This window comes from Ammospiza nelsoni, chromosome 4, assembly GCF_027579445.1.
Source record: "Ammospiza nelsoni isolate bAmmNel1 chromosome 4, bAmmNel1.pri, whole genome shotgun sequence".
NCBI lineage: Eukaryota > Metazoa > Chordata > Aves > Passeriformes > Passerellidae > Ammospiza > Ammospiza nelsoni.
In genome coordinates, this window is record NC_080636.1 from 61,958,182 (window position 1) to 62,190,983 (window position 232,802).

The following is a 232,802-nucleotide window of genomic DNA, read 5'->3' on the forward strand; positions in this document are numbered from 1 at the left end:
CATCAGCATCAAGGACAAATATGTTGGTCTTAGCCCATTCTAGACAGATTTTGATTAGCTGTTTACACTCCAAGCATCATATAAATACTGCAAGCATGCCACAGATTTCTATCCATAATACTCTCAGCCAAATTCCACACATTGGTAAGCAGCTTTGGTGGAAAGACCAATAAAAATCTTTGTCTTTTAAAGAAATTTAAAATATTAATCTGAGGCTGTAATAATCAAAAGACATTAAAAATGACAGATAGGCAGTATGATGAAGTCCCAGTGTCCTGTTTATTAACAGATATGCATTAATTTGGGATTTGTTTTGCTAACTTTATCCTTATGTTAAGTATAAATTCATTTTTCCCTAATTCATTAATTACACAATTACTTTTGTGTTTATCATTTGAGTTTACTTTCCAGATCCAAAAAGATCTAAGGTACATATTAATTTATAACATTCTTCTACCATAGTGTCAAGAAAATGGTATCTATTTAAATTGGTTTTAGTAATGACAGGTATCTGAATACTATTTTGAAATTTTAAATAAGTATAATAGTAAGGTTGTGATATTAGATGTGATATTAAAGTTTTCAAAAACATTTGTCTGCTTGCTTCCCACTGAGTTTAAAATATTAAAAAATAAAGTCAAGTCACTTTAGCTAGCATGTTTGACTGCTGAGAACAAAGTAGTCAGTCAGGATCTGAAATAAAATGTGATTATTACTTCTGAACAGTGATTATAACATCCAAAATCAGAATTATAACTGCAAAACTCACAAGTGTGCCACTGAGGTTGCAAAGTAGGCAAATGATCTGCATTTATGCTTTATAGCCTATTTTTACTGCTCATGAAGAATAGTATTCCATTGGGCTAAACATCATGGCACTCAGCTCAGATTCAACAAGTAATTACACAGAGTTTTAGTTTTCAGATGATGATATCAAACACATATTACATGTTTTCTAAGGGAAGTTCTTAGTAGCTAACATGTTTGGGCTTTCCCCATTTATTTATTATTGACTAAATAGCTTAATTCTGTTCAATGCAAAAATAGAAGAAAATAAAAAAAGGAGACCCTATAAAAGTCTTCTGTGTGGCTCTTGAGTTCAAAGCAAATTTTCCAGCTGAGTTATGAAGTCCTGGAATGAATTTCCAATGAAAATGCTAACAGGTCTTTAGCTACAGTTGTGCTAGCGGGTGTTGCTAAAACAAATAGAAAACCCTGTGAGTGCCAGAAAGCAGCCCATCACTACAGGCACTTTTCTAGAAGCTTTTTATTACATCTGGGTGATGATAATCTTCCCACCAGTGGGCATGCTGAGTTTTGGCACATATCAAGCTTGTCAGAATCATTTTACACATTCCAAGCAGCAGGCAGAGTAGACAATAAGAAAAGAGAAAAGAAACTTTCTCAACATGGTGTGTGTCTTTGTTCTCAGGAGCTGCTCCTGCCTTTTGATGGGGCAAACAAAGAACCATTTAACCACACCACTATGCCTATTAGAGCCATTGGCTCCAGTTCCAGAGGGGATGCCAGGGGTTCTGGTCCACCCTCAGCTCTGACAGAAGAGGGCAGAAGCAGGTCTTTGTGTGAAGGTGGAAAACAGCTTTAAGACAATTTTCTTTCCAACTAAATTCCCAGTAGGGTCTTGGTGCTTTCCAGACCCTAAACCAGTCAGCGACAGCAGTGTCCTCAGAAAGCTCTTAGCAAAAACCAGGTTCATCCTATCATTAGGATATAAATGCGTATAAATTCAGTCTTGCAGAGAAAGCACGGGACACAGCTACTCTGAGCCACCCACACAGATCATCCTTTTCAGCAAAATTAGCAGTTGCCACTCTCAGTGTCAAAATAAGGAAAACTGTTACCCAGTTTTCCCAGTTTTACCCAGAGCAGCCAAAACATGACATTTTAAAACACTTAAACACTGTGTCACAGCTGAAAGAGACAAGAAGATAACGCAAGGCAGCCATGGGAACTGTTACCTGATCCAGCAAAAGCCCAAAAAGGCTGCTCACAGTTAAATGTATGAGCCTCCAAAGAGGTATTGCAAGGGCTGGATCAAACTAGAGGCAAAATCAAGAAAGAGACTGGACTTTACTGAGCATGTTTCCCAGCAGAGTTGATGCACAGCTCTGTGCTACCTCACCTTTTTGGGTGCTGGTAAGGACACAACATCAGACTGCAAGCAATAATGAGATTGTTCACCCACGGAACAGGAGGAGAGAAAGCCAAGGTGAAACTTGACCTGCAGAATTTCCATCACCTGTTCTTAAATTAAGTTTACCATATTCACTCTGGAAATGACTGAGAAATGAACAATACAGGCCCTCAAAGCACCACTGTCAATCTCATTCAATTTTTCAAAATGTAACTAATCAACAGGTATTTGGAACAAAATAACAGAGATACCAAAAAAGGCTGTGTGTCGTGGGTGCCATATCCATGAAGAGTATCTTGCATCTAGAATTATGCAGAGTTCTCCTTCATTTTGCAAAATGATCCCCAACACAGTGACCTCCTCATATTTCAATATACATTATTCATAATGGCTAATTGATGCAAAAGCCAATATGAAGTGAGAATCTGACTTCAAAATTTGGACATATGATTTCAAAAAATTACATATATATGTGAAATATGTGAATTCATTCACTGTGTTTCCTGAATTAATATCCCCTGGGGTATGTAACAGCTTTCTGTTCTAGGGTTTAACTAAAAAAGTTGCAACAATTTGCAGAATTGGATATTTACTCATTCCCTTGTCGTACAAAACTCAGTATGGACTATTTCGTTCAAATGTGGCATCACATTACAGGGGTTTTTGCTGTTCTTTATTCACACACATTCCTTCCCACACTTTTCATTTACAGTGTCAGCCCAGATACTGAACCTTTTAAATGCCAATATATCTTCAGGCCTTTGGATTCAATTTTTTCAGATGGCAGTACATGGAGCAACCTTAAATTCCACCATCCTGAGCCTGCCATGATCGTTTTTGAATGATTATCATGAAATGTAGAACTTAAGGATTTGCATTAAGATAATATTTCCTCCTTTCAAAGCAGAAATTTTTTTTCTCAACTCCATACATCCAAGCCCACTTTTGTTGGCACTTTTCTTCTAGGTTTTCCTCTCACCTTTAAGAAATAATGGAGGGAAGAAAAGAGAGGGGAAAAAAAGCAGCAAGATTAAGTCTTCTAAAACTTCTCCCAGCTGTAAACATTGCTTTTGTTTTATATATGAAGACTTAGCTTGGAGCAAGTTTCTAATGCTAAATTATAAATCCTTGAAACACAGGGTTTAGAACAGAATGCTAATATAACTAACTATAGATATGCTTGCAGGCACTGCTATAATGAAAGAAATAATTACATCAATAAAATTATATTAGTTTGACATTAACAATTTGCCCAAGCAAACAATTCCAAATGACTAACAAGCACTATAAATATGACTGCTGTCATAAATCAAAGCTATCCATGACCAGAGTTCATGCAGCTCCTTGGAAAAAGATAAAAAGAAATATCATTAGCAATATTAGGAATTTCATTAAGTACACAATTATAAACTTCATCGAGCTCAGAAAATTTAATCAACTATCATGCTTGTAAGAGTAAAAGCAAAAAGAAACCCAAAAAAACCAAAAAAAAAACCAATAAAAATATTTCTAATGATAACATTATGTTATAAATATATTATATACATAATAAATATATTCTATATAATAACAATCATAATATTTCTAACTTTTCTTCGATTGTAATTATTTTTTGAACACAGGAAATTATAGCAGCATTATTAGCTTTGTGGAAGCATCCCATCTACACATTACAACATCTGGTTTCTCACATCAACTAATACAATTTTTTATGCTAGCAATTTTCTGTTTGTTAAAGATATTTTTCTCTCCATATTTTTTAAGGAATAACAAAACATACTTAATAAACCTTGAGTAAATTTATTATATGAAAATTTTTGTAAAATCAGAATACAGATTCAAAATATGAAAGTTCACAGTTTCTTCTGTCCACACCCATTAAAGACCACCTTCTACATTGATGTAGGATTTTCTTTTATTAGTCTGGTTTAAACCAGAAGCAAAACTCTTAGAACTAAATCCACACTACCTCATCTGTAAATTTGATAGAGCATGTTCCAGGATTAGAAATATAGAAAATTCTTTATATATTCAGAAACTCATTTGCTGAATATAAACTTGTGAACAAGTCTCAGCATGGGTTAAATGGCCACCTTTCCCCAAAAAAGACAAAGCTACTAATAAGCTAGTGAGCTAAGAGAGCATTTCTTTTTCAGCTTGACCTAAGAAAGCAAACACCATCACATTGAAAAAAAAGTAGTAAATATAATAAATGTCAAATCAAAAGCTAGATACATTTCCATAAATACTTGTAGCTGCCAGTAATGCCTGCCAAGGTAGGACAATATTTTGTTGAATGAAGAGGACAGTTTCTGTTGGAAATATGACAACATTCTGTGAACACTACCAAACAATTTAGCATATTTCTCTAGGAGTATTCCCACATGTGCTGTATTGATGAGATGATGAGCTGCTATAACGTAAAGCCTGAAAACATAATTGAATTCAAAAGTATTTCTGAAGGACTCAATATTTTTCAGGCAGTTATTAGAATGGAAGCACAATGAGTTTTTCATGATCTGGCCCTTTTGTTATGGATTGTTCTCAATTCCAGTGCACTTAATTTGTGTAATGCACAGTGATGATCTATGATACACAGCATCATCTCAAGCAGAACTAGTGAACTCTTTCTTTTTTCATTTTGAGTAGTGCATCCAGAGGGAAACATAAGCAAAATAAAGAGCTTTAGCATGCAAAGTATGTTGCTACAGTAAACTGATGTGTTAAATTATATTGACAAATCTCCTCACCCTGATAAATATCTTCCTGACCTGCACCACTATTACGTAACAGAGCATTACCATGCACAGCCATTAACACAGCTGTTTAACCTGAATATTACCTTCTTCTCTTACAAGCACATCAAATTTTCTGCCAGTACAAGCACAGCAGAGCTTGAACCAGAAAGACCAATGTATTGAGGCAGTAGACAACTATATCCTCTTGAAAAGCTCAAAGGACAAGTTCAAGAAAGAGAAAAATTTCAAAACAGGTCTTATGTCAGGTAATCCTTTACAGCACTGTCATACTAATGGCTACAGAAAAGCAGGGGAGCAGTGACAATAGGTGCATCCATCTTGCTACAATGCTGGAAGAGCTCCACCTGTATCCCCCTGCACTTTGTCTCCCGCTGTCCCCTGACAAGTGCATCCCATGACAGTGTATCTGATAGTGGGGACATTACCAATCTGTCATCCCTTCTTCCTGAAAGGCACCTTGACTGCAAATAATGACTAAAGGAGAGCAACAAACTACCTCTGGCCTCCAGCCACATACAGGTTTCTTTGTTATGATGCTAAATTCACGGACTACTACTGAATGGCTCTAAGGAAAAGATAAAGCATCTTAAAACTCATTTTACCAGCTATGTAGGTGTGGGTATATATATATATGTAAATGCATTTGCACTTACACAATAGTTTTGTAAATATTTGCAAACTTAAACTCTCGTGGTAATTCATAGTAGCAGGACAACTCATGTTGATAATGACCTTCATAATTAATATGGCCAAAAATTACTGTGGCAAAAAGGAGGTTCCCCACTTTCTTTTAAATTTCATGGTATTTAAATTAATGGAACCAATTAGTAATTCAAATTATGGAAGTACTACAATTAAAAGCTATTCATACCTGTTTTCTGCCAAAGACTGTAAGTAGATTCTCAGGATTGTGCCATTTCACTTTGTCTGCCTCTAAAATGAAGGGGAGTCATGAAAGCTTTCTGTTCTCATGTGACATCCCAGTCCAAAAATACTGAGACAAACAGCACCAGATCTACCTTGGGCTGAAAACACTTAAAAGAGTCACAATCAGCTGAAAAATCTGGGTCTTAATCCTTTTTTCTTTTATAAGAAAGGAGGCAATACATCTGCCTATGCTCTTTTTTTTAAAAAAGACCATTATTAAGTTTTCCTGTAATTTTGAGACATCTTTGCAGCAATTATTGCTATGTGAGTGATATGATAAATTTTTACAAGATTTGGAAAATTTACTCCTCCTATCTTTGTGGGTTAGTTGTTTGGTTTTTTTTTAAACAATATGTCTTTTGTTGTGCTTTTGCAATCCCATAAAATTTTACAGACAAGTTATTTATTACAGCAAAGTTTAGCTTGGGGATTTCTATTGGTATGAGCTTTACAAAGGGAGATGAGATGAGGGAGAATGTTCATTGTCATGATAGTGTATTTTGCCCATAATGATAATAATAATCTGTCCCATCTGTCTAAATCTAATCTAATAGAGTTTATGAGTGGTTGAAGGCATATTTTAATTAAGTCTTGTAGTTGCACTGGTATATATTTTAGTCCCTTCAGGGATCATTTACATTTCCAATTTTCAATATAGGGTATGTAACCACAACATGATGTGGGAAGCAACCTGGGCTTGAAGCAGTTAATTTTGCATCAGGATGTGGATCTATAAGCCAATTAAAACAAACATTTCTGGAAGAACAGGGGTTCATTGTTCATGCCTCAGAAGATGTTTTAATCTGCCAAAGTCAAATAGCCAAGGAAAAATGTGAACAAGTAGTGCATCTTTATGCTGTTACCATTTTAACAGGGAAATTACTTCATAGAGCTGTATTTTGTAAAATATGGGGTTTTAAGCAGATAATTTTCTTTTCTAAATCCATTGAAGCTCCTTACCTAAAACATACTGTCATCATGTTTCTCATACTTCTTGCAAACTTCAGCTGTAATCCTAACCGGATAGGCTGCATTCTAACAATACAGATCAAATCCACCAGATTAAACTACATGAAAGCAAGGTAGTTACTTTAAAAATAAGAGTTTTAGCTTTAGAAGGAAATTCCTAATCTTTAGACAGCCTAGGCCAATGCATAGATAAAAAAAGCTCATTGAGGACACCCTCAAAACTGAGATGACATTTCTCACATCCAACCTGCTCACTCAAGCTTACAATGAATCTTTACATTTGCACTTGCATCAATGGTAGCAATTTAAAAACTACTGACTCTTTGGGTCACAAGTTACCTCCATAAGGACATATGTAGAGGTTGTCCAACTTCCACATTTTAAAAAGGACAGTGATTACAGATGTAAAGAACTCAGGTTTAGGTCTTATACTTGTACACAGCGAAATCTCTATTGAAGTAACCTAAGCTTTATTCACATGTAGGCACCCCCTACATGCCATGCAAAACCATAAATCTACTCTTCAGCCTTTCGTTTTTGTCAATCCTAATGTTTAGTTGGGTGTGTGCATGTATATGCATGCAAAAGTACAATAAATGTGTGCATATATTATTTAATTTTAATCATATTGGAGGTCCCACAGTCTATGGAGATAGGAGTAGCTTGCAAGTTCTATATTAAAAATAATATTCTACTGAAATCAGGAACACAGAGTGTGACTATCTAATCTAACCTTACCTGTGCAATTATAAATTGGATGTCACTACACTGGTTCTGCAGTCAGTAGAGACACTTGTGCCACTGCAAAGAATGCCTCATGCCAGCTGAAATAAACACATGTATGGGATAGATTTGCCTCTTAGATACTTCTACATCTCTGCTGACTTTCTATAAAGTCTTTGAAATCAAACAGGGGAGTCAAGTCTGATGGAACAGTCAAGGACTAGGTTTGATTGCCTTTGGAAGGAATGATGTATGTATGGAAATGGTAATACATCTCTTCTTTTGAAATCCATAGGAACTTTTTTATGGACCTCTGAAAGAGTCAGATATCTCCGTTCCACTCTTACTGAATTTCCTAATGTCCTTTCATATGCCTTTTTACATATGCATGACATAGTTAACATGCAAAGAACATGCAAAACATGGAAAATCTGTGATATACATTCAGCCAAATAAAGTACTAAAGCACAGATTTACTGACAGCTAAATGCTTTATTTCAAGCTTTTTTCATTTGCTTGTCTTGCTGTCCTCACTTTAATGCATAGGATATGCTGTCATAAAACAAAACGTCTGATTAGTGTACAAGTGCAGAAATTGTTCTAAAATAAAAGGTTTTGCTTCTAGTCCCTCATTCTAGCAGAGAAATAGATGGATCTCTTTCCTTCAGGCTTTCTTCTTTTGTTTTGGGTTTTTTAAGGCACTGAAAATAACCTCAGAGTTGGAGACTGTAAATGCTGGTACTTCAGCATTAGATATCCTGGGTCAGCAAGGTTAAAACAGTTTAAAAATTCACAGACAAAAAAGAGGGACAAAGTAACAAGTTCTCGAATTGTATCAGGTGCTGGTTTTACTACTAGAATATTTTGAGGATGCCAAATCATGGACATAGGAGAACCAGTGGACACTTTTATCAAGATCTTTCAAAAGCTTTTAATGAGATCATTAGAAAATATAATGAGATCTGAATATTTTTATGAGACTATTAGGAAAACCAGTACACAGGGGTAAGTAAGTGTCAGCATTGATGGACTGGATATAACTCCCTAACACTGACAAAAATGCTAAGAATTATTAACAGTCTTTATTAATTTTTGAGGGCCCTCAAAACATTCATACAAGGATTCTTATTAATGCTCATGTTTAGAACTCTGCAGTCACAAGACCAGACAAAATAAACCAGTGGATCATCGCAGCAGTTCTGACAACACAAAACACCAGAAAGTCAAAGACTATATTAAATAGTATTATAGCATCTGGTAATTTAATATGCAGCAGACTGATGATTTCCTCATAGAACTGTGTATGCAAAGATTTACTACAACAAGAGGAAAAAAAACCCAGGGTTCAATAATTAATGATTAAGACAGCATATTTATTATTCTACTGTACAACCACCCCACTACAAATCCAGGGGGAGCCACCTATTTTCCAAAGCAATGCTTTTCATTTGGCTAGGGATGTATTCTAAACAACTAGTCACTAGAGGTTACTTTAAAAAAAAAGGAGCTGAAGAATGGGATTTCCTACCAAGATAGTTTAAAACATAAATAGTTCAATGTATTAAATTACTGGACAAAGTGACAAGGCTTTTTTTGTTTTTTAATAACTCTACTGTTTTCTTAGGAGATGATGCAGAACCAGCTATAGTTATGAGACCAATTTAATTACAGAAAACAACAAATGATGATTTGATTATAATACCGCTGTGGTTGATTTTGTTCCATTTATAAATTACAGTATCATTTCAGCAGAGTAATCCTCCAGGATTGTTGCAGGCAGTGCTTTTTCCACCAAAAAATATAGTGGGAAAATGCAATAATTAAGTATTCCAAAATCAAAAAAAAAAAACCCAAACAAAACCCCTCAGCTGTACTCCGCAAGCATCTCTCCAGAACCCTGATGACACTGTCTCTCTCTTCTGTATTGTTATATTCTGGATTAGAATCCAAGTGATTTTTTAATAAAGGTTTCCTTATCACCTCACCAAAAGCAACAGTTGCATGTCCCAATACAACGCACAGAAAAAGCACCAATTTGCAAAGCAGGCCTTCCCCTGCCTTTGCAGTAACAGATCTATGATAGTCTCAACCCTGAAAATTACACACAATTGTCTGAAGCTAATGCTGGAAGTGGTTAGTGCTCTAGAGACAGATGTCCAGAAAAATTTCCAAGCACAACTTGCCAATAGCACATGGTCTAAAACACTAGATGAAATTTATGACCATGCTCTGCAGAAGGAGAAATTTTGGACTGTTTTATTTCCAATTTTTCAGCACTACTGACACAAAACCAGAAGAATTTCAGAGAAAGGCAGCAAGGCTGACCTGAGGTGTGCAACAACCATCACTAAACATTCTAGGACTCTTCTCCATAAAGAGGGAAAAGGAAGGAAGGAAAGGAATAAGGGGAAAAACAATCAACTGGGGCCACTGCTACAGTAGAGTTATATAGAATCATAAGAGGCATGCAGAGGCTGGGTAAGGAAGCTTATTGCTTCTTCCAACAAAGGGCCTGAGGAGCAGCAACTGGAGCTAAGGAATTTGAAAGCTATTAAAGGAGGGAATTGTTCATATAACATCATTGTGTGGCAGAACCCCCTTCTGCCAGATTGCTGTAGCTGAGAGAAGTTCACACAGGTTCCAAAGCAAGGAGCACAAGGTAGGAGAAAAAACACATCAAAATATGTGTTGAATCTCCTTGAGATGTAAATTATTAGAGAAATTGGGAGATTCATACAAATATTGCTCTTCACTTGTCCCAGTTTTGCATGCTTCCTTAGATTATCTACTGTTAAGTACTGCTGGTGAAGGGATTCTGAGCTACAAAACCTTTGGCTTAACCCAGCACAACTATTCTTAGAGGGCATATGAAAGTGCAGATATTAGCAAAAGTTCATTGTAATTTCAGTTTCATGAACAGCACAACACATGGACTCTCAGGTGGTTTGTCTGATTTGCCAGTCATTGTTTTCCTCACTCTAAGCAACCACCTCATGCACTCTTATTTAAAGTCTGGATACAGAGCAATATCATCAGTTGTATTGCTATAATCCTTACTGAAACTAATTTGAAGAGAAAATCAATGGTCCATAGCAGCATGATTACGTAATTTCCATAAAAAGGCAAAAAAAAAAAAAATCACAGACCTTCACTGCAGCAGTACAAAATCTAAAATGCCATCAGTTCAAGAAGTTCATCTGTTGTAGAAACAAAAGTTTTGAAAATATACTTTCTGATAGCTGCAGATAACTTTGTAATGTCGTTATGCAGGATTTCAAGCTTGAACTGAAGCCTTTCACTCAAGTGCTGCAGAAAAATGTATTTCAGATAAGTTTTCTGTCCTCTTCTGATCCAGCCTGAAGTAGAACTATAGCACACTACTGAGACATAAACCACATAGTTATGGCTCCAATGAGATGAACAATAATGCACTAGAATGAGATTTAATATACCTCTATTTAATCAAATTTCATGCATTTGGAAGGAAAATGATTGCTCTCCAGAAGTATTCTTATGAGCTGGTACTAAAAGCTAGCCCAATGGTAAGCATCACTAGAAAAATTGAGTTCAGGCTTGTGAAGCAGATTCAATTGTATTATTTACAAATATCATGTAAAATCATTAATAATGGAAAAAGAGTGCACGCAATACAGTTTTGTTATTTTGTTTGGGGTGTTTCTGGTAGCTTTCCTTAAACACAGCTTGAAAAATCTAAACACCTATAGATATGTTTTCTTTCAGAAGTGATTCATGAACACAAATTTATTCATTAAGGACGCTATACAAACACATACATTTCTTCAAACAGGATAAAAAAATCCTGTGTACATTATGAAATCAAGGGGAAATTCTAACTATGGTACTTCCATTAAGGCGAAATCTCAACCTCCTGTAAACTCAGTAAATTATTCTTCCCTTAAAGGAGGGAAAACTCACACCAGCTCCCACCCCCCCAAATAAAAGGAAAGCACTCTTTGTTCTCAAAATACAAACATATGCAAAGTGATTAAATTACTGTTGCTGGTCAGCTCCCTAAATGTTATGAATGCTGCTGTAAATTTTAGGAGTCATCTGATTAGTAGAAAGAGCATTAATGGTTTCTATGGGGCATAATTAGGATAAATATATTCTTCCCTCAGGTCAACAAAAATAATACCAAACTTCCAAGAAGAACTGCCCCTTGTTCCTTCTTTTAAAAATAGATACTCCTACTTTATTGCTTACTTTATAAAACAGTATCACCTTCTTGTGACAATGCCACCTTTAAAATCTTCAAAAATGAAAATCCTCCTATTCCAATAGTACTTAATAGGTTCCTCTGCCTCAGATTATTGACTTTTAAAATAACAAGGGGAAAGATTAAGAAATTATTGACCAAATTTCAAGAAGGAACTTTAATTCTGTTTTATTCTTTACATTCTTTTACATCTGTATTGCAATTACTACAGCTGTCACTTCAGTAATTGTCTATAGCATCTGAAACAAACGATGAAACAGAAAATGAAAAATGATTGATTTTGGTTTACACTACAACACACCATCACATTTCCTCCAAGTCAGTGATGCTGACCAATCAGTGCAGAAGAATCAAGCAGAACATCTTGATGAACTTCACTAGACTGGTAAATAACATGAATACACTAAGGCAAATCATTCAGTAACTTAGACATAGGAACTACTTTATTTAAATTTCCATAAAAAGTTATGAAAGCTATTTCTAATGAAAGATAAAATGTTTACAAATTGTGATTAAAAATTGTTGAAATATGTGCGCGTTCTGTGACCATTTATTTTTACATGGCAAGGAGAGCATCAAACAGATTAAAAACTAAAATCAGAAGCAAATCAGGGTTTTTTGCTATCTTCAAAGAAGTTTAAAACACAAACATCCAGTTAGAATAAAATATAGCTTTGCTGAAGTCAGCAGCACTACAGGATTAAGTTCAAAAGCCACTCATTACATTCTGTCCAGCACTCTTCAAAGGAAATGAAAACTTGTATTTTCCTGAATATGTTCTTTTCCATCAGCAGAAAACCATTGAGTATCTGAAAAATAATATTTATCCATTGTGTACTAGGAAAATGCTGGAACACACAAAATGCCTGTCCTGCCTGGAACCCAGCATGATCAAAGACATTAAATGGATCACCACATTCAGCACTGAAACAGTCATTTACCCTACAATTCATCACCTAGATGCTTCTTGCTGCACCACATAAACAAATTTCTTTTCCTTAAATAAACAGAAACTTTCTGCCTCTTAGCAGATTACACAAGTTTTCCCTCTTAAATTATCTGAGCAGTCCTCAGTTAAGGAGCTTCTACACTGACTGTCATGACTGCCAGTCTGTCTTAAATACCACCTGTGCAAAGAACCTGAGTCTGTGGATACACAGGACGATGCAAAGCCCTGCAGAGAGCAAGTACAAGCTGGGAAAGGAAAAGGGTACCAAGGTAAGTGTGAATTTCAACACCAAGCACTTGTGAAGATATACAAAAAAATATACATGCAAAGCCACACTAAAAAGCCTAAAATGTCCATTGGAATCACAAATCATCTGCTTATTATTTAACCCACAAACAAAGGAGTAGTTATAGTGTGCCTGAACTGCAAAGAGTATGCCAATGAGGTTACAAATATATCATAATTTCTCCTTTTCTGGCAGCTGAACAATAGCCCTTTCCATAGGCCCTTTTTCTCTTCAGATCTACTTTATAGCAGGTACTCTGCTGCCTTGCAGCTTCTGAGAAATATTGAATATGTTTATGATAACACCTGGAAAAATTTTGGGTCATGCCAGCCTTTTCTAATTCAAATACTATGTTACTTTGCGTAATTGCAAACCACTTCATGCTACGTTACCAAGCGACTGTTTCTATCTTTAATGTGGAATTGGTGTTTTTTTCTTACACTGAGTAGTTAATGAAGGACAGAAGCTTCATGATTAATTTTATCATAAAAGTAGGAGATAACTACACAAGGATGACTAGATAGGAAATCGTCCCTTTATAATTGTCAATTTATCAGTATCAGTCTGGAATTTCACTGTGAATTTATTTTCCATTTTATTCTCAGATCTACATCCAAGCCCAGGCATGTAAAACTTATCTTCTCAGTGATCTTTACCTAGTGTATTTGTAGAGCAACTTGCACAACAGAGCCTTGGTCAGGGCTCCCAGACACTGCTGAGATAAAAATTAAAGTGACTGTTTTTCCTAGACACTGCCAGGAAATGACTGCGTGCAGAGTTCTGTTTAAAAATGAAGTCTATTAGAAAAGGATCAAAATCCCATTTTTTAGTGACTGTTTCAGGAGCATGGTTAATCTAAATAGAAAGAAAAACATAGACCATCATATGATCAAGATCTCCTTAGGTCCATAGAACATGAACACATTTTCTAGTGAAAAAGTTTTGAATATCATTCATCCATGTTTTGGCACCTGACAAGTATTCTACTCTTATGATTTGTCTTGACCTTACTTTACAACCTAAAACAAGCTGACAAACCCGACAAGCTATAGAACCCAAGAACAAACCACCTTTTCCAAAGCCTGCATATAAGTTTTAATACATTTAAACATTTTAATTGACTATTTTAGTCTGTAACTTTATTATTTTTAAGTTACTGCCACTATTTGAATAATTTAAAAATACAGAATTTGACATGCTACTTGACATAATCTATTTTCTATTCCTATATTATACCTGTTTAAAAACATTAAGCATTTTCTGTACTACACAGGTTTTTTATCATAAAATATATTCTAAATTATGTTGTCACTCACATGACACAGGTCCAAGAATTGCATAGCTTATCAAGCATAACTTCTGAGCTGAATTATGTCAAAAGTATCTTCCATTTATTTATGAAAATGCCACACTTTAATCACAGGTCAATGAAGAATAAAAACTTCTCATTAGAAATTAAATACCTATGAAAAATATGTCTGCATCACGATTGGTATGTAATGGTAAAAATCAGAAAAGTGGGTGATCCTTGTAATTATACAATTTCCTGCCCTATGGTAGCTGACTCTCCATGAAATGTCAACCAATGCTACGAGGCAAAAAAAAAGCAGAGAACATAAGGAATGGGCAATTTCAAATGAAAATCTGTGTTCCTCGTTTCACACTCTGAGCATTCTAATACATTAGAAGATGTCTGGAGAATTATTACTTTTGCAAATAATAGACTTAAAATACAAACTAGCTCAGAAGCATGAATTTTTCTTTGCAATGAGACCAGAATTTGTTTTCCACATATTCTTCACTTGTTCAACTACATTACTGGTAGCTACTTTTACAACATTTTATACAAATACTTTTAAAACCAAAATCTGCTTTGAATGAATTACGAGGCATAAAAAAAGTGTATTAGAGGACATACAGTCAAGTGCAATTTCATAGGGGAGTTTTGAAAAGTGGTGTTTCAGATATATTCTCATCTTCCTTTCCCCAAACTCTGATGCAGCAGCAAGAAATGTGAAAATGAATGTATAATGGAGATAATATATTCACATCTAAGAGGCAGGTGGTTTATTCTTCTAATACTTCTGACAGTGATGTATTGGATAAAAACAAGATTCAAAATAACAAAGACTTATTACTAACTAATCTATATTTTAATAAAACATGAAGTAAAGTAGACTATTGCATAAGAACATATACAAAACGTTCGTGAACTGGCATGATCTAATTTTTCTTTATGATAAGAAAACTACAATAATATTTTCAGGACTATAAAAAAGCATTACAGGAAAAACTGTTGAATATTATTAGTAAAATGAATATCAAACCACTCCAAAGTCTTTACCAAAAAAAAAAAAAGTATCTCAACACATTGCCTTACCAGGAAAACTAAGCAAATATTTAAAAATAATTTTAAATATTTCAGCCTGAAGCCTTTTATTTTTAGGATGTAGTTGGGGCTACAATCATCCCTTCAACAAGGTAGGTAATTTGTTCAAAAAACACTACTGAACAATAATGATATGAACAGCTTCAGCTAAGTAAATATGAGGAATTTGGGCTGACCCTCTGTTCTCAGGGGCTGCCTTAGTCCCTACATCTGTACATTTGACCTGCATCTTTTCCAGTGTGTAATTTGGGAAGTTCTTGCTGGACTCAGTGCTATAAATCCTTTCTTTAAAGATGTATATAGCAAAATTGTCTTCTACTCCAGTATTCTCTCCCTCTGGTTTTTGTCAAGTATTCCCTTCTGAGAGGGCTCAATGTAGGGTCCAACACACCAGCAAAGAGGGTTCCTTCCTCTCCCACATCTGTGAGATTAGGAGATGCTCAGGGAAAAGATGAAGGCTGGGCAATTTTTATCTACCCATGAATATGGGTAGGTATGGTAAGCAGCGAATGAATGCAAGTTTACTTTCCCCATGCAGGCAAGGACTCTACAACAATTATTTGCATGATTGTTGTGTCAAGGCTAATTTTTTTTTTAATATTTTCTACTGATGAGAATCTGAAGGCTGTAAGTGAGCTGTTCTGTTTTACAAAGGATAATTCTGTAATTTGTGACTACACCAGTAATCATCTTTATTTCAAGGTTAAAGCTTTTTATGCTCATCTAAGGGACCCTTCTGTAGCTTAGGAGATAATAGTCTAGGTTAGGAAGATCTGAGGCATACAACAAGAACAAGATGCTGAAGAACCATTTTTCGCTAGAGCCTTGACTTGTCAAATCTCTAAACACGCTGCAAAGCACATCTTTCATAGTTCTCTGCTTAGGCTGTGAAGGTAAATAGATACATATATTGTCTCTGGTTATTCCAATTATGTGGTAATTATAAATGCACAGGAGAGGCGTGCTTAAATTCTAGATGAATGCAGACAAAAATACAGGGGAAAGATACAAATAAAAACACATTTTTGTGGTATAAACTTCTAAACATCAGTAGGAAAGGGGTTTTATACCCTCTTTTCTAGAAACATGGTAGCAAGATCATATTTCCTCACAGTAAGCTTTTGCAAGCAGTGGAAGAAAGATTCCAGAAGCTGAAAGAGGATATCCACTTAACCACAATACTCTTTCTATAACCCAGTCAAGCTCATTGACTACTTAAGCACTGGAACAGTCAGGGGTGCCATTACAGTCCCTCTGTATCCAGAGTATGAAAGGAGAGAAAAATAAAAACCAGACTCATAAATCTAAGAGGCTCCTGAATTCCTGGTGGAAAACACTTAAAATAAAATACTTCATTGTTTTAATTTTAGGGTCTGGAGCATGTAAAAGCATCTCATAGAGTTAGTTCTTTTCCAGTGTGTGGAAATGTAGCTGGATACAATTAAACATATGCATCAATGAAAATAGTTTTATGGACCTAGACTGACTGAAACTGTTACTATTTTGCATGTTTAATGTAAATTATTTTTATGTTCACCAAGAACAAAGAGGGTAAAAGAAGAAAGAATATAGAGTAACATATAAAAGAAAAGTAATAAGTTGTTTCTATAGTAAAAAACAAACATTCTTACTATCATCTACTTAAAAATGCAAAAGATACAGGTTTACCAGTAACCAGAGCATTATATTTCTGAATACAATCCTAGCCCATTCACAGTCCAACTTCCAATCCCTTTCTTTTCACTCTTCTCTGGAATACCTAAACTGTTGTTGATACATGCATATATTTGCATTTATCTAGTCTCAAGTAGGAATTAAATCCAGTATTTCCCACTGAAACCACTTGAAAACTACACCACTCTGTTTCTTTGAATACCAGATACAGAGTACAAACACCTACTGTTTTGATTCTTAATATTTACTCCTTTATACTTGGTTGGAACATTAAAAATTTTGAACATTATAACCAAGACATCCAAGCAAAAATGGCAATAGGACAAAAAAAGGGAAAACAAGTTCTCTCTCCTGTAGCAAGCTCTTTCACAGACCTCTTATGGCTTTTGCTTAAAGTTTAAATTAAATAGAAAGTAATTCTTAATGCCAGATGCTTCCTTTAACTTTCAGAAGTTGTTTACATTGGGTAAAGATTCAAGTTATAGAAAACAAGACACATAGATAAAAGTTTATTAGTTTTATTTCTTACCTCCTTAATTTTTCAACTCAGCTGGGTATGAGCTTAAAAGTCTGTGGACTCCTGTGAATGTCCTGAAGGAGTGACATAGATTTTAGCCTCCAAGCGTTTGCATTTAAAGAGAACACCAAAAGTAGCATTAATAGCACTGAAATAATTTTTCTTATATTTCACCTAGACACCATACAATATTCTGATATCAAATGTTTTGTGAAACGCCTTCAAAATGACCTAAAAAATCATCTGACTAGTCATGTTGTATTAAAAACCTTACACTTATTTTTTTAAAGATAGGTGATAATGGGGATTTTGTTGGTGGACTGAGAACTGGGCACATTTTCTGATTGGTGTCCAGGAAAGTCATGCCATATTTAAAGCATTCATGACAACTGCAATATGTTACAACTCTGATTCTTCACTTTTATTTTGATGATGCCTTTACAGGAAATTCTATTTAGAAAAGTGAATGCAACAGCAACATCAGTTTCTACTTTTATCACCTTTCAGCTACTTTCATTCAGTTCAAAAATATCTGAGTCCCTGAGCTCTGACAGCATGATAGGCATTTTCTGCTTGCTCATCATTATCAAATAAAAACAGATCCTGCCATGTACCCTTTTTTCACAGCAGGCTACATTGCATTCTCAGCCTCACTGCTCAACTCACTGTATTCATATTACATGGGGAATAGACCCAAAAAACTGCCTCTAAACAAGTAACAAAAATTAAATCTCTTTTAAAATACATTTGTAACTAAAAGTGTTAGCTGTCATTAAATATATACAATAAGAAAATCTGGTATAACAGCACCGTATGCAGTCATCAGGCAGAGGGGGAAATAAAACATGGGATATGATAAATTCTAGGTAACCATTACTACTTATGGGCCTTTAACAAAACTGTTGATTAATAGTGATTAAACAGACTTTGTTCAAAGAACTAAAGTAACTCACAGAAAGCTACCTCTTTGTGGTAAGGTAATACATGAAATAAAGTTTGCATATTTATTGTGTTGGTTTATAAAGCTTAGTAAAAAAATCACTACCCTTACACAGCTCAACATTTCACTGACTGTGTTCCCAGATGCATCATTTTAAGACTACAAGTTTTTGATGTGCTTGATCTTTAATTCTCAGTATAAGAAGCAACAAAGATTTGAAGGAAAGGAACAGCAAGTGTAGGTTGCCTGGGTGCTTTTCAGACGTGTGCTTTTCAATATGCATCTCACGGTTCCTAATGAGGTTTCTGTCTTCCTTAAAAGATGAAGCAATTGTTCACTTTACCCTGAGTGACCTCTGCTGGCAAAATAGCTCCCAGGCACACAGGTTAAAAGCGCTAAAAGCACCTTCATGGTTACATCATGAATGTACACACACATAGAGAACTCATTCATTCTTGGTGAGGACACTGAAAATTAAAATATTTGCATACTCAGGAAGTTATTGTCCAAGAAGCATTGAATAGTTTTGTTGAGTCACTCAGTTTATCTTTCTCTTAGAGTCTTTTAAATGACTGTACAGCCAGAACTTCATTTAGAGGCAGCATTTTCAAGTAGCAGCTACTGAACAAGTAGTGGCATAGAATAATAAACCTGGAGTTTAATCCTACATGTAGGTCTGGGGTTTTACCATGGTACAGAATAGTTTCTTTCAATCTTATTTTCTGGAAGATACTTTTGAATCTGGAATGCAGCCTTGTATATTTTGAAAAGGATTTTTAGAATTTGTGAACAGAATTAATCAAGTCTTACTTGACCATTATTTTCAGTAAATAAAGTCAATCATAGATTTACCTCTGGTTTCATACATCCTTAATGGAGTATAACTAAAATTTATTTATTTTGATGCATATCAGAATGGTACCATGAGAAGTTTCTGTTTAACACAACTCTCTAATTTAAACAAAACTAGTTAAAAACATGAGATCACTACAATCCAGAAAAAAAAAAGACAACTACAATATATTGATTTACTGCATGATGTTTTCCTTATAAAAATAACCACATAATAATAGATAAGAAATGGCAAGAAAACACATCACAGTGTTAAATAAGAACATGTATCCAGCTCTGGCATATATCAGTAAGTATTTCTGAGACAGCACGAAAATGACCTTTATAGAAGCAACAGATGTATCATGGTTTTGGTAGTGTAAGTGGTATCTAAACACTTTTGTGAAGACCTCAGAGAAGCACTGTAAGGAGTTTTGACCAAGAAAATTATTACAATTCATGGCTGCTGATCACTGCAATATTCTACCTTATTTAACAATGGCCATGGAAAAAAAAAAGGGAAATGTATTAGGTCTCTGCCTCAGCAAATAGTGAAATCTATTTATATGCAAATAAGCCATCCATTATTAGTTTGAGGAAAGACATAGGCATAAAGGAAAAAAATAAATTTTCACTAGAAACCCTTAATGAAATCTATTTCAAAGCATAACATTTTGCAAGAGCCCTCATTCATGTAATATTTGTTCAAGCCTAGGAGGGAATTGGTGTGTTCTTACCTTAGATGAGAACTGATACCACGCTACTTCCATGCCAATTTATTATATAAAATGCATTTATTTCCTTGTGTAGAAACAAATTGATAATTGTAAATGTACTGCTTCCTTATAAATAAGTGTATTCTATTCCTACAAAGTAGTTTTTTGTTCATTTGACTATTTAAAATTTTCAGTTATTTCCTTATATTTTTAAATAATGAACACCAGAAGATGGGAAAACATCAAGATTGTAAATTTTCAGAGAATAAGGCCTCCTTTTAGAAAACTTGATTTCATGGCTGAAAAATCCCAACTTTAATCTGGTGCCTGATTTTTATGTTAAAAAACAACAGGACCAAGAAAAAAAGTTAATAAAACAACAAAAAAGCAAACCCTTTCCTGCTATAAAGAAGGTGCCAATAATCTAAAATATGTTTCTCTGAAAGAAAAAATGTTGGATAACTCAAGTTAAGCATTCAGCAAATACAACGAAGAAAAGCAGGAAATAGTGTAATGCTCTTACACTTAGAGCCTTGAATAGCTGAAGGCAAGACCCGATGTCAAAACTCTAAATACCATCTCTTCTTACTCCTCTGAGTACATATGTTTTTTTTTCTTACCAGAATCTGAGCTTGTATGAACTATACCTAAGTGAAGATAGGCATGGAAATTTTGACACTGCACTGTGATATCTTTGGAAAGACAAAACACCTTTTTCATTATTCCACGTTTTCAGCCAACCAGCCCAAAACCCATTCATTTTCTTAATACACTATTTCAAATGAATCCTGTTTCTGTGGAATTCTGTTGAGCAACTTGTGAAACTCATTCAGCAGAATCAGAGCACTCTCCCCTCTGCTGCTTTCAGCCCCATCAGCTGAAGCCAGTGCAAACCACATCCACCAGCACTGAGGACCCAGCACCCAGTGGAGGGGCTGGAACCACACAGCTCGTGTGGGATGCTCATTAAGGGCCATCTGCTGGAATATTCCTTAGTGATAATGATTGATAATGAGCAAGAGCTAACCATTAGCACAAATTGTATGGCTAATGAGCATCAGCCAAGCGAAGGGGTGCTCTGAAATTTGAAACTGGCCTGATTTATTCACCTTCCAAAGATGCCCACCACAGCAACTTTGCACTCCTAGGCTTATATACAGATATTTGCTTGCAACAGTGCACTCAAATATGGAGAATGTTACACAAAAAGTGAAATTATTGAAAATTACTACTCACACTGGAATTAGAAGATCTGAATGTCAATGTTATTTCTCATGAAACTATAAAAAACTGGGGTTTTTTTAAGAAAGCTACACAAAGACAGTTCAATTTCATCATGTTATTTAAGCATATATTTTTCTCTATTTCAATCCTTCATATCCTTAGCAAAATTTAATATTTGGCACATATTGTCACTGAGATTCTTCTAGATCTTCCTGAATTAATAATTCCAGACATGACCTTATACCAAAGCAGAGATTAGTTCTAGCAAAGGACAGACAACTCACTAGGTATTCTATTTAAAGAAGCGCTGTAAGAAACACGGTTTCACTTTTAAGTCTAAAAATTCATAGCAGCACATTCAAAATGGGGCATTTGCCAATAGTGCTTTCACTCAAATTTTTAATATCTCAACCTCTGGTTCCCGTACCAGCGGTACAAAAAGCATATAAAGAACAGAAGAACAAGAATATTTCCTTAATGGGTATAATAAATCAAAATTACACCAGTAAGAAGCAATTACAGCGTATTTAACTTCAAAGCACTCTTACCACTCAAGTCAATCTCTAAAATTATGTGTTAATTTTCATCCAAGTCATACTAAAAAAAAAAGCCTAAAATTTTCCACCCAATGAGCCTCTTCTATGACCTTTTCATTGATCAAATTGTCTCATATTCCCTTAAAACCTTTTGGCTACAGTGACACTATTAAAAAGGCCATAGCTATTTAACTTGCTGCTGTTGAAATCTGCCAACAAATGCATTCTTAACATTACTAAAAGAATGAATTTTTCAAAGACTGTGGTCTCTTTATGCCTCAAACTAATGTCATACCTGCCAATTCCTGAGAACCTACAGACTGCTCAATACCAATTACTTTTTCAACACTAATTTTAAGCTTTGAATATAAGGTGAAGAGGAGAGTAAAAACAAAGCCTTTCTGACTACTCCAGTACTTCTTGAAAGGAAAGATGACTCTTACTTAAAATTAACAGTGATACATGTTGGGACTACTGCTTTATATCTTCGCATCTAATAAAAACTGACATTTTAAAACAATGCATATCAATATGCAAATATCAATAAAAATTAGATGATGCTCAGAAACATCTCCTTAACCTAATTCTAGAAGATTTCAAGTAGAAGAAGAAATATAAAATCCAACAAATTCATAATGAGCAAGCAATCCCAAGACTCGTGAAAACAGTTCAGTTTAGCCAACATCAGAATTATACAGTATCAACCAGACATCAATGGCAATCTCAACATCAAGACAGCTGGGTGAGGAGAAACATCACTAACAAAGCTATCACTGTTCCACAAATAGATGGAGGTACCATTTACACCTTCTGTTATCACCTTAACTAAGTTACCACTATACAAGAACTCTGCCTCTGCAAATGAGGCTCTAAGAAGCATCTAAACAACACATTTTTGTGTTAGATTTTTTTGTTGACTAGATTTTTTTTTTTTTAAAAATCATTGCCTCACCAGAACTGCCCATCATGACAATGTCCTCCAGAAAAAAAAAAAAAAGAGCAGACATGCAATAGACAAAGTAATCATATCTGGGTCCTTTATATTAGGAAATTAACATTAGAAAATGCACAGCCCCTCATCTTCTATTTGTCTCTTGCCCAAAAGAAATCTATGCAGGTTTTAACACCCAAAGCACAGACCTTAAACCTGCAGATAGAGTACAAGGTACAGTAACTGAACCACTGAGACAGCATTAACAAGGCTAACATGCCTCTGACAGTTTCTACTATGAACTTGCTTCAAAAATGAAAGACCTACATAATTATTTAACTTCACAATCAGAGTTAAATTACTTCTCCATAAATTTTAGGGAAAAATTGAAAAAAAATGGAACCCTTCTCTTCTTCCCACCACAGGGATATTAATGTATTATCTAGACTAACACACCCACTAAAATGTCACTATGGGAACCTCTTTATGAAAATATTAGACCATCAAAACCATCCTTAAAGACATTCTCTCATAAACCAAAGAGTAAATTTTCTCCAAGGTACATCCAATTTTTCCTGAAAAGTTATGCATTATAACCCATCTTTTTACCCCACAAGGCAGCAAGAATACCACCAGCATGTGCACCAGACTCCCAGACAATGATGGCATCGGGATCTACCAGAAGCATTCATGAGTACAAGACAAAATGTTCACAGTTAAGTCCAGATACACAGGTTCCTACTTAACTCCCAATAACCCTTTAAGAATTAACTACTACTAATCAACACATAATATCCTGACACAATCCCAAAATATACTGACTTGACAAAGAGATTTAAAACAGTCGGATCACCGAACCTTCGCTAAGCCTATGGGACACATTTCCAACTGAGTAAGTATCATACTTCTCTCAGGGTGATATATGCCTATACCATTATAACTTTCACAGATATTGTGATGAACATCTAGAGTGTCAACTTCAAAATTGTCATGTACAGAAAATCCAAAAACACAGCTTATTCCATTGAACCAGTCACCATCCAATGTCAGTCTCAAACAAACTGGAACACACAGCTAGGTGGTCTTATATCACCGTATTTTCTTAGAGAAGAATGCATTTGATACCCACCTAAATAGCCCTTTATTCAAAAATTTTACTGCACTAAGAAATACCTTTGCTAAAGTATCAATTGCAATTAATTAATTTTATTTACTACAAAACAGAAATCATGTAATACTTGTTGTAACATATTACCCAACCAAGACACTTAAACAATAAATCATTAATCATTTTGATCTATACTGGCAGAAAAATCATATCAGAATGATGCCTCCTAGCATTCAAATGTTACCCAGATTAACTAAACTCATCATTAAATGCAAATTCCCCAAAGTCTGAAAAGCACCAAATAAAATTAATTGTGATTGAGTTAGAAATGTAGATCTGCTATTATGCTTCCAAAATCTCATGATAAATACTTGTAAAACAGACATTTGACTCTTTCATTTCCTGAAAAGTAGTTGACTTAATGCTGTGCTAACCCATAGCTAAGCAGACAAAAATCAAATTCCACAAAACAAATTCAAATAATCCATAAAACTTAAAAAACATCCAATAATGCATGGGGGATACCTTTGCATATCAATTACCTTCCAAAAAGGAAGCTAGAAAGAAAAATTGTATACTAAACACCAAAGATTCATAGAGGAACTTTCGTTAGGACACAACTTTCACCCTCCTCCATTAACTTATAATCTGTCTTCTTTTTCTCTAGTAAATAACACCAACACCCCTTTTTTCTGTCTCTTCTTCTTGCCAAAATTATCTTCATGACAGGAGACAGCTATCTTTCCTTTGGGATGATCTGATGCGCAGTCAATTACATCCAAAGCAATGGCCCCCACACTGTATTCTGCATTTAAATTTGGTGCTTCTCTCAGACCTGAGAATGACCGCTGGACACAGGTCCTTTCTCTTAAATTTGAATGTCAGAACCACAGAACAATCAACAATTTAAAATACAGCATATTCCATTTCTTATCCAAGACTTGAATCCTCTGGGCAGGTGGGAAAAAACAGGACTAAAAAGGAGGATAAGGAAGAAGTAAAAGAGGACAGTTGAGAGAGACTGGAGAGGTTTGCTGGAAGCACTGCTACAGCCATCTGTCCTTTCCTGCAGATGAGAAACCACTGGAAGAGTCTGAACACCATAACAAGTGGAAAAGGACCACAACTACTTGTACAATTTGTGCTTGGAGATGGGGGAAACAGAAACTTCACTCCAGCAGGTGTTGCTTCTGTCTAGGCAGTTACTCCTAAACAATATGACCAGACCTAAACTAAGCTTTGTCTGCATTATTCGCAGTAGAGGTGAAGACTTGATACACCATTTTCTGAATGTAGTTCTCTCATTTGAATGTTAATTTTGCACATGTGAATGAGACTACTAGACCCAGTGAAAAAAAGGCATGCAAGTTATTTTTGTGAAATAAGTGAAAAAACAGTTGGTATGGCAAAGGGACAATCACCATCACCTATCATTTTAAAACTTCTTGAAAACATTTTCCATTCTATTATTGGACCAGGTTGATTAAGTTTGCAAAGTCTTCTGTTATATAAACTTCTTGATCACAATAGTCTGAGTAACTTCCTGACATATTCTGCTTTTGTCAGATGTGGCATTTGAAGACTCTCAGACAATTTGAGAAAACATGAAATTAATTTTCTAAAACTGACCCCAGATTAGAAGCACTATTGTCAAAGACAAAAGTACTTTCCAGGTCTTCTTACTTGTTTGTTTCTACAAGGGTCGTTTTATTTTCAAGCTCTGTAATATTTTTCAAAGTGGAAAAAAAAAATAGAACTAGAGCTATGTCTTTACCTTGGGGCAAAATATCTAGTCACACTTCTATGAATTTAATGGGACTGCTATATAAAAGTAGAAGAAAATTAAAAATTGTGAAAGACAACTCTAGTTGTCTTTAGATGGAAGAAAATTAACAGTTTAAATTTCACTTTGGTGTATAATGAGTGGATAATTGACACTCTGGGGACCTTTACTATCTATAAAACACACTCCTTAATAGAAAATTAAATATCACACCTTTTTAAGTGGTCCCAAAATATAAGCAATCCTCATAAAAATTAAACAGCTAGAGGGGAAAAAGAAGATTCACAGTGTGTCCAGGAAAGTAAGAATTATATTTTATGTATACAAACTGTATTGCAGAAAACCCGTATACCTCTGAAATTACAAAAAGTCCTTGAATATGTTTACTTGAGTTACCTGCAGCATAAGATAACCAGTGCAAAAATGAATGAAAATAATTACAGATTTTCTATGTGATTGTCACATAGAACTGGTATTGCAGAATAGATTCTTTTTAAATTAGAATCACTTTACATAGAATTCAAGATCACCTGCAGCCACTACATCACACACAGCACTGACAAAGGTACTGAGAGCAAGAGCTGCATGATTTTCATCATGTGCCTTGAATTCGTAGGCATAGTTGAAGATGGAGATAGAATCCTGACTATTTCCTTTCCTGAAAAGCAGTCTATCAGAGCTGGAGTTTGACATGTGTACAAGTAAACTTATTTCATAAAATACTGCTCAAACATTTCAGGAAAACCTGTTTATTTTATCTGTTCACAGTATGCAAATACTCAGTCCTTCAGACCAAACATTATTCTCACAGAACTTCCTTTTTATATCATAGCAATCCTGCCAGTTCTCCTGAAAAATCACAGAATCATAAAATGCCTAGAGATTGGAATGGACCTTACAGGTCACCTAGTCCCAGCCCCCTCTGCCATGGGCAGGGACAGCTCCCACTAGGACCAGGACCAGGTTGCTCAGAGCTACATCCATCCTGAACACTTCCAGTGCTGGGGTATCCACAGCCGCCCTGGGCAACTTGTTCCAGTGCCTCACCACCCTCACAATAAATAATTTCTTCCTGACATCTAACCTAAATTTTCCCCTTTCAATTTGTACCCATTACTCCTTGTGCTGTCACTGCAGTTCCTGATGAAGGGACCCCTCTCCAGCTTCCCTGCAGATCTCCTTCAGCTATGGGAAGGGAGCAGTGGGGTAACGCTGGTCCTGAGCAACCATGTGGGAATCATTTGCTCTCCTTGTTTCCAGTCAGCTGTTCTCATCTCAGCCCATGATTTTCACCTCCAGTTCTTTCCAGCCTGCCACAGCAGGAGGGGAAGGACTAAGCAGGGGGCAGCATGCTTTGGAGAGTCTCAGTGGAAGCACTAAACTGGGGAGCGCCATTCCTAAATCACAAGATGGATGCAGCAATCCCCCTTTTCCTACATGACATAGCATATTAATTTCATTGACCTTCCTTGCCATTGCTTTGGTCAAAAGTAATCAGTATTTCAAAAACTACTTGTTATTTCAGTACTTATTCTCTTTTAAAAGGGGTTTTCTTATGCAACAATTGACTGTTTTCAAATTAAGAGTCTACAAATACAGACAATGACTTTATATCCATTTAGGACCAACCCAGATATTTTGTTCTGGGGTCTTTTCATTCCTCATCTTCATATAAATGAAAGGTCAGCTGAGTTGCTTTCACCTTTTAGACAACACTGTTCAACAATATGTTTTAAGAAGGATATCTCTTGCATATTTCTGGCTGAAAACATTTACCTGTTCTATTATCTTTAAGGAACATGGCTGACCCATTATAGCTATTTAAACACAGATGTCTAGCAGCACATAAGAGATAAACCTACAGCTAAAGAGAAGGCACATTATTGCAAGAATAGTTGATGCAAACTAGTCCAAACCCACTCACAAGAATTAAAACAATAATTCTTCAGACAGGTAGAATTGTTTTGTCCATATGAAAAAAATGTTGCTATGTTTATATAGGTAGTTAAACATTTATCATTCATAATAGCTAAATATTTATAATTCATAATATGAAATTTGAGACTATTTAAGACATTGTGATAGAGCTTCTATTACAGCACAATTGTTTGCATGCATGGTGATTTAAGAACTGCACTTCAGAAAGGTAGTAAATGTTACAGCACTAAAGTATGAAACCATAATATTCCCTCTACTACCCACAAAGGCTAAATTCATTCCAGGAAATACTATGAGAAAAAATTCCTGGGAGAAATAAATGTCTTCAACAGGGAGGATCTTCAATAATTTATCTTTAAACATATCAATTTATCATTTTAGCACTAATTTGATGTCTGTCTTTTCAAGGCATATTATGTCATTCATACTTAAGCAGAGGCCTTTTTAGGCATTTTCTTTATTTCTTCTTATTAAATACATTTTTATTTGTCACAAAAGAGTTGAATGTTCTTTCTGCAACAGTCACTATTTTATTCCTTCTAATTTTTTTCACTTTCATAGAATAAGGATATTTTGGGGGGTTTTAGTCCATGAAACGCAGCAGATTTATGAAATAACAGTAATGCCTTATACTCTTATGATGTTTTGTGTACATCTAATTTCCAAAAATGGGATGACAATCACTTCCAGCAACACTTGAAAACAACAAACAACCTCAAACTAAAATAAATTTTTAGCTTTTAGAGTCAGGTAAGCAAATTTTATGTCATCATTCTCAAACTAGAGGACTATACAAGCACAAGCATTATGTATATCCCAAATTTGTGTAAAAATTAAGATAATTCAGCATCCAACAGCTGGCAAACTAAATTCCAGCCCATTATCCCTCTCCTAGCAAATCTTTGCTGAAAACAATAGGCCTCAGGAATTTTTGATAAGGCTGACACACCAGGAACACGATCCCAATTATTACATCTAACAAAGTACTAAGGAATAGTTAGAGCAGTCTTTAAAGTAAAAAAATAATATGATAGGCTATATTCAGCACTGAAAAAAAAAATCATATAGAAGGCCACTAAATTATTCAGAAAGAGTCACTGTGAGATTAAGAAGCCAAAAGACATTTGTATCACTTTTGATCAACTACTACACTGCATGTTTTTAAAAATTCCTTGGTGCTCCAGCTTTACAGAAAATTAGCAGGTGAAAGGAAAGCAAAGCTCCCACAAAAGTAAGAGTTTTGAACTGGTTTTATTTTCTGCTTCTTTATGAATTTTTTGGGTAGATCAAGCACTTGCATGCTCTCAGTGGCTCTTATACAGGTGACTTTCTTCAGCCTAGTATTTGGCACAGGTAGATTTCTTCTTTTATTAACAAAGCAAAAGAAAACACCAGGAGGCAAAAAAACAGGTTCTTAGAGCTTTCCAAGACAAACTTTTATCAGTAAAAGATAACTTTTCTGAATCTCTAAATAGTTTGAGTATCTTCTTTGGACATGAAACAGAATGTTTATTTGGTGCTTGCCATTACATGACTCTCACACAGAATAAATGTAATATTTTCTTATTTGTTATTCTCTGTTATTAAATCAGAGTGGTTTTCCCCCTCACTACCACCAATCTCAGTCTCAGGTTTGTATACTATAGAATTTTTATATACACACATCTGAAAAAATTCCAAGGTAGCATCAGATTTTCATATTTCCTTCACAGCTGTTTACATTAAAGAATCCTTAGTGGTATAAAACATACATCCACTTACAGCAAGGTTCTTTCAGTAGCAAAATTAGAAATAGATCTTAGCTGTTAAAAAAATTAACAGTATGTTCTTGCTCATTATTTTAAAAGTGAAGACTAGAATTTAAATTTGAGGTGTTTAGGACACTGTCATTTTCATTCCATAATTCTGTCCTTGATAACAGTTTAATTCTATTCAAAGCAAAGGTGTTTCTTATTAAAGGAAGATTCCTTATAAAAACAACTTAACTTCCAACACTGCTTTTAAAATGAAAGCAGGATCAGTGTTCATGTTTTCTTGACACTTTTACTGCTCTCTGACTATACTGAGAAATCACTCCTTCCCAGCTTTCTGTTTTACCTGCCAGCACTTCAGATCAGTAAAGTCTCACTATTCAGTAAGTCCCCAGAGCTTGGAGTCCCTTTGTGGATTTTAAAGGGTGTAGGTACGTGCTCTATAGCTGCCCATATTGAACAACCTGAGAATTCCATTGCAAGCCCCTAGATGTGTCTTGCAGACAAAGGGGAAGCACGGGTGAAGTTCTGCCGCATTCACGTTAGACGTGGGAATTCTCCCTAGCTAAGTTCTGTCATTCTGGACTCTGGAATTCAACAGATGTTGATAGCAGCTTGGATTCAGGGGACAGGCTGGAGAAGAGTTGAGGGACTGAAAAATTAATATTATGCCAAATCCTAAAGGGCTTAATATAAGCAAGAGAGAGTTGAGCTATGACATGATCACATGCTGTGAACTCTGCTGGCTTCCTTAGATGGGTTAGTAGAGGTTGCTATACCATATCACACAAAGATATAAACATGGGAAGGGGCAGGGACAGGACCAAAGAAACCCACAAAAGGTGAAAAAGCACTAAAGTGAGACACATTTAGACTACAGATGTAAGTGTGACAGTAAATATAAAGAAACCCTGAAATAAATTATTGAAATCAAGATAAATCACTTGAAATTTCTCATCAGTAGAGTTTTCCCTAAGAACAGGATCTACATTAACCCAAATAGAGGAATGGGAAACAGAAAAATAATTCCAGGAAATGCTGTTGTCTGCAACACTGTCACATGAAATCAATTGTGATGACAATAAAAAATTATGATAATGATTTTCTGAAGTTGGTAAAATCTTTCATCTATTGACTTACAGTATTTCATATGAATAAAGTAAGACTTTTACAGTGATAATAAATCTTTTGCAATACAAACATTTCCTGTTGGAAATTTATTTCAATCACAAAACACCCATCTAATTCTGTTAAACAAGGAAAATTTCCTGCTAGATTCTAAATGCTCTTTATCAATTATAAGTAATATATACGTATAAAATTTGTTTTTCTGTAGAGTGAAATGACAAACAGTTCTGATATGGATTATGTAAAAAAAATAAGCCTTAAAATATGGGGAAATACATTTAAGGTTTTCTTTCAAGCTTATTTTTTTAAATTAAAGTTTGTCAGACTTCTAATGCCACATGAGAAACATCTTTCTGATCTTAAATGATGTTAACATTTCTCTTTCTTCAGTAATTCCCAATATCCTTTCAATACAATGTGGAAACTCATGTCCACAACTCCTATTTTTCTTCCTAACATATTAAATAAGCCCAGTGTTATTTTTATACAAAGAAAATAAAAATCACTTATATGTGTTCTTTGTTTCTTAGCTTTGATCCCACATTTAAATTCATCTCAAATAGTGCCATCTTGCTTTTCTCAGACCACAGAGATCATGGAGATTTGCTGCAGCAGCAATTAGGTTACAGGAAGAAAGGCTGCCCATTTAATGAACTCCTTATTTGATCTGCCAATGCAAATGGATTTTGATGTTATTTCTAACATTTGCTTGTAAATACATTCACCATTAGTCTAAGCAAGGACAGAGAACAGAATGGGAAAGCTGAATACCCACAGACAGTATCTTATCTACATGTAGCATTACAGAATTTTCAAGGCAAAGACTTCTATGCTAAATATATTGATAAGCATAGGACACATAAATATGATATTTTCTTTGGCACAGCATAACTGACACAAAGTCAAATAAGTAACAGAGAAATAAAATAAGAAAAGGTGAAAGAAATGCGTTTTAGCTGTTCATAAAATTGATGAGGAGCTAAATTCAGGTAGTGAGAAAGTTTATTCTCTGTGATAGAATGGTCAAAGAACAGTCCAGAAACCACTGACAGACTGTGGACTCACAAGGGCAGAACTAAACTGGATTTTGAAAGAGGGGTAATACCAGGAAAGGCCTAACTTGCAAGCCACATCAGTATTAACCCACAGAATCTGTACATTTGGGAAAGAAAGTTAAAAGTTGAGAAAACTTACAGGGTGAAACTACAATTTTTTAATTAATGTACATTTATAGATTCCAAAACAGGTGTAGTAGAGATATTAAAGTGTCATATGTGAAAACAGTTCCAGAATGAGTGAATAACAGGGAATGTCAATAGAACCAGCAAGCTATCGGTTTTTTGGACTGTGATTTCCTGGTCAGGAGCTAACTATGGAAAACAACAAATGACCTGCAACATCAATTTGTTTGTTTATTGTTTGTTAATTTTCAGCATTGCATGGGAAACTCAGAGGCTTTGTATTATATGATAGAACAATGGATAATGCATAGAAACGCTGAAATATAAATTTTATGTTCATATGAAATTATCAAATAGTACTACATATATTGAAGCTTCGACACATATTATTCCAGTCTTCCTAAACAGTTACCCAAAGACAATAAAAAAAAGGTTCTAAATTCTTCTTTTGTTCCAAACCTACCCCTCACCACGTTTTACACACATAAAAAAATAAACTTCTTTCTGCAAATGAAAACAATTTTCTACAGTTAGATCCCTGTTTTATTTCACTCTAACATAAGTGGAAATAACCTTTTGAAAGGAATCAGCAACCCCACTATAAAGACATGTTAGGCTGAGTATCTGAAAAGCAGACTTAGTACTTATCAACAAAATTCTTGCAGAATATAGTGTTATATACAATTACATATAGCATATACATAACACATACTATGTTACATAATATATAATAACATATACTCTGTTAAATAATATATATCATACCATTTCCATGACTGAAATGTGTATCCTACTGTCTTAAACACTTAACCAGTCACACTTTATATTCATGAGAAATTACACACAAATTGTACACTGCCTTGCACATAAATTTAGTGCACATTTTCTCCTGCTTAATTAGCCCGATTTGGTAAAAAAAATCCATGCAAACATACTTCCAGAAAAAGTATGTCAACAACTTAGTTCTGCTAAAGGTACTTTATCTCCTGGTGATTGGAAGCTGCTCACTGATGTAGCTTCTTTTTCCAAATTAAATGGGGAATTATCTTTCTTAACTGCTTGCAGCTTTTTCTTCATTTCTACACACTTCTGAAAAAAACTTTAATTACTTAGCTGACAGCATATCTGTCATTAATCTTGTTAAAAAAACAATAAGCGCTCCTTAGGGGATGGAAATTGTTCTCTTTATTCTGTCATTTCATATAATCAGCTATGAGTACACCATTAAAGAAGCACAAATAACCTTTCTGATTCTTTTTTTTCTTATTGTTGTAAATAGCATCACTAACCAACAAAAAGGAAAATACATCGAAGTCTTCCATGCATAACATTTGCAATTTCAGAGAATATATTTTCCTAATTCATTTTTCCTTTTGTTCTCTTGATAAAGAAAAAGGTTTCTGCAAATTATGCTATTGTAGATTTATAGTCATGCTTTTCAACAGCTCTGAGGCAGCTCTGAGGTTTTGCCTGATGTTAGATTAAAAGATTTTTTTCAAAGAAGAAATAGATGAACATTAAAAAGTTACATCAATGTGTAATAAACTTTTCTCTAAGGAAAAACAAAATCCTGCTTCCACTGAAATAAAAAATGTGTAGAATTGTTTAAAGAAAATAATAATCACTTTGTTTCTACTTAATTATATAGAATTAGTAAAAATAATTGACCACAAAATAAAGAAGGCTTTGCATTTAAATGCTAAATTCATGCAAGAATCAAAAAATAATGCTCCTGCACTATTGTAAAGCAGCATTGAGTTGTCATAGGATTGGGATGAGGAGAGCTATTGAATATTGTAAACATTTGAATAATTACTTAGGATAAATAGTGATGTTTTATTGTGATGTAAAAGTTTGCTGTTTTCTCTAAATGCCATTACAAGAAATTCCAGTTACAAATATAGAATCTGGATGCATAGCAAAGGCTGATAAAATTAACCTTTAGATCCATGTAATACTAATTAGGGAAAAAACCTTAGAAGTTTCTCATACAGGCTAGGAATTTCAAAACAAGCGTTCTGATCTCATAATGATCTTTGTCTTATTTATAGTAGCTGGAATTTACCACTCCCTGGCTACTCCTGTGAATTGAAACCAGATCCAAAGGAACCACAGAATTTTTAAGTGATAGTCTTGACCGTTAATATGACCAAGGTTTCTAGAAAAACTAAAACAGAAAAATTATTTACAGGCATGACTGAATGCAAAAGGAGACCAAGAAAACCTTCTGTAGTGTGCAAGGAAGTAATCAATGCTGAGCTGCAATGATAGAGGCATTAGAAGCAACAGCCTGATCTGGAACTGAAGTTGCTGTGTGGCTTTTCCAGCCCTTCCATAGCCAGGACAGCCAGAAAAGCTGAAGCCACAGCCACACATTTTTTCTACAAGGTTCTATACAAATCACCATATATGTGATAAGACAAAGCTTCCCCACAGAATCAGTGAGCACCTGAAAAATGAGATCAGTTCAGTTCAGTGGGAACTTTTGAAGCCAAATTAAACATTGTTTTCCATATGAGGGGGAAAAAAGTCAATCCTGAAACTAGAATATTCCAAGACATTCCCAAGGGCAGTTGCCTCCATGTCTATCTAAATATGTAGGGCAAGAGATACATGCAAGGAAAGCAGACTGTGAGACTCAGACAAGCATTGCATACCTCATAGATCACTTATTTGGAAGTTAATTGATGTTCAGTATGATATAACCAGAGAATTTAGTTCTAAATTTTCTTATATTTATAGACAAAGAGGGAAAAGGAAAATAGGAAAGGAAGAATATAAGGGAGGCTTAACTGGCCCAATACACCACTCAAACTAGTGGCAAATGCCATAAAATTACACATGTATTCAATGGGTTTTAAAGGTTCAGTGCTCTCCCTAGATACCATTTTATAGCCTGGGAGATGTTAGGTTTGTGTACCAAACAACATTAACCTTTTAAAAAGAAAAAGCTGAACCCCAGGTAATATTATCTGTTACTGCTTCATACACTTTTATCCATTGTAGGAAAAGGACAATCTATTAGATAAGTTTGCCAGAAATTATTTGCAAGGCGAAAGACAAACTTCAGAGCAGCATTAAAATCTACAGAGAATCAAATATGAGGAAATCCTGTGATCATTCAACCACTTCAACTCTACATTCCAAAAACCTAGGTAACATTTGGCTAAACCTGAAGAGAATTCAATGAACACATGAATTTTCAGGAAACTGTTTCACTGTGAGGAGTGAAGAGTTGTCTCACACTCAAGGACAGACCTCAAAATTTAAAAAGCATATGAGACAGTTTATTAATTCTGTGCTTTTCCAAGAATGAAATTCATAACTATTTCCATCAACCACTGCAATAAATATCACATGGAAAGGAAAAAAAAGAAGTAAACATTACCTTAAGATATATATACACAAAAAACTTGAGTTTAAAGTGCAAGTTTCTCTAGGATCTGCCAAAGACAGGGCTTATTTCTGCCAAGAATAAAGGCTCTGAGATTCAAAAACTTTGTTTCTAATCTTTTCCAACTGGATTTTAGCAAAATGAGTCATTTTTCAAACTAAAAATATGCACATACACACACAGAGTTTTGAGTTTTTACTTTTTCTAAACAAAATTATAATAGCAAAAGTACTCACAGTGTGGATATTTTGTCTTTTCTTTCAAAACATTGTTTACTGAGTTTTGTAAAAGCATTGTGAAAGGGTTTGGGTTTTTTTTAATTTTAATGCACTTTACTTTTAGAAACAAAGATTAAAGTGCTTTACAGTTGGTTTGAGTACCTTTTCAAACACTTCCCTGAGCTCTGCTCTGTACTTTCAGATAGGAAAGACTGATGATTCATTGTGATATTCCTTCTACTCTACACAGGAACAGATGTCTTCCAAATGCTGGGAAAATTCCTGCAGACATCTCAAGCCCTGTGCCTTCAACCAAGCAGTTAATAAAATATTGCATCCTATGCTATTTAGAATGTGAGATAGCTCTTGAGTCAAAGCACTAAAATGAAATTCAGGTTAAAAGATCCTATTACTCTGAAGTATGTTACGTAAGAGAAGGAAATAGAAACCCACTGCATCTAAGTATCCTTAGATGGCCTACAACAGTATTTATATTTATTTTCCCTTCTCTTAGTAAAGACACAAAGCAAATGTGTTCACCTGGTCATCTCTAGGAGTGGAGATCTAGAGATTTGCATCTTCTCAAAGCTTCCCATTTTTCCTGGGAAAGGTCAGTCAGCTTATCACAATTGAGTCTGCTACTTCTGAAGCAAGTAAAACTTGCACTGGAAAGGATTTTTGCAGAGGAAGACCTATTCATTCATTTTACTTTAAATACAACTATTACTCAAAACTCAATTTTACTGAGAACTCTGCCTGAGTTCTCAGTAATCACAGTGATGACAACATTTCTCCTCACTTGCAAAGAGCAAAGCACAGCACCACTCGGTTTTGCAATTTTCATTCTGTCATACGTTCGCTTCAATTTGTATTCAATAAAATCCTGCACTTGAAGTACGAGTACTTCTATGAAAAGAAGCAATGAGGTGGAAAACTGTCTTTTGAACTTTTTCTTTCACTGATAAGAAAGTCATGGTATATTTCAAACAACCAGGAACTGTTACAATCTCTGAAAGCATGTACTCTGAAATGAATTTAATTTAATCCTTACAAAATAACTTGAGTGGAAAACACAGTTCAGAAAGAGATAGTACTGTGGGTTTCATTTACAAAGAAATAAAATTATTTACTGTACAGCTATAAGCTCTCCTCATACTCTATTGTGATGTTATGATTTTATGTAGTGCCATTTTCTGTCCTTTTAGCGAATACAGTTTTTGACTTATCAAAAATTTAGTTTAACTTGAGATACATATAAACCCTTGATAAATATTCTGCACATTGTGAAATAAACCCAAGTTTTGAGTTTGCCTGGCTTCTTTGGAGAGGGAAATGTTCATCTTATCATGAACTAAAAAGAGAAAGATTCCAGGATAATGGACAATAGCAACTAATACAGAGTTGTTGAATAACACATTATGCAATGAAAGATCAGCAACTACCTCCTCCCAGAAGTTTATTTCACTAGTAATTTAGTTCCCATTAAAGATTACCTCAGACTCCATTACTCCATTCAAACTAACTCAAAAATTTGCCCCCTAGGAATTCATGATAGATAATACAGCTGGGAAGAGACGTGGATTTGTGGGTTTTTTCCATCTTTGTTTTCTCTTTATCCTAGTCAATGGGATTGCACAGCCCAAGAGGGCACAAATATGAGGCTAGTTCAAACCAATCTGAAAAGATGATCCTTTGTTACCCTCATGTGCAAACCTTTCAAGAAAAAGTCTGATAATGTCAAGTAAATCCACCCTTACATTATTTCAGTGATCAAAATTTACCATAGATTCAGACTTTCCCCGGCACCTGAGTCAGAAAAAACACAAAGCAAACATTAACAGAGTTCCAAGCCACCAGTACACCCACATATCAATGGAAATGGATTTCAACACAGGGGTGTTTGATAACCCATCTAACAAAGGTTTGGAAACCTCCAGATCCCAGAAGCCTGGAGAAAAATGAAATGTTGACATTGAGGGCTTCTGTAAAAACATCATATGCATGGCAGAGATCCCTATAGGGCAATCCTCTGCTCACAAATAACATGATGGAGAAATACAGGAATTTGTCTGCCACAAACGCAGATGTAAGAGAATTATTTTCTCATATAAATTCAGTAATAAGGCCTCCTTAAGGGATTAAAAAAGTAAAGAATTTGGTTTTGAGTAACTGAACGCAGTATAGCTTTGAAAGTACATTCATATATTGAATAACAGATGATTAAAACCAAGGACATGGAAATACAATTATAAAAAGGATTATGCAGGGTCACAGGCTTCCAGCTTGAATCATAATTTGGAACAAATTTTGCCATGAATAGCTCCAATTGCACTACTTACAGGAATTATTGCAGATGACAGGGCGTCACTAGAAGCATCAGGACAAAACATTTCCAATCTTAACATTTACAACACCCATATTTACCTAAATTTCCATTTGAAATACAGCTACTCATCTACTGCAGATGGTCTTTTCCTGAGTTTAAAAAGAGAAAGAATTAAAGAATTATCACCATTCATGCCTTGATTTTCCCATGAACTTTAGAACATAGAATTAAGCCTTTTCATAAGCTTGAATGTATGCTAAAGGAGATGCAAACAAATTTCAGGCACTTTCAAGATTGGAGCTAATGAGTCCAGTGAAAATCACCATCAATGTCACATAGTTCAGTCCCTAAGCAAAACAGCACATGGAATCAATGATTCTTTCAAAGTTACACAGAAAAATATTTAAAGCAGTACAGAGATAACACAAGTACATTAATAACTAGAGGAAAATCTTACAAGGAATACTAATTCTTTACTTGGCAAAAGAAAGCTGTTTCCACTATACATTAAAATAAAGCTAAATTAAATTTTAACTCAGCAGAAACAGAAAATTCTATTAAAAATTATTTGCAACAATATACCAGAATTTCTCACAAGAGATGGAAAACAACATTTTCATCATATGGAAACAGAGATATCCAAGTAGAGGAGGATGGTTGAAAGTAATTTGAAGAAGGGCCCCTACTAATTTGAGGAAACTATAGGGTAGACTCAGAATGGAAAAATCTTGCAAGTAATCTGCTGTGGTGTATATCAGAAAGAAGAAGAAATAAATGTATGCATAAAAGGCAGGACATGGGAGTATTTTTCAGCTGAAAATACCCAGAAAATATCTTCATTCAATTGTGGGACATGTTTGAGGGTGATCATGCCATCATCCACTTTGCTAGTTTTCAAGGAATGCTAAGCCAAGAGTACAAAGGAGAAGGAAGTAGAAGACCTCCCTAGCCTGATTTTTAACCTGAATAATCAAAACCCAAGTCATCTGCAGCCAAAACAGAAGTACACCAGGACACTCAGGAAAGATTCCACTTCATCAAGTTCCATCATAACTCAAACAGAACACATAACTAAGAAAATAAATAGATACCTCTAGTTATTAATACCAGGATGAACTGACAATGGTTAACTTCTGAGCCTGAGGACAGCAGCTGTTGGAATCCAAAATGCAAGGAACTCTCAGAGCTTTGCGCCTGTAAGCCAAAGCTTAGAATTAAACACAGGATTTGATCTGAGACCTTGGAAAAGGCTTCCAAACTTAGGTGCTAGAAGCAAGAATGTGGACTTATAGTTTAAAGCAGAGACACGTTAAGTTAAGGAAAGTTTAGAGTTTTAGAGTTTAAAATAGAGAAAAAATAAAAGTAGTTACAGAGGTAAACAAAGAGTTTAGAGTACAGTACTATAGGTTTGTACGTCATAACATGATTGGCTAAGAAAGCTGTAGCATAGGTCCATAAGATGAAATATTTAAGGATTGGGTCAAAAACAAATATCCTTGTTGGCATTGTTTTATTGGTCAATGACTCCTTAAAATGTTTTGTGAATCTTCTGAACCATGCTGTAATGATGTGAGCTGAACTCACCCTTCCTACCTACGTAGAAGATTAGCAAACAAACCTCATCATCAAAACCAACTCAAAAGTCCCATCTCAAATTCCTCCCAAAATTCCCCACGAGAGAATTATCACAATCAGCAATACAATGCTTTAAACAACAGATTAACTTCTCCTGAAATCCCCTAAAGACAAAACTTGGTGAAAACACATCTGTGCTTGAATTGAAACACTACTTTTCTGTTTTTAAGAAGTATATCCAACCACATCACTTATGACTGGTAGTTTTTCCATATTCAGCCTTGTCACAAACCTCAGCATCAATGAATGTGTCTGCTCCTAGAAGTTCAACTTCCCCAAAGAGAGAAACTCCACCACAACCCAGAAAATAATCTCTGGTTTACATAAGTAGAGTGAAAGTTTCATATTCAGGTGTTTTTTTAAAATAACTAAGAAAGAGAAAGAATGCAGCTGTCCAGCTAGGGAAGCTGTCATATGCACTTCACTACCTCTAGCTAAATTGGTTTATCTCATTGCCAAACACTCTATAAAGTAACAATAGAAGTATGAAAATAATCAAAAATATATTTATAATCTCATTTCAAAGTGCTTCCAGTCTCTTCCAACAATAAAGATACCAGATATTACCTTTTAAAAATCAAATTCTAGATGTCAGTTAAATATAATTTTATAAACTTGCATTCACTTAGAAAGATAACAAAAGCAATCAAAGCAGTTCACCATTTATGTAGGGTTCTCAGGGAATAAAAATAATGGTGTTTAGAAAAGAAATGTTTTACTGGGTTTTTTCTCCTGATTTTTTTACGTCTCTTTGGGTTTTTTTTCCTGAGTTTTGGGAAAAAAGCAAGACCAGAAGATCACATTTTGCTATTACCTTGTCTGATTGCCAGCTTCATTTTATATAAAATGCACCAAAATAATTCTAGAAGCTTTTCTCTGAAGTAATAAAAAACATAGCAAGAACTCACAATCCAGAATATTCGGGATTTATGTTGTCCTTTACCAGTGTAAACCTTCAAACAATATCCCATTCAGAAATTAATTTGCCTTCCTGTGAATAAGCTGATTGCAATGTTGTTTTGAGATCTGATCTCATATCTGTTCAAGAATTATGAGACCAGAAAAAATTTTTAGATTTTTTTTGTACCAATTTTATTGGGTGTTATTTCCTTGAGTGAATAATTTTACATTCCTTTTCATCAAAAGGAAATAGCCTTTTATGAAAAAATTGTATCTGAAACAATTTCAAATCTGCTGACCATCAATGCTGAAGACGTTACACAGAGACAATTATCATAAGGAATATCTTAATGTAGTAACTTTTCTTACAATTTTAAGGTTGCTAAGGTAATCAATTAAGCTTTCTAAAAACTTTGACAGTTCAGAATAGACCAACCTTCAGCAATGCTTATTACAATATCTACACTAATCTTCTTTTCAATACAAATTAGGAGGAATTAGGATAAAAATTTAATCTTTGCAGCACCAACAAATGCAAAGTGCCTTCTAACAATGGAAATCCTTGTTAAGTTGCAAAGGGGGAAAATTACTAACATTCTTCATTATAAAATAATGGTAATAAATAATTATAATTTAATAACAGATAGAGCTTAATAATTATCCTAACAATTTTCCTTGTATATTCTGATTCCTTGATCTGTCCTCCCAGTGCTTATACTTTTAGGTTGCATGGTCTGTAAATTCAGGTGACACATTCAAAAACTCTGGCTCATTCAAAAATATTCATTCCTATCCAGGTGTTGGTCAAATATCTTCATTTGCAGAACAGACTTTTTTTGTTCTGACAACTAGAGTTGCCATTGCCCATTAACACAAACTCATTAAGGGCTGAATATTTTCAGAAATCACTGAACTTAGAAAGGTTTTGGAAGTTAGAACAGCAGCTCTGTATTTTTAAAAAAAATAGGTAAGTAATGTTTGTAAAGTGTGTGCTCCAAATTTAAAAATTGTTCTCAGTTCCGTTCTACAGCAATTCAAAATGGCTGCTGGTTTAAAATGGATGCTGGTTTAAATGCCCAATATTAACGAAAAAAATAGAAACTAAGGCAATTCTTTTAATGAGACCACTCTAATACAGGTGCCAGAAAATGCAGCATTTGGAAATATTTGGATAAGTAGTTGTGAGATGTAAACTTGAGAAAACCCTTCAGCAATAATCACTGCATCACGATAAGATTTCTGTGGTCTTTTAGCACGAACAAATACTGCTTTGCATTACTACAAAACCCTGTGAGGACACTGATTGGCAAGCTGTTAATGATGCACATTTAGAATTTTCTCCTTTCATAAAGAATGTGTTGAAATAGGAAAGCAAATTAAAAATAAGCACATGCATATGTCCATTACTAATACATGAACCTGCATACCTATATTTCACAATTGCCTTGTAATATGTTGGAGAAAAACTAATTTTTTAAGCCACTGGAGCTGGATAATGTCTTTTCATATCTGTTTTGCCCCATTACTTTTAATTTGAGTACAAAAAATAAATCACAGTCTTATGTTAAAATTGTATTACAAATAAAACACAGTGCAATTAAAGGGCTAACCTTCTATGTACTAACTAATAGTTGTAAAATGTAGGAAAAGCATTAGATGGGGTCTCTAGCTGTAGCTCAGGGAAGGAGGTAACAGTAGGATCATTACCTGCAACTCCAATAGTACAGCTTAATTCTGAAATAACACCTGCTGAAAATACAGAAAATCTTACTTTTTCTCCCCTCGCTTTTTTTAGATGCTTTCCTTGGAACCACATAGATAACAACAAATATTGTAACAAAGGTCTGCTGGTTTTTCTACTACATAAACAACAAACAGAGCTACTTCTCCTGGCTGGCACAGCTCTAGGCTGGGTCAGGAGGCACACGTGGAGAGCCAGGCCATAGATACTCAGCCACTTTTGTGTCTACCTTCCCCTCTCAGGGCAGCAGTAGGGGCCACAAGTGGGAAAACATGAGCACTGTTTCCTGGAATAAAAGGTTTTACATCTAAAGATCTGGCATAGCTTGCATTCACAGCGTACCATAGAAAATAGAGCTATTTTCATAGATGGATGATAATTCCGCTTTTAAAAGATTAAGTAACAGGGCTGTGCTTTAGAAATAGAGCAAGCACTCTGCAATTCAAGATGCATATTAAGAAATGAGATTTCTCTTTTCAATAGAGCCATGAGGAGAAAGGTAATGCACCTTTCATTTTTTCATTTTCACCTCTAACTTTTCAGGTGAGAAAATGGCTCAAGAATTTGAATAACACTGGTAACTTCCAATGTCTCCCCCTTTAATTGTTGTATATTTGTAACACACTCATAAAACATCAATAAGCAACAGTTGATCAACACTGGTTTTATTGTTTAGGTCTCCAGATATCACCTTATATGAATTAACCACAAATTATGGTTTCATGATGTGCATGAAACATTTGGTAGGAAGTATCAGACAGCATAGGCTCTTCAGCATTCATTTTGTTTGATTCAAATGGGACATCTACTGCAAGTCAGATTTTTTCAAGCTGCAGTGTTACTTAAAGTTTTTTAATGCAGCCAAGGTGTCTGGAAAACTTTGAAGTTGATGGAAGAGTAGCCAACCATCAAACTGCAAAAAACTTACTGATATCAGAATAAACCCAAGGGACAACCTATAGAAGTATAAATATTTATGCTATTTAAATTATAACCACAATCACAATTCTTTTTATTTTGCCACAACTTTCAGGAAAAGAGTAACACTGGCCAGATATTTCACTATGAAAGACTTTGTGCCAACTACAGCTACTGCTGAACAGCAGTTTAAATCGAGTTCTGAGCAGCTGAAAACTACAGGAGGCAACTCTTGAACAGCTTCCTCCCCATCCTGCCAGAAGGGAAATTAAAGAATTCTTGGGGAAAAAAATAGTGAAAGAAAAATATCTGGGGAAAATGGGTATAGGGGAACACCAGAGCTGCAAATTTTAGAAGATTATTCCAAAAATAATCACAGTCCTTCAGATTCAGCAAAAAAACAACAGCACTTTTTGTCTATTTTAGCAATTTGTATTCCTAATTTGTATCATGAGCATCTAATATATATTTGTATATGAGTATCTAATATATATTTCTGCACTATCTCTGTGGGAATATCAGTAGAACTATTTTAATTTTTTCCTTAGATCAGTATAAACCAGGAAAATCCTTTCCATTTTCTACATTTTAAAAATGGAAATAAATCATGAAGTTGAAGTACAGCATTCAAATATTGATCCTTGCCATGTACAAGAAACTAACACTGCTGCTGAATATGAGTTGGGCCATAAATACTGCAGCAACACTAATTGCAGGTAAATGTCAGTATTTTAATGCCAGGCACAGCAACTTAGAACAATTTCCTCTTGTTTAACCCTCATTATTAATGCATTAGCAAACATTTTTATATTCTTAAGAATGACTGCCCTGTTACTTTAGGAATATTTGAGAAGGTATTAAAATTAGATTTACTGGTAAGTGGTAACACTGAAGATTCCTACTGGAAAAACAGGTTCTACACATTCACACTATGCTTGTATTCCATGATCTGTCCCATTCTGAGGCTGTTTTTTAAAGTCTCTTTGGAAATTTTGAAAGCCATCCCATGGATAATTTTAAGTTGGTTGAATAAAATTAGTTGAGGCTCCCAAGCCTGCTCTGTAATAGCTGTTATTTGGCTTCAGTTCAGTGAAATGTAGGATCTTCATTTCCTTTCCTGGACTCCTTAATTATCCCCCTTCTTTGCTCCTTTTAATTTAAAAAATAAATTGTTTCCACTGACACATTGAAAGCCTTAAGGAAAAACATTTACAACTTCAGTATAGCACAAAAGCTGTTAGAGAAAAAATAATCTAATCTTTAGGCTTTATGGTGTCTTTTTAATACACCTAATGTTATGATCATTATTATCCAACCATATAAAGAAGCTAAACAGGAAAACCTCCCGAGTGCTGCTATCCTTCAGTTCCTATATTACAGGCAAAAGTGCAGTTTTTAAATTTCCTTTCATATGAATTAATTTTGATAAGAATTACTTTTGAAAGGCATACTGAAGTATTGAAAGTGCTAACAAATTCAATGGAAAAATGCATCTCACATAATTTTATATTATATTATACGATTTTTGTTCCTTATCTGCGTCTTTGCTGTTGACTACATTTGCAAATTATATTTTCACAAGCTATTACTACATTTATAACTGGAAAACAACCTTTATTTTCCAGATGGAATCCTCACAAATATCATAGTTGCTGACTGAAATTTTTAAAGAGGGAATAACTAGTATCCCCTCATCAGTGAGACGTATCATAAGCAATGGTGCAGCCTTCTTTCTTAGTGGTACTCTGAAAAACTCTCACCCATCTTCTAGAAACTCAAAGTACATCATATCTATTCCCATTATTGCATTACACACTCAAGCCTTGAAATTAGTCTTTCACTTGAGCTAGCCCAACATCCTTAATGCCGTGAATTATTTTTCACTGGGGATCACAGAGGGAATTCACTGCCAACAAATGTGCCAAGTTACCATCACTAAAGACAGCAGATTTCAAAAGCATTTTGGCAGGGGCCACAGCAGCACCTGTACATACCAGGAGTATCTGTCAGTTCAAAGTTTGCAATTTACTTTGCTTAGTAACATCTCCCTGCAGAAAATTATCAACAAAACCCAAAAATATCTACTTGACATTGACATGACTGGGATCGACATCTCGATCCCAGCACTGCTGCAGATCAATATCAGTCTTAAAGCTGTTCACACATACTGAAAATGTATCCTATGACATTTTGGAGAATTCCAACCCAGCAAAAGCAGCTAGAGTTTTGCTTGCTGGTTGCTGCTTCTGCTGTCTTTGCCTCTGCAGCCAGCTTTGCCTCTGCCTCAGCTGCCCTGGCTTAGTGGAAGCAGCAGCTTCCTTTCAATATATTGCTTTTGATATATCGCTCTCTTCCATTTCTTTGTCTGTCAAATATTGCCAGAGTAGACATTTTCCCAAAAAACAGCCGTAGCATTTGACATTTAGGGATGCTAAACTTGAGACCAGCCAAAAAGAAGAACAACAAGGCATACTTATCAAGTATAAGGTTACTGCAGAATATGTAAAATGAGGAGAAAAATAAAAAGACTCACATATAAACAAGGAAAAGGAAGAGAAAAAACAATATAAGCACATAATAGCAACACTGAGGCCATTGATAGTGCCTTATGTAAAAGGGGCAAAAAGAGCAAGACCAAAATATTGGTGTGCTGAGAGTGTGTTAACTTTTTTCTGGTATTAAAAAACATTGGAGTTGGTGATTTATTTTTTTTTAACAGACTTACATAGGATTAAGATTACCTTCACCAGATGTACAATTTAATACTTCCAGCAGTTAAATTCAGATTTTCTATCCCTGTTACTTTTGCAGAATGCTTCAAACAAAAAATGTTACAGAGACACACACATAATGCATGCTGAATATCTACATCCTATTGCACAGCACACTCAATTTGATACCTAGAAAGAGAACACCTGTAGTAGTGCCAAATCAGTGCCATGCTAATAGCTCAAACTATTTCATAAAGAAGCAGAAAACCAGGAAACAGTGACATATTTAAAGCAAAATGAATACAGAACATTTGCACAATACAACCTTCAAATAAAAATTATCCCTATAACATATGACTAATTTGTTTCAAATATTTACCTGATTGTACGTAAAATGTCTCTCTAAGTGGCATTTCCCCTGTCAACATGTTTGATTTTATCTGTCTTTTTCACTTAAATAAATCTTGTATGTTTTAGATTATATCCTTTAACTTAATTTTAAAATGATGCTGTATTTTAATAGACACATGGAGGGCCGCTGCTCTATTAAGAATGGGATAATATGGCAAAGCTTACTGAAAAATTAATTATTTCATTGCAAAAATTATCCTTAGGATGTTTTTCCACTCACTTTATCAAAACCCTCATGATTTTGAATTTTTTCCCCTTACAGAATTTTCCTCACTTATACCCACAAACCCTTGTGCATTTCCTAACACCTCTCTGCCTAACTGGAGCCCTCCTATTTTTATGTCCTAAACATTTCTTCACTCTTCTCTACAATGATATCTTTCTTAGGTGATACTTAGAGTCATATTCTAAATTCAGATTGACAGCATCTGCGTGAATGACTAAAATCAGGGACTGGCAGTGGATTTGGCAAGGTGGATAGAAAATATAAAGTACTTTATATCAAGAGTATACCCTTATAGCAATGAAGGTTAACTGTATATTCAGCACCAGGAAAAGGACTGTGCAACTGTGAAGGCAGCTCTGCTTGGAGACAGGTGGGAATAGGAAGAATTTCCAACCTAAATTTTTCAATAATAGTATTTGTGGAAGGCCTTCACTCCTTCTTTACATTTTTCCTACATACCTTGGAAAAACCTTGAAACTCTTCTCACAACTAATATGATGCAAAAGGAAGAAGGTGGCAGCTGAGATCTTTGGAGCACTGTGGGAGAAACTCTGCTCCATTACATTTCTGACAGCACCCAGGGTCAAGAATAAACCTTTCTCAGCACTACTGTCATACAAAGGGGACAGTCAGCCACATCTTTAGGTCCTTCAAGCAGATTCTAGTGCAAACAAAATCCAAGAATCTAGCAAAACACACCTTCTAAAGCTCAAGACAACAGCTCTAAGAGCCTATATACCAGTTTATGATCTGAAAATTGTGGTGATTTCTATAACACCATAGAGACAAAACAATCCTTTTGCAGCCTAAAATGTGCTCAATGCATGTACTAGGTAAATAACACTGCCTTGCCATTTTCATAGTATTGGAAAAATTTAACATTTTAAAGCATATTATTTACATTACAGCTATTTTAGAAGTTCTAATGCACTTTGAAGAGCTCAAGTAAGTACAGAATTACCTTCATAAATATTAGACAATAGACTACAATAGTAATTCTGTTATGGAACTCCAGCTTTATTTGTCTTGTTGGAATGTTTCATTCTACAATACATTGCTGGCACTTTGCTCTAACAGCCAGAGACTATTAGAATTCCTGATTACATTACTACACTCAAAAGCCTCATTATTTCAAAATGTTTTATCATCAACTGATCGCTTTTAGATTACTTTGGGGACAATCTCATAAGCCTGCTCTTACAAGATTAGCATCACACTCCTTGACTATATTTTGTTTACTTAACTCTACCAACTCCTAAAATCTACAAATTTGGTAGAGGTAGAGATAAACTTCCTCATCTGAAGGAAACAGGTAAAGTACTTAGTCTGGTAAAGTATCTTCCCAAATATAAAGGTTTATTTTCCTTTTCATTCTTAATGTGCCACTTAACTTCATTAGTACATTGTTTAAGCAATGCACAAACAAAGACCATACACTACAGCCATATCACTCCATGCTGTGTTCTAATTAGACTTTACCAAGCAAATAGAAAAGGACTGAGTCAATATTTGGATGAAGGATTTCCAATGAAGAGGAGCATCTGCAGTGACAGTTCTGTCATGTTTTATGTGCAAATCTGCCTTCTGAGCCACTGTCAACAATCTGACCTAGTGTTAACAGTGCAGAATATTTCTGTACTCTTTAGTTATTGGAAATTCTGTAGCCTTCTTATTCAACAGATGGGAGACTGCATTGGGCTGAATTGAAAATCTCTTCCTCTTCCACTGCAGTTTGCTGCAGCAGCAGACTTGCATGTTTGGATCCCAATCCATTAAAATTCTGCTGTGGCCTGGGACTCGGCAGAGAAAGCAGTGTTTGTCCTCCATCCAACAGCAGAGCTGGTGAGCTGAGCCTGGGAACCAGGCCCTCCTTCAACTGTGCTAATAACTCCCTGTCTCCTTCTCATCCTTATCTTCTCACACCCTAAGGAGCCCAACAGCTGCCTGACACACACCCCCAGGCTTCTACAGCCCCACTCCTCTTTAGGTAATTTCAGAGTCCCTCGCTGCCTTTCCTAGAGTCCACCTCCAGCCCTGTCCTTGACCCACTCACCCTACACCATCTGCTCCTGGATCAGCCTAGGGCTCAAGGCAGGAAGGGCATGGCTTCCTGTAATATCCTCAACTCAGAGGACTTCCAAAGCCATGTATCTGGGTTGACTTTTACTGAGCAGACTCCCACAGTTATGACTAAAAAGCCACTGCTCCTGTTAAAAGCAGCAAGTCATGGAACCTGTCCACGTGTCCACACTGAAAACCTATAACATTCTTTCAAGGTGTAACAAAAACTGTTCACTTATCTCTCTATTTCCAATCCCCTGCTGGGAAAAAATGCCAAAGTAACGTTTTCCTATGAAAAACTAAACCACTAAACAGCAGAAAATATTTTCTGCTAATTTTTACAGCCTCAGAAAAAAAAGCTCCATAACTTTTCTTACACAACTGCCCAAGCACAGGTAAAATAATAGACTAACCTTGATGCTTACTTAAGAATGCAGCAATATTTCAGAGACCTTTTTAATAGGAAAAGAAATTGCTGAAATGCCACAAAAAAGGACCTTCTTTTCACAACAGCACAATTATATCACTTCTTCTAACCCAGAACTGAACAAATTATTCATTGTTGCCTGGAGAACACTTGCAGTTCAAGGTTTCTTTTAAAAAGCATGCAAGATATTCCAGCACTCTGATCATACACTGTGCTCTGAGCCAAAGTGAAGAAACTAGAGATCGTCAGCAGATTCACCTCAAAATGTTGTGTTCTTGAAATATTTCCAAACTGCAGTGCAACAGGAAGTGTTGAGGGTTTTCAGTAGGTGTGATGCTACTGGAAACAGGAGCAGATCATCACTATACATCAAAAGGAAATCTTAAGAATACTTAAATACACCAAACTTAAACTGAAATATTTATGGAATTTGTGCTCTTGGAGAACAGGTCCAAAACCTGAGATTCATTTTCATTGTGGTATTTTTATACCTAAATATAGAAGTAAGTAATAATTCAAAAACAAATAAAACTTTTTGAAAGTAAACATAATTCTTACATATATGTTCCATTTGCATATGATTTTGACGAATTTTCCTTCTCTTCCATTTTCCCTAATTTATATTCTTCCATTTGATATTTTAATACTTCATGGTCAAATTATTTCAATATATTATAAAGACAAATTGTTCCATAAGCAACAGAACTAATAATACTCTGTTTCCTATAGCTTCATGTTTCATGGTTGACTTATTTGATGTCTAATAGGCATTCCAACGGAAGTTATTTCTGTGCCTAGGAAATCATAAAACCTCTCTGCTTTGTTGATTTCTTCCTATAGAAAAAGTGAATTTGCACTGCATCCCATGCTACAGTGAGGAACTAGAAGATTTTTTCTATCTGATTGTCAATATTCACCGTAGTAATGTATTGTGAGAGTAACACTTTTTTAAGTTGAACAAAACATATGAAGGAAGTAGAGGGAGCGCGTCAACATGGAACACAAACTAAACCAAAGGCCATAAGTCACGCTAAAGGAAGAAAACACTTTATCAGAAGGCGTTATTATTTCTAGAAATCTTAGTACAGAATTCTAAAGTGCACGTTACAGAGGTAAAACTTTTCTGTTAACACCCCCAGTCTCTTTTTTTTTTTAATTGACAGCAGTGATTTTACCAGAATTTCATTTCATGTCAAAAATATCACAATCTGAATGATGAAATTACACATTCTCTCTGGCTTCTTTTTGTATGATTCACTCCCTTAATACATTTTCCACTAAAACCTGCTGTGTAAAGAGTAATTTTTTTTTAAATATTTGAATATTGCTTAGTTTTACATTGGCTACTCTCTCTTAGCACAGACCCTACAGAAATATCAAATCAGCAGTCATAAAAAGTGGGTTTGTATTATAGGGAACATAACAGTTGTTTTATACAGATAAATCCTAAAGATGTAAGGGATATTCCATACCACAGGATGTCAAGGTCAACCTAATAAGAGGGAGGAAGAAGAAAGAAGGGGGCCCATTCAGAGAAATAGAATTTGTCTTCCCAAGTAACTGTCACACACGGATGGAGCTCTGCTCTCGTGGGGATGGGTGAGCACCTGCCTGCCCATGAAAAGTGGGGAATTAATTCCTGGCTTTTTGTTTGCTTGTGCATGCTGTTTTGCTTTATCTATCAAACTATCTATATTTCAACCCATGACTTTATCCACTTTTACCTCTTCCAATTTGTTCCCCATCCCACTGCAGGGGAGCGAGGGAGCAGCTGTGTGGTACTCTAGAAAATGTTTGGGGTTAAAACCACCCCAACTGATTGGAGGTTTTATTTCTTTCCAGAGTAGCAGGAAAAGGAAACTAATGTGATTTAAAATAAAACTATACTTCAGTACAAAAGGAATTTTCCTCAGCAAAAGGCCAATTCTAATTAGTTCACTGAAAATACTAGTAAAAACTTTTGGATACACACAATGTAATAATCAGAGAAGTTAACTGTTTTAAAAACTTTTCAATTCTTCTGGAGTGAGCAGTCTAGCAATCCAACCAGCAACAAGAAAAAATAATTAGTTTTCACAGAATACTGACTTTGATATCAAAGTTGCTGCTTGTAGTCATTAAAAAAAAGTGGACAAAACTACCTCAGTGTGATATATTCAATTAATTTTTAAGATAAATTCTGCTACCCAAATTAATTTATTCTAAGACTACCTCAAACATATTTTGCTTAAGATTCAATTTTTTTTTTCTCTGTAACAAAGGGAGACTTTGGTGTGGTGCAGTACTTTTTTGCCTGTTCCACTCTGTATCTGCCACATACTCTGTGCTGAACAAGACATGTACAGAACAAAAGATAAAATATTTCTCATAATAGATTAATAATGCAGTGACTTCCAAATCATTCATGTAAAATAATTTTCAAAGCTATAATGGAAAATTCACTAGAGTTACTTGATATCACTTTTCACTATGAAATCTGCTAAGTGCACACTCCCATTTTTCTAAACAATTACTGTAACAATCATAAAAAGCAGGATCTTCCTAGAGAAGCAGACAAACATAAAATGCTCATTATTCTGGAATAACTTAAATTTGGCCCAACTAGCATCAATAAGCTGTCAAAGAAGGCCTGTCATTAAAGTATAAGAGCAGTTTCAAGTTCCTATTTTGTGATACCAGGAAAGGTGTTAACAAGAGTAATACTCTAGACTAATATTTGGTTCTTACCATCTGTTTCCAGGCTCTGAGTCTTATCAACCAAATCCACATTTAAGTTTGTCAAAACAGTTTTCAAATATTAACAGGCAAGATGGGAGGCAAAGCATGGAGGACCATTTTCAAGGGTGGCTCTACAGAGCTGCTGACTTCCATTTAAGAGAAGGTCTCAGGCAAGTGATAAATAATGACTAAATAATGGAGAAAAGCCAGAAGCTTCTTATGGGCAGCTCTCTGGTCTCATTTTATTTTAGGAGTGTGGTGAAGCAGACTCCAAGCACTAAGAAATGAGGCAACTTGGTAAATTGCTCCCTTGAGGCAGAGTTCAAAGTAGTTAATTACAGGCAAAAAGAAATTCCTAGGAACAGAACAGGATTGTGCATATTGAACCATGGTGAAGGACAGGGCCATGACAGAAAATATATTTTGCAGTGACCTAGAAGACAATAAGGTCTGACAGATGAGACAAAGAGTCATAGACCTGATGAGTAAGTGCACGTCTTTTCCTCTTTTGTCTAATAAAGCAGCTAACCCAGGACCCAGAATGAGTTAGCATAGTGAGATCTGCACATAAACACTCAAAATAGACAGAGTTTATGCCTGGAAGTACACTGTTGAAATAAAGAAAGCAGGAAAACAAGCTTGATCATTCTGACATGCTTCTACCTGGTGTCAGAATAACCTTGTAACACTGGCAGGCAGCAACAGCTTCCTATTCTACATGCAGTGTCTATTATAAAAACACCAGATTTAAAGTGCTGCTGCTGGAGAGATTTTAAGGGGTGACACATTCATTCTTCAGACTAATCACCCAACATGAAGGAGCAACTCATGTGCTTCCTGGAACACACCTGTGTGCAGGGGAATACCACACACACACATCCCCCCATTTGTAAAGAGGAATCTTCAAAGAGTGTCTGGGCAAGTCACAGTGGCCCAGTGCCCTCTCACCTGGCACAGCCAGCACAGGCATGCTGTGAAAGATTGCCATTAGCATCATGCTGACTTTTCTAAGTCTGCCTTTTTAAAAGCTCTAAAACTTCCATACAATTCAGAAATAAATACACTTTGTCTTTCGATTTCATAGCAATTAGCTAAACAGTTAACTTCATTATTCTTTGTATTTATTTCACAAGATGAACTTGCCCCGCTTTGAGTTTGCACTGACCCTTACTCTACACAAAGGCATAACTATGTTTTGACAATAACAATTTTGAGCAACTAAAAAGGGGAAGAAACAAACACAATTAACAAGTTTAAGGAGGTTCTGCAGCTGTAGAGTCCAGATTACAGCTTCAAGGAGGAAAAGCTGTCTATCCTTCTCCACTCTGCATGTCACAGTAGCTATAACACAGTTATCAACCTGATGTATTCTCACTTTCACAAAGGAAATTATGTATTTTCACTAAATCTACAGGAGCAAGTTAGAAATTTACGCTGTGTGTACAATAATTCTCTGTCTATATATCTCCTTTCTGAGAGCAGATGTTCTCTGAAATTATATAATCTTTCTCTGACTAGATGACAGTTGTCTCACAGTACAGATATTTCAGCATCTGAGCACTTAATGACAGAGATCAATCAGAGAAATAATAAAAGAATGGAAACCTAAAGGGCACACCAATTGCACTACTCCTCAAAAAAACCTGGGAGGCAAAGGAAATTCCCATCAATATTTCCACATGAAATGTGCAATGTTCACATCAGTAAACGGATCACTTGCCAAACTATCTCTGCACACCTGCGAGCTGCCTTCCTTTTTTAAGTAAGTCAGGATGTAGTGCTTTCACATCTATGGATACATTGATCACCAAAGGCTGAGATCTGGCTGGAGTGCCAGGCTCCAAGGGCTGTGATCAGCAGCCTGGAGGCTGACTCTGGAGCACAGTCACCAGCAGGGCTCCTCAGGATAAACACAGGGCCAGCAGCATTTAACATCCTTCATTAACGGCACAGAGGATGGGGCAGAGCGCACCTTCAGCAAGTCTGCAGATAACACAGTCAGGGGAGCAGGTGAGGAATTTGGAAGCCATGCTGCCACCCAGAAGAACCTCGACTGGCTGAGGAAAAATTCTGACAGGAATCCATTGAAGTTCAACAACAAGAAATGCCAAGTCCTGCTCATAGGGGCAGTGCAGACCCGGGGCTGAGTGGCACTTGTCATCTGAGGAGAGGCTGGGAGCCAGGGGTGTTCAGCCTAGGGAACAAAGGACCCTAGGGGAACTTCTCAATGTGTATAAATATCTATTGTGGGGGAATAAATAAATAGTACCAGACCCTTTTCAGTGATGTGAAGAGACAGAAAGGAGGCAATAGACCTATGTTAAAATTCAGGAAATTCCATTTAAATAGAAGAAATGGGGGAGGAAAGGGGGAGACATGTTTGGTTTTTTTGGTGTTTTTTCTCAGTGGTTTTGCTTTCCAATTTTGGTTGTTTTTTTTCCTTAGTGTTAGGGTGGTCAAACAGAGGCCACCCTAAGAGGTTGAGAAGTCCCCATTCTTGGACAAATTTAACACACAACTGTAGATGGCCCTGCACAACCAGATACAGACCCAAAAGCTTGAACAGAAGAGGGTTGCACTAGTTGACCTCCAGAGGTGCCTTCCTTCCTCAGTGCTTCTGGAAAAGAGCAGCTACATAAAGCATCCTTCCGTGAGAACAACAGCACTGATCACACTTCAAACTGAACAATTACTTGACCGTTATCCATGTTGGATAATCATCACTGCTATACAGAAATCATCATAAAGAAAGATGTTCTTTACTCCACATTGCTCTCTGATCGTACTTGCTTCTAGCTTTACATTAGTGCTAGCAATCATGGAGAGTCTAATAAATGGGATATAAAACAGATAGAAACAAAAACATGACATCGACTGAATTTTCAGTTGATGCAGTCAACTACATAATATGCAATCTCTAGTAAAAAGGAAAAGACTTTTCAGCTTATACCCTCTCAGTATCACCCCAGACAAATTCACAAACTACTCTCTCAAAAGCAGGACAGAGTGCCATAACCAATTCAAAAATACTACTATAGAAAAGTTTAGAGTTAATGGAACAGAAGACATAAGGAGAAATTTCAGCTAAAAAGAAGACTGCAGCAAAAAGAAATATTCTCCATTTCTGATAAAAATCATATATGGTAAGGGAAACATCTAAAGAAGCCAAAGAGTACTCAGAAGCAAAATATACAATAAAAATAAACCAAAAATGTCCATGTTTTCAACACCCAGATTTATATTGCTTAGCCTGCTCAAAGCAGAACATAATGGGTTTGCCAGCTCTTACAAAGTCTATAGATACACGTGTTTTAAGTTGCGAATACAACTTGTCCCTAGAGGTGGAAATGGCCATTTCCTAGATCAGCGCCAAGATTAGAACTTTAGAGAAAAGGTGATTTACTGCCTGTTCTGACACACTTTTACCTGTTCTCTTAGCAGGTCTCATTAAGAGTGCCTGTGAATGGCTCTCCTGATTCCCACGTACCGACTGCTCCCACACTATTGCCCCACCACAAAGTACAGCCTCTTGTCCTGCCAAGAACTGCAATTGTGCACCAGGCAGGGGAGGAGAGCAAACAGTTTCCCAGCTGGATGCCATATAAGATAACCAAGGCCTTCATCCCAGAGCACAGATGCTTAGCAAAGCAACAGGCATAGAACCCTTGGTTTGGGAAATACTATTTCCCTGCAAATAAGCATCAATTACAGCAGGCTGGCAAAAAGAAGGAAATTATTATTTAAATATTAAATATTCTTTAAACGGATAAATGAAGTATTTTCACTATTTCCTCCAGAATTCCATAGTAACCTCTGTGTATGAGAACTTAACATTTCTTAGTTCAGAATGCACCGGCCAACAACATAACTCAGGAAAAAAGCCCATTAATTGTTGTGTTCCATCATGATATTTCACCATTATTGCCTTAGACAAAATTGTGGGACAGTTTCTAATTTGGGCACTTTTGCTACCATTTACATTTATATGTTCAATACAGAGATTTTTAAAAAAATATTAATCAATACCACATTAAAAAAAAATAATCCTAGAAGTAAATTACACATATTCCAAGTATTGCAAAACCAAGTTCACTTCTCATGGAGTGTAATTTTTATGTCTTGTATTTGGGCACAGCAACTGACAGAGCAGATTAAATTTGAAAATTACCCAGGCAGTGTGCATTTTTAAGAATATAATCAGTTTTGCTTCTGGAAATTTCTGTACTTCCAGTTCATAACAAATCTAATCAAATCTTCTTTGTGAGTTTATCCTTAAATATTACCATCACATTGGAGTAGGATACATAAGAGATAAAAGGACAGCTTTGGACATTTCAAAACAAAGTTTTTCCTGTGGTTTTTATTTCCCAGGAGGTTTGTTTGCTTGCTTGCTTGTTGGTTGGGGGTGTTTTTTGAGTGTGTTTGCTCATTCTCAGAGACATTTGTTTTGGAAGCCTCTTTCCTAAATTTCATAAAGTTGTACATAAGATGAAATACAAAGAAAGAGTGGACTACGAAGTCTTGTATTCCTTTCAACCTTCACAACTTCTCCCCTCATTTGCTATATAAATAATCCTTTATGTATCCAACTTATTTCCAAGCAGATGAGATCTGAAGTCACAATCTCATCTGTGTTACATGAGAATGCCTGTTATACAAATAAAGCAAAGAAATTGCCATTACGTTACTGGCACATTGGAAAGTCAATGGCTTTAAATCCTTTGTCATTTGCATCATTTGTGTTTCACTGAGTGAAACATCACAGATATGGGAAGAAATCGTCATAAAAGCTGAAACCACAGAACGTGTCCATCAGGATGATATTATACTGGATGTACAACAGCCTAATCAAAGGCTGATAGACCAGACTTTAGTTTAGTTTTTCAATTTTCCAAGGAACAAGAAAATGAAAAGCATAAATGTTCTGTTGGATAGCAGTCACTTAATAATCTATATCCTAAGTTTCCTTTTCTTAACCAGTCACTTGAAAATTGTCTTTAAACCAATTAGAAATATTATGCTGGGCCAGACTGAATGAAAAAGTTTTTAAAATAGTAGTAGTGGAATTAAAGCTTTATTCACCACCTTATTTGCAAAGCTATAAGTATCTACAAATCTTCATTTTTCTGACTTCCATTCAGAGTTAGAATCTCTATCATACATGTAGTATTTCATTTGCTTTAAAGGGAAAAAAAGGAAACAAAAAATAGTACATAGCTTCTAACTTGTAGTTTTGGATAAACATGATGCATTTCTCCCCTACTAAAAGCAAGAATTTTCATATTTGAGCAAATCTGGTTTGCACCTGTGATCTATTTTTCCTGCTTAGGAATTTTTTTCATAGCAGATAAGAGATTTTTCAAGGCTAAGACAATAACAAAAAAAAAATACCAAAAGAAAAGCTTGGAAACTCTCATCTTGAAGTTCCATTTTTTCCCATCATTATTGAAAATTGTATATTGCTTGGAGGAAGTATAATAAGGGAGAATATGAGAGCAGAAATCGCCTGGACAATCTGCTTTCTTAACAAACTTAGCTAACATTGAGACAAAACCAATCACTTGATTGAAAGATATTAACAATTTCAACTGCAACCAACTTGCCATAATTTTTTCTTTATCAACTCTACCCAGCTTACAAGAGAGATGAACTGAAAATTCTCTCTGATGAGAACTGTAACAAAAGGACTTGGTTAAATTGGGTATTCTCCCTAACCATCCAACAATCTTATCTCATTGAGACATTCAAGCACATCTACAAAGCATCATGCAGAAACACCCGCTATAAACATCATGGAACAGTTTGCTAATTTTTTTAAGTCTTTGAAATTCTATTTATGTGCTAATTACAGAGGTCCAACAAAAGGTGCATAACAGAAATAGCAAACAGGACAGTCTTTTTTACTTCAATAAAAGTACTTCTGCCCTCTCAAACTAATGGCACATAATGTTTTGTATTAGAAGATGTGCTAAGCTTCAGCAGAACTGATTTTTATCTCTTCAAGCAAGTATCAATGCTTTTGTCCCAGAAAAACCTCTCATGTTAAAGACACTTATCTGTAACTGTGCCATCTGGATGTTCTGCTAATATAAAAGCTCCTGACTTCGAATCAAAAGAGCTAGAAGCACTTAGATCTTCTCTTCCTGTGTGATGCTGCCAATGGAATTGTAGTTACTTTGAGTTTATACTACCTAATGCCCTCTCTCCAAAGGCTGTGGAGGAAAACGATGGGCTGAAAAAATCCTGGGGAGCAAAAGAAAGGCAGCTGGTGCAAACTGGGGATCCATTCTTCAGCAGAATTTCAGACATTCATTCAGACTTCCTTCCCAGAGAAAAAAAATTTCTTTAATTTTTAAAAGTATCTCCCAATGTCATGACAACAGAGAGAACAATTAGAGACCACATTTTCTACTAATTTCACCATCATGGTTTCCACCAAAATCATGCTCAGATCCAAATGCAGTACTCAGACAGGCTTTCCCATATTCCAAATGAGGCAACCAAACAATTCCTTCTTTCCTGAGTTCATATATGGCAAGTTTGGAAGAGTCAGTACCAGGGCAATGCTTCTAGGAAGGTGTTTTATTCTGCTTGATGTGCTCTGTTTTGTCTTTAAAAAGTTTTTACAAAACATCTGGAAACAAAGAGCCAAAGTTATACAAATTTCACTGTCCACCTCCTTGCCTGTTTACTCAGTGTTCTGTGCTCAGGACACTGTTGGTTGCCAGAGAAGAATCTGATGATGTATTTTCCTGCAAACCATAAAACAGAAATTATTCTGGTTAGGAGCTGATCTCAAGTTGCCTCTCTTAACACTGTTCTACAGTGTTCAAAATACAGTTTTTAGGGATCATTCCAGTACAAGAAGGAACAGGTGATTTTGTGCTTTGCATAAAAACTTTCTCCCTACCTACATAAATCCCAGGTGATCTGCTGGCTGAGTGGTCTTTGGGATTAGAGACATTTTAAGACAGGGTCTGTAAGCTTCAGCCCAAACAAGTTCTGGTATTTGTGCTGGTTGCTGCCCTTTTGTAGCTTTGGGGAGACACTGCTGAGCTTCTGTTGGGCCTCTCTGCATCACAGACTTCTGCTTTCCATAACTACACAGCCAGCCTCAGGTGTGTCACCCTCATCCCTTGCAAACCATGCAGAGGAGCTGCAGAGTTTATCTCTGTTCTATTAATTGATGCACATTAAACCTGGAAATCACAGCACCAGCTTTGGAGGCTGGGACACACAGGCTCCAAATCCCCTCTCCAATGAACAGACTTGTTCATTTTCCATAAAAAAATCAAAGCAGTGTCTGGGGAAAAGAGTTAATAGTGTAAGTTTCTGAAATGGCATCGTGAATGTGACATCACAACCTATATAAAGCAGCAATATTGACACCATGAATAAATAAATGGGGGATAAATAAGTGCAAGTGAAACCCAACCTCATATAAAGCAGTTAATTTGCTTCGCTATAGTGGAACTGGGACAAGATGACATAAACTAAGACAATTTTAATGCTCCTACATAGAAAAAAACATGCACCTTCAGAGACACACATTTACAATTACTGTATATGGTCAAACATGGCTTTGTAAAATGAGGTTAAAGGTTGCTGACCTGTATTTTAAGTCCTACCAGTTCAACTCAGAAACACACTGTCCTCAGAGTCTGCCATTTTTGCAGCCCTCAAAGTCCTTAAATAAAGGTTGTACTCTAACACAGCACTTCCCATCTCCCCAGAGCTTGAAAAGCAAGATGACTAACAGGTTTTGACAATGGAAACGGAACACTCCCCACTGAGGACTCTGTGCACAGACCATGCAGATGAAGTGATGAGCTCCTAAGTGACTACATTACAATAAAAAATGAAGCATCCTCAGTCCCTGTGCCCTGCCTTTTGGTTCACTGGCTTTGAGCCATCTGTAAACACACCACATGCCAAGAAGACCAAGGCAAGAAAGCATCAAAGCACATAAGTTAAATGGCTCTTTTATCTCAGTCCCATATGTTTCTACATTTTATTCTCATTTTTTGCTTCATACACAGCAGAGCTGAAAGTAGACAAATCCAATAGATGCTATCATCTTTACTCATCCCAACACCAAGCACCTCATATTTCATTATTTGTATAACAAAAAAGATTTCTTGTTCATGCCAAAGGTGGCCAATAGTTCCTAGTTACCTTCCATATTTTGATTTTGCAGCCCGTTTCCACTGGGCAATAGTAACAATAGGTTGATGGGAATATTTATGAAGTGCAGTAACTATTAAGGGACAGAAATTCTTCAGTGAAAGATTCTTTAGAAATATAATTATATTCCCATGTAGTTTCCAAATCAATTTCAAATATCTTAATGCATAAGGACTGTCATGTAATTGTAATTCAATTTGAATCAGAATATAATGCGATTTTACTAATGTCTATATAAGACATAAAAAGATGAGGTACCTTACACAGGAGTGTACCATTCATTAATATTATTGAAGAACTGTCTTACTAAAAAGTTACTTCAGAATTTTACCATCTTTTGAGGGATGAAACTAAATTGTCTTTTGCATTATTTATTGCATAATTTTTGAATGTCTCTATCACACTCATTGTAAATGTATAGCTTCATACATCTAAAAGAAATGGGAAATAAATGGGTACAGTATTTAGGACATATAAGTAAAAAGTACAAATATTGTCAATTCTTTCAACCATTCAGAGACCATCAAAGAACAGCTACTTAATTTCAAAATCTATAAAAGTAATATTTTTATATTTGAGAGGTGAAAGAAAGCCTTATATCTCAGCAGCCCAATTCCTCAGTTATAGAACCACAACATCATTTAATGGAACTCTGAATGTCATTATACAGATTAAAGTACACATGGGTAGGCGGCTGATCTATGCACTTTTTAAAAATGTGAGTTTTCAGTACAGTTTGGGCTCTTTAATTTAATAAATAGCATATGATAGTGTTTGAAAACTCTTTATGGAAGTCATGAATCACCAAAATGAACATCTACCCTTATTCTTCTAACAGTATTCTGTTAAAAATCCTCAAATATCATATCACAGAGATCCATTTACACTGCCATTAATGTACTCCACTGCTTTATAGGGTTTAAGAACGTTTCTGAAAGGAAAGAAAGATTCTCTTGAGCTTGACAAAATGTTATTTGCTATTATTTTTTTTCTCTAAGCTATTAGATATTGCACATCTCTATTTTTAGGAATCAGCACCAGTATCTGTGCACAGGGCTGTGACCAGGGAGAAGTGTTGCAATTACCACAGAGTCTTGGTAAACTTTACTGCTCAAAATGCATTGAATTGAAGCAAAGAAATAAAAAATGTAATAAATCATAAAAGGTAAACTATGAAAAGTAGTTGTGAAAAATACACTCAAAAAGAAGCTACTTCAGAATATATTGAGTCATAACATACACAGTGAAAATGCAAAGGCCAAAAGCAAACTTATTAGAGGACTTGATCTTTTTCATGCAAGAAAAAAACAAAAAAAATTATTTCCCTTTTCATGGTCCTAAAAAAGCAATTCTATGGTGTTGTTATAGCTCAGCATGTACTTTTATTCAAATGTCATGACTTCATTGAAAAGCTGACATTTCAGATTCAAACATATAGCCTTATTTTTAAGATCACTATCTCAAAAAAAGTACTTTTTATACCTACTTTATCCTTTTCTTAGTTATCTAAGTGCAAAGATTCTTTATTTTTCTTGTCTTGATAGTACATTATGTTAACTCTTATGTTATTCCTCTTTTGCAGCAAACCAAACTATAAAACTAAAACAATCACTCACTTGCACTGTGAGCTTTTAAACTAAAGAATAGTTAATAGTATTATAATATATCCTTCTCCTCCTGTTCCTTAGGTGAGATATATTACAAAGTGATTTAGTAATCAGTCAAAAATCAGGATTTAGATGCAGGTACAGGTAAAAGGAGATCTAACTGGTTTATAGGTGTATAACAAAGTAAAAATGTACCAATATGAGCAGGTTTTAGATACTGAAAATCTTTGGTCGCTAATTTCAGTTTCCAAGAAAAAAAACCATACATTTCCATAAAAGTTTAAAAGGCCATAATGAATCTTAGGTCAAAGCAATTATTATTAATAATAGTTGCATTCATTATTTCTCAATATGAATAATTACTGCACATTAATAATTATTAATATGATAACTTCACCATGATATTATTCCAAAAACCTTTCATAAATATAAAGCAATTATTCAGAGAATCATAGCAAATAATGTGTTTTAAAAATATTCGTGAAAGTTTCTTATGCAACACCAAGTAAACATCTCAGACACTGATATAAAAATTATTCAAATCAATGCAATTACTTCCATTGACTTCAACAGATTTTAAAATACAATTTTTAGCCATACAGGAGCAGAACTAGTCAAAATTATGAATTTTGGCTAAAAAGAGTGTTAAAGTATAGAGACATCAGCAATTGGTTAACAGGTTACTCAACAGTATAAAAAAGATTCTGGAAGAAGTGATAATACAGTATTTTAAGGTCTGATTATTTGATGAATTACTATTCATCTTAAGCTCAGAAAAAACAGAATGAAGCTCTCTGCAGGTAAGGATTACCTTGAAGTAATAACTCTGTGGAGGGCTGATGTTGGCCAGCTGCCAGACACCCACCCAGCTGCTTTCACATCCCCCCTTCCTCAACAGGACAGAGGGAGAAATAAGACAGAGGAAAAAAAGAAAAAAAAAAAAGAAAAAAAAAAGAAAAAAAAAAGAAGAAACTCGTAGGTTGAGATAAGTCAGGGAGAGATCATTTGCAAATTACTGTCAAAGCAAAGTAGACTTGCTATGTGGAAAATTTAATGTACTGCCAATCAAAATAGACTTTGATAGTGAGAAACAAACACCAAATTACAATTATTTCCCTCTCCTCCCGTTTTTTCCCCTGGCTCAACTTCCCTCCTTCACTCCCATGTATGTGCTCCACAGTGTCCCCATCCCAAGCAGAGAAGGGTGATGGGACTGAGGGGCTGCAGTGAATCCTTGGCAGATTGCCTCTGAAATTGGGTTATAGAAACATCCACTTGAGAGTAAATCTGCACCTGCAACATTTCAAAGCTATTTATAAGGTGAAATAAATATACTTTGATTAGAAAGAAATATAAAATCTTCAGCAAGGCTGATGGTTTTGTTAAAAAGAAAAATCCTTACTGCCTTCTAAAGTCAGTAGAAGTTTCACCACTCCTCTAATACAAAAGACCATTGATAATTACAATTACCAATAAAATTGGTTGCCAGTATCACCATCTTTGCTTTTTTGTTCTGTTCAGCTCATACTTGGCAACCATTAAATCACATCAGTTGTCCAGCACATGGTCACTGCTAACTGAAAACACAGCCATTCCATTTTAATGCTACCAAAATCCTTACTTGAACCACCGAATATATCTGATTTCAGCAACGGACATGTAAACTCTTATTGAGAAAAAAAATAAATCCAATCAAGCAGAGGAAAAAGCCCCAACCAGACTATATTTGAAATAAAATCCTCTGCAAATCCTGAAAAAAAAAAAAAAAAGCAAAGACAGCTATAGTATGCTGCATTTTCCTTTTTAAAATCTTTGCTATCCCCCATCCTTTTTCTTATCCTCTACAATTCTTTGGGAGAGGGGAACGGCTGGTTTATTTTCTTTGCAAGTTCAAATAATTTTCTTCACTAAGACCATGATTCAGTTTCATAAAATATTTTACAGTTTACCATTTTTTTGCCTATATCAAGACATTTTCACATTCATTTTAAAAGAGCTAATCAAGACAGTATTTGTCAAATATATGACAACTGACATATATGAACAGGGAGTTTCATACAGGAATTATTGATCATTTTCTCTAGTGCCTAAGGGGCAAAGAAATAAAAGGCAATTTTTTTCTGCAAACAAATCTTCTATTTTGATTGGATATGAGAGGAAGACCATGTAGAGCCAGGGGCCATTCAGGGATTGTTGCTATCATAAATGTATTTGCACATTCTGCACTGGAGCATCCACTTACAGGACTTTACTTCCCTAAGTGCTCACTCCAAAAAAGTATATATCTTTTACAAAGCTATATCAGCCTCCCCAAAATCCGTGTTTTATGAAAGCGAACCAGAATTAATGAGCTGATTAAAACTTAAAATGTCCAGTCTTTCACACAATCTTTCCCATAGTCCTCCATGCTTGCAAAAATTAATGATAACTACAACACAGATGAGAAAGTCAAAGAGTTATGCTGGGACAGAAGAGAAAGGAATTGAAGACTGATACAAGTCAGAAAAGTAAGGTAAATATAGTTCATCCATGTTATTTTATGTACATATTTTGGTAAGGAAAACCTCTGGCCTGATCAATTTAACAGCTGGAGGTTCTGTAAAGACCCATTGGTTGCAAGATACCACCATGAAACCTCTGTTCCAGTTCAGTCCCAAACTCAGCTAAATTAACAAAGCAATTAACACAGCACCTGCAGGACCTGACACCATTCTGGAGATCTGGCTGAGAGTGCAGGATAGGATTTTTAAGAAAACAGACTCCCAGCATTGAAATCCAGAGGACCAGGAAAGTTTTGAGACCAGCTGGAATATATGACCAAACTACTGCTGAGCAGAAATTATGCACTGAAATATAAAATACATAATACAAGAAACTGGACTTCCTGTGCTTAGGAAGTAAGCAGTACTGAATTATTTTTTTAATTGTCTATATTGTGTTGTGTGGAAGTCTAAGTCCATGTTCCCTCCAGACATGTCTCCTGGTCAAGGTCTGAGACGCAGAAGTTTCAGTTTAGTTTAAAATTTCCATTATTTGCTAGGGAAGGAACATCTAATTTAAAAATGTATTGTCTGTATATTTTATACACAGATTGTTTAAATATTCAACTAAATCACCTTCCTCTACAGTCAGGATTTTTATTCGTTTAACCAGCAACAGGAGTTCCCAAACTTGAAAGGGCTGAGAATATGAGAGCACTATATAGACACTGTGCCTTGAGCCCAAGAAGAATTGAAGTGTCTCCCAGGGGCCTAACAATATACTGAGACTTCAAAAGAAACCACAAACTCTACCTCTAAAATAGTTTCAAAAAATGCAGCCACCATTCTTTGTGCTTTTTTCTATTATATTCTGCAAGCTCACTGGGAACCAAAAAGTGTAAAAATAATTAAGTTTTAGAAAGTCCCCAGCAGCTGACCCTATATTGAACTCCCTTGAAACTGCATAGCTCCTCAAGCACTGTAATAAACTCATTTAGGATTCTTGATCCTAAATGCAAAGACAAAAAAAAAAGTAAAAATATTTTTATATTATTCATATTTTGTTAAGAATGTTTTCTAAGTCTAAAATATTGCTTTGTCTTATATCTATGGAAACCAAGCAACATTGACACAGGCATCTACTTTTCTCCTGCTCATCGAGTAGAATTTCAGAAAAGTCCATTCAAATCAATAAATTTTCACAGCAGGCTGCAAATCAAATCATTACTTCCTGCTCAGAATGCCTCAGAGTAGCTCCACACTGACAATCATAATGAATAGGGAATAAAGGCACAAAATTGCTGTTCAGCAATTCTCAGTTCCTAGGCATGGTGACAAGGAACTGAAACACAGGGGCACCCTCCAGAGGAGGAGGAATTGTGTGCAATTGTGCCTCAGATCAGGAATGTAGAGCTACTAATGTAGTTTATTAGATGCTATTTTAATCTCTCACACCATGAAACACAAGAAGATGGTGAAAGAATCCAATAGGAACTGCCACAGCATCATGCTGATTTTCATTAAATTTGTTGTAAGGGGACTCAGCATGGAATTATTAAACTGCTTTCAAAAGCAAATGACTAAAATGGCTCATCTATTTATAGCTATTCTTCTCAATCACTTTTTTTTTATGGTGACACCTGCTAGCTCCTGTCATAATTAAGGTTCTGTCAGGCTTTCCTCAAAACCACATTTTTTTTAGCTTTATACATTGGTGATAAAATAAACTATTTTCCTTTAAAATTAGCAATAAAGCTACTTAGGAATGGTTTTTAAAACAAAAGATAAAGACAGTAAGCCTTCTCCTCTGATATCTAGAGATCTAAAATTATTATCATGAACTCACAAGTTCCAAAATTATCTTTGATTTTTAATGACATAGAAACAAAATTGGTTTTTCAGTAGCAACTTCATAGAACAGGAGTTTATATATAAACCAAATACATCCTTAATACATACATATGCACATGTAAATAAGTATCTTTATATATATAAATCATAGAATGATGTGCTTCTTGAAAGTATTTATAAATAAAAATATTTATTTTTCAGTGAACTTAATGGTAAAAAGGAAATCCAGGTATGTTTATTATTACAAATGTCTCTGTGTGCATGTACTTAAGTGATAGTGAAGGTGCCAGTATTGGGGCTCTTACTGGAAAAGGAAGTGCTGCTGTAGCAATTTAATATATGCAAAAAAGTCTGACAAGTCAAAGCCTCACAACACCAAACACACTCCTATTGCTCTACAGTCAGATCATCTGCAGTGTGAAAATAGTTTTGAAAACACCAAAGGTTTTACAATCACCCAAAGTTTAAAGCCATATCACAAATTTCATCCTCTTGTGAGGACCTACAGCTGTCTTTTCCTTCAAAGCATTATTGACATAATTTAGAATGAGTTACTTTTATAGCACCTTTAATCTACAAAGTCAGATAAATCATCAACATTTTAGTCCCTTTTCTTTGACCTGCACATTCAAAATATGGCCTTGGCTCATTTAAAAATACCTGTTTCAGATACTTCAAAATTGGTCTGTGCTTATAAAAAAAATTTACTTATCTGGTGGCCCTACAGATTCATCTGAGCTTCTTCAGATCTTGAGATACATCACATTATAAAGGAAAAAAACCCTTGCAAAGGGAAGAAAAAAGATTTGGGAGCAACCCTGCTTTTATGAGAAGAGTGTTGAAGGTCCAAATCCCCAAGATCATTAAAAAACTGGCAGAGGATGGCAGAGGCTGGACATATCTAAAGAGGAGACAACTAAAATAATTTTTAAAGCATGAAAGCATCCAAAGAATGACTCTAGAAAAAACAATTTATTTCTTAATTTCATGGTGGAAACATAGCTGAATATCCAGTATTGTTCGTCTAATATGCTGAAATGTGTTTCAGTAATTAAAAAAACATTATGAATTTGCGTGGTGCATCTTTGATCAGATTTGAATTGTGACTAGCAGGAGCAGCCACGGTGACTTTCTAGTCCTAACAGTACTCAGGGACCTGAGCCCAGCCTAAGTAAATCTGTGTCATTTCACTGGGACATGCAATATCTAGACAACACCTTTGGTCACTGATAATCATCCCTCATTGAGCCTCTTTGCTTAATTCAACTTCTTAAAGCCGTTTGAGCATTAATGTAACTTTATTCCTTCCAGACATTGTCATCTTTTGATATTTAGATACCAAAATTGGATGGCATTTCTGAGGCTTCAAGTTACAAATTACCAAAATTAGTTTTAAAATAGTAATAACAGATATAAAACCATTGAAGCCTCTGCAAGCCCTTGCTGCAAAGCAGTTCATAAAGACACATCACCCAAATTCAAATAATAAAAAATACATTTTACAGCAAGTTATAGGCAACCTATTGTTTATAAGATTTTTGAAAATAATTCAAGATTAGGCCCACTTGTTGAATTCATTGCAGCATGTAGTAACAAGGGAGGATTAATAAGTAACAAATTTCCTTCAAGATGTTTCCTTCAAGATGCATCTTGAAAACAACAAAAAATTTAGATGAGGCTTGTGAAGATACTAATTAGATTTGCATCTACAGAAGACAACAAATACATCAATTTACTCTCACCACAGACCTTGTTCATCTAAAAATAAATAAATAATCGGAATAAATTGATTAAATTCAAAAGCTGCGTGCAGCCACCTGGAACATATATTATAACTGATTTTTTTAGATAAATTCTTTTGATTTAACAGGATCACCCCACCCAGGGGCAGCACTTTGCACTTGGCTTTAGGGAACCTCAGCACATTGACACAGACTCATTTCTGGAGCTTCAGCCCAGCCCTGAACTAAACACTCACCCAGGTGGTTCCATGTTCACACAGGGGCTGGGGAGGAATGCAGCAGGCTTGGAAGTGATACCAACAAGAGGCAGAAAGCATTCCACAGGGATTTGGAGCTTTCATATTAATGAATATTTGACCAAGGATATGCTTTTTAAGAGTTTTCCTGTTTTTTATCTTCAAACCTATTTAAACTCTAAAAGCAAAACTCTTGAAGTGATGCTCTTGTGGTTGAAGGAGACAATAAAAGATTTTTAGAAAGAGGTAACATCACATCTCTTCCTAGAGCACATGCTACAATCAAGGCAAAAGATCGTCAAGAGAAAAAAGGAAATAAAAGTAAGGAAAAGTTTTGTTAGGTCACACTGAAAACAAACTGAAAAATTCTACTTATTCAAAGTGAAGTAACTAAAGTAAATATTCGTTGATACCATAAATTTGTTCTATAGAATAGAATGTATATAGAATTCTAGCTCTATGTTGATATGCTGTTGAGTGGCAATAAATGTCAATATATAAATGCCAGACAGATCCAAGTGCTAGAATTTTGCTTCTTTGATCAAAATAATTTACCTGGATTCACCTGCATTTGCACTTATCCTTGGGCCAATTATAGCAAAGAGGTAACAACTTCTCTCAGACTCTCTTGCCTGCAACGTCCTTATCCTACACTGCTTTTACCTTGGCAACATTTTTTGTTAATTATCTGTATGGGATCATACATAAATATTCATATAGATCATGCCTTACCTTGATAACTAGCAATTAAAGAGTTGGAGCTTTCCATTTATCACATTCTCTGGTATTCTTTCTTTGTGCTAACAAAATGCGCAAGTATTCCATGTGCTAATTCCAGAATAGGTGTTAACTGCAGAAATATATGACAATGTCTCAGTGACATCCCAAATATGAGACCATGCAGGTAGGAACTGGATGGACTTTCTGTGGATGATGGCAGCACAAACAAGAACCCAAAAAGCCACAAAATCTATCATTATTATTATTATCATCAGCTAACATTATCAAAGGATAAACATAAGTGAAAACACAGTAAAGATCATGTCTTGGTCAAATTACCTTATTTTATTGCAACTTTTGCCCTATATTTTGTTTTAAACGTACACACTAGCTACAAATCCAGAAATATCTTCTCAGTTGGATTTCAAAAACAATAATGAGCTTGTGTTGAGGGGAAATCTTTAAAGAACTGTGAGATGCCTACCTGAGCAGGAATGCAAATTCTTACTGCCACATACAGAGTTCAAAACTTTTCTCCATATTAAAAATATCTTTAACATTTTATGAATTGGTGCTATCATGAGCTTTGCATTTAAATGTGTGTAAATGGCAATTAATAGCAGGCAACTGCTGAGCTGAAATTGATTACTATGTCTTATTTCATGATAGTCTCAAATTTATCTGTACAACATAAGTTCTGTAAAGAATAAATTGACTTCCTAAACAGCAAGATGTGAGGAACCTAAACAGCTGGATGCAAGAGTCACATGCCAGAATCTCAATGTTATAATGTTGAAGCAGATTTTTTTTCAGAAAGATTAGCATGTGTTTAAGTACAGAAATTGATCATTATTTTTTCACTTCCTCTTCATGTACTGATATTCAGATCAAAAGCTTCTTTATAAAGACAGACAGTGAAATCAGATCTCAGGGCAAGTATTGTCCAAAAATAAAAATATCATGCCTGAACATCTTAAAACCACTGAAAAGGGTGATATAATTGATTATTAATTTTTTATCACAGTCCATTTGTAAAGAATAATCCAAATTTTCACAGCTACCATAGCCAGCAATGAACATTTATCCCTTATAGCCCTCAATGGTCCATGCTCCCAGGACTTGGCTTCGCAGCTTGATATGGAAAAAAGATGCTTTAAAGCTAACAGTTGCCACATCAGGATCACTGATATGAGCATAAAGCATGGCGTGGGGTTTTTTAGTGTCCTTACATTATTACAATAATGAAGATTGCTTTTTTAAATTTTCTCTTGTACCTGATTACAACCACCTAAATAAATTCTAATTTTATCCAAAAATCCATCCAATTTTTGGTACATGCAAGAATAATTGGCCAGTAGAAAGTTGCTGTATCACACTATTTCTTAAGAATTTTTTGTCAGATAATACAGGTGTGGAGTTTCTGACTTCAGTGCAGTGATTCCATCAGTTGCTATCTTTCAATTAATCAGCATGACACAAAACATTTTATGCCACTAAAGTTACCCTTTGAACAGCAGGTATATATGAGAATTATAAAGCTGGCATTCATGGCTGGCCATCGAGACAGTAGGTTAATTTTCTGAGGGCTGCAACATAAAGACAGCAAGGGTCTTTGGGGACACTCTTGATGGAATGTGTCAGCCACAATGAAGTGTATTTATTACTAAAATAATACAGAAGGTCAAAAAAAAAAAGTTTCAATAAGAATTGCCTGTTTAAGCAAAAAAAATTAAAAGCCACATTCCAAATCTGACAAGTTAACTTCTATACCTCATAAGTAAGCTTTGTAAGACAAAATTTCTCTTAAACTGAAAAGGACCTTGGACATGAATTAATTTCATAGAAATACTCAAATCCAGAGCTTGTCTTTTTTAATCCTTAATGCATATAAAAACTGCATTTTTGCAGAGGACCATCACTGAAGAAGATCCTACTGTAAGAAGGAAGACGAAATAAGAAGCAACCTTCTATACTTTCTATCCTAAGGTAAGATATAAAAAAAATTAAGCCACCAATAGCCCTGAGAACATTCTTTGTTCATGGAACACTGGCTGCCTGGGAGAACAGACAATCTTTGTATTGCAGGGTTAATACATCCAATTTCCCAGACAAAAACTGAGCACAGATTTTTCAAAAACCAACTTTGCAAAGTAATGGCAATATCGAAATACCATCATAGCAGCTACATAAAAAGCACTCCTTTCCAGAAATACAATTTACTACAAAATGACAAAAATAAATGTAAAGCATTTAGAGGCATACAGATCTCCACCACCATATGGTATCACAGCATTAGATGAGCATAAAATAATAGCTACCTATTGTAAAGTTAATGGAGTAATTTATCTCATCAAATGGATTTTAAAATCCCACATGAAATCATGCAAAATTTTCCTATAGCTAAACACCTTAGTAAGCAGAAAATCTCCATTGCACTTGGCTTTAGTATTGTTTCAGTTTTTACACACCATGTGTTTTCAACGCACTGCAGTCTCAAGAAATTACCAGTGTCATAAATGCTAGACAATGGAAATTTTTATTAACCCTACCTAGCAAACATTATTAACTTCTAATACCCAGTTTAAAGGTTTCAATGGGACTGTTTCTCTTGAAGCAGGCAGGGATATAGTTCTAATACAAAATAAGAGAGGTAGAGTAGATGATGGAGTGTGGGATCTCAGCACCTCAGGATGGAGGTGCAGAGAGGCCGAGACCACCCTTGGGGGGCTCGGGAATCCTGGAATGTTGCCAGAAGTGTCTGGTGGCAGGATTTTGATCCTACACAGGAGATGAGACCTGTATGAGGATAGGAGGAATTCACTGGGTGTATGGTGAAGGGATAAGTTAGTTAAAGTGTGAAACACAGGGTTTAGGATTTTGGTACAGGGGGGTCTAGAGAAGTAAGATGGAGGAATTGGGGCGTGTCCTGTCCTTCTTCTTCTTCTTCTTGGCCTCCATCTTCTGTGGTGGTGGTGGCACTTTGGGATTGGTCATTACTAGAAGTGCACAGGTTAATAAGAGTAGAAGGTATTGGAGTAAAATGATAAATATTGTACACGTAACTTAGGGTATAAAGATAAGTGACCGCCCGGGGGCTTGGGGAGTGTGCCCATGGCTGACTTGCTGTGCAGACCTCTGTCGGGCTGAAAGAAAATCTTTTAGATAAACAATTAATAAACACCGAGACCGAGACAAGATCAGAAGTCTCTCCTCGTTCTTTGAAGCGTCGGCTCTCCAAGGCCATCCCTGGGCCTTTCCAGGCCACCTAAACAGCAAAAAAACACAGAAAACTAACAAGCGGCGTCCCTGAAATAGCTCTGGACATAAATCAGCCCAGCAAAGAGAAAAGAAGAACGCCAGGAAATTTACAAGTGGCGTTCGCTGCGTGGGCACCCCCCACCAACCCTTTCGGGGGGGGATCAGCCCTGAAGAGCTGAAGAGCTGAAGAGCCGAGAGAGCAGTTCCTGAGGAGAGAAGCTTGAGAAAAAAAAAAAAAAAAAAGGAAAAGAAGAAAGAAGAAAAGAAAAGAAAAAAAAAAAACAGCCAGAAGAGTCTGCAAAAAAAAAACCAGCAGTCACTGAGAATTCCATCTCTCAGCTTCTGCCGAAGGCAGTTCGTAGAGCAGCCCGGATCGGAACCAGAAGGCGCCTCTGGATTCCTTCTCCTGTGACCTGCTGGACAGAGACGGGAGCCTTCGGACAGCTCTGACGACAGATTCGGTGAGAAGGTCAAAAAATAAGAACATAATTGCACACTCTCCCAAAAAACAACGGGAAATTTTGTCCGCCTTACAAGGCGTGGCTCAAACATATACAGAAAGGATCTCAAAAGAAAGAATTAAAACAGCTGTTGTTGTGGGCAAGGCTTAATTACCCACTGGCCGAAACATGCCTGCTATTCGAAGTGGGGTTTTGGCAGGAAATTAATAGGCACTTATATTTTTTAGCAACAAAGAAGGACGAGACAGCGTTAAAGCTGCTCTCGTCGGCAAGATTGATGCCAGAAAGGCATCATCTCGGCGCAGTCGAAAAGACTGGGAGAGCAACGAAAAGTTGCCGGCACCCTCAGAAGGAGGGTGGGGAGCAAAGCTCCAGGAGAAAAAAAAAAAAAAAAGAAAAAATTTTAATTAGTTCTGGCCTCAAGAAGCCAGGGGAAAGGGCTCTCGAGAAAAGAGAGCAGGAAATAATATTAAAGCCCCGGTCCCAAAACCCAGAAACCCCAAGAAGCTCCTAAAGCGTCCTAAAACTCCGGAGAATATAAGGGAGTCAGGATCGGAGGAGGGGGTGCAGGGGGAAGAGAAAGGATCGGGGGGGGAGGCGCTTCCTCGCAGGGGGCACGGCGCGGCAGCGACGGAGCTGGCGGGGAGCGCGGGTGAAGAGACAGAAAAGGGAGACATGAGTGCAGACGCGGCTTTTATCAGCGCGGCGCCGGGGGGTGGCGGCCGCTCCGGCCGGCCGGCAGAGTAGCGGAGACGCGCGCGGCGGGCAAAACTCGCAAAAACCCGGGAGCGAGGTCGGGTCGAATTGCGGGGCGGGCCCGGGTGCCGGCGGGGGGCGGGCTGTACACACCGGCGGGAGGAGCCAGGGACACAACGTCAGAGGGAGAGGAGACAGAGTCGGGACAGACCGAGGGGAGGAGATTCGGAGGTGGAACGAGGGGGAGAGAGTGACGTCTCGGGTGAGGAGGGGCCGTGCTCGGGATCCTATGTCCCAGCGGCTCCACACCCTCCTCAGACTTGATGCCTCTGGTATAACCCTCGGAGTCCCAGTCCCTTCCCTTCAAGGGAGACGTTCTGGTGTTCAAGCTCCATTTTCAGCTGAATTAAAAGCCAAGCAGACACGGTCTCAAATGAGATCACGAACACGGCAGTCGACAGGACAGGGGCGGTAGAGCTCATGCTGTCACCCGAGCTGGGGAGGCCGGTGACAGCGCCACCTAGTGGGGGGCAAGGGTTTCGCTTGTATCTCCACAGATCGAGACGTGGGTGTCGGCACGACACGTGAAACCATTTCGAGTGCGAGAACATGAAAATGCGGATCCCAGAACAAAGATCCAAGAAAAAAAAAAAAGAGACGAGTACTCAAACAGGGGTCGAGACTCAGATTGCCAAGACGACTCGGAAGAGAAATAAGAAGAAACTAAGGACTTTGGGGGGATTCTCTGTTAAGGTCCTGAATGAAAAGCAAAGCAATGATGTCACACAGAAGTGAAGCCATGAGTTTCATGATGCTTATGTGCATCATTCTTTCATTCATTGCAATAAGCAATGGGGATAATTTACCTATTAATCAGCCAAAGCAAAATGTATGGTAGAATTCTTTGACATCTCTCCCATTTGGAGAGGAATTTTAAGAGTAGGGTTCTATGTTTTAATAATTCTCCTATTCCTCATACTTGTCATCCCATGCATATTTGCATGTTTAAAACACGCTATGAATCGGATAGTAAAAGAGATCTTCCTGGTGCAAACAGAAGGGGGAGATGTGGGATCTCAGCACCTCAGGATGGAGGTGCAGAGAGGCCGAGACCACCCTTGGGGGGCTCGGGAATCCTGGAATGTTGCCAGAAGTGTCTGGTGGCAGGATTTTGATCCTACACAGGAGATGAGACCTGTATGAGGATAGGAGGAATTCACTGGGTGTATGGTGAAGGGATAAGTTAGTTAAAGTGTGAAACACAGGGTTTAGGATTTTGGTACAGGGGGGTCTAGAGAAGTAAGATGGAGGAATTGGGGCGTGTCCTGTCCTTCTTCTTCTTCTTCTTGGCCTCCATCTTCTGTGGTGGTGGTGGCACTTTGGGATTGGTCATTACTAGAAGTGCACAGGTTAATAAGAGTAGAAGGTATTGGAGTAAAATGATAAATATTGTACACGTAACTTAGGGTATAAAGATAAGTGACCGCCCGGGGGCTTGGGGAGTGTGCCCATGGCTGACTTGCTGTGCAGACCTCTGTCGGGCTGAAAGAAAATCTTTTAGATAAACAATTAATAAACACCGAGACCGAGACAAGATCAGAAGTCTCTCCTCGTTCTTTGAAGCGTCGGCTCTCCAAGGCCATCCCTGGGCCTTTCCAGGCCACCTAAACAGCAACAGCCTGAAAACCCAACAATGGAGTTGAACCGCGCACTCCTGCGACGGCAAAGCGCGCTGCAGTGAGCCCAGAACACCAGCCTGCTGGAGTACGTGCTCTCAAGTGAAAAGTGATGGCTAAGAAGAGCAGAAGAAAGAAGAAAATAAGTAACCTAAACACAATTCAGCCTGAACTAGAGATATTTCTTTCCTGGAATATCATTTTTTCAGAAACAGAGGGAAGGAAAACTGAGGAAAACACCTGAAAGGAGTGGCCTGTCTTTTGCATTTCAGTCCCTGCTCCATGTTTAGGTTGTAAACACTCCACTTTTAGCACATCCTGTGATGTAGCTAAGTTTTAGTGCTGTATTTACCCAGTTCCAGCCTCTGGATCATACTTCAGTTAGGGCAGTTCTTTTCCATTCTAGCTCTACCTGCAGCTGCTTCAACTGGAGACATTTGTATTAAAATTTTCTGTGTGAACTGACACCTCCAAGCAAATTTTCCTCATCTGTCCACCCTAAACTCCTGCCCATCTCCAGCTTTGTTTTCTTTAACTAGCAGGTATTTCATTCAACACCTCTAGTTTCTCTGCACTTGTGACCTCCAGAGGAAATCAGGTGACTGCTTTTCCTTAGCAGGCTCTCTCTTCTCTGACTTCCCTAATTTACTACAACAAATCTACAAATCTCTCTGGACCAGAGAGAAAAAGCACTCCTCCTTTGCACATTCCAGAAACAAGTCCAAGAGCAGTATGTCATGCCATATATAGGGTATGATACCTCAACTATTCTTTATGTTATATCCATTTCAGCTACCAACAGACTAGTTGCCTAAAAACAACTTTTTCAGCCACTGTGCTGCCTTTTCTTTTAATAATCACCCTTGGAATTTCAATCCTTACTACTAAGTTGGTAGAAAGGATGCACACATTAAATGTTTATAAAAATGAGCAAACATTTACACTGTGTATTGATTTGAAACATGCATTATAATTGCTGCTTTTCAAACTGGTACTTAAATAATTATAAATTTATTCAGTTAAATTAGATCAGTTAATAGGTTATGGATGTTTTCTCATCTTCGGCCTAAGCATTGTGCTGTGTGTTTTTCAATAAATAAATTGTTCTGTAAAAACAGGAAATAGAATGCAAATTCAACATGCACTAAGAAAATGCTTAAACATAAGCAAAAAAATGGGAGATTTGTTACTGTGAACTGTAAGAAACTTATTACTTTTCACAGTATAACAGGCCACTTGAAGAAATGCAAACATCCATAACCTATTTGGAGACAGAGATGTCATAGAAAAGACTGAGCTGGGTCCCTGCATTATGGATCTACAGTCTAAATTCACAATTTTGGACAGCAACCTGGAATTCCACAGAGTAACTCACCAAGTCTTGGCTCTCCCATCAACTGGGGTGCATGGTGTGCACTAGTTTAAGTACAGCTCAAAGTGGTTCTATTAGTGATTCAGTATGAGGGCTATAATTCTGACAATATATTTAAAATGTTCTAGCTTTTGAATAGAAGCCACTTAACTGCTTGGGCAAGATATGTTTACAGAGAGAGCAGAGCTAGAAGCAATCCAGTTACTAAATCACTCAAAATGCCTATATATTTTCTGTTCTCTCTGGATGCAGTCCTTCAGCTTTTTACTCACATTCACAACTTGATAACGTAATAAAGTTCAAGTTACTAAATGCCCGTTTCTAATACAGCTAGGATATTACTAATTTGAAAAAAAAATTAGTAACAATGCTAAAAAGACTTAGTCTTTTCAGAATCATACTTAATTCCATTTGGCACATTTCACACTCAGAATGGTTCAAGTCTTCCCATACAAGGACAAAAATACCAAACCAATGTTTGGTATTCTATTTCTCCATTAGTAACAAAGTCAAAATCCCAAATGGCAAAAAAAAAAATTGAACAATCCTTTAGATTCCACTTAATTGCAGAGAATGTCATCAGCACATTCCTACACTTGTCTTTCCCATTCGTGATTAAATATAAAACTGCTACTTAAACCACATAGCTTTTTGGGGTCTTTTTCATCCCTCATTTTCTTCCTGTTTTTCAGTAACTCAAGTCCAATTTTTTTTCCAGGCTTCTTTTTGTGTCTTTTCCTCCAGTCTCAATTCATCACCATCACCCTGTCTTTGTTTTCTCCGCTGTCCCTCTAAGACTGAGACTCATATCAAGCCTGTTTATACATCCAGAATATTTCCTTGCCGGAGAAACTTCTCTCCTGCTGCTTTAAAACTCTAAGTCAGCCTTTGCTTCCCTTCTGATAATTTCTTTTGACTTGTTTTAGTCCCTCATTTATCTGCCACAGGATTTAGAGTACCTGATTAAATCAAGAAACATGCTAAAATCCAAATTCTGCAGATCTACGTTTTACATTTTCATGGACTTTAACTATGCTAGTAATTCAGAGAATACTCTCTAGAGCACTTCAGTTTCTACTGTTACCCAATTAAATAGAGTTTTGCTAGCTTCATAAAGTGATATCCAGAAAGTGATTTTTCCACTGCCTTAAAGTGTTGACAGTACTTTCAAATACTAATTATATTTGTTGTTAAATCATTCACTCTCCCAACTAACCTTGTTGATGTTTCTAACTAAAGCAATTCTAAGATAAAGATACCAGAAATCTTACAAAAAAATTTCTCAAAAAGAGAAAACAAAGCTTCAAGACACTTCTGAGCAGAGGCAATCCCAACTTCAATTATCTGGATTTAGAGTTGTCTTTCTCTGGAAAAGATCTTAGTGTTAAAGAAAAGCTCTTTTAGGACTGATGCACACATTTGATTGGGACCAATCTAACCATATCCCTCACAGTTAGATCATTTGGATGTTCATTTCACAGTTCTCTGAAGGCAGATGTCCAGCACTGAGAGATATGACTGCTGATTACAATGAGATAAAGTTTTCAGTGTTGATGAAAATATAAAGTTGTGTGTTAATAAAGTATGAATATCATGCAAAGTATTTATTTTTAGGGGACAATACACCTAGTGGATTTTATCATTCAGTTTATAGGACCTTCTAAAAATAAAGAGATATGAAAACAATTTTTAACTGGGTAGAACAGCTTGTAAATTATTTTAGTGTTTACTAATGTTACTATCTAAAACATACGTAAAACTTCACTATTAATTCTCTTACATTTTTTCCATTTCCTCTAAGTTCTAGACTATCAGGATAGAGGATAGATTTAAGTTTGAATTTTTTTCTGGTTGTTTTCAAAGAAAAGGAATCATGGAGAATACTATAAAAGATGAGTGAGAAGCATGTTCCCTACCTCCCAGAAATATGAAGCATCAGCTACTTCTAAAATACAAAAATATGTAAATTTATGTAAATCAGCTACTAATAGAGCCTCATACTGTGTTATGCATACTTGACAGACATTTAGACACATAAATAATAAAGTTTATTCCTGTCATTGGAACAAATATAACTTCATGGAGGTACATCTTCAAACACTTCCTGAAGAATTTATTTTACTTCTTTTCTAATTCAAGCAAATCATGTTAACCAATCTCAGTGCCTTTCAGATGCATGGAAATGGAAAGAGCAGGTAAAGGGCAGAACCAGCAGTACACTGTCCTGGTGTGTTGGTGGCCATAAAAGACTATATTTAATTAAGTACTCTCTATAAGTCCTGCAGACTATGAACAGCTTAACGGCAGCCTACCAGCAGTATGCAAGATTACAGCTTCAGAGGGGATTAAACCTGCCAACTTCTTTTTATAGTTCCTACTTTATAGAGACTTTCTTCTCTTCCATGGTAGATTTCGTAACTGGATTAATTTTTAGTTTGCTGAAAGCGTTGTGAAGAGAGCTGTCCCTTCTAAACAGTTCCAAAAAGGACACAGAGAGAATAAGCACACATGTTGCCATGGACACAGGTGTATGTTATGCATTAGTCCCAAATCCATTCTCTTCCTAAAAGTTATCTCCAGTTCTAAGCTAGACTGGAATTATCTAACTCATTCTTATCAAATAGATGCAAGTATGCCCCTGACACAACCAGGAGTTGTGATTGCTCCACAAGGCAAAATCATTCACAAAAAAAACCAAAAAAAAAACCCCACATTTTTCATTGATGAAAGTTAGAAATAGAGTATTGACAAGCATTCACATACATATTGTGAAGTCCTGACCCCAGGAGGGCTTCCTTGTGCTTTGCTTTACAACTAATCCTATTCATTTCAACATCCCATGTGTTCAATTGGTTCAGCATCCTGTTGCGGCCACAAAACTCACATCAAGTGCCCCTTTTACTGGAGAAATGAGGTGATTTTACAGGTACAAAAGTCCTTCCTAATGTGACCATGCCGGAAAAATATTACTTTAATCACCTGAAGAAGCAGTCAAGCTCCCAAAAGCATTTGTTCCCCTCTCCCATATCTCCTCACACATGTACCAACTTTACCACTGTTCTAACAAAAATAATTTTCCACTTCCAACATGGTCTCGTGTAAGCCCAGAGGAGCATAACTACCACAATGCAGATGCTATTTACTGAGCAAGGCCCCGAAACACAAATCCTAAAACTTGAACACTCAATCCCTGCAATTTACGCTATTTAGCTGAAAATGAGAAATAACACAAAGAGGTGTCATCCTCAAAGGCTATCAACATATAGAATGTTAAATATTTTCATAATTATATAGGAATGTGTAATGTAGGAGAGCACCTGATTTTAGGATTTTTTTTAATAAAACACAAGTATCATGGCTGAAGTAGATATGCTGATTTAAAAAGGAGATTTCAGGAATATTTTGATATAACACGAAGCAATTTGCTTATATTATTTAAAGCATGTTTGGTGGCATTTGCTCCATTGACATTTCAAAAGCACAACAATTATATTTTTATAATTTCTTCTTGTATATGTACACTAATAATGACAGAGTGAAATAGCATTCTGAAATATAATTGCACATTCTTTGTGTATCTATCCCTCCACAAAAACGTAAAAAAGAATAATGTATCAATGAGAAGTGCTAACACATACTCATATTTTGGCCTGTTAAACTAGCCTTTTGTGCTCCATATTTAACCAAATAAGATCTAGACATTAAAATAAAAACAATGGTGAATGAGCATGATTCTCTTAGGGTAGAAGTAGTACCAATTTTAATTTATACATCTTTTAAAAAATAGGGTATTCATCTTTGAGTATAGACAGAAGATAATTTGCTCTCAGCAACATAAACATGGCAATAGAATGTTAAAATGCTTAAAATTAATCGTGTTTTTAAATGCTTCCCTTCAGTAGAAGATTATTTATAAAGTAACAGGTTGCAATATGTTATAAAACTCTATGACACCTGATGCAAGCAGGGAAGAATATATTTTGAAAGTATCATAATTTTGAAGTAGAATGGAGATTGTGACAAAGAAAAAAGAGTATGTAGCAAAAACATAAAAGCAAGAAATCTTCTAAAAGTCTAAGAATGTGTAATTTCAAAAAGAGGAAGTAATATGTCTGATTCATCACCATACTTTTGTCATTTCTTCTCTAGCATTACACAGCTTCATAATTATAAGTTGTCCTTTAAACTTCACAGAAAAGTCTAGATTTCACACCACCACATAGTTTCACTGAGTAAAATATGTTTTACTTTAAGTGACAAGAAGTGTCAAAACTGATTGGTTCTGCCTCTAAACTCATCAATTTTACAAAACAGGAAAAATAAATTTGTGAAATGTGTAGGCATGTATTACTGAGTCAGTACTTAGCTCTCCTCTCATTGGTTAACTCTTTTTCACTAAGTACAAACAATTCTTAAAACCATGCTGCTCATTTGGAAAAAAACCTTCCAAATTCTCTCACACTTTTTTGTCTTTTTATATTCTTTCCAAAGACATATTTCTAAAGCACTTTGATAATCAGCAGAATCAGGAGTATGAAAATCTTGCTTCTCAAAAAAAGACAAACATTAAAGAGATGAAGATCCAAATACTGCTGTCCTGATATCACCAAATATACTTTTTTCTAAGCTTTCATTTTCAATACTATAGGGATTCATAATTAGGATACCACCACAAGGGAATGATTAGCCTGAGTGAACAATCACTGTTAAAGGTATTGGCAAAAAAAAAAGGGTTTATATACATTTGTTTTAGAGAATCATTCAACCACTTGCCACTTGGTGTGAGAAACAAACTGGCCAGTTGAAAATATAATTCATAGTCATGTACTCACTTAAGCAAAAACACATTCTGTGACCATTCTCTACAGCAGATCACACCTTTGCCACAGGCAATAACCACATTCACAACACCCAAAAGGCTTTAAATGTGTTACCAAGTAAAACCTTTTTTTATTTCAATATTTACAGATATAAACACAAAACCATGACCGAACTTTTACTTATTACAGTTTTTCAGTTTGTAGTTTGAGTCCCCTGTTTGAAAATTACTGCAAAGCCAAGGTTCAGTGGAAAGTTCTGAGGCTGTGTATAGTCCAAAACACTCAAATCATATGGCATGTAGCACAGAGAGAAAAAGTATGCAATTCTAATTGGAAATTTTTGTCCATGCAAAATTTGTACCAAAGACTACACAGAGCTCATAGGAATCTCTTTTACTTTGGAGAAAACTAGATCCAAATCTGTGACACATGGTAGTCCTTCAGAAGGACACTGCTTGTTTTGTTAGAATATAAATTGAAGAACATTAATTAACAATAGATCTCTGTATCTGAACAGCATATAAAAGGATGATTTTTCTAAATATCTCATGCAACATGATTTTACAAAGTCCTTCCATTCCAAGTTGTATGTTGTGAGGTAATATATAGGGAAAAAATGGCACAGGCAGGTGGAATAAATTAATCCAAAATTATTTCACATTTAACAACCAGCATGTGTCTTGCACACTGTCAAAGTACTGGCACATTAAGACATTCATGAAATGTTGCTGTTGTCATCTCTACTTCTTCATTTTACTGAGACCATGATTTCCTTCTCAGAGGTGCTTCTCCTCGTGCTTCCTCTCATGAGCAAAGTACAATCAATTTTCGTGAAGTGCAATTTTAGAGAAATGTTGGTTGTTTAAATTATTTCTGGTATGAATCTTATACCAACTCAACATTTTCCTAAAGTAGTACTGTATGTTTAATAGTAGGAAAGATTTATATTAGAATACAACACTGCAATGGGGTTTTTTTGTGACCTGTGACTGGCGATTGATTGCCTAATTCATAGTATATTCTTTTCAGCTTACACAGCTACAGGGATTTTACATCTGCAGAACTTCATGCAAATACAACAAATTACATTAACCTTAATGACCATGGATTTCACTTTTTGGGAAAAAAACTGCTCTATGTGATCAAAACACAGCCTATTTTTTTAAATTCCAAGAGCTTTAGAACAAGCAAAACAACATTAAAGATATCATGGCTAAAGAAGATAGGAAAACAACTGTCAAATTGATGTGAGATAGTGAAGTAAAAAATGCTGTCCTTAAAATCCTGTATCTGGATTAAAGAGTTTAAAAAGGCGCATCAGAGCAAAACTAAATCAGCATTGTATTATAAATTGCAAGAGTACATGGGAAAATTTTTTATATCTAGGAAAAGATAAACTGCAACCAAATGTTGTGAATTTGACTAGCAGCAGCAGCAGCAGTTCTTAAGTTTTTTACTCAATCTAGTAAAATCTGTTTATGCTACAATAGGTTTTTTACAAAGAATACAGAAAAAGTGCTGTTTACAAGTTAACCACAATAGTAAGCAATTATTATCTTTGTTCTGAGTAACTCTGCTATAAAAAGATAGTAGAATTAATTTTGATGATTAAAATCAGTCATTCCCATGTTTACCCTTTCATTAAACTTCTATCACTCCAATACAAGCTGCCCTATTGAATCATTTCTGATGAAAGAGAATGCTCATCAGATTATTCTGGAGCCAAGAGGGAGTGGCAATATATCAGACAAATTTAAAGTTACTTAAGCACACAATTACACTTGCTATCAGCTATAGACTTAGTGAGAATTCAGAAAACACTTTTATTCTATGCTGTAGAACAAGTAAAACGTGCAGAACTGCAAATTTTGCTTGTGAGTCACACATAACTATGAACAGAATTACAACCAGTGGTGGAAATACAAATCAGAGTGACATTAGTGCTTTAACTCGAATTATTTTTTTCCCTGACAAAAAGGGTCATTGAATATTTTAGAAGTATAAAAATACTGAACTACTCCAAGCATGAATTAAAATATATTTATTTCGTAGAGCAGAAAAATCTATTTTATAGTTATACCATCTTGAATATAAAAATATGGACTGCTGCATATGGATATTAGAATCAAATTTAATAACATCCCTTATACTGGAAAGCCTTTTCATCCCTATGTGGCTGTAAAAAGAGGAGCTCTAACAGATTAGCATACAGCTACATCCTAAGCAAGACAACATAGTGACCATTTTTGGCTTGCTTTACCCACAATATCCTGAGCTTCAGTCTATTTGTCAGTAACCATGTACAGGGAGCACAAACCATGTGCAAGTCCCTCTGAGAATCTGCATGGAAGGAAGGCTCTTGGGCAGGAAACAGCAAAGAATTAAATTGAAGAGCACCATTCTTTCCCTTAACTCAGTTTTCTGGTTCAACATTCTTTATGTACATAATTTTAAACAACACCAAGAAAATTACTGATTTTCATTAGCTGAACCTTTATTTTTGTTTAAAGGGAAAGAAGGCAACAAAGAAAAAGCTTTTAGATCAAGATTAACACAGGGAGGTTACTTAGCAATTACCACCATGGACAAAGCAGACTCATCTTAGAGAAAGTTAACTTCACTTTTGAGAAAGAAGAAAATGTTAAATCACTTTTCCCTCCCTGCATTTCCCAGGCTGAACTTCACTCTATCATTCCAGACTCCTCTACCCATGCCAATGTGGCACAATGGGATGGGATTTGCAGTCAGTACACATTGGTTCTTTTGTCCTCCACTCCTTCCTTCTCACAGTTCTACTCCACTCCAGCTGCCCCACAGGCTGCAGTCCTTCAGAGAACTCCCTCCAGCATGGGCTCTCCACACCTTACAGTTCCTGTCAAGGAAAAGCTGCTTCAGCATGGACTCTGCATGGGCTGCATTCCTTCTGGAATCCAGGCACGGATTGTCCACATGCTGCAAAGGAAAAACATGCCCTGATGCCTGGAGCACCTCTTCCTTCTCTGCTGCTTCTCATTCTTTTTATATCCTCCTCCTTCGTCGATCTGATTTTTTGTTTTTTGAATTTTCCTAAATAGATTTTCACAGAGGTACCAGCCTGGCTGATGGGCCCAGCTCTGTGTGTGGTGGGTCCATTGCAGGCTGACAAGGAGGTTGTGTCAAGCAGGGGACAGTCCCTGGCCCCTTCATGCAGAGGACACACCTGCATCCTCCCCACCCTGCTGCCAAAACCTTGACACAAATATGACACCCAATTAACAGAAATATAGGGGCATAAAATCTCCCTCAGGAGTTCAGCCCCTGGATAAAAATCAGCTGACAACCTGAGTAAAACAGAAGTATACCCTTAAAATAATAGATGGGGTAGATAGGGGGATTAAAAATCAGAATGCAACAGAGGATAGCAGTTACATGAAATTCTGAGTTCAGGTATGAGCTGGGAGACTTCAGTAATTTCTGAGATTTCTTGGTGAAACTCATTATTTCAATCAAAGCTTTTCCATTGTCACATAGTTGAGAAAGTTGCTGCCAGAGAACTTACTGCTGTGCTGACTACTAGTCTTGGACTTAGCAATGCTTAAAAAGCCATGCTGTGGTATAAGAAAAAAAATACAACAACCTTACCAAAAAAAAAGAAAATCAGGCATACCAAAAGAATAGCAACAAAAAATCTGCAAAAAAAACCCAAAACCACACAACAATGACAGCTTTTATCAACTTTCTCACAAACCTTTTTTCAGCTGTGGGTAGAAATTAGGAATGTAAATTTTCAGCCAAGCAATAGGTTAAAAAATTAAATTATATAAAATCTGCAGTAACACACATCCAAATTTATTTATAGTCACAATATGTTTTTTCAAAAGTTAAGCTGAAAGATACTGAAACAGAAACAAAGTCACCTTACAATGTTAATGGATCATATCAAATATAGCTGACAATTTTCAGGATAATTCACTTTATCAATACAAACAAATTCAGTGTTTATAGGTCAAGTAGTCCATAGAGTATTACAGCCGGAAACTGTGGAGTCAACTAGATAGTATTTCCTGAAATGCTTGTTACAGGGAATATGAAACAGTTTTGTAAGAACTAGATGAAAAATAAAGTGATCAAGGTAAAGATGGAATGATGACATCCAAAGCTATAAAAGCACATGCTGAGATTCAGGGGCAAAAAAAAAAAAAAATCTGAGCAGCCATGGAGATTTTAATAGGTTATTTTTACTTTTAAGACATGAAGTGTTTATTCTGGCAACTAAAGCACCTATTTTTTACAGCTGTAGGTTTAACAGGAGGCAATCATTTAAAAAAGAACATTGCTCAAGATGTAAATTATTACAAATGTCACACTATATTTTGAAAATTACTTTTCCCTAATGTGTAAATACTACCTACTGTAAAAATCATGCTCCACTCTATGGTGATGTAAATTCCCTTTTTTGTACATCTGTAGCATTTTGTTGTGCTATAACTTTTTAAAGTTTTCTATCCAAACTGATAGTTCCCAAAATGAGAGAACAGAATCAGAATTTGAATTTTTGCTTTAAGACCGTCCAGATGTCATTTTTAGTATTAATGGATTTTGCAATAGTCTGAGCCTTTAATATTTTTCTGCACTAGGAAACGTAAATCACCTCAAGACAATGTCTTTGCCACATAAAGCTGAAGAATTGCTGAAAAGAGTAAAAATGCAAATGTAGACAAAAGGAAACCAGCTTAAGCTTACTTCAACAAGTCTGTTGGAGCTCTGCTGGCAGCAAAAGTGTTTTTGAAGGGCTAAAGTACAATTGAATTAATTGTCCTTAAGTATTCGGAAATATACTAAAACAAAATCCTGATCCACAAACCCCCTGTGTGAACTGCTACAGATTCCCACCACATGCATTCGTGCTGGCCAAAAGGAGATTCACTGTGCACAGGATGGAGGGAACCTGCACAACACCTGGGAGCATAAAACTTACAGGTGGATGGAGCAGCCTTTATCACCATCTATCTTTTTGTTTTTCATTTACTGCCTGATACAACAAAGCACAGAGCCTGAAAGGGACAGCAGTTTTATATTTAAAAGTCCCAACACTTTCTAGCTCCTGGATACTTCACTCCACACAGCACACACAAAGTTTTTTGCAAATCCTTATCCCCTTACATTTATTTTACACACTGAATAGGGAAACCTCAAGATCAAAGTGTCTTTATTCAATGCCTTTTGGAAAACTGAAAACAGGGGATTGTCCCAGAGCTTTCTGTCATTCCATCTATATTTCTCTTTGAATGAGGCAGATTATCCCTGACTTTTTTCTAGGTACTATGCTAATATCTATAAACCAAATGCTTACAAATGCACTTTGGAAGTCTATGCTGCTGAATATTCAAGTGATTTGTTCTGTCTGTGGTTAAGACACACATTATTACCAAATAAAGACAAAGTAATCTAAATTCCATTAAGTAATTAAATTCTTCCTACTGAGTCAATAAGGATTGGATGAATATTTGGATTGCCTGTATGAATTCCAAATACTCAACATCTCAGCAGTTTCTCAGGACCTTAAAAAACACAACTTAAACTGTCAAACTTTACACTCTGGAGAATTTCCCATGTTTTTGCCATATTAATGTAAGTGAAACCATTGCAACACTAGAATACTTTTAGAGCTAAAATGTGTAATTTCTCTCAGCTATCTGCCCTGCCCAAAACCAGCAAAAGTTATGTCTATGTTTGTTGGAAGGTTACTCCAGCAGCTGGTAAATACTGAAAAATGCTTAAATTGGTCAAAACCTCCCTGCCTCTCAAACCAGACTAAAAGTTTAGAAGTGACAAAAATTTGCCATGTTGTCATTACACAACGCAACTTTTCCTCAGCCTATGATATTCCATTTTTTTAGATTCGTTGACACAAATTACAAGATAGCTGCAGATATCAAAAGCTACTTCTATTAAGATTACTCCATACAAAAAAACCAATCTTTTCTTGTGAAATAACATCCAATAATATTACACAAGTATTACCTTGTACCAATACTGTCTGCATTAAATTAATTTAATCTCCAGAAAGCTCAACTAACTTGCATATTCTAATTAATATCATGCTGAAAATAGTTAATGATGCTAAATTACAGCAATCTTTTTAAAAGGGTCAAATTTGTCGATCTGCATTTAAGCTATAAACATCAGGCATGAAAATGAATTGGTTTTGAAGTAACACTAATTCTGAAAGGTCCCACTTAAGAAAATTATTTCCTTCCACAATTTTTCTAATGTTTAATCAAGTCACACAGCAGAGGATCAGAACTGAATTGCAGTGTTGTACCTCTCTTCCTATTCATCTGAGCAGAACTCCCCATTTTGCTCCCTGGAGTTTCAGAGAAATTCCTGTCTCCCCACCAGGATCTATGTAGGCACATAACAGAGTACTGTTTTAAAACTGTTAACATCAGCTTGCTTACTCACATCTTAGAGATATTTTTATTCATGTGTAACTTGATGCCATCATATATCTGTGCCCACAATATAACAATCTCACACTGCACAGATCAGCACCAGTAATTGCCAAGTACCAATTCTCATAATGAGCTAACATGCTCTAGAATTTATGAGTGCTAGTTCACCTGCCTCCACTTCCAACAAATAGCTATCTTAACAAGTCACTCCACTACCTGTTGAAATTCTAAAACATTTGGAAAAAAGATGAAGCAGCCATAATGAACAATCTGCAAAGCAGCACTATTTAAAATCAGTGTGTGTCAAATACAGATAGATATACACAATATTTCTTCCATTTCTTAAACACTGAAAGGTAACTCTGCATTGGTACAGCAATTATGAAGCCACTGAAATGTATTTATCACTCCTCTATTCCCTAACTATGAATTGCCATTCTAAATATAAAAGAGTTCATGTGTCAACACAGTAGTAAAACAGTGCCATTCTTTCTAGCAATATTAACACATTGTAACAGTCAGCTGGTTTAATCATGATAAAATTTCAAGATACTATATCCCTTTGCACATATTCAAAATTTAACAGCAGAATGAAAATTATTCATGTAATTTCTAACTATTATTATCAGGAAAGTTGGCTGTTAGAGGGGTGAAAAATGTATATTTGAATGATGGAAGAGACAATCAGAGATGCACAAAGGATGGGCATAAGAATGAAAGATCTGATGGTAGTTATCAAAAAAAGAACAGAGGACAGAAGCACTGAAAATTAACATGACTAGGAGTCATTGAAAGATGGCACATTTTATGCTCGTAAAGGAGGTTATAAAACCTCTACAACAAGCAGCAGAGGAATACTAGAAAGGAAATTAATCACCTGCATTTCAGAACACAGTAAAGAGGATGTGCCATATATAGCATGGAGTTCACACAGATCAAGGAGGATAAAAAGGAAATAAAGCAAAAGCACTTCACTCAATGAACACTATCTATTCTGTATACCCTAAGGCAAGATTCTCTGGAAAACAGTGTCATCATGTAATTAAAGATTGTATCAGCAGCTACACGTACTCCACAGCCGTACGGAGGTTACCTGCATCATCTTAAATCAGAGCCTCTCCCATCGCTTTAATGACTTCTGCAAACAGCGTAAATACATGCAAATATTCCAGATGGATGCTCAATGTCATCTTTACTGCTGGGTAATCAGAGATCATAAACACAAAGAACATGCTAACATAGGGTGCTATTTCTCCAAATCTGAAAGGATGAATAAATTTTAGCATTTGCCTTAAGTTACAGCAACAAGCTTCTGCCACATTTTCATTGAGCGTAACATACACATGAAATAAGCTTCGTAGAAAACAGCTACTGCAGCAAGACATGGCACTTCTCACAAGCAGCTATTAATGCTCCCTTGCATGCATCAAGAGGAATCAATCATCTCTTCTGCAAGTAGAAAGCATATCTTTGTTTGGTGTCCTATTCATCTGTTATACATTAAACTTCAAATAACGTTTTTTCATTCGAGTCTAATACTTATGACCACCTCACTAATGTTATTTTTCACTAAATACATAGCATCTATTTTATTTTAAAGTCTACTCAACAAAAATGGTTTCTAGTTTCTAACCAAACAAGATCATCACATGATTTTTATTTTTTTAATATAAACAAAACAGTCAATTCTTATTCTTGCATGAAATTTAACAGTAGGACAATGTCACATCTTCCTAAAGGGAATGGTCTCTGTCACAACAGGCACCAAAAATACTTTTGTCTTTAAATTCTATTTTAAGTGCCTCAAAAGAAGTCAGAAACTCACAGCAACACAGAATGAACATTTTTCCTACAGGAACAATTTTCCATGAAAATTGTGTAATAAAAATATTGTTTACAGAAGAATATTTTTTTAACACAGGAAAACACTGTACAAAACTAGTATCTAAACTACAAAGAGAGAAACAATATACTTATTAAATACAGCAAACATCTGCCCACCAGAAAACAACTTATTACAAAAAGCTAAAAAAACAAAATCGCTGTGATAATAATTAAAGTCCCTTTATAGCAGATATAATTAGGTGGATTATAAGGTTTGTCCAGTAGAAGAGAGCATGACACCATGGGTATTTCTTTTAATGAGGAAACACTTTCTTAAAGTGGGAAAGGGGCCTTTCTTCACCAGTAAAGGTAGTTCCTGTTTCATTTGGGAGAGCATCCCAGGTGACAAGCTAGTGGCATGATCAGGCTTTCCAGCTCTAATCAGTTTGCCTCACATTTAAGAGTGCTTAAGTGAAACACGGTGACGTAAGTAATCTTGTCCAAAAGACACTGAAGTAGAATGTCAATCATAATGCTGCTAACACTGAAAATCCATGTTTAACTGCTCCAAAATTTTGAAAGAAGGCAACCCATAGTAAATAACTGACAGAGAGTGTGGATTTTTTTCAAAGATGTCTTAAACCATGGTGTTAGAACAGGATTTAAGCTCATGCAGTGTAAACAGCATGAAGCAATAAGCAAACAAGGCTTTTACTTTGCTCTCCTGGCAACAGGATCGTGAATGTATTTTATCTTCAGCCTTAGCTCGTAGAATTCTTTCCAAAAAAACGAAAAAATCATAATTTAGTCTGTACAGAAAATATTCCAGTTCTTGAAAAAGAAAATGAGATGCTGAAATCACACCTGGAGTTCAAATGAAAATACTGATTAACAGTTCAGCATCACTGTATGTTATACTCCATAATAATTGTTAAGAAATGGTCATGAATAATTCAAGTCTCTGTTTTAGCCCTTTCATGTTCTCAAAGCTGGTATCAGACAGAATAAATAATAACACAAATAACTCCACAAAATATAAGCTGGCTTGTCTAAAGAAAAGGCCTAATGGTGCTAGACTTATCACAAATACCTTGCCCTGTTCCTATGAAGAACACACATGTGTGTCCTGTACTGGTCGACTTTGTCTGTCCTCCAGGTATGCCCAGAGGGCAATGTAGGCTGTAATGACCCATCTGTTCACTACTGGCAAGTGGCAAACTTCTAATGAAGACAGATGTGGGTCACCCTGTACAAGAAGGCTGCAGGGTGCTAATGAATCCACCTAATGGTCACTACCTGCCTCTGCTGACTGATTGATGAGCAAAAGGGTTAAGCTTCAAAAGCACAGACAAGTATTTCAGGTGATCATTAGTCTTACTAGGATATCTCTGTCACACTGCCTAATACACACACATACTTACTTTAATGTTGTCTTCTCCCATTCAAAAAAAAACCACCTTATTATTTTACTTTAGACAACGTGAAGCAACCTGAAAAGCTCAGCAAAAGATCTCATAAAAGATTCACTGCTGTTATTACCCAGAGAAATAAAAATTTCCAATATTCACAGGAATTTATAAACATGACCTTTAACACTAACAGTAAAACCAAAAATCTTAAAGGAAATTGCTACTAGTTGCAAAACCCTACACCTATTCATCCTTTCTAAACACTACAATCCAACAGTAGTATATGAAAAAACTTCTTAGAGTCAACTCTGCTCACACAGACCTGAAGTTAATGGATTCTTTTTTTTTAAAATAACAGTTACTACAGAAGCAAGTGAGGATTTGACTCATTCTGTTAATTTCTACATGAAGGTTATGGCACCACAAAAGTCAGATACTTGTGACAAAATATTGCTGGAGATCCAACCATTCATCAATTCAAGCAGTGAGCAAATGTCAGGAAGAGTTACGATGGGGAAACTCCAGAGAGTGAAGTTCTCTAGAGATAAAGGGAAGGGGGGTGGGGGAAGAAAAAACCCCACAACCAAAACAAACAAAAAATGCACACCAGACCAAAATCAGCCTGTAGTGAAAAATGTTATGACTTTGAGCTAGTGTGGGGTGAAACCTGCAGAGCACATTGCCATCTGCCAGGATTCACCATGATTTTGTTAATAACTCACTGCAACAAAGCAAAGTCACAGCACTAACCAGAAGTTCAGAGAAGGAATAAAGTGATTCCTGAAGATAAAACCAGAAATATTTTTATGTAAGAACTTTTGGGAAGAAGCGGCTGTCTTGCTTTCAGAATCAATTAATTTCTATTCAAAACACCACACAAAAGTCTACTCATTTAATTTTGTATGTAACTCTTCTAACAGTAGATAGGAAGTACAAATTTACCGAGGGCTGCAAATCAACCAGAAAGATGGAATGACTGGGAAAGATTTCTTACCAGCTATACCAGGTAATTGTATATTAAAATACAATCCTATAGTAACAGTAAACCAAATAATACATTGCATCAATAGCTGCTCTTATCAAAAGGCAGAAGACATCCTTACTAGAAAATAACATTTTATTTCTTGCCTTTCTCATCTGCTGAACGCTCTTTAATAGACCCAGTAGCCCCATTAGACACCCACACTATTAACTGTAAATTGAACACCAACATTCCAGCACTTTTATTTTACATGGCTCAACACATTCTTAAGAAGAGGGGAGACTCTGGCATTTTAGAAAAAAAAATATTTCAGAAGTAAAGAGTATTGTTACATCCTTATCCTAAGCTAAAAATAAAAGTCAAGTTATGGCTTGATAAGAGTCATGTAATGTTTATCTAGGTCACAACCTAGTAGAAATTTTAAAGTTTCAATAAACAAAAGCTAGCACTGAACAACCTTTAACTCCCAGAATAAAAGCAAAAAACAGCCATTTCAAATTTTTTATCAGAATTGGACATAGTTGTAAATCTGATCTATGTGTTGAGCTTGTTTTTACATCCATATAAAACTAATGAGTTGGTGACTCTCAAAAACTTACCTTGCATATAAGCAATGATTTCTAGTAAATATAAGGAAATTTATGCCTACTCTGTGAGGGTATAAATTACAGTTTTGCCTAATATATGCCAAGAGTGACTCCAGTGTAAGTTACCTTTTCAAACAGATTTAAATTCACAAATGATTTACTGTTGTTCCCAGAACATAAATGATTAAGCAGCCTCAGAATTTTGCCTGAGGCAACAAACTCTTCAAGATCCAGTAACTCCAATATACATGAACCTGAGAATTCTGCTTTGCAAGAAGCTACTAATGGTACACACAAGATAAAACTAACTCTATATGATAAATTCATTTATGATGAGTTATTTCACTGGCTTATCCTATGAAAGAAAACTAAAAATAGTCAGATAAAAGGGAAAAAAAACCCCATCAAAACAAAAGAAACCTCTGGGAGCAAGGGGCATCAAACATAGGTGCAGTAGCACAAAAACAGCAATTATGTATTCATGGTCTTATTCACAATTTCACAGGCTGATAAAAGCTACCACAGTGTAGAAAAATACCCTTTAACATTTAAAAAGAAACCCAAGTGTTAATATCACCATAATAGCATGTGTGCAGAATATTCTGAAGAGAACTGCTATGCTCGTTGCTTAGTTCACGTGCCATATGAAGACCTGTCATTTATTAATAAGAAAAACTTGCAATTCCAGTAAAATCTGGCTGTTAGGTACGTATTAACCTGTGGTCTATTTTTCTCCATTATATCCACTTTGTCAATTGTAATTATACATTTAAAGGAAAGTATACAATAGCTTTAAAAAGGTACAGTCGACACAGAGAAGACATTCCTACATGCTTGGAACACAGGAATGAAACAGCAACTAAACTGACAAATTATTATATACCACCCACCTTTTCTCAAAGATTAAAAGAATCTATTCTAAAACCTTTCAGAAATTTGAGTAAAAAAAAAATCCAGCCAAAATCTGCACTGAGAAAGGAAGTTGATTAAATTTACAAGTCTTCAATGAGAACTCTTTCAAAAGGTGCATGAATCTGTGCTAGGCCAAAGCTTTTCTCTTCCAATCCTGATTATAGATGAATTTAGAAATCACATTATTATTTTCTGCCTCTTTTCAGAAAACTTTTATAAAGGTGAAGATGACTAATAGTAAGATTACTACTAAGAAGTTCCCCTTTATTCTTCACAGTAATGAATGCAGCTTATCCATTTTTTCTGTCTGGGAACCTTCTCTAAGTGTCTCATTGCTCTCATAATTCTCCTCTAAACTGGCCCTGATTGGCCTCCACATTTTATACTTGAAATATGCTAGAGGTGACACCACTACAGGTAAAGTTTGCTCTTTATAGCACAGCTCCCAAGAATTATTCCACATTCATGGCAGGCCAAACTTCTCTGTACACATCCTAATAAAGGATCTGGCCACTTTCCCTTTTTCACAACACCACAATTTTTACTCACAGACAGTTGTTTGTGCTTAAACAACTCTTTTGTAAAAACAAGCCTTGCTTTTACACACACTGTGGTTCCTTGGCATTTTTCAAGGTATTTGAAGCAAAGCTACCCATAAGGTCATCTGTATTAAGGAAGAAATGAGAAACCGGCAGCATTTCTCAGAGCTGCACACATTTGTCTTTTTACTGCTTCAGTTTCACTACCAACTGAAATCTGCATCTCCAATCCTTTCTCTGAAATTATTCAAGAAAATATTATTTTGCGTTTGCTCAGCAAAAGTTGTTTCAAGAAGTGTCTTTAAAAGCCTAATTTCCTTAAGATAAATTATCATACTGATACTATTATAAATGAAAAAGAACCGAGTTCTATGAACTTTTCACCACAAATTGGTATGGCATTTTTTTTTTTAAGTATCCAGGTGAATGTTTCACTTCTTTTTAGTTCAACTCCCCTTTTTTCTTTTCTACTGCTTAGCAGGGGAACAGCCTATACATGTTTTTTAATTTATAAGCCATTTCATTAATTCCAAGGTGATAGTACTTTATATTAAGCACATATTTAACAACACAAAAAATTGGCTATAAATACTTTAGGACCAACAAGCTATTTACAGACTGATTTACAATAACAACTTTCTCATTGCATAATGATTAGTTTCTTGTAATGCAATGTAATTATACCTCAGAAAATGCCAACATTAGTTATCTCTTGAAGTTTGATTTAGATTCTCTATGTATATATGTATAAATATTTATAACCATTTATTTTGCCAAACTACATGGAAATTCATTGGCATGGCCAGGTTGGATACGTCTGCTCTGTCAAGCCTTCACATAGTTTTAGCGTATATATTTTTAAAATTGCAAAATACACTAATGCACATGCATAAGCCATTCTTTAAAAACTCAATTTTTTTACTTCTTAAAAAAGTTTCTTTTTTCTATTGTAGATGTGTTAGACAAAGTGTCTCTTGCCTGCTCTTTTTAAATAGATCTGCTTTTCAGGATGTAGTTGTGAGCACAGAGAGCTAGACAAAGTAAGAAAATGAATGGACAGAAGTCACTGTAAGGTGTTCTTTACTTTGTGTTTGCCTGACTTTATTATCCTTTCACTTTAAATATAAGCAAAATGAAATTTCAAGTCTGTCCATAGTTTGAGAGATTTTTTTCCAGCACTTTCAGCAGGACTGTTGTACCTCCCCAACTGTACCACTATATTTTTTATCTTCTTTATCTAAAAGATACAGTTTCTTATAGAATTTTATCTTTTTTTTTTTTTTGCTTCAGAAACATTCAAGAGTAGGGGAACAGGGAGAGAGCAGCAGTTCACCATGAAACAAGGTTATCCACTATTATCCAAAGACATCCACAAAGTTACAGCTGGCAGAAATCACATTCTAAAACCAGGGAAATCCTGTAAACTGCACTTCCTCCTTTTGGTTTTTAGTCATTAAGATACTTTTAGAAATCTATACACCAAAAAAATAAGGGGAAATTTTATATTGAGCATATGAAAAAAAAATGCAGCACCTAAAATTCATTATACAGACATTACAGCAAAACTAAACACTGCAACCTCTGGAAATCTTAGTTTAAGCCCAGTTTAAAGAAAAAACAGCAAATCCAAATATTTTTAGACATCAAAACCTCAATAAGGTAATTTGGGAAATCCTTGTCTTTTCCAGATGGGACACTATGACAAATAGACAGTTACAGCTGCACATTTAAACATTTGTGAACCCAAATTAGAATGAACTGATGATTAAAACACTGCAATCTGCAGCCTGGCCTTCAGAGGAAAAAATGAACATGATTCCAGGTTCAGGAGTCCATTCATCCTTTCTTGATAATTTTTAGCCTATTAGTCAGTGTCTTTACCAATTTTGACTAAGAACTTGCAGACTTGTTGACACTGAATTAAAGTTTTGAGAAAAGAAAGACTGAAAAGATATTGCTCTGATTAATGGGCTGCACTGTAAGCGCAAGTCTTAGCATAAATCTGTGGATCTGCAGCAAAGTGCTGTGAATGCCTTTAGAATACAAAAAGCCTACATTAGCATGCAGCCCTTCCTGGGCACCAGCAAATCCAATCCCAAAGCTCAGGGTTAAGTTTGGTTCCAAGAATGAGGTTTCCAGTTCCTGCCTTTGCCTTCAATCCCAGAGCACCAGACTGAGTTCATCTAAGTGTTCCCATGACTATTTCCCACACACTCATTTGAACTGTGGGTCTCATTCCAGCTGAGGAAAAAAAGCTGGTTTTTACCTGGGCAGTTGTGCTTTCCAGATCATGAAAAACTGAGATCTCTTTGAGCTAATTACATCACCCTGTTCATCAGCCTCAATTACTGGGATGTACTGTTGGCTTTAATTCTCACTTAACATGTCTTTTGGTCATAGTTTTTTTATAATAAATTTTTATGTCTTAGCACATAACAGAAACCTGGAAAGAATGTGGTAATCATTCATTTTCTGTCATTTGAAAACATGAGGCAACATTTATTCATCAATTATTTATTGAACTTGAAAGCAAGATAGGGAAAAAACCACTTTCTCTTCCTCTACTAACATACAGCAAAAGACACCTGGATTTTTATAAATTCCTGTCTGCAAAGACCAGTTTTCCCCTCCCTCCCATATCTATCTACTTTCCTGCTTTACTTCTTTTCTCTGTGTATTCCTTTACATCATTCCTTGTTTTCCTCTTATGTCACAGGCAGAGTTACATACCCAAGAAAGATTGAACTACTTTACCAGGAGTTAAAGAATGCAGCGTGAAAGAATCAAGAAGGTAAAATCTTACACTTAAATCCCTTACAGCCCTTCGCATGGCACACATCTCTTCCCACATGCCAAGGGAACAGCCTCCTTCCACTAGTGCAGTTCTCTCCGTTCACATCACTGTTCAGCCCTTCAGCCTCCTCTTTTTAGTAAGACAGGGCAGTAAAATACTCATTAATTATCACCTGAGAATATTCCAAATAAGAAACCATGGTTCACAGCATATATTTGAAAGACATCCTTGCCATTTCAAGAGATGACAGACAGCTTTTGCAAGTTTATGCCATATTAATACGAGTACTTTCAGGATTCTCTGTATAGCAATATAATAATCCTAGTTGCACTGATGTCTTGTGAAGGCTGACCTAGAACAGAGGCTTGACAGAGTTAAAGAATAAAGTAGGCATTTATTAAAAGGCCTCAATGGATACAACTTGGCCAGCACAAGAGCCCAGCCAGGGCTACATCCAAGATGAACCCAAAATGGTCACAAAATGGGTGATCGATCACAGGGTCTCACACTTTTATAAGTTCTGGTCCATTTGCATTTTGGAGTTAATTGTCCAATTACAGCTTTAGGTTATGAAGTCCCAACCTTCTTGTTTTTCTCTCTTCAGTCCACTGTTGTTTATGCTCTTGGGCCTGAAATTTGGATCATTTGTCCTTGGTCCCCAGGTAGAGACGGAATAGTTTTGTCTACCTACTCTGGGAAGAGAACTTACCATCCCCTAATATGAAGCTCAGAACTACACACTAAAGTAGCACAGAATCTGAAAAATATAAAAGCTAAAACCTGAGGCACCCACACTAGCCTTCAGTTGCAAAGTTTGTGTGCCAGAAACAGTGATCTTTCCCGAGTTTTACATCTGCATACACAGGTTTTCAAAACTCAAGTCCCATAAAGTTAATTGAATGTTAAGAAAATTTTATCCATGAGAAAAGTCATTATGAGGCTTTTCTCAAAACCCTCAACATTTCTGTCCTTTGCACCAATATTACCTGTTATTGTTTAATGAAACCCTGTTAGTTACTTCTAGTGCTCAGCTTCCAAAAACAATGCTTGGTGTTCTATCACCTCTCACTGTAAGCTGGTAGTATCTGTCCAGTTTACCTTACAACTCTTTACAGTCACACCAGGTGAAAGTAAAAAAAACCTAAATGTACAATGACAAGAAGTTCTAACCCCAAAACACATTTGGCTGACATGGAAATTTCAGTCAAAAGAGATAATACAGGTGGATGTAGTGAAGTATTGGTGTTTAGTTTTTCTAACTGCAACCTCTAAAACCATAAATATATAAAGAAAATTTCATAACTAAGTAGTATTTTTACATAAGAAAAAGTACAGAGAAGCTAAAGCAGTAGCTCAAGTCTTCTCCTTGCATGCATGCCTAAAGGCTCCAAAATTCTGCCAAGCAAGGTAAACCCTCTGAAATATTTCATTTGTAGAGTTAAAAACAAAGCAAAACAACAGCACAGGCCATTTATTTTGAATACATTTTTCATGTACATTTAGCAAACCTTGATGGATTCTGATAGGAGTCACGAGTCATTTGATTACAACTTTGACATATTCCAGAGGAGTGTGAAAATACAGAATCACACACTGGGTAGGGTTGGAAGGGACCACAGTGGGTGGGTGACATTGCATCACCTGGTCTAACCTCCCTGCTCAAGCAGGGTCACCCCAGAGCACATTGCACAGGATTGCATCCAGACTGTTCTTGGACATCCTGGAAACTTCACAGCCGCTCTGGAGAAACTGTTCCAGCCTCACCATTTTTAAATATGAAAAGCTTATGCTCTTAAATTATTTCACAGGATTTATACCAAAGCAGGAAAGAAGAGAGGAAACCAGCTTATGGATTTTCATTCTTAACCAGTTGGAGGTTTTTTCATTTTCAATATAAATTGCAGGGTTTTTTCATCCTCTTATAAGAGCCTTACACCTGAAATCTGGGTATAAATTAGTTTTCAAATAGTAGAAAAAAGCTGAAGTGCCATTGCCTCCTTTTCTTCCTGTAATTCTATTACAGTGGGATGAAGAGGTCATATTTTTTCTTGCCTCATTTTTTCTTGCTGTTGACTTTTTCATAATGCAGTGTAGCTTCCCTTTAGAAAGTTAAAGGAAAGATTTATGGGTCTTCATTTTCAAATGCTTATCTAAATACATTTAGTGGGAGCCTATTCTATTACAAACAGCTGCTCTGCAATAACTAATGAAAGCCAAGATTCCTCACTGAAGGGAGGGGCCCCACAATATTGTTGTACAAATATGCAGTAAACCTAAAGAAGCAACACAAGCCTTGTTCCAAAAATGGCAAAATCATGTAGTTATTATCACAGGATGATTCTAACAACCACTCAATGAAGAAAAATAAAGCTTAAAGAAAAGAAAGCATGCAATTTTTCAGCTGTTACTCTAATTCATGTCAAACAAAGCTTTGAGTTATGATTCTCTAACTCTAAATATGAGATTTAGCTCTGTAATTAGCTAAAACAGGTCTAGCTACATCACATTTTTAAAATTCTTTTGGTAGAAGCAATTCTCTAGAGAGCACTTCTATCACCAATTTTAGGGGGAAAAATCTTCAAAGGAAATCACTTTAAATACTCAAGTAATTTTTATGACCACTTCAAATGACATTCAAATAAATCTGGCCAAGACACTGGAAAGGATTTAAACCATGACAGATGCTTGCACAGCAAATTAAGACCAACCAGCCTACAGATAATGCAAACTGAGTTTATTTTTAAAATTTCTCTTTCCAACTTCTAATGAATTTACAGTTGCAGCCTGAAAACTTATGCCAAATCAGCTGCTTGGTGATTAAATATACAGATATAATTAATCCTTGTTTTTAATTTTATTCAAAAGTTCCATAGACCCAGTCCTCTGAAATGTTTGCTCAGGCAAACATCAAGGTTTAATTAACATTACATTTTTAAAAGCCAAAGTACCATTTATAATAAACACAGGGGCATTGCTTACCTGCAAACACAACCAACACCAGGCAGCATATTGATAATTGCGCTGCTTAAACCAACCAGCAGAGTCAATGAATGAGATTCTACAGTCTTGTTTGCCCCAACTTTTTGCACTAACTTCCTTTTTTACCTTTAGTTTGGGAGTAGGATGAGCAATCTGAGACTTTTTCTGTCGTTGCTGCTTTTAAAAAGAATTTAAGCTGGTTGTTTCTACTTGTAGGACACACAGAGGAGGAAGCAATGGTCATACACACATTTTCTAGTTTCTTAATGACCACTCACACAGCAGTAGAAATATCTATAGTCTGGAAATATCTAAGTCTATATCTTAACAAGCATCTCCACAGAAAGTTACAGACATAAATGAGATGCCTTCCTCTTAACACAAGGCTATGAGCTCAATAAGGAAAAATACTTCCTTACATCCTATCTAACAATGACCCATTTGGCAGTCAAGAGAAGGGCCTAAATTAAGGATTAGTTAAATAAGGATTAATTTTACGATTTGCCTTCCCCAATTCTCTCAGGAACTTAAATTCCACCATCACTTTGACCTTCACAGCCCTTAAGAATTTGTCATTTTCCACCAGTAACAAGCCCAGCAGGAGATCCCTCCCAGCTCTGACTCACTCAGGGATCTGTTTGACTCTGTCCCACAGGGCTGAATGGAGAGCTGAGCTGATTGATATTCAGGAACACTTCTCAGAGCACATTCCAACATGCAAAAAGGCTATCAAGTGTGGCAGAAGACCAACCTAGATGAGTCCAAAGCTCAACTGAGTTGCTGAAAGATCATATTTTTTACAAGCTGTCAAGTATAAAGTAAATTGGCTTTCAGTAAAGGAAACCTGTAAAAATGTGTTCACTGCTCTGAAACCACAGCAAAATTATTAACTGTAAGGATTAGATTTCCAGTGAAATAAGGAGAAAAGTCTGCAGATATGAAAAGAAGGTCTTCGTGAAGTATAAGAGCTCAGGAGCAGCAAATGAGCCTGACCGCTGCCAACCCAAAGGCTAAAAAGCAGAAGACAATCAACACATATCAGTACAACACAAATAAAACCAAAAAAATAACAAATTGATTCTAAAGAATAAATACCTACCTCTTGAATAAAAATATAAAAAAAAAAAAAAACAATAAGCCAGAGTATTTAAGTTACATTATACTGCCCAGACCTGGCCCATCTTGAGGTTTAAACTCACAAATTTTTCCAGTTAAGTGGGTGAAACACATCCCTTGTATTTAAGAGCAGAATAAGTAACAGAGAGAAATAGGAAGGAAACACTTAATTTGTCAAAGAATTTTGCAGTTTCTCAGACATGTTTGGGCTATCTTGGCCATTTCTCAGCCATCTGCAAAGCACAGCTGAAATATATAATAGCTGCCAGCCAAAAGTATTGTATAAATACCATTTGAATGCTTGCAGTGGATCTTATTTATAGAGCTGTTTGTTAGGGCATTTCTTTGCTAGTTATACCATAATTACAACATAAACCAGACTGTAGTTTAATTTTATTTCCTTCTGAAGGTCCTTCAAGCAGGTTTTCCCCAATTTTCTCACTCACATCTCTACCCTTAATCCATCCTCACTCTCCCTATTCTCTGCAAACAAATAGCAACTGTTAAGCTAATAATTCTCTAATACTAACAAATACATTTCACTAGCAGCATCATGATGTGTAATGCTGAAATAACAGAGAACAGTAACTTCACTTACCAGCTAAGAGGGCTTTGAGGATTTACAGCTACAGTGGCTGTCCAGCAGGGAAAGCAACTTGTGATTCCAGACAGCACACTTGACTTTAGAAACAAAACTTTTTAAAAAACATTTTCTTCTTTAATCAAGTTAGAGTTCTCATCTTAATTATTATTCAGAGCTGCTTCTTAAGACATACACAACGCATCAAGGACAGCACAGATATCTCTCCCAGAGATACAGTGGTGATTGTCATGGAAAAGTCAGTACTGATTAACAATTTAGCTTCAAACAAGATGGATCAGAATGCATAAAGATGGCAAGAGCAACAAAATTCAGGGTATCACTGTCCACATCAAGCAGTCAGACCCCAGCACTGCAAATCTGCTCAATGAATGGACCATTCATTAGTCCAATTACACTTTCTACACACATCCACACTGCGGCATTTCCAGCTGTCAACCCCACATCCAGCTGTGGCGCACTCAACAGATGTTATGGAAGTCGCAGCAGCAGAAACAGTTCCTTGTGTGAGGTATATAAAAAAACTGCACAAATTTTATGTTCATGTAGCATCATTTTGTTCTGGGGCACTTGTGTCACACTTTCCCCTCCCCAAGTGGGACCCTAAATTTCTGGTTTTCGCATGAATAAATTCAATATTAGTCATGGGTTGGAAATAGCTGAATAAAATGTACTAAGCTGGATAGAACACATCTACCTTGAATTCATCACCAAGATCTGTGCAAATATTTCCCTTCCCTTCATTAAAAGCTTTCCAGTTCCATGTTCAACTCTACAGACACATTTGGAATTCAGCAGCCTGTAGATAGTGTCTTTAAACACCAGAAAACAGCTAGTTCAGTAAATTCAATATGTATCTAAAATTTTGCTCACTAATTCTAAATACATCAAAACGATTCACAGCAAGTTCTACATGATTTCTAAAGAAATATGATACGTTGACTACAGAGAGAACATTCTCAGTTGCATGCTGGGAATGACTGGCTATCAAAGAATATAATCTATCTGGTATTTTTCAGGAGGGGAACCAAAAACACTTTGTTACCAGTAACAGAATTCACACTCAGGATCAGCATGTACGTTTCTATAATTGAATAATTTTAGCATTGAAGTCAGCTCCACTTCAGAAAAGTAGCTCAGTCCTATTTTTCCTTCATTATGCATAACTGACTAAAGGATCCTGAAAATAACAGCTAGTTCCTTCCTCAGTTTAGATTCTTTTTTATTGATATGTAGCAACTCTATTTCCAGTGTATGCATTCTCATAACACAAAATAAAAAACCCACAGGCTTACATATTGCTTTCTTAACATGTCACCTTTTGCTAGTAAGAAAGAAGGAAGTGAAAAATAAAACCAAAAATAATTTCCTTGCTTACACAATTCCTGCTCCTTCACCATTTAAAGGAATTTAAGATGATCATTATTACAAAGGAAGCATGAGAGCTAAACTGAATTTTCAGAGTAAAAGGGTGACAGCACCATCAAGTGGTTCTGTAAGGCACTATTTATTACTGGTTTAATGCATGGAAGAACTAAAAATATTGTTGTTCAGCTACGTAAAAAGGTTCTTTTTTAAAGTAGCTCTAATTGTGACAGATTAGATCCTGTAGAAATATAATTTATTTTGAAGTCTATAACAAGGATAAGTGTATTGAATTTTTTATATGGTTAATTCTGTGGAATTACTTACATTTGATTACAATACTAATAAAGGAAGAGCACAATATTATTATAAATGGCACAGAACCTTTCTCATGGCAGGAAAAGTCTTGTAACTACTTCTAACCACACTGATGGGGGTCTCCAAGGGTTGGAGGGCCCTGATCTCCAGCACCTCTTCTATGAGCAGGGAAGATGTTGGGCAGAGCAGCCTCACATCAGTTTGACCTAATTGCTCTGGCAGCTAAACAAGTGAAATTAAACCAACCTGACTCCCACCCAGAGGGGCATCAGCTCTGAAAAAAGAGAATTCATTTGTGTCTCTAAAGGAATGAGATGAAATTACTAACAAACTGTAAAAATACACTGCCCTGCTATGAGGATTAAAATGTGCAGTTTGCCATTTTAGTATGAGATTTGTTTATAGACCAACTGCATCTGAACTTTCTGCTTCTCTATTCTGGAGGGGCAGCACTTGAAAAGTAAATGAACTTTACATAGAACAAAAGTAGTATATTTAGAAATATATCTTAAATATATTAAACATTTCTAATATCACAGTATTTGCTTCCATAATAATGAAAAGTATTTCCATAAGGTATAAAGCCTTCTATGTTTTGCAAATCTAAATTTAAAAAGATTAGAAAAAAAAGCAGTCATTCTCTCATTTTATGCATATGCACCCTATTACAGAGCAGTAAGCTTTACATGACTGAAAAAAGAATTGGAAATTATGAGCAATTTCAAACATCACAGCTGACTGCACTGAAGAATAAGAATTTTTCATATTAAAAACTGAAATGCTGAATATCAGAAGCCATGTCTGCTTTTTAAACATTAGTCACACTTTGTATTCTTAAGGAAATTTATTTGAAGCCCTTGCTAATTCAAATGAGCATGTTTCCAAATATAAATACTTTGAAAGAAAACTTTGCCATATAAATATAACATCCAGTCAGGTGACAGACGTTTCTAGCCATGTTCTAACAACCACTGAAGAATGCTCAGCACAGTCTCACTCCACATTTACTCTACTTACTTATAATTGAATGTATTTTAAAAGGCATTTTTAACAGAAAGATATAACCATAATTTATATACTTAAGTTTATGTGTAGAGTTGAGTGACTTAAACTGAAATCTGTGCTTGCTACTCCCTAGGAAGCCATACAAATACATACATACACATGTACAATCCATTATTTAACATTTAAACATTCAAAAGATCCTAGCCACCTCACAATCTCTAGATTGAACAGTCCTCTATGATATTTTATTAGGCATGATGCAGAAACTGAAAGCAGTTCCAGAGTTCAGAAAGAAACAGGGTGCAGCAATTAAATCATACGATTTCTCAATTAGAGTTTTGCACACACTGACAACTTCATTAAAGTCAAATATTATGGGGTAGTACGTCAGTTCTTGAAAGTAAAACAAAAAGTTTATTCTTAAAAGATCTTGCTTGAAATAAGATGGAAGTTTGATCACTTATTTTTAAATGACACACATTAAATTATATTTGCACATACAAAAGAACGTTCTTAACAAGTAAAACGTCATCCAATTTAAATGCATCAAATCAGAACACAAAATTTATGATAGAGTATTTTTTAAAGTAATTACTTTTTTTTTCCTGAAGTCATCCAAGTTCTTTCCCCCCTCCTCAACGATAGATATGATGCAACATGAAAGTGTGAAGAACTAATGATAGCTCCCTACAAAAAACGTTCATGAATTGGTAGTGATTGTGTATGCATCTGGGTTAAGAGACCATGCAGCATCAGCTTCCAGAAGGACAAACATGCCAAAACCCAGGAAAATGGTAAGTTCAGTGATACTTCTAGTGATAAAACAATTAATGCACTCATTTGTGCAAAATTCTAGTCTATCTAAAATGTTCAAGCTAGTCCACTGTAAATCCCTTCTAAAGGCACACACATTACTTAATTGTAACTATGATGCTCTAAGCATTTCTAAACTATATAAATGTAAATGTAATTTTACTAGTCACCTTCATTTTAAATTGCCAAGAAGAAGTCACAAAGAATATCTTACTGTGTTCCATGACAGAATTAAATACTAGCAGTGAAATACTAGGGGTGATACTGCATTGATACAGTACTACTGATGTTACCACCAGTACTAGGATATCTCAGGGAAATAAACTTGACCATGTTAAAGTGTAACTTCTTCTGAAACCACAAAATTCAGTATCCAAATATCTGTAAATTTATTTCTATAAGTGAGTTATGGCCAACAGAAGTGTGACAGAGATAAACTGCATTTCTAGTCGTTGAAGCTACTCTGTTTTAAAGCACACTTGTGCAAACTCAAAAACAATTGAAGTGTTGTTTTAAAATCTTCAGTAAAAACAATATCAATTGACTATTACTTAACTTACTAACCTGTACATTATTCAGGTAAAGTATCCTATCTGTAATGGAATTAACAATCTTTCTAAAATTACTGACAAATACCAAAGAATATATTGATGCACTTTTAATAACTGTAAATCATCCAGCTCTTTTTGCCAAGAAGTGTTGACAATACCCACTTCAAGGTCATTGTCAACTTGGTAAGTCATTAGCAAATAAAATATGGTTTAATTGGAGCAAACTCAGCAAGGAGCTGCATTATTTTAAGTGAACCCTGCAATATAACTTGAAGAAGAATTACTAATCGCCACTCCCGTTGACAATGAAATGGATGAAGAAGCTGCTTTGTAACTTTTTTCTCTGACTTTCCCGTAATTAAATATGGAAATAGATTCTGTGAAGAATGAAAAGTCCCTGAGTGCATTAATTCAGGCACTAATGGACTGCCTTTCCAGTGTTCCAGCACACAGGTAGTTCCCAGCATGTTGCCAGCATTCACCGATGTATCAGTGTCAGACTCCAGCAGCACCTTTTAGTTTCAATACCCAGCCTTGGAAAGTAGATCTAGGCTGATTTAAAACATGTTTTTTTAAAAGGTGTGTATTTTTCACAGTCTCAAATACTACCTGGAACTTGAGGTTTATTGGTGAAACAGCTGGAGTAAGATCCCATTGCCTGAAGATGTGTGCAACTGTATTACCAATATACAGTGATATGTAGCCTTTACAGCCACCTCAACAACCTCTAGCAAAACAATTGTCACTGGTTTGGGTTTTAATACTTCTTTTAATAAAACACCAGGCAAAACAACCTCATTTGCATGTTGTTCATCTTTCCCAGCACAATATATCACAAACTCCCTGACACAATCAAGACATCAAGGGTTATAACGCTCAAACTAAGGCAGTTCCTCTCAGCACAGACCTTTTAATGTTGCTGCTTTGCTCACACATTCTATTTTCTCCACATTATGCCACAGAATTATTCACTCTCTCCAGCTCTCCTTCCAAACCATCTTTTATGGGCAAGCAGCCCTAAATCTGCAGAGCTCCCTGGTCCCAGCCTGATACATCAGTCCTTCCATTTTTTCAAAGCAACTGCCAATCTTATCAAAGCACAGTAATATTCCCCTAACAGCAAGTGAAAACAAACAGCTGTTTTGTTTGGGTTTTTTTTTAAGCTAATCCTGTGATATTTATAGAGTGCATATGTTGTAATGCAAATATTTTACCTATTTAAAAATAGGATTTTAGTTTGGTTTTTTTATGCATGGTTTTTATAAGGCTTTGCAGATATTTCTCTGTACCAGAGTGCCTAGCTCAGTAACAAAATGTAAAATTTTTGCTCTTCCTTAGCATTGCATGTGGGCACCAATCCACTAAAGCACTTCTGTATGTCTGAATCTTAAAATATGTAAGCAGTCCTAGGGCAGTCAAAAGCACCAGCTAACTATGTATTTAACTATTAACATCTAAGTGCTTTGCTGGACTTAGGCCTACATTTGTTTGGCAGTAAAAATGTGCTTTGAGTATTCATGACTTATCAAGAATACGTATTCACAGTAAGAAAAAAAGCAGCAACGTGGGGACACCTAGGTTTGAAGGCACAAAGAAGGAACTCTGGCCTAAAAGCAATGGTTATGTAAAATAAAAGTAAGGATTCAACCCAACATCATGTGCTGTCACTCTTTACTTCTCAGGGAAAAGAGAAGCCCAAAACAGCTGTTGCAAGTGCTATAAAAACACTTAACATAGTTTATGATCCACTTACAAGCTTATTTATTGCTTCTGCTTTTCATGTTGTTTCTTGTAGTCCTGTTATATTTTAACTGTGAAAACTCCCTAAATTATTAAAGTTTACCTGCTGCTTTTATTTAAACAAATTTATAGTAAACAAAAATAGAAAATAGGGCATTTTGCTTACAAGAAAGCACTGTCAAAACCCCCAGAAAACAGAACTGATTGCAGGCTATTTTAAAGCTCTTTCCTTAGGGTCATAACACTTTTCTTCTGTGTGTCTTGATACACTTGATGGCTATTATTGCTCATAAGCAGTTTCACAAAAAGTATATGTGAGCCCATTGATTCTGTAATAATTTTTCTTAAAAAACACGCATCTGCAGCATGTTTTCAGCTGATAAACATAACCTTGCAAACAAGTCCTTGAAAATAATCAAAAACTGTCTAATTCTAAGAGAAACAGGTAGATGACAAGACTCAGGCATGGTTAGCTCTACCCACAGTAGAATCAGAAACATATGAAGAAAAATAAAATATCTTATTAAAAGCAGCAGATACAGGACAAAAGGTTGAATAGAATCCAATGAATCATTTAAATATTTTCCCTTCTATCCTTAGTTATGCCTCTTTAAAGTAAAATTGTTAACTAAACCAGCATTTCTACCTGAAATCTGACTAAAACAGGGCAATGAATCTGAAATACCAAAAAAATTATAAAATACAGAAACAGAAAAAAGTGGAACAGGACGAGAAACACAGTTGAATCAAAACTGTGCTGTAAAATTTCTATAACTTATTCATGAGAAAGAGCAATGACTGCTGAGATAATCTACAGTAAGGATTTCATTTAGAAAAGTAGTGACCCACTTAAACACTTTGGTCTGATTATGAGTCAGTTCCATAAATAGAAACTAATAATTAGAGTCTTGAAAGATTGACCATCTTTTCCCATGAAGGTGTTCATTATTTCCCTAGAGAGACAGAAACAGAACTCCTCTTTGTCCTCAAAAGGCTTATTAAAAAAAAGACAAATATTTTAGATAAATTAAAATCCAAATCCTTCAAAACATTATTTTTTTTTATCCTCTCACACAGAATAACTACCTCAGAAGTAGCCAAACTTGTTAAATACCACCTTCCTAGAAAATAAATTAACTGAAAGCTGTCATGGTGAAAGATCAAGACTGAGATACCTTATAGTCTCTAGCACCAAAGATCCAACACAAGTTTCATGCTTTTGCAGTTTTTTTCAAGCTCCAATGTCCCAGTGTTGGGCAGTGTTTCTTCTATAACAATAATAACTACAAAGCAATTCATACTAAACTAAAAAGTATTCATACAGAACTCTGCACCAAAGAGTTCTGAAATTATTGTGCACTCACATACACCAGAATACAGAAGATAATATTCCAGTTCTTAGATTTTCAACAGCAATTGAATGGTCAACATTGCTGTATTAATTATCATGCCAAGCTGCCTTTCAATAACATCAGTTAAATCTAAATTTCAAAAAAACTTTTCTGAATAAATTATGCAAAAGAAACACAATTTTGGAATTAAAAAATTCAGTTGCATATTCTATGAGTTTACATTTCATGTCTCCCTTCACGTTTCATATCTCCTTTCCTAAGAGTTGAAGCATACAGGTAGCTAAAATACCACCTGAAAGCAACCTGATCTAGAAATGGAATGCTTACTGCAGATTGAAATTCTCACATTCCCATCCATTTTCAGTATTCCATTGTTTTAACCCCCCTTGGCAAGCTGTCCCAGCTGTTTCCCCTCCCAATCCCTTGTGCCCCCCAGCCTCCTCTCCAGAGTGACAAGTGACTCAGAAAAGGCCTTGACACTGTGCAAGCTCTGCTCAGCAATAATGAGAATTTCTGATTATACAATTCCTTTTGCTTGATTAGTATTGAGAGAACACAATGCCTTGCTTGTGGGCAACAGCATCCACAAAAATCACAATTCCTAACAAAAATGTGGAATAGAATTCTGACTTTGGTCTTCACATGGCTCTGCTGCACCCTAATGCATTTCTTGGAAGAATAATTACAGGGGGAAACAGTTAGTAAAAAGAAGGATTTAATTATTATATTGTATTTCTATATATATAAAATTATATATTATTTTATATATGCTCTATAATGCACTGTATCCAATCATTGCTACTCAAGCATCCCCTTAGCATTTATGACAATCTACAGCTGGCATGACTACTTCAGAATCATCTGTAATAAGGAACAGTGAACAGCAGCTCTTGAGGGCCTTCAAAGGGACCCTTAATCTGTAATTTGAGAAGATGAGACAAAAACACTAAAGAACATGGTTTATTACATTGCTGTAAAATCTGTCTTACAACAGAAGTCAAGGATTATAAGAGTTATATACCCAGAGCTTAGAGAATTTCAATCTGTCATGTCTCAGAATGGTTTTAAAGTACAACTCCTATTCTGTGAAAGTTCTCTTAATATGAGAATATCTTTTTTTCTCCAGTGTAGATTTGACAGCAGATTTACAGCATACAGCTCTAAAAGTGATTTAACAATCTAAAAATTTTAAAACTTTGAAAATTAGCTTTTGCCACAGATTGATATAGAGCTGCCAACCACTCTACCAGTAGGAGTCACACAATCAAACCCCAATATCTTTTGAAAAAAGACATTAATATATCACTACCCTGACCTACAAGGATACACTTTAGCTAACAATGAAAATGTCAAGAATTAGAAGGTGATAAAGGAAAGAAATCATTGATAGGCTTCTGATTGTGGTATTGACAACTCCACAAACAGATCTCTTTGCAAGATGCTTTACATTTGGAACTTGTATTTTTACTATTAAGGTTTCCAAGCATTAGTGTAATGTCTGACACTTTTGAGAATAAGAATTACTACACTATATTAGCATCCTGAAAACTCAACAGAACTATCAAAGCTCATTACTTTATAAGTCATTACTTTCTTGAATTATTCAAATAATTTTTTCATAATTTGATTATTTTAGGAATGTCTATGATTCAACAGGTCTCACATACTGAAATCTTACATAAAATGCTAGAACTTCAAGATTTTTCTGCAAAAGCCCTCCTGTAGCTTAGAAAGCAGCATCAAAAGTCAATGTACTGCATGACTTTATTATGGACATGAAACAATCTTTTACATACATATTTTTTATCTGTTACTCCCTTTCTTATTAAGGGATTAAAGGGAGGAAAAAACCTCATTAATTAAGAAGCTTTTTGTTCTTTTTCCATTGTAATTTAAGGCTGAGGATAATTCAGGACAAAAAAATAAAAAAAATCTTCATTGCTCATCATATGTTTATCATAAGTTATGACTGATTCTATCATTCTAGCACAAAATTTAATGCAAACAGCTTTATCACCTTTTCCCTCTTGGGAATGTGGATAGCAGTCAGCTTTTCTTAAATGATTGTACAGTAAGAAAATACATGAAATACACAACTATAACATGAATTTTTCATTTCACTTAGCTCCATGCTTTAGACAGTCTAATTCTTTCTGTAGTTGCATTGTTTTATGCATTTTACAGCTGTGAGCACTGCTATTACTTCAGAGTCATGCTATGCTCTTGTTCTGTAATGTTTACACTACATATTAAAGTTCCAAAAGCTGAATTTACAATTTCTTCTTGTCAGAAGAACATAATTATACATCTAAAATGGGTTCCACTTCAAGTTATATGCATCACTCTTCTTTGAGAGTAATAAGATGTACCGCCTGAGGCAAAGAGCATCCCTGCTCATCTCCCAAGAAACACTGCTCCCATACATTCATCTTTGCTAGCAGCTAGGGGGAAAAAAGGAGTCAAAAAACCTCCACACAATGCTTAGAAGTACTCAAGAAAGCATGAGGAAGATCAGACTTCTGCACCATCCCTAGAGATTCTTAAAAGATGTGTAGATGTAGCACTTAGGAACGTGATTTAGTGGTGGACTTGGCAGTGTGGGGTTAGGGGTTGGACTCCATAACCTTAAAGGTCTTTTCCAACATAAATTGTTCTGGTTTTCCAAGAACAGAACAGCAATTGCAGCACTTTGTGGTGCAAGGATGAAGGAGGGAAAAGAACTTAAAATGCATCTCGTTCCACAGATTGCACAAGAGTCACATCCTGCTCTGATTTTTTTCACCTGATCCCCACTTGACACTTCCCAGCCAAAATACTCACAAGTCCATGTGGCACCAGCCTGGGACCTTTAGCTTTGAGACCTCCCAAAATGGCCTTGGGCAGGTCAGGCTCTGAGGCTGGAGAGAGGAAAACATCATGCAGCAGCCAGAATTTCTGCTTCAGCCACTCTCTCTGATCACATAACTGTGCAGCCTTTTGTTTTGAACATTTCACTGGATTTCTCAACAACCTTGCTTTTGGCATTGAGAAGAAAAAATAAATCACAATGACTTCCATTCATCTGTTCCACAGAACCCAACACTACACACACTTCCCTCTTGGTTCTAACTTTTTCAAGATGAGTAAACCTAACCTATTTAATGAATCCTTAAAAGAAGTCCTTTCAGATCTGATCATCCTTGACATCCTTCTTTGTACATATTTAAATTTTCAAATATACTTTCAGGATACAGGGTAACCAGAACTTCAGGTAACAATCAATGTGCAGTCAAATTATGGCATTTATAGAAAGCCATAAGGTTTTATGGTTTGTTTTCCTTTCCTTTTTAATGCTTTTTAATAGTCTACTTGCCCTTTTTGACTGCTACTGTGCTTTGAGCTAGCATTTGTTTAGAACAGCATTAAATTTTTAAGGTTTTGAGCAAGATTCAATTCAGTGTTACTGGTTTTAATGCAGAAAATTAAGATTGGATCCCAAGGGCATTTATCTGCGCTAAATCTCACATGCAGTCTTATCACCCCATCATGCAGTCTTTCTACAGCTCTTTGCAACTACATTTCATTTTTGCTACTTTGAATAAAACAGTGCAGAGAAGAGACTTTACAACCTTGGTCATCCCCTTTTTCAAAATCACTTACAGGAATATTAAATATCAGTGAACCTAGAACAAATTCCTTGAGACTCCCTTACACAGTAAAGTCAGGAAGTTTTTCTCATATTGTTTTCTATTTTGTTGACAATTACTAAACCTTGATACCTAGAACTTTAATTTCTTTAAACTCATTTAATGACATCAAAGTCTCTCAAAATGTTTATAGAATAGATTAATTAAATCAAAATTACTTCTTGTTTCTGTCAGAAAAATCTTCCAAAATGTGTCATGCACATTTTCATCTCATCTGTTATGAACCAAATTGTAATAATTTGCATACTATAGTTACTCAGTAGTTTCATAAGTGAGTTTCATTAAAACTATTAGGTTATATGTTCTTTGTTTTATTGTTAATATTTTTTAAGAGATACATGCAAAATAAAGTGGTAAAAACCTGTGTACCTTGGAAAGGCCTCTCAGCATCACTTGAATTCACTTCTCTTTCAGAGACAAGGATTTCACAAATGCACAACTTTTTCTTTAGAAATTGTTCTCTTGTTACTTCATTGGGCTACAAGGACATTTTTAGCTACAGCAAAATCTAACTTCAGATAAGCAGCAAAAAATCATTTAGGAAATACAACAGCTATCAAAAACAAATGCAAAACTGATTTTTAAACATCAGATACAATGCAGCCCCTGAAGGTGAATGTTAAGAATCTTACTACAGAAAAATAAAAGGAGAAACTAAGGGAAACCAGATACATGAGATATATAATAATTGTAAGAAATGGTTCCTTCCTACATCCTTTCCATTGCTGGCCAACTTATGTGAAAGAAAAGGATATTCTAATCAAATCTGTTATAAGAGTGCTGATGACTGTTGCCATCCTAAGTACAAGGTTCAAACTTTAAGTCTCCAGCTTCCTGAAGTTTACCCCTGAAGTTGCAAGGAACTTAAAGAGGTCAAAACTAGAATCACTATGATCACATATGGTACCATAAGTAGAAAGTGTTAGATTAACAAAAGTACTGAGAATAATTTTAAGATTGAACGCATTTCCCTTTGAGTAAAGCAATGCCTAACTGAAAATTTATTTTCAGCTGAGATTTTGTTGTGCTCATGTTACTGCCTGGGGTAACACTGAGAACTGCTGCAGTAGTGTCAAGTTGTCACTTGATTTCTAAACAGCAGTCAAAATGAAAGAGCAAGAAAAGACTATATCTTTATTATAATTATCACTATTCAACAAGGCTCAAAAGAGGCTAAACTATCACCTGGAATGATTATTGATCATGGTTAAAAGTTATTATTACATATGCTGTTTCCATCTTTGTTTCCTAACAAGTCTGAAGTGACAAATGCTGACCACACGGCATTTTCTGCTCCCACACCACAGTGGCTGAGCTACACAGACACTTCCAGGCCTGCCCAGCTCTGATTCCCAGGCTGCTGACAGCTGCCTCAGTTCTTGCTCTCAAAATGCAGTGCTCTACTCAGACATGCTCTCTTCCCGCTTGCATCCCAGGAACAGCTGGGTGAGCTGGTTCCTTGCACAAAGTCTGCCATTAAAGACTACAGATTATTTCCTAAGGACACCTGAAACCACCTCCCGTGAGATCTTTTCAAGCCACAGGGAAATAAGGGAAGATAAACAAAGCAAGACATTTTCTCCTTTGACACTCAAACTCAGAGGGATTTCATTCTCCATAGAATTATTTTTCCTTACCATCAGACTGGAGGGTTTTTGGTGGGGGCGGGAAAAAGCAACATACAGATGTTTAAAATAGTAACTGCCCTTCTTCGGTATTTAGAGGTTGAATTTCTTGCCAAAGTTTTCAACAACGGATTTGTAGAGAAGGCTGAAGAAGCAGCACACAACCGCAGGAGAAGTAGTACTACCGAGGCGGCTATAGATGGCGCGTTCCCCCAGTTTTTCTCAGGCTAGGTGGGTAAACTGAATTCTGCCCACTCCACCATTGCAAACATGATGCAGCAGAAAACTTTGCCCTTTCCAGCGCCTCCAGGAATTAAAAAAAAAAAAAAAAAAAAAAAAAAAAAAAAAAAAAAAAGGAAAAAGGGATTTATAAATAGTATCTTCAGGCTACTGCAATGCCAAGAATAAACAAATCCATACTGCACCCACATGAAGAAATCACACTATCCAAATCAGTTCCAGAATTACAGACAGTAAGAATCACTCTAGAAAGCTGCTGCAAGTGGAATTCAATAACGAAACTCTTCCTAACCGATATTCTTCCCGTTAAGGTGAAATAGTCATGATTTTTATTCGGATTACACATGTGAAGCTTTCACATGACATGGAGCTCTCACATGACAAATGTCTCAAACATGGATCAGAGCTCACCCAGTGTGGGCCCCTGATCCAGGACAGCCAATAACTGCATTCAGGGCATGGAAATCTCTGCTCCTCTAATCATTTCTGGAGAAGGCTTTGTGCAACAGGAATTGCAGGCTTCTGCTCCTCTCTTTTTCTGCTGTCACCCTTTTTTGAGTTGAGCAGACACATCTATCTGAGGCTGGAAAGAAACTGCTGTGATATAAAATCTCATGAGGACAGTAAGCCAGTAAAAGTAGAAGCTGTTTTTTTTGTCTCTGGTGAAAATTTTACACAATTCACACAGACATCCCCATAGAAAACCAGTTTCATGGCATGAAACTAGCAGATATGTTTGCCAATATATCAGATTAAAATATTAAATTTAAAAAAAACCTTGTACTTTGTCTGGTTTGCATGAGAAGTCCCAGGCTTCAAATTCAGTATCAGAGACAGAGCCATTAGACATGCAGGAAAGTTTCCTAGTTGGGTGTGTTTTATGAAACTAGCAGAAATAAAACCAGGTAAATAAATACTTTTAATAATAACAATTTAAAAAATAAAGCACTAAGTATATTTTTAAAAGGCTGCCCAAGCAGTGTGAAAAGGTGCTTTAGTAATGCTGCATTACTATTTCTGATGCACCTAAGATCATGTAGACTTTGAATTTAATCCACTCTGAATTGCACTACACAAAGATGCTGATTAAAGAATGTAACAGTGGGAGATGAGTGCATTTAAAGTTAAAAAAAAAAAAAAACAGAGAGTAGGGAGACAGGAAAAATGGCTTATTACAAAAAGAACAGTGATCAGGGAAGCTGAAGATCATAAAATCACTCCAAGAATAAATTATAAGTGTTTTAAGACACTGTAGATGAAATAGTCCAGATTTCTAATCCTGGGCCAGATGTTTTTTTATTGTTGGGAATATTCCCAAGAGATGATTCTCCTTACCCTAGCATTTCTTTCTACGTCCTGCTGCAAATTCAGCATCTGTTTCATTTTTCCAAGCTTGTCATGTGAAAATATCTAGCCACAGCTTTCCACCAGAATTCTTCCTGCAGCTCAGACCTCACTCTACTCACATTATCTTCTTCCAACCTGGTGTGAGATTTTTTCATTAATTTTCTTTTCCTATTGCAGATGAAAGCAATGTTATCTATTGAGTTATTGAATGGATAAATTGCATGAATAGCGTTTGTCTGGAGAAAAGAAGATGCTGGTCTGGTTGAGGACAGGTCTGGTATAAAGATATACTTGTTCCAATTGTTTTCCCTAGTTCCCATACAGTCTTCTAATTTTTTTTATGCAGCTTTTCTATTTATCATTATATATATATCAGTTGCATTCAAAACATCAAACTCAGGATTAAATTCTCCATTCAGTTAAGTACAGTTCACACACATGAAAAATACAAAGACTTCTGCAGACGGAGAAATGTCAATGCCATCACCAGAAGAATTTTTAAAATAAGCAAGTTGCTTTGATGGGCACAGTCTCAGATTTGCAGTCCATACTGCCACAGTATGTCAATGACAATTGCACAACATCTAAGACATGCTGTGGAGGGTGTGAAAGGCCCCATGTTGTGTTACTTGCTGCAGCTGAGTATTAAATTCCTAGAGTGGGGGAAAAGGCTAAAGAAGTGGGGTTTGAGTTTTCATTGTTTGCTTGATTTAAAGGTTGTTTTCCCAATCAATGATTCTGTGAAAGAAAAAAATGTTGTAAACAGAAATCATTATATTATTTTACAGCTGTGGTTCAGGAGATGTTCTCAGCTTTCACACAATCCAATATAAACATGTTACATATTGTAATTCTCTCCGAAGGGGTGATTATTACATATAAAATGCTCTGGAGGTTGCCTTTGACTGCTCAGTATTTTCCAATAACACATGTAATGTGTGCATCTATGTATCTATGCCCTTTGCATTGAACCATGCATGTCAAAAATAATTGCAGGGGGTTGTCCTTATCACATGAGCATTGCTAGAAATAAAAATCTATTACTGTACGCCATGGAGTGTCCCATAAGGGGTACTGAAAATTGATTCATATTAGGAAGAAAAAAAATATATGCTTATTGGTATCCAAGACTGTCACAAGCCCACCCTTCTCAGCTGAAGCTGTTTAAACAGTATCATCTACACAGCTGGTTGAATTTAGTACATTCTATTGTTTTCATTAGGAACCAGACACTGACAATACAGATTTGTCACCAGAGTAATCTCATCTCACATGTAAACTTTCCTTTGTTAATAAATTTGTGGCAATTTTTTTCACCTGATAGCTGAGAAACTTCTCTTTGAAGTTAAGTTCCATAGTCTTACAAAACACATAAAAGATATTTAGATGTTGGGGTTTAATAACCACTGTATCCAGGATGCTGGAATTTTTCTTTATTATGTTAGATGCATAGGAATTCCAAAAGAAAAATAAAACTATTCTGGAAAATACAGCTGCTAATGAGTTTTACTAGGTTGAGTAAGACCCACTAAAGTATAGCATGGAGCCTACACAAATATGATGTTGAAGACTTTAGGAAGGTTGAATAGTACAGGGAGGAGGGGGAAGTCAGTCTTGCCTCATTCGTAATACCACAAGGTGAAAAGCAAGCATGATGAAACCAGTGCACAATTTCAGACTCCTAACTATGAATGAGACCAGGCACCAGCAGTGACAAAGAGCAGGTCATGGGATCCAAAGCCACTCCTGATTCTGCTGCAGTCACAAGTCTCAGTAGAAGCCAGCTGCCCCTTGACAGCTGCTCAGCAGCTGCTGGGAACTGAGAGCACAGTGTTCCTACTCCAGTTGCCAGTGAACAGCTGCCTGCCTTGGAAAAAAAGCAGCATCACCCACTGTCAGCAAGACAAACCAGCAGACTCAGCAGTTCTGGCCTTATTTTGCAGTGGCCAAAGCCATGTGGCTGCAGTAAGCCTCACAACAGCCCTGAACTAACTAGCCCTCCTAAAGCCTCAGTGTCAGCCTTAGCTGAGGACCATAGAGGCACTATCACATCACTTCTGGTTGGCTTTAAGAGCAAGCTGTGCTTGCCCATGGCTGCCTGTAACATACCTTGTGGACATACATGGTGCATGTTGCCCCAGGACCCCCTTTATCACCTTCCATCAAGAAATCAGTCAAGTAACTAGAGCATTTTGCTCATTAAACCTTCTGCTAAATGGGCATCCACAAAATCCTGGACTAAATAAGGTAAATAACTAACTAAATCTGTCTCCTTCTAAATCCTGAAGTTACCAAATTGAGCCTTTAATAAATCCAAAGTAGGCCTTCTCCCAGTAACTTCCTACCACTGGAGAAACAGGAAACCAAGAGCAAGACAAGAGACAGAAGAAAAATTACTCAAGCTCCCAGCTCCTCAGTGTTCTGGGCACACAGAGCCATTGCTTCAGTGCCACCCAAGATCCCACCCACGCTGAGAAGCAGCACGGATTGCCGAGCCTGAGCTTGGATGTCTGAGTTGCTGTTACATTCCCCAGCTGCAGGTTTGTCAGGCTGCATCTTCCCTCAGCCTGTGTCTTCCACTCACACATTATGTGATCACTCACTCCACCTCTATAAATTGCCTCCAGTGCAAAACACCTGTGCTCAACACTCACTCACCCATACCCTAAAGCTGCAGGACACTGAGGATCCCCCACTTTCAAAGGAAAAATTGGATTTTATCTCAGAACTGAAGCAAGCTGAATTCAATCTTTTTCACCAAGCCAAAAGAGACCCTTGCACACACCTGCACAAATGCAAAAGAGACCAAGACTTTCCCCTATTAAAATACCATCAAACTCTACTCTACAGCACCACCAGAATTCATGCTTGGCTCTGTATGTGTCCTTGACAATTAGAGTGATATTTGTTCTCAATCCTACACTTATTATTCTATTTTAGGAGCTAAAAGGCTTCTCCCTTCTTGCTTGTCTCATCAGTGGCTTCATGCAGCCTGTGGCCTGTTTCCATGGTAACCACAACGCCAGGTGGAATGCACAGATGCCATGTGGAAGTGCACTTCCAACAGCAGGCAGGAAGGGGTCAAGGTGAGAGGACTACATGGATATATATTTCTCAAAGCCTTTAGAAGTTAGACCAACATGTCAGGGGTGAAGGGAAAAGGGAGGGTCCAAAGCTAAGCAAAAAGTGATTACAAGGGAAAAAAGAAGAAAAAAAAAATCAAAAACTAAGACCACAAAAGTGAAAAACTAATTGGGGTATAAGGTGGAGAGCTGTGACCCATCTCCAGAAGTAACATTTGCATCAGCAAAACCCAATCTTTGTTCTTTGTTCCACAAAGACAAGGACATAACTGAAATAGGACTCACACAATTGGGGTTTTGTTAGGTTCTTCCCCTCTACTTAGTGTTGGACACATTTTTATTTTCAAAAAAGCACCAGTTATTTTACAGAGAGGCTTTTACTGAAATCCCACTGCTAATCTCCTTTGGGATATTTGATAGTATGCCAGCTGTATTGTGAGCTCAGAGGCAAGCAATGTAGGCATTTCACACAGCAAGCACTATAGGCTCTACAGCTGCATTCCATAACTCCCCCCTAATACCCAAACAGCACTTTAGGAGACTCCTTTTGCTGTGCATGAGCCCCCCTCCACCTCATCTGTAAATGAGCTTCTCACTCCCATTTGTGAATGCACAGCACCATTTGGTAATTGATCCCTTAAGTACAGGCAAAAGTTATATTAGAAATTACTTTTCTGGAAAGCTAACAGAAAAGAAACAGCAAGTCAGCACAACTTGCCTGGTCACTGTGGACCAGGCTTGTGAGGCTCAAAAATCTTTCAGTGTGCTCCAGCCAGCAGCCACATGCACATGTAATGGCAAAAGAGTATGTTAGAGCTGGCAGCAAAGGAGAAACAGCATTAGGGTGAATCCAGCGGAAAGGCAAAAGGCTGACTTTGTCCTTCTGAACTCCTAGGTTTTGCCCTGCCTGCAATTATTTACTTCCATCTTTTTCTTTCCTCTGGAAAATAAAGTGTAAATCCTCATTTTATCTTTCCATTTAAGACAGATCTCCCCCCAAGCAAATCTCAGTTCAATATTAATAAATATGGAAATAAAAGTAATGTACTGTAGACCTAACAGAACATTTGCCAAATAACATATGCTGTTATTCCACCAATGTATGTACAAAAAATATGTCGAAAGGAGGACACACCATATTAACCCCTCTAAAAATGTAAATTCTTCAGGGAATAAAAGACTGTAGCTGAAGTCTATATATGCTGCTAAAATACCTACTTTGTAAACAAAGATAAAGACACAGCAGAGGCACAGAATTTAAGATCCAGCCTACACACCTGAAGGTTACTGTCAAGATGGGAAATCAGTATTTCTTTTGTTTTAAACACACTTCTATAGACAGTTCAAGTATAAAATCTGAGTAGCAACTGATAAATCAAACCTGCACTTTACAGAAGATCATTTCCAAAAAGCTAAGCAACATTGTGCCCTTCTACTGTTATAATTGGAAAGAGATATTATGTAAGTATTTCCTCCAACATGAGATGAAACTTTTACAAATATTTTCTGAATGATTGATGGTTGTTTTACAAAATACAAATGTTTTGCTAGGTGGCTGACTTCGTATGATAAAAGCTTTTCTGGATACTTCCAATTTTGATCTCACGTCCTACCTTCAGTAGTTGGCTTTGTCTCAGTTGTTTAGTTTCTAGCAAAATATAGGGAATTCTCTTCAGAAACATATCCAACTTAGTTCCACTTCATTATATATATATTCTTAAAACCCCAGACTTATAAAAACTTTTCAAATTCAAGCATAAAATAGAGCAATTCAAAACATGGGAAGTAGATGAGTGTCCCAGTGATTAAATATGCTTTGATGTTTAGTTATTCTCTATTCTTGTTCCCTTGTTCTGCTTTCTGGTTGCCTTCTGTGCCTAACTTACCATGGACAAGCCCAGCTGCAGCTAGCCTGTCCTGGAGCCTGTTTTCTTCTTAAACTAAGTTTCTATTCCTCTCACATAAGCATTCATGACAGAGGATCCCAGGCTAAGACTTTTGAGGTTTTAGCCATCTTATTCAATAATGTGGACTGTCTCTTCCTTTTAGCTTTTAGGGAGGATGTCCATGCACTTGAATTAATCTTAAATGAAGTCCACAATTGCTTCCTAGTGCCTTCTCCCACATAATGCAGTTTTCTCCCCTGCTTTGCAATCCTAGCTCACAACTAACTCAGTTAGCAAAGTACATTCTGCTTAGATTCACTGGGCCTCTTGCAAGGCCTCCGGAAATGGAAAGGTGGGTGTATTAACCATGCATGTTGTGTCACAGCTCATCAAATGTTGCTGTGTGCCCTAAAACCACAGAAGCTGACAGGCACCCTATCAGCAGTGTACAATGATATCAACCTAGAACTTGCATGAGCAGTTTTAGCTGCTGAATTATCTCAAGGACCCAAAGGCTATTTTGGCCTTGACATTACACAATGAATCAGGGAGTCCTCACACTCTGCAATACCTTCCCGCTTCCCCCTCCACACGGGTACTTCCTTCTCCAAATCACCAGAACAGACCAAGCTTCCAGCACTTTCTGCTGCAAGCTACCATCTCATCAGAGAACAGAAAGCAGCCTTCAGCCTGCTCCCAAATGGAAACTGAACTCTAGAGAAGGTGCTTTGCTGGGTTGGCATGCATTCAGCAGAACAATTATGGAATGAAAGCTCATACATCTGGCCCTTTCCACACTTATTTCTTACCATGTGCTTAAGTGGCCCATTTCTTGGGTCTCTATCCTGTATCAAAGGCTTCACACATCAGGTGCAATACAAAAGCCTACAGTCACCTTAGATCCTCCTCTGTAACCAAGCTAATCAAGTCTTTTTAAAAACCTGATTAATAGGAAAGTCATATTCATGCACCTCAGCTGCCTGGTGAGAAACCAGAGGAAATCTGGGCAAGGTTTCAGTCTTTGGCTCTTGGCCAATCCTGCAAGGTTCTTCAGTCTGTGTTTCAACACCCAACACCTGAATTAGCCAGGGCTTTTTTTATTTGCAAAGTTACACTATTTCTGTGCTACTCTCAGAAGCTGAGAGCAGACTGTGCAAGAGATTATGCTCTGCCACACTGTTGACAGTTGAGCATGTGATCAATAGAAACAGTAGTTAACAGATTCACATCCTTTTATTTCTCTGCTGACTTGAGGAAAGAGCTAGGATGGCTGATATTTCAATCCTTTTTTATATCTACTTAGAATTAAATATTTGTATATCAGAATCTCAAGTGCAGTGAAAAACACCTGAGGTAGTGTTACAATATTTTTGACTCCTTATGGCATAATTTCCAACTGTTTTATAAGATACTCTTCTAGCCCAAATATTAGTCTGAAAGTCAGTGTTCTCTTTCTCAAGCAAGACCATATCACATCAGTATTCATACAGACAAAACACTCTTTAGTATTCTCACTAGCATTTGCTTTGTCTTACGCTGGGGCTTTTCATCTTTAGCCTTAAATTGCAATGAACAAGAAATTGGCCTGCTACCAATTTACTCCAGAATGCCTCATGGGGTTTTGGCTAGGTAAGGAGCAAATACCATTTCATATCTTTAACAGTTTAAATGAAATTTCTTTTTTCTAGTTCTCAACTGTCTCTTGGCCAACAATGATGGATGTGTAGTTCTAAGGCACGTATTACAGACTTGTTTGAGCTTTGGATAATGAGGTTTCTTTTCCTGTGGGTAAACTCTGCAGCATCCTCAGAGGTGGGTCACTTCAGCTGTCTACCAAAACTCCTCTTTTCATCCATTACAGTAAAATAATCATCATAAAGGAGTTCTCTCTTTAAAGCTAAAGTCATTTAAACTGAGGCAATCCAATTTCTTGGCTCTACCTTCTGCACATAGGATATTTTCCCAGCCTGCTCTTATTTTACACCCTTGCTTACCTAAGCCCTTTGGATGTTCAGCACATCTTAAGCAGAAGGCAGTCCAAAACCTTTTTCTTTGTTTGCAAGCTAATTATTTTGTTCCTGCACTACTTACAGCATCTTATCTCAGCATTTTCCAAGCTGACCAGCAGCTTCCATGTCTCCTTCATTTCCTGGAAAACTTTCTGGGACATGACAGCCAGGTCACTGAGCACCTCATCAATCTGTCTTGCTCTTACAGACAGAACTCTTTGATTTGGCTTTCACATTCACTCAGACACTTTAAATAACAGGGTCAACAGAGTTTTTATCTCCCCTGACAAAGCATTGGAAATATCCCAGAAGAGACTGGGAAAGAATATTTGAATTCCTCTTCCAAAACCTCTAGTTTCCTGGCTCATTTCATGAATGCCTTTTAGCATTTTTTGTTTTGGGGGGTTTTTTTGGGTGCCTTTAAGAGCTTTCAGCATCTCTAACAGTTCTGTTTGGGCTTATTGGAAACACCACCTCAGTAACTTTCTTTCTGGAAACTCTTACTTTGACAGCAGCACACCAAAACTTAGCGTTCATCTAATAGAGAAAATTATAGGGTCTCTTAGGTAACATTTCCATTGCTTCATATGTAATGCCCCTTACAAGTTACTGAAGAACAGGGACAGGGTTAGCAAGGCCCACTGCTGTTCAAGTGGACAAGTCCATCTGCCTGTCCAAATACCTGCCTTCTGTCTGTCACTACCACAGCACCTGAGCAGCAGGCTGGCTGTGGAGGGCATCAGCATGCAGAGCCAGCAGCCCAAAATTTCTGGGACACATCCACACCATCTGTAGCTGCCAAATCCCTCTCTGCTGGTAGCTGGAGAATGTAGAAATCATTCCATAAGCTCTGCATCCTGCCTGGGCTGTGATGCTGCTGCTAAGGCACCTGTAGGGCTGCCTCCTGTCTGGCACAGAGCAGAGACTGCTCATCTGCAGGGCAGCATTCCTGTTTGGTGTCAGATAAATCTTAAAGCAAACAATAACAAAACCTCACACACCACAACCACACAACATCAAACTAAGCATGCCCAGACAGAAAGAAAAACTGCACTAGTCTAAGAACTAGCTCTTGTCTGGATCAGCACCACAAGGTACCAGACATTGGAAGGAACCCATTGAATCCTAATTGCTCATCATTGCCATAATGCTACAAACTCCAAATCACTCAAAAACTGAGTACCTCACCCTCCTGATGTTGACAAATTAAGAGATGTGTCGGCCAATCTATTGATTGATAAAAATCTATTTGCAACAGTGCAGGTTATACTCCACTTTTAATACAGAGACCCCACTCTCCTGTAAAGCAAATTTAAATTTGCCTTTCCTGAACATGGATGATCATTGTTATGTAGAGATCCTAAATAAGATCTAACCACAAAGAGACAACTTACAGCTTGAATTTTCACGCTGGAAAGAGATCAAGACATCAGTGAGATGCTAAAGAGGAGGTATTATTAAGGATCTGTATATTTGACAACCTAAGAGGAGATAAAGCCCTGGATTAATGCACATGTCCCTCTTAACTGAAGTCTCTTAAACCCCATATTATCCATTGCAAAAGAAAAAAGAAGGTCCTTGATTAGAGCCTAGACTGAAAGAAGTGCAAAACACAGCCCATATTTATTCCCTTGTTTCACTAAAGTAGGAAGACTGAAAAGACTGAAACAGTTGGTTTTGCCACTTCCTGTATATTTAACCCTTTGCTGCCCATGGATCAGGTTAATGCAAGTAGGCTCAGGAAGAACAACAAGTAACATTTTGAAATAATTTTTTGTTGATGTTTATTTATACTTATGTTTCGTTTCTGGCTTGTCCACACAGATTTTTGTGCTGCTTTAACTAAGGACCAGATGCAGCAAAAGAGATACAAAAACACACATACAGAAGGATTCTATCTATGCCAGGGCAACATCCAGTTCTAATGACTGTAATCAAAATTAATGTTGGCAGAAAATTAACACTGAATTAGCAAATGCTAAACTGTACTTGGTACTGACACAACCAAACTGTAACACAACCTTACAACCATGGCTCCTACCAAAATAGTCAATTTCAGCAATTACTGTCCAAGTATTATGAAAATTGCCTCCATTATAATCAGTACCAGAGTGCTTGATGTCTTTAGATCCCTTTCCTTATCAGTCCAATATGCAGCAGTTGAAGCATTTCCTCAGTGTTGTCTGAGAGCTGTAATTAGGCTCAGCCCATGCCTAAACCTCATGCCCAGGCCATTTAATTTCCCTGACAGCCTCTCATGAGGCACAAGCCTGTTTCTCTCACCAAGCTCATTAGTATCTATTCCCACAACGCCAGGTAGATCTCAGACTTCCAGTGTCTTTTACTTAAAAAGCTATTTTATTGACAACTGTATACAAAGAAAAGGATTATTATGAATAAAAGATTAGAGGAAATCAGTGGCTATCCACCATTCAATAAAAGTATCAACAGCTATGCCAGCAAAACTTTGTAGTGCAAATCTGACCTAAGTGACTACTTGAACTAAGTTTGAGAAAGAAAAATGGGTTTACATCCTAACATGCAACTGATATAGTTAAACAACACCTATTTTACTGACACATTGATGTCTGCATAAAGGTGATAGCTACTGCTAGTTTATATGTTTAAAGCATCTCTTCCTTATAAAACACACTGATGAAATCCTGAGTGCAGAAGCAATTTTGTATTTAAAGGGGAAAAAAATCATATCTTTATTTACTAAACTCATAGCACACCACAATATTTGGATCTGCTCTTTAAAGTTTTGGATAAGATATAACTTAAATGAAGTAATTAGAAAGACAAGGATAAACACCCTTTCCCACAGCTACAGAACACTTAACATTTTCCAAGGATTAGTCATGCTTTGATAGTTATTCTGTCTCTGCCCAGAAAAATAACAGATTTTCTTCCACTAGATATACTTGCATCCCAATATATGTCCTTAGTAACACTAAGACTTTAGTGGGGTTTTCTAAATAAAAAAAAATATCTCTGTATGTCTTAAAAGTACAGCATTTAAGTGTTTGTTTGGTAGTATAAAATATACAGCTATGTCTCTGAAGCGCAAAGAATCATCTCAAGGTGGAATGGTAAATTCAGATTCTGGAAGAGGTACTAATTCATATAGGAAGAAGAATGACTCATCTTTTGTGAAAAATTATCTCAATATATTCAGCCAACACCAGCCTCATATCTGTCAGGCTTAGAGAATTTCTGGGAATCTAAAGAGCCTGACATTCCTGTCAGCTCCAACAACACATACCTTTAATCAAGATACACACACGTACATTGATGAGACCTCATCCCTGTCAACAGATCTGAGGGTTTGCCTGGCAAGAGCAGCTACCCCAGAACTCAGAAGGGTGTGAATGCAGGCTGTCCACACCAGGAGCTTGCATTGAACTGGTATCCTGTGGTAGCTCTTTCATCTTCTTTCCTCTTTAACAAAGGACAAATATGAAAGCCATCAGTATTTTTCTGATTTTTATCAACTTTAAGTCATATTTGATGTCTTATTTATGTCCAGCCCTGGATTTTAATAGGGTACTACATGTGGTACATTGGGGAAAAACACAGCACATACATAAAAAGGAAAAAAATATGTTCAGATTAAGACTCCATAGATTCAGAACACCAAAAGAAGGGAGAACAGAAATACATTTAATTGAAACATTACCTATGGTGTTAAAGACATTTGCAGCAGTACAGAAATCTCTTATTGAAATGAAAGACTGAAGTTTTACTGGGGATGACATGCAAAACCTTTGCCCTATCTGTTTCTGAATATATAGAATAGCTCACAGGCTGTAAGTATTTTCAAGGAGGCCATCCTTAGAACAGCTTGAGGACTATCTTCCTGTATATCTTTTGCAACCATTTATTTTAGATTCTTTCAAATACAAATCATGTACAGAAAAAAAAACCCAGCAAAACTACAATAATTCTTGTGCTTTCTGGAGTATTTCTTTTTCAATAAACTCTGAGAAGTGGAACATGAAAGATGGTAATTCAATAACTCAAATCTATAGGCCTGGATTTTTTCCTCCAAAGAAAATTAAAAGGAGACAGGGCATTGCATACATCCCTCCCAGTCTGGATACTTCTATCTGTGGTGCACGTTCACCCTAAAATAGAGACAGACAGCATAAAATGCCTGGAACGCAGTCTGTCTGCTCTTTTCCCTTCCTAATTATTTTCTTTTGCTATCTGTGATGAGACACAAGTGCCAGTCTCAGTTTCAGTCTGGAATTTCACTTTAGAAAGCCCAAGCATGACAAGTTAATTCTGCTATAGAGAACATCTGCTGAATGCTGTGCAAAGCCCTCAAAGCTAACACATCTTTGATGTGTGCCTTGGCAGGGCAGCAGGCAGCACCCACACCTTGCTGCCAGAACACAGCCAAGACCACAAGAGCCCTACAACTGACCAAATACATATACAGACATTACTTTGGTAAGTTTTACAAGGCAAAAATTAGAATAATAAACACGGAGCATCTTTCTTATCTTAATTTAGCTCCCCACTACACAGTGAAATAGCATAAGCTCCCTACATATTTCAGGAGTTAAGAATAAGTTTTTTCCTCAGACTTGTTCATCACCATTTTGCTCATTTAACAGGCCTTACAGAAATTTAAGCCTACGTGATGAAAGATTATCACAGCTCCTGCCCAACTGAACAAAACTACTATAATTCAGCAACAGCACTGAAGAGTAGGAAGTAACATTAACTATTATTTTCAACACCAAAACATAACTCCAAAGGCATAGTAGTCACAAAAAACCAAGATAGGCGTACCACAATGCACGTAGCCACTTGTGTCATTATAATGTTCCTCTCACTTAGCAATTGTAAGTTTCAGTCAGCAGTAACTCCATTTAAAGAACTGCTACAAGATCCAACAGCAAATCTATGCATTCAGCCTTCCCTGAGTACATTGGTTAAATCACTTAGGATCATACAGACCAGCAATACCCAAAGAATATTTTTTAAAAAGTCTTATATATCTAACCAAGCTTATTTCTGGTACATGGTCTAAGTTCAGAGTGGAGAAAGAGTGGGAAGAAAAAGAAAAGCTGGAGCTAATGATTCTGAACAGCATGGCAGCCAAGTAAATTGCCATCTTTTCCTCAATCTCAAGATAACACCCTCCCACCTCCAAGGCAGAGACAAGTTCCTCTTAAATAGGACTCAAAGGACATGTGCAACCTCTGGCTGCAGGGCTTGGCAAATGTGAACAGAGTAAAATGTCACAGGCAAGGATCTTGCAGTGGGGCAAGACAAAAGAGAAGGTAGGGGAACCTATAAGAGTTGATAAAGCTGATAGAAAAAACAGTCTGTATTTCAGTAGAAAATGTCAAGTTAAATTTATACACTTCTAGTTTTCTCCTAAGATTCTAAAAAAAAAACAACCAACAAGATGCCATGAATGCTAACAAAAGCAATAAATAATAATATTAATAAAGCCTCTTCTTTAAGTCTTAATAAAGCCTCATCTTTTTAAAGACCAGTCATGGAGGCTTTAAACACTACAGGTTAGATTATTGCATTCAGGCTTCTCAAAGAATAAAAAGGGATTTTTTTTCCTTCTTGTCCAAAAGCACCATATAAATATAGCCTCAGTGTAAATAAAAGGCAACCTCTTCAAAATTACAATATAAGCCAGCATGAAAAAGAGCTTAAAAAGCAAACTCCATTTTCTTCTTAGGCACATAATATCTTTTCAGATGATCTCCTTTGATTTGATTGGAATTGTATCTTCTGCACTGAAATAAGAACACTGGAAAGCATAGTTAATTATCTTTCGATTTTTCTATGTTTTTATGGTGATGTCTTGTAAATCCAAAAATCATGGCTGAAAACATGGAAGAGATTAAAGATTCCATTCTCCTTCCAGACAAGACAAACCTGAGTCAGCAAAAATGCATGGAAAGTTACATTAGGTTATAAGGACTCCACAAAGGGGTTATTTGAGCTTATTTTCTATACAGAAAACAATCCTTTTTCACATCACTGGCCAATTAAAGGAGTTCAAACAAACCTCTCATATCCTGGGGCAAAGCAGATTTGCAAGTAAAAAAATAGTACTCAGTCTCAGAAATCCAAAGTAGGAGATCAAAGGAAAACACATAACAATACCATAATGCAAATGAGTTTTTGCCTGGGAAATAAAAAGCTCTGCTAAAAAGTCCACGACAGCAGAATTCCTAGAGCTCAGAGTTCTATAAAGCCAGTTAGCAGGGTTTGACTCATCTTCTTTGAGAACAAAAGCCTGATCCTGTGGAAAAGAGCAGGGCTGTTGGAAAGGCAGTTTCAGTTCCCCAAAGTCTGAAGGTTTGGAAATGCTTAACTTCTAATAAAACATTATCTTTATTTTTATTTATTATTTTTTCTTCATATTGAAGTGATTGTATCCTATCTGTGCTGCACAACAAGAACAAAAAAAAAAAAAAATCCATTAAAATAAACAACCTCAGGAACAGCAGAATTTTACAGTCAGAATAAAGACCTAGGGGTCCAAAAGACTACAAGGAGCCACAGTACCTTATTCCCTTATTTTAGACTCTGACAACCATCTTAATAAATAATGCTTCTTATTTGGTGGAGTAAGATATCAGGAGAAAACAGATGAAATATTCCATTGAAATTGTGAGGCAGAAGTTACAGTTATTGAAGGCTCCAGTTATTTATGTTTGTTCTGTCCTGTAAAATTACCCAAGGACTTTTTACTTGCAAGCCTTCCAATTTCTCAGGGTGATAAGCTATCGCTACGCTATTCACTGGTCGTTGTTTGCTCTCACTTCCAGATCCTTCATGCAGATAAGCCGTTTGTGATGCTGAATTTTGATAGCCTTGGATCCCACAGGAGTGTGAGTATGAGCCCACGTGGGCTCTAGGAGGCTCAGCTTGGACTTGGGTGAGCATTGACGCTGTCAGAACACACAGCTGCCTCCATTAAGGCTCAGCTCTCACTGTTAGTCCTAGAGGAGACACAGAGGTCACCTGGAGGCAGACAAGCACAAAGAAGAGAAGAGGCTTCCCTGCACAACACACAGCCCTACAGTCCCTGCAGAGGAGGTGAACTAGCAAAACCACAATGTATACAAGACAGTACAAGGGGCCAGGTGGGCAGGAGAAAAAAGATGAGGTTGTCTCTATACAACGAGGCAGGCACAGCTCTCCAACTACACAATTTTAAGCATTTTGCAACAGAGGGGACTTCAGTGTTTTCAGACCTACATTGCCATTAATTTGCAGGTGAGACTTGACTATTTTATTTATTCATACTTCACTTGAATGTACTCGTGAATTGCACATCCAAGTCCACTCTTTTCACAATATTACCATAACACACAGGTGTACCCACAGGCCCAGCTCCAGCTAATCCCTGAACTATTCCTGGCACATCAGCAAGCAGCAGTGACTATAATGAACGACAACAGCAGACACCACAGCCTCATCTTTCTGGCAGGAGCTCTGAAAGCCCTAGAAACTCATCATCACTAATGCAAACCCAAGAAAGGAGGGAAATATGCTTTCACTAAGCAGCAGTCTCACTGGGGCCTCCACTTATGATAACATTCACAGGAGCTTAGAAAACTTCCTCTAATGAAAGTCAGTAAAGACTCATACAGGACAAACGCATCCAAGTAAACATAGAAGCAAATAACCATTTTAACTACACTGGTTCATGATTCTTTTTCCTGCTAATTTTTCATTTATTATCTAGGTTTGTTGAAAAATAAATTGTTTCAAGGGTTGTTAATTTAGAGCCCTTGAAGCTAATTTAAAATTTAAACCTTGGGTAGTTACCAGCTTTATACACAAAGAAAAAGGACATAACCTCAAACATAACATCAAAAAAATTCAAAATCCAGTAATACAAAGCAGATATACAAATACAAAACATTACTTGAAACCCCTTCTTTCATTTAGTCATTATTGCAGTTCTTGCCATCAAGAAGTGCAGGAAGTGCAGCTGTAGTCAGCCCTGCAACAGGAAGTTTAAGACTTCAAAGCTAATTTTTCAAAGGCCTCTCAGTTTGTTGTTGACAACAGTATTTTTGTTTCAACTCCAGAGGTCCTTATAAGTAAAAATACTAAGTTATAAGAACATAGAGGGTTGTTTCTGAATGCAGACTAGGATCAAATAAGTTTTTTTTAATACCATATCAACAGGCAAACCACAGTACTATTTGAGGTGATTGGGAGCTCCTGGCTGTAACACAGAGCTAAGAAAGGCAATAGTGGATAGCATCGGGAAACTGCCATTTAAATTAAAATTTTCTTTGTACAGCTACAATATAACACACCTCTTATAAAACTTGTTTTTAAGTCTCCTTCTTCATAAGCTCTCCCTCCCATCCCCTCCCCTGCAGCATCAGTGTCCCCCCCTCGTTGCTGATGGGCTCTGTCCTCTCCCAGGTGGCAGCTCGTGTGCTGCTGCAGCTCTCCTCAGCATGCCAAAAACCACTGAGAGTGCACCGAGTCAGCACTGCTGACTCCTACCTCCCCCTTCTCCCCCGAGGGAAACCCCTCCCAACCACAATCTCCACTGCCTCAAGATGAAGATATGTGGTAATTACCTTTGCTGCAACTTCCACCCCCACCTGCAGTGTTCAGGATAATGTTTTCAGGCATGACAAGCACCTGCATGGTCTTGCAGTGTGTCACAATGCCTGACAGGCTAAATTTAACACCGGTGGTGGGAAAAATATGCTATCAGATACATAGCACTAAAATAGGGCAGCTTCAAATCAGCTCCAAGCTTCAAAATTAGAAAGCCTGATGAGTAAAACCAGCACATTAATACCTGTTATTAGGAAGAGGATGTATCTATCTAGCAGTTTTCTGAAATAAAGCTGTGACTGTGAAGACAAACATACCTGTACAATACATAGCCTACATCTACACTGTTAAAGGGTCATGCTCAGCATTGCCTAGAAGTGGTCCCAAGCACACCCATTCAGTTCCTGGAAAACAAGGTCCAAGTTTCTGCACATGGGTCAGAACACAAATCTGTCACAGTCCCACAATATTCTCCTCAGTAATAACAAGAACAATGAAACTTTCTATTCTTACACCTTCTTATATTATGTCCATTTTAAAGCTTCCACATGAGTAACCCAGACTTTGGTCTACAACACTGATGAAAATAATATTTAAATGATTCAACAATATGGATTTGACTAAATTGTAATCTATTTCTTTTCTATTTTGTTTGGGTAGCTTGTCCAAGAGACAATGCAGCAACGAATGGAAATATTGAAGAGCCTCTGCATTTCTAATTGCACTGGCATTCACTTTTGCTATAATCTGATCCTCTCTTAATGCTGCTATAGCCCGGATGTCTTCTAATTAGCAGCTTTCCCTACATGTCAGAACACTACTGCTGACCACAAATCCTTTTCCATCTTGCTTTGTGTCAGATTCTTTTAGTATCTCTATTGTATTCTTTTTTCCTGATCCACCAGATCAGCTTTCTCGCACAAATTGGAGTATAATAGATAATCTTTTTTCTTGATCTCAGGTCTAAGTTTACACTACAATTGTGAACTCTTCATGGCATGCCTTACTCTCTAGTCCCTTCATAGTCCAACTGCTGCATCAGCTGTCAAGCCACTGCCGTATACTCGGAATCATCATCCATCAAGCCCAACCATCCTCGCAGACCTTTCAAATATCATCTTAAAGATTCTAGACTAAGCAACACCTCTTTCACACTCATCAGCAATCCTGTTGCCCTCTATTATCCTTCAGCTTGTTGTATTGAAATTTTCATCTTTCCCAATGGCAAAAGTCTTATATACAACCCAAGGAACTTAGAGGCAACTGAACCTGTTCCCATAGGGATGATTTTTAACAACAAAAAAAGTTTTGTATTTCTACTCCCACTAGGGAAAGTAAGAATATTTTTTGACGCTGGAATATTCTTATGTTTAGTTTTTAACATGGACCAAACCTTAGAAAAGCAAACAAGAAGTGATAAACCTAGCTCAGCAAAGTTGGTTTAGCACACTTGAAAAATTTGAGAGGTCCTATTAGTATATATGTATATGTAGATTAATGCCCTATTTGAGTAAAAGCAAAGGACCTTAAGGAAGGACATTAACATTTTGAGATATAAAATCCTCTGTGGATGCAAAGCCCAAGAAATCCACAGAATTAAGCATCTAGATTTAACTTTTCAAGCAGTAACAAAGTGAAGGGCTTCAACATCTTGAGCATCTCTTCTGGGCATTTGAGTGTCTCAGAACTGTCCTTCTGAAATTCTCAGCCTCAGTGAGCAGGCAAGCTTGCTAAGCACTTGCTAAAATATTCAGAGGAGATAATGGCCTCACTGCTGGTGCTTAGGTGCAGATTTTCCCTAATTCTAGTTTTGGAAGACACTGTCTTTCTTCAGAAATGCTACAGCTTATTCTTAACACTATAATGGTTGGGGTTTTATCGGTAATATCATTGTTGGTACATAGATTTCAACATTAAAAAGCAAATTCAAAATTTGCAATCTGAGGCGCTTGCCCCACCCTTCATGGAGACCAGCATCTTCATTGCCTAAAGCAGCACTTTACAGCTATAGCTCCATCATGCTCATTTTACACACACACAGAGACATCCCTGCCTTTGCTGATACACATTAATCACTTTCACAGCATAACGTGCTCTCCCACACCAACTTCTTCAGCTGTATAGTCTAAGTAATTAAAAAAAAATAAAAAACACTTGAGAGCATGCAGCTCAGACCAGAACTCAACATCTATCTGAAAATTCAGTCTTCTCAGATTTGCCCAACTGCACGATTTCAGCTAGAGATAGGCCAGATGTCATTGCAGGCTATGTTTCTTGCAGTACCTCAAATACATTATGAATTTTGAGAACTTTCCCAGGAAAAATAGCAACTCAAAAAGTTACATCAATCACCAGGTTGTATCCAGCGGCCTGGTGGTAAAGGGGGCTCTACCTCCAAGACCCAGAACAAACAAGATGTAACTAATTATTTACATTCTGGAATTCAGTCAGAGAAATATGATTTGTGGCAGCTTAAGGCATAGAAAAGAAAAAAAAAAAGCCCACAAAAACCAGAAAGGACAAGGCATGCAGCTGCAGCAAAATGCTGTCTTCAACAGGAATGTGAAGACTGTAGCTTCTTTGGGAAAATGACTAATTCTGTAGCATAGAAAAATGTATGCCTAAGGATTTTGGCTGTGGTATTCCAAGTTATTATTTCAGGCTCCCACAAATGCAAAAAAAACACTTTTTTTCCCCCTTCATACGCCATTCATACTTTTAAGATACCCCAGAAATAACTATATATGAACACATTTGTGTGCATGTAGATAGACATTACATTAAATATTTGTGAAGATAGGTAGATAGATGCATATATTGAAAGTTGGTTTTATGACATTCAATTAAATTCACAGCCAGTTTTATAGTAAAAGAACCACTGAACATACAGGGTCCTTAACACATAAACATATTAGATAATTTTTGCTACTTTAAGATCCAGCCTGAAATCCTATACTAAGGAACCAAAAGCAAAATAAACTACAGAGTTTGCATTTTATCTGCCTCAACAGAGGACAGGCTTTAAAAGGACACAGTCCAGGCAGAAGAAGGTTGGTAGTGCTAATCTGGAGAAAGGAAAATCCAGATTAACACTACCAATAATGTTGTGGGCAATAACAAGACAAGTCACTGCCTCAGAGTTGCAAATTCCTCTGAAGAGATTCATCTGACAAATACACTACTCATTTCATAACTTCAATCAGAATTAAATCAGTCATCACGTGTGGCAAAATTATTTCCTGACAGAGACAAAGCAAATGGAATCAAAATAAAGAAGAGCACAAAGGAAGCCCAAGCTCACTGAATTGCAGTGCTGGAAAATGGCAGAAAGATTTATATATAAAAGGCTATAAAAAAAAGATCTCTGTAATGTCTTATTTAAATTCTGAAAGCTTTGTGATATTATTAAAGCACTGCAGTATTTTGTCTGGCACTGAGGGATGGTGGGATTTTTCTTGGACTTTGGGGGGTTTGGTATTTTTTTGTTCTAGCAAAATACAGGCAGTTAAAAACAGATCACTTGCTACCCATCAGTTGTTGAATGGGTGTGCTCATGACCACACAATCACAGACCAAGGTAACGTGCCTATACCACCTAGGAAGTACAAAGGTGATATTTCAAACCAGGTTTTTGTAACTCTAACATATGATTTTCCTTGTACTACAAACTTATGGTTTAGGCATCACTAAAGGTTGAACACAGTGGCATTACCTAACAACAGCTTTGCTATTATAATTATTGCTCAGGTAGAAATCAAATTATTTCCTCTGGTATTATCATGTCTAAAGCAGCTTTCACAAATTAGAAGTTAGTTACAGAATTTACTTTAAATTGCCTTAAATTAGAGAAATTAATGGAAGCAGAGAAACAAATAGGGCATAATTACCCTAACAGAGGAGTATTATTTGTGCTGTACTAAATAATATTTAAGTATAAAATGCTTCATACTACTAAAATAAAACTCAGCATAGCAAACTCTGCTGCAGATGTATTCCCTTCACTAGGTTAAGCCTAAAAACTTTTATCTGCAAATGCAGAAGTACTAAAGGTATACAATTAAAAATAAAGAGCACTGTATAATTGCTTTGTACATCTAACAACCCCCAAAGAAGCCTTAACACAAGAACATGATTGTGTATTAGCACTTACTCATAAAGAGCACTGCAAATCAATAAAAGGGATTTTTGCAATGCATCTCACACACCTCTGATTTAATAAGGAAAAATATTAAAATTAGGAGATGATAGCCCATATAGGGAAGAATACACTTACAGAAAATTTGGAGATTTCTGCAGACAAACCTGATTTTTTGTGAATATTTTAACCCCTCTCATTTTATGGTATTTAACTCTGTTGAGGGACCTTGAGCTCTCACCAATCTTGAGGGGGAATATAAACTCTCCAGAACTCTCCCTCCTTTTCAGCTTTTTGTCTCACAGCTGTCATGAATAACTTCCATAAACACAGTGCCAGCAGAGGCCAATGGGCCAACAATTTAACCTGGACATTTCATAACCAGTCTGACTTGACTCACCTGACCCCTACTGAGATTTAGTCAGATCCAGCTATCTGCCATCCCTGAGAAACAGCAATCACCTGCCCAAATTCTCCTACCCAAGACACCTGCACACCTGGATGCTAGTTGGGTGAGATTTACAGAGAAAAGTCCAGCTGGCAAACCACCTCCATAGTGAAGGGAAAGGCAAATATTGGCAAGGCCCCTTCCAATCTCACCTGGAAGCAAAGTCCTTCCCAAGCCCAGACCTTGTGACTAGGTCGCTCAAAGAGACTTCAAACAGACACAATAATCTTAGAACAGTTTTCCCCTCCAGTTGCTCTCCTAGCTCTTCTTAAGGTTTGTAGAAAAGGCCATAACAAATATAAAACTCTAACAAGATAACAAAATACAATACACTGTCCACTTTAATTTGAGAGCAAGGAAGAAGAAAGTCCTTTTTGACTATGCAGGAAATTTTTTTCAGCTCTAAAGCGTGAGTCAAACCTACACCTACTGTAACTTTGTGAGTTATGAATGGCATTATACCAGTTTTTCTGTCCCTAATACACATGGAAACAAAGTCATTGAAAAAAAAGCCCCAAATTTTTAGGCCAGAAAAGATTACTGCAGTCTTGCAGCATAACATACAGTACATACAACTCATATACAGATATTTTTTCTTCAGACAGATTTAAGCATTGGGTTTTTTTGAAAGCTTGGCATTAAAAAAAAGCCAATTCATTTCTCAAGTTTCATTTTCCAAGGCCTGCCACTCTTGCATTTAAATTGCACTTAGAGATAGAAAACATACCTGTCACAGCATCTGGTACAGGCGAGACAGCCACAACACACAGAGTATCACCATACAATTCCAGAAAGCTTCAACCCATAGACAGCAACATCATGCCACTTCAGAAGGCTGCAAGCATCTGCCCTTCTTGTCCTTCAGCCCAGCCTTTTATACTCTCATTGCCATACATTGCCCCTGTGTGCCCTCTGTTCCCTTTGGTGATGGGTCAGTGCCCCTGGGCACTCCATGGCTCATTGCTGTCAGTGCTGCTCACCTGCTGCTCACAGCTGCACCCATGGGGGATGAGGCTGGACACAGCCCCGCCCCAATCACCACAATCTGTGTGTGCCTACAGGTACCTTTTTCAAATTTCAACTTACCAGAAAGTCTTTATCATGAATACTTACACAGTAGATATGGGAACATGAACTAGTTATCACAGAAAAAAGTCAAGGTGTTCACTTCTCAATCAATAACTGCTCTTATCCCATGGACCATGTGAGGCAGTTTACCTTCAGGGAGAAAGTTGCCAGCACTTTGGGAGTACTCTTCCTTCCCTCTGCACACTTTTATTATCTCCCTATTCACATACCACAGGAAGCTCTCATGAAGTATTTTGGCCTATTTTCCATATGCAAGTTTACAGATAGCCCTGCACCATTTTGACCTCTAGTTTTACAAAAACTGAGATTTCTCAGGGTGACAGGATTCAAAAGGTTGCCTGTGTCTCTAACAGGAGTAAAGTGCTACCCACACTTTTGCTTTCTTTGCCCTTCATTACTGAACAAGCTGCGATAACCCATTCCCGTCAGATGATGGGACTTCCACTAAATTACAGTAGCATATCATATTTCCTTATGTATTTGAGTATCCCAGCATGCTCCTGTTGCTCATATAGCCTTCTGGCATCCATACAGAGGCAGTTTAAAATATATTCCTTACATGCACCCTTGTGCCAAGTTAAATGATATAACGTATGCAAGAAGATTTTCAAGGAGATGTGCTGAGAATTTGAAATTGATGCAAGATCTGAGAAAGAGCATTCATGAAGTGGTAAGCACTGGAAGGTCACTTGCTCAAAGAAAATTTTCCATTTCTTGCAGGACATCAGACATAGTCAATGTTTGGGAGTGCAGAGAAAGCACTTATTAATAACTTCCTAATTTCTGTAGTCTACAACTCAATTTTCACAGCTGTGTTAGAAGTACAGAAAGAAAAGCAGTGATAAGCTGTTCTAAAGGATATTTTTATGAACCAATTTGTCAGTCTTTCCCCCGCTGCTGAAATTAAACAACTTCTGAAATCCACAGAATACAATTGTACAGGTTCCTTCTCAATTTCTACTGCAAACCTCACCAGTAACACGATACATTGTCTCTAGTTGCCTGTTTTTCTCAAAAACCTGGGTTTTAATTAATTTTTTTTTCATGAATACATCAGGAGCATCCTAATTTCATTGTTTTTTATGATATGTTCTCACAGGTATCACTGGACCACACTTTGCAGGTGCTGATCACTTTAAAAAAAAATCAGCAAACTGATTTTGTGTCTTATCTTCTATACATATGTTATCTAAGCCTAAGGGCCCAAAACTCTTCTATATAGTCTTTTGGGGATGGACATTCCTCTCATGAGGATTCTTCTCCCTTTTGAACTATTCCATGTGTAATCATACATGCAGGATCTTGTATTCAACTATAAGAATGGCAGGACTTGGAGGTTTTTTTAACAACACTCCTTTTTTCCTGTTGTAATCTTGTACCTAATTAAGGGATTGACAAAAATCAAGTCATCAGCTTGTTTGGAGCTTTCTCTTTCTGTTCTAGAATTAATAAGTATTCAGTCAAAAGAACAAAAGGTCTCCTTAGTTTTGCATGGTTCTTTTCGAGCCACTGAAACTAATTATAATCAAAGACATTTTATAGTCTCTTTCTGGCAGTTTTTGAAAGCAGAATTCTTTATAAGTCACTGCCCTCAAAATCCTTTCTTGAAGCAGGCAATAGTCCTACCTTTCTGGGTCTTGCAAAGGCATACGTGTGCATTTCAGGTAGAACATGTATGTAAACTAGAGAAACCTGAGCATTTTAGTGTTTCTCCAATTTAGCCTACATGGGATTTATCCCACATGAAATAATATGTGGAATATGTCTTCCATGACCCCTCAAAGAGATCATTAAGAAGAGAATTTCACTGCCTTTTTCCCCAGACAAGTAGAGGAGACATTTGGGACATAGTTATAAAGCCAAAGCAAAATTTATTGCTGAGTGAAAGAAATAAGGAGGTAAAAACTTAGGACAAAGAAGAATTTCAAACAGGGTTTGAAAATAGAGGAAAGCAGAGGAAAAAAATACAGCTTTTCACCACTTAGACTCATTTAAGAAACCTGTGTTTTTTTAAAGTACTGAATTAGATAAACCCTGCAGTTAAAAACCTAACATGTTCTGGTTTGAATTTCCTGCAGTCTCAGTGCAAGGAAAACAGTAACAAAACTGGTTGTGTTGTCCAGCTTTATAAAACATACAAATTTTCAGTATCAGTTGATCATAAATTTACGTATCTTCAGCATCAAGTTCTGCATACTGGGACAGTGGTTAACCCTGCTGAAGTCAATTACAAAATTCCACTATGTCCTAAGGAAAGAGGTGGTGAATCATAGGGCTGCAGCAAAGTAAATGGATAAACCCCAACATGTTCAGTCTGGACTCTGCAGAAAGACTGATGAATTATTCTTTGCTTGTCACATCACACTGCCCTTTTACAGGCATGAAAGCTCCTGGGACGTGTTCCAGAGAGGAAATCCCTGGCAGCTGCTGACTGCTGGTGAGAGGGACTACTGGTGTCAGTGAAGCCACTGTGGGGCATGATTCAACTAAAACTTTTTGTTTGCATCACTCATCAGAATTGTCCCTGGCCTATCCATTTCTACACAGCAAGCAAACCCCTATTTTCATGCTCTGTGGTCCTACTCTATTTAACCATACTTAAGGATTTACTCAGGTAAGACCTGAAGAATGAATACATGACCATGAGAAGATTTGGAAAATGCCACAAAAGCTACTCAATTCAACATCTCCTTCCCCCTCAAATGTTTTCCATGAAAATGCAATGACAATTGTAACAGCAAACAGTTCTTTATTGTTCCTTATTTTACAGATACTGAACTCGAGAGCAGAAAGGAATGGGGACCAATGAACAGAGACATTCGTTTTCTTGTTAAAAATGCCTTCCACACAGATCTACCTCGTGCCCTTCAGTTTTGGGTGTAAAACCTGGCATATTGGTTCAGCAAAACGTGCAGCACTTGGACATCACCTGCAGCTTCCTCTATTGATCCTTTTCCTCATAAAAACCACCTCAAAAAAAAACCCTTATACATCTAGCGTCATCTCCTCCTTCTTGGAAAACGCTCCTCCTTTGAGTCCGTATCATTAAGTATGAACTTTAAAGCGGCGGCGAGCGCCGTGTTTAAACCACCCCACGTTCCTCGCGGACCGAGGAACTGCGCACAGCGACGGCGGTGCGGGGATGTGCGGGGTGCACCCCGCCGCGCCCGCTCTCCCTCCATCCCCGGCAGCCGCCCCCGGCACCCGGCGGCGGCCCCACCCCAGCCCCCGTAACAAAGGAGGCCCGAGGGGCGGCAGCCGCCGCTGGGAGCGGTCCCGCCCCGCCGCCGCCTCCTCCCCAGCCGGGGGCGCTGCCGCGGGCCCCGCGCCGCCTCCTGTCTCCCTGCGCGGCTCCCGCCCTTCCCCGGCGGCAGCGGCGGCTCGGTGCGGCCGGGCTGTCGGGCGGGGTGTCTCCCGGCCGTGCCCGGATGTGCTGCCCTGACTCATAGCCCGCCGCACGCAGGCTCCGCGCCGCGTCTCGCTCCGCGCACACGCCTCCCGCGCCTCCCTCCGCGCCGGCGGAGAGGCGGCGGCTGCAGGAGCGGCAGCGGCAGCAGCAGGAGGCGGAGGAGGCCGCGGCGGCACCATGGGTAAGTCGCCCCAGCCCCGCGCTGTGCAGCCCCTGCCGCCGCCCCTCTGCCCCCGGAGGCCGCCGCCCTCTCGTCTCCGGCGGGCGGGAAGAAGCGGCCGGTGCAACTTTGCCATCGGCCGCGTCCGTCGCAGCGCCGGGGAGGAGGCTCGGGGCTCTGCCGAGCTCCCTCGGTTCCCCCGGCGCTGCCGCGGCCGCTGCCCGGCCCCTGCGGCGCAAAGTTTCCGCGGCTCCGCTGCGCTGCCGCCGCCCGCCGGCTGCGCTCAGTCCGGGCAGCTCCGCACGGCACTCGCGGAGCCGGGGCTGCGTTCGGGGTTAGAGGAAAGAGCAACTCCCCGGGTGCCAAGGGGGGCTCAGAGCAAGGAGTTATGTAAGGCACCCCCAGGACGCTTTTCCAGTTACTGTTTGCGTAATGGAGATAAGTTGGGGTAGTACGCTTAGATTGTTTTATAATCTCTGTTCATTGTTTGAGGAAGACAAGGGTCCTCCTATTTCTCCGTCTTTTAGAGCGTGAATCGTGTCCAGAAATGCAGCCATGTTACCTCTCCCTTTTTTGTCTTAAGATTATAAATTAAGTAGTTTCACGCTGATTGACACTTGTATGGAGTGCCTAACAAATGCTACACGAGACCGGGAAGCACGGTATTTGGGTTTTCGTAACAGAGCTGCTGTGAATTTCTCTTGCCTTCTCCACCTCATTCTCTTGCACAAAGCTACATCTCTCCCGGTATGAAACAGCTACCATAAAACAGATTTTCCAGAAATCTGGCTGTAATGTGGATCCCAGGGATGGGTAGGAGGTGCCCACGTTGAGCTGCCAAAGATCCAGCCAGTCTGCCAAACGTGATGGTGGGATCACGGTTGCAGGTCCATAGGGCGAGGAACTATGGTTCACAACCAGGCTAAGGAGGTGGCAGCTCCTGAACTCGGCTCGGCGATTTGACATCAGCACTTCCTGTGGCCTTAGATATATCAGTAGTTTCTTTGCAGATCACATGCATCTTTCACTTTTAACTAGAAGCTTCCATGGAAGGAAGCTGTTGCTCTGCCTCGGTTTTTCTGGTTGCGAAATGAGGTTAAATACTTATTTAACTCCTGTAAAGCAGTAGAAAACCTTTGGAGAATCACTCAAACTAGAAGCTGCCAGGGTCAGATGTGAGGAATAACTGTCAGATTTCATCAGAGATAGGTTAAACTCTAACAATGTAGTGAAGATCTCTTTTTCATGAGGGTTGAAAAGGCAAAATACCAAAATTTAGTTTGCCTATGCTTCTGGTCTCCATTTATAAAGACTATTAGTCTCCTCATTCTGGTCAAAGTCTAGCTATTTTGGCTTTCGAAAATAGTGACTTCAGGGCACCAGCTAAAACCTGCTCAGAAAAGCTGGTGCAGGATGAGCACATCACTCCTTTTTGGAGGAAACTACACTTCAGTTTCAGGCACGTTTGTAAACAGCTTGGGAATCTGCTACTAAATCTTGCTGCAAAAGTAAGAGTAGTTATAATTATTTTCAGGAAGACTGAAATAACTTGGCTGTTATTTCAGCACCTGTCCATAACTGCCCAGAGAGATTGCTTGTGAAAGCACTGAGGAAGGGTTTTTTGGGGCTTTTTCTATTCTTCACATATCAGGGTCTGATTCTACTGCCTCTAAAATCAAAGCAAACTAAGTAGCCTCTGCAGCAGCTCTTGTGTGCAGCACAGATTGAAATCAGTTTCACCTTAGCTGACAACTGTAGTGACTTTAAATGTCTAAGATCAGTGTTTAAGCTTACACAGTCAAAGCAGTAGATTCCCTCCTTCAGGTTATAACTTTCTTTTTGGTAACACATAGCACAAAATCTGAAAATCCTTAGAATTAAATCAAGGATGAATTTGTTCTTCCAATGGCTTTTATATCTTCCAGAAATCATGCTCAACAAACAAGTGCTTGTGGCAAAGAGTGCAGTGATATCTTACATTTAAACATATAGTCTTTTCAGTATGTATGTAGGCTGACATAGTATTAACTGGTTTCTATACTAAGATATAACATGGAAGCCCAAGCAAATTTCATGTCAAATCAAAAGATTTCTGTAGTTAAAAATACTTGTTATGCATACATGGATCTGCCTTTTCTTTACTCTATGAGTCTTCTGCTGTACTGTTTCCATGTGTGTGTTCCTCTGAAGACATTACCATGGCAGTTGTTTCCTCTGGGAGGTTGCTCTTTCCTTTCAGTAACATGGGCTCTTTCCAGAATTGTAACTTCTGTTGCTTGCATTTATAGTTTGTAAAGCTGTATCTGAGTAGAGTTTGAACACTATTCAACTTTTGACTTTGAGAGGTAGGTGGCCTTAAGTAGACCTGGCAGTGGAGAATTTATAATACTTTAAGTGACATGTGCACCACCACTACTTTATTTCTGTTGTTACTAAAACACAAGGCTTTTACTTTTCAGTTACTAATGTAACTGCAGTTCACCATGAACAGTCCCTTTCCTCAGTCAATTCTTGGTTTTAACCTCAAAAAACACAACTGGTAAACTCATACAATCACACTGTATCCAAGAAAATCTTTCCAATTTAGAGCAGTGACCTATGGTGGTTATTGTAAGCAGGCTGCAATTATTACTCAGATGTAAATTAATGAAATAAAAATTAGGAACTCTGTTACAATTTAACCACTCAGCAGTGATCCATTGAGCCCAGAAGATTGAAAAACACAACATATGAGAGTTTGTATGCAGAATACAAGTACAGGATACAGTTGTTTTCATGTCACTTATCACTTTGAAGTGTCACAGTCTGTAATAGTGAAAGCTCATAAAAATATTCTTCCATTTTGGGAGCCCTGGTCTTGTTAGCAGGAAATGGAAGGCAGCCTCTGCTCAGACATAGGTGTTCACTTGGGCTACAAACTGCATAAGCAGCCTGCTAGGCTCAATGACTAAACATGTAAGATTCCCAGTCTATAATGTAGATGGATTTGTTTTAGTACTGTCCACTTAGTTATCAGAACAAAGATTTATATTACTGCTCTCCTCCCAGATATACTCGATTTTCCCTTTCCCTGAAGAATTAGCATGTGCAGCCAGCCTCATGGTTGTGAAACACTACATTGAAACTGAACCACAGAGCAGCAGGGTGTAACAAACCATTGCCTATCTTCAGGGTGATGGTTCATGAAATAAAGGAGGCAGGAGGATGTAAAGCTTGATGTGTGGCTGTGTCCAGTATTGCTTTTGGGAAGATAGAGTAGACCAACCTGGTTTTGATCAAAAAAATGTAATCAGTAACTTCAGATGAGACAAATGAAAATTAATGGGAAAAAGTCTTCCACCTTGGGCTCTTTTGCTAGTTTTCTTTTATGAAATGTGAATCTGACAAGAGTTATGTCAATTGCACAAAAAGATAATTTGTACTTCTTTTAAAGTTTTTGCTAAAACAATGAGACTTCTAACACCACCACCAGCATATTAGTTCTAGCCAGCCAGAATACACCTGTTTAAGCAAGTTTAAAGGGTTGTTAGAATTCTTGAAAAAAATGAGGCTGCTTTTGGTAAAAGTCTTCTCTTTAAAACATAAACAGAGAAGAAGCTGCTTTTAGACTGCATCTCTTGCTTCAGTAAGAGCACACCTTGAAGTGTGCTTTTAAAGCAGCCCGAAAGGTTAGGTTACTTCTGACTGACCTTCCTCAATGAATAACTGTTCCTGTGATCAGGCCAATATTTGTGTTCTTCTGTTACTGTGTGAGACTGAAACCAACCAATTTTGTCTTTAGCTTTAGGTTAAAGGCTTCATTCACAAGTATGTTTCCTGAGAACAGAAGATTCAGAATTAGTTTCAGAAGCCTGTGAGGAACGCCTGGCTTTCTGTAGCATCAAACTCAAAGAGGAAAGGGCAGAAGAACAGCTGAAACCTGAAGGAAACAAAAGCTGTAATAATGGAAATGAGAAAGCTACAAAGACAAGAATAGAAGAGAACAGAAATCCCTTAAGGGAAATGCATGAAGGGAGAGAAATACTAGAACTAAAGATGGATGAATAGAGCAACAGAGGACAGAAATAGGAGGAAGAAAGAAGGAAGTCTACTCTATGTCGTTCCCCACAATATAAAGACAATAGCTAGGATAATGTAAATAAAATCAGATAACTATTACTTTCTTGGCTTTTTTTTTTTTTTAATAGTACCAATTGTATGCTGCTGACAGTGCTTGAGAAGAGCCATTATAGTTTTCCATCATTCTCAAGTAAAGCTGAATTATTTCTGGAAGTTCTCAGAATTTACTTATATGTATATAGGTAAAACAAAAAGAAGAGACCAGCATAAGCAAGTATTTGTTCAAAAGAGAGTGAAAATAATGTCATTACTGTTTGACAGGACAGAAGGCTATGGAGATTGTTCTGTGGCATCTGTCAAGGAGGTTGCTTATTATTCCTTCTTAACTCTGTCACAGGATGAAGTTCATGTTTTAGGATAACAAAGGGACATTAGATGGTGACCTAGTTACTTATGTAAGAGAAAACCCATTTTTCACTGCTGACTGGTCCACCTGGGTCTGTTCACATGCTGTGCTGGAGAAAATGAGCATTCCTGCTGCCTTGATACTATCAAAGGCATTAAGTTTTAGATGCTAACTTGTTTCCAGATTAAAATGAATTAGGAACTACATCTAAGCTTCTGGAAATTAGGTGTCTTGAAATGTTAATATGTGTTCTCCAGCTAATGGAGAAGTTTTTCTAATGGCAGTGTGAATTTTAATTAGACAAGGAGCTTTTCCTACTAAAGGATTTTAAAAGTAGCAGCTTTCACTGCAAGGACAATCTCCCAGGGCCACTTTTTGTTAAATATGGTATAGAAATTTTTTTCTATTTACAGATTTTATTATAATGGCAACCAAATGAAATTTGTTTTGGTAGAGTAAAATGGTAGTTAAAAGCTATGTATTTCTGAATAACTAAAAGTTCCTTTTAATGCAGAAACATAGCTGATGTGTATTAGAATTTATGTGTGCTCCAGATATGCCTAATAGAATTTGTAAACCCTCTGGAACAAGTGGCTATGGTTCAGGGAGCCTCAAAGCTGTGCACAGAGCCTGGCGACGTTTGTTCAGCCTGAGAACGGCACAGCTCTGGCTTAGGGAGCTTTGAAGTTGTGCAGAAACCCTGGTGATCTCATATGGTTCCTAAGCTATAGTTCAAGTAGATTACAAAGTTGGCAGATGCCCAGAAGAATTTGTCAAATCTATAAACCAGATAACTGCTGTTCATTTTATCTCCAGGTAGAGGACAGAATTTAATGCATGAAGCTTTGGATGCACTTGCAAATAATTACAGCATGCACTTGCAAATAATTACAGCATGCCTTAACTGTACAAGTGTAAGTGTGCACAGGCAAGGCATGTGTCTTAGAAATATCTCTGACCTGAAGCACTTTCAGATACAGCTCCACAAATTATGATAAGAAATGTCAGGGAAAAAATGTGTGTATGTCTGAAGTAGTTGAAGTTAAGAGTATGCATAAACTGACAGCATGGATGAATGTATAAAGTTGTGTTAAACTTTGCAGTTTAAAATAAATTAAATGCTTCCATGATTTCTATTTCTAGGTCAGACAAATGTATTATAAAAATTGCACTAACACATTTAAAAATCAGGGGAAATAATTTTTTTTTAAATCACACTCTTGCAAAGGAAATATTTTTAGTGGTCTACTTCAACAGTAGGTCCCACTTCCTTCTCATTTAACAGCTCATACAAACTTACTGCCTCCTAGTTGTGTATTATAGGAACATCTGAGGCATTTATCAGTTCTGAGCTTTTATCAAAATACTGAGCTATTCACTGTGTTAGCAATAACTCAGCGAGGTTCATGGAAGTTAATCAGTGTTTGAATTCATCAGTCAGTTCCATCCACTGATACATACCAGTCTGATGGACACAATGGTTTTGAACACATATACAAAATTTATGTATAATTTAAAATTTTTGTTGACCCTTCCTATCAGTTGACTTTGGTTTGACAAGTCTTTTCAGTATCTGATTAAATCCAGTTAATCAAGTACTTAAATTCACATGGTTGATAGCAGCCTTTCAGTTTTCCTGTGTACGCTCTGCAAATGTATTTGGGAGTAAGACTGGACAGAGAGATGGAGCCTGAGAAGACTGGGATTGAAGGAGGAAAGCAGCTAAGCATTATAGGATGGATGATGTGATGAGGATTGAACAAAACCCTTTAGAAATTTGTCAGGGCTGCCTTGAGCCTGTGGGAAACAGACCTCTGCTTGGGAGACCTGGGGAGGTGACAGCTCAGCATCTCGTGGTAGTCTTGAGTCTTATTTCCACTGTCAGCTGCCTGTACATTTATGGTCTTCATGATGTACTAGCATGGAGCATCAAGGCACAAAACCTGGAGGTGAAAATCCTGTCCTTATTGCCTTCTTTATCTTTCAGTAATTGCCTTTACCTCTAGAATACATCTGTGCAGAAAGAACACCATGTACAACAGGGTACTCACCTTCCTCTCATCCTGTCTTCTGTACATTAGAGGATTACACTTGGAAGAGAGCTCTCATACTCAGCGCTTGACAAACTCTGCTTTACCCCTTTTGCCCTTAATTATACCCAGGCTGGGAACTAAAATTGTATGATATGGATTAATTCTGTGAATGGGAACTGAAAATGCTGCCAGCCTAGATCTTTTACATAAATATCAAAATCAGACAAACCTGAAAATCTTCAAGTCTTGGTAATCTCTAGGGTGAGTGAAATGTTTGGCTGGGGAGCTCTGCCTATTGCTGAGGGTGCCTTGCTCTCCAGCAGCTGGGATCTCCTCTTGGGAGCATATTTAGAAATGCTTCCTGTCTTTGATGTTAGATATGACAGTCCCAGTGACTTTAATTAGACTATTTTAACTTTCCTAGCATTAAATGAAACCTTACAAGCACATGCCACTATTTACAGGACCAGTAGCTTACCTTTTCTTTGCTTTAGCCTTGCTAAGTTCATTCCCATATCCCTTTCCTGTGGAGAAATTCCGTCATGTTCACTGTCAATAGCACCCAGTACCCTGCAGGCAAAGCTTGAGTTCAGTACTGCCAAATAGCTGCTTTTGCTACATGAAGGCTTTGGAATGATTCCTTAAATCAAAATGCTCTTTTATCTTGACAGCAGGAACAAAGCATGTGAAGAGAAAACGGTTTTAAAACCAAAGCAGGATTGTACACATCTTTCTTATCTATATCTTCCCTGTCCACAGAATGTTTAACTTACCCCTCCTGGGCCTTTGGTGGAACTGACTGAAGTCAGTCTTCTGAGCCTGCTCTATTGGTGATAGCATCTTCTGTATCTGACCACTTCCTTCTGCAGTCCTTCATGTGCGCTCTGGGCATCACTGGATCGCTGGCCATGGTAGAACTCTGTTGTTTAAATACCTGAGACTCCCTGCCTGAACTGCCTGAGCAAGTGAAGAGGAAATGCAGTGTGGCCCTCAAGAGGAGTGGCAGCAGCAGTGTAACAGTTACGAGGCACTTTCGTACTTACTGCTCTCTCTTTTTTTCCTTCTCCCTCAAGTGACTGGGAGCCACAGTTTTTCCTCCTTCCTCTTCCTTGCTTGTGTTGAATGATTTTAGGATCAGGGTGTTGTTCTGTGGGAGGAAAAAAAGGACAACCAGAACAGAGAAGCAGTCTGTGAACACGTTTGTTGTAAAAATGTCTGGTACAATCAAATGAATTTAGAAATCCACTAATACACTATAAAAATACAAATTTGCTCTCATCCTGCAAATCTTGTCAGGCTTTCTTACCCGTTTCTCTGCAAAGCTCAGGGAGAACATATAGACATGCTGGCTCCTGCCATATGGAATTACAGGAAAAGCAGGGAAGCATTGGTGATTGAGAGAAAGGAGGAAATTGTATGTAAGGAGATGCTGGCAGGAATCAAGCAGGTTTTGGGGGCAAGAAAGTTGGCTTTTTTTTTAAGCTTTTGCAATGAAAATCCCATCACCCATTTACAGCAAGATAGTGCCTCAGTCAAATCAAAGATAGTAATCAATTTATGTGCAGTAGTGCCCGAAATACAGTGTACACTTTCCAGGCAGAGCCCGCCTATCTCTATCTGATGTTACAATGTATTTATTCAGTTCTTTTCTAGTTTGCCTAATATTCTTTTGGTTCTCTTTGTACTCTCTTTTCACAGCTTTCCTATTCCTTCAGACTTCTTTATTTCATTGCCCAATTTTCAATATTGTCTGCTCCCAGTTAGCTATTCTTTTCCATCTTCCCTTCCATCTCACATTCTCTCCTCATCAGGTTCTTTCTTTATTAGTTAAACCCATGACAGCTTCTTTTACCATATACCCTTTTCACCATCTTTGCTAGGGAAAGAATTGAAAAACTGGTGCTCAGCTTTGTAATATCAAGATTTCAAGACTTTTGAAGTGGTTTGGGTTTTTTTTTTTTTCGTTATTTGGATTTTTTTAAATGTTCTTTTCTTTGGTTAAATATCAAGTTATTTACAACCAGCTTAAAATCATGCTTCAGTTCTGCCTAACGTACAATAGGTACATTATATAAAAGAATGTATCTTGTAGGAAAGAAATTGTACAGAATTGAGCCCTATTTGTGTAAATGCTATTTATACAGCATTCTTGTACCCCCACAAAGCCCACACTGAGCACCACTGAAGTCATTGGGCTCCTGCTTTTTTCACTTGCCTGTGCTACAGCTTCAACTCTCCTGTTTTGGTGAAAGTATGTAAAGTGGCAGGGTCACTCCACCCTTTCATGGCATATTGGCTAACCAGCTGATGCAGCTGGGGGAGGAATGCAGACATTGGACTGATTTTGACCATCAGAAGCACTTTTTTCTAGGAACTTTCTGTTCCTAGAAATGCTGCTATACTAGTACATAGCCTCTGAAGGAACTTGCTAAATGAAGAAAGAGCTATATTTGATGATAGAGAAAACTATTTGGTAAACTTGATTTTTCTTTCAAATTGATGGAATTATGTAGTTTATATAATTTGTTATATCAAAGAAGAAACCAATTTAATGTGGAGATTATCATGTTAGAACATCCTTCTGTAAAAGGAACAGTAAGCACAGTGCCCTAAGCTATTAATTTACATACAGTGACCTTTGTTCTATCTTGTAGCAGCATAGAGAAAATTCTGCACTTCCAGAATGAAATTCACTTTGTAGCCATTAGGTGATGGCTTTTGATGTTTTCTGATATTCCCAGAAAATCTTAGGAATTTCTCCTTGAAAGACGTTATGCATCTAATCACACATACATTAGTCTGGACACTTACTTCTCCAAAGGCAAGAATGGTGGAAACAAACAAAAAGCAATTCAGTCGAATTTTTGGAATGCAGCTTCATCCCAGACATCATCTGAAGTGTCTGCTTACCTTTATGAAGGTCATAACTTCTCCCTGTACAAGGTATCACAGTTCTTTTTTCTGCTGTTGAGAACAAGGTAGAATTTGAGACTTCTCCCACAGTCTCTGGAAGAAACTGGCAGAGTTCTCTTGTGAACATAAAATTTGAGTTCAGTGCATGCACCCAGCTCAAAACAGATGGCTGGAGAGAGAAATGCCCTAGATAATCCAGCACTTCAGTTAAGCAAGGGGTGGCTTGTTTTATGTTTTCTCTTTTTTTCTTTAAATTTATATTAAATAGGCTTTTAAAAGCAACAGCTGTGCACTACTGGATTTGGTTTAGCCTACTTTTAGCTCTTCCACTTCTGAACAGGTTTTGTATTTCAGTGATCACGACAGTGAGGTATCTCTTGGAAGTGAGTATACCCAGCAACTACTTAAACTACTTTATTTCTAAAATCAGAAGTTGTTATCAACAAAACAGCATCTTTGGCTGTACATAAAGAACTTCTGGATTTTTGAAAGCTGGTCAATAGGCACATTTAAAAAATAACTTCGTTTTGGCAGGTTTTTTGAAAGACAAGGCTTTTCTGCTTGACCCTTTCTAATTTTTAAAAAATATGTAGATGAGCCTATTGGTTTTTTCCCATCACCAGAAGTTTATTTTTTACAATCTGAAATGAGCTGAGGCGTCTGTTTCTAGAGTAAGATTAGACTGTCTTTGGGCAGACATGTAAATCTGAGATCAAGGAGTACATGTCAAAATTGAAAACTCAGAAATTCTTGCAAGCCCCTGATTTTTAAATTTCTTTTAGCTCTCTGACTTCTGGCAAAAGCAGCTTTATAACAAAAAGGCCTCTTCTGAGCTGGGTCACAATTTGGAATGAAAATCTTTATGTTTTAACAATATTTGTTTTAGCACTCACTTGTCAGCATCTCCAAGAACAACCAGAGTGGGGCTTTGATGTCCACTGTGGTGTTGTGTTTATGTAACAGATTCTGTACCACTCAGGCTTTGATCATGTAGCATGTGTTGGTGTTGGATTTTGGTTAAGTTCTAACATTCCAAGGCTCTGTTCAAGTTTAGAAGCCCAGTTTTGCTTGTTTAGGTGAGCATACTATTCTGCTCTGTGTATGAGGAACTAATTTGTTGCCAGAATTCAGCATATCATCTGAATCTTTTCATTCTAGAGGTTTCTGCTGCTTCATCTAATGTAATCTAAGGGTAATACAAAACCATCAGGCAAAAAAACCTGTGGTTGCTTTGACATGAAAGATCTGCATGCTCAACACAGCTTATCAAGAGGCATTGAGGCATTAATTTAATGAAAGTAAAACTTACATTCAGTGCTGAGACACGACTTCTTTGAATTGAACACAGAAAACTCTATCAAATGACAGGTTTACATGTGTGTTGTGGGCTTAAGTGACGCTGTATTGCAGTGCCTTACATGACCTGGTTGCAGAGCATTTAGAAAAGGTAATCTGTTGAAACCAGCTTTGCTGCTGAAACCTCAGTGTAGTCAGATTATAGCCTCAGTTCCCCATTGCCCTGTATTATGTATACAGACTGCAGATTTGATTTAAGATGGTATTTGGGCCCAAATTGTAGCTTTTATATTCTGCTTGAGCATATATGACCATAGGATAATGGGTAATTAAGTGATGCATAATAAAACTATGCCCATAGTGCCTTCATATTTGAGATGACTTGTCAAAGTTTCATGTTTAAATACTCATCATGGTTTAGTAGAATTATTGACTTTATGATCTACAGACAGAGGGTTTTGGGTTTTTTTTGCAGTGACTCACATCTGTGAAAGCCAGAAAAAGTTGCGGCTGTTTGGTACCCTGGAGAATTTGAGGCACAGGGGAATTAGTTGTATTCTCAAATGACAAGCCAGTTCAGTGTATCATGTTGTCAGATAAAGATGAGAAAATCTGACTTCTCGTGTATTAGAGAGAAAATGTAGACATGCCAGCAAAGAGTGACAAACAGTTGCTGAAAAGATAAGAGAACTCAACTCTGTCTTAAAAAAAATTCCTCTGAAGAGGTATCTATAAGCATTAATTCATCTAAATAACCTTTTACTTGCAAGAGTGTTTAATTGTGCAAAAAATGAAGCAGGTAAATAAAACCAAGCTTAAATTTAGCACACTCAAATCTCTTTCTATAAAAAAGGGGAAACAACAAGACCAAGAGAGTGGATGGTAAAAAGTTGTCTTCCTTTCTACTCCCATTCTCATGCAGGATTTAAAGTTAATCTATTGCATAAGGTTGTGATTGACCCAGATGGGGAAATAGAAATTAAGTGAAAACTAGATTTTTACCTTGAACTCTGAAATGTGAAAGTAAACAAGTAACATAACAAAGGCAGGCCATGCAAAAGAAATATTGATTTGATACATGTGAAAACATTTGTTCCTAAAATGTGGTTTTCTAATGGGACATTCCATCATGAACAGAGATTTCAAGGTGCAACATGTGCCACAATGACAGCTAGAGGTTAACTCAGCATTTTCAAAGGCTTATGTAAAGACCAAAACTACTTATTCACTTCAAAATATAAAGTTTCTAGATATTATTTCATTATATATGCATCGCCTCCTAACAGTTAATAAGCTGTGAGGTTCCAACTGCTTGCTTTAATAGAAAAATTGAGAGTTAATATACTTTTGCAGCTCTACTAGTAAACAGTTCACAAAATAGTCTCTGTGGTACTTATGTTCCATTTGTGTCATGTATACTGTCATCTCACAAATTCTGTGGGAATTTTTTAAAACCTAAATTCACATTTTTAATGCCTTCTTTTTCTCTTCAAAGATATAAATAATTAATACTCTTTCCTCAATATTGAAATGTTGTAACAGAAATCAAGCCTCATTCAAACTCCTTTTATTTTGCCTTTACAACTGGAGACCCCAGTAAAAGGGAGTCTGTCTTCCCTGTTCTTCACAGTTATGCTCACACCATGGAATAATATGAAGGACTTACCAAGTCAAGCTAATTTTATATCACAGTCACCAATTTGCTTTTTCCTAGTAGTAAGACTTAGCTTGCATGGTATTTCACAATCACAGTCTATCTTCATATATATGAGAGTTCAAGAAGTACCAAAACTGCATACACTGTTGAGTAAATATCATAACAAATGAATCATAATAAAAATATTCTAAAATTAACATATTGTTTGCAAGTGAAAGGAAATAATTTTAGGTGTAAAAGGAGTAATTTTTACTTGTGTTTGAGATCTTTTCTTCATGAGCCCCAAACTGCTACCTGTTTTGTAAAGCAAAAGAGTACTTAACCTGTTTGGAAAGAAAAGGAAAAGATCTATTAAATGAAAGTTAGATAGCAGGACTAGTCAGATGATGAATTTTCAAATCAGTGCTCTGCTAATTTTTAGAAGGACTAAGCAGTTACATTTGTGACACAACAAGACTTAGGCATACCTGCATGTCCTACCTGGAGACACCGCGGTAGGAACAGTGAAAGTGTTTCGAGATGAAATTTGAAAGAGGTTCATGGAATCATAGAACAAATACCTAACCACAACTTGGGAGAATTTTGAGGTGGTTGAACCAGGTCACCTATGATTTTGTGCAGTTACTGCTTGCAACCTCTGTAGTTTCTGTAACATCCTTTCAGGTAGTTCCAGGCTTCCCCCTTAGCCTCCTCTTTGCCAGACTACAGAGACCCACAAGCTGTTACACATCATGAGTTGTGAGAACATGACCATTTTGATAGTTCTGCCCAGTTTTGCAGTGTCCTTGATCTGGGACATACAGACCCAGACATAGAATTGTGGGAGACACAAATCCCTGCAGGCATCAAGCAGAGCCTCAATGTGCTGGTCACGCTTCAGATGTAACATGTAACAGTTTGCTTTGTTTACTTGGGAAGATGCTGCTGCCTCATGTTTTACTTGGCATCCCTGTAACCCCTGGGTCTTTACAGCAGTGTGTTCCCAGCCTGCCCTGGTGCTTGGGGTTATTCTGCTGTAGCTGCAGAACTTGACACTTACCTGTGTTGAACTTCAGGAGACTTCTGTTGATCCAGTCCCCAGGTTTCTGGACAGTGCCTCTGGACTCCTCTTTGGTGTGCCAGTTGTTACTCCAAATTCAGTGTTGTTTGCAAAGATTACAAATGTGTATCTGCCTTTAGGCTATAGGGGTTTCAAGCACAAACTGCATACTCAAAATCTGCTGTTCAGCCAGTCTGAATAGGGCTGGCAGATTTATGTTTGACTTCTTGATAGTATGCAAAGCAATGATGAGCCCTTCATAACTGTGACTCCAGGAAAATTAAAGTTTATTTATTATTTATAAAATACAAACCCTATTTATTTATTAAGGATAGTTAAAGTCTGTATACTTGAAAAATTGCCTAGGAGTGTTTGTCAGTTACTACAAGTAACTGTGCCTTGTACTGACTGCAGTTACAATTAAGCACAAGTTAATGCAAGTGGATAGAGGATGGCAAACCTTTGTCTGTACACACCCACCAGGCTTAATTCTGCAAAATCACACTGGGGATGAACATGGAATATAAAGACGTAGCCTAAATAGGATTTCAGCTCTTTCTGTGCTACATTACTTATTTAGCTGATGAGAAATGCATTCAGATTGACTTGCAGCAGCAGTTAATGGGAAACCGATGGATCCAGATCTCCCAGCCATTCTCATGAAAGCCCTACTGAGCTCCCACCCTGTCTACATGTTGTTGATGTAATCTTTTTGGATTTTAGTACAGCTTTCAGTGCTTTTCTTTGATTCTATGACATGACCATGTTCTTTTCCAGATAAGCAGAGGAGAGTGCATACCTTGAGCCTTCTTTGACATGAAATATGATGATCTAGAACATGTACTTACAAGCTCTCTTGAGTCCCACACTTCAGTCATATCCACACTCTGTCTGTCGAGGCCATATCTGTATTAATTAGAGAGATAAAAGCCTCTACCCAAATTAAGTTCTTTTATTCCAACACATTGTGCTTTTACTTGTGTAATATTACTAATGTACTTTTTTAGCTTTGGTAATAAATTTTTGGCAACATGGAGGAAAAGGACGCTTTTCCAAGATAGATAAATCTATCCTTGCAAAGTTACTTGGTAGCATCCTCCAGTTTTTATCCTTCTAGAGCACCTATGGTGTTGACTGTAGGACAATCAAAAGTTCTGCACAACTAGATCATAGTTCCTTTTGCTCTGCACAACTTTTGCTCTGCACAACTATCCTCTGCACAACTAGAGGATAGTTCCTTTTGACAGAAGCATTTAATACTTCTCTAGTGGCACATAACTGGACTATTTTTCAAGAAGACTTGAAACTTCAGTCTAAAAGGGTGATGCTGACCAGATGTGTTTCCTGGGATATTTTAGATTTTTCAGCACTACTAGTTTTTAGTTCCCTCTCTCTGGGCTTTCCTGTACCCTTTTCTATGGAGGAGTCTGGCCCTGGTTACATGTGACAGTGCTGATGTGGAGTGGGGGAGTGCTTAGTCTGAGAAGGTCTGATGCCTAGATAAGATGTAGAAGGAGCTAAGCGTGTCCTTGTGTTGAATTTATAACAGATTTGAAATTATCAGCAGTAACCAAACTACTATTCGTTGTGCCCAGCTGCTTGGCTCAAAGGGACCTGAGGAAGGAGAAAGACTTTGTATCTTGTTCTTATAGCTGAATGATCAACTTTCCTGATAAATGCTGTTTTAAGGATCAATTGCTTACTGTATTAATTAATAACATTCAGTAACATTCCATATTATGCTTTTATGTGTTAATAAAATGGAAAGTAAGAATATTTCACCTGCTGATATTCTTTTAAATTTTTATTCTTATATGCAGCTTCTGGGAGTAAATAGGATATGGCCAGCAACAAAGCTGCTTTGCTCTGTGCCTGCTGATACAGAAACATCCTTTTCGTTTATTCATTTCATTAAAATATCAGCATATCTGCAGTAGTTAAAAGTGACAACAGCTTTGGGTTTAAGCATATTCTACACATTTACTCCATGAAAAGTCTCTAAGCTTTACCCTATAAAGTGTGACACCTTCTGAACTATTGTTTTCTCTACTTCCCCTTTCTTCCTCTTTCAAAGGAATTATAATAGCAACCAAAAAGATGCAGGAGAAAGAAAACCACAAAACTTACTAGGAGAGAGATTCTTTTCTCAACTGTGGTCCCTTTGTGGCTAGCATCTGTGGGAGTTATAGATGCTGAACAAGAGGAATTTCCTTGGTGTAAACACTCTAAACAGAGGGTATATAAAGGACTGTGCTGTTCCTTAATGTTGGTGCAAGATGCAAGTGGAGGATGGCCTAGGGCACATTGGTGATGTTTTTCAGACTAGTGACCTACCATTGCAAAGATTTTTAGTGCCTCTTGACTATTTACTGGTCCATAAATAAGTGCACTCAGTTATGCCAAAGGCTGCCACATCCTTGTGACATGCTGGAGCTAGTCAGGAATTGCCTCAAAAATCATGCTGGGTTTTGACTTCTGTTGTTTGTGTCTTCCTTCTGAAGTATCCCTGCTTCTTTCCTTCCTATTGGCAAAAGGACTGGCAGCTGATCAGTAGCTCAGTCCTCCTAAGAGTCTGTATAAAAGAAATGCCATGAATATCCTGGAATACTGTAGTGGCAGTTTCTCCATAGCTGCCTGGTTAGGGGCAGACTGCATTTCACATATGCTCTGAATTTTAGGTGCTGGTTTCCAATGTGGCATTTAGAAACCTGAGCCAAGAGTTCTGGCTGTGTAAATAAAAAGTGCTTGGAGAGTCCAGAAGAGGATGAACTTCCAAGCTCAGCAGGAAATCACCCTTAATTAATATGCATGCCATTTTCTGATCAGCATGATTTCTGCCTTAAGCCCAGGGCTTGAAATTATTTCTTAGAGCTGGATGCCTGCATGTTTTCTAAGGAAGTTTGAAACCTTTTTCTTTTCAAATGTGAGTGGAGGAAGAGGCACAAGTGGGTTACCAACTTTGCCTTCTTTGGGACAGGCACATCTTTATGCAAGGAAGAGCTCCAAAAGTCAAAGCTTTTTTTCTGCCTGAAATTAAAGCTGTACCCTGAAACTGACCAGGATTTAAGACCCAATAGTGATGTGTGTTCCTACTGTGTTAGATAAGGCATATTTTTTAAAGGTGAAGGGTTTTAGTTCAGGCACTTTTTTGTGTGACTACTAATTTTTTATGCAATGGCAATGACTGTTTAATATACAATTATAGAATTGGTAGGGTTGGAAGGGACATCAAAGGTCATCTAGTCCCAAGCCCTCTGCAATGGGCAGGGACACTTTTCACTAGAACAGGTTGCTCAAGCCCCATCCAATATAAAATATGTCTCAACAGAAGAAATGAAAGGTATTTCAGTCCTCACATGAAAAATACAAAAATTTGATTTGAGTATGTTTTGGAGAAATTTTTATTAAATCCCTTCAGGTAGAGGATAGCATTTGGTTTATTTTCATGTTCACACTAATGTGCAAAAGGTACTTTCAAATTGTTGCCATGTGCTTTGTGTTGGATTCTTTCTCCCCAGAATTCCTCTGTTGCCTGTGTTTACAGGACACATTGGAAGCAGGGCCTAGAAGAGCCATACCCTCATAGATATCAGTAATATATGAATTTGGTTAATAAGCTGCCCGAGAGAACTAAGAGAGTTCTGGATTTGGGCATAAGCCAAATGCATTGGAACTTAAAAGGAAAAGTAATATTTCTCCAGAATCTGGTGTCTGATAAAAGAGTCTGGAAGGTAGGCTTCCTCCAGTCATCTCTGCATATAAACTTGATGCTTTTTTCTTCCCCTGTGATTTAGGGATCAGTCAAGATCTTCATGGTCATCAAAGGAATAAATGTCTCTGAGAGTACAGTGGGCATTCTTCATTTGGAGACATAGCATGTTCAACTGTATCAAGTTGTCACAGATCCTTGCATCCCTTGTGAAATGTATCCCAAGGACTTGTTTGTACTTCCCATTTGCCCTTCATCCTTGAGACCTGCAGACTGTGTGCAGAACCTGACCCCTTTCAGTTTCTGTCAATATGACTCTTTACCTAGTCTGAGAGCTGGTTATTAAGCAGAGAAAGCAAAGCACTCCTCCACTTTGCACACAGTCAGACCCTGCTTGTGGGGGAAGCAAATGACTTGCAATTTAATCTAGTGAATGGCATTTTGCAGAAATTTTTCATCTTTAAAACTTACATTTCTTTTTGAAAAGAAGTCTTGCTTGTCTTTTTTATTAGGCCTCCTGTAAATATGTATCTCTAGGGAGCTTTTCACTTGTTTTTGGGATGTTGCCCAAACACAGTTGATTGAATGGGGGATTAATAGCTTAATTAAGAGTCCTGAGATTTAAGACATAGGAAGTAGCCCTCTCTTTCTGAGATTTTTTTCCCCCTGATTTGTGCTGTCAGATTTTCTCTCTCCAAAACCATATTTTCAGTGCATACCTATTGCATCATCTCACTCATTCAAATACTTATCACAGTTTTTTTAAGCAATACTTGAGGACCGTAACAATTGGATTGTGATTTATCCAGCTGTGCCCATGTACTGTAATGTGTGCATCAGAACATCAGTATGATGTTTACTGCATTGTCACTCTTGTATGAATTTTACTAAATAAAGCTCTTAAAGGCTAGGCAGAGGTTAATGATCACTTATAACTACAGCAGCCATGCAGAATACTAGTGGGTTTTGTGAAAATTTTTGTTTCAAACAGGGTTATATTGAGCAGTTTGTGCATCATTTTAATTTTGCCATCAGATTCCATAGTTTTGTGTCAGTCTTACATGAAGACTCAGTTGAATCCTTTTCCTTTAGAGAGGATCTGAGCTGATCCCATCACTGCAGTGTTTTTATTGATGCTCTACATCCTATGCATTCCTAGGTGAAAATAAATAACTGCATTAATAGGAAGCTATTTATCACTAGAGGGATTAACCACGGATGCCTGCTAATCTTAATAAGACCAGGTTTAAAGCTATGCATTATATATACAAAAGCAAGCTCAAAACTCTAGAGTACACTTTGGCCCTAAAAGCTTATAGACAAATGATGCTGACAATGTAGCCTTCAATTTGTGATATGTGGGCACCACAGTCTGCCTGCAAAGTGCATATTGTTGATTTCAGGCCATTTAAGTAATTTTTACTAAACTGCTAAATTGGACAATTAGAGGCATTTCATCAGCCAAGAAGCAGGGATTTCCAAAACTGACTTAATTTCCTCTTTATTCTTCACTGACATTAGAGAATACTAAAAGCCGTTTTCTCCAAGGCATGAGAAGTCTGTCACATATCTATTGGCCCTTCTGTGGTCAAAGGGAATTTCTTAGTTACAGGTCTTAACAGTTGTGTGTTTAGGTGGAAAGATGCATTTTTATTTGCTAGTCTTTCTCTCGGATTTTCTCCTTGGGACAAAAATGCTTTGATGAAAGTTACATTAGGTAGGATAATACAGGCAAACAAGTACTTACAACCATAAGAGTGTTTGATTGTAAGACATTTGTAAATAAAAGGGTTTAGAGGCACTTATTAGATTTGTAACTAATCTGTTTCTAAGAAACTTTCACCAAAAACCTAACAATAACAACACAAATGACAAGCCACTTCAATTAGGAACTTAGTTGTACACACTCATCAAATTCAAACAGTGTATTTTCAGGGTTAAAAGCTTTCATGCATGGTTTGTAATTATCATGCAGCTTGTAATTAAAAGTAAGGACTTTTGGGGTGATTTTGGGGAAAAATAAATAAAACCAAATTAAACACAAATTTTGAAGTCCTCTGAGTACACCATAAATCACCATTAAGACTTTGCATCGAAGGAATATGTACCCTTTGGAACATCATTGTGAAGTCCCCCAGTCTGACAAGATGCAGAGGCTGAAATTCAGCCTTCTGCGGGAAGAGAGAACTGGGGGAAAACTGTGTGTTTCCATAAAAAGATAGCTGCGGGGATGAGTGTAGTAGATCAGCTGGTTGAGGATATGTATCTTGTCAAGAAGGAAAATGGAACTTGCATGAGTGTTGTTGCATAACAAAACGCCTTATGTCTTTTTAATTAGGAACTGCTAAGCTAACTTAATTGCTACCTTTTAAAATTTGTTTTATTTAATATTTATATTTCTATGTTAAATGTAAAAGAATATAATACAAAATGACCTTTATAATTGTATCAGAGTAAATGCTTACTTACTTTCCTTGTTGAGATTTCATTGAACTGTTGTGTGAGCCCCCAGGCTTTGCAATATCTGCTATCTGTTCTGTGTCAGACGTCAGAGAGGTTTCTCACAGAGCTGACATGCAAAGGGGACTCTTTCAGCACCAGACACCGGTAGCAGCTGCCACAGAGAAACTCAGGTTGATAGATGGACCAGGAGAAAATGGGTTGCTAGAGTGTTCTGATCAACCTTGAATTTAAAATAAGCTGCTTGAAAACCCAACAAACAAGACAGTTTCTTTGCCTGGAAAAGGACTGGGAAAATCAAGTTATTAACTTATAAAAATGTAAGATCTCAGACCAAGAATACAAAAGCAGATTCCAGAAATTATTTATTTCAATTACAACTTCATTTAAGGTGCCAAGATACCTTTAAAAACATAGCACAAAACAAAAATATAGCACACAGAATATGTGTAGTAAGACCATTATATTCTGTTATTGGATCTATAATGGTCTTTCCTTAAATCTTCACAGCTTTTCCTAGGTTAGTCTATTTTCCACTGCTCAGATACATTTTATGTTCTGTAGTGGATTGCTCTTTGTTTATAATCTATAGCTTTGAATATTGGAGTAGCTAGTTTTAATTAAATCCAAAGTAAAAAATTGAAAGAGAACATCAAAGCCAAGATCTTTCTATTCAGATCCTTTCCAAAACTTCATTTGGTTGAATTGCCCACAATTTAATTAAAACAACAGTAAAAATACTTTATGTTTTTACAGGTTTATTCCCTTTATTATCTCACTGTATGTCAGGACCTTAGAATGTATGCAGAAGTGTAAGACTACTCAGTTATCCATCTATAAATAGTGACAGAATCAGACCCTTACCTGCATAGTGAGTGCTTATCCTACAGAAATTTAAGATACAAATTGATTCCCTTAACTAACAGATTTTATACTTGATTCAGTTAAAAGAAGTTGAGGGATATGAATGAGGAGAAAGCGTTACTAAACCAGTTCAAGTGAAATAGCATTCTTGTCTGACAGGATTTCTTGAATCCCAGACAGCTGATCCTCAAGCCGAGAGCCTGGTGGACCATTCAGTGTTGTTTCACCTGTCCTTTTTGGCTCAGTATCATGCAGAAGTGGATGACCAACATTACCCATGCAAGACTTGTAACATATTGAATCCTCCTGATAATTTGGTCATTATAACGATTGTTGAAGGCAATAGACCAGACCAAGCAAATTCAGTGTTACGTGTTAGTGATTTACACAGCCTCATCACATGGACTAATAGCTTCACACAAAAAATGAAGTCATTGATGGCATCAGTTAATACAGCCTCCTGTGCCAAGCTGGATAACTTTGAAGCTGGATCAGGTCACTCAGAAATTATATTTTTTTAAATGGGGGGATGGGGCTTTTTTGGCAAACCAATTTTGATTTTCCAATACAAATTTGAATATAAATTACAGCGTGAAAATTATTTTTCTGTATTAAATACACATCTTTTATCACACTGTCAAGAGACTAAATCTAGAACTGATTTTGGCACTAAAAGATATACAGAAAATATACACTAAGAATAGTCTCCATCTGCTACTGAAGTCTCTCTTGTTGCCCAGAGTGGTTCTTGGGATTTCTTTCCCTTTGAAGATTTTTGTCAGTGAACATTTCTTTAACTTGCTGCCTACTGAGACTTCAGCTCCCTTTCCCCTACTCCTATTCTGTTGTCTTTGAGCAGGTTGTGCAGATTCTTACTATGTTTGCAGTTTCAGAAATGCCAGACATCAAGTTTTCACTTTTGCTTTGTATTTGCCTAATAAGGAACTTGGAGCAGCAGTAGACTGAACAATCCTAAATGTTAGGAAAAAATGTATAACCCAAGCAACACCCCAAAGCAAAACCTCAGCAGTTTACTTTCAAGGTTAGTTTCAAGATTGCATACAAACAAACTTGTTAGAACCTAGCCATCTGTATAGTATTAGGTACATATTTGACAAAAAAAAAAAGGTAAATAAAAAAGCTGTCAAATGACTCTTGAACATTCAAACAGCTTAAAAGCTCTTTGTGTGGTAATGTTGGCACACTTCCTAAGTGACCAGATGGAATTTTATTAACAGCCAACAGGACAAGGGCTGAGATTTTGTTTCTTAACTTACTATTTTTGAAACGCTTGTAGAGGATGTGTCAGAAAACTTGATGTACTTTCATACTACGCAAAATTACACATATACCTTCCCTTAATGCAAAGATGAAGGCTGCTTCAGAGGTTGTCATTTCTGTAAGGTAGATAAGATAGTTAGGAGATGTATGGTAATTCAGGTATCGCTATTTTTTGAATTTCAGAAAGGTGAATTTCAGAAAGGTGTTTTTATATACACAGTTAGTGGTCATATTAAAAGCAGAGCTTAGAAACAGACTTTTTAATGAACAAATTTAAATTATGTATTTTATAAAAAAGATTGAAAAATACTTCAATATTAAAGAGACTTAATTTCTGATATCAGTAACCACTGGTAATAGTGATGTCAAATTTCCATGTAAGGATTCTGGTAAAAATTAAGACCATGCAAATTTATGTGACTCCTCCTTTTCTGGCATCATCATGGATTTATTTATTGTCAGTAAGAAATACCTGAAAATGGAGAATCTCCATTGTCTCCAGTAAATGACAGGATGATGATTAGCCCAGGAAGCAGCTGAGGACCTGAGGTTGTTCAGTCTGGAGAAAAGAATCGTAAAACAAGTCCCTGAAAGATGTTTGGAGCAAGGTGGGTGTTGGCCTCTTCTCCCAGGTAACTGGGACAAGAGGAAATGACCTCAAATTGTGCTGAGGAGGCTCAGGACAGATATTAGGAAAAATTATTTCACTGAAAGGAAAAAGCTCCCCAGAGAAATAGTAAAGTCACCATCCCTGGATGTGTTCAAAAAATGGGTGGATGTGGCACTTCTCAATATGTTTTAGTGTGCATGGTGGTGTTTAGTGAAAGGGTAGAGTCAATTATCTTGGAGGTCTTTTCCAGCCTTAAAGAGCCCTTGATTCTATGACCTTCAAACCAGGCAGCCTAAAAGAAAATAAACAAAATCTCTAACACTCTGTGGACTCATGGTTCACCCTATTCCTTTCAGGTGCTTCCTTCCCATATTTAAGGTTTTCAGGGGAGTCATAGCTAGAAAACAGCTGCCTAGTCAGAGATTAGTATTTCGTAGCATCTGACAGAAGAACGCTGATGTGACATACAATTAGAGCTAGCAGTACCAATTTTGAACCTAGGTATCTTACCCAGACAAAATTCTCACTGTTGCTGGTGAAAGATGTGCCTGAGGGCTTTACACAGAATCAAATCCTGTATTTGTTCAGTAACTCAAGCTGGTATAAGGATAGTTATGACAGATATTGCACCGTGTACTTGCACTGTTGGTATGGACTTACTTGCAGAGGGTAGGCCAAAGACCAGAACTGGAGCCTGTTGAAGTCAAAGAGAATTTTTCTTAGTTCTGGAACTTTGTATCCTCAGCTTTGTATGACCTGGTTTTTATTTATTTGGTTGGTTGATTGGTTTGTTTTTAGGCTCAGTAAGAAAAAGTAATTTAACTTATCTAAAAAGCTAACAGTAGAGTAAGCTGGTTAAATTGATTAGGATTTGAAGTCTAAATTGTTGTCCTGCATTACAACATCTACAGAAGTCCACTCAGACTAACTTGTAGCATTCTATACATGTTATTTTGTTGGTTAATAAGCCATATTTTGTATAGAACTTGGAAAAAGTACAGAGGATTGGCAACCTCGTTAAATTACACTACAAAGAAATCAGTGTTCTAATATAGTAAGGGAAATAATTTAACAAAAAATTTAAAAGCTCTTTAGGAAAGTGTTTTCCTCTTATTCATTTGTGTAATGTCTAGGCTGGCATTTGTAATCAGCTAACTTGAGTCACATTAGGACCAAGACTTTTAGAGCAGGTATAGTCAGAAAAAGTTGGACACAGTAGTGTAGGTAAAGATCATCTAAAAAAAAAGATAAAGCTGAAAAAGCTTGATGCATTTAGTTTTAAATGTGCTGTTTCTAGACTGTACTGTCTCAGTAGTTTAATTTTCTTCTGTTTTCTAGCACCTGTTCTTGCTGTCATGACTTGACAAAGTGACTCTTGCTTGCTAGATTAAAAGTGCTTCAGGCAGAAATCATCTGGAGGAGCAGAAAAGGAAAAGAAAGAAAACAAAAGAACGGAATAAACCACCTAAAATAAATTTTAAAAGAGCCAGTAGAGTGATGCAAACCCTGCTAGCTCCTTGTGTGTGTGCATAGACACAGGCAGACATGCAGCTTGTCTCTTATATACTGCTCCATATGATTATATGGAGCAGTATATTCCCTACAGCATTGTAGGGAATGATAGATTTGATTAGCATTAAGGTTACTCCCTTTTTTCCAAGATCCTGTTTCAGTCATTTACTGATTCTTCAGGAAGAGCTATATTCTGTTCCAACTGTCTGCTTTAGGCTGTCCATTTTAATTTGCTTGATGAGTTCTTGCATGAGCAAGAAACATGTTTGGACTACTGTCTGAAGTAACATTAGTCATTTAAGGTACTATTTTGGTCCTGTTGTTTTTCCCCCACTAATTTTTTTTTCATTCTGTGCATAGGGTGGGCAGTAATCTGCAATAATCTGGTGGAGGAGACCTTCCCTTGCCTTTTATGTTGCAGTACTTTGAAGCCGTGTCATAAACTAAGGAGAGGTGGGCATTAGAGAGAAGTATTTACAGTTGAATGTTCCCACAAAGAGCAGGATCGCCTTCTGCCCCATGTGATACCTGACACTCTCTTGATACCTGTTCAGGATGTGTTGTGCTCTGCTTTATAGAAGTGCTGGGTGTCATCTGTACCTGCATCTGAAGACTCCTGCAGAATCCAGAGTGTGCAGGAATTCTGGAACCTGAAAACCTCATGTTGAAAACCCCACTTCCCACATAAATACTTTTAACCCTAAATTTGCAGTTCTCTCATTCACTTACACAGTGCATTGCTTCCCTCATACTTCATAAATACCTTCTGAAAGCTATTACATTCATATCTTTGAAGCATGATGACATAATGTAATGATAGTAACTTTATAATTGCCAGTGAGAAAGGAAAAAATCCTTTAGTAGTACCTGGTAAATAAAAGGAGAACCACTTGCCAAGAAGGAGGATATGAAAAGACATTCAGCTGTTCTTTGACAGAACATTTGTCCTGAAAGAGAGAGGTGTCCCTTGGATAAAACAGTATTCTTCATGTGTACATCTTGGCATGCACTGTATTGTATGATAAATATTTTACATGGTGAAATATATGTGGGTTGATTTAATTCTGGAACTTTGTGTGTTTAAAACCATTTTGATAATATGACTCAGTGAAGATGAGGCACGTGGAGAAAAAAAGCTATATGAAAATAAAATATGCAAATACAAATGCAATCTTGTCAATTAAGTTGTAATTCTTTACAAATTGGTTGTCATCTTGATAGTTTTTTCAACTACTGCTAGTAATAGAGTATCAGAAAGGATCTTTCCATAAACTGAGAACAAAATTATTTGGAATAGTTACTTTTTCTATCATTAGGTGATTTTTAAATAAAATTTATCCACTACAACTCCCTTTATCAAGCAGTTTTCTATTAAGTGAGAAAAATCTATTTCATTCTTCTTCTAGGACTGGTTTTAAGCAAAATATTTTAAGGCTTTATGCAAAGCAGTAGAGTTAAGTTGATTTCACTGAATTTTGTTCTGTTTCTTTAGATCTTAAAATAATTCCAGATCTGCAGTCTTTATTTATGAAATACAAAGATACCTAAATCTGTACCATGGTTTCCTAGGAAAGAGGAAAAAAAATTTCCAAGGTTCTGCGAAATCTTCTGAAATGTCATTCTTATAGCCTTTGCAAGTCATGATTTAAGTAATAGAGGATCATTAATGTGCAGGAACCAATTACATATTACCACTTGGCACAGTGGAAATGTTTTTTATATTAGAATCTGTGATTTATCTGTGGCTACAGTAAAAACAATACATGAAATAATTTTCAAAGTTACCAAATGTCCTACAAGGGGCAGGGGTGGGGTAGGAAAGCAAACAGAAAATTTTTATTGGCAGCAGATTCCAAGTGTACTGACTGCTGGTTGATGCTATTTGCTTTAGGTTTCTATCCTAATTTTGAATACAGATTGACTAAGTAGCTGTTAGTGTGTATAGGCTGACCTGATAATTACAAAAACTAATTAGGTAGCTTAGTGCTCAGGTAGCAGTGAGTCATGGCGTGTCAGTACTTTCAGGTAATAAAAATGAAACCCCATGTCAGAAGAACAGATGCAGAAGCAAGAGGATAAATGAAAGAGTAACAAGTCTCTAAGACCAGATGGCATATATCTAAGATTCAGAAGGTGTTTAAGAATGAGGCAGCTGAACTGCTGTCAAAAATAGACACTCTCATTAAAATTAGTTACTATGCTAGAAAAGTAGAGCAAATGTACCTAAGTAAAAAACAGGTTGCAGAAGGAGCCCTGCAGTTAATGATCCATTATTATATACCTGGAACTAGAAAATTTCTTGGGAAAAAAGCATTAACCCGCCTCAATGAACATGGTAAGACAGAAACTAACAGGGCTTCTGTTTAAAAAAAAAAAAATTCTTTCCTGATTAAGATGTTGGTCTTGTATGTCTGTACAGGCCTTCTGGCATTACTAATAAAAATCTAATTCTTCACTGCTGCCCTCTGACAGAATATAGATACCAACTGATTAGAAGCCAGATTTTAAAATTTTGTGGATGGGCTAGGAGCAGAGAGTTGTCTCTAATGATGGGTTTGGACGGTTTGGCAGAAAATATTGTACACTTGAGAGTGCTTGAGGGCAGCTGCTACAAAGACAGAAGAGGATAGAGTATTTTTTGGCAATGGGCTGAATGTGAGAAAAAGATTCTTCTGTCCTCAATAAACTCTGTATTTGAAGTATTTTGCCTGTCTATGTGAACATTTGTATGGGACTAGGTATCCTCTGAAAAATTACTACAAGGATGTGGCTCAGTTTATATAGGTTCAAAAAGGACCCATGCTGTACATTTCTGCCAGCTTATTCAATGTCCTGGGGGCTAAAAGGTTCTCATGATTTTGCACCAGTCTTCCATTTTCTTTGGGAAAGTGGCATCTGGGGTCATTAAAGACCAAAATTGTGCTACAGATCTCACCAGCTGCTGGGATTTCTGCTGCCAGAAGTCATTCAGGCCAAATATATAAATCTCACCCAAACAGATTATGTATCTGATCTTTGTGTCAGGTTCTCAAATAATATCACATCAGAATACACTTTTCATCAAAACCTGTGGTGAGCCTGGGTTGGATTTCCCCTATGGTTTAGTTTGGACTGAAAGTCTGGTACTAAAGTTCAAGTCTGTACATAAAATGAAGTAATTTCTGCAGTTTAGCCCATGTGCATGTATGTACTTACATTTTTAAGAGATTTATGCCGTTATAACAAAAGGAGACCCAGAAAATGGCACCATTCCTTCTGCTCAATTTTGATGTCTCATTGTTTCCTGAGAGGCAGTGGAACAGACTCAAAAGACTCTGATGTTAATACAGCCGCCATCCCTGTAATAGCAGAACTGCTGGAACTTGTTTTTTTATCTGATCAGCATATTTCAGTATGTCCCATTTCAATATCTATTAATTTTGAATTCCTTATCTGTTAAGTTGCATGTACAATGCAATAGTGTCTTTAATAACTACACATTCACATCTATGAAGTGTCAATGAAAAGATACAGTCAATATTAATGATATGTTCAAAATCCTTATTTTGTAGAGAAAATATCTATACTGGATAAAATGTTATATGATATATGAAAAACAAACAGTCCAGACAAAAGCTGATCATCTAAGTACTCAGCTAAGGCATTCTACATACTTTATTAACATCAGTCTTGGAATAGGGTTTTTCCTGTGATTTGGGTGAAGATGCCATGGACTCAGAGCAAAATTGGCAAGTTGGTTCTTACCCTCAGAAGCTGCATTACTAGAAAGACTATTGGGAACCTTTTCAAACCTTTTGCAGTCTAACCAGCACTCCTGAGGCCCTGACCCTAAACAAAGTTGATGAACTATCAAATTTTTACTAGATGAAGGAACAGTTCTTTTGTATAATACAAGTTAGTGACTGCAAACAGGAGTGAGTCACAGAAAAGCTCTTAGAAAAAAGAGTACAGTGAAGTGAAATGGAATATTAAAACATTCACTAATGTTACTTTCTGACTAATTTTCCCTGTAGAAATGCCTGCACAAGAGATAGCAAAAGGTTGCAAGAGATAGTAGTAATAGTGTGCTACCAAAAAGCAATGTGGGTAATCAAAGAATTTAAACTGCCTCATTTTTTATGAGTGTTTGTGCAGGAGTAGTTTTTGGGGAAAACAAAATGTAACCATAGATGGAATGGGCCAGACAGGTCTGACAGCTCTTGGCAGACTCCACTTGCTAACTTATCAGTTTGTAACATTAGGATACACAGGATTAAGGTGTGTGGGATTCAGAGCTATCTTGTCCAGATAAGATAACTTATTTTCTGAAAGCAATATAGTAAGCCAGATATGAGAGATTCCCTGTGCTTAGGATCATCAACAAAATAGTTGATACTTGTATTAAATGTTGGACTTCATGCCACACATATTCACAACATGATACCACATTGTTGATCAGATGTGCCACAGGGAACATTACTAGCCAATTCTTACCTCAGCCATCCTAACCTTGCACCCTTAGATCTTCCTAATGTGAGCTTCACACAGCTTGCATGTTGTCACAATGTACCAAGTCACATTTCTCTGATACTCAGCCAAAATGATTCCTTATATTGCTTTTATTTGATAGGGTTTTATTGCTGACAGTCTGATCAGCCTATGCAGCAGCAAGGTTAATGGAAACAGCTTCTATAGAAAGAGAGGAGGACACAAAAGTAAGCAGGAGATGATCCAAAGAAAACAACAGGGATTTTGTACCGGAAAAGAAGCATTTGCAGCTTCTTCCCTAAACAATGGGTTTGGGGCAACAGTGAAACAGCAGGGGTGGGAAGCCTTGTCTGAATATATAGTGAGAGCCCTCTGGAACACTACAGCACTTCTCTCTGAATATCCCTGTCAGTGTAATTTCAGACTATAAGGGTTTGTTCTTTTCAGAACAACAAAAGAAAAAAAAATTATAAGATAACAAAACCTCTGAATCTATTGAAGATTCTTGGGTTTCAAAAGTGACTCTCTTTGAAGGTATCAATTCAGTTTAGAAAGGAGATGGACTAGGACAGAAAGAACCAAAGTAAATAAATAAATTCTTTCTTGAAGGATGGTTTCTTCCCTCTGTGCTCTTGGCCTTGTGGCATTGGGTCAAGAAATTTGTTGCCTCTACAGTACTCCTATTATATTTTCTTCTTTTGTACAGAGTGATTAAGTGTCAAGCTGCAAGAAGTTAAGAGTTGTAGGCCTATTAGAAAATCGAGGATTATTGTAATTTTTTTAGAAGCACTCTTTATGCATATGGTTTCTAAATTAATCTCTCCTGTTATATTATTTTAAAAATACAACATCCAAGTATACCTAGTGGAAGGGTAATTTGGCACGCAGTGCAACATTGCTTCATAAGATATTTTAAAAGCAGTATGGTCACAAGTGCCCATTGATATTTGAAGTTTGTCTAAAATTGCTGTTAAATGTCCATGTATATTAGTGGAATGTGCACATGCTTGGTACCATGAAAAATTGATTTCCTTGTCCTAGGGAATGAAATATTTGGGTAGTCACAATTGAACAATTTTGCCCAAAATACATAATTTTGCATATCATCTGTAATTGTGTAGTATTAAAATAGTGGACTTTCCCCAGAAAAACTGAGCAGAAGGGAGTGGTAGGAAAATAGACTGGGCAGACTTCTAACTCTATTGCAGGTTCTGATGTGGAATGGAGTGAAAGAAATAGCAAGTATTTTATATAAAACACTCATCTCTGCACAGAAAAAATTAAATAATAAGTGGGATCTTGTGATTTATTGAGTGCAAGTGAAGTAGAAGAGGCTGTAAGAGAGAAATAAAATCTGGGTATGGTCTCTGACAATAGTCTGCAAAATCTGGTGTGACAGTGAATTTCTTACCTTTGCATTTTCTTCTTCCCTAGATTATAGGAACCCTTGCTTTTCATTTATACAGTAGATCGAGTCTTCTTATTGTAAATGTTGCTATAGCTTCAAAGTTAAGTGTGTGAATATCCAAGGAGATGAGATGCCTGTAAGGAAGGAAGAGAATTATGTTATGTGCTATGTTAGCAGAAAACTGAAGAGAAGAATATGAGAAGGAGGCAGGTGAAGAAGGTATGACAGGAGGTGGAGTGCACAATGTAAAATTGTAGTGCTGGGGCTGGTCATTGATAAGTTTTGGCTTTTGACAAATTCTAGTTGTATATCCTGAATAATGAATTTAAGCAATGAGACTTTGCAGTGCATGTTCAACTTTACTGTTGGCTAAAGGTGATTCAAGAAAAGTGCTGTGGTAAGCCTGCTAGAGAGTAATGTGTGTAAAAGGGGAAATTAAATTTAGGGGTTTTTTCCCAGTTAGCTTGTTCCAGAAGGTGGGAGCTCAGCATAGTGAGGAGGTGGTAGGGAGGAAGGTTTTTAAGATCTTGAGGAGCCACAACCAAGTGTGGTTGCATTAAGGAGTACTGACACTCCTGGCTATAGTGTTGCTAAGAACGTGTTCATTATGAATAGACAAAATAACTGCCTGATCATACAAACATATAAGCAATTTCATATATAAAGACTGAGCACTTTAGAAAGTTAAGAATCTCACCTTTATCTCTATGGAATATTGAAATACAAAAGCATATGCAAATAAAAATTGGAATTGGAACAAAAGCCACAGCTTTGGCTGAGAATCAAAGCAGCTCCATCAGTGAGATTCCACCCTTTTCATGGGATGCCTGCTGTGTCTTCACTCTTTTCCTTTGCACCATCCCATACATAGGCAACTGAAGAGGAGGCAGAGCACAGCAGGTGCCAGCTCACCTGTCAAGGAGGCTTCCTACGCTGGTGGGAAGCTCTAAGCAGCACTGGCTCAGAAAATACCAGTGATGCACTGAAAAAAAACTGCACCTGTGGCTGGGTTGGGCTTGGGTCAAGGCTCTTGATCAGCCACTGGGACGAAGAGACAGTGAGACACTATTCAACATTATTTGTTTTGAGTAACACTTTCTGCTTGCTGTCAGAGTTGGCATGGAAACTGAATCAGCATTCAGCACTCATTTTGAAAAGAATAGTCCCTTCAGAGTGAGGTTAGTCATCAGTGGGCTTACCAGAGGCTCAGGCTGCAGCTGCAGCCTTAAACCTTGCTCATGAAAGGATAGAATCCTCAAAATGGTAACAGTCGTACAACCCAATCTTTACTGGGCAAATAGGTGTCTTTTGAGAATGATGTAATCTCATTTGCATTTGGGCTGTGGTGGGTTTTGTTAAAGAGGGAAGAGTAAATTATCTGAAATCCACAGTAGAACTTTCTTATTTCGAGAAGATGCCATCTGTTTTTATGGATCAGTTGAGTTTAAAGAGGTAACACAATTCCTATAAACAATGATGCTTGTAACATTGTGGTGGAAAGTGGCATACTTCTTAAAAGGCACTAAGCTTAGCACTAGGCGTGTGTGAATAGTCAAGATGGAAGCCTACACAGGATGCAGAAATTGGCATTTTCAATTACTTTGCCTCTATTGATGAAGAAGATCAAGATATGCTTATTTCTGTTCTATTTCATTCCCACACACAAGAGGAGAAGCAAAGAAACAGCTGCTGGTTTTCTGTACCAGCGAGGCTGAGAAAATACTAATAGATAAATTGCTGTTCAGTGGTATTTCATAAAGTCATGTCACCTGCTGTGACATCCTGTTCTCAGATGCAAAATGATAAATGTCTATATAAATCTGAAAAGTTTCATTTCATCTATAACCTTTGCCTCCTGGCTGTTTGTATCCTCAGAATACAGACCATGCATGTCTTCTTCATTGATACAGGAACTGTTTACACTAACTATTTACATTCAAGACTATAGTGGTGTTACCAAATTGATGAGGACACTGATTTCTTTTTCCTTTTTGTTTATCAAGCAGATAATTTAAGTGAAGCCCTGAAAAAGCTGAAGATAACATCCACTGACAGCACAGCAGATAGCTTGGAGGGATGCTTGGATTGTCTGCTTCAAGCTCTGGCACAAAACAGTAAGTTGTATGAGCCTTTCAAATTTTAAATCATATGAGATCAGTGAATTAAAATGTGGCAGAAAGACTGGATAAAGCAGTAGGCTGCTAGATTGGCTCTGTGGAGTTTTGCGAGTTTTTAACCCATATGTCTGTAATGTTCTGGTAGCAATGAAGACAGTGACAGGTAAATACTTGAATATTTGGAACAGCTGTAGTCCATTCCTTTCTCCACAATTAAGCAGAGCACTTACTTTTTTAATTGATCATTCAAGAAAAAAAAAGAACAGAGTTGGAGAAATAAGCCTCATAAGATGGGGAAAAGGATAAGGGAGCTGGTTGCTAATTCTGGTTGAAAGAGCATAGTTTCCTATTTGTAATGGAGTTTCAATTAGCAGAACTAGCCTGGATATCCAAAGACAGTCCAAGTTTGATATGTAGTATGTAACAAAAATAACATCAGAATGGAACAAGATGTCATTTTCACCAAAATATTTAGAGTGCTTGTCCCCACTCCCAGTAGACAGAAAGGGAAGGTAATGAAGATGACAGTTTGTGAGACTTTTCTGAATTTAACTTTCTTAGTGCTTCACATTGTGGCAGAAGAAAAATATGTGTACAATTTCAGGTTCAAAAACTTTTCAGGATAGGTACAAGCCACAATTAAAATGTTTTATTTTAAAAAAAGAGTTGGTCCTCTGGAAATATCAATACACTCAAAAGTACAAAGTATTGATAAGTCTTGGTTTTTTTCACATGATGGTATTTTACAAATCAAAGCCTCTTGGATTAGTTGGTGTAAAATACTTTATGAGGATTTTCACAACTGAATATAAGCACCATCCAGATCAAGTCAAAAATGGATTATAACAGCGTCTGCATTTAATAGTAGTCCATTTTTAATTCTCACTATTTTAGAAGGAGATTATCAGCCAGAAAGTAATAAAATCTTTAAGGTTTAGATCAATCATTTTTTGAAGGTTCTGGATTTTTTTATAAGGTATATCCAATACTTTAATCCAACCTCCAATTGGATTTACTTCCACTACTTTTAAGCCTAATACTTAATAAGTACTAAAGAGAAGATCGTATGAAAAGTGACAACTTACTCGTGTAAATAACAGAGTTGCTGTTTTGTCTATGAAGGTCACATAGCTGTGTCAGAGAACAAGTCTGGCAGATGCAAAATAATTTTACTCATGTACATTTACTCTTCTGTCTCAGTCAAGGGTTTTGCTCTTCTTTCCAAAATCTTTTCTCTTCTAGATTTGCAGCTGCCAGATCCGATAAACAGATTATTAGGATTTTGACCTCTCTCTTTGGGGTAGTTCTAGAAAATTTATTCTCTCCATAATTTCCCATGCTCTTGTGTGTAAGTCAGTGACATGAATACAGCCCTGCTGAGCTGCCCTATGATACACATCTCCATGTAGTTGCATTTGCCCAAGATTGAGGGCAACTGAAATAATGCACTGAAAATTAGATGGGTCAGATAGGAGAGGTTTTTCAAGCAGCTGGCTGGTAATTTAGGAACTAGTTTATCAATTCTGTTTCAAGGGAACTGGACACTTCCATACCTAAGTTTTTCCAAGTCTCACTGGACAATGGGCTTTAGTTATCAAGGTTGTCTGATGATTTGGGGAACAGATTTCTGGCTTGAGATAATTTTATGAGAACAGCAGTACATTCAAAAGACTTCAGAGATTGAGGTAAATTGCATATAATAGATTGATTCAACAAATAGACACAGAATCAGCTTTCTAAATGCTTTCTCACAGCTCTCATCCATCCAGTTAACATCTTAATATGGATTTGGCTGACTGATTTTTAATGATAGTCTATATTATAATATATACAATACCTAGTTATGAGAGACACACTGTACCTCTGTGTCTGTGTATAAATTTACTCAATAATAATGAGAAATCAAATTGTTTATATAAAAGAACGTTAATTGTTATGCAGAAATCATTTAAATAATATTTTGCAAAGTTGTTCTGCTCTTGTTTAGTATATTTCCATGTGTATGATTAAATTAATGAAGTATACATTTGTAGTTCAGTAAATCATCATATTAATGTGAGATAAACAAGCCATTCAAGGAATAGGAGTTTTTTTAAGATATGTTTATAGAACTGTGATTTTGTTGGGAGTTCATGGTAGTATTGTTAATCACAGAAGTTAAAGTTTTATTCACTGCTTTAAAACTTGGAGATTAAAATATTATTTTATCTTATATAAAATTGAGTACATTACTAATATGCTAATGCAACCCAATCCCATCTACTGCCAGCCAAAATCAGTAGTTAAACCCAATGATACTACAACAAATTGAGATTTTCAGTAAAGGACAACTTCAGTTTTGTATAGTGCACGTACACATGAATGTTTTAGTGACCTTTACACTATCTATTGGTATCTGCATGCATATGTTTGTGGCTGCTGCAGAATGTTAAATTCCCTAGTCTGTAAGAGTGCAGTGAAAATTATAGTTCCATTTATTTTGCACACAATCTTTATGTTTTCATTATGCTAAAACATTACCTTCTTCTCATATTTTCTACTGTCTACTGTCTGTCATTACCTACTTCTAAAATTCTCTACTTTCTATAGAAAGAGAAAAAAAGTTATGATGAATTTAGTAACTTTTCATTTCTTTCTGTGTAATCTGCTGTGTTTTCTTTTGTTTTTCACTCTCATTTCCAAAACTGATCTGTTGATAATCCTAGGCAGGTGTAATGCCCTGGAACACGATACCTCCTGCCTGACTTTAGGAGCTATTCTGCATTTGTCACAGCAGTCAAATTAAGGTGCACACACACACACACATATGCTGTACTACAGAAGGGTGAGTCAGATACTCAGCTGAATGTGATAACTGCTGGTAAATATTTGGCAAGCCAAATTCAAATTGTTTTAACGACAGTTTGTCTAGGAGAAACTTGCATAGCTCTTCACATCTGAGACCTGGGTCTGAAAATCCTGCACAGATGGTTTCCTCAGGAGACATTGTTTTGAAATATATATATTCCTATTTATGCAGATATTTTAGTTCTTGTCTGTCACCAGCACTTCTGTCTGAGGCCAGTCATATATGGTCTAGCTTGTGGCACTAGAGAAAACTGAGGGGGTTTTTTGAAGATGAAAGAATGAAAGAGGCAACAATGACACAAGAATGAGACATAAATATGCATTAGAAATGCTTTAGAATAATGACATACCTCATTTTGTGTGGAGTTCCTTCAGCATTCCCAGTGAAGTTAACTAGCATTTCTGGGGACTTTGAAGCCATAAAGTTTCAGTAACGTAAGTCAAGATTCACAGGTAAGGTAAGCGTTGCTTTCACCTCTGTGGATCTACCTCATTTGCATAAACTGAGATTCTGTCCACCTAACTTCTGAAAGAAAAACACAAATATTTGATCTCTGTCCCCCTGCAAGCACTCACCATCTGCTAAACTTCCCATAGTTCAGATTTTTAAGGAAAGCCTGAGGTACATGATCCATAAGCATTATTAGCAGCAAAAAACCAGAGCCAGACATGCACTAAATGAATTAGTGGCTTATATTCAATCAAGAGGTGAAAGTCATGTATTACGTGTGTTTTCTTTTAACAACTATCCATTAAAACAAGTTACTCCATTGTCTGCTCCATATAATCTGTATTAGTTCTATACAGACATGGATTGATGTGTTATTGTCTAGAAAGAATTTTGCTGATCTAGAAGCAGACTATTTACAGTGACGTGGAGTGTAGAATGGTCATAACAACCAAAAAAGGCACAAACCTCCTCAAAAGTATGAGTAAGACATGCACTGAAGAAAATCAATTTGAAAGATCATATACTTACATTCTGGAATAAAGTAAGTAAAGTATGATTGTTTTATTTTGTATCTTGCACCCAAGGAAAATATGGGTATATACTACTATTGGATATTGGGAACAATTGGTTAATTGTCTTATATAAGGAATTACAGGAGAAAACAATACTGGCCATTATATTCAGCCAGCATATACACATTTATATTTAAGAGTCATTTCATAAATACTAGGCCTATCAAAAAAGTGCATTTATCCTAAGATCTCTAAATAAATGTCCACAAGAAAGGACTGCCTGAGAGAAGGAAAGCAAAAAGGAAATAGAGCCTCTTTTAAACTGCAGGCTCTCTGGGACATAATTATTGCAGTAATAACAAAAAAACAGTTACTGCTAGTCCAGACATGCTGTGTTTCAGATACAAGAAGTTACAGCAGACATAAATAACCCAGTTTGGATAAATGAGAAATCTGAAAAATCTGCTGAGAATGTTATTTTTGGCTCTGCTGTACTCAGCATAAGAGGCTGAAAATGCCCACTAATCCCAGCTTTCAGCACCTGGCTCTGATGTAGCTGAAGTGGAAAGGCTGGCACATGAATTTGAAATATTTTTTTACATACACTTTTTAGAAGATTAAGAATATGAGTTTGCATATTTGTGTGAAAAAATGGTTAAAGCAAAATCACAGCAATAAAGATAAGCTTACATGAGAGGGCAAGGCCTGAGTTTTGAAAAGGATTTAGAAAGATTGGAAATATTTGAAATAATGCACTTTACCTTAAAGATGTGGCTGACTAAGATGCCTTATTTTCTACTTGTTGAGCTTTGCTGATGCCTGGTAACTCAAGGAACCATCACATGACAAATGAAAATTTTTAATTCATGCTTGAAACTGGAAATCTCAGCATCATTCAAAGGCTACTTCTAATGGCTTAGAAGCTATTTTTCTTCCCATAATGCACATAGTTTCATAATAGTATTTTGCTTTGCCCCAGAATGTATATGCTGGAGCCATGCTTTGATTAGAATATACTGGCTGTGTTGTATCAGGGAAAATAACATTGTTACATATTTCTGTAGAAATTTCTGAGCATATTTCCTGAGCAATTTCTAGTAAGCTTTTGCCATCACTTCCTGCTGTTCCAGCCTGTAGGGACCACGGGCTTATCCCTCCTACCTAACGCTTCTTGTTCAGGTTTTCTCTTGGGAGTCACCAGTCAGTTTTCTGAAATGGGTTTGTTCCTATTTGATGGCATCCCAGAGGAGGATGTGTTGGTATCTGGAGTGCTTAAGAAAATCTTGAATATCTGGACACATAGCAGATTTCCCACATTTCTTTGGCAGTGGTGAAACTTCTCACTGAATGCCCTAAAACTTTGGTAGACACCTCCTATAACAGGTATCTAGTTTTCTCTCTTTAATTATTCTGGTGGATTTCCAGTTCTCACAACCATATGTTTACACAGAGGTTATATTTCAGTTGGAAATTAATTTTATTCTGCTCTTCATAGTTGTGGCTTCCATATATTGTTGAATTTATTTAATACTTAGGCTTCCTATATTTGATGTTCGTTTTTCTGATCTTCAATCACCACAGAAAATGGAACGGTTCCTGTACTGGAGCAGAAAAATCATGAAGAATGATAATTTTGTACTTCTGTAATTCAGAGCTCAACTAAAAAACCCCTGAAATTTTAAAATTTATTATTCTTGCTATTACTTTGTTGATATTATTATTTATTAATATTTATTAGTATTAATAAATATTAATTAATCTTGTGTATAATATATTATTAATAATATGTGTTGTTGTTATTATTATTAATTAGTAACCTTTGATTTGTAAAAGAGAAAATCAAGATGTACCTATTTTTTATCTATTTACCTCTTTTTTTTTTGGACATTGTTGATAGTTCTGTGTACACACTCTTTTATTTATTCATTTCAGAGTCAGGTAGGCAGCTGTCTGCTTAACTTGAACACTAAGTGCCATCTGATTTCAGTGAAGCCTTGTACCTCTTTAGTACACAGAGGATTAAGAAAGTCATTTCATCTTTTGTTTCCACAGCCCTCCACATTAGCAAGAAAATACTTATCTTCCTGCCCCAAACATAGAAAAAATTAAGTTGTAGAACCTTTTGTCATAGCAGAGTTATTCTAAGGCACAAACAACTAAAATCACTTTCATGTTTTCCTATTGGCTAAACATCTTAAGCTTTCTCTGTTCCCTTTTGTGGAACAGAGCATGGAGAAAAAGCTCCACATTTCAGAGCATGCTCAAGCAAGCATATTCTTAAACATCAGCACACTAATCTTTCTCTGTTTTGGAGAAATTGTATGAACAGAATAAGAGTAAAATGATGTGATGTGGCCAACAAACAATGCTTTCCTGATTATAAGTGCTTGCACACTATTAAAGATTAAAACAATAACTGTCTATAGGCCCTATCCTGACCACAGTTGTTTTGTATAAATAAAAAAAGAGCTTTGAGCATCCCTGCAGATTCAGCACACTTTACATGTAAGCTGTGACAAGGCAGTGCGTAAGCACATCAAGAGAGCTTAGCACAACCAAGGGGGTAGGCAGTGCTACTAATTGGATTAGTGGCCTTAAAACAACTGATAACTAGTAGAATTACGTTCACTGACAAATAGCATTTCCCTGCTTTCTTATTCCTCTTTGATCTTTAGCATCTCCCTTTCTTCTTAGCAGCAGTCTCCCTTCCAGGAGGACTTTTGATCCTCCTGGGGTGTGCCTCCAGCGATCCCTGGTATATGTCTCCCAGCCGTGATCTTGGAAGGAGAAGGAGGCCACCTGGTGCCTTAAGTTTTAGCTTCCATATTTTTCAGATTCTGTGCTGCCTTGGTTTGTAACTCTGAACTCCATGTTAAGTGTTGGTAAGTTGTCCTCACAGGGTAGGTAGACAAAAAAATCCTTTTCCAACCTGAGAACCAAGGACAACCATTGCAAGCCTCAAGTCCAAAAAGCATAAACAACAATGAATTGAAGAGAGTGAGCAAGGAGGATGGGACTTCATGACCTGAAGCTATAATTGGACAATTAACCCCAATATGCAAATGGACCAGAACTTATAAAAGTGTGGGACCTTGTGATCGGTCGTCCATTTTGCTTGACCATTTTGGGTCCATCTTGGGTGTAGCCCTGGCTGGGCTCTTGTACTGCCCAAGGTATATCCTTTAAGGCCTTTTAATAAACACCTACTTTATTCTTTAACTCTGTCCAGCCTCTGTTCTAGGTCAGCCTCTCTAGGCATCACACCCATGGATGTATACTCAGACCCAGCAGGCACAGACCTGCATGTTAGTCCTGACATGTAAATGTCTCAGCTTGAACATTCAAACAAGCAACAGACATTTATGGTGTTATCCATGAAGAGGAAATATGCAGATGAAAGCTACAACATCCTCCTCCAATAAGATAAAAACTAAACAGTATCATTGCTAACTGTCTCCTGAAATTTATAGTTCTCTGCTGAGATTAAAGTGTTCTTTAGGTAGATGGTGTCCTTAGCCTATGACAAAGATTTTATAACTTTATTATTATTCCTGCTTTGTCTTGGAAACTACAAAAATATTAAGAGCAGCACTAAGGCATCATAGTACCTTGTAGGATTTCGTTTTTTACGGATTGAAGACATGAACTAGTGTCTGTTTAGCTACTACTAAACCTTGCTTGATTCAGCATCTTTGGAATTCAGTGGAGTGGGCATAATGCATTTAACATCTATTCAAACCAAGGGAGGGAGAGGGAGTAGAAATGGAAAAGGAAGAAATGAAACTAAATGGATGAGTAAGAGGGAATACAGTGGAACCTATGATTTTTATTCTAGTGGAAGAAGATAAATGGCAGATGGTGGAAACAGATATAAAGATAAAATTTTTGAAAAAAAACCCAAAAAAACAAAACCAAGCTAAATGCATGTACCTGAGTGGCTGGTAGGAAGCAGTCAAACCAAAACCCCACATCTCAGACTAGGAAGAATTTCTAGTCTGCTTCTGACACAGATAATATCTTCTAACAGAGGCAGGGGTTCAAATTTAATTGGGCCAGCTCAGCCAATCAAGCCATTAATCTTACCTGCAAAGATTTCTACTCAAATGCCCTGCTAAAAGTTGGGGATCCTGATGAATATTTTTAAGAGGGAGTTTTGACTTAAATACTGTGTTATAAAGTGTTCCTTCTTTTTGCAGAGGAATGTTTGTTTCATTTTATCTCATGGACTGTTGCTTTGCCATGATATTGTACACACATAATTGTACACTCCAGAAATGTTTCCTCATTAAGAGCTGTATATAATATATTTTTACAGTATAAGTACACTAAATCAAGGTGGCTGCTTTTTATTGGACTGTCTCCCAGTAAACTGGCTTACCCTAATGATACTGAATGGTAATCACTGCTGCTTAGTGGGATTATATTTTACATAAATTCCCCTTAATAGTGATGTATTTAGTTAGTGCCAGACAGTTAAATGTTTGTCCAAGTGTTAAATTCCAAGTGCTATTCATTGAATACACAATGTGCCAAATAAAGATTAACTGTTATATTTTTTTTCTTTGCAGAAGGCATCAGTGAATAGCAGTTCCAGATAATAGAATTGACAGATCTTTTTTTTTTTTTAGATTGCCTCTGTATTGCATTTTCAAAAGGCAGGCCTTTTCTTTTGCTTCTGTATTGCATTTCAAAAATGCAAAGGAAAACGCCTACCTTTTACCAAAAAAATTATATTTAGAGATCATGTAATTGACAATTTCAGGTCTGCAGTTTCATTCTTAGCTTAGCTCCAGACCCTTATAACTTAAAAATGTGATCTTTTTAAGATTAGGTTTTCTTTAAACTACTCTGATAGCACAGCTCACTAAAAATACCAGCAGATTAAAAAATTCCTGTAGACATACTCTTTCAATAAGCAAAGAGTGGAATTTCACAGCAGGCATTTTAGCTCACTTAAGAGCACTCTATAGAGTTTGCTTAAAAGGAACATGAAACATTTCCTGCATATAAAATGATCAGCTTTCAAATTTGATTTGATGTTAATAAACTAAATCAAATTTGGAGAAAGGATTTTCTTCCATAGGACCAGAATTTGTTATACATTTTGAAGAACTAAAGCATGAGAATACCCTTTACCCTGGGACCTCTAGTAAGTTCAGTCAGTACAAGCAAGGGAGGAGGCAGGGGAGAAAACGTCCATGGAAGCCAAATACAAAACAAGAATGTGTGAGTGTATGACATTTGTACTAAGATGCCAGACAACAAACTTGGCAGCTGAGGCACTGACATCAAACTCTTTCAGCAACCTTGCTACTGTAGTGGTTACATCCTGGAGAGGGTGAGTCAGAAAGGGGGAACAGCTCGGATAAATCTACCAGCTACATGCCAGGGCTGGATACCGGATGCAGTTCAGGAACTCAGGGGTGCCAAGCTGCCTAACTTGAGTATTCTGCCTTGTGCTGTGACCTATTCATGGAAGTATATGTGCATTTCTCTTCATTGAAGGCAAAGATGTCACATACTTTTTACTTCATTGGTACCTGCAGTAGGCTATCCAATTGGTAGAATCTCATCCTGAAATTCACTTTTGTCCTTTGGATGTAGCTTTTGGAGAATTTAATCATCAGGACTCATGCAGTTAGTTGATTGATAAATCTGTCTCTCCATCTGTCCTTCCTTCCTTGTTAGAGCTGAGATTTTAATTACAAACATCTGTGTACTGTCTCTTTCTTCATTAAAAATAGGAAGTGAAGTTGCCCTGTAGCTGCTGACAGAGACAAAACAGAGCAAACACCATGATGGAAACATTTGTACAGCTAAGGGAGAATCCTCCCTCCTTGCCTAATAGGTGTCTAATTTCAAGGATAAGTGAACAGGGAGATTTTGGGGATTTCCCCATGTGAGGAGGAGCATACCAAAAAGAAATCAAATGTCTTCAGTTATTTTTATACATAAATAATAATAATAATAATAATAATAATAATAATAATAATAATTATTATTATTATTATTATTATTATTATTATTATTATTATTATTATTATTATTATTATTATTATTATTATTAGACTTCTTTTTCCCTATTTAAGTAACTCTTGATAATTGGAACAGACTCTTTGGTTAAGGTTTGTTAAGCAAAACCTCCTTATCAGTGGTGCGTTCTTTGTTTCATGAGAGCATATAATTTGTTCTTCTGAGCTTCTTTACAACTCACTTTTTGTGCTTTTGTAGCTGGACCAAAATCTTCATTTAGTGGTATGAAAAATACAGTGGGAGGCTGTGGAGAGGGGAGCAATGTTTCTTGAGGGAGGCTGTATATGGAGAGAGCATCAACGCTTATGCTTGGTCACATGAACCTTCTTACTGTGGTGGTTAGGAGCATGTGCCAGATCAAAAGATATCCCTTGTTCCCTTCATTTTCTTCTCTTCTGCCTTCTGAAAGAGCAGATGGAAGGTTCCTTTCATGATATATGTGGTTCATCATTATTTATTCATGTGTTCATCTTTCTTTTTCTGATGAGAGTACATGTAGGAGGAACATTATCAAGCCAAGGTAAATTTTTGCAGTAGTTCCAGTAGGTTTATAAAACATCTTTGCAGCTAGAAAGACATGCATTTTTCAAAACACTACATGGCAAACACAGATTGCTTAAAGAGGACCCTCACAAAGCTGTTTATTCATAATTCTGTGGTGTGAAGCTCCACAACATGGGAATTATTGCAGTGCTAGCTACCACGACTGTAGGGTTACTAATAACAGTGTAACTTAGACTCATTGTTCATAGGGGATAAGGAATGGTGAGCCTACAGCTTTCTTCTGCTCGCAAGGCACTGCTGAGAGACATGCTTTGCCTTTCCCTTCCCCCTTTCTGCCTTTTATTTCAATTGAAGGTGTACAAAATAATACAGAGAGGAGAGAAGAGTGGATAGAGAGAAGTGAAATTTCAGAGGAAAGAGAGCTGAGAGGGAAAAGAGTGTAGAATTTTAATTTGAAACATATTAGATTTTTTTCCTATGATTTCTGCTACTTAATTAACCAGTCTAATAGCCATGGTGCTCAGCTCTCCAGCTCTGATCTGTGGCATTAAAGATTTTCCTGCCCACACCCTTAACTATTCTGACTTCAGGCACTGCAAAAACCACAAAAAGCAAGCATGTTGACATTTTATTCACTCAGCTGTGACATCAATAAGATTTTGACACCACATGATCTGACATACCCTTTGTCTTGATATCAAATGATACAAGGAGGCATCTAAAGCAGCAGGCTTAACCTTAAAGGGCTTTCCTCTCCAATTATGCTGTGTTAGACTGTGTGCAAAAGGGCTGCTTTTAATGCAGCATTATTACAGTCCTACAGTTTCTTTGCTTTAAGAGGGGACAGCTCTAGGTGTGGGCTCATGTAAGCAGACTGAAAATCAGTCTTTAAAAAAAGCATTTGAAATCACAGATACATCACAGATAGCAAAAGGATTATGAGGTGTGGCACCCTAATGTCAGGCTATCTACATTGCTAGGTTTTTTCCAGACATAAATTTAATGGATTTTAAAGGGGATGCAGTTCTGCTAAAAAGGAATGTTGGCTGTGATTTCCTTTTTGGCCAGTATAGAAACACAAGAGGAGAATATGTGGTAGAGATTTGCCTAGGTCTTTCTTGCTCCTGTAGAATTTTTACATGCTCCAACTACAATTGAAATAGCAATTTAAAAGATGACAGCTGAAATAAGTTTTCAAAATAGTTTACCCTCTAATAATTTACTAGGAAGCCCAGAATGAAACTAGCATGCAGAAGATTGATATCCTTAATAAATAATACCTCTTTAGTGCATATACACAGAGAGACAGGAAGCCAGGCAGGCTTTCTCCAGCCTCTGAAGAGAACAAATAAAGGCAAGAGTTGAGGGTTGCATATGCTAAAGTCTCTAGCAGTTTCTAATTCTCAGCAAAACCTACCTTATTTCTCCTAGAGCTAGGCAGTGGTAGGGGTACCAGCCCTGTGGCAGCACTGATGTGTGGTCTCCCAGTCTCAGGTTCTGCAGAATCAAAAACAACTGATGGTTTTTACAATCATAGTGAAAATACTGCCACATAAACGTAACAATCTATTGTCCACTCGAAAGAATAACACCACACACACTTCCCTTCATTTTTGTTCCTGTGTCCCTGTATCTTTTATATATTTATACAGGACAGGTGTTACGTGAAGCTGAGCCCAAAGGAGAGTCACACACAGGACTGTTCACACATGTTTTGTAAGTGAAGCAATTGTCCCATTTGGGGACTAAAAGAAATGCTTATACACCTACAGCTGTGCTGAAATCATCTTCAAGACCTCCAGCTTGGTATTCTCTTCTACAGACATGCATTTTAACACTTAGTACACAAACTGAGTGTACAGTTGACTCTGCAGACAAGCAAAGGGTGGTTGAAGATCTTTGTTTAGACTTCACAGGGCATCCCTGTGCATTATTTGCCTGTCAAGTCTTCCTCCTTTAAAAGAATATAAAAAATACTGAGCAAAGTTGCTATATTTAGCAATGCAATTTTAGGTTTATAAATAAGGTGTCTTGTTTCAATTAAAATACCCTTCCTTGTTTAAGCATTTCAAAACTCAGAAAGATTGGTTGATTGTAACAAAAATATATCTGCTAATAACATGTGACTTACGAAATTAATTTGTATATTATAGCACATCCTTTTTTTTCCCAACTACTTTATTAGAACTTTAATATGATGAACACAAAATCCCTGGAAAAAAGTGGATTTTTTTGCAGATACTAAACAGAGTAATATACACTAGGATGAAAGAGTAATTTTCCTGGCACATTCTCTTCAGATGCCTTATATGGAGGATCTACTATAAACTACTTGCAAAGATTTAGTGTCATACTGTCATCTCTCTATTTTGAAACTGAATTAATTTGTATATTACACCAAGTGTAAATTGCATGTGTTCTGCAGAGGAAGAGCAGTGCTTACTTAGACTTGGAGTAGACAAGCTGAAGCACCCTGTGGCATTTTTTACACCTAAGGCATTTCCTGGCAAAAATGCCTCAGAGAGCACTGTGGGCTGATAGTAGTAATTCTTCTGCCTGATGCCAGAGTAATGTGCTTTTCCTCAAAATAATGATGCTTGAGCACCTACCCGGGGTAGAGTAGAGGTGGGGTGTTCTGCACTCACTGCTGGTCTAATTAATCCATCTTCCCTCTTTTATGACTAGCAGAAGTTTGACATTGATACCCAACTGACTAACAAGAAACATTAGGATTTTGGTTTGAAGGGATGAGTGAGTATATGTAGGTGTGCCTCTTCTACTGCTTCAGGGTAGGAATTAAGTCACTGGTCAGTTTTCATCTGTATGATCCTATGTAAGTGATTTCCCAGTTTCTGAGAGGTCTGTCAGGGCTGTGCTTTTATGGTGGTCACTTGCTTTTTTTAATAAAATAAATCAGGGTGTATCTGCTGCACACAACTTGCCTGGAGAAGCATTTAATTTTATTTCCCCACTTCTTGCAGGATATATTTCGTTCTACTCATGTAATTTATGCTTTGCACAGTAATGAGTCCATCAAACTACAGACCAAGAAAATAGGATTGGATACTGTATATCTTAGAAGCATGACAGGAGAAAATGCATTAATGTCTCCTGCCTACTAATACACATTCACATATAGCCATATTTTGCATTTTGAGTTCTGTACTTCAAGTTTTGAACTTAAGGGAGAGAGAAGCTCTTCCTTAACAGACATCTAAGATGTCTGGACTAGTCTTTAGTCCTGATATGATTTTTTCTAAATTTAAACTTTCATTTTGCATGCCTATATCCACTGGAAAATATTGCTACTAAGTACATGCTACATGTCAGAGTTTATAAAAGCTTTCAAATAAGCCATAAGCTCCTTTACATTTTATCTTCTGAGAGGTTTTTTCCAGGGTATTTCAAAAATTGCAGTTAACTGATTGCAAGCAGGTTAATAATAATTAGCACTTACATTACACATGAGATGCTGAGATTATTCTTTACTGATGCCTAATCTGTTTGTATCAGATGTCATCACTGACATACTGTAGCTGACTGGTCCTAGCCAAACAGCAACATCCCAAATAAGAATTATATACAGAAATGGGAGGCATAACTGCAGTCCAGACTACAAGTTCTCTGTTTTCAGTCTGTTTTCTGTCATGTAGACATAACCAGCTCTCAACACTGAAGCATGTACATACTCTGTGCAAGCCACAAAACCCATGGGAGTCACCTCTGCCAGGCTTGTGCTGGCTTCTGTTCAGGGGCAGCTTGAGTGGATCTCTCCCAGTCTCAGAGGCAGCAGAGTGGTCCTGGGGCTGCCACAAATCAAATTCAATTGCAGTCCTGAGAGTGGGGAAAGGAAAGAAGAAGAGAAGAGGGAGGGTGGTATGTTATTATCAATTTACAGGTGAAGCACAGCCAAAGAGTGGTTGCAAACAGCATTTAGATGGATTTGTTTTGCTTTGCAAAAGTCATCAACTGGAGCATCTGTTAACTCTGAAGAATGCAAATAACTTCCCTTATAAATAGCTTAAGAAGTCATGCTGCTTTCTAAAATGATAGCTGCCATCTAGTTGTACTGTCACACTAATAGGCCATGTGTGACACTCAAATAGGCCATTTTTAAAAGTGTTAGCAAAATATGTCATAGCATCTAGTAGCTTGTCTTTAACTGCAGTTGAATAAAGTTGTTTTTCAGTTTGTTACAGAGCATTGCTGTTGGCCAGCAATATTAGGTGGGCCCCTGTTAGGGAGCAGCTGCACAATTCCTCTTGCTACATGCAGAAAGGGAAAAGCTTTTGTCACAGATCTTTGATACCTACTGCAGGAAATCAATGTTTTTCCCTTTCCCTTCTACTGAGTCTATACTGGAGCCACTCAGTAACAGAGTAACATACAAGATATTTTAATGAGTGTAAGAGGAGTCTAAAACCAGGAACATCTTAGCTCTCCCTCTTCTCCAGTTTCTGATTCCTACATTGCATTAAGCTGTACCCTAAACTGTGAGAACTTTCCCCATCATTCCTTGAACATTTCCAATAATTCATCTCTTCAAAGAGTCATTCCTTGACTTTTACATAATACCTTTACCTGCTGCATGTCATTTTATGACCTTTACTCTTACAGTCTCTCCAGTATTTTCCCCATGTAAGCATGAGTATGTATCTGTATATACTACATAGCAGTCACCTTATAAAGGTCAATTGATTAGAAATGGCAAAGTATTAAGTTCTATGAGTACATCAGATAAAATAAGTACGGTAACTGAACTAACAGTTGGCTTCTTATATGGGAAATAATGGCTATCATAATAACTTTTGAGAAGACTTCCCTTCTGCTTTTCTTTCTGTTCTTCCCCAAAGCAATTTGATGTACAAGTCATTTTTGTGTGATGTGTTTTTCAGATATGGAGACAAGTGAAAAAATCCAGAAAAGTGGAGTTCTTCAGGTGTTCGCGAGTCTGTTGACGCCACAATCTTCCTGCACAGCAAAAGTAGCTAACATCATAGCAGAAGTAGCCAGAAATGGTGAGGTTTTCTACAAGAACTTTTCTGCTGGAACATCTTCAGTTTTTCACCTCACTTGTCAGTATGTTTTACTTCATTTATGTTTTCATTTTATAGATTAGACACCTTTCATGTCCCTCCCTTTCACTCTTTTTGTTTTGTCCAATTTTTTTCTGTACTTTTTAATACAATCAGAACAGCAGTTGGCTGCTGGAATTTCTCTTTCATTCTGTTTAGTTTTTGAGACAGTAATGTAATTTATTGGACAGAAATAACTGACCACTGATGAAATGCATTTCTATATGCAAAGCATGTAGAAAAAGAGACATGCACAATGTGTACAGCCAGTTGTGCATAGGGTTATAGCAGCAGCATCTATACAGGTGGTTAAGGGATAGTAGATAATTTCTTTGGTCTGAGATTTGTCCTAAGATTATAACCCTTATGAGTCTTTGATACCACATTGAAACCAATTAGTCCTGCCTAAAGAGCATTATATGTGTTAGAGTCTTAAGTCCCAAATAAGAATCAGCTCCATTTTGGTATGTATTATATACATACACTATATAATACAACATCAGAGGTAATCAAAAAACTATTTAATTTTTTCTATAGACAGGATTGTCTTAAAGCTCACTCAATACATGTGTATCTTGAGCCCAGAAGAATGGCCTCATACCTGCAAGCAGACACTATGGGCAGACCCTGTGATGAGGGTAGAGGACATTTGTGGCTGACTTTTCTCACTCCTGGACTTGCTGCTGTCACAGCTGAAGAGGCACAGATTCCATTTTGGACTTTCTTTCACCACAGGCTAGAGAGAGAAAAGTAGAATGTTACTTAACTGCTGTCCCGGAAGCCTCATCCCTCTCCCTTTGCAAGCTCTCATGTTGATGCCCCTTCAGGGAAAGGGCTACATTTTTGTTGACTACGTTCACATTCCATTTCCACCTTTTCTGAGGAATCACAAACTACAGCTTCTTACTGATATCCCATGGTGACCTCCACCCAATTTACTCGTTTTAAGACAGAGTTATATATGGTTATTCAGAAACAACACAAATGAGAAAAGAAAAGAGACATGTTTAGTTTTTAAATGTTAAAATTATTTAGATAAAGAGGCAATAAAATATGTATACACAGAAATTTAAATTTAGAAATGTTTCAGAATGATAGAGATTTAGGCAAATATGTCATGGTTTTTTTCTGTACTTAGTGAATTCATAATAAGTCTTTTTAGAACAACACTGTCAACCATATGTCCTCACAGTTGGTCCTTTTAGCTCCTACCCAAGAAGGGAAAAGTTAAGAATAAAATCAATGCTCACAATAGCTAAACTGATTACTATGTATTGTTTCTGCAAAGATTCCCTTACAGAGCATTTTAGCCAGTATCTGAAATCACACATGAAATGTCTGAATAGTTTCTAATGTGTCCTTTTCCCTGACAGCTTTTAAACTGATGAATTATGTACACTCTCAGAAAAGCTGGCATTTTACCTGGTTCATCATACAAAATAGCTTTTGTCTTTTCCTTAGAGTCATTAGCAGGTGTAACTGGGACCTCAGCCCAGATTAAAGTGAAGGTATTCAGAAATTATTTAAGCTCCCAGTGCTTTCAAGACTGAGATCATCTGGGTATTTCTCATTGGTTTCTAACTCCGTTGAAACGGTTGCTTAAGCAGGATAGAAGGGAGTACCTCATTTGAATTCTGTTGTTTTCTTTGTTTTATTGCATAAAACAAAGAGTTTAATGCTTATATTGTACCAGTTTTCAACAAACTTTAGGGCACTTTGAGAAATTTGTGTTCAATGGATAGTAGGCATTAAACCCATTTCCTGAGTGTTCATGTCATGCAGTACTGCCAGAACTTGGAGCAGAGACTGTGATTTTGGGTGTTACAGATACAACAGCATCTTTTCCTTCCCCACTTCTTGTTTTCCTCTTACATTCCCCTCATCTGATCATATGCATGCCCATCTGATCACGTCAAATCTCTCTACTTGCCTTGGCAGCTTTGTCATGCTTCATCTTTTCACCCCTCCATGCTCTTGCTGTTTCACCTCCTCTGCTCACATGACTCTTCCTCCTCCCAGCTTGAACTCATATTTGTTTCTTCTATTTTAAACACCCAACCATACAAAACTCCCTTTAGTCACTCATGTCTCTCCAGCTACAGCTATTTGCCTTTCAATTGTGAGCATCATGAAGGCTCAGGTGAACTTGTTACATGGAGTTTCTCTCTCCACCGTAGACCTTTTAAACCCTCTTCCAAGGTTTTTAGTCTTGTCTGCTTTGCCAGATGCAGGAATGAGAGAACATCATCTTCGCAGTCTGTAATACTATGACACAATTACATTTCAGTTTCAAAATCCTGTCCTTCTTTTGGTTTATGTTACTCTGTTCTCAGTGGTTCTTCTCTTAACTCCTTAAGCGATTCTTTGCTGTTTTCTTCTGAGGATCTGCTTCACTTCTCTCCCAGTTTAGTGGAAAGCTTTTAAAGACTCTGTTCTCAATTACTTTCTCATTCTTCTATTACTTCTGTGTAGTATCAGCTGCAAAAGTAGGTGCAGTTACCACATCTGTTTCACAGATCTATTTTGATACATATGGCACCATTTCTTTTACTTCTTGCCTCTACATGACCTCAATAAATACAAATTTGCTCAGCGATTGACCAATGTTTTTGTTGCTGTAAAAGCTTCCACTTTCCAAATGGAGGGAGGGTGGAGGAGGGGTTTCTTACTCCTTTTCAGCATGTGAGGAAGAACCTAAACAAACAGCAGAACAGACTGAGACCTCTCAGTATTTTACGAGAGAACAAGTTTCATTTCCTGATACAGACTAGGAAAAAAAATCCACCTGACTTTGATGATGTAGAGACTATGGTAAGTTAGTGAGTATAAAGGAAAGTGATGCAGGGATAGCTGAGGAACAGGGAAGTATTTACAGGCAATTGAGAGGAAAAGGCTAAGGGGACAGAGCAGACAGAGGAAGAAACTAAATACATCTAATAAATAAACATTGCAATGAAGTTGAAAGTGGGCGATAAATATACTGAATGTCACAAGGACATGGCAAGACCAGTTTTAAAGAACAAATGTATCTGATATTTGTTTTGTTCATTACAATGGATAGTATCACCATCTATCACACTATAGCATCTAGCCACAGTTCTAAAATGTTACAGTACCTTGGGAAGGTGGGTTAATTGTGCTCACATCTATCTTTTCTTGGACCTGTGCAAGTGTACAGATATTTTTGATTATTCTTAACTGTGTGTTGATGTATCAGAGTCATATCATCACATGATCATTGCTTACCTCCGACAATTCTTTAGCTAAAATAACACTAAAGGATTAAATACAAAAGAGACTAGATTTTGTAGCTACCAAAACATCAAAGAACATTGTAATAGGTGCAACAGAGTATTTGAGAAGATGTATTTGTACTTCAAGCATTGTATGAAATCTTTGAGTTATTGGCATGAGGAATTCTGTTGATCCAGAATCAGAAAAATTTTCTCATCTGTTTTTAGGGGGATTGTACACCCTGGTTCATTCTGTCTCATAAATTATTAAGTAACACAAAGGTTAACTGATTCTGAAAGATCCCATACTGTTTAGGATCAGGAAGAGACATATCTTGCCCCTCTACTCAGCCCTGGTGAGGCTGCATCCTAATTAGTGTCCTGTTTTGGCCTCCTCTGTGCAAGAGAGTCATGGAGCTCCTGGAGCAGGTCAAGCAGAGGCTACAAGGGCGAGAGGAAACTGGAGCATCTGTTACAAGGAAAGGCTGAGGGAGCTGGGTCTGTTCAGCCTTGAGAAGAGATGGCAGAGAGGGGACCTTACCAATGTATGAGAAAGAACTTCTTTATTGTATGAGTGACCAAACACTGCAACAGATTGCTCAGAGGGGTTGTGGAGTCTCTTTCACTGCAGATATCCAAGAACCATCTGGATGCAATCCTATGCCCTGTGGTCTGGAATGACCCTGCATAAGCAGGAAGGTTAGACCAGATGAGCCATTGCAGTCCTTTCCAATCTTACCCACTCTGTGATTCTGATAATTTGCAGTTCAGAACAAATTAAAAAATATATTGACCATTTGCCTTACAATACATCTCTAAAGGGTGCTCTTTAGTAAACTGTGAAATAACACTGATGTTATCAGGTGGTTCCTTCTATAAACCACCTTTTGAAAATGTGCAGCACAGTCCCTGCCTGGCTGTATCTCCTGCAGAACAGCCCTTTATGTCTCTGACACCAGGATAGTTCTCTATGACTTGCACAGATGTAAAATAATTCTTTGCTTGTCTGTGGTAAAGCAGGAAGGAAGGGCAGAGAGCTTCCCAGTGGATGGGTGCTCTACCTTTCCTCCCATGGTGGGTATCAGTTAGATTGTGGAAAGCTACAGGCTTTTGGGCTCACATAAACTCTTGTATTTCTCATTCTCTTTTCTGTTCTTTTCTTCACCTTCGAAATAAAAGCCTGTTACTGAGCTTTTTTTTTTAATCTCTTGAAGCAAAAGCTTTTCTGGAATTCTAATTAAGGCAATAGAGAGTAAAAAATGCTGCTCTAGAATACTAGCTTTAAGTCATCTTTTGTGTTATTTAGAAGTTCTAGTTTATGTTGAATATGTTGTGAATTCACTGTTCTTTGCAGCACTTCTTTGTGATGCTAAAAATATGCTTAGTCTGATCTATGTTAAATTCGTTTCCATGGAAGTCAATTAATGCCCTTAATTCCTTCTAAATTAACAAATAATGGAAAGAATTAAGCCCAAATCCTGATTTGGGCTTATTCTCTAGAAACTTACATGAGAATTTACACCGTTTGTCTGTGCACGTGTTTAAGGCACACAAAAGGCCCAGTTGCCAGGCCAGTGTCGCTGTAATTGATGGGATTGGGAATAGCTGGCCTGGCATTTAGAGGCTTTGCTTTATTTGCAGAATTCATGCGGAACCCGTGTGTGGATGCTGGGCTGATCCCTCCCTTGGTGCAGCTGTTAAACTGCAAAGACCAGGAAGTTTTGCTCCAAACAGGACGTGCCCTGGGCAATATATGCTACGATAGCCGTGAGTGTTGAAATCTGCTCTATTTTGTACTTGCTCTTGTTGAAGGGAGGGGAGTGTTTTGGTGTTCTGTGTATTGTGTGCTGCGGGGTTTCCGCTTTTCTTGGTTTTTATTTACCCCACGATTCTTCTGATTGGATGAGAAAATTGAACATCACACTTGCTTAATGCTTTTGTGACAGAAAGATTAAAACATGTTTTCAATATTGTAATACAACTGGATATAACATAGAAAGGTTTTCTGATCCTGGTTTTGTTTTGTTGGGTTTTATTTTTTTTCAAACATAATTAACCGGGTTTTTAAGGAGCAGATGCTACATATGCAGAGGCACTGAACAGTTAATTTTTCCTCAGACAGAATGTGCTGGAATGGAACAGAGTCAGAATGGAATACTCATATTCTAACCAGTCTCAAATCTGTGCAGAGCTGCATATGTGGCTGAAATGATGCCTGAGTTATGTTGCTGATTCTCAAAATTCTTACATGGCCAATCAGTTGCTCCAGGAGTACATATTTGTATTTTTGGTAGTCAAGGGTGGGGGGGGACATTGGTTAGGCTTTTTAGCTTTTTATGGGCACAATAATTTTTTATAATGAGAAGCAATTGAAATTTGAAATGCAAGTGTGACTGCATGTGCTGATTACATGCATGGATGTGTCATCTGCAAAACCAAACCAGCGGTTGCAGTGTTTTGAAAATGCAATCTCATTATCCCTTACTTCAAAATTTTGAAAAAAAACTTGTGCACAATAAATGTGGTGCAGAAGCAGACACACCAGTAACATGCTGCACATGAAGGAATTATGGATGTCTGCAGATGGGAAGTGAGATGAAATTGTAAAATCATTTTTTTATCCTGAGAGTTAGTGACTTATTTTATATGGTAAGAATTTTTCTGCATACTATGTTTACCAAAAGTTCTGCTGTATGAGTACTGACTGTAACCTTTCTCTTTGCTATGTTTTTCATCTGAGTTTGAAAATTTACATTTTATGTTGTTTTAAATTACCTTGCCTTTGAACTCGGGGAAGTTAATCATATATTGGCATTTCCAGTTACAGACAATTACTGCTTGAGGATGTTAATGTATAATTCTTTCATTTAGGCTTTTCTTTAAGGTGACCAATCAACTGAACAGCTGCTTCCCAATGGAAATTTCACAAAGAAGCTCTTAAGCTTCCTATAACATAATTTATTTACTATATTCTGTTTCAGGATTATGTATGAGATCAAGGTCACTCTCAGGTGCACTGGTTTATTTCATATAAGTAAAATCTATGTAACTGTTAGTGGTCGTTATTGTTCATCCCACATTTTTTCATGAAATACAATAACGGCACATAGAAATGGTTTTGTAGTTGAGGTTTTGTGGACTGCTACTGGCTTTTACATTGCAGAATTTATCCTGTACAGAAAACTGTATTACTCACTTTGTGTTGTCCTTCTGTGGAGCAAAGCTAGCACTGATAAAATCTACAGTAGGCAGTGATGTGTTCTGTGTGCCATGTGTTGTCGTGCTCCTGTGGGAGGACAGTCACTACCTTCCCTGTGTATGTGAATAAAATTAATGAGTAAAGTGTAATAAAATGTGACAAAAATCAAGGTTAGCATATTGGATTTGAGTGGAAGAGACAATTTACAGTGTTTAGTTATCACATCCATCCTATCTGACATCTGCTGTTAACTTAATGTGTAATTATTAAATATTTATGCATTCTATCCTAAATTCTTCTTTAGGATAAATACTTTCACTATGCTTATTACTAGAAAATATAATATATTTCAGTTTCTTACTATTGGTTTTCCCTAACAAGGAGTTATAAAGTTATAAAGTATAACAAAGACAAGATGTGGAAGCTGGTAGTTCTTAATAAAAATGCAACATATTGATAGTATTTTTTTTTCCCAATTGAGACAAAAGCATCTCTTACCCTTCTGGTAATTGTGATTTGTATAAGAACTTCAAATACATCAGTAACTAGATTTTTCCAATTACATGAACTTTTTTTTTCAGTGCTACTGGCCATGTTACTATAACATGCAGCAATGAGGAATGTCTCTATATGCTAAATCAATGTTAGGCTGAGCCTATGCAATAAAGTCCATATTGGATGGCTCATAGCAGTATTTCTTTATATTGAAAGCCCAGTTATCCTGTATTTCATTCCAGCAAGCATGGATCACTTTGTTTAGTGACAGCTTGTGCCAGAGTGAGTTAATCAGGTCTCTGTTTCTGAGAGAAGTTGGTGTGGTGTAGGATGAAAGTTGTGGGACATACAGTTGCTTCTGCAGAGAAATCCCCTTAAAACTGGCCTTGAAGAGGAGAAGGATTGCCTGAATTGTTTGTCCAAAGGAAAATGGCAATGGTTCCTCAGTGTTTACAGATCCCAGAGTTGCTGCATGAAGGCAAGACTATTTCCTAAATTCAGGAGTGGCTACTCCTAGAACACAGCTACCATGGAAAGGTAATTCATGACCAAGTCCCAATGCTGAAAGAGATTTAGTACCTTCCATGAGTTAAAGGTGAATTACACCTGGACAAAGACCTCACTGAAAAGATTCATTTCCTCACAGAAAACATGATATGAAAACCTGTTCACCTGTTTTTGTCTGGGCGCTCACATGTGTTAGCCCTCAAAACCCTACTTAATTACCTATTTGAACATGGGAGAAAATACAGAGAATTAAATGCATTACATAAACAGTTAAAGAGGAAAAAATAGGTCAAACTTTTACCAAGCAGCCTTGAGAGCATCCTTTTTAAAGTATTTGTTTTGAAGAAATCTGTGTTATGTGAATCTCTGAACATCAAGAATACAAGCAAATATAATTGCGAAGCAGGGTAGAAGGAAGCTTTGTTAGTACTGATGAGGTTGTGGTCTCCCAGCCTTCCTCTTGTATGCAGAGATACAAGAAACAGTTGAGGCAGATAAAAATATTTTAAGTCAGAAGTAATGAATTGCAGACTGTCAGAAGCAACTGTATGCAGATTGTTCAGTCCAACCCTACAGTTTAAGAACAGATACATTACTGCATGTTCCTGTACAGCCTGTAATTGTTCTACACACTTTATCTAGTAAATGCCACATAAACCTCAGACCTCAAATTTTCATCAAAGCAGAAAGTGCAAAGTAAAAAAATGGAGACGTGATCTCTCCTCCTTCCTGCTTTCTCCTGCATTGTATGTACAGCCAAGCAACAAGTACAGTTGCTTGTACTTCCAGATTCCCAGACAACAGAATCCTTGGCCTCATTCATGGGCAGAATTTTATCAGACCTATATTATCAGGTGCAAAGCTCCTCGCCCATTCTTTCCTTTTAACCACCAGTTATATGGTTCTGCTTATAATCAAAGCTCAATTCTTAGGAATTGTCCAGTCAGAGCATAACAGCTATCCTAGCTGCCTCACCACTCTTTATTCATGAGTCAAACTACAGGTACTTTTCTAGTGTCTGTCTGTCCATGCCCTCCTGTCATTCCTCCCCGTGCTGTTTCTTTAGGAAGTTTGCCCTTTAAGGGATATTACAGAGGTACAGATGTTATAAATAAGGGATACCTCCCAAACTCTTCTACGTTCTCCCTGCACCTTGGCTCCACATGCAATGTAAAGATCTCATGTCCATTTTTTGAAAAGGTTATGTTCAATATGGTTCTTGCTGCAAAAAGATATGTGTTAAGTCAGTGCAGAATGGCTAATTCTGCTGTAGATAAAGGCTAAGAATTATTTGCTACCATCAGCTCTGGCCATTGGGGTATTAAGTTAAAGCAAAGCATTATCCAAATTGCGCCTCATGATCATGTAATGAACACCCTGGTGATTAGTACACCCTTCAGCTCTCTCTGGTGGCTTTTTTCACAGAAGCCTGGGAAGAGTCTGGTGACTGGTCTCATGTGGCTGATCAAGTGCATGGGGGACAGGGAAACTGAGACTACAGTTTTCAAATTAGGCCTACTTTCTTGCAAGACCAACAAGACAATGTGGGAGAAAGAAAAAACCTGTCTGTAGCCAGGTCTCTCTCCTACTCTGACACCCCCTACACCAGAGCAGTTGTCTAGTTGAAAGATCAGGTCAATCAAATAAGTTTTATCAAGAATTTTAGTGGACAATGATACTACATTAAATTAGTAGTATTTTCTTAGCAAATAATAGCTTCACAATATTTTTTTATCATGAAGTTTGCAATGCACATGCTATCCTAATGTCAGTGATCTTTGCACAGGTAACTTGTTAAATATTTCGGTTCTGAAGTGATTGATAAACTATTTTTCTGTGTTTTTATATAGCACTGTGCACATGATAGAGGCTGCCATACTTATGCTATCAAAGTGATAATCTAAGAGGAAGTGAAAGGCTGGGATATTTAGAGCCTGATTCAGAAGCCATACAAACTAGAGGGAGGCATTCTGATTGACTTCAGTTGAGATTAGATTAAGCTCTTACCCATTAGAAAATATTTCCTTCTTGCTGTTTAGAGCATTCACATGTTCTGAAAGCTAGCAAAGGAAATTAAGCTCTCCATATATCTTGTAGTGGAATGAAAAATTTCCCATTCTGTCCTTCCATAATATACATATTAATGGTAGTGTTTAGAGACCTTGTGTAATCCAGAAATTACTTCTTTTTGTACCACAGCCTTGTTTCTTCATGAAACCACCAGCCTGGGTACATGTTCTTAGCAACCATACTTGGTATGTAAGCATCTTATACAGCTGGAAAGAAGCTAAAAATGCCAGCTCATTCTATATCTCCTCTGACAGCTGCTTATCTACCTTTCTCAGCAGGAGATTTATTGGGTCCTTTTCTCATTTCCAAGCCATGTATTTCTTTGTTATCTATGCAGTCTTACTTGTATTGATGGCAAGCCTCCTAGCTGAATTTCAGCTACGTGGCCTTTCACATAAAACCAGATCCCTTTTCATCTCAGCCTCGACTCCAGAACATGAACATTTTATCACATCTTGTTAAAAAGATCTTATACATGCTATAAATTCCATAACCTCAGCAGCCTATTTTATAAGAATCTACAGATCTCTTGCAGGCATCTGGTACAGAAGACTTAGTACAAAAATAAGAAACAGCTCAATTGTACAGTTGTGTTCTCTCAGGAGATGTGATTAATTTCAGATCTACAGGAGAAAATCAGACACTTTAAAATAAAACATACTGGAAAGAAGTCAAATTCAGTTTTCTTCAAAAAATGGCATAACCTTTTTCATCACCATATGGAAAACCAGCAGAATCCTAGAACACAACTGATGTAGATAATGGTACACTACTGGCTAATCACTTTTATGAAGGTCACCCTGATTCATGCAGCTAGGCAGAATCTTAGCACGATTTTTCACTTATCATTGTACTAGATCCTACCAAATGCATATGCCACCTACTAAGATGTTTCCTAAGAAATACCAAGATATCAAGACCAGAGTCCTTAGATTGTTGCTTGAAAACTGAGTGTTTTGCTTGCAGAGAATTCAAAAATTCAAGGTTTTGACTGTAAAGTAATAGTGCTTTAGCATTACCACAGCATTTTTACTTCAGAAGTCCTTGATTGTGCAGGTTTTTCTCCAAGGCTCTGCACACAAGTATTGCATCAGCTGGAAACTAGAGCGTATGTATGCCAACATATACTTCCTCAGTAATATAGAGTTCTTACTAGCAATTAATCGTGAATGTTCTTAGGAAGCAGTTAAACAATATTATTCTAACTTCTTATTTTACAGCTGGCCTAAATGGAATCAGAATGATGAGGAAATCTTTCTAGATCATCAGAAAAAAGAAATTTGAGAGATGATGCAAAACCTCTGAGTTCTCAGGCTCGGCTCCTCCTAGGCTTCATGATTTGGGACAAGTAGCACTGACCCCACATCCAGGACTTGCCTTAGCTGTTTGTAGATCCCAGATCCACTTATTACTTTTTCAATTCTTGGAATAATTGTTCTTCTTTTTTTAGCAGGGAAAGAAAAGTACCCTGGTAGAATCCACAAATATGCTTTATGGTTGATTCTTTTGCTTTTGTTTTACTTTTTCCTTCTTGGGCTTTTCCCAACCTATTCCAAATCCCCATGGGTTTCACACTTTCTGGGACAGCTCCTCTGGCTGCTTTGGTGGAGACCCACAGCTCATTTGGGCTCCTTTCAGTAGCAGCCAGCAGCACACCCCTGTTCTGCGCCATGACTGTGACCATGCCATGCTCACTTCACACCCTTCCTCTTGGAGAGTTTGAAGCTGAGAGACAACATCGCACTGCAGGCCTGGGAGTAGGAATTCTAAATTAATTGTGGTGTGTGGGTCTATTCTGTTAATAGCAAGAGACTCTATAAATGCTTTTTTTCCAGTGTAGAAAAACTGCCTGCTGTTTTACTGTGTAATTGGGTTCCATGATTTATTTTGTGCTGTATGAAATACTAAGCTGGCTTCAGCTCTGACTTACTCTCATAAACCTAGAGTAATTTGTTTGACTGCAATGGAATTACTAAGGAGTTTCATAGAGTTATAAAATCAACTGAAGAGTCTGCTGCAAGCATATTGTATATGAAAAGGAGGGCAAAGCTACATTCAGCTTTGAGGACCTTTACCTGACTTTAGTATATCTACATAGAACATTCTCTTCTTCTCTAAGTTGGCTTCTTTAATTTCAAACAGAATTTAGTAGCAGTAATTACTACATTTTAATTACACACTGAAGTATCCTTGGAATCCAGAGCAAATTACTTGCCAATACTGAGTGTAGTAGTGTTGTATGTCTTGTTGCTGATAAAAACATTTCTGCTGCTGTATTAGAATATCAGATCCACTAGTACCATTTGACTGGAAGCAAAGTATTGAAGTCTTGAGCAGTAAATTCATCACTGTTCTTTTGTCTGAAATAAGAAACAAATTATTTTTCTTGTATTAATATGACATAAGAGGAATATGACTAATAAGCAAATGTTAATGAAATTGAATTCTGGTCTTGAATCCAGCTTGTATTTGAATGCTATCTCAGCACAGCATTAGGGAGATTTCAATACCTGCACACTTGCCTTTCCCTTTAAATGTTCTGCCAAGCTCCTCACTCTGTAAACAAAAGAAATCATGAAAGAGATTAGGGCTAGATGGCACTGATATCCTGTGGTCCACATATTGAACATATTATGAAGAGTCTACCAAAAATATCTCTAGATTTCTGTTTGGATACATTTAAAAATTATATTTGATTGTTAGTATAAACTAATTGCATAAGAGGGCCAATACACTGCTGCATGAGTTGTCATCAGCCAAAAAAATTGCTGGCAACAGTTTTATCCAAAAAGATCAACTCTGCCTATTTTCAGTCCTCGAAGGGGCTGTATTAAAAGTTAATGTTCTCCTAGTTTACTGTTTACATATTTATTATTTTAGCAATTATTCTAAAATAATAACTTATCAAACTGTACCTTCAATGCTTACCCTTAGGGCTAAGGATAGCTGCCAGCATTTTAAGATGAACTGACTACAGGACAATTCTGTTATCTGAAGCAAACATAACTAATTCAAGATTGGTTTTTTCTTTGTAAAGCAAAACTTTTAAGACTACATTAATTGATTTTAACCAGTAATCAAATAAAACAAAACTGTATTTCTGGTAACCAGCAGTATAATTCCTAAAGGAATTAATAAAGGAAGGGGAAGTTGCAGTACAAGGCAGAGCAATCCCAAAAATTATCTTTCAAACTATTAAAACGTGAATCTCATGTGTAATGTCCCTCTTAGACATTGCACAGAAGAAATGGAAAAAGCAGCAAACAATGGTAGTGTGGTATAATCACATGAAGCTTTCTTTCCTTGAAAAATAAAATTATTGAAATGCTACTGTGTGTTGTGGTCTGTAGTCATGCAGTCAGAGACCTGACAGGGGCAGTGACCAAAAAGCATATACAAACCAGACTGAGGATAAAAAGTAGAGTCAAGTGTTAAAACTGAATGACAGAATTGTGTGGAAAGTTTTAATCTTACAGTGTTCAGGCAGGGAAAGAAAAGGTAAAGTTCCAGTTTATCTAAGTGGCAGTATTTTTCTAGTGTATACATAGGTAATGTCATTTACACTAGCTCAGGGTTTGCCATTGCTTTTTGAATATTTCCTTTCTTTTTTTCCACATGTGACCAGGATTTTTTTCCCTTGGAGTTCTACTCCTGCAGTTTTTTTCCTTACACATGTTAGTAATATCTGTCACATCATAATTTCCTTGCAGCAGCCAGTTTGCTACCAGACCATTATGGTTTCAAGTGAAAGAATAAGCAGCAGGAGCAAATGAGTGCCTCACCACAAAGGTCTTGCAGAGAGGACCTAATTAAAAAACAGGGGAAAATAAAAATAGAACACGTAGAAAGAACAGTCCCTCCCACCCCCCAACTTGGGCTAATGTAGATTAGTTTTTCTTTTTTTAATTAAGAAAAGTAAGAAAGAGTTATCTGTAAAGCACTGTCCAATCTAAGCAATATTTTGGTCAAAAAATGCAGGATTGTAGTTAAAAGCAATAACAATGATGTAATTAAAGTAAAATGGCAGTATGTCACTTAAATGATTTGATCATTGCACAAGTAAAAAGAATTTTTAAATAAATACTGTATTTTTCCTGTGTCACCCAAATTTGCTGTCTTGGCAATTTGGTTTATACAAATCAGGGACCTTGATCATGCTGATGATGTTTTCCTCCCTGACTTGCACCATTAATACCAATGCAACTATTTAAACCAATAAACTTGTGCAGAACATGAACTGGGGAAAGAATAATTCAGGTATCTAGTTGCAAGACAAAACTAGAACATTTCAAAGTATAAATCTGATACTTAAAGCCCAAAAGCTTATTTTTAAGAAATGCCAACAAATTATTTGCTAGCTGATCATCTGCGAAATGGGTGTATTTTTTAAGCCTAAATATTTTCTGATAATCTCTTTCTATTATGGCACAACCTTTTTTCTTGACTTAGATTTTTTTTCTTGTTAACATTTTGTGACTTAATGATTTGTGTTAGGGCTTGGTGAATTAGGGAAAAAAACTCGAGGGAAAGTGATGCAAACGGCTTGGGAAAAGTAAATTGAAACCACTCTAAATGCTGCATTGTAAAGATTTAACAATCCCGTACATTAAAAAAGTTTTGTTGTTGACTTTGGGCACGGTTGAGCAAGATTTGACAAGACTATTCATAGAGGGAATGTCAATAGTTACAGTAATTTGATAATCCACTTAAAAGCCTTTTTTTGCATAAAACACCTTTGAGCAACTCTGGATAGAAAAAGGGACTGTACCAATTCTTAGAGACAGTTGTGTTGAATTGGGCTAGAGAATATTGTGAAGTAATAACTCATCCTGTAATAAATCTTACTGTACATTTTACAGGGAAAAGAATCTGTCTGGTTTCTTAGGTTTTCATTCTGGCATCTTTAGACTGCATTACATGTACTTAAAAATGCTATACAGCAGCTTTGCCCTTTGTGAGCTGCAGAGAAGCATTTTTAAGCAGAAATGTGAATGCTGTCATTAAACTGTTCAATCACTGTTCTCTTAGGAATAGAAAATGTTTATTTAAAAAGGTCACAGGGAAAAAAATTCAACACAGCTTCTGGGAGGCTTGGAAGCACGTTAAGTGTGGGAGTTCATAGAGCTGCTGAACTGCAAGGTAATAGTTGGATTGAGAACCAGACTCAGCAACATGCTGTGGGCTTGTTTTGACTGTAAATGATCTGGAGTTTGATGAGTATTCTTGTGTGCAAAATCTGTTCCTTAGCGACAGAGGACTAGTGAGAAGCGAGTTGGTGAAATGCACACGAAGCATTCTGAGTCAGGACTACACTTTCTGCTTGGGGATGCTGCAGTGTCACAGCAGTGCTGGCAGTGGGTAGGCAGGACCTTCAGGGTTTTCCTCCGACATCTGGCGCAGGATTCTTTGTGGCCTTGCACTAATGAGCTGAGTTAATCCTCTGGGACAAAGAAGGCAGCACCAGGAGATCCTAATTATAGCACTCACCCAGGTCTGTTCTTCACTCAGCTGCCTGGGGCAGAGAAGCAGCCATGCAGGGTGAGCTCCAGCATGGGAAAGAGGGAGAGCAACACGCTCAGTTATGGCATCTCCTTTACAAGTCTGCCAGCATATGCAGTCCTGTCAAAGGCTGGCTCTTACAGCCTGCCACCTTCTGAGGTTCATTTGTACCTAATTTTTTGAGTGTACCATAAGGCCAGACATTTCTTGGAGTGAGATTTTTTTCTGAATCTTCCTCCTTTACTTTTGCTGTCTGTACAGCAGAGGCTGGTGATCTGTTTACTTAACAAAAACATTGTGTGGATAAGAGTTTTGTCATGTATTTGAAGTGAGAGACTGTGCAGCAGTTTTTAACAAACCAGAGATATTTGAATTTAAAGGATACATTACTTAAATTTTTCATAAAATATCATCACACAGTAATTTTCAGTAGAGTTCTGCCAAATTCTGTCCAGGTAAGGAACTTAGCTTGTAACTATTTTTTTTTTTGTGTATGTGTTTTAACACTTGTTTCCAAACACTCACCAAACTCTACCTTTCTATTATACTTTGCTTACATATTTTACATGTAGTTCATCAACATCAAGACACCGAGTTGAGCTTGAAATGTGATTCTTACCTGAATTTATCATCTTTGTTTGTTGATTTAAGTTGCATGATAGTAACTTGAAGACCACATTCAGTCGTCCATCTGATCCAGAATCAGTGATTCAGTTTCATTTTGCATACCTGTTTTGATTCACAGAACAGATGAGTTAAATACAGAATCATGTATTTACATAAATTTTCTAGTAAAAAATACCAGAAGAGGATAAATAAAGCAGAATGCTTGAATATTCCAACCCAAGTCACTTTTTATTCTCTGCTGATTTGGTACATGTAAGCACTGAGTCTAAACACCTGACTATATTGTTTCACTGTATTTTCATGCAGGACTTCCTTTTGTTTCAGCATTACAGCTATGTTTGTTATGGCATCAAGGATCTGAGAAATTTCTTTTCTGTTTATCCTTTTTTTAATAGTTGCTACTTGACACAGAGTCCTACCTTGAATTTAACTGTTTAATAGATTATAATTTCTCCTTTTTCAAAATGAAGTAGACATGCCAGCAGCAAAACACAGGTTTTTGACATCCTGATCCTGTCCAAGGTGCAAACAGTCATGGCAGTGAATTTATTCTGCAAAATTCTTCCTACTTTGCTAATAATTTAAGACCTGCCAAGAATTACCCTTCCTTCAGCTCCATTCAGTAAATTTTCTGAAGTCCCTACATGCAATACTTAGAATCCTGTTCTTTATATATAGTATAAGGGGTATAAAAAGTTCATGAATGGTGTTAGCAAGAACTGGAAGATTTAGAAGTTTCTTCTTTTTGCAGAGCAGTGGAACACTTTACAGTGGAAGATCATATTATAAATGTGCACAGCCTTGGGTTTCATGCTGAATATGTTGCAGAATGAAGAAAACTTGGTGCTTGACTTGCACATATGATGGGGAGAGAGAGAGAGGAGGGATGGTAGAGTATGAATAACAAGGAGAAGAGGAGATTTGCTTTGGGGCCATGAAGAAATTGAGGAAAGGGCATTATTTTTTCTTATATTGCAAAACTTTAGAGAGTCCCTCCTCCTTCCCCCCCCACAAGGTTTTGTTTTCATCCAGATTTTCCAGCTGATTCCAGTGATAGCTTACATGGAAATCTCTCCTTTTAGAAGCCCTAGAATTTAGTTTATTGACTATTGTCTATTGCTTATTGCTTACTGCTGGGGAAGGAAGCAGTATTGATGATTACTGTAATAGAAGGCCTATTTTTCCTTTATTCCTACACTGTTGTGTCAAATCTGATTTGTTGTATAGGAAGAGTTCCATACAAAGATTATGATGTGTTATTTACAACCCTTCAGAACATTGTGGTCTTTTATAGATGCAGAGTAAATTTTTCTTTTAGCCACACAAAAAGTATCTGATAGTGGTATTAAATTTCAGCTACAGAAGTGCAGAGAACATGCTGTGTGGCAGACTGAGTGCATGAACAATTGCCACTGGGAACTAGCACCTCTGTCTGCTTTGTCCATTTTATTGCTCTTTTTGTTTTTAAGTAATGAAAGCAATTTATTTTCTGTATTTCAATTTCTTGATCTGTGTAACAGTAAGAGTAATTTACCTGTATATGGACTAAGCTGTGTCAAGTGCTCAGAACCTCCCTCTGGCAAAACTCAGTGCATCTTCAGACTATTATTTATCAGCTTCAGCAGCTCTGCCTCAAACACTGAACTCCTCTACAAAGGTATTAGTGCCAGGTGCTTAATCCTTTTTGTTGTAGGTGTTTTAACTTCCCTAGCTCTGCTGCACTAAAAATTGGCCCTCAGGCATCTCTCTAGATGAATTTGACAACACTGGTGGAATGACTTCACTCTGTTTAAAAGCTTCATTTTGTATGATTACTGTTACGTTCGGGATTCAACGGTGGGGATTGGTTTCATTTTTTTTTAATGTAACTCTTTGTTTTACAGATGAGGGCAGGAACGCAGTTGACCATGCAGGTGGTGCACATATTGTAGTAGACCATTTAAGGTCACTGTGCAGTAAAACAGATCCAGCCAGTGAGAAGCTCTTGACTGTCTTTTGTGGCATGCTGATGAACTATAGCAATGAGAATGGTAAACAACACCGAAAGTTTGCTTTATGTCTACCAGGAGAACAACCCCAACAAAAAAAGATAAAAAGTTAAAATCATCTGTAGGTTTACATTGTGGATGCTTAACACTAAGTTATTCTAAAGAGATCAGGGACCTAATTCACATATATTATTTTCTGTTTTAGTAAAATTATGTTCCCAAAAATACTAGATATATTCCTGACACAATTCCATATAACATATATTGTGTGAAGTTTTAAGATCAGTGTCTGGAATTTACTTCTTTGTCTAAAAGCAACGCATAAAGATGCTTCACACAGATTTACAGAAGCTAATTAGAAGGCTACATTAAGTCCTCTCTCAAGTAGTATCAACATCATAAGACTAATTTGTTGTAGATGTTCAGTGTTGTTAATTATTTGAGGGTGTATATGCTAAACAGTTCTCCTTGTGAAATGTACGTAAAACCATATGTTACATTGTTCTAAAGTAAATGGGAAATCATTTATTGGTATGTTCAACACTGTTCCGTGTCTACAAATTATGTTTATGTTCATTATCCCATTAAGTGGAGATGTTTAGGGACTGGGACAAAAACATGACAGTATATTAAATGAGAAACCCTTGACCAATGAGAGTAATACAATAGCATTCTACATTAGTTGTACAAACTAGTACCTAGCTTGTTTCTGCACACAAGTGTTTTAATGTGCCAAAATATATTTAAAGCATTCACACATTTTCAACTTTTCAAAATGAAAATAGAATACATTAGGAAGGCTACAGAGAGGCTGTTCTCCTGACTTGCAATGGCACAGATTACAAATACAGTTAATAATGATATTGTTTTACATTTCCTGAATTGCAGTGTTTCATCTTAGGAAGAAATATCTTCTTTATTATTTACTCACCATTTCCTGAAAGAAAGCACTTGCTGTAACTCACTTTCCAATCCTATGCCCCCAAAAGTTTTCTACTTTTCAGGATGGTCCATAGGCTTTATTGTATATATTTTTAATCTGCTTTATCATCTCTTCTAGCATAGTTTCCACATGTGTCTTCTGTGCCATCTCTCTGGAGATCTCAGCTCTTTGTGTTACTCATCCAGCTCCAAATATAACTGTTGTATGTGTCTCATCTCCTTCACTTGTTCTTACATTGGGTTTTTTCCTCCTCTTTTCTTTGTATTATGTAAGGATTCTTGTTTACAGTACTTCATCTTCTCTAAATAGCAACTTTCTAGTTCCTTCATTTCATATAATTTCCAGGAATTGTTTTGCTTGACCACTTTGCATGAGTATCACATTTATTATATTACATCGTGTTAACTCAGTACTTTTCTTTGTTACAATATTTGGAGCAAATATATATTCTCACCTCTAAGCTACCAGAATGCTCTGTATTAATTAAGACTAATGAGCATACAGTAGACTAGGTAGCTCAAGACAGATGAATCTAGAAGCAATGTGTAGAGATACTGTTATCAGTTTTGCTTCATGACCAAGCTCACAGCAGATCTTCTCTAGGAAAACTAATTATGAGATAAATCTCCCAAACAAGCAGCTTCTGAACAGCTTAACTGTTAGGAACATTGAATAAATGACTCATTCCATCTAGTAAGAGAGCTTATTCTGATGCAATCAATAAAGCAGTTGTGTGGTTCAGTGACAGCCAGGAGGATTCACTAGCTGCTCTCCTCTCTGCTAAAGGACATCTTTCATCTCACGCTATTCACAGGAGCCACTGAAGCAGTGTCAGAAGTGAGAAATGCAGGAGTATTCCAAGCTCTTTGATCAGGGTGCTCACCAGCCCCATGTTCTACCTCCCATCAGGGAGGAGTGCTGGCAGTTTACCAAACCTCCACCTTACCCCACACACTTGATTGTCTCCATGAGGAAGGGTCCCTTTTGTAGGAACCCAGCTTATGTTTGGCCCAGCATTCATGGGTAGACTGCGTAAGATTTGTGTCCTCTAGATTTGTGTCCTTCAGCACCTTCATAAAATATGGCATCCTGATGTTAAATCATACAACTGCTGAGCCTTTCTTATTTTCACAAATTGTGAATTTGCTCGCTGACTGGGGCAACCATTAAATTAAACCCCAAATAATATGACAAATCAATATTAAAAAAAAAAAAGTGATTTAGAGGACTAAATTTTTAGAAGAAAATTTAGCGACCATACCTGTAGCATGTGAATGCAGAATGCAGTTGACCTCTCTTGCCAGTTTTAAGAGTCACGAGTACAATTGGACCGTAATTGTGAGCTGGTCTAAAAATACCACCTGTGGACCACCATGAATTTTCAGGACAGCAGTCAGTGTCAACTAGGAGCCTGAGTCAACCACACACTTCCATGCATTGCAGCAGCAGGTGAATAATATTCTGACTAAATGCAGTTCTTTGCTAACCTGTTAAACATCAAAATGGAGATTGCCCTGACAGTTAATTGTAGTCACAACTTAGTGAATACCATTTTTGGGATTTACTTGCGAATGTTTGATCCCAGCTACTTACAAAGGAGATAAAACACTGCACTGGTTTTGCTGAAGGATGAGCAGTAAGAGATTGCAGCTTAGAGTCACAGATTTCTTTGTCCGTAGTTATGGAAACCAATTGGACAAAAATAAAAGAAAATATATTAGGGAAGGAGGAAGTGTTTCAGTCTTTGAAATAGCACTTCTACATTCTCTTTTCATGTTTCTATAATCTTTTCCAGCTTGGCACACTGTGTTAAAAAGTTACAGGTAGGGACTTGGAAGATTTCTTTAACTGCTCTTATCTTAATGACTTGCACTCTTTTAATTTGTACTAGCTATCCAGATAAGGACCATTGCAGCACAGTTGGTTCTTAGTTGCATCTAATTATCTGTGAGCACCCTAATATTTTCTAATCATCAGCATTTTATGAGCAAAAGACTGTATAAATTGTCTTAGTTGATTCCAAGCATCTTGCCATTCCCAGTCAGCTAATTGCCCTCTTTTTCCAATAGCTACTACTTCATTATTAGTAACTATCAACTGCTTTATTTTTTTAAACATGAGAGACTCAGTCTGGAGTACTTTAAGGGATTTATCACTCATGAGTTTTACAAAAAAGGCAACTAAGGAGCAGCTACAAGTAAGACTTCCTTTCCTAAACAGAGCAAATTAATGGAGCATTCTTCTATCTCATCCTGATTCTGGACACTTAGCTTGCAATTGTAACTCCAGTTATAACAGTGTTGTCTAAGCTTTAAAAATAGGAATCCTTTTACAAGGTTCTTGCATCATCTGCTTGTGTTCAGGAATGATTTTTGCTTACTGTCTCTCAATTCTTTCTTTGCTTCCTTGGTATCTTATAATTTCAATAGTAACTACAATTGTTAAGACAACAAACTCAAACTTTGGCATTTCTTGCAGTTCTTTTAAGCTTAAAAAAAAGTGCTGATATTTAATTGCACTGCTAGAAATTAGAGGGGTTTTTTTCTGACGGGAAACATCCCTTTGCCTTCAGCCCAGGTTATCTCAACCCTCTTGTCATAATTTTATTTTACTTCCCAAATTCAATCAGACACAAATAGCTCATCCCTGCTTTCAGTTATTAGCATCTGTGTAGCCAATAATCTGCTTGAGAGCAAGAAGCAAAGCAGGCTTGGATAAAGAGGGGAAAACTAATAACTAATCTAATAAAACTAACAATCATATGCAAACACTCATGTAAAAGAGTTACAAATATGAATGGTTATTCTGCAGATCCCATAATCCTGTGAGGTAAGACTTTTTGCAAGTAAATGGGATCAGTCCATAAGGTAACAAATTGTCTCTCGAGATCTCTAAAACAAACCAGGAAGGCTTTTTAAAGAAATGCAGAAATTATGGAAGAACTAGGCCAATTGGCTTATTAGATAGTCAAATTGGAGATCAGGAGTTAACTGGATACTGTATGCATGGTGAAAGTATACGTACATTTACATATGTGAGCATATATGTGTAGATAAAAATAAATACCTTTATAGCTTGCTGCCTCATTTCATTTCATAGCAAACTTCAGTCTGTCGAGATTGTCTTTCCTTCAGCACCTTCGTAAAATGTGACATCCTGATGTTAAATCATACAACTGCTGAGCCTTTCTTATTCTCACAAAACTCTTAGCAACTGGAATGAATGTTGGTGTCTGATGTGCACTGTTGACCATCTGCAGAAGCTATGTAAATATACAAGAAATGAAAGGGAGATTTATGGAACCATTATTATGGTCTGACAGCAATATTTCAGTAATGCTTCCTCCTAAGACTTACCTTTGCTAATTTTCATGCTTGTCATTTTGTTTCATTTACATCACAGCTAGAGATGCCTAGCATGCTCAAGACCTAAATATACTGAATTGCAAAGTAACCTAAAGTATGCAAAAGCAGATAAAAAGTATGTTCCCTACCACAGTGAGATAATCAATAGAATCACTTTTATGTTCTGTCATGATTTAACATAGCTGTGGGGATTGCAAGCAGGTTTCTCTAGGGTATGAAATTATGCCATCAATTTGTACAAAACTAGTTTTCCTTCAGTATTATAATCACAGTTATTGATGGGACACAAATGATGAGGTGTTTTCTGAAACTCTTTTCAAAATCATGAATTAGCCTAAATCAGCATTTTTAACTAAAATGTCCCCAATAAAGTTCTCAATTTGGGATATTCTCCTCAGATGTTACTCTTTGGAGTTTCCATGTGTGTCACCGAAGGACATGGAGCCATTGAAATTCAAGTTTTAGGTAGGTAATCTTTGTGCTGGCGCATGTATTGATTGCCTTTTATCTACCTGTATATGCATCTGTACAGCATCACTGTCAGTGCTTTTCACCCCAAAAGAACACACAGACACAGTGAAACACGTGATAGCAGTGTAAATTGTGGTTTTAAGTCATAAATTCAGGAGAGGAATTCAGTTTTTCATGCTTCCTGCTGTCTGTGCATGAAGTTCTGCTTAGGAAGTGGACAGAAGTGCTGTTTCATCCTGAAACACAATGTTGCCTGGCATCATGGCTCACTTTAGTCCTGTGTCAGGCAACTGATTGAAGGTTGGATGCATGTTTCCCCAAAATGGTCTTCTGCTCTAGTGAGGCATTTACAATTTCTGCAGTGAAAGGCCAAGATACACAGTTAGTCCAAGTTACCTAGTCTGAGGTTTTCCTAGGGCAGAGAGAGAACTGCTGTCAGTTCCTCCAGCTGAGACTGAACCACTTGGATATTTTTAATTTATCTGAAATAAAAAGTGCTGTGGGTCTCCATACCAGTGAGATGCCTGATACTTTTCTCTTAAAATGCTTAATAGACTTTGCTAGAGAAAGAGCCTCCTGTTGGTGATAATGACAGATGTAAATGTCAGGTCCAGAATTTGTATGGCAAGCCCAGGCAAGTATAAACATTGCAAATAGCTGCTGGCAGCCTTTTATTTTCAAAGGTCTTGCTTCCTTTGTGACTCACAGGGTTGCCCTGTCTTTGTCAAAGGAGAAAATTTTAAGTTTTAAATTAACACTTACTGCTGTTAAGGCAATGTTTACCTTATTGTCAATTCTTGTAATGCCATTCTTATCACTGTAGATATTTCCTGTACTCAGGTGCCATCCTTCTATTCTGGGAAAATCAGACTGGTATGGAGTCTGATATAATACCTGACATTTGACCCAATACAATTATTCTTTTTTAGAATATGTTTTTTTTCATTTTTTTAGTTTGGAAATTCTAGAGGTCCTTTAGTCAGTGCACTCCATGCTCTCTTGAACAATGATATATCTTTCTATCTGACTCTTAAGATTCCTATTTCTTTTCAAAGATTATGTGGTTTCCCTCCATGCTTTTTATATATTTTATATTAAGAAAGAGACAGCAGAACCAAAAACCTGCTCAAAATGGAGAGTTTATGCTTCTGTTGTTGGAATGAAGTCCACAGAGATTGTCTCTTTATCCATTACAGTTGGATAAAGAGATTTTTAGAGTGACTAAAGGTATAGTCTAGTAACAAAACAATTTCTTTCCAAATAATTTTCTATGGCATTTGTGGTTTGTGTCTTTGTTCTCCTACTCTCCATGACGACCAGTTTTCCTCCAGAATTTTAAGTGTTTACAGGGGACAATCACAAACCAAGGACAAAACCAGATTATTTACCAGTAACTTGAGTTCTCCTACACAACAATTTTCTCTGTAGAACCATTCCATCTCCCTCTCTCCCCAGGTTTCCTATTGAAAGACAGATTTTTCCAGTCAGTTTGGAATGAAGTAGGAGGGTGTAGTAGTGACTCACACATCTGCCAGAGGTAAAATGGCATTCAATGCATGCGCTAGTACAATTTGTACTTACCTGAAATTTGACAACTTACACGGCTCTTTGGTGTCTGACATGGCGTTCTCATAAATTTCACTAAAGACCCTGAATCTGTGGAAGAGGTAATCCCTCCCCCCAAAAAAGGAAATTCAGTTACTGGTAAGTAATACAGTTTTTTTAAAGATGTCAAGCCATAAGGATTCCTGCTTATCCCCAATAACCTATAATAACCATGCCATTTACTTACTTGGTACATCAAATTCATAATTATTATCTGAGTATTTTATACTGAATACAAATGAGCTAAACATTCTGGAAGCTTTCATAATTTTCATTATATGAAAATTTCAAGGAGTTTTTTGAAAACATGAGATGATTCTAAATTTGCTAAACTTCAGATGTCATATGGTTTTATCTCCCTGTAAAAATCTGCTTTTTTATGGCTCTGACGCCACACATATAAGAATTCCAACTGATTTCAGTTGCCTAGAATTAATTCCTTAACAAGAAAACCACACTAAAAAAAACCCCAACAACCAAACAAATGAAAAAAACAAACAACAAAAAACCACCCCACCCCAGAACTCACCAGTAGGGCTTGACCAAAAGCTAAATTAAGTAATACAGTTCTCTTGACATCACTGGGCTTTGGATCCTTGTCTTTTGAGTCTGTAACATTTAAACATAGTTGAAGTGCTTTAGAAACAAAGGAAAAAAAGATGCTTAGGAAAATTACTAAACAACATCTGGTATGTTTATGTCTGCTTCATTCTATTCAACTGTGAAACAATGTTTTTCTTCTTTGCTTTGTTATAGGTAAAATGTGTAAGAGGAAATACTGTTATAAATAATCTTTTAAACCAATCATGTTTCTGCCTAACCATCAGAGCATCTTTCTATTTGCAGACACCTAGGAGCAATACTTTTCTTACTTGTAAATACTATAAACTTTCATCCTGTGCAAGAAATTATCAGAATGGCTTCTAAGGACTTTTCTTAAACCTTCCATTTTTTGTCTTTATTAAACTTTCTTTTTTCTCAAGCTCTTCATAATCTACATTGTGACTTCCTGTGTTTATGAAACTTTTCATGTTTATTTTAGTGCCAGTTTATATTCATTCTAATTTTAATTTTCCAGTTTTGATCTTTAATTTTAAAAAGAGTGTATAGAAAAAGCTCTCAGATAAATCGCTATTTCATTGACCTTGCTCAGATCAATTTCAGTCAGCTAGTCTCAGTGAGCCCAGAATCAAACCTGACATTTTTTAGGAACCTGATAACCACAAAATTGTCAGTAGCTGCATAATTCACTATATGCTATGAACAGATCAGGAAGGAGTATTTCTGGAAGTACACTCCATTGCCAGGGACAAGAATTATAAGTCCATATCTCAAATCTGAACCAAATCCTAGTCTGAAGAGTAGAGGAGACAGAAATTTTAATGCTGCTTAGCCTAGAAGTTGCTTTATGTGAAAAATGCTTTTTTGGTTAAAAGAACAGTACTATGAAGAGAAATGCTAATTCACTGTTGTACTCTCTTTTTATGTAGATACCTTGCAGTCACAGCTTATCAATATGGGTGTTATTCCTACGTTAGTGAAATTGTTGGGCATTCATTGCCAAAATGCAGCTCTGACAGAAATGTGCCTTGTTGCATTTGGCAATTTAGCAGAACTCGGTAAGTCCACGATACTAATCTCAAATTTACATCCAGTTTTCATAATGTTAAGTCTTAGTTAAAGACTAACAAAAGCTCATTCAAGTCCTTTTGGTACATTCAACAATAACAGACAAGTAATTTTTGCTTATTTTCTCTAGAATATATAGTTGTCTCTTTTTTTTCCCCTTTCAGTTACTGAAATTTATTTGGGTACTTAATTCAACCTTATGTTTTATGTTACTGTGCTTCAGTTCAACTAAGCACATTTTAAATCATCTAAACAGTATTTCCATAGCACTGCTACTAAATGTGAATTATTTATTAATAATATAAATATTGTATACCAGTGTAGCTCCACAAAGTTTTATCGAGATTAAATTTGGCTCATGAAAATCTCTGAATGAAATTGAGGCAGGCACAGTCATTAATCTGCATATACAGTATTATTTTAGGTACAGAATTTTAATATACTCTGTTCTAAATACCTCCATGTATAAATCATGAATAGATGTTAATTTTAGTTAGAACTCCATTTAAATTGAAGTTTGTGGCCCTGCTTTGATCTGATGTCTTTTCAAGCAGATCACTTTTCATTGGAATTCAACCATGTGTAAAAAAATGGGTTATTAAGGCTTGTGTTTTATTAACATTTGTGGTTTATGTTGTTCTTTTGCTAACATATTTGGAGAAATTCTAGTTTTATGCGTTGAAGTTTTTTTACACTGGAGTAAATAATACATAGCACTTACAATATCATCTAAGAACATTCAGCAGTTCAAAATATGAAAAATGTGTATCTCTGAGTTTGTAGTACTTGGTGGCCTGAGTTCACAGATTTCAAGGCCAGACAAAGTATCATGTTACCTAGTTTAGTTTGATAATACACATAATAAATTTATTTACAAGAGACAATTCTTCTTAACAAATCACAGCTGAAAAAGCCATCAAGGTAGCACTAAAGAAATTAATGAATCAGAGGTCTGCAGGTTGGGCACTGTGTACTGTGTCTGCACAGCAGAAATGATAAGAGTCATACACTGCAAGTTCTAGTGTTTAAATGCAACCAAAACCATAATGATATTAAATATGATAAATGGGAGACTCACTGAGAATTTCCTTCCCCTCTTTGGAAAGATCCAACTCTCTCTTGTTGAGTAATGAGAACCATGGGAAAAACTTTACAGCAGCTGCTTCCCTTCCAGTTCATACACATTGAAAAGGTGCTCATTCTTTAAGACTGGCACAAAATTAATTTACTTTGTAATATTTTATTCTCCCTTAAGCAGTAGTCAATCACATTGTAACTGTATTATTTTATTTTTGCCTTGTAACTTCAGGGAATTTTTTTGGTGAGGTTATCATTTTTCATCACTTACAAGACAACAGCATTGCAAGAATCCCTTGAAAAGCATTATATGACTCTAATTCTGTGTCAAAGCAGGGCACAAACCAGTGATGGATCTGCTAAAATACTGGAAAGATCAAAAATCCACAAAGAATATACTATGCAACCAGGCACAGTGAGAGAAAATGATGAGACGTGCACAAAAGTGTCCAGGACTGCATTCATGCTTTTCCCAAGTCCTTGGGGTCAGTTCTACAGTAAAGTAATCCCCAGGCATCTGCCAGAGCAATAGCAAAGGTGCTGGAAGGTTTCTGGCTACAGATGGCCCTCAGGAGGTGGACACTGGAGAATGCAGAACACCAGCCCTACCACCTGCATCCCTTGTAATACTGCCAGTGAGGAGGAATATGATACAGGCAATGGAATAAGAGATGCTTTTGTTTAATGTACATTTGAAGACCTGCTGGCTAATCTGATAGGAACGTCGCCCCTCTGTAAAAGTGCTTTATGCTGTATCTGTGCAGTATGAGATGGCCCAGCAACAGCCCCACACAGATTTCAAAAGAAATGTCACCATCATGAGACCATGTAAATATTTAAGCATTTGGTGCAAATCTTCATCTCTCCCATAGAAAATGCAGTATATAACCTGTTCTTCTTTCTGTTAAGACAAGAGAAATCAAAGACTTCTTTTTGTACTATTATTGTTTCTATAGCTAACTTATATTTTGGTGAGCAAAGCCAGACCAAACAGCCTTGAATCATATATTTATATATTTTTAACAGCCTTAACCATAACTATTTCAGGTCAGCACATTTAAAGTGTTAGACATTTATCTTTTCATTTTGTGACAAGCATGAGCCTATTGCTCTTGTCTGTGAAGAGCAGTTAGTCATCTTGCTGAATAAACCTGGTAACAAAGAGAAAAAGTAGTTCTACCTTCTTGTGTGGTTTGTTTACTTTATATTGATTTTCTCCTTTTGCTTCACAGAGTCAAGTAAGGAGCAGTTTGCCTACACAAACATTGCTGAAGAGCTTGTGAAACTGTTCAAGAAGCAAATAGAGCATGATAAAAAAGAGATGATTTTTGAAGTTTTGGCCCCCCTGGCAGAAAATGGTGAGAATTTTTTTCTTACTCCGTCTTTTACTCATTTTCTTATGTGTATTTTTTATTTCAGTATATCAGTGTGTTTTTCAGGCACTAAATGCAGAGTAATGGGCTGTCTCCTTCCAAAGCGACCACAGCTGATCCTTGTGATTGTAGTGTCATGAAAAGTGAATGGTCTTAATTGTTGAGCCAGCACATTGTTGATGCTAATTCCATCACTGATTCACTCTGTATACAATTATGTTATATTTTGTTGCTCTTTGCCCACAGTGGGAATATCAAAAGCTGCTTTTTAGAGAGCTTCACAACATTTGTCTGCAAACATTGGTTCAAGTGTTCATAGACCATTAGAGCACCAGGACATCATTTCCTGGAATCGCAGAGCCTCTGGCAATTCCATTTCCTATAACATTATTTTTGCTAGGGGCATGTCAATTGCAGAGCTAAGGACTGGACACTCTGCCCTTACTGTTCATTGAGAGATCATATGAATTTAATTTGGGTGTTTGGTGGTGTGTCTTACATAGCCCCAGGCAGCCCCTGGGAGTTTGACTCACTGCTCAAGACAGAGCAGGAATTGATGTGCACCCCTGATCACCCCTCCAGGATGTTCCTCCAGAGCAACTAGGGATCAGACAAAGGTTGCTTGTACAATGTATCATCTGCCCTTGATGGAAATAAAGAAATGAGTTAACAAGTGGAGATGGACTGATGTGGGAAGCAGTTCTGTGAAGGGAAGACATCACAGTATTTGATGGCTCTCTAACCTCATTTTAACCACTTCAGCATTAAAGCTTTTTTTAATTGAATAGATTTTTAGATAGAACTGCAAACTCAGGTTTATGTTTCATCCATTCTGTTGTGCATGCACACTCTGTGTGTGTCTGTTTTACAAAGTATAAGTCAGGATAAACTTTCACTTCAATTTAAAAAGGCATTTTGACTTTTAAGTGGCATGGAAAATCAATTCCTTTTTTCAGCTCTAAAAATGTACATCTTTTCCAAAATATATAATTTACTATATAATAACTTAAAATCTACTCTAAGGTAGTTCCATCCTCAGAATGACACAAAATAGGGTTGAACTTTTTGTGTGTTTGATATATGTCAGTTCAAATGCTTAATTGTTCCTAGAGTATGTTTTTTAGTTGCACTAAGATTTGAGAAATTCACTGCTGCTGACCCTGACTCAGATGCTTAGATGTTGAAAGGTAGTCAGAAAAACATTTCCACTGTGGATTCAAGGCATACATAAATGAGCTCACTTTGCTGGTACTGTTTAGGTGCTTTTCACTGTAGATAATTTGCAATAGGTCAGAAAGGAAAAACGTCTCAATTAAGTATTTGCCGAGTCTGGATTTTGGTGGTTGGGGTGTTTTAAGGTTTTTTTTCTAATTTACTTGTTGATTAAGCATGCTGGTGTAGCAATTTCAATTGCAAATCACAGAACATCTGCAACCCTATATTCTATAGCTAAGGGTATTCTCTATTTTTTAAAGCACCTCAGTGCAAAAGAGCCTATTTTAAAAAAAATCCCAACTGGAGATTTTGCATTTCCTTACAAAGTTCATGAGAAGGTCAGCCACTCTTAAAGGAACAATGAATTTCACTGAGGCAAAAAGCCTAGTGACACCAGGAAACTGAGAGTCAGACACATCCTTCACCAGAGGTAGAACACACTTCCTCTCCCAAGTGTGGTTTGTAAACTATGAAAAAAATATTTCCAAAGCCCTGGCCTAAAAATATTTTAACTTGGGTTAACATTTTTTTGCAAAAATACCATTTCATGTAGAAAACTAAGAGAAATCCACTTCTTTTGCACACTTCTGCAGAGCTTTGTGACTATTTTTCAAAATCAGCCTGCAAAAACTACCAGAATCACTTCCATGTATGAAGAGACCTCATACAGCATAAGACAGCCTGCCATTCCCTCTTAACAGAAAGGGAGTTTAGGCATGTAAAGAAGATTCCAAGGGAAATATCTGTTACATGTTTTGTTATTTTAGAAAAAAGAGAAAAAAATTTTGTTCCCAGATTTTATGTCACTTGAAAAAAAAAATATTACCTTCTCAAGCCTTGTTTTGAATAACAGCGAAGAAATTAGTTTGCCTCATCAGTTTCCAGAACCAACTTCTCTGCCGACCCAACCTTTTGGATTTGACCTTTCTGCACTCCTCCTGCAGCCCTTTCAACAAATGGCAGATATACTGTCTGTCTTTGGAAAGCATGAACACTGCACAGTCCTTATGAGTCTGCTGTGCCATGACTGAGGTGCCAGAAGTTTGCTGTAGAGAAATATCCTCATTTTTAGAAGTGAAGAGCTCCATACACCTTCAGCTTATGACTGTGCTCTAAAGGAAGTCCAGAGCCAGAGAGAGACTGTTAGATGAATAATAACAGAAGTTGGCCATAAGAATTTCAAATAAAGAACTCGTGGTTTTATGTACACAAGTTGTCAGTGAAAACACTGACATCACTGTTTCTTACAGTCTGTCCTGCATATGTGTGTAGGATAGATGCATTTAAAATCCTGATTCTGACTCCTATTATCCATGCTATTTTCCAGATGTCATTAAACTGCAGCTGGTTGAAGCAGGTTTGGTGGAGTGCTTACTTGAGATTGTCCAGAAGACTGTGGACAGTGACAAAGAGGATGATATTGCAGAGCTTAAAACAGCTTCTGATCTTATGGTTCTATTATTGCTTGGAGGTAAGGATGGGCTGTCACTATGTTCTGCAAAGCAACAGCAGATACCTGTAGCACTGTTTGGCAGCTGAATTTCACTATTTATTAATTTTTTAAATAACCTAGATGACTTGCTGCGCACCAGGCAAACATTTAACAGGTCAGATTTTGTCCCTCATTGCAGGATTGGATTAATTGTAGTGGAACCAGGAGAGCTTCACAAATATAAAGAGAAGTTTCTCTAACAAAGCTTTGGCTTGCTGACTCTCTGTGCTTTTTACCCCAGATGAATCCATGCAAAAGTTATTTGAAGGAGGAAAAGGCAGTGTGTTCCAAAGAGTACTTTCATGGATTCCTTCCAATAGTCATCAGCTACAGCTTGCAGGAGCACTGGCTATTGCAAATTTTGCCAGAAATGGTAAGAACATGCCATAATAACTTAAGTAAATTTATGTGTGGCCCTCTATCATGCTTTGTCTGTAGAGCTGGAAACAAGAATTGTATTGCAGTAAAGCTGTTGTTGAGTTACACAGCAATATCACTAGTTTTAAACTTTACAATCCTCAAAAGCATTAAACCTACTTTAAAAATATTATTTTGCATGTGTAGAGGGGTAAAGGGGATTTCTGCCTTCTTCTGATTTCTTCTATCACTCTTGTAAGTTTGTCATGAGCACTGCAATTCTCACATATGATGGTGGTCAAATTCTCAACAATGAAAACTAAAAAGGAGCAAGGAAACAAGCCTTCAATTCATACTAAGCTGTTGTAAAAATCTTAGTAATAATCTTCGCTTCACAAATGACTTGTTACATCTCGCACAGACGGAAACTGCATCCATATGGTGGATAATGGCATAGTTCAAAAGCTGATGGATCTGCTAGACAGACATGTGGAGGATGGAAATGTAACTGTGCAGCACGCTGCACTGAGTGCTCTCAGGAACCTGGCTATTCCTGGTAAGCCTCTCTTTGCATTGCTAACCACCCAAAGGTGAAATTCTGTTCTCCCACTCTACCCCCTAGGGAATGTGGGTGGGAGCACTGACTGACAGTCCCAGAGGCAGGTCAGACTGCTGCTTTTCATTCTGGCCCATCACTGCTTTTTTGTCGGTAGCACAGCAGTTCAGAAAAGCAATTCTGAATACATCACAGGCATAATGACTGTCCCTTGCCACTTTGATCCCACAGTATCTCCCACCAAAGAAAGGGCAGCCTTGTAATTGCTGAGGAGCTGATGAGGCCTTGAATATGATTTCTCAACCTTTTTTGTCCAGAGCACTGCATATTTATTTTTCTTTCTGCTTTTTTTTGCTTCATTTGCAATCTGTCTCACAGCTGAGGGTCCCCACCAGAGAACAGTGCCCACTTTGTTAAACACTGCATCTTACTTAAGACACTGAAAGTTGTCAAATTAGAGCTGGAGGTAGACCAACAGAATAGCCAGCCTATTGCAATTAGTTACTGTTTGTTGGCAGTAAGCTGAATGCTAATTTTGTCATTTTTAGTAACTTAATTTGTGTGAGTTTTGATTGCCCAAGCATAAAGGTAGAGAACACACACAAAACAGCAAAGCAAATCCATAACACTTGTGTATGGTTTCTTGTGCCAAGCCAAAAATAAGTCTTTCATTCACATAACCTTATTTTACTATTTTTGGTTTTGATAAATCCTAACTTTTAGAAATGATCATGCATACATAACTAAACCCACTGAGGTTTAGCAGTATTCCATTTGCTTACCTTTCTCAGGTGAGTCATTCTTTTCACTTCCATCAGTCAGCTTCCCTGTAGCCTGTGCTGAAGGGTGTCTGCCAGAGACCTACATCACCATCCCTGTACATTGTTAGAAAGAAACGAGCAAGTAATAACTGACCTCAGTGATGAGCTCTGTGTCAAAACACTGTTTCAAATACCTAAGAAGTATTTTTTCCAAGCATACTACTGGGCAAGATTTGCACCTTAAATGCATTTCAGAGAGCTCTGTGAAAGTGGAGAACATGGACTAGTGGAAAGAATGAAAGAGAGGTTGGAGAGGGGAAGAAGGCAACAAAAGACTACAGACTCCAGGCATGTCAGGCTAGAGTGTTATTTGTATGAAGTATTGGAACTGGGTAAGGGGTTATTCTGCTAATTGGATGCTTTGCTTTGCTAATTAGTTCCTTTGCCTGTGAGAAATTGAAGAGTGTGGTTGAGACTCAAAGATTCCTCCTATTTGGGAGTGCAAGTATTAGCCTGGGCTCCTGCCTGATGCATTTGTGGAAAATACCTTTCCTACACCAAAGGTATCTTTGGTGATGTCAAGCTGAATACAGAAATTTAGATGTGCATGCTATGAAAAAGCACTTATTTTCACAGGAACCGTGACATTTTTCCACAACACACTATCACCAGTGCACACTGTTCCTGAAGTCTGTGCTCACAACCTCTTTTTCAAACCACGTCTGAAAATTTGCTTCCAGTCCAGCTCTGAAATTAACTGCATCTTCCAGAAATGTTTTTGAGATCAATCCCTGTTCTTTATTCATGCAGTTGTAAATAAGGCCAAGATGCTATCAGCTGGCGTTGCAGAAGCTGTATTGAAATTTCTCAGATCGGAGATGCCCCCTGTTCAGTTCAAGCTGCTGGGAACATTAAGAATGTTAATAGATGCACAAGGTAAAAATAAACTGTTCTCTATGTTAAGTCATTCTCTTTGGTTCAGTCTGTGATACGCTGCCAAGATTCTTAAAAAGAGAGAAGCGAAGCTTTTCTAAATTTCATTCCTGAAGTCATGGAATCAATTTAATACACATGCAAAAGAAGAGGAACATGGGTTGATTTTTTTTTTTCAGAACTCCTAAACTGACTACCAGGGACCCTCCAAATAGGTGTCAAATGCTTATTTATTTTTGAACTTCTTTACACGGTCACATTACAAGTGTGTATTGAGGTGTGAGTGTTTTCAGCTACCACTCCTGTTTTGCTGTTCACTTACTGTATTCCCTGGCTGTACCTTGGTCCTTGGAACAGGATAATACTCTGTTAATTGATAGACTGCAATTCTGAAAAGAAAAAGCACCTTTTAGTTACCAACTTGTTCCAGGATAAGGATTTATAAAATCAGAAATCTGCTAAAAACCAGAAATAGTTCATGAGGTAAATTAGCTGTGTATTTATTTTTGACTCAGTCCTACAGATTTTTTCAAAAGATCCATTCTAGTTCTAGCAAAGCATTGGATGCAGAATAGACTTTTTTTGAAGAAACTTACGTGACTTACAGTCTATCAAACCTGATCTAACCTACCACAGTGCTCCCTTCTGGCAGCAGTCCCTCCTGGTTTTTAATTCTTGAGCTGACTCACAGCTCAGCTGGGCGTGTGATATCACCTGTATTTTCCCTACTCTTCATCAGTGCACAAGCTTCAATAACTGGGCTGATAAGTTGTTTCAAAAACTGGATTATTAATGTTTTTCTGGATTTTTTAAAAATTTCTTTTCATTTTGACTGGCTTTACTTGCTTCAATGCAACCTAGACTGTTCCCACTGGTAGTGCAGGCTAGTGAAGTTCTTCTAACTCCTTCAAGTTAGTAACTTTCAGCTTGTTTTTCTAGCACTTGCTTAAAAAATGTGACAACCTTTTTGTTGTGTTGTTGGCTCCGGCATCATGTAGCGGAAGCAGCTGAACAGCTGGGCAAAAATGTAAAACTGGTGGAACGCTTGGTGGAGTGGTGTGAAGCCAAGGATCACGCAGGTGTGATGGGAGAGTCCAACAGACTCCTTTCTGCACTTATACGACACAGCAAATCAAAAGTAAGTTAGTGGACTTGTCAGAACCAAGAGTTACCTGTGCACTTCCTGTGGGTAACCAACCCTCCACCTTGCAATCCTTCTAGCAAGCCAGCTTGGGTATTCATGTGTTACATCTCCTCTGCCCAAGGCTTGACTCATTTTTATTTTAAATGTATCCTGCAGAAGTTCAGCATGCTGTATTCTCTGTGTTTTTATGATGCTATATATGAAGAATCAGTAAACTCAGTTGTTAGGAACTTGCTATATATTTATATATAAAACTGAGATCCAGAAATAGTCTGTCTCCCTACTCTTCATACAGCATATTTCAAACTTTTAAGATTCTGATGGATCATAAGAAATGATCATTTATTCCAAATTCTAACAAAAGCTTGCTTGTGTATGGCAAAAGGTACAGCATTAGGAAAAATTCATCTGACCCTCCCTTCACCTTCATATCAATCAAATATCTTTACCTAAGCAGTCCAAGTCCATAATTCTTGTTCAGCTGAGTATTAGACAAAGCAGCCTTATAAAGGACAAACACATCTCTGGAGACAGGCTATTTCAGGCTCAGACTTCCTTCAGCATGTTCACTGATAAGGACACAGACTGCATTACTGAACTTAAATAGCAAGTGTGATTTGGAGAGCTCAGACTGTTACAGTGACCTCTTCATTCATCCATGGCCTTTATGAAGTGAAAATTATAGTAGAGGCCTGATGTGTACTGAGTGTCTCCAAGAACAAATCAACAGGCCTCACAGGGATTTAAATCTTTGCTGATTGCTAATATCACTGTCTCTGCCTAATACCCCTTCTCCATTTTATGTTCAGCCTCTAAAACTGATTAGGGTTCATTTTTCTGGTTCTCACTTCTTCTGCACCCCTCCCCAATGTCCCCAACATGTATGCATACATGGCAAACACCACCACAGATGTGAGACTAATATTCTCTATAGGACAGCAGAATTTAATTCTAAATATGGAGACAGTACTGATTACATCAAATAGATATTAATGCAGAAATTAACAGCTTTATCACAGGTGAATTAATTTTTGTTGGGTGCATGTATTCACAGAGGAAATTTGACATGAAGAGGATAACAGAGCTCAGAGGGTGGGGTTTTTTAGGCTTTTGCTGCCCTCTAGGTTTGAATATGAGTACAGCTGTACGGCTCTTACCAACATCAGGTTTGAATTTAGCTTTTAATTTTAAATGCTTTGGGGTAATATTTACAAAAGTAACAGTCAGTTTTAGTCATTCTACAAAACTGGAGTAGGTACCTGTGATTTCAACCACACTAGCACCAAACCTGATGGCTGTCATCTATTCAGTACTGCCTTTTAAAGGGTGAGGTTCATCTACAATATAAAAAATTCTGATGTCAAAGATGCTGATTGGTTCCTAAGCCTTATATACCCAAAATTCCACACCAATTTAAATAGAACTTAGCAGTTCCCAGATTATCTCAGTATGAAAACTACTTTGGAGTGTTGGTTTTTGGTTTTTTTGGGTTTTTTTTTGTTGAGATTGGGATTGAAGGTATTTAAATGGTATTTTGTGTTTAGGTTTAGATGCTTATTTTTTAAATTTATGTTATAGTCTCGCAGTAGTGAGACTATACATCTCACTATTTTGGCTGTGGCTAGTGTAAGAAAGAGGGACGTGGTTTAAATGGAAATTTAAGATATACATGAAAAACTTAAATTGTATTCTTGTTTCAAGAAATTGATGCTACTTCAAACCTTTGTGCACTCACAGGACAAATAAAAAATAATAAACAACCAATCCACATTTCCTTGAACAGTTTCCTTTCAGCGTGCCAAGTTACCTGATTTTCAGGCAAACAATTTGCAACAATTTTTGGGATATAAGATGGTGAAAAAATGAGGTGCACAACCACTTGTGAAATTACAACTAATACCTATAGAGTATTAGTCTACTATAATCTTTATCTCATCACATAAATTGGATCAACTTTTGGACTTGAAAACAGAATCCCAGCTGGGTATTTTTATCTATTTTAGACATATTTAATGCAGTTAAATAACATTTTAAGTTCCTAGATACTGGGCAGCAGTACAGGAGTACAGTTCACTTTAACAGCTGGCTTTAGAACAGAAACCAACACATTGGTGTCCCATACGTACCTTTTCCTTACCTCCTTTGTATTTGAAGAAAAATTCCATAATAAGATACCACTGCTTGTTTTCCTGTCTTATGTCTAAACAGCTTTTCAAGTACGCCATTTCTGTTACATAGTAAGGTGTCATATTTGTGATCTCACCTCTCTGAACATTTTGAAGAAACTCTGAAAATTCGTGGAGAGAAATGAAGAATTTAATAACTTTATTGTAACTATGTTTGTGTGTTTCCTTATCTCAACCATATAGTTTGTTGGATACTTTGAACCCCTAATCAATTGATGATTGATGGCACAGCATGAGAATTTGAGTTACCCGGTATAACCTGGAAAAGAGTTCATTATGTGTGTCTTAACTTAGTTATGGGGTTACCTGCCTTGGTTTAACACATTGTATCTTACAATTGCAGAGCAGTAACAGGTGGCCAGCATATCTGTACATTGATGTATAAAGTGATTGCATGTGCACAAAGCCAACAAGTACCCTTACCCAAAGATAACACAGCACCCTGACGGTTCTCTTATTTAATACAGTTTGTATGCAATGCAGAATTTTGTCATCTTTGCGTTATTTATTTTAGGATGTAATTAGGACCATTGTACAGAGCGGTGGCATCAAGCATTTAGTAACCATGGCGACCAGCGAACACGTAATAATGCAAAACGAAGCTCTCGTTGCATTGGCATTGATAGCGGCTCTAGAGTTAGGTGAGTATCCCAGGAGTTCACTCCACCATTTCCTTTCCAGTCTGCGCCCAAGAGAAGCCATGGAGGGAGAATGCAGTGTAGAATAGCCTCCTCCTTCCACCTGCCTTTCAGTTTTTCCATTGTGCTTCATGCAAGCACAGGCAAGCCATCATGTTACGCAGGAAACTGGAGAGTGCTGGTTATGCAGGATCTGCTCCATCATTCTGGTAGGTGGTGGAGTGATCTAGAAAGGCCCTCCAGCTTAACTTTCAGATTTGGGGTAAAACTGAGAAAGCAAACATACCCCAGACTAGAGACTATATGACCTGACCACATTCCTACACTGGAATGTTAATCTGCTTTTGAGAGAGCTTTTTAAAGTGAAGAGTCCACTTACCTAATAATTAAAAACTAGAGAATACACGGGGGTGGTTAATGCCTCCAACGTGTCTCCATTAAATTACCCAGGATTAAGTGCAAGAATTGCCATATGTAGGCAGACATGATTACATGTCTTGACCTGCATTTGTAGTACCCCAGCTTTTGAAACAGGAAAGGAAATGCTCAACAGAAGTTTTGTTTATCCTGTTTACTTATTAACTAAAGAACTAAACAAACAACCTTACATATTTTTGTTCTTGATTTCATCTCTTGCCATTGCGTACTTCAGGAATGCTCTGTTCAACTTTTGAATCACTGCCAATACATCAAGGAATTGTTTTAAATAAAAGGAAAGATGTTCCTATTCACATGAATCATCTCTTTGTCTTGTCATCAGGCATTTAAAGATTGAGCCAAATTCAATACATGTATCTTAGAAAGCTACAGAGGCAGTAACTCAAATGGAGATCTTGAAAAGTTTTCCACAGGCTTTGTAATGGACCCTGAGCTCCCTCTACCATAGAATTGAGAACTACACAATCTTTATTTACTCAGACAGAATTTCCAAAAGCAAATTGAGGCAATGGAAGTGTTGAAAGCTGAAATATTCCAGGTATTGGCCTAAATGGCTAGGAAGCCTATGTCTTTTCCATCAGCTTACTGAACATTTAGACTGGATTTCATCATTAAACTCTGTGACTCCCCTTTCAAGCAGTTAGAGAACTTCACATTTTTATAGCAAGAGCTGTGATGCTTGTCATCATACCATCAAATATGTGCTCGAGTTTTACACCAATGAGTTACATACCACAGCCTTTCACTCTGGTGAGAGATCGTGTTTCAATAAAGGAATAACACATGGAAGCGTCAAAGCAAGTGGCACTTCCAGACTTACAAATTTTCACTTGTATTTCAGTCACTGCTGAAAAGGATCTTGAAAATGCTCAGCTTGTTCAGATTCTACACAGACTGCTCTCAGACGACAGGAGTGCTCCAGAAATAAAATATAACTCCATGGTGCTGATCTGTGCTCTTATAGGATCTGGTGAGTATTCAGGAGAGGCTGCTTCCCAAGATTTATGTACGCAATACAGTTCTTTCCTACAGCTGAACACAGATCATGTGCAAACACACTGTGAGTAGTTCTCTGTTCACAATGGGTATAAACACACATAGTTCAGTTTACTATGACTCTGTAGTGTCTATCTATAGTGTCAAGGATGAAGCTGTTAACTCAGTTTTGGATATTAACTGCAAAAACTTGACCCTGGCTTCTGCAGGATGCAACTAGCTGAAACTTTTACAGGAAAGAAATGAAAGCATTTAAAACTGTACAAATATCAAATTGTCATTGTAAATATGCAGATCACAAGAATTTCATTTTCATTTCTAGCCGCAAGTTCCCTGTAATTGATCTGTGATGGTGCTTTAGGAAGAATCCTTACATTTATGTCACTAGGAAAACTCCTTCCCTCAAGCCCTCGCATGCTCAGCCCACCAGGCACAACGTGCACTAACACACATCAGTGCTGGACACTGTAAACTCTTATCCCTCTGAGCTCACCCTCTGCTACAGGTCAGGCTGTTTACAGGCTCTTCAAGTAGGCTGTGGTTTGATATTTCAACTTCCCATCTGTGTGTGGGGAAACAAACAAAAACCACAAAACAAAAAAGAGCAAGGTGTCAAGGGGAAATTTCATTCAAGGTTTTAAGAAGTTGCTACATTTCTTTCATTCAGTTCTTTAAGAAAGATTGTATCTGTGGAGAGAGAACAAATTTCTTTCCATAAAGGTCTAGGCATTTACAGTCAACTAAGATGACAAGGAACTGGAATAATTACAGAAAGGTGGAAAGTCAGAGCCTGTCTGGACAACTTGGCAAGTGTGAAACATATGAAGGTTCTCTAGAGGTTAGTTTACAGCAATTCAATTAATAGATTAAAAGTTACCACAGTTAAATGTGTGCTGTCTCTGTAAACAAACATGCTTTTTTATTTAAACAGATTTCATCACGCCTACTGCAAGTGTAATTTTGGAGACCTGTACATCTATGCAAGTGAATATTCTATTCCTGCCACTTTATAGAACAAATACTCAGTTTTAGAGAGTATACACAGCTCAGTGGTCAGTGTGCAAAGATTGTGCTCAAAATTTGCTAACAAGCCTCAGCTCTTAGTAGGCACTCACTTTAATGCTAAGACATGTAAACTTAGTTGATACTCACAACCTTCTTGAGCCATTTCATGCTTTGGACTATCCATGCATTTTAGAGCAGAAGCCAGAGGTTCACAGTCAGCCTCACTGTCTTGATCTTTATTTCCACTGCTTCCAACTAAAATAATTATCTCCAGAAAATCTGCCTGACAGTTGCATTTTCCCTTCCTGAATCTTGTTACCTGCAAGACTGACAGAGTTATTTAAAGTCAAATACCTGTCTCCAGAGTAGAGAGCAGTCTTATCTTAGGGGGGTATTTTAGGGTTATCTGAGTGGCAGAGCTCAGTCTGCCACTGCACTGTAAGCTTTGTCTAGGTATGAGGCTCCTTACCCTGCTCCCAGAGAACAGACAGCAGCATGTCACTGCATTATGCAGCTGAGAAGTTAAGGGCCAGTATTTGACTGACCCAGTGCTCTGCCCTGATTCCTGATGAACAGACCTGTGTAAAAACAGTGAGGACACAAGAATAACAACTGAGCAACCTTGGTATTAACTTCAAAGATGGGGAGGTGGGGGGTTTTACTATTTTAACCAAGGAGCTGATTGCTCTTTACAAGGGAAAATACTAACATGTACCTCTTACAGCTCTGTTGCCTCTAAACTGTTTTCATTACCATCTCCACATCATGAGCCACGTTTCCTTATTCTACTGTGAACAGACCTGTGTAGTTATTTTTAAGCTAAGTGACCACAGTATAGTTCAATAAAGACTAGAAGCAGCTCCACTGGTTTATTGGTTTTGTTTAATTCTCCAGTGACTGCTGTTGTTACTCTGTTACTTTGTTATGGGGTATCTGGCATCACATTTAACCTGATGCTGCCAACATCTGTGTGTTCACAGAACAGGTCGAGTAGGAAGGGACCACAGTGGTCCAGCCTCCCTGCTCAAGCAGAGCCATCCTAGAGCACATGGCACAGGACTGCATCCAGAAAGTTCCAGTGAGGGAGACTCCAGAACCTCTCTGGGCAATCTGTTCTGGTGTTCAATCACCTGCACAGTGAAGGAGTTCTTTCTCATGTTAAGGTGAAACTTCCTGTGCATCAGTTTCTGCCCATTGCCTCTTGTCCTATTGCTTGGCATCACTAAGCAGAACCTGGTTCTATCCTCTTCACACTCTCCCTTTAGATACTCATAGACACTGATGAGTTTCCTCCTCTGTCATCTCTTCTCAAGGCTGAACAGACCCAGCTGCCTCAGCCTTTCCTTCTGAGAGATGCTCCAGTCCCTTGATCATCTTTGTCGCCCTCCACTGGACCCACTCCAGGAGCTCCATGTCTCTCGTACTCAGGAGCTCAGAGCTGGACACAGCACTGCAGGTGGTGCTTTATCAGTACTGACAGAGGGTCCCCTTGACCTGCTGTCCATGTTCTTCCCAATGCACCCCAGGATACCAATGGCCTTAATGGCTACAAGGATACACTGCTGGCTTATGGACAGCTGTTCATCTACCAGGACACCGAGTCCTTCTCCACAGAGATGCTTTCCCCAGATCAGCCCCCAGCCTTTGCTGGTTCCTGGGGTTATTGTTCCCCAGGTGAAGAACTCTGCATTTGCCTTTGTTGAACTTCAGATGATGTTAAGCAGTTAACAGATACTATTTTTATATGATTCTTTCCATCTGGAAGTTCCTTTTGCAACTGAGTGAATGGATAGGGGTAGAAAAATGAGGACAATGGAAAATGGATCATCCAAAGCAGAGCATTCTTAGCTAGCACAGTCTTCTGTAGGCAAGAGTCTCCACGAAACTGGATGTTACCAGCCATGGTAAAGCACAGTGCTTTAAATACCTTCTTAAACATGTTGATATCTCAGCAGAAAGCAGGAAGTGCATACATAGCATGAACCCCCCAACAGCTTCACTGACATCAGTCTGTACATACACGTTCCCAGGTCCACAGCAGCATGACAGTGCCAGCTCTTATATGGCAGGGGTTAAACTGCATGAGAACTAAAAACATGTGAACGAGAAAGTAGGTAGGGGTGGGAACAAATGCCACAGCTTGCTTTAAAAAAAAAAATAAAAATAGCAATGCATAAAGCATAGCTATCTGAAACAGATGGTAGGGTTTTCTCATGGGAAATTCAGAGATTATGCCTCCAGCAACATGTAGAAAGCAAAATAATATGTATTTGTTGCTGAGTGGGATTTCACTAGAGAGGCATGTAACAAAACCAACCATTTTAGATCAAAACTGTGAGATGTTCAGAGTACAGGGCTTTGAGAAAACTTGTCAAATTTCTTACAATTTCTGCTCAGTTTTATGAGTTGCTGCCAACCTCTCTTAAATAATACAACAAGTAAGTAGCATGCAATCCAGGATCAGAATCATCAGACAGTGTCTCCTAGTTTTAAGTAGAATATAAACACTGCATCCATATGCAGAGCACAGGGCAATGCTCTGCATGTTGTCGTTTGCATTAACTTCAGAGCTGAGCTGTAAAGGGACAGCAAACAGTGACCAGGTGGTGACACATCCATTAAGGACCCATCTCACACCCCCACACAACCAGTAAGAGCTGACACACACAAATGATGTAGTGAGCCTGTCGCAGCCAGCTCACTTCGTCAGGCTAGTTTAAAGAATAAACCAAAAAAGTGTTTTCACTAAAAATACTTCCTAAGCATCTGTTTTGAAAGGCAATCCAGGTGGATATTCTTAACTGCTATGCAGCAGCTTGATCATTCATCATGCCCTGAAATCCATGGAGTCTGTGTGTGCTGGATGCCCTGAAAAGTTGTCTCTCCATCAACAAAAGCAATTCAAAAAAGTAAACAATAACCAGATTATGTGTACTCACAGCTGCGTGCTTGTGTGTACAGGATTTAGTAGAAAAGTTTCTCACAGTTTTCTTCTGCCTATCTCACACAAAGCACTGTTTCTTTTAATATTTCCTTTTCCAGAACCTCTCCAAAAGGAAGTGCAGAGCATGGCGTTTCTAGAAGTCATATCAAAACTCCGCAGCCATGAGAACAAAACTGTTGCCCAGCAGGCCTCGCTAACAGAGCAGAGACTTGCTGTAGAAAGCTGAGGAAGGTCTTGTTTCCAGTGCATCCCATCACAGATTTCACCTTTGTCCTCCGTCCTGCTGCCGCTCCTGCTATGTTTTCCACTGTATCACTTGTGCATGCGTGTAACATTCCCACACAAATTGATGAACTGCTGTAGGTACCTGTCCAAAAAGGTTTCTACAAATTCATAGGTGGTGTTAACATGAACCTGTCTCCACCCGTAACTGTTCTACTTGTATTCTTGTTGCTTGGGCCACATAGTAGAATGTGCATGTTGTAGTCCTATGATGATGTAGAAGTGGTACTACACAACTGACTCTTTCCTCATGCCCCCTAACTGCATAAAAAAGTACTACTAAATTAGGGACGAGATGCAGCAGCTCCAGACTAGTGTGCTGACTATAGGATTAAGAAGTAAATCTAGCTCAATTTTTGGTGCTTTGGAGATTCAGGTTTGAATGCAATGTACTGCTGCTCATTCACTGGTCTTGCCTATTAATGTCAAACTCGTGGTACCTAGAGGTAACAAATAAAAATTTCAGTGCTCTCACTTTACCCTGTGGTTTGTCCTTTTTTCTAATCCACACAGAAGCTGCGACTGCACCACCATGCACTGGTGAGTTCTTTTTGTTCCTGGCTCTGGCCCGACGCGATCACTGCCTTTCAGCTGAGCAGATACAAAGGAAGCTATTCCAACCACTTTCACTGTGTGTGCTCACACAGAGGCACTGTGTGGCATAACAATCATGCATTTTAGTAGCAATGCATGATACAATACTTATCTTATACAGCCATGTGTGTACGAGTGCTCCTGGGCTTGCTTGGGATTGCTTCTTTGTTTACTGGGGGGTTTTTATAGATAGATTTTTAAAATAATATCTTGCAGCAGCTGTTCAGCAGAAGCCCATCAAGTGAGAAATGGAAGATGCAAGAGACTTCCTTTCTCTCCTTTCCTAGGTAAGGGAGATGGAAAACTGCCAGTCTGAGCATCTTATCTCACAGCGGCTCTTTTGTAGGTCTATAACATGCCAGCAAGCAAACCAGCAGACAGCACTTGGGCAAAAGAAGGAGCCAGTTGGGATAGCGGTTTCCAACAAGCCAGCAGATGTTATTTTGGACTGTGTGATACCATTACCTAGCATGATCAAGCCCACCATGCATGAAGGTCACAAGATCTATAACATTTTAAAGTGAGTTCAGCACTCCCCGTGCTGAAGTGCCAGCCTCAGAAGTTTCAAGTTCCTTTTCTTACGAGCAGAGGCAGCAAACCCAAAGTCCAAGCACCTATGACATCCCATGCCAGGTAATTGCAAATCACTGCTTTTGGCCTTCACAAATTCACTCCCTAGCTCCATGAAACCACTGCTTATCCCTCAGATACTGTGATGGGAAGATGCCAGCCATGAGAGTAAAGGGATTTTTTATGTAAGCTGGGTGTGAAAAAAAATTTGCTTTCAATAGCCAACTTAAAGTCTCAGATTGTACCAAAACACAGCAGATGCTACAGGAGTTTTCACATTGCAGAGATTCCACATCCATTTAATCCAGGGCCAGAAACATTCAGAAAAATCCTCTAATACCAAACTGCACAACAGCAAAAAACCAAAACAACAAAACACATTCAAAAAGCAAATGCTAGTACTAGTGCAGTAAAGCTACTGACAAGGTGCAGAATTGTCAACACAAACCAGGAGCTTGTGACATCAGGCTCCAAATAACACAGAACCTCTGCACTGCTGCTGAACATAACCAGCGTGTTTACAATCACAGCTCACAGGCCCTCACAAGGCCAAGTTCTCTCAGGCACAGAAACTCCATTGACTTAAACAGAATCCAAAATAATATTTGAAAGGCCAGTTATCAACAACCTGCCTGAGGCCAGTTAACAACAACCTGGTTCTTGAAAGAGACTGCTCCTTTTGACATTGGTATAAACTGCAAGTGCTCACACAAACTGGTTGTGATGTTGACAGAATTCCCATTTGGTTGTCTAACAGGAGCTGTGGTTAAGCATTAACTCTATTCTCACCACCAGATGTTTATCAGGAATACCACTGTCACAGCAAGCATAAACACAGGCCAATGGTGATACCCTACTTTCAGACAGTTTCTTTGGATGGAATTAGATTCCTAGATAAAATCTGTGCTGAGCCTAGGAAGGAAAGTCCACATAACGGCAAAGATGGGTGTATGTCACAGTAGGAGGAGGTAACTGAAGAGACTCGACACACAAATGCTGTGCTGTCCTGAGGCATGCTGCAGTCTGCAGGTTACTTCTATGTAGCTGGTAAATCATTTATCCTCCAAGCACCTTTAAATAACAAGTGAGATCTAAGTACGTTACTATCACATGCATTTCACTACTAACTGGACTGAAGTCAAGTGAAGTCAAAACGCTGACAGTAATTCCAATTGGATGTTCACTACCTAGATTGCATCTAAGCAAACCTTGACATCTGCTGCTCAGACTGTTTCTATGACAGCAATGTCAGACGCGGGGCCTTGTCTTTGTCTTAGTGCTACCACAGCCAGCCATACCACAGGGCAGGCAGCACCTCCCTTGAGCGTCACGCTCTTTGGCATCTGTACAAACTTTTGCCCAGCATCTCACTGTTGGGAAGGTGAACACATCCACGTGTTTTTACATTTCAGTGTCCTTATTACAAGAAGCTTCACTCAGGGCAAGGCAGAAACCCCAACAATACCGGCCTTGCATCCAGAGCACCCACTGGAACAGGTAATTTGTTTTGAAATGGTAACCAGCCTCAACTTTGGGAATCAGTGTACAAGTCTGTTAAGAGTTTGACAGATGGCAGGTAGCCACTCCTAGTCTCCCTCTCCATCATGAAAATACTTAGCCAAGTTTGTCACATCTATCAGGCAATGCCCTTGGCTCTTCTTTTTTGTTAACTTTTGGTAATTCCTGTGTTTGTGTGTCAATCTGTCCCCAGTTTAGATGCTTATTTTCCAAATCATTTCCATACATTCAGATAAATGTCATATGCCTGAAATATGCAAAAGGCATTAGACTTCAATCTGGACATGCTTTTAAATTGATCACAGTGCCATTTGTGTACAAAACCTAGAGGTTTTGAAATTCTATAAAAAAAGTCTGCTTCCTCCTCTATCCAAAGTAGCACAAGACAT

The 232,802-nt window shown here is 37.1% G+C and overlaps 1 protein-coding gene and 1 long non-coding RNA gene across 7 annotated transcripts; one reads left to right on the top strand and one right to left on the bottom strand.

Annotated features, from left to right (window-relative positions):
- Positions 1-57,661: 57,661 nt before the first annotated feature.
- On the bottom strand, positions 57,662-135,616 carry LOC132072771 (uncharacterized). The gene is made up of 2 exons (XR_009418386.1): positions 135,520-135,616; positions 57,662-58,090 (listed from the first exon to the last, which is right to left on the bottom strand). It is a non-coding gene; the product is annotated as an uncharacterized LOC132072771 (long non-coding RNA).
- Positions 135,617-139,250: 3,634 nt separating this feature from the next.
- RAP1GDS1 (Rap1 GTPase-GDP dissociation stimulator 1) lies at positions 139,251-230,210 on the top strand. Of its 6 annotated transcripts, none has more exons than XM_059471065.1 (15): positions 139,251-139,471; positions 171,171-171,278; positions 186,524-186,646; positions 191,578-191,703; positions 204,217-204,363; positions 212,196-212,324; positions 214,644-214,769; positions 217,327-217,470; positions 217,733-217,864; positions 218,270-218,404; positions 219,976-220,101; positions 221,097-221,236; positions 223,943-224,069; positions 225,346-225,474; positions 229,548-230,210. In XM_059471065.1, exons 1-15 carry the CDS (start codon positions 139,468-139,470, stop codon positions 229,673-229,675), a joined length of 1,824 nt encoding a protein of 607 aa, XP_059327048.1. In that variant the 5' UTR covers positions 139,251-139,467; the 3' UTR covers positions 229,676-230,210. The 6 variants fall into 6 exon arrangements, with proteins under 6 accessions (XP_059327048.1, XP_059327047.1, XP_059327051.1 ...); XM_059471064.1 differs by having other exon boundaries at positions 139,298-139,471; positions 171,168-171,278; XM_059471066.1 differs by lacking the exon at positions 204,217-204,363 and having other exon boundaries at positions 139,302-139,471; positions 171,168-171,278.
- Positions 230,211-232,802: the final 2,592 nt, after the last annotated feature.

Coding starts and splice junctions, on each gene's coding strand:
- RAP1GDS1 (XM_059471064.1), top strand. Junction 171,279..186,523: donor TCAAGCTCTGGCACAAAACA/GTAAGTTGTATG, acceptor TGTGTTTTTCAG/ATATGGAGACAAGTGAAAAA. Junction 220,102..221,096: donor AATGTTAATAGATGCACAAG/GTAAAAATAAAC, acceptor GGCATCATGTAG/CGGAAGCAGCTGAACAGCTG.